The 246,394-nt window shown below is 42.8% G+C and overlaps 2 protein-coding genes and 1 pseudogene across 3 annotated transcripts; 2 read left to right on the plus strand and 1 right to left on the minus strand.

Annotated features, from left to right (window-relative positions):
• The first annotated feature begins 33,882 nt into the window (after positions 1-33,882).
• Lemd3 (LEM domain containing 3) lies at positions 33,883-83,346 on the plus strand. Its single transcript, XM_052166044.1, has 13 exons — positions 33,883-35,448; positions 58,648-58,685; positions 61,517-61,583; positions 63,948-64,015; positions 73,938-74,017; positions 74,107-74,252; positions 75,494-75,595; positions 75,694-75,796; positions 76,306-76,484; positions 79,720-79,801; positions 80,698-80,803; positions 80,904-80,982; positions 81,190-83,346. Exons 1-13 carry the CDS (start codon positions 33,924-33,926, stop codon positions 81,351-81,353), a joined length of 2,739 nt encoding a protein of 912 aa, XP_052022004.1. The 5' UTR covers positions 33,883-33,923; the 3' UTR covers positions 81,354-83,346.
• Positions 83,347-97,095: 13,749 nt separating this feature from the next.
• Positions 97,096-230,383, plus strand: Msrb3 (methionine sulfoxide reductase B3). Of its 2 annotated transcripts, XM_052166046.1 has the most exons (9): positions 97,096-97,217; positions 101,243-101,338; positions 105,135-105,193; positions 135,166-135,291; positions 155,572-155,680; positions 157,384-157,461; positions 182,799-182,827; positions 219,648-219,745; positions 227,372-230,383. In XM_052166046.1, exons 3-9 carry the CDS (start codon positions 105,148-105,150, stop codon positions 227,546-227,548), a joined length of 663 nt encoding a protein of 220 aa, XP_052022006.1. In that variant the 5' UTR covers positions 97,096-97,217; positions 101,243-101,338; positions 105,135-105,147; the 3' UTR covers positions 227,549-230,383. The 2 variants fall into 2 exon arrangements, with proteins under 2 accessions (XP_052022006.1, XP_052022005.1); XM_052166045.1 differs by lacking the exons at positions 97,096-97,217; positions 101,243-101,338; positions 105,135-105,193 and adding an exon at positions 107,806-108,071.
• Positions 230,384-242,771: 12,388 nt separating this feature from the next.
• Positions 242,772-243,058, minus strand: LOC127671337 (small ubiquitin-related modifier 2-A-like; annotated as a pseudogene).
• Between the last annotated feature and the right edge of the window lie 3,336 nt (positions 243,059-246,394).

Below are 246,394 nucleotides of genomic sequence, written 5' to 3' on the forward strand. Positions count from 1 at the left end.
CCAATCCCTCTCTTTAGAATGGGAGTACTCATTCAGTATCATTGTGTATTAGAAACATACGGTGGTAATTTCACTATGCTTAGCCTAGGAAGTAGCACTATTAGGAGGTATGGCCCTGTTGGAGTAGGTGTGGCCTTATTGGAGGAAGTGTGTCACTGTGGGGGTGGGTTTGAGACCCTCCTCTTAGCTACCTGGAAGACAGTTTTCTACCTGGCTGCCTTTAGATCAAGATGCAGAACTCTGAGCTCCTTCAGCACATGCAAGGCTGGATGCTGCCCTGCTTCCTGCCTTGATGATAATGGACTGAACCTCCAAACTTGTAAGCCAGTGTAGGGTTCCATAGCTGCCTGCAGCTATTACGAAGTGGGTTTCTGGAACAGAAGCTGAGGAATAAATAGGGAAGAGGGGCGAAAAGAAGTGCGGCTAAGACAATATTCACTGATCAAAGCCGGAAACTTTAATGGCGCCAGACCTTTTAACAGTTTGGGCAAACCCTTCCCCCCAGACTCCAGGCTGAGTTCCGGTGGAAGTTGTCTAGCTTCTCTTGGAGGTCCTCGTCTTGACTGCTCCGGCAGCTGGGTGGGTCACCTGCTTAATTCAGGAATTCCTAGACCTGGAGGAACAATGAACTTAACCTTTACTTCGAGCACTCCACCCTGGGTGGAGAAGGATCCTGGCTATCTGGGAGGAGTTAACCTTGACCATAGTCAAACTCTGACCAAGTGCAGGACTGCCCCAATATGGCTCTGTACATGTCCTCCCTTTTTTTATTAATTAGAACACGAGGAGGTAGAAAACACGTGGATAAATATCCTTCATAAGAAGGCGGGCCTTAACCAGGAGGGGAAGCATTGACCATAATTCCTCTTAAATATTGTATAACGTCTTTTTCAGAGGAGGGGTAATAGGCTTCCTTATTATTTTAAGGACAGCCTCTCGACGTTAACCCCTATGCAATTAGGTGTACTTCCTGGGGACTCAGAAGCAGAAATTCACCTCCCCATGCAGTGCTTTGCCTCGCACGTCTCACTGGTACCCATGTTTGTTCATAAACAAACACACATAGATCTGAGTTCTATGTGGCTCCCTCTTTGGAGATCCACTTGTGTAAGTTTTGAAGCCAGGGGGGTCTGCAAGTGTCTTTAACAGACATGTAATCTCTCCATCCAGGTGAGCCTGGGTGGAGACAGCCAGTCTGCTTAACAGACAAGGTCAAGAGTTAAAGGTGGAATAGGATTAACTTGTCCCAGAAGTTTGCAAATTAACAACTTTAAGGACCCAAAGCTTGGCCTCTGAGGTGGGAGAGGTAGCCTTGTGTATCAAGAAATAAGCTGTTACTTCTCAGGAAAAGTGGAGACTATATGTTAAATTAACACAGCTGGCTGAAGATTGTTAGCCATCTTCAAAATTGGAATCTTCAATAATGGAATTATTTCTAGACCAGTCAATGGTTGAGTCAGCTGAACACAGTAAGGAGAAGAGTCATTTTAACTCTTCTTTAGATTAATTTTTCCTAAGCTAGCTTAACAGTCTCCATGTTCTGTCCCACAAAGTCTAAAAGCTTGAAGCTAGGCAATTTATCTAACCTGGGACATTTGACAATTGAGGTAAGTCAAGAACATATACCCAATATAGCTCTTATGTTACCATGGTCTGGGCATTCAGCAAGCACACAGTTAGCATATCTTCTGCAGCATTCTGTGGAAAAAACATAGGGGACATGCCTTCCCCAATATTAAATCAGGATCATGGCATATGTCAATAAGTGAATTCCTTCATTTCACCTAGACATCAATATGCCTAATTACAAGATGTCATATACATTTAACAAGGAGTTTCTTGGCATCCAAATTTTAAAATTTTCTTAAAAACATGTAAGCATAATTTAAATGATATGCACAGGGACACCATTTCCCCTCTCTTCTCTCTTCCAAGAAGATATTGTTTTATTAATTTAAGTTGGAACACAAAGTATAACCCATAACATAGGCAATAATTATGTAATTATATAAAATAAACATAGCATTTTTAGTTGTTTTTTCTGTTGGAGCAGTTGTAACTAGACAGCCTAAAAATGAATCATTAGTCACATGCACATATTTTTTAATCTTCTAATTTAGAAATATGAATATCATTTATCTGTAATAACTAAGTCCTCTAAGATTAACACCGTTACGTGGTAGAGGTAGAAATTGAGGACATCAAGAACAAATCTTTACAATTTGATGTGCACAAAATATAAAATTATTTCAAATACCTAAAGGACAGTCATTTAGAGAACATATCCTTTGTTCTTAGAAATTTGAATCACATTTGCATAAACTGTAGAAATTAAGAATTAGCAATATTAAAAATGGACCAATTTTAAGCAATTATAAACCATGAGCTATATATATCTACTATTATTAAAAGCTTGACCTTAAACATCTTAAAAATAGCTGTTATAGCACCCAATTCAGGTATCTGTGTTGAAGCAGGGAGAAACTTAAAGGAATAAACATGTGATCTGATAGTACAAATTATCTTTTGGATAACAATTATTAATTTTGCCTAAAAATGCTTGCCATGTAATAGATCAACCATTAATAATAAATTTGATTGTTGCTTGAAGCAAGGAACAAATGTTTCCTACCTTGAAAACAGAGGTTTAAGACCTTCTGTGGCAAGCTTAAAATGAGGTAAATATAAGATAAAGCCAATTAATATATCCTAACAACCTTTGAAAGCCATTTACCTAAAAATTCTAAAAGTCCATAGGAGCAAGGGCCTGTAACAAACATTCTATGAACATTATACACTGAAAATTTTAAGATCTTAACTTCTAGTATTGAAACAGAGACAAAACACATTTTTTTTTATTTATCTGCCCTAGGATCCACCTTTAGTCCTTGGCAAGGACTAGATCTGAGCCTTTTATCTAAGACCAGACCCAAACCTGTGTTTTGAGGATTAAACAAAAGAAACCTGTAATTCCATGGTCAAAGGAACCTACTTGATATCAAATACATTTCCACAGAGATCTCCTTTTTAATCTTGGAGGGTTAAATTTTGCTCCTACCATTGTAGCCTATAAACTTGTGGAAAAGTGGCAATGGGCCTCTAAAACCCATAGCTGTATCACTCTCAAAATTATCTTAATTACAAAATGTTAAGAATTATGAGCCTGTAAACTGAAATCTGCAGCCAATGACACACTGATTTTTATTGTAACTCAATGTTTTCTTGTAATATTAGAGCACAATTGTAATTTTGGAAGCAAATCCCAATTTTAAAACAATCTATTTTCTTTAAAATCAATGGCAAACACATATTTACAACACAAGGTTTGTCTGCCAGTTCTTATGTTCAAGTGTATGACAGTGTAACTTATTAAAGAGACAATATTTTAAATCTTAATCTTCATTAAGTCTAATCTCCAGGCCAAGATTCACATGAAACACCATGCCAATTTAGGAGCGTCTTAAAGGCCTGTATTTCCTGGATTGCGTCATGCCACGTGTTGTTTAAAATGGCGACTACCCTAAACTACCAGCTTTAACCGTCATGCCACGTGTTGTTTAAAAATGGCGACTACCCTAAACTACCAGCTTTAACCTAACTTTTGTTAATAACATACCTTTTAAATAATAACCAATTAATTTATAACTCTTTAGTCAAGAAATGTAAAGCCTTATACCATTAAAACCAATTAGAAACAAGTATAAAGTGACTACATGAATTTCACAAGCCAAACCAAGGTCTTCCCAAATCTTGAGGCTTCTGGGCTTTTAAGAGCAGCTTTTTCCCCAGCCATGCTTGCCTCTTGAGTGAGTGAGCTGCGCTGTTGCGGCGTGGCTTTAAATCAATCCCCACACAAACTGTGGCTGGCTCAAGAGGTTGCCAGCAGATGAAATCCTTACCAATTTTTCTTTTTAACATGAAACAGTCATTCACACAAAGACACAGAGAGGACATAAACATACACATAGACAAACAGTCGGTGCACCGGGACAAACACGGAAAGATACACAGAAAGTTAAGCGCACTTGTTAAGCAATTACATCCATTTTTCTCTACAAACAGCTCTTAGAGGCTGTGGACATATGCCTATTTTTAAAACCCCCTTCTTTTCGCCGAAATCAGCTCTTACGAGCTTTGGGCAAATGCCTACCAAATTCCTTCCCCATATTTCCCTATCTTTTCAACCCAAGCGGCCACTGTGCCGGGCCTACACAGTTTGCTTGAAAAACCGTATCCCTTCTGCACTCACAACGATAGACACCACTTTCACTAGCGCTAGTTTTGACCTCTATGTTGCTTACCGTGCGGATACCATTTCTTATCACCTTTTCTGCGAAGCTTCGCTCGATAGGGCTACCTCAGGAAATTCTCCCGTACCAGGTTGTCCCACGTTCTGGCGCCAATTATGTAGGGTTCCATAGCTGCCTGCAGCTATTACGAAGTGGGTTTCTGGAACAGAAGCTGAGGAATAAATAGGGAAGAGGGGCGAAAAGAAGTGCGGCTAAGACAATATTCACTGATCAAAGCCGGAAACTTTAATGGCGCCAGACCTTTTAACAGTTTGGGCAAACCCTTCTGGCGTCCGAACAGGGCCGGGTGGTGGTGGTGACGGTGGCGGCAGCGCACGCCTTTAATCCCAGCACTCTGGGAGGCAGAGGCAGATAGATTTCTGAGTTCGAGGCCAGCCTGGTCTACAGAGTGAGTTCCAGGACAGCCAGGGCTATACAGATAAACCCTGTCAAAAAACAAAAACAAAAACAAATCCAAACCCCCTCACCAAAAAAAAAAAAAAAGTTAGGTCGGATTATTCTGCATTACGAGAAGTCCAGGACCTGTGGAAGCCACTGGCCAAAGGTTATTGTTTGAATATGAAATGACCACCACAGACTGGTGTTTTGAATTCTTGGTTCCCATCGTGTGACACTTGAAAGCTGTGGAACCTTTAAGAGATGAGGACTGAATGGCAGAGGTGGGTCACCGGGAGCAGACCGCTGAAGACGGTAACTCTCAAGGTTCCTGCCTGGGCCTTCTGCCCTGTGGTCCATGGCTTACAGACAGCAGCTGCCTCCCAGTCCCGCTACCATGGACGGAGCTGCTGTACTGTGACTTCTCACACAGGATGCACTGAAACTTCTCAAAGACCATAAGCCTGATCAGATGTTTATTCTAAAGCGGTGGTTCCCAACCTTCCTAACACCGTACCCATTTAACACAGTTCATCATGCTGAGGTGACCCCCAACCATAAAATTATTTTCGTCGCTACTTCATAAGTGTAATTTTGCTGCTGTGATGAATCATAATGTAAACATCTGATATGCAAGATAGTTGATATGCAACTCCTGTGACAGGATCGTTTGATCCCAATGGGTCATGACCCACAGGTTGAAAACCACTTTAAAAGTATTTAGTCATAGTGATGCTAAAATAATGAATACACTTTCTTGTAATCATTTTATAATTTTACCTCCCAACTCCATTTATTCTAGAGGTTGGTTTTTTCCTACTATGGCTACCGGTACCCTGATTTTTAACGTCTGGATTAATGCCACCGTTGTGTGTGTGTGTGTGTGTGTGTGTGTGTGTGTGTGCTTCATGTCACCCTCACATAACTGTGATTGACACAGCTTTGTGACAACTCTGAGATTGGGAAATGTATCTCCTCTACTTTTCAGGATCGCTTTCACTACTTTGGAATCTGTACATTTTCATGTGAACGTAGGTTAAGCTCAGGGTTTTGACAGGGATACGCTAAGTCTCTAGACCCATGTAACAAGCTTTTGTCCTTTCCTCGTTTCTCTATTTTATTATGGTATGACTAGGATATATGATTTCATAATTCTGTTGTTTAAATGTTGTTAAAATCATTTTTGTTTCCTGATCCAAAATCCATGTCCAAAGGCATTTAAAAGTGAAATCTTTTGTGCATATATGAAAACTTATGTGCATATATGAAAACATACTATATATTATCTGGTTATCTTTTAAGTGACATCACTTAAATCTTTGTAATTTTTGTTTCCTTGATATGTAAATGTATACAAGTGGAATTGTTTATAGTTTCTATTACTATGCACTTTCTCTATTTCTTCTTTTTTTTTTTTTTTTTGGTTTTTGGTTTTTGGTTTTTGGTTTTTCAGATTTGGTTTTTTCAGAGACAGGGTTTCTCTGTATAGTCCTGGCTGTCCTGGAACTCACTCTGTAGACCAGGCTGGCCTCGAACTCAGAAACCCACCTGCCTCTGCCTCCCAGAGTGCTGGGATTACAGGCATGTGCCTCCACCACCCGGCAAAATCTCTATTTCTAATAAGGTGTAAGTATGTGTGTTAGAACTGTGTGCTTAGATTAGCAACATATACCAAGTTTATCCTTACAATCACTTATGTTTTATCAATCTAGTGATTTGGAGACATATTATATCCATTTAAAAGTTCCTCATAATACTTTGGAACTTTTTTGTTTTCCCTTTTTTATTATATTTTTATTATTTCAAACCAATTTTAAATTTAAATATATTTTGATCATAGTCTTTCTCTCCTACAAGTCCTTCCAGATCCTTCCCTCCCCCTACCCACCCACATTTAAGCTCTTTCTGAAAATAAAAACAAAGTGAAACCCAATACAACTAATTCCACACACACACCCCCAAGCCACAAAAACAAAGCAGCACCCCAAAACAAAGGAAAACAAACAAAACCTACTGAATGGTAACCAAATAAAAGCACACACAAACACCTGTGGAGTCCACTGCATGTTGGTCAATTACTCCTGAACAGGAAGCCTGTCCTGAAGGGGTGATATGCCCTGTGTCGGTCCGTTACAAAACACAGATTATGAATTTCTGTCTAAACAATTCATGATTGCAGTGGCTCGATGTCCTTGGAGGATAATAAAGTTTGGTTCTCACGTCTCCTCTACACTGGAGAGATGGCCAACCTTGAAATCATCTAGGATCCTATTCCTGGAAAATTAACTTTTATAGTTTCTATCAATAATGAATTAGTCATAATTATACCTCGAATTTTCCTTTATTGTGATAATTAACACGTGGATAATTTTTGGCAGGGTTCCCAGAGCACACTGATTGCTATAGTATTCACAAGGATGACGGTGAGGGCTATCAATACCCAGGGACTTTCTGTCTGCCACCTTTATTTTGCTGAATTTATCAATACTCTCCCGAACTCTGCTGAATGCATCGTTTATGATTCCTAGTCCTGGCGGCCCGGCCCCTTGCTTAGTTTCAGAGTCTATTACAGATCATCTAAAGGCTCCACCCAAATACTAAGCGAGGCCCGTCTAAATGAAGCTGACTCCTAACTTCCTAATTTCTGCTGATAAAACAGGTTTCCTCGCTTCCGACCCGAGGGCCTGGCAGATGGCATTGCTTTTCTTGTCTTCTTGCCTGCGTACCTCAGTCCGTGGTGGGCCAGGGACTGAAGGGTGTGGGTGCTTGCATAATGCGTCCCTCCTTCCCTCTCCGGCCACCGCACCTTCAATACACTGCTGAATCCTGTTGAAAGTATCACCTTAGCCAGGTGGTGTGGTGGCGGCGGCGGCGGCGCACGCCTGTAATCCCAGCACTCTGGGAGGCGGAGGCAGGTGGATTTCTGAGTTCGAGGCTAGCCCGGTCTACAGAGTGAGCTCCAGGACAGCCAGAGCTACACAGAGAAACCCTGTCTCGAAAAAACCAAATCCAAAAAAAAAAAAAGTATCACCTTGTTCTATGGGGGTTTTTTTTTCTCAAAGATTTATTAGTTTTTGTTATTATTATGTACAGGTATGTGTGTCTCTGTGAAAGTTTGTGTGTGGTGGGTGCCCTCTGTGATCAGGAGATTGCCTGACGCTGGAATTTCAGGCGGGTGTGAGCTGCCACTTGGCTGCTGGGAACTGAATTCAGGTCATCTGTGGGATGGTAGGTAAGCTAAGCTCCCAGTCCAGCCATTTTAGTTTCTTTCTTTGCTTGTTTACCTCGTGTTGCGTTAGACGTGTGGCTTTTCCTTTTATCTGGGAAATCCTTCCTTCAACTATCCTTGAATCTTAATCTTCCTTAAACACAAGCAAGGCCAAAGGCACGTAGATTATACTCTGCATAACAAACTTCTTACTTTGAACACAGGTCAGCTCCTGTAGCTTTCCTCTTGAAGTTTTCTGGAACCTACATCAACAACCATGACGCTTCGTGAGTACTATGCCTCAGGGAAACGCACGTGCTTTCTAGACTCTTGGGCTTTAATAGACCTCTGAACACGGGCTGAAGAGATGGCTCAGTGGTTAAGAGCACTGACTGCTCTTCTAGATGGTCCTGAGTTCAATTCCCAGCAACCACATGGTGGCTCACAACCATCTGTAATGGGATCTGACGCCCTCTTCTGGTGTGTCTGAAGACAGCAACAGGGTACTCACTTTTATAAAATAAATAAATACATTTAAAAATACATATATTTCTTTGACCATAAAACTTTCTGGAAAAATCCTGAATAAGCTTCCAGAATCTCCTTTAAAAGCCCCCTATCTTCACACCCTCAAGACTGCTAATCCATAGCCCCCATGTTTGAATAAATGTTCCTAAGTTGGTGGAACAGTTTCGGAAGGATTAGGAGGTCTGGCTTTGTTGGAGGAAGAGTGTCACTGAGAGTAGGCTCTGAGGTTTCATAATCTGTCACTATACTAGTTGACTATTGGTCTCCAACTGTCAGATAAAACGTTAGCTCTCGGCTGGGCGGTGGTGGCACACGCCTGTAATCTCAGCACTCTGAGAGGCAGAGGCAGGTGGATTTCTGAGTTCGAGGCTAGCCTGGTCTACAGAGTGAGTTTCAGGACAGCCAGGGATACACAGAGAAACCCTGTCTCCAAAAAAACCAAAAAAAAAAAAAAAAAAAAAAAAAATTAAAAAAAGAACGTGAAAACATTAGCTTTTGCCTACTGTGCCAGCCCCATGCCTGCTGCCTTGCTCCCAGCCATGATGGTCATGGACTCGCCCTCTGAAACTGTAAGCAAGCCCCTAAATTAAGTGTTTTATTTTTGTAAGTTGCCATAGTCATGGTATTTCTTCATAGCAATAGAAAAGTAACTAAGTCAAGAAATGTAGGCAGAGAGAGATTGCTTTGACTTTAGGGCAGACCAAGCTACAAGGCCTTGTCTCAACAAACAAATCAGCAAACACAGCACAGTGATAAGTCTTTGATGGACATGCCATAAATGCCACGCCCCTTCCCAATGTTTATATAACATTGCATATGTCTCTTTAAAAAAAAGATTTATTCATTTATTTTATGTACATGAGTATATGAGTACACTGTAGTTGTCTTCAGACACACCAGAAGAGGGGCTCAGATCCCATTGCAGATGGTTGTTGGGTATTGAATGTGGTTGCTGGGGATTGAACTCAGGACCTCTGGAAGAGCAGCCAGTGCTCTTAACTATCGCTGAGCCATCTCTCCAGCCCTGCATATGTCTCTTATCATGATTTTTTTTTTTTTGCTTTAGAGTACAGATTTTTATAATTTGTTGATCTTTTACAAGAGTATAAAACACTTAACTTTTCCCTATTTGTTTAATTTTAGTATAACACATTTCATAACATGGTTCTCAATAGATATTTGTAGAGTTCAATGAAGACCACATGATTAAAGTCAAAGTGATTTATCTTGCAAGCAGAGGAGCTGTGGAAACCACGGTCTGTGTACCTAAGAGTGAGGTTACACTGGTACACCCTAAGTAAATTAAATATGGGTGTATAACTCCAAACCACATAAATACTAGCAGAAATCATAACGGAAAACTTTCTAAAGGGCTTGCTGTATAACCCTGGCTGGCTTGGAACTTACTGTATAGACCAGGCTGGCCTTGAACTCACATTGATTCACCTGCCTCTGCCTCTGAAGAGCTGTGACTAAAGGTGATCATTCTTTTTTGCACATTACATTTTTTACAGTTATTTTGATACGAAGACTGTATTTAACAAAATATGAGCAGACAAATGGGACTATCTCAAACAAAACCAACGGAAGGGATAAATAGAGGGAGAAGATAGTCCATGAAACACAAGACACTATTTCACAGATATTTGTCTTATAAGGTGATTATATGCAAAATATATATGGAACTTAGGGACTCAGCAACTCAAGAACAAATGGTCAGACTAAGAACAGTTGAAGGACTCAATAGGCATTTCTCACTTTGTTGTGCACAAAGAAGTAGCCACTTGACGTGAGTTGTCTAAGGATTAGTGAATGGTCTTAAATGCTAACATTTGAAAGGGGCAAAGGATGAAAGATTGACACAAGACTAGGAGGTGATAAGGGATGTGAGAAGAAAATCTATTTTTTCATTGGTTATTTTATTGATTTACATTTCAAACATTATCCCCCTTCCTGGTAAACCCTCTGCAATCTCCCTATCCCATCCTCCCTCCCCCACCCCTCATCAACGTTTCTTGCCTTGACTAGCTTTCCTCTAGCAACTAGGAAAGTATTATTGAGGTCTTTATCATTTCCATGGTTTGTATCAGTGTAGGGAAAAAGAGTGATAAAATTATATGCTCCCCAGGGAGTATCAACTGGGGATTAGGGAAGGAATCTGGCCAATGCCTGTAATACCAACATTCTGGAGGTTGAGGTAGCAGGGTGCTAAACTCCTGGTCTGCCTGAGTTACATAGCATGACACCAGCTTCAAAGCAAAATTAAATAAATTAATAAATTGGGACCTAATTTAATGATTGGAAATGTGTATACTAAATAGCTTGTTTTCGTGGCCTAAGTTGATATTAGCAATATATAAACTGCATAAAATAAATGGTAACGGGGCAGGGGAGATGGTTCAATGGTTAAGAGCACTGACTGCTCTTCTGCAGGTCCTGAGTTCAAATCCCACCAACCACATGGTGGCTCACACCATCTGTAATGAGATCTGATGCCCTCTTCTGGAGTGTCTGAAGACAGCTGCAGTGTACTCACATATAATAAATAAATAAATCTTAAAATAAAAAATCAATGGTAACAGTTGAAATGTTTCCATATATCTATTTTTGACAAACCAGTCATGTATATACTATGTATCCATTGGTCCAATCATTTCCTATTATCCCCAAACTCACTCTTTGCGGGTCCCTCCTCGGCCCCTCACCAAAGGCATTCTGCTTGTTGTACCTATGGGCTAATGTTTCTTTAATTTGCTTCTTGTTTCACATAGAATCAGAAAGAATTTACCCTTTATGCGGGGCTTATGTGACTTAAGATTTTTGAAATATGTCTAGATTAATACGCATGTATAAGTAGGTAAATACTTATGATTGATGAGTAGTTCAAACGAAGTTACATTTAGTGGTTCCACTAAAATCTATTTATACAATATCCTGTTCCTAGACATGGCCACTCCACTGTGCCTGCCATGAATTAGGCTGCTGTGAATGTCCACAGTTCAGTCTTTGTGCAGAGGTCTGTTTTCATTTCTCTTGGGCAAACTCCCCAGAGCAGAACTGCGAGCCTATATGTGTAACTTCCAAAATAGCACCCAAGGTGTGCACCCCAGCTTACAGTCCCTCCAGCAGCACAGGAAAGTATTTACCGTTCCATATTCTTACCTATACTTGACGTGGTGGTGAATAAGCTTGGCCCAGGGAGTAGCACTACTAGGAGGTGTGGCCTTGCTGGAGGAAGTGCGTCACTGTGGGGGTGGGCTTTGAGACCCTCTTCTTAGCTGCCTGAAAACAGTCTGCTCCTGGCTTCCTTTTGATGAAGATGTTGAACACTTGCTTCCTCCAGCACCAGCTCCTCCTGCACCATGCCTGCCTGGGTGCTGCCATACTCCCCCCTTGGTGATAATGGACTGAACCTCTCAACCTGTAAGCCAGCCCCAATTAAACATTGTCCTTTATAAGAGTGGCCTTGGTTGTGGGTGTCTGTTCTCAGCAGTAAGAGCCTAACTAACACACTTGGTATGGCCAATTTTTATACCCAGTCTAATTGGTATACAGTGATATTTCATTATGCAGTAATAAGTATCGTTATCATAATTACTAATGTCAGACTGTTATACAATTACTGACTATTTGTATATCAGCTTATGAGGAGTGTTCAAATACTTAGCTTGTTCTTACTGGGCCGTCCACTTATTGAACTATGGACATTTGAGATACCAGGTTATTATAAGACTTACGTACTATGAATAGTTCCTCCAAGCCTGTGGTTTTACTTTTTCATTTTACTAAAAGTGATGTTAAAGTAATAGCGGTTTTTAGCTATAGTAGCCTCTAATTTCTCAATTTGTTTATTTACTTATGGTTTTTTGAGACAGGGTTTCTCTGTGTAGCCGGGGCTGTCCTGGAACTCACTCTGTAGACCAGGCTGCTTCTACCTCACAGGGGATTAAAGACATGGACCACCACCACCTGGCTTAATTTTCCAATTGAAAAAATATGACCTGAGGTTTTAAAACTCTAGCTTTATTCTAACTTTAAGGAAACACAAGCCACAAGACTCAGCTTTGGTTTTAGCCTGTCTGCTGCTTAGATACTTGACAACAGAGGAGGTGGATTTAGCATCCAGGCAAATCTTATCACAGTCCAATTGTGAGATAGTTACTTCTATTTATCTTTTTTTAAGATTAATTCATTAATTTTATGTATATGAATCCACTGTAGCTGTACTGATGGTTGTGAGTCATCATGTGGTTGCTGGGGATTTGAATTCAGGACCTTTGCTTGCTTCAGTATGCCCCGCTCACTCTGGTCAGCTCTGCCCGCTCCGGCCTAAAGATTTATTTATTATTGAATCTAAGTACACTGTAGCTGTCTTCAGATGCACCAGAAGAGGGCGTCAGATCTCTTTACGGATGGTCATGAGTCACCATGGGGTTTCTGGGATTTGAACTCAGGACCTCCAGAAGAGCAGTCAGTGCTCTTAACTGCTGAGCCATCTATCCAGCCCCCTACTTATATTTATCTTAACAGCTATTATTATTCTTATATAGATTTAATTCATATCAAAAGCATTGCTGAAGAGGAAACTCTGCTAAGAGAGTAAAAGCACCTGTGTGCCATCCATGACAAACTAGAACTTGATTTCAAAGTCCTTTGATGTTCAGAACCAGTTCAGAGGTCTTAGAAATACTCACATTCTTCAAAGTCATAGAGATGTTTCCCTATGATGTTCTGTAAGAACACAGCATTTCTTCTGGTTTGTGTTTGGATGTGTTGTACGTTGGAGCTCATGTGTGTGTATGTGTGTGTGTATGTGTGTGTGTGTGTGTGTTTGTGGTGTGTGTGTGTTTGTGATATGTGTATTTGTGTATGGTGTGTGTGTGTGCATGTGTATTTGTGGTGTGTGTGTTTATGTGTGTGGTGTGTGTATTTGTGTGGGGTTGTTTGTGTATGTGTGTGTGTTTGTGCATGTGTATTTGTGGTGTGTGTGTTTGTGTGTGGTGTGTGTGTGTATTTGTGGGGGGTTGTGTATTTGTGGTGTGTGTTTGTGTGTGGTGTGTGTGTGTGTGGTGTGTGTGTATTTGTGGGGGGTTGTGTGTTTGTGTGTGTGTGTTTGTGGTATGTGTGTTTGTGGTGTGGTGTGGTGTGTGTGTGTGTGTGGTGTGTGTGATGTGAAGAAATTCATTCATTAGCTCTGCCTGTCCCTTCATGATTTGTTGTTGTATTCCCTAGCTGCCTGCAGCTACTACAAACTGGGTTGCTGGAACAGAAGCTGAGGGATAGATGGGGAAGGGGTGAAAAGAAAGAAGGCCAGGACGATATTTTGCCGATCAAGGCCCCAACTTTAATGGCGGTCAGACCTTTTAACAGTTTGGGCAAGCCCTCCCCACAGACTCTAGGCTGAGTTCCAGGGCGGCTAGCTTCTCCTGGCAGTCCTTGGCTCCACTGCTCAGGCAGCTGGGTGGGTCACCTGCTTAATTCAGGAATTCATAAACCTGGTGGTACAATGAACTTAATCTTCACTCTGAGCTTCTCCACCCTAGGATAAAAATTCCTGCTGTAACCTACTTCCCTATTGTCCTAACGTCAGATTCCAGCCCCAAACCAGGCATTGTCCTTGGCCAAAGTCAAGTTCCTACCATGTGGCATGACTCCTCAATATGGCTCTGTACAATTTGTCAAAAAGACTATCCTTTCCCTAGTCAGTCCCCTCGGCAGTTTTCTGAAGGATCTGTGTGCCTCGAAGGCCACACCTCCTTTTTTTCAAAGTTTTATTTATTTATTGTTAGGACCTTGGGCAGCTTCAGAAAGACCACACCAGGCCAAACAGTTCCATGTGAGGCTCACTGAGAGAGGAAAGGACAAGGTGGGGGCGAAAAGAGAAGAGGGGGCAGTCAGGCAGTGGTGGCACACACCTGTAATCCCAGCACTTGGGAGGCAGAGGCAGGCAGATCTCTGAGTTGGAGGCCAGCCTGGTCTACAGAGTGAGTTCCAGGACAGCCAGGGCTACACAGAGAAACAAACCAGAGAGAGAGAGAAAGAGAGCAGAGTGGGAAGAGAGAGAAAGGGAGGGGCATTCCTCTTATATATGGATGGTGACATGGTCACTGGTAAAGGTAGGAGGTGAGCCAAATGATTCTGGGAATATGGTGTCTGTTGTCTTTGCAACAGGTGTGCAGGTCACACTGTCGCCTATGTGATGTTACAGGTTTCAGAGATCCTGATATCAACATTTATTATTTATTTATTTGTTTATTTATTTATTTACACTGTAGCTGTCTTCAGACACTCCAGAAGAGGGTATCAGATCTTGTTATGAATGGTTGTGAGGATTTGACGAATGTTGCTGAGATCTGAACTCAGGACCTCTGGAAAGCAGTCAGTGCTCTTAGCCTCCGAGCCAATCTCTTCTGCCCAGGCCACAACTCCTAATAGTGCCACTCCTTGTGAGATTATGAGAGCTATTTTCTTTCACACCACATAACTTTCCACCTATGAGATGAGTGGGTGATTATTTACTTTTATATTGCTTTGATTAACTATCATGAACAAGGCAACTTATAGAAGGAGGTGTTTATTTTGGCTTATGGTTCCTGAGGGTTAGAGTCCAAAATGGTGGAGCAAAGGTATCAGCTCAGAGCTGCTTGATTTGCAAGCAGGAAGCCAAGAGAGCTAACTAGAAACGACTGACTTCTTGCTTGTTTTGTTTTTAGCCTTGGCTGGCCTGGGACTCACTGGATCTGTGGTTCTCAATCTTCCTTATGCTGTCACCCTTTAATATAGTTCCTCACATGGTGACCCTCAATCATAAAATTATCATTGCTACTTCTTAACTGTAATTTTGCTAGTGTTATGAATTATAATGTAAATATCTGTTTTCCACGGTCTAAGGTGACCCCTGTGAAATAGGAACCCCCAAAGAGGTCTCGACCCAGAGGTTGAGAACTGTTGTGGTCGTTCATTAAATTCTGCTTAATCTCCCTGGTGGTAACAGTGTGTGTTCCTTGCCACCCACCCAAATGCCTGTATTCTTTAATAAAACACACACACACACATACACACAAGCACAGCCTTCTATTTTAATATGCCTTAAACAGAGCAAAGTCTGGGCCATTCTCAAACTTCCTTGTTGCTAATGCCTCCTTTTTTAAAAAGATTTATTTATTTATTATATGTGAGTACACTGTAGCTGTCTCCAGACACACCAGAAGAGCGCATCAGATCTCCTTACGAGATGGTTGTGAGCCACCATGTGGTTGCTGGGATTTGAACTCAGGGCCTTTGGAAGAGCAGTCAGTGCTCTTAACCACTGAGCCCTAATGCCTCCCTTCTGATACTCCTGAGTCATTACTTCCTAAAATGTAAATTCCACCTTTGCTGTCCTAGACCCAAACAGGGGAAAGGGGTAGCTTTGTGCCACTCTTCCCTGCTCTTACATGGCTGTATGTTTTCTCTTCTCCAGCTCTCACGCCTGATCTTTCTGCTTCCCTGGCAGCGGCGATTCTAAATCCTTCTTCTCTGGGTTCCCTTGTCCAGGAAATCTAAAGTCCCACCTCTGTCTCCCTGCCCAGCTATTGGCTGCCAGCAACTTTATTTACCAAGTAGAGCCAACTGGGAGCAGGGACCCATGGTGTCTTACGTACAGATGTGTGGGTTCCTGTGTACTTTAGGAACCCAATTAACACAATACAAGCAATAAACCAAATCCACAACATTTCCCCTTTTTGTCCATTAGAAAGGCCTTTTTTGCCAGGCAGTGGTGGCACACACCTTTAATCCCAGCACTCTGGGAGGCAGAGGCAGGCAGATTTCTGAGTTTATTTAAGGCCAGCCTGGTCTACAGAGTGAGTTCCAGGACAGCCAGGGCTACACAGAGAAACCCTGTCTCGAAAAAAACCAAATCCAAAAAAAAAAAAAAAAGAAAGAAAGAAAGAAAGAAAGAAAGAAAGAAAGAAAGAAAGAAAGAAAGAAAGAAAGGCCTTTTTTCCTCAGATATGCATTGAACACAGTAATAACAGTTATGTAAACTGTATGGTATACACTAATAACATCCAGTCCATCAATTTTGTCAATTAGGTACATTACTCTAATATGTATCTTAACTTAAAGAGTTTGCAATTCTATACCTGAATTTTGTTTTGATTTTAACTTGCATCTGAAAACCATCCTTTCAAATCTACATGATCTTCCTTAATGCTAAACAACTTAAGTTTGATTATGAGACTATAATTACTTTTCAACCCTGTAAGAGATCCAAGAATGAATTAAATACTATCTGAATTTATAGGAAGCGCAAACATAGCTTCCAAACCATAAACAAATTGCAGAGACAGCTGACTACCTGGACAGTCTCCTATTCCTCAAAACGCTGGAGCATCTGTCTTCAGCCAGAACCACTGACAGACCTTAAGTGAAGCAGGAAATATGAAGGAATATCTTACTCTGTCTTGGCAGAGCTAAGCTGTTGACTGTCCTGCATTGTGTAAACTTTCCTGGACAGTTTTTTTTTTTTTTTAGTCTGCAGATGAATTAGGGCAATTCTTGCCCAGTGGCTACCTTGCCACAACTGGAGCAACTCCATATGAAGGTTATGATGTTTAATATCTTCTTTGAACCATGAAAGGGGCACTGTCAGGAGCAGACATGTCTCTATTCAAATATCTATTAATAATGAAATGACTTTAAATGTCATATTCTGTGAATTTCTGATGCTTTTGAAGACTATCTATATAAAGTGTACCTGAACTGTTAAATTCTGACTACTCTTAGCTCTTTTGTTGTTTTCTTTTTAAGATTTATTTATTTATTGTATGTGAGTACACTGTAGCTGTCTTCAGAACCACCAGAAGAGGGCGTCAGATCTCTTTACAGATGGTTGTGAGCCACCATGTGGTTGCTTGGAATTGAACTCAGGACCTTCGGAAGAGCAGTTAGCGCTCTTAACCGCTGAGCCATCTCTCCAGCTCCCTTTCTTAGCTCTTTCTATCTGATATTATCGAAAACACTTTATTATAATTAAATCACAGTCTAAGATGACCGTAGTTTACTATGTGGCCCTTAACTGGTGTTAACTTATTCATCCTAAACAGTTCATAGGAGCAACTGTAGAAGGCCTGTGTCTAAGCCTTGCATTCTTTTTTTTTTTTTTTTTTTTTTTTTTTTTTTTTTTTTTGGTTTTTCAAGACAGGGTTTCTCTGTGTAGCCCTGGCTGTCCTGGAACTCACTCTGTAGACCAGGCTGGCCTTGAACTCAGAAATCCATCTGCCTCTGCCTCCCAAGTGCTGGGATTAAAGGCGTGCTTTCCCACCTCCGATGAAACTCTTAATTTAGTTAGGTCTTTGTTCTCTCAGGAAGACTTCACGGTTTTATTTTTTTTAAGCTGTTATTTAGTGCGTGCCTGTATGCATGCGAGCGTGGGTGCATGCGTGGGTGCGAGTGTAGGACCCTGTGTGTCTACATGTAGACACATGTCTATATGTAGGTCTCAGAGGGCAACTTGCAGGCCTTGGCTATCTTTCTACCGCATTGCTTCTGCGTATTGAATTCAGGTCTGGATTCAGTTGGTGGCAGTGCTTCTACTTGTTCACCGTCTCACTAGCCTTACCTTGAGATTTTAAATGTGCATATATTATGCAAATTCTATAAAATCTGTCCTTAGTATTTCATGGTTTCTAATTATATTATAAATGGTGTTTTAAATTTTTAAATTAAGATTGATTGACATTAAATGTAATTTCTCAAAGCACTTATTGCTTATATGGAGAAAGCTAATTTTGAATTGACCCTGTATCTTTGGCCTTCCTGTGTTTACTTAGCACTTGCTATATTTTTTGGCGTTGTGGGTTCTCAATGACTTGAACAAAATCATATTGTTCCTTTTAAGATTAAACATTTTGGCATACCAAGCAATGCGACTCACTATACCATTTTTATACACCTGCATCATTATAGTCTGCTTTAACGTGCCCATTATTTATTACCTACACCCTCCTGTATACTTTCTTTGCTTTAATATACTAACTAGGATTTCCACTACTCATAAGCATGATGCACAGAATATGACATGTGGCGTTTATTTCCATTTCTTTCTAGTGTGGCTTTCCAGAGTCAAGCAGGTAGAAAGCTAAATCCCAAATTCTCCAGACTTTTTTTGCAACCACGGTTCTGCCAATTGGATCGGTTACTGCCAATTAGGTGTGCCAACCAATTAGGTGTGCCTACGCAGGTTTAGGATGCTGCTGCCCTCTTCCTCCTCCTTGCTGTCTACCAAGGACAGGTGTAGTGTGGGCACATGGCAGTCTCCCTAACACGGAGTCCCTAGGTTTGTGGAGGGCAGGTATAGTGTAGCCATGTGGCGGTCTCTCTAACACAGAGTCCCTAGTTTCCTGGTTGCTAAGAAGACTCTGCAGTGGCAGCAGAGGCAGGCTCACACTCCCTGTATTACAGCTACAGCAGTTTGCTGACTTCAGTCTGCTTTTAACTTAAATGGTTCTAAGAGTAGATTCTTGGCTGTAAAATAGTAAATAAATAAATTGATTAGAAAAAAAGAGAGTAAATTCTACATTCCCTACCTACCTAACTGCAGCGGGGGACAGTTCTGCAGAATGCGTGTTGTATGACTCATTCCAGGATCTCAGCTTCCCACTTATCAACTTATCACTCATGGCATTTTCCTGTGACTTTCGCAATGACCTAACTTTTAAATTTATTTATTTATTTATTTATTTATTTATTTATTTATTTATTTATTTATTTTTAAGTCAGGGTCTCACTGTGTCCCTGACTGGCCTGGAACTCTATGTAGACCAGGGTGGTCTCGAACTCAGAGAGCTCCATCTGCCTCTGCCTCCCAAGTGCTGGGATAAAAGGTGTGTGCCGCCACGCTTGGCTAATTCTTGATATTAAATCTCTTTAAAATAGTTCAGATTCTATTTCCATTATTAAACCCTGGCTAATACAAGTGATCAGGACAGATAATTAACAAGAGTCTGGGTAGTGAGGTATGAGCAGAGATAAAGACAAATGGTCACATTGGTTAAAAATAATTGAACTGAAATACACTTCCATCAGAAAGTGTATTTATGTCTAATACAAAACACTTCTCCAGGGCTGGAGAGATGACTCAGTGGTTAAGAGCACTGGCTGTTCTTTTGAAGGTCCTGAGTTCAAATCCCAGCAACACATGGTGGCTCACAACCATCTGTAATGGGATCTGATGCCCTCTTCTGGGGTGTCTGAAGACAGCTACAGTGGACTTAGATATAATAATAAAGAAATATTTGAGCAGGAGTGAGCAGGGCTGGAGCGAGCCGAGGTCCTGAATTCAATTCCCAGCAACCACATGATGGCTCACAACCATCTGTGCAGCTACAATGTGCTCATATACATACAATAAATAAATAAATCTTTTTTAAAAAACAAACCACTTCTCCTTACTTTAAGCACTTTGTCTCTTGCTACTCATTTTAAAGTATGTCTGGCATCTCACAGAACACTGCAGTTTTCCCTTAGAAAATGACATCACTCTATCATACGGGGCTTTCCCTGGAGAGGACCTGTGGGAGTTTCTCCCATTGGGAAATCTCTTAAGATGAGACACATGGCCTGGGCTTCCCCAGCTGTTCACTGTGTTAGCCGTGCTTGTGCTAAGCTGAGACCCAGCGGTTCCGAGGAGAGGCGAACTATATAAGCTCACAGTGTTATGGTACAGTGCATTAAGGCAGGGGAGACATGATGGTGTTCAGGGGTCTGTGGCTAAGACTTCTCCCATCTCGGGATCAGGACTCAGAAGGGCAATGCCGTTGTTCAGTTTCTTCCTTTTGTCTATTCTTTTTTTAATTTAATTTAAATTTTTTTTTATTTAATCAGGACTCCATCCCATGGAAGGGCGTGGCCCTTGTTTTGGACATGTCTTTCTCCCACAGCTAATCGTCTCTGAGAACAAGAAAACAGATATACCCTAAGCCCTGTCTCATGAAAGTCCTACACATTCTCAGACTGATCCGGCTAACGATGACTGCGTTCAGACTGAGACCGGATGGCGAAGTTCTGAGATAAATAGTCACCAAGGTAACACAAGCTGGTCTTTTTAAGCAGAACTACAGCAATTGTCCCATAATCGGAACCTGTAGGACCTCTGTATTGAGAATCCCAATTATCCCTTCAACTTATAGCACGGTTTCTCAAGATTAAGTTCCAGGATTAAAAAGACCAAGATGCATTTTACTGGTTTTAATGGGCACTTTAGCTGAACAGAAGTCCACCAGCATGAAAGAGGCCAAGGGACTCCTCAGGCTCGAGCTTTGTCAGTCTGCTTTCCCTTTCTAGTTGGTGACACATCTTGTTCTTATACCGTTGTCATAATGTAGTGGCAGTTTTATGTCTTGCAATGTATATTGCTAAATTGATAGGCATTTTGAAATTCTATGTTTCTGACAGTTAGACATAGTTTCTTCTGTGTTACAGAGTCAAGTGTTGTGACAGAGAGGGGAAAGGAGGAGAGGGGATGGGACGAGAGGAGACAGGAGAGGAGGGGAGGGGAGGGGAAAGGGGAGGGAAAAGGAGAGGAGAGGAGAGAAGAGGGGAGGGGAGGGGAGGGGAGAGGAAAGAAGAGGAAGGTAGTGGTGGGGAGAGGAGAGGGGAGGGGAGGGAAAAGGAGGGGAGCGGAGGGGAGGAGCAAGGGGAGGGGGTGGGGGAGGGGAGGGGAGGGAAAAGGAGGGGAGTGGAGGAGCAAGGGGAGGGGATGACAGAAGGGTGGGGGAGGGGAGGGAGGGAAAAAGAGGGGAGGGGAGGGGAGGAGTAAGGGGAGGGGATGGGAGAGGGGTGGGGGAGGGGAGGGAAGGGAAAAGGAGAGGAGGGGAGGGGAAGGGAAGGGAGGGAACAGGAGAGGAAAGGAGAGGCAAGGAGGGAAGAGGAGGAAAGAGGAGGGGAGGGAAGAGGAGGGGAGGGAAGAGGAGGGGAGGGGAGGGGAGGCATATATTCCGGTGCTGCCCACCTGATCTACAGGATAGAGACTTTCAGTATGTAGACAAAGCTGGTCTTGAACTCATGGAGATCCACCTGCCTCTGATCCCAGAGTGCTGAGATTAAAGGTGTCCGCCCGGAATATGTTACATCTCTTTAACCCCATGAACACATTCCAAGTTCTAATTCCTTCCCAGATGCAGGGGATTCTCTTTTCCTCCGCTGCTGTCACTGGGGTGTAAGCCGTTCTGGCCTCCGCATGGATTCTCGAGGCAACCTTCTCTGTCTGGTTCGGCTGCATACCTCCATCCTGTCTACTCCCCTGGCTTATTCTCAGGCCAAGGGCGGCCCTGACTGATGTCTTGGAAATGCATTTTGATGTGTGGCTGCTCCTCTCTCTCTCTCTCTCTCTCTCTCTCTCTCTCACACACACACACACACACACACACACACACACACACACCTTCGCCATGGCTCCCAACCCACCCAGATCCCGTCCTGCATCTTCACAGTCCCTGGAAGACTGTTCTCACAGTGTTATGTAGAAGACACCCGACCAATTTTTTGTTGAGTGACTTAGAACCTTATTTTTTTTCTCACATTAATACTCTTGTCCTACAGAAGCTCTTCTGGGGATCTAGCCCGCAGATGTCTACTCTGGCCAGCTCCTGCATGGCTTTTACTTTCAGTGTTCTTTCGGCGGCACCCAAGCAATGCGACAGCGTCTCCCCAGACCTTCCATGCACCCCAGCTTTGGGCTCCGTTTGCTTTTTGGCAACACGTGGCAGTATTGTACTGTGATGTTTCCATGAGAAACTCCGCACATCTTTACTCAGAAGCTGATATTAATTTGGACTGCTCCTTTCGCTTTCAGACGGTTGGTGTTTTCAAACTATGTAAGGATAGACCCAAAATGATCTTGTTTCATAGAATCTGATTATTTTTGTTCAGAGAAATTTGCATCAATGTCTCTAATTGCCCAGTTTTGTTACTATGGCAACACTTCCGGCTGTTCCTACTCGGTTTTTAGTCACGGTTCCCACCAAAAAACTGCTCTAACCTTTTCAATTGATGTGTATCATAAAAGCCTTTATTGTGTTTTTTTTTTTTAAGCTGAGGTTATTTCCACTTACCATTTTAACATATTTTCCTAATATGACTAATTATAGGAAGAACAGATAAATAGGTTTAGAAGAGCTGAGCGGTGTCTCACCGGCTCCCTCTGTGAGCTCATTAAACAGTGGGCTCAGCATCTCGGTCTCATCTTCTGTGCCCGATGACGGAGACTCGAAATTGTTATGATCCAGCAGCATGGTTTTAAACTTCAGCGGGATGATGGAAGTTCTAAGACAGACCAGCGGTCTAAAGCAAGAGAGGCAGAGTCTCAAAACTGAATGGCAACTAGACTAGCTTTTCTTTTCTTTCTTTTTTTTTTTGGGGGGGGGGGTTGGATTTGTTTTTTTTTCCAATTTTTTAACCTGTCCAGGACAGCCAGGGCTATACAGAGAAACCCTGTCTCAAAACACCAAAAAACCCCAAACAAAACAAACAAGGCCAATTCTAGGTTAAGGACTGAGCAAGGCGATTAACACAAATGGTCAAGGAACCAGCAAACTAGCAAGGCAACAATCGAAGTCCCGAGATCACGCTTTCTAAGGGCTCGATACAAGGCTACTTCCCTATCCTAGCCCAGAGTCAAATTCTAGCCAGAAGACTGCTTCTTTGTTCTAGCCCAAAATCAGATTCCCGTCCGAGCTTACTTGCACAGCCTGGTCCATTACCAGATTCCTTCCTGAAGCTTATTTCCTTGTGCTGGTCCAATGTCAAATTCGTGCCAAGTTTCTAGAAGTGGCTCCCGAAAGCTCTCCACATTAGGGTTTTAGTGCTGTGAACAGACATCATGACCAAGGCAACTCTTACAAAGGACAGCATTTAATTGTAGCTGGTTTCCAGGTTCAGATATCAGTCCATTATCATCTAGGTGGGAGCATGGCAGCATCCAGGCAGGCACAGTGCTGGATCTTCATCCAAAGCTACATCTTCATCCAAAGGCTGCTAGCAGAATACTGGCTTTCAGGCAGCTAGGATGAGTCCACACCCACAGTGATACACCTATTCCAACAAGGCCACACCTACACTAACAGGGCCACACCTTGTAATAGCGCCACTGCCAGGGCCAAGCATATATAAACCATCACAGTATATCATGTTGAAGACAGGACAACTTCATGGAATTTTCCTACTTCTTCCTGGGTTCTGGGGTCAAATTCAGTGGCAGGCTTGCATAGAGGGCTGGTTCATGTTTTGTCAACTTGACACTTGGGGAACTTCCTTGTGGGAAGACGGAGCTGCAGTTGAGATTGGCCTCCATCAGATTGGCATGTAGGCAGGCCTGTGGGGCATTTTAATTAGTGATTGATGTGGGGGGCTGAGCAAGCCTCTGTAAGGCTTGTGAGTAGCAGTCTTCCAAGGCCTTCCTTTAATGCCTGACTCCAGGTTCCGGCCCTGGCTGCCTTTCACGATGGACTGTGATACTGATGTGGAAGCCAAATAAACCCTTTCTTCCCCAGCATGTTTATGGTCTTGGTGTTTTATCAAACAACAGAAGTCTAAGACACACTCAGAAAACACCTTTATCTGCTGAGCTATTTTTCTGCTGTCTTACATACAGCTCATTACTTCTTAATTTACAGACATGTGCTTGACGTATTTAATGTTTGGGGAGTCATGGCCCTTAGACTTTGGTGGAGAGAGCCCGGCGGCGGCATCCGTGGGATGAGAAGATGGCTGGAGAGAGCTTTCCCAACTCTTGAGTTAGCAGCTTCCCATGCCTGTCTTGAGGTTTCTGCCTCAGGACCAGCCAGCTGTCAGTCACCCTCACGCACAGGCTCTTTCCTGACGTGTCCATCTCTAAGAATTGAACTACAGCAAGGATTATTTCTTTTCTCCTTTCCTTCCTTTTTTCTTTCTTCCTTTCTTTTCTCCTTTTACATTTTTCTATACAGGGTATTTCTGTGTAGCCCTGGCTAGTCCATAACTTGCTCTGTGGACCAAGCTGGCCTTGAACTCACCTGTCTCTGCCTCCCGAATTAAAGGCAAGTGCCTTTACCACCCACTGCTGGTTTTCCCTTTTCTAATCACACAATCTACACAACTTTAAAATGGTATTTGGCGACACTGAAACTCAGGTCCCATCCTTTCCTACTTCCCTCCCCCAAGCCCACCTCAGGTTCTAGGTTCAGTAAACAGCTGCTTCCAGAGTCTATTGTTAACCACAAACTTAGATATCCAAAGGCGTCTCTAGACTCCTCAGGAGACTGGCTGTAGTGGGTCGCTACACCTGAGCAGTTAGTGCCTGGTTTTCATTGGATATGCAGCCTATAGCTGCGCAGTTGCTACTGATTCCTTTAAAGATACCCTTTCCTCATATCCATGGCCCGTCTGTAGGCAGCTTCTACTTTGCACTGTCTCAAATAGGGGGGGAAAAAGAAGGTAGAGGGATTAGGGACAGTGTAGCCCTGGGTAGGAGGCAACAGGTAGGCACTGCAGTGAGTTCCAGTGTGCTCCCGCACACCAGGGTCAGGGGCCTCTGGATAGCAAGTATGTCCTGTAAGCATCAAGGACGTTGAATGCTGGGCGAAGGTGGTGCACGCTTTTAATCCCAGCACTTGGGAGGCAGAGGCAGAAGCAGGCGAATTTCTGAGTTTGAAGCCAGCCTGGTCTACAGAGTGAGTTCCAGGACAACCAGGGCTACACAGAGAAACCTTGTCTCGAAAAAACCAAAAACCAAAAAATAAATAAAATGTAGGATGAGATAAAACGTATCTATAATCCCGATGGCCCTCTCTCCTTCCCAGTCCCACACTCTCTTGATTCTGAACCCTTTCACCATCTTTTCAACACCTGCTGAGGTTGTTTGTCAACTTGTTTCTTTGTTTCTCTTTTGCCTTCCCGAAACCTAAACCCTACAGGCCCCAAAACAAATGAGTCAGCACCAGTCTGTCTGACTTCCGTTCCTAGCACATCACCTCCACCTATTTCTGCCATTCCCACTCTCCTTAACATCTGCCTTATTTGTTTATAACCCTCTCTCTTCCGGTGTCTATTCAAAGGTCACTTTGTCACAAAGGTTAGATTTTGGGGATGAAAAAGTGTTTTATCCCATCAGCAAAAACTAACAGTAGCTTTCTAACTATACTTAAGCTTCTAGGAGAGACAGAAGCTTCACTGTGGCGGGAGGGACGCTCACGGTTGACGAGCAGGGTAGCTGCTCTTCCGGAGGACCCGAGTGTGCTTCTCAGCTCCCATTTCTAGTGCCTCACAACCCCGTCACTCCAGCTCCAGGCAGCCCAATGTCCTCTTAATGGCTCCCATAGGCACCCACACATCCACATATGGACCGCAGACACATACATATACACATAAATGAAACCAAAATAAATATTTGCAAAAGGTAAACATCAAAGGAGACAGTGGGGAGATAGGTCTCTTGGTAAAGTGCTTGTTGCACAAGCATTATAACCAGAGTTCAAATCCCAGCATCCCCTTACGAGCTAGATGTAATGATGCGGGGATGGCACAAACACAAGATCTTTAGGGCTCACTGGAGAGCTAACCTAGCCAGTCAGTGAGTCAGTGCTAGCTCCTAGTGAGAAAGCCTGTCTCAGAAGTAGCAGATGGCTATCTCAGCTACGTTTTAATTGCTGTGCTAAAACACCATGGCCAGTGGTTATCGGAAAAAGGGTTTATGTTGGGCATATGCTTCCAGAGGGTTAAATATTCACCACCATCACAGTGGGGGAGTGTGGAAGCCAGCAGGCATGGCGACTGGAGGAGAAAGCTGAGGGTTTACATCTCAACTGGAAACAAGAAGCAGAGAGGGCAAACTCCATATGGCACCATGTCTTTAAACTCAAAACCTGCTCCAGTGACATACTTCTTCTAGCAAGGTCATACTTTCTAAGTCTCCTAAATGGTAGCACCAACTGGAGACCAGTATCCAAATGCCCAGGAATATGTCAGACATCTTATTCAAACACCCATAATGCTCCTGAGAAACAATATCTGGAGTTGATCTCTGATCTACACACACACACACACACACAGGGGCTGGGGGAGACAGACAGACACACAGACACAGAGAAACAGAGAGACAGAAAGACAGACACCCACAGGGAGATATCAAAGGGGATGTTCACCAAAGTTTAAAAAAGAAGTGCGGCAGCTGGGCGGTGGTGGCGCACACCTGCAATCCCAGCACTCTGGGAGACAGAGGCAGGCGGATTTCTGAGTTCGAGGCCAGCCTGGTCTACAGAGTGAGTTTCAGGACGGCCAGAGCTACACAGAGAAACCCTGTCTCCAAAAAACCAAAATCAAAAAAAAAAAAAAAAAAAGTGTGGCTGTGTTTGTGCCACTGCCTGTACCATGTGAGACAGGAAAGCGTGTTGTCATTAAAACACGTTTGCTGCTTAGCTGCTTAATGAAACTAAACACCTAGAGCCTCTTGCAGAAAATTTCTTAAACTTCATATTCAATTCACTGGGACCGATTCATCCGTCTCTACTCTCAGTGCTAAGGAGACCCAAAACTCTTCTTGCAGGGCACCTGAAAATCTTCCTAAGGCCATTTTGTAATGTTTGCGTGATCAACACATCTGTATTATCTTCTGTATAGACAATAAGCTAGTGGCAGGAAGGGTGGAACTTTCCGAAAGCCACACAGAGGTCGGGGGTCACAGACAAGGAGGGGGCGTGGAGGTCCACAGTCCTAAGTGGTTAAGAAGGTGCCTTCAAATGCTTTGGATCTTGAAGGCGCCTTGCTGGTTAACCCACTGCACACATTATGTAGATGAATTAACCAAAAGCAAACGACTCAAGAACTCATTCTGCACCATCTCACTGAGGCTGTGGTGGGCTGGAGTCCCTCAGCTTAGGGGCTGATACTCCAGAAGTGGTTTTGGATTTTCATCCTTTTTTGCTTCACAAAGGACAAAGGACAGATTTCCCAAGGTTCAGTTTTCCCCGTTTCTCACACTGTCTGTCATGTTAATATTTTCCTCAGAGTGGGTGTAAGGACAAAATGACATAAGAAGGGATTTTTGTAGGCTGTGAAACGATGATGTAAAATATTACTGCAATGAGTTGTGGCACCAGAAATAGAATTCACATCTAACACTGAGACCCTCATCCGCCTGTGCTTTAAAGTGAAATGTTCTCTGGAACTTTTTGCACATGACTGAAGAGGTTCACTCGCATAGTTACAGTAGGATATAAATATCAATCGTGGCATATGTGTGTGTTTACTTGAATCCCGTGGCTGCTCCTCACCTGTTCGAGTTATATATAGAGAAGTAAGGCAGATGCCCTCACGACAAAACTTCCTTGGCAAATTCTCACACTAGCCCAGGATAAGAATTTTTGTCTAACATTTCCTAATGCCATGTTGGGTTTACAGCATGTTTATTCTGGCTTCTTCCTTAGAAGTGTCAGCATTTAAATAGAAGTTGAGCAATTGAAAAAGAGAAATAAATACCGGGAGCTTTTGTAGATTGAAAACTAGCAAACACACCCTTGAGGCACTGCTGAGAGGAGTTGCAAGGAAAGAACATTGATCTAATAGTGTGTCGCCTTTTTGATCTTGCGGAAAGTAAGTGGGCTACACTTTTCTGTCTCTGGCCTTTCTTTCCAGTGGCTGCATGCAGCAAGACTGAGAGACAAGGTGACTGCAAAAGCCTTTGTCTTCCCCTTCACCCTCTTACAGGTTCCTTCCTCTTCAGGGTGGGTGAGAAAGGTGGGGACACCTTGCCTGTAGGCTTTCACTTCACCTCCCCCAAGGGGGGGTGTGGGCTGTAGAGATGGCTCAGAGGTTAAGAGTACTGACTGCTCTTCCAAAGGTCCTGAGTTCAAATCCCGACAACCACATGGTGGCTCACAACCATCCGTAATGAGATCTGACGCCCTCTTCTGGTGTGTCTGAAGACAGCTACAGTGTACTTACATATAATAAATAAATAAATCTTAAAAAAAAAAAAAGATATTGGGGGGACCCTTGAAATGGTGAGAGAACTTTACTAACCAGGCCCCACCTCTGAGCTTCCGGGACAGCCTCGTAAATCTTGTTCCTTTAAAACATTTGTCATCAGAATAAGCTCTCTTCCTAAGACCTCTCTATGGGTCTATAGCGCCCCCCCCCTTCCGCCCTGTGTCCGTTCCCCAGCCTGACTAATACAACCTCACCATCACCACCTTTGTGCCACAAGACTAGCAGATGCCCTTCTGGCACTATCTGCCTCCTGGCCTAACCACCTTTACTCTTTCTGAGTCTACTTCTGCCTCAGTATTGCTGGGGACCACTTATGCACCCCACCCCTATTTTCTCCCCTAGTCAAACCTAACTCAGTTGTCAGGTCTGCTCCCAGTGCCGCCCCAGCCCCCACCTGACTGGAGTTTGTTGGATACCACCAGCTTTGGTCTGGCTAATGTGCCATCAGCTCATCCCTCTTCCTTCCACCCCAGGCAGGGATCAGAACTCAAAGAGTGGGATTGAGAGGTTTTGCTGTTGTTGTTGCTGGTGGTGGTGATGTTGGTGGTGGTGTTGGTGGTGGTGGTGTTGGTGTTGGTGGTATGTGTGTGTATCTGTATACTCACAAAAGACTAAAGAGATTTCAGATCAGCTTGGGCCCTTTCAGGAAAAACTTGATTCTTTGGCTGTTGTGGCTTCTGAATTGAAGGACTCCAGATCCCAACTGTCGCTAATGGAGAGACCTGTGCCCTTCTCCAGGAACAACATCACTTCTACAGCAACAAATCCAAACCAGTTCAAAATAGGACCTGAAGTCTTGGGCACCTAGCTGAAAACATTCAACACCAGATTTCCTTTGCAGGACAGGCTCGTAGCTCCTCCCATCATGGCTCCTCCCCAATCATCCTTTTCCTTCTTACTATCCCCATTCTTAGTTTACCCTATCCATTACACGGTTTACGTAAACTCCTCTTGGACTGAGTCACGGCCCTCACTTGGTCCAGCAGACAGGATGAAGTAAAAGCAATGTTTTTCTCAGAATCATTCTTGCCCCCAAACTGCCAAATGATGTATCTTCTTCCAGCCGGCCCCGTGAGTGTCTGTAATAAAATCCCCACCAAAACCAGGGTCATAAAACAAGCCCCAAGGCTTCAAGAACCATGCTTCCCGTGGAATTCTGGGAAGCAGCCAAAACCCAGCACATGCCCTGGAGCCTAGAAGCAAGGTTACTTTATAATCACTTGCTCTCCGGGTAATTATTCCAGCCCTGTGGAAAGTGGGCACTCATTTCCACGAGAAGGTATGAATATATTCATGGAAGCTCCACTCTTATGACCTCTACACCTCCCAGTACTGCACCAGTGCTGAACAACCTACACTAACAGATTGTGGAATTAAACATCAACAGAAACTGTGGCGGGAACAGATATTTTCAAAGCATAACAGTTAGTTATGAAGAATCCAAGGTTCAGTTTGCTACATAAAAGCTCTAGGTTTTGGGACAACAGCAGGCCAATGTCTTCCTTCCTTCCTTCCTTCTGCAACAATTCCAATATATAGCTATCAAAGGCCCTGTTATTCCATTCTGAAGCACACACTCAAAGATTTGAAAATGGATCCTTAAAAAAAAAAATCAACATTTATGACATTAGGAACAGTAAGCAAACAAAATAAGGAACAACCAAAATGCTTGTCAGTGGATGAGTATATAAATAAAATGTGGCTAGTCTATAGAACCATATTTATATATAAATTAGATATCCCTAAGGATAACATTATAAATCAAAGACTTGTTACAACATGGATAAATCTTGAAAACATTATGCCGAGTGAAGGGAGCCAGGTCAGAGGTCACATGACTTCTGATTCTGCTTACAAGGAATATACAGAGGAGCTTTATTCAATAAGACAAGAAACTAATAATGGCTGCTTGTAGGTAAAGCAAGGACGTGTAGCGTGATAAAACTATTTTGGTACTAGATAGAGATAATAGTTACACAATAGTGCGAGTGTCTTAAATACCACTGGTGTACTTTAAAATGCGTTTATCTCTGAGAGTTTCATTTCAGTAAGAAGAATAAACCAAAATCAAAGCTAAATCTATTGATCTGGAGAAACAGAACTAGCTTTAGTACTAGGACTAAAAAGAATACTCTTCTACAAGATAAAAGCATGAATGGCATCTTTGATTAGAATACCGGATTCTAAAAATCCTAGACAAGGCTTTTCAATGAAAGCTGGACGCCAAGTTCGAGTAGGACAGCTGATCATAAATGCCTTCCTCAGTCAGATCTCAGAATCCATGGAGCCCACTAAGATTGAGATTGTCTACCCTGTTAAGTGTCTGGGTACAATTAAGATACAGCTCCAGCAGTTAAAACTCAGCGGGTCTGGAAGCTGGGGTAAGATAATAAGACAAATAAGGCACAAATGAGCATCGACGGGGCTGAGGCTGCGGAGGTTCTCCTGAGGAAGCGAGGTTCCCATCTGCTTAAACACCAAGACCAAGGGGAATTGCAACCTACAGTTCCCTAGGGTAAGTCACGCCCTCAGCATCCTCAAAGGAAGGGTTTTGCCATTTGTTTTATAGACCAAATGAGATCATGTCTTCAAAACTTCTTGTGAAAAAAACATCTGCATATTTGTACCTACAATTGCCATAGTTTATTGATGTGGGACTGTAAATATGTACATACTGCACTTGGATGTTGAATTATTCATCATTATCATAAAATTCTTAGATATTAGATGTTTGCCAAGTAGGGGAGAGAATATGGTTAACACTTTAGAAGAATAAATTGAGATTCTGAGAGCCTAAGATTTGCTCTTGGGTATATAATTTTGAGACTCAAGACCTTTGGTTCCTAGTTCATTCAAAACCCAAGAACCGTAGTTACTAAAGCCTTTGCTTTGGTCTTTATTAATTCCTAACATGATTAGTACCTTGTGGCCAAGTCTGAATAATTCTACTTCAGTCTGTGCAGCAGTATTTTGATGGTTGTGACATGGAATTCCCAGGAACCATACAACTAAAATACACACACACACACACACACACACACACACAGTCACACGGACAGACATTTAATCCCTAGGACAGTCATCTGTGAAGAATTCTGTGTATATAGAAAGGAAGACTCAGAAACATTCATTTACCAAAGTCCCAGATGGAAATATAAGTTGGTATCTAACAGTTCATGGCAGTTGAGGTAGGGCCAGTAGATACTGTGTTATTACTTTACACAGTGCTGAAACAAAATGTCTGACCAAAGGAAGTTAAGGAAGGGTTTTTTTTTTTTTTTTTGGCTTATAGTTTGAGGCCAAAATTCATGGCCTTCAAGGAATGAAGCAGGAACCTGAGGTGACTGATCCTGTGCAAGCATGGCCGGGGGCAGACCGACTCAACGTTTTATTCTTAGTCCACTTTCCTTTTGGTATCCAGTCTAGTCTGCCAGGCCACCGGATGGTCCCACCCTGCGTTACACTAACGTGTGTCTTCTCACATCCTTTAGACAAACCTTTGATAACCCAGACGGGCTTGTCTATATGTTTGTCTCCTAGTGACGGTTATATCCAGTCAGGTTGACATTGTTAACCTCCACAGACCCTTGGGATTCCTACCTAATGAACCAGCAGGGTGGAGGACAAATGTTGAATGGAGCTGAAAAGTAGCAGAAAGGACAGGGCTGATATTCAGTTTTGTTAACACCAAAGCTCCCAGATGAGCTCCATTGTTATACTGAGACATCGGTCCAGTAAGTTTACGGTCATTTGAGTCTCCACTCCAAAACTTAGGGTAATAAATTTGGGTCATTCCTAACCACTATGATATAGTGTGTCCGATACTCTTGGTGTCTTGCTTTAAACAGTGGTAGACTCAGGAACATTTGTGACATTTAAGTCTCAAGAAAAAGGGAAGCCATATTTCATATGAAAGCTTTGTTTTGAAGACAAGGCAAGATTTGCTAGAAATTAAGAATTGAGGTCACTGAGTATTTTTTCTGCTATGGGATGCTAGGTGGTGAACAGTTAATACCTATGCTTCTGACTAACCTATCCTGCATAGATGTTTTAAGCTATATGGTAAAGCAACTCAGACAAAAACTATCGTAATGTTTCATACATGGAACATTATGGTGCTAGGATTGCACCATAGCTTCAAGGGCTTAAGTACTCAATGATACCAGCTATGACAGGATTTAAGGGGAAGAAGCACTCTTTATCAAAACTGGCAAGTTTCTGCTCTCTAGGATTCATCAGTGTTTTGTGAACCAGAGGGTAGGATTTCCAGTAATTATTATTTTCTTTGGGGGTGGGGTGGTGGAAGATTAGTGACCTCACCAGGCATTTTCCCCATGCCCCTAAATTTAATCTTATTCTATTGGTTGGCAGTTCAAGACCTCGCTCAACAAATGTTTACTGTGCTTCTAGTGTTGAAAATAATAGATACCAGGTGGTGGTGGCACATGCCTTTAACTTGGGAGGCAGAGGCAGGAGGATTTCTGAGTTCAAGGCCAGCCTGGTCTACAGAGTGAGTTCCAGGACAGCCAGGGTTACACAGAGAAACACTGTCTCGAGAAAAAAAAAAAAAAAAAAAAACACCACCAACAAAACAAAACAAAACAAAAAAACACCCCCCCCCACCAAAAAAAAAACCCAAAGAAAATAATAGACGCAAAGTTCCTCTGTAAGGGAGTTTACAGCAAAGGGGCAATAAAATATTTCAAAATAAATAAAACATTTATTAAGTATTGTTTGGATAGGGGTTAGGCAAGTATTTGCATGGTGAGCTGGTCTTTCTTCAGTAAAAAGGAATCATTAAGATGGCTCTTACATTTCTCCAAATGATGACATTTGCCATATGACACATGACGACATATGAGGTCACCATACTTAGGGGGAAAAAAGACAAAAAGTTAATTCCATACACCCAAGAGTAGCTATGACTTTTAAAAACTACTGGGAACGTTCTATTCCATTTCTCCCAAAAGTAGAGCAGTCTGTGGAAAGACATCGAGGGGAAGTCACTTAGTTAAAAAAATTAATAAATAAAATCAAGTCAAACGGAAAGGCAAAATGAAAAATGAACCTAGAGTCAGACAGCAAACTTGCCGATCCAGGGTCGCTCTCGGGGTCTTTAGACCGATCCGAACCAGGGAAAGTGTCGCCATGAACTTGGAGGGCAGAGCTCCTTTCCCCGGCCGCAGCGCGGTGGCAGGACCCCGGGGGGAGGTCAAGGTGTGGCTGCGAGCCAGGCGGCGAGCGGACAGTGCGGCGTGCGGCTCGGAGGCGCGCGGCGGTGACAGGCAGGACGGCCGCGGTGGCCCGGGCTAGCGCGGTCACGCCGCCCCGCGCCGCTCAGGTGGCGCCTTCCCGCTCAGGTGAGCTCCTCCCGCGCCTCCCATTGGCCGAGGCGCCCGTGGCGCTGGAAGGGCGACGCAGCCCCGGGTCTAGTTCAGGGTCTAGGGCGGCGCGTCACTTCCGGTAGCGCGGAGCTCGTAAAACACCCTGGAGAGAAAATGGCGGCGGCGACGGCGACGGCGGCGGCGGCTTCGGCGCCTCAGCAGCTCTCGGACGAGGAGCTTTTCTCTCAGCTCCGCCGTTACGGCTTGTCTCCGGGTCCTGTGACAGAGAGCACCCGGCCGGTCTACCTCAAGAAGCTGAAGAAGCTTCGCGAGGAAGAGCAGCAGCAGCAGCACCGGGCGGGGGGCCGCGGCAACAAGACGCGGAACAGTAATAACAATAACACGGCGGCCGCGGCGGGCGCAGTCGCAGCACCGGCGGGGATGGGGGGCCGGCCGGGCTCCGGGGACCTCGCGTACTTACGGACGCCGGCGGGCCTCGGCCGCCTGTCGGCCTCGGCTCCGGAGAGCCCCGTGGGAGGCTCCGGGGGCGCGGCGGCCGTCCCCGCGGCGGGCAGCAAAGTGCTGCTGGGCTTCAGCTCCGACGAGTCGGACGTGGAGGCCAGTCCCCGGGAGCAGGCGGGCGGCGGCGGCGCGCGGAGGGACCGGGCTGCGCTGCAGTACCGCGGGCTCAAAGCGCCGCCGGCGCCCCCGGCCGCCGGCGAGGTGACGAGCGGCCACCCTGCCGAGCGGAGGAAGCCCCACTCGTGGTGGGGGGCGCGGAGGCCGGCGGGCCCCGAGCCGCTGCCCACGTCGGGGGGCGACGGAGCCGCGGAGGACGTGGACGAGGAGGCGGCGGACGGCGAGGACAGGGACCCCGAGGCCGAGGAACCGCTGTGGGCCGGCCGAGCCGTGAACGGCAGCCGGCTGCTCCCCTACAGCTGCCGGGAGCACTACTCGGACTCGGAGGAGGAGGAGGACGGCGACGTGGCCTCGGGCGGCAGACAGGTATTAAAGGACGACTCCCTTTCCCGGCATCGACCCAGACGGAGCCATAGTAAGCCGTTCTCCGCGCTGACTGCTAAATCTGGCGGCAGCCGGCTGGATACTTCGGTGCAGGGAGGGGGAGGACTCGCGATGAATGACAGGGCGGCGGCCGCCGGGAGTCTAGACAGGAGCCGAAACCTCGAGGAGGCGGCGGCGGCGGCCGAGCCGGGAGGAGGAGGAGGAGGATGCGATCAAGTGGACTCCATTCCTCGATACCGTGCTGGCGCGAAGAAGCTGGCCCCGCTCCTGTCGCCGCCGCCGAGTCCCGACGTGGACTCCACCTTGGAGTCGCCCACGGGGCCCCTCCTCAAAACCAATAATCACGTCGGCGGCGTGGATTCCCCCGCTCTGTATGCCAACAGCCTCCCTCCCGGGGCGGCCGCGGCGGCCCCGGGTTCACTCAGGATCAACCATGCCAACCATACTGGCTCCAATCACACCTACCTGAAAAACGCCTACGGCAAGCCAAAGCTCTGCGAGCCCGAAGAGGAACTTCTCCAGCAGTTCAAACGCGAGGAGGTGTCTCCGACGGGGAGTTTCAGTGCCCACTACTTGTCCATGTTCCTCCTAACCGCTGCCTGCTTATTTTTCCTAATATTGGGACTGACTTACCTAGGAATGAGAGGGTCGGGAGGACCCGAGGACGGAGGACTCTGTAAGTATCCAGTAAACCCCGAGGGCCTGATTATCCAACTAGCAACCTGGCTAGTGGTGACCTTGACCTGCAAGTAATTTACCGAGCAATGCCTGCCTCCTGCCCTCCTTTTGAGAAGGAGCACTATTAGAATATCAGAATGATGATTTAGGGGCTGGTTTTCAAGTTTTTCTGCATGGTTCAAATTTAAAACAACTTAGGAAGAAGAGGACGACACTGCAAGCCTGTTAGTAAAAGGCGCTTGAATGTCTTAATTTCTTTTCGTTTTAAATAACAGCAGATGTCTTTTGCTTGTGAGTTTTGAAGTGTTGCCGTTTTAAGGCAGCGCCATGCATGCAGTGTTCTCTTTAAATGTGTTAGGATTCTAGAAGATAGCATACTGTTACTTGAAATTCTGGCACACACAATATAGGTAGTTTTTTGTTTAGTTTTGTTTTGTTTTTGTTTTTTAAAGAGAATGAGTGTTAAGGCAGCAGGCACAATTCCTAATTTACCACTCAGCCCACTTCCACCCCTGAAGAAAAAAGTCATGGTAGTTTAGCAGAGGAACTTGGAGTCAGATGTAAAGGACAGGCAGGCACATGCAGTCCTTAAGCCAGCATCTTTCTCCAGGCTGAGTACTGAGTAATCAGGACCACAGTGATAGGTCAAACCATCAAAAACAGAACCATCGTGTGCCCTGTGAGGACGCAAGGATGGAGTGGTTGGCGTGAGCTGTTTTAGATTGTTTGTGGGGAGCTACCTTTTGAGCATTGTAGAGAGACATTTCTGGGCAAGGGTCACAAGAAGGGGAGAGGACTTGAGTGGAGCAAAGGACTTGCTGTTGGAACTTCTCTGTGTTGCTATTGACTAGGATGAGGTTTAATGGACTGTTAGGTTACTTAGTGTTTCTTCCCGTCTCCCCTGAAGATCTTTCTCCTAATATGAATTTACAGTATTATGATTTGTATTTACAAAGTTGTCTGACTATATATTTTATTCGACAATGATGGGATAGTAATAGGATACTCTTAGCAGACTGAGTAGCAGGGGCTTTGATTTCAGTATAACTAAGTCCAAGATAGTAAACAAATTACTACACTATTGTTTAATGATGGGTTACAATAGCAGCCATCACTTAAGTTGGCTCTCTGGGAGCAAGAGTGATGTATGTGTCATGCCTTAAATATTTCACACACACACACACACACACACACAATCACTCACATTCACACTCATACTCTCATTCTCTCTCAGTCAAACTCAGTCAGTGACAGACTCTGTTTTTGCCTCTGTTTTTCTGTCCACTGTGTCATCTGTCTGGCAGTTATCTTAAACCTACATAGAGTGCTTTACATAGAGTGTCTTAGTTGGCCTTCAGCAACTCTCAGGGAAAGGTGTTATCTTCATTTTTATGGACAGGATAATGAAATTCAATTAAGTCAAGAAATGTCCAATTGAAAGTCTGTTGAGTCAGGGGACTATGATTTACATTATTTATTATAGCTTCAGATTTTTTTCTAATGGCAAAGCCCATTTTTTAAATATTTTGTGTGTCTTTTGTAAGGTGTCATAGATAGAAAGGTACCTTTATTGAGTAGAATATTTGGTATGACTTCATATAGAATTAGTAATGACACACATTAAAGGTCACTTTCATCTCTGTTTCCATCACAGTACAGTAGATGATTAATGTTTTGTTGTGGACTTAAATTGCAAGTAGAGTTAGACAGGATGCTAGGTAGGATGATAGTTTACTTTAAAAACCAACTCCTCAGCTTCATTCATAAAGAGTACAGTGCTTGTATATCCTGAATGGAAACGAGGGCTAGGATGACCAAGGGCGTGCTGAGAGAATCCAGCTCTTAACTTCTGAGCCTCATTCTCACATGCTGAGAGGTATACATATCTGTCAACCTTGTACTTGTGAGGATGGAAGGAGATAATCTGTTAAGCATAGGATGATAGTTATTTAGAAGTTCAGATAAAATTAGCTGTATTTCTGGTAAATTATAGTATATAAGTAATGAAATAACTATTAATGTAAATATTTAAGTTTTAATTGTTTTAAAATCTAGCATTTAATTATCATCAGTTCCGTTAGATGCACTGTGCAGAAGTTTCAGTTAGACTATAATGAACCCATGATGCACTTGGCCTAGTGTAAGGCATAGTGGGAGGAAGGGCCTGCTCCTTCAGTCAGTCAGTTCCCTTCATGCCCAGGGTTGTGTGTGTGTGTGTGGGGGGGGGGTGGACACTTACACTCCCCGTATTCCCGATCTTTTGTTATAATGTCAAGCTGTAGCATTCATTGGTCAATAGTAGGCTTAAATTTTACTTCAAGTAATAATTTCACCAGAAGATTGTAGGTTATATGTGACAGTAAGCTTTTATTAGTTACTATTGAAATTATACAATATATAATGGTCTTATATATGTGAGCCTAGCCTTTAACGGCCGAGCCATCTCCAGCTCATATAATAGACATTGTTTTTTTTTTTTTTAAGTAAAAAGTTTTTAATTATTTTGGTCTGCAATTTTCTCATTAGTATCTTCTTTTTTAATTAAATTTCTTAGTTTGCTCTTATGTCTGCAGAATAGGTGATAAATTAGATGAGCTAAGCTTTTTCCAATTCCAAGGATGAACATTCTAACTTTAAACTACAACTCACAGATTAACCTGCAATAAAATTATCCCATAGGTGATTAAATCATGACAGCTCACTGAAAGAAAAGAGAGGAAACAGAATAGATTGCCTATTGCAGATTCATGGTTATTATTTAAAAATTATTCTTCAACAAGAGACATGATTCTTGTAGACAATTTGAAGAAAGATGAAGCAAAAAAAATGAGTGTAATTATATATTATCTTTCTAACTTTGTACACATTCTTGTTAATTTATAACAGGAATACTAGCTCCTTTCAGAACTTCCCTCATTTTTAACATAAATATAGGTGTGTTGTTTTCATTCAAATGATATGTATGAGTTTTACTTTTAAGTGCCTACCATGCTAAGAATTTTAAACAACATAGATAAGTGTTGAACAATATGTGGATGTGTGGTAGATGAAATCTTCAGAGCCTACATCTTAGAAAAAAAGATAGTTTAGCGAGCTGGAGGAGGGGCCGTAGCTGATACTCCATGCGTGCGGGCAGGCTTTTCTGAGGAGGCTGCACATGGACCAAGGTCAGAGTTACCAGAGGCTTAGCCAATGACCAGAAGATCACTGCGGCAGATAGACCTGGCTGGCGGGGTGAAGGGTCGGGAAGAATGGCCAGTGTTTCTGGGACCGCACTCTAGGGAAATGGCACATGGATGGCAAAGTCAGTTTGGGCTTGGAAGTCAGACTGGAGGAGTCTGAATTTTAGTGAAATCATTATGTATTAAGCAACTTGTATTTTCACTTATAATGTCGTAGGTATCCTGACTATGTACTGAGTCTAAGTGTAAAGGTATATTTTAAGAATTTCTCTCACCACAGGTCTTTTTGTCATCCTGTAAAAGTGTTAAATCTGTTATCTTAAAAACATTCACTTCCATATTCTACTTCACCGCTGCTCGCCTTGCAGTTCAGAGTCATTCTCCTCTGAGCGCTTGGTTTTTGTCTGCTTTTTCTCCTCTCCTAGTAGTTTTACTTCCTCAGTCTTCGGTCACCAATCAGCCAGCTTCGGTTTCTCCTGCAAACTTGCCTTGGTTCTGCTCCGAGCTCCCTTGCACCTGCACTCCTGCAACCGTGCAATGCGCCGCTGTCTCTAGCGTCCCTTTTTGCCTGTGCTTTAAAGGTTTAGTCCTGCGGCTTAATCTTCAGTGCAGTCCGTCCTTCCTGTTTCCCTGGAGTGGGTGTTTCATCCATTCCCGAGGTCTGGCTTCTCAGTTTGTAATCTCTCATAAATGTCCCTTCTGAATGTCCCAGCCCATCTGCCACCTTCTGTACTGCCATCCTGTTTTTCCCCTCTTCTTTGGTCTGATAGTGATGCTTCCATTTACAGCCAGAGCTCGAGAGAGACTTGAGTTTGCCTAGAGTCCTTCCTTCCCTTCACCTTGCTATGTTCTGCCCCGTTAGTAGTTTGATGTTCAGTAGCTCTTTAAAACTTTTTTTTATTTTTAATATTTATTTATTGTTATATGTAAGTGCATTGTATCTGTCTTCAGACACCCCAGAAGAGGGAGTCAGATCTCATTATAGATGGTTGTGAGCCACTGTGTGGTTGCTCAGATTTGAACTCAGGACCTTTGGAAGAGCAGTCGGTACTCTTAACCACTGAGCCATCGCTCCAGCTCCGTCAGTAGCTCTTCTGTGTTTTCTTTGAGTCATTCTTTTTTGTTGTTTTGTTTTTCAAGACAGAGTGTCTCTGTGTAGCCCTGACTGTCTTGGAACTTGCTCTGTAGACCAGGCTGGTCTCTAAGTCCGAGAGCAACCTGCCTCTGCCTCTAGAGTGAAGGGATCAAAGGTGAGGGCCGCTGCTGCTTGCCTCAGTCTTTTGTTTCTGTCTCTTCTGTTTTCAAGTTAGCTTTTACCCAAGCTCTTTCTAGTGGAAAGGTCTATAGTTCTGGGCAGTAGCCTTTCTAATCCATCTCTTGCTAGAGAAGTATTCTAAAGCATACACGAAATTAGTTTCTCTTACTTCAGACTACCCAGTGATTTTCTCTTACTAGTCAGATTTAAATTTGATTCCATTTTCCTGGGATCACGCTTGCTCTGTCCACCTTCATTTCCTACTAGACATTCAGTATGTACTGGAGTTTTAGTCTTTGAACATATTACCCATTCCTTGGTAACAGTTTCTCTTTCTCAATACTATTTATCTTAAAAGTTTGCCTTGTGAACTCAGACATTTCATCCTGTTTATCTGAGTTTGGACTGTCAGAAGAACTTCTTCCCTCAGTTAAGAACTTCATAGCGTTTATTACACTGTGTGATTGTATGAGCTTTCCATGGCAAACAGATTATACGCCCTAGTTTAATCTTTTTGTAGGTCAGGTACAGGTTTATTACTCAGTTTGGGTTTGAGTTTAGTTCTGTCTGTTCTGTGACTTTACTAAAAATGTAATTGTCTGGTGTTAAAAAAAAAGAAGTTGCTTGATACCTCCATGGGGGTGGCTTTGAACACTTTGTGAGATAATGTGTGCCAGATGTTTAGTGTTATTGAAGATAGAAATCACTTCAGTATTCTTGGCTCATTTGTGACCCATGACTTAGTTTAATGAATAAGTGATTACATTTAAAGTACCCAATACAGGTCCTCTGTATGTGTAGTTACACGTCTGTAGATTTAACTAGCTACCAGTCAAGAATGTTTGACAGAAATTTTCATCACAGCATAATTTGTTATTGTTTAAATAGTGTGGTACAATGGCTTTCTATAGCAATTGACAACTTTATCTTCAGTTATTTACATAGTATCTTGTATTAAGAGTAGAGAAAATGTAGAGTACAGAAGAGGATGAATGGAGGGTGTATGCAAACGCCTGCCGCGGCGCCTGGCAGACACCAGCAGGTTCAGGCTTCAGTCCAGGGGTCCCGTTCTTCATGGGACTCGAGAACCACTTTAAATAGACACTGGTAAGCTCCGGGTATGTCTTAGTTTTCACTCCAGTGGTTGCACATGCTTTCAGTCCCAGCATTTGGGAGGCAGAGGCCAGCCTGGTCTACAGTGTGAGTTCTAGGGCAGCCAGTGCTATACAGAGAACCTGTCTTGAAAAACCAAAGGAAAAAAAAAGAGTATATGAAAATAACTCATTCCCACAGACATTTAGACTACATTAAGATAAGCCGTAGGAAGTGGTTACAAATCAGCCTGAATTCCAATTTTGGTCTTAGTTTAGTAGGTTAAGCAATGGAAATCCTGGGGGATTTAGAGTGAGAACTGACACATGGTCAAGCTGTTTCCTAGAAGGGTGATGAGGTGGGGTGGGTAGTGGGGACAGTTAGAGAGGAGAGCTGTAATAAGCATGACTTTATGAAACTCAGGTCGATAATTGGGATGGAGTAGAGCTTATGATAACTGCTTTGAGGAAAGACTTGTTCTTGTTGATTGTTCTTTATTTTCTATGTTCAGAATCAAAAGATGATTTTTGTGGTCATCAGCCTGAATGACTTAGGAATATCGACACTGTGGAAAAGAATCAGAGATGAGGAAGAGGGCTCCTGTTTGGAAAAAAAATGTTCTATAGAGAAACTTTTATTTAGGAGTGTTTTTCAGTTCAAAGTGGAACTGTCCTTTGGCTCATGGTAGAAATGTGGTTGGCATAATAAAGACAAGAGACTGGTGCCTCGCGTGAGTGAGTACAGGGGCTCTTGGCTGAGGGAGGAGCTTGCTTTTTGTACTCCCTTCTTAAAGTGTTCCACTTTGTGGGCTCTGTTTAAATACTTTGTCTTTAGAGGATATTGACTAGCTGACTCTAGAAATTGAAACCTGATATTGACATGGGGTTAAAACTTAAAAAAAAAATACTTGTAGTTATTTGTGAAGAATGATCAGAAAACAATGATTTTAGACCTAAGAATAGTCCTGTAAATCCAAGATGTTTGTTATAACCAGTTTGATTTTAAAAACTGAAAAAAAATTTTTTCTATGGGAATGTGCTTTAAAAATTATCTGGGCCGGGCAGTGATATATACGCCTTTAATCCTAGTACTTGGGAGGCAGAGGCAGGTGGATTTCTGAGTTCGAGGCCAGACTGGTCTGTAGAATGAGTTCTAGGACAGCCAGGACAGAGAAACCCTGTCTCAAAAAAAAAAAAACAAAAAAACAAAAAACAAAAAGAAAGAAAAAGAAAGTTATCTGTAGAACTTAACATTCTGAAACACCACTGAGAGCTTGATTTCACCATGGAAGTAAGTGGATTGGGGGATACTGGTGTAGAGAACCTGGGCATGAGGATTGGCACTGCCACGTACCAGCTTGTAAGTTGTAAGCCTGAGGCTGCAGCTGTGGGATAAAGCGGGGACTAAGGAAATAATACATGTAGAACTGGGTCTGCGGCTGTAGTGACAGCAGCCCGAACACCCTCTGTGTGCTGTGTCCAGGCAGAGGACCAGCACACAGTAATCCTCACGTGGGTGTTTACTGCTGGCTGTAGGATGGACAGGTGGGAGAGCTCAGGAACTTGATTGGGATTTCGAGGCAGGTCCTGTGTGGGGAGGGTTGGGACTTGTCTGTAGCTGTTAGTCACCATGCTAGCTTGCCTTTCTGTGTGTAGTACTTAGTACTCAGTGTTTGTTTGTGCCCATTATCTATAGCACGGTGAAGAGCATGGGTGGGTTATGCAGCTTAGTATGTGAGATCCAAGAACTGCTAAGGATAATGTGTGAAAGGAAAGCACAAAATTATACTCAACTACTAGGGGCTGTGTGCAGCCATTCTCACTTGAAGAGTTTAGATTAGTTCGTAGATGTGTGGGAAGGGTGTCGCTGTCATACACACTGTAGTACATAATATATAAAGCCATACTAAGACACGTTCTAACTTTAGAAATAGCTGTACAGTCATAAAAGTGGTGGGGAAAGGGTCTTATGATGTAGATTCCCTGTATAAAACTAACTGTTTTCTAGGGTTTAACTTGGGGAAGAGGTTTAGATACATAGTATATGTGGTTTTCTTTTTGACTAAAATTTGTGTTGTCCATTCATATTTATGTTTGTTCTAGTGGAAAGGAAATGTTCTAAAGTGTTGGTATGTATACTTTAAAAATTAGGTGTTTTAGGGTTGTGAGAACCTAGGGTTTATTTCTATGCAACAGTGTTTGAATTTGTATATTGTAACTTTTGAAACATAACATTAGGAAATAGTTCTGCAAATTTGAGTGTCTTATGGTAAAATTCACCAGAGCATATAACCTCTATCCTGGAGGAGCTGGATAATCCTAGATCTGACTGTTAGTGTGGGTTGATCATTCCTTCTACCTACTTTTGGTGCCACAAGTTTTTCAAGTGAGGATTCTGTCTATAAATCATACAGATTTTAATGTAGGTATTATTTTTTAAAGTTTTAAAGGTAAGTGTTTTGGGGGAAGAAATATAGAGAATAAATGTGCCCCAAATGAAGATGTTATAAATCTGAACATTTGCTGCTAAGTTCAAGATGTTCTAGAAGTTGGGCGGTCCCGCTCCAGTGTGATGGAAGACAAGCTTCCTGCCTGCCTGTCGGGTGGCAGTGGCTAGTGATGCTGCTGTGTTTGGGTAAGGATGTACTCAGAACCCTTGAGCCTTGGTTTTTATAGCTGTTAAAGAAAAAGCATGGTCAAGTACTCCTCATGTCCAGCCAGTGAATTTTATGGGAAATTTTACATAAATGATTTGAAAGAAATTGAAGTGATATAAACTGTACTTCTACTGTAAGCTAGAATTCTTCAACTATAATAGTACAATTTAAGAAACACTTGTCCAGCTCAGTGGCATGTTTTACTAATGATGTTAATAAGTGGTAAAAATCTGTTAAATTTATAGTATGTATCAGCATCTTTAAGCCTGTCTCTTATGCCATCTGAGTAGAAAGGGGGAGCTCCCTTTGCTTCATACCATCTGATTAGCATCTTCCTTATTTCCTGGACTCAAGACGAATCTTTTATTTTTGTAGCTATATTATTATGTTGTGTCCTAAAACACAACCAGAAGCTAGAATTTAATGGTGCTGACATCAAGAAGGTAGATTGTTACATGATGGAAATGTAGTACTTAATTTGAGGCAGAAAATACATAATCGCTTGAAGGTGGATGTTATACTTAAGAGGTTTTTGTTTGTTTGTTTTTGTTTTTTGTTTTTAGAGGAACAGAAATAAGAGAATGAATATATAATTATTAGGCGCACATGACAGTGACTGGTAGCCAACAGTAGGTAGCTGTTTGCATTCTAGAAGGGCTGAGCATCCTACAGTTATCACTCAGTCCACAAAGCTTCAGTCTCTCAGCTCTCAGCAGTCTCTGTCTGGCTCTGAAGGCCTGGACCATCCCTGACTGGGGGTTTAGTGTGAGTTGGAACGCCTGAGATACTAAGTTCCCTCAGCAGCAGTTGCATTGGAACTTAGGCATTGGAACGCAGAAGGACTGATGCATTCACCAACAGTGTGCAAGGCAGGTAGACAGAGCAGCACTGCCTTTACAAATTCTGTATCTGCATTGCCCACTTGGGAGAGCATCTTCCTCCAGCTTCTTCCTTCCTGGAAAGACCCTGGTAGGTGTGCCTCAGTTGGATCTTAGAATAAGCTGCTCTTGATACTGGCTGAGGAGTAATACCCATTTGGCTTGGTAAATGCTCTTCGGAGAACTTAGAAAGTAGGATGAGTATTCTTCTACCATAGTGGGAAGATCAAGTATTTCGTTCCAGTGATTAGTCAGTTAAATGGGTGTATTCAAGGAACTGGAAGGTATAAAATGGATTTAATAAGCAGTATTTTAAAATCAGACTGCCACATTAGAAGGAATTTAAAGTGCAATAAGATCTCCAGTCTCTTGGATAATTTTTGTGAAGCATATAAAGACAGTTTTATTCCATTTTGAATTTGAAACATTAGTACTGTGATTTTTTTTTCCAGAATCAATACAGCAGAAATATAGTACATATATTTAGCCAAAATTTTCAAGTAGCCACATTAAAGGACGTGGGTAGACGGAATACTAATAATCTAGTATAGCTAGAATAACCAGTGTTATAATTTTGAATGACCAGTGTAGAAATTGCTAATGAAATATTTTCTGTGCTATTTTTGTGTGTGTACTAAGTATGCAAAACTCAGGATATCTTATACATTGTATAAATCAACAGACTAGTGATTTTTCCAAGGCTCACTAGACACATGTGGCTGGTCCTTACTTAGATCTGGACTGCTCTGCATTATTGGTTTAATTAGATCTAATGGCTCATTCTGGAATGATTACATTGTGCCATGCGTTGCATTCTATATAATTTAACAGTTAATATTTCTAGTAATATGATAAAAGTTTTGTTATCAATTTACAGATTCAAATAATGAGATAAACAGATATTCTATAGAACAGTGGATTTACAACTATTCTGATTTAAACCCCTTCTGTTTACTACATTACAATGTTTTGAACACAGCCACTCAGAGATCGGGCAGGCAGGTGGATGAGGCTCATCTCTGTCCTGTGCACTCTTTAGGGACTTGACTCGTGCTCCTTATTAGAAGGCACCACACGCCTCTTAGCAGCTGCTCTGATGGTCATGGGGAGGTCCCTTTATGCTTGCTTTCCCATTTCCAATTTCAACTGCACTCTATTACTCTTGAAACTGGACACTGGGATGAGTGGGGGAAGGCCAGCTCCTGTGGGAAGAGAAAGCAGGGATGAGTGAAGCTTGTATAGGCTGAAGGGTTTTAACTTTGTCAGTGTTTGAGATTTCTGGGAAGCTGTTACTTAACATATTTGAGTTATACACATTTTATATCAGTTTATTGAATATTATATAGTAGATTTACTAAGCAACATACCCAATTTAAGTTGAATAAGTCCTTGAATTAGATTTCTATTTCTAAAGGCTTGACTCACCACAGCAACCTTCTTTGTTCAAAGAGGAAAAGCAGGCATTTCTCCGTTTTGATTGATCAGCATTGTGGACTACGTGTGATGCACATCTTTAAGCTTGCAGTTGCCTTCCCCGAGGCTGGAAGCACAGCGTCAGGACACTTGTTTGTGTCCGGGAGGTCTGGGTCAGTCTCCAGGCAGGCCAGACGAAACGGGGCAGGGGTGGGCCGCCGGCTTCTTGCTGTAAAACCACAGCTCACGGCTTGTGTGGCTTTGCTTTTCTTTTCCATTCTTCCTCCTTTTCCTTCTCGTTTGTTTAATGTGCATGAGTGTTTGCCCACATGTGTACAAGTGTGCCGCATGCATGCCTGGTGCCCAGGAAGATCAGAGTCATCAGATCCCCTGGAGCTGCACATGTTCATGAGCTACCACATGGGTGCTGGGAACTGAACCTAGGTCCTCTGCAAGACTGACTAGTGCTCTCAACTGCTGAGCATCTCTGCACATCCCCACATTCTTTATTAAAGATGTTTAATCTTTTGTTATTTCTATAGAGATTTAAATAATAGGCACTGGCTTTCCTCACTTACTGCTTAGTCATGAATCCTAGAGGAAAATAAAAATATGTGAGTATGCTATTTAAATGCAGATGTTTTAAAAATAGAGTATAATAGGATATATAGTTTGACAAAAACAACATATTGAAGTAGGAAAATTCTAGTAAGTCTTATAGCTAGAGAAGATATTGTAAGAATATAAGTAGTTTGCTTTATATTCTTTTTGTTTGTTTGTTTTTTGGTTTTTCGAGATAGGGTTTCTCTGTAGCCCTGGCAGTCCTGAGACTCACTCTGTAGACCAGGCTGGCCTCGAACTCAGAAACCAGCCTGCCTAGTGATTCCAGATAGCGCCACCACCGCCCGGCAGTTTTTTATTCTTGCGCAGTTAACTCTACCAATGTGTTGCGAGGCTGCTTGCCCCTGCCCCCAATTTATGAATGGTAATTCTGGTTTTTAAGGAAGAAAGGATACACCTGGTGAATTAAAACTTTTAAAGTTAAGATCATTTCTGTGACATAAACCATCTTTGATTTTTTTTTTTTAAGATTTATTTATTTATGTGTTTTTTACGAACATGAGTGCTCTATTTGCCTGTATGGCTGCATGGCAGAAGAGAGCCTCAGACAGAAGAGGGCATTGGATCCCATCACAGATGGTTGTGAGCCACCTCGTGGGTGCTGGGAGTTGAACTCAGGACCTCTGGGAGAGCAGCCAGTGCTCTTACCTGCTGAGCCGTCTCTCCAGTCCTGACCATCTTTGATTTTAAAGGAATTTTAGAGTTGCTTGTTTTGTTATGCAGTGGTAGAATGTGGGAAGGCGCTGTTTAGCCACGCTTTTTCAAGTGTAGCTTTAAGCAGCAGAGTTTAGCTGGGCAGTGGTGGTGCACATCTTTAATCCCAGCACTCAGGAGGCAGGGGCAGGCGGACTTCTTGAATTCAAGGCCAGCCTGGTCTCCAGATTGAGTTCCAGGACAGCCAGGGCCACACAGGGAAACCAAAAAAAAAAAAAAACCAAACAAAAAAAAACCTGAGCGTTTTACAGGTTTTAGTGTGACTGTGGGTTTGTAGTTATGATCATTTTAATAATAGCTCAGTTTAAGGGACCCTAAGTCTCTGTATGTGTGCCTCTGCTTGAGTACTGGAATGTGTAGATTTTGCTTGCATTATTCAGTTCTTAGAACTTAATAGCTGAGGGCTTCATGCTGGGCATATCATAGACACAAGCTCCCTTCAGCCCGGTCAGAGGAGCTTCTCTTTGCAGTGAGTGTTTGTGAATGCAGTCTCGGCTGTTATAGACAGTTGCATGTTGAGCCTTAAACAGATTATTTTTACTATCCCCTGTAAAGCTTAGGGAATAGCACAGGAAATGGGATAGAAAGAAAGTGAGAGGAGAGAGAAAAGGGCTTCGAAGTGCTCTCTCTTCTGTGCATGGGGGAGGGGGTCGGAGCAGCCAGGAACCCTGAGCAGCCTGCTGCCCTCATTGGACCGATTGAAGAGTACTCTGGAAATAGCCACAGATGGCGGGCAAAGAGCTCAGGGGCTGCTCATAACTGCTGAAGGGCTGGCTTCTGACTGCTTCTGGAGAAGGGAGTCCTCATCTTCAGATGTGTACCCACAGGTGAGCCCGTTGGCCTCCCTTGGACAGTTCATGCCCATGCCCACGGAGACCACCTGGTTAAACTTAGTGGGTCACAAAACAAAACAAAGGCTGGAAAGGAGCCAGTGGGGAGGATCGGCGGGAGGGGAGGGGTCGGGAGGAGAGAGGGTGGTACCTAGAGTGCTTAGTGTATCCTGTGGATGAAGCTGTTGAGGACCAATTTGGTTAACAAAGGTAAATACAACAATCCTGGCAGCTCTAGACTGTCTTCTTTCCTGTTCTTTAGATAAGGAAAAGGAATCTTTAGAAGATTAAGAAACTAGCCTGTGGTGTGTGTATGGCAGAGCCTAGATCTGAGTACAGATAATTATCCCAGGGTATTTTCATCCTGTAACATAAAGGAGCTTTTGGTGATCTGTATCCAAACCACAGTGGATGGCATAACGGTACATAAACTAGTTTTATCGCAGGATTTTAAGGTTGCTTGCTTCGGTTTTAGAGAATAAAGTATGTTGATCTGCTCAGAGTATTGTCATATAGCTGTTAAGTTCAGTTCTGGTGTTATAACAGTTTCGTGAAGTTAAATTTTTGAAATCGGAGTATAAAGCAGAAATTGAACATGGTCAAAAATGCAGAAATGCAGCTGAAAACTCCTTAGATAGAGAGACTCCCTTAAGCTCTCTCAGAAAGGCTACTTTTTCCTTTGATTATAAAATTAGATTCTTTTTAATAACTAAGGCAGCAATAGAACAGTTACACTTAAATATTAAAATCACACTTGGAATTTGAAGTATGCTATGAAAGCTCTGTGGGAATAGAAAGAAGTTGAAGGAATAGCATAGTGTTAAAAAAAGAACTTCACAAAATAAATTTAAGTTTATTTGAGCAAAGAACAGTTGATGTGCTGGGTGGTATTCAGAACCAGAAGACCCGGAGCTCCACCCTCTCCAGAGAGGGCCCAGCAGGTCCAGCTGGGCAGTGCTGTCGTGATTTGTATTTCATTTCTTTCTTTTTACTTTTGTATGTGTTAAATCCCACTTGTCCCTTACATGGTGTATAAGAGGGCGGTTGATTAATATGTTTTTATTTATTCTTTGAGAATCTCATATGTGCAGAGGATGTGTCTTGATCACATTCACTGCAGTCCTATCTCCTATTCCAGTTTCGTGTCCATCTTCATTTGTTCTCTCCCAGTTTCCTTTTCCAGTTAGTACTGCTCACATGCCCATGGGTATAGGAACATCCACTGGAGCACGCCCCACCTATGGGGGCCACACCCTGGAAGACAACTGACTCCTCCCCTAGCAGCCTTCAACTGCCCCTCGTTCTTCAGCTGGGGTGGGGCTTTGGGGGCACACCATTCACATGGTCTGGGCCGCCCTCCACGTTGGCTGCTTTAACTGTGCGTGCTGATGCAGAGAGCACGGCTGCTGTGGGTTCCTGAGTCAGCGGCCCTGCCATGTCTAGGTCACCCTGCTAGTGGCAGTTCTCCTGACTTCAGGCTCTTAACAGTCTTTATGCTCCTTTCCCCATGATGCTCCTTGAGCAATGGGGCAGGTGGTGTGCTAAAAAAAGTCTCATTTAGAGCCAGGCAGTGGTGGCGCACGCCTGTAATCCCAGCACTTGGGAGGCAGAGGCAGGCGGATTTCTGAGTTCAAGGCCAGCCTGGTCTACAGAGTGAGTTCCAGGACAGCCAGGGCCACACAGAAAAACCCTGCCTCAAAAAAACCAAAAAAAAAACAAAAAAAAAAACAGACAGTTATTTGTAAGGCTGTCCCCTGGAGCATGAGTGACTAACTCAGCAGTGGCTACATCATCAAAGGCCGTGACCCTCCTTCCTACTAGTCCTCAGCTGCCTCAGCTTCCATGGTCAGGTCAGGGTGGGGCCGGGAGCCCCTCCCCCATTGCTAGCTGGAGGTTTATTGCCCAGTCTGTTCAGGCCCTTTGCAGGCAGCTGCAGGTGTTGAGTCCATGAGAGCTCTGGCCATATTTGTCTCTAAGACAGTTCTTCACGGCTTTTCTCTGCAGTCATCCAGCTCTTCAGACCTTTCCACCCCTTCCTGGGTGCTTGCTCTCTGACCCTTGCAGGGAGTGGCGTGGGTAGTGGGTATACCGTGCATGGCTAAGCTCAGCTCTTACTTGTTCTGAGCATCGTGGCCAGCTCTGGGTCTCTGAGTTAGCTGCCTCCACTGTAAGGAGATGTTGCCAAGTTTGCGGGCATGGAGGAGTTAGGTTCATTACCTCCCTGGCCATGGAGTTTGTCTAAATTCATAGTAATAGACAGGGACCTCTCCTGCAAGTGGACTTCAGTTCTAGTCAAATCAGTTGGTGGTTTCTGTAACAGCTGTGCTACTGTCGCACCAGGAACACCTTTGCCTTCCTATGCTTGGTGCAGGGCTAAGAGTGATCATTGTTTTAAGTTTTTTCTTTATCTGCTCAAGCAACTTAAGGTACTGTGAAGACTAGCCTGGGGGGGGGGGGTCCACTCAGTTGCTTCCCTCCCTCCCTGCCTCCCCCCCCCCCGATTTATTTATTATTTAAATGCACCAGAAGAGGGTATCAAATTTCATTACAGATGGTTGTGAACTCAGGGCCTTCAGAAGAGCAGTCAGTGCTCAGTTTTCTTTATAGCTGAATAGAATTCCGTTTTGTGTATGTGCCACTATTGCATTATCCGTCCATCAGTTGCTAGACAGTAGGCTGGTTCCGTTTTCTAGCTGTTGTGAATGAATGGGGCTTTGTTGTTGTCAAAACCTATTGCCAGGTTGGTGTTGTTACAGAATTGGGGTACTTCCCATCTGTGCCTGTTTACTCAGCTTTTTTAGAATTAGTAATGGGTACTAAATTTCATTAAATGGTTTTTCTTTGGCCTTTTTGGTGGATTAAGTTAGTGACTTTTGAATGATGATAAAGTTAGCCAAGTGTACATGGGCTAAATAACATCTGGTTATGTTTTTCTTTTTGCACTGTTAGATTTGAGTTGTTCTGTACACCTGAGATTCATGACAGCTGTCGATGTATGATTTTTTTAAATAGTATCTTTGCTTGGCTCTGATATTAAGGGTAATGCTGGTCTGAAAGGGTAAGTTATCCTTGCATCTTCTGGAGCATAATGTAGACTGTTAACTCTACAAGCTTTTAGTAAAATTTACCAATAAAATCACGTGGGTCTGGTGTTTTCTGGTTTTGGTAGTTATTAATTATTAAATTTCTTAATAGATTTAGTTAATAGTAAGAAAAATGAGTTTGGCTTTATTTTCACATTCCTCTTCTGATGTGCTTCATTTCTTTGATTTAGTTCCAAGTTTCTTATCTGAATCATTTTTCTTCTCTCTAAAGGACTTTTAATATTTCTTTCTTTGTTTTTTGGATTTGGCTTTTTCGAGACAGGATATCTCTGTATAGCCCTGGCTGTCCTGGAACTCACTCTGTAGACCAGGCTGGCCTTGAACTCAGAAATCCGCCTGTCTCTGCCTCTCAGAGTGCTGGGATTACAGGTGTGGGCCACCACTACCCGGGTGGTTCTTCTTTTTTTTTTTTTTTAAAGATTTATTTATTACATGTAAGTACACTGTAGCTGTTTTCAGACACCCCAGAAAAGAGCGTCAGATCTCATTACAGATGGTTGTGAGCCACCATGTGGTGGCTGGGATTTGAACTCATGACCTTCAGAAAAGCAGTCAATGCTCTTAACCACCGAGGCATCTCTCCAGGCCCTGACTTGCATTATTTCATGCAAATCATTTTTACTGGAAAGAAATTCTCCCAATTTCTATTTTCCTGAGAAAATAATGAACTCATTTTTGAACTTCATTGAACTCAAATATGAACATTCATTCATTCATTCATTCATTCATTCATTCATTGGGTCTGGCTGTTTAGCTTAAGGTCTCAGTAAGCTATGCACACTGACTCTGAGTTCATTCAGGCAGGCAGTGAACTTAATCAGACTGCCTCAGCTTCCTGAGAGGTTGGATCTGGGCCATTAGACCTCACTTACAAGTGACTTCTGATAGCTCCGGTTTGATGGATAACAGGTTGCTTTATGACAATTGTTTCTGTTATGACTATAAAAAGAGTTAGTTTTTTGATTGTTTAACAGTAAAATTTCTCATAGGTCAGACTTTTAAAAGGTAAAAAAGTTTTGATAGTATTTAATATCACCCATCAACTTTTTTTGTTTTGTTTTGTAAAATATATATATTTTTGGCTTTTTATTTTTATTTTTTTTGTAAAATATATTTTAAAGTAAAATATTTTTTGTATTTGTATTCCCCTCTAATATATGAAAAATTTCAAAGTTGAAAGAATTGTATTGTCAGTACTCACACTCATTACTTAGTCCTACTGCTTATATAGTTGATATGGTCCTACTGTTTATATAGTCTATAGACTTCTACTGTTTATATAGTTCATAGAGTCCACTGTTTATATAGCCTATATAGTCCTACTGTCTATATATATATATATATATATATATATATATATATATATATAGTCTATATGGCCCTACTGTTTATGTATAGCCTATATGGTCCTATTGTCTATGTGTAGTCTATATAGTCCCACTGTTTATGTATAGCTTGTATAGTCAGTCCTACTGTTTATATATAGCCTATATAGTCCTACTGTTTATGCATAGCTTATATAGTCCTGTTTATATATAGCCTATATGGTCCTACTGTTTATATAGTATATATAGTCCTGTTTATATAGTCTTTATGGCCCTATTGTCTATATAGTGTATATATTCCTTATGTTTATATAGTCTGTGTTTGCTTTGTTGCCTTTACTTGTCATTCTCTGCCCCCCATTTAGTTTTTGTAACAGAGATCCCAGACCTGAATACAGCCATAATGTAAAGTTAAAACTTGGTAAGGATGGGGCTGGAGAGATGGCTCAGTGATTAAGAACACTGGCTGCTCCTTCAGAGGTCCTGAGTTCAGTTCCTAGCAACAACATGGTGGCTTATCACTATCTGTAATTGGATCTGATGCCCTCCTCTGGTATATTGAAGATAGGGACAGCATACTCATATACATTAAATAATTTTACATTAATTAAATAATAACTTAAAAACTTGATAAAGATTGGCAATTTCAACTATAGTCTAATACCAGTTTTCTGTGTTATTTCTTTTAAAAAGAGAAAACTTCCTCCTGGCACAGTCTCCCTTTGTGGCTGGAGCATGCTCTGAACATGTTAGCCTGCCTCTGGCTCCTGAGGGCTGGGTGCATGCTGCCGTGAAGGGGTCAGTCATATGTAAACAACAGGAGCCAACCACAGTGAAGGAAAGTGATTGGCCTGAGTCGGAATTTTGACCTTTTAAATCCTTAAGTATATATTTTTTCTGTTTTCTATGTATTGTTAGTATTTGATACCTATACCTAAATCCCTCTTTATTTTTATAAAGTCATTATAAACTTATTTTTCAAAGAATATTTTATTTGGAAGTCACATGGGATTATTGTTTCTTAAAACAGATAAATGAAAAACTAGAAGTTCTATAAAATATGAGCTAGAGACTAGGTTCCCCTCACCCCTGCCTTCAACTAGTTTAGATTTGTCTCTTTACATTCCAGGTTGGTAAATGGCTAAAGGATCATTCATGTCTAGCATAAAGGTATAGAAGTTTTCCTCATCCCAAGCCTCACAGGAACAGTCTGGAAAAGAGTTTTCTAAGTATATATCAAGAGCTTCTGTTACGGAATGAGCATATATTTAATAAGGCCAGGAATAATTTTCAAGTTTTCAGGAAACAAATGGGCAATTGCTATTGCAAAAGAATGTCCTGCCTTGCTCACCGTCCATATTTAGCTCATTCTGAGTGGCATTCAGAAGCATTCGCCGCACAGGTGCAGTGCTCCTCAGCTGTTGGAGACATTCGCCTCCCTCCCCTCCTCTTACAGAGAAGCGAAGCAGGCCACTAATGTTAGAGTGGGAGTCATACATTTGAGAGTGTGTGTGTGTGTGTGTGTGTATGTATGTATGTGTGTGTATTTATTTATTATTGGTAATTTACATAGTTGCATTTTATTGCTTAGATGACGTGGATCTTAGGACCTAGTTTAAGGTCATAGTGTGGTGTGGGTTTTGTTGTGTGTGGGTGTTTCTTTTTTTTCAAAACGGGTTTCTCCGTGTAGCCTTGGCTGTCCTAGAACTCCCTGGCCTTGAACTCAGAAATCTGCCTGCCTCTGTTTCCCAGGGGCTGGGATTAAAGGTGTGCACCACCACTGCCAGGCATGTGTGTGTGTTTTTCAAGACAGGGTTTCTCCCTGTATCCCTGGCTAGCTTCAAACTCAGAGCCACCTTTGTCTGCCTCCTGAGTGCTAGGATTAAAGGTGCACCCCGCCATTCTAGCTCAGAGAGAGTTTCAGAACTAGCCTGCTCTTGAAAGCCCATGTCTGATGAGTCTTTGCTCTGTAGAATGAACTGAGAGGAGTGCTTATTTTTATTCTTTCTCCTGTCAGTAAGCATGACAAGTGGCATAGGCAGATACTTCTTTGGTAATGTCTTGCTTTGCAAGATAAAGCTAAAGTGATCCATCAAAATACTAAACTGAGAAATTAAAGCTTTTAGGAACCCCATGTCACATAGTGAGTTCCAAAGCAGTCTTGTGAATGTGGTGCTTTTGTTCAGAGAAAGACTGTGACTGATTCTTCACATGATAGTCCTGGGACACACTACTGATATATCCATCTCCTTGTGTGTGTAGTTAATAACTGATTTTGAGATGTTCTCCTCACCCAAGAACCTACAGTGCAGCAGTAGGTTCCAGCAGCAGTCTTCTAGCCATATATCTGTTGGTTTGACATGTCATATCATAAAGAGTTAAAGCTTAATAACTCAGCATCTGAAAGTGCAAGAGAAAAATGCTCTTTGTGTTTTAGAAGTAGAAAATACTTTGGTTTTCATGGTTTTTATAATGAGAAGTATATAGCCTTTGGAGTCAGACACAGATTTTAATTTTGTCGGGAATTCTGTTAACAAAATTTATGCACATTTATCTCAAGGAGGTAACCTAACCTTTTATGGGTCAATGTCTCTGAACAGAATACAGTAATATATTCTCTAAAACAGTGGTGGTGTATTAAGTGAGGCACTATAAAATATGTGTCAGCAAGTAGCTCCCAGTCCAGGAGGACTGCACAGTGGTCAGGTCACTGGACTTTTCTGGGGCCAGTGAGACGTGGGCCTTCAGCTTGTCTGTTCTTCATGTCTTTAGCACCAGACTGCTCCAGGTGTTGAGAGGAAGAGATTTTTGTGCTTTTGATAGGAAAAGAAACAAACACTACTTGTTACACCAGACTGTCTGGTTGTGAAAGTACTAAGGCTACACAGGGTCAGAGATGAGGAAAGTCGTAGTGAGTTACAGTACTTCCATGTCCTTCATGCTTGTAGCTGCAGACTTGACTCTCAAGTGGAAAGAAAGCAGAGAACATAGAGAATGAAAATTACCAGGAGAAGCAAATGTCTAGAATGTTCCTGGGGAAAATATCTTTCTGTGTACTGTAATTTACTTTAATTCTATATGCCTAGAATAGAAAAATATGAGTGCATACTGTAATGCTAATTGTATTGATCCCAGAGAAAGCTAGAGAAAAGCAATCAGTATACAATTGTCCATTTTTCTCATCTTGAAAGTAGATATTTACTCACTAAATGCTTGTTCCTTATTACATGTGCTGTTCTTTTAAAATGTGAACTGGGTAACTAATACTTTAGTTTCTGCCTCGGAGTAAAATACAGAAATGTTTAAGATCCCACTTGCCGGCTTCCTTAGTTGATCTACAGTCTAAGTTTCTTACTGCTTGCCATCTGTTCCACTGTAGAATATTCTGACTGAACCAACCATGTTACGACCTTCCAGCTTTCGTGTACTTAGGTGATCTTTCTGTGTCTAACTTTTACATTTTAGAGAGTCCTATGTTCTTCCAGGAGTCATCAAAATGCTATTGGCGGGGAGGGGTTTCTCTGATTATCTTACTTAAAATAGCTTCTTTCTGTCACAGTCAAGCCCTGTTGTCTCCATCTGAAATACTTAGCTGTCCTGGCATGTATGGATTTTTAACATTAACTTGTTCATTGTTTTTTTGAATGACTGTGGAACATAAGTGCCAGGAGGGAGGGATCATAGGCTGCTCCAGCTGTCCATGTGCCACACCTAGACAGACCTGGGGAGAAGGGCTCTCAGTTAAGAGAGTGCCTCTATAAGATTGTCCAGTAGGTGTGTCTGTTAGGTCAGTTTCTTGATTGCCCATAGAGAGGTGTCCTGGGTAGGTGATGCTGGGCTCTGTATAAGAAAGGCAGCTTGAGTAAGTAAGTCTGTGAGTAGCAGTCCTTGGGATTTCTGTCTCAGGTCCTGCCTCCACATTCCTGTGTCCAACTCCTGCCCCTAGCTTCCTAAAGGATGAACTGTAACCTGTGAGAAACATGTGTAGACATGCTTCTTCATACATTAGAGGGCTGCCTCACTGTTTCGGAACGGCTGTGCTTACATAGAGTTGCCTTCCAGCACTTTACCGGAAGACTCCATTTTATTCTTACCATGCTTAATTCAGTTTATTATGTGTCATTTGTTGGCATTTGCGGGGGAGAAATTAACGGATGGGCAGAAAAAACTCCCCTGGCTTTTTAGAAGTGTCAGCTCTCAGTTTTCTTAGTCTTGAAGCACAAATCTAGGATATAAAAGACATCAGTAGTTTTCAACATGACCGTTTTTCTGCCTTCCTAGTCCTTCTGACAGCCTCCGTTAGAATTAGCACTATAGCCGGGCAGTGGTGGCGCACGCCTGTAATCCCAGCACTCTGGGAAGCAGAGTTGATGGATTTCTGAGTTCGAGGCCAGCCTGGTCTACAGAGTGAGTTCCAGGACAGCCAGGGCTATACAGAGGAACCCTGTCTCAAAAAAAAAAAAAGAATTAGCACTATTACCTTTGCAACACAGAGCAAAATACGCATACGTGTGGCTTTGGTTTAGATGGCAGTAAGCCTTTTCCAGCACCAACTGTCCCTGTCTCCATCCATACAGATGTACCTTACACCAGTGCCTGTTGTCAGCCACTCTTAGAGGAGCAGTCTGTAGCCTCATTTACACACGCACTTGAGTACATACAGCTTTATTTTAGAATGTTCAGATTCCGCATTAAAAATTTTTTTGTTTGTTTTTTTGAGACAGGGTTTCTTTGTATAGCCCCAGCTGTCCTGGAACTCACTTTGTAGACCAGGCTAGCCTCGAACTCAGAAATCTACCTGCCTCTGCTTCCCAAGTGCTGGGATTAAAGGAGTGCACCACTACCGCCCGGTTAAAAATTAATGCTGTTAAAAAGGACTTTGCAACCTATATGCTCTGGGTTTTTTTTTTTTTTTTAAACTCAATTTTTACTCCTATTTTGAGAACTTCTTATTTTCTACTTCTCCAAAATATTTCTTTACCAGCATTAATACCTTTTTGTTATCTGAGAAAGGTTATCTAAATGGCCATTTGAAAAATCTGATAACAGGATGTGTTTTTTCCCCCATTGCTTTTTAATCGTACCTTGTCAAAATGGTCTTGTACGTGAACTTTCTTAGAATCAGGCAGTTCCTGGTTCCTATGGAACTTCCTGTTTTCTCAAATAAAAATAGAAAAGTGTCCTCAGAAAGGAAATCTGGTCAGTGTGAACTACTCATGAGATCGGTGGGACTTCCTTGTGCCCAGATTGTATGGTATACAGTCTGTATAAAATGAGAGTTTTCAAGTGTCTGTGAACTTTGAATGTGTGTGTGTGTGAGTTTATATATATATATATATATATATATATATATTATAAATAACAGGTGATATGGGAAAAGGTCTGAGTAATTGTGAGGTATGTTATATACTTAGTTATAATGTGGCATCACATTTTGGGGAGATTTTAGGTAGAGAAAGATTACATGGAAAATGCTATAACTTACCTTTATAACATTTGATTGTCAAATACTAAAATCTAATTGTCAGCTACTTTGATCTGTTTATTTTTTCCTTGCCATTTTTCTAGATGTTAGCAGAGAGTCAGGTTTTTGTTTTCTTTTTGGTGGATACTAGGAAGTTTGATTGCTAAAAGAATTATTTAGTTTTAAAGCAGCAAGTTAAGGTCGAACGTGACATATTTAGTAATAATAAAATGGGTCGGCAGTGTCTACTGAGAGCGTAGTGAGTGCTAGCTGCTGCTGGGCCAGGCCCGCCCGCCATAGGGTGTCTCCCTTGGTCCTCACAGGACTGCACAAGGCATGTACAGTTGTCAGTCCTCCTTCCTAGGAAATGAGCGGAGAGCGGCAAGGCGTTGGTTTATATTACCAAGGACTGGTGCAGACTTGATCATCGGTTTCGTGTATAACACTGGCTTTCAGTTGTGATGGAGAAGCCCTTGAATTTAAAGTGAGAATGTCTAGCACAGTTGGTCTTATGTCTTTCCCGGCCTTTTACCTCCAGTTTGTTTACATTGGTTTGCACGTGTGCCTTGGTGGAAGCGCATGTGCTGGCTTCTCAGGGTACTTGTTAGGATTGAAGTGCTGGAGTGATGCTAATAGTTCTTTTTTCTTTCTTTTCCTTGATAGTAAAAAACCCCTTTGATGAAACATTTGGAAAAATACAAGTAAGTAAAAGATCATAATGCTTATACTGTATGATGTCATGTTTTAAATGATGAAAATACTAAGATGACTGTAAACTGAGGAAAGCAACTTTAAGGCCCTTTTAGTTTGGTCATTGTGGGTATTCCTGGAATTATGTCTGACACAGCGTCTCCTGACGACAGCATGCTTGCCACTTTTCTGTAAAGACAGGCCATGCCTGGATCTGGCTCTCTCCCACCTAAGAGTGCGCCTGTGTCCTCTGAGGCCTTAGCAGGCTTTCATTTTGTCTTCATTTTGTTTCTTTTTAGATCTTTGTTCTGTTGGTGTGCTGAAGGGTCAGGGAAGCAAAGGCTTAAAAAAAGAGCCAAGGCGTTTTCAAAGGATGATAGAATAACAAGAACTCGAACCGAGAGTATTTACATCAAAATACTTTTTGCTTGCCATAGAATAAACACTGCAGATTTAGATATTTTAAGCTAAAATGACTGTTATAGTACATAATTCTCTGCTAAGTTTTCATTTTGGGAACTGACCATTATATAGATCTGTATCAAAATTATTTGTTTTACTTAAGAGCATATAATAAAGTGTAGTTGGACTGTAGAACATTATTTCAGATTGTTAGGACTGCGACTTTGGAATAATTCCCTTCAGTATATTCAGTAGTGAATATGTTTATTTGCAGTGAATTTGACAACTGAGTCTTAATGCAATAGTGTTATAGTTGAGACTTAGTACAGTCTCATGGAACCTTGGAAGTAGAAAACTATTTTCTTTAGTAATTTGTAGAATCACAGATTCAGTTTAAGACTCTTGGGTTTCCGCCCAGCTTTTACCTTTTGGTGTTTGATTATTGGAGTTTTTACCTCTTTATTTTTGAGGCACAGCCTTATTTATTTACGTATTTATGAGTGAGCTGGCCTTGTTGAATAGCTTCCCCCCTCCCCCCCTTCGACTTGCAGTTTCCCAGGCCATTCTCCTGTGCTGGGATTGCAGGCAGAAGCACTGTGCCTTATACTTCGGGTCTTTAACTCTGTGTGAAGGGAGGAATTGCCTTGACTCAGAATAACCGAAAATGAGGTCAATAAAAGGAGAAGTGGCAAAAGCTTGGAAGCAAGCAGCCACCTGAGGGATGGATACGTTGTCATCATGGGCATAAACGAGGACGTGAGGACATGAGGCGGGGTTTGCAGCCTTTGATGAAGGCTTCGTCCTCCATCACTGATCATAGTCGCGTTGACAAAACTGTTTCTCATAGTATGGAAGGAAGCTTGTTCTTGTTTCCTGGACATGAGAGTGGGGACAGAAGGGCAGATGCAGCTTCATGACTTTAGACATACACGTATGTGTCCCATTCTAACCATGCCTGACCTTGCTCCGCGAGCATAGTCATCCAGAAAGCCTGTGCTCTGAGGCCTCCCCGAGAATCAGGCTCTGTCTCAGTGGAGCACGTCTTAGCCCTTCTCTTCACGTGAAAGGTTCATCTTAGTTGTGGTTGTTCTTAAGTTTGGATATCAGTGTTTAGCCTATTTGATAGATTATATAGAGCACACTGTACTTACTCCATTGCATCTCTGCCTTCTGCTCAGAGCAGTATTCCAGACACACAGGGCTGGCTTACTTTTCTCTTAAATTTTCAGAATGAAGCCAAACTCTTTGTTCCTATCTAGGTTCCGTGGCAGTCGATTCTAAGCTGCCTTTCCTTCAGCTCGCTGCTGCTTATGGACGAAGTCTAACCAGTGTTTTCATGCTTCTGTGCCTCTGCTTGTGCAGTTCCCTCTGGCTGGAATGATGGCCGAGTCTCTTCTTCCTGTGCAGCCCACTCTAATGCTGTCACACAGACAGGCTTTTGTTGATCGCCCTCCCTCTCTGTCCGCACTGTACTTGCCAGTTACAGTGTGACCCTGCATGGTGCTTTGGTGGTGGTGCTCTGAGACTAGGAAATACCTTGTTTGTTGTGTCTTACTTTGCTCTGAGAAAATACTTCTTTATTCTAACTTCAATGCATGCTTCACTTTAATGGTAATTATATACAAGGGTCATCTTGAAAGTCTAGGACAGGATGTATGTCAAAATAACAACATGTTCCTTTAGTTATGTGATGGGATAGAGTCAGATTAAAACAAACCCTGCGGGTCTGGAGGATGGCTCAGTGGCTAAAGGTGCTTGCCAGCAAACATGACAACCTGAGTTTGAACTCGTGGTGGAAGGAGAGAAACCATTCTTACTGTTGTCTGACTACAAAGGGCATACCCAAGTGTGTGCAACCGCATGCCTGGACATACATTAACTCAATCACTCAAACATGAAACGGAAGCTAGATGGAGGAAACTCAAGAACAGGCTATGTGTGAACACGGTCTGTATGCATGATACAGTGTGGGATCAGAGGGGTTGCTTTGACGGCTAGAAGAGACATATCATGTGTGAGAACCATTTATGTTTATGTGTGCGTGTGTGCGCGTGTGTGTGTGTGTGTGTGTGTGTGTGTCTGTGTGTCTGTATGTCTGTATGTGGGTATGTGCATAGAAATGCTGGTGCCCACAGAGGCCAGAGGCATCAAATCCTGTGAAACTGGAGTTATGGAAGATTCTGGGCTTGAACTCTGGCCCTCTGGGAGAAAAACTCTCAAACACTGAGCCACCTCTCCAGCCCCCTGTGTCAGTTTAGTTCTCAAGAAGTAAAATACTTACAGTGATAATTTATGGTAACGTTCTTAAAATATAGTAGTTTTAGTTTCTATATGCTCTGCCTTTCATATTATATGGCTTTAACCATTTTAGCTTGATTTCCTCCTTTTTAAAAACTATAGACTTAAAAAATTGTATTTCATATTTTTTTTTTAATTTTAGGAAAGTGAAAGAAATCTTATGATGAGCACATTGTACAAACTTCATGATCGATTGGCCCAAATTGCAGGTATTATTTTAGCATTCATTGTCTCCCAGAACATTTCAAACATTAGCCAGTGTGTGTTGTGTGTTGTGTGTTGTGTCAGTAATGATAGTCTTGCCTAAGTATAGGCTTATATTTATTTATACAGTACTTTTCTTTAGAGATTTTTTAAAAAAATTCATACAGCTATAATTAAGGCCATTTTTCTACTGGCCATATATATTAGATGTTATTTTTATATATTGTGTAAATAGTAACAAATTCTGAAGGCTTAAATAGCAGCTGAATTGGATAAGTGTGATTAATTAAAATCTTGAATTAGATACACAGGTCTAGATAGTCTTTTGGTAATTGTCATACTTAAAGGAAATAAAGTATTCTGTTTTTAGTTAGATTCGTTTCATACTCTGCTCTTAAGACTGTTAGTGTACTCAGGTATCAACACATCTGTAATATGGATAATTTAGTGAAATTATTAAATGGATTCTTATTTACTGTTTGAGATTTGCAACTTACAGTAATAGTGTATGTGTTTATCTAATTCAATTTGCAAAGTGTTAACATTTTATATATAATCTGAAAGAAGTGACTTTGGATCCCTTCTTACAAGGGATTTAGAAAACAAAACTGGAGTTTCCAGGGCTTGCAGAGGCAGGCTGCTGTGTGCAGTTGGGGTCCTTGGCAGAAGTCTAGGGGACAGATGTAGTGTGGCCCCTCTGGTTAAACAGAAGTCTCTACCATCCTGATGTCCACTTCCTGTGTCTTATCTATCTATCTTTGAGTTTACAGTTTTGCTCAGTTTTTAGCCTTAGTCATTCTGTGTGCAGTTCTGTGTAGTCATTAACGCTTTCTTCGCACTTACTGAGTGCCTTCATTCACACATGACAGCTAGTGACATTTATTTGCCATACTCTACTACCTAGAAGTTAAATCGAAGGTATTTTATAGCTAAGAAATCTTAATGTTGCTAACTTAATCCTGTATGGCTCTCAATAGCAAATTTATGAGCATAGTCTGTGGTTTTCCAGATCAGCTCACAAGGGCACAAGGGTTGCTTTTAAAGATGGAGATTGTTCCCCCAGAGCGGGCATTGGCAAGTTTTTTCTTATGAAGTGCCCATAGTTGACTAGACTGCCTCTGTCATTGCTATTTTATTTTGCTATTATAACATGAAAGTCACTATAAATAGCATATTGATCAACTAGTTTGACTAGACTATCTGAATACCAACAGTAGGCCACACTCGGGCCTGGGCTGTGTTTTGCTGACTTCTGATCTGCACCCATGGAATCGGAGTCTCAGGGAAGCATTCTAAAGCTTGAAGACTTACTTATCCAGTAGAAATGCACCCCTTATCTAATTATGCCCATTACAGCCTGGCTTCATGAGTAAACAAATAAGTAAAAGCATACTTTCACTACAGAAAGGTTTGGCAGGATTTTACTTTAGTTACATTTTATGTTGCGGGTATTTTTAAACTACTTGAACGTAATAGGCAGCAAAAACTTAGAACTAAAGTTTAGTATGAGGAAAAATAACTAATAACCATATGTAACTTAGAAAAAAGCTCTGAATTCTCTGCAGTTATATTAAAAAAGAAAGTAATTCCTCTACCTTAATAGCACACCCCTTTATAACAACTAAATCTTAGTTTCACAGGGAGACATTTCTGCCTAGTTTCACTGTTAATCTGTGTCAAAAATTTTCAAGGACATGCATTCCTGCCCACGATGAGCGAGACCTTGCCCTGACAGTAGACATGCTCAGCACGGCAGTAAGATACAGTGCAGGAGTGAGTTCAGACTTACTGGGATCTGTGCATTATGAGCTTTAGAAATCTGTGTGTGAGTTGGTAAAGAGAATTTTCTGGATGTTCCTCTTTAAAAACAAGCCGTCAAGCCAGGCAGTGGTGGCGCATACCTGTAATCCCAGCACTCTGGGAGGCAGAGGCAGGCGGATTCAAGGCCAGCCTGGTCTACAGAGTGAGTTCCAGGACAGCCAGGACTATACAGAGAAACCCTGTCTCGGAAAAAAAAAAAAAAAAACAAATCCAAAAAAACAAAAAAAAAAAAGAAAAAAAAAAGGTAAAAAGGAACAAGTCATCAGAGTCACATCTTGCCTACATCGGCTTATAGTTTAGAATGTAAGAGGAAGATATTCTTTCTTATATAGACTAAAGTTCGTTTAAAAGTAGTGGTTTATGTAAGGGTAGTTGTTTGTTTATACAAAATATTGGAATTGTTTCTAGAAAATATAAGTAATGTTCATCAATATTTATTGATTATAATTATATATAATTCTATAATTTGTAAAATATTTTAAATTCTATTTCTTTTTTTTTCTGCTTAATATTGTACTTACTCCAAATTAATATGCTGATCTTCTCAGGGGATCATGAATGTGGCAGTTCTAGTCAGAGGATGCTTTCTGTCCAAGAAGCAGCTGCATATTTAAAGGTAAGCGGTGAGATCAGAATTTTAATAGCCGTGTTCTTAAAGTTCATGTATGCCCTTAGCCCTATCCAAAGTGTGAAGCGCCGGATTACCGTGTGTTCTGTGTAAGGCACTCTCTGTGTTCTCCAGCACGCACGGCTGTTACCTGCGTCTAGGCCTCTGTCTCTCCCCACGGGACTCTGCCCACTTGTACATTCGTGTACTTACTCATATATGTTTTTGGTAGGTTCCTGGTAAGAGATAACATGCGGGTTTTTTCTTTTTGAGATTATGGATGTAAAACTGGCTGAAGTGTATTTATGTCTTAGGCATAGAAGGCTAACTGTTTTTCTAGCTGTGCTTCTCTCCTGGATTGTTGTGGATGTGCTGCTCGACACCAAAGTGTACTGAGTGTGACACCCTAAAGCCTCTTGGAATACCTCTTCTAATCGGGTGTTCATTGAATTGTGTAGATGTCATGTATGGTTATTTATGTGTTGGATTTCTTTAAAATAATAAAGCTTATAAAATTAGGTTTTACTATTTAGTGTTATGTTAGCAGATACGATAAAGGAAAATGAAAATTGTTAGTACTTTTGTTTTAGAATGTTGTGTATAGGAAAATGCACATAAGTGTGTATAGGGCTTGAAGGACAGAGGGAGTAACAAGGCACCGCGCTGCACACCTGTCCCCACAGCTGCTTCCTAGGAGCGCTGCTGGAGCAGACAGCCTGGCTATCTGGTGAGACCTGTCTTAAAGGAGACTTAGAGAGAGTTAAGATGGGCGGGAAGCATTCAGGGAAGCGAGGGCGGTGCTTGCTTTAGTCAGCCCTGCTCAGATCCATTCTCTCAGGGTGCTAGGAACCCTTGCAGGGGAGGTTCTCTGAGCTGTTACACGGCATCCTGGAACTAGTTGGAAAAAAAATAGAAGGTTAAAGATGGAAAATGCCATTCTTACTTGTGAAAAGGGAAAATGGAATTAAAAAAAAAAAATACTGGAAAGTTTGATGACAGGTCCAGCGAAGTTCCATGTAAATAGCCCGGTAAAGCTGTGGGCCGGCCAGCGTTTAGACGGCCGTGGGTTCAGATGCCACCCATGGTGTCATTCCTCCCCTTCAGACAGCATGGCTTCCAAAAGGAACACGGTCTTTCCTGTTAATACTTTAAATGTACATACAGTACAATATGGTCATTGTGCGTGTGTGTGTGTGTGTGTGTGAACTCTAGGACATTTTTATGACTGAAACCCTATGCTCATTGCACAGGAGCCGCCTATTCCTCTCTAAATTCTCTCCGTCACTGCTGTCTTTCCCGAATCAGTTTTGCGGTATTTGGATATGTAACCAGGCTCATTGATACTTCTCTGACTTCGTTTAACGGATAAGATTTGATAGCATTTTTCTTTTTATTTATTACACCTTTTTCATAAGATTTGAAGTAAAAAGAAGCCTTAGCTTTGTCCCTTTTTAATGTTTGGGCTCTTATATGTTTTATTGTGTGTGTGCACACGTGCGCACGGGCCTGGGGGGAGGGGTGCGCAGAGGTTAGTGCCAGGTGTCCTCATCTTTCTACCTTAGGTGTGGGACAGGGTCTCTATACTGAACCTGGAGCTCACCTATCAACTAGATAGACTGGCTGGTCAGAGAACTTGAACTACATGTCTTCACTGCTTCCAACTCCCCACTCACCACTAGGGCAGGTTTCAGAAGTATCTGGCCATGTCCGTCCATCCATCTCTCCATCTCTCCATCCATCTCTCCATCTATCATCCATCCATCCACCCACCCATTCATCCATCCATCTATCCATCTAATCTATTTTTATGCTGGGAATCTGAATTCAGATCCGAAGACCCAATATAGTGTGTGTGTGTGTGTCTGTCTGTGTACGTGGCCATGCATTAAATGTTTCTGGGGTAGAAGAGGGTATCCTCTGGAGCATGAGGGTATTAGGAACTGCCTGATCCAGGTTCTGGGAACTTACTTATTTTGGGCCCTTTGGGAGAGCGGCAAATGTACTTGACCGCTGAACTACCATGTCTCTAGCCCCTTGAGATTGTTTTTATCTACTAAGCCTTGGGGAAGCACCCTCTCAGAGGTGAAAGGGAGGGGGGATAAGGTGAAGAAATCTGGGAGGGGGCAACAGGAAGGGGGACAACATTTGGAGTGTAAATAAATGAAATAATTAAAAAAAAAAAGAAAACAGAATCCCTAGAAATTGTAAGATAAGCATTAAAGTTAGGTCTTTTATAGTCATAGTTTATTAGATGGCCTTTTATTTATCTGTATCTTAATTTCTTTCAGCAAAGTTTTATGGGTTATGTATTTTTTTCATCTCCTTTAAGTTTATTCTTAAGTATTTCCTTTTGAAGGCTATCATAAACAATGTCTTTCATTTCCTGTTGAGATTCTTTGCTGTTACTATATATAGGAAACAATTGATTTTTTTTCCGTGTTGATATTTGAACCTGCAAGTTTGATGAATTTTTTTACTCTGAGGAGACTTTTTTGTTTGTTTTTTGGATTTGTTTTTTTTTTTGAGACAGGGTTTCTCTGTATAGCCCTGGCTGTCCTGGAACTCACTCTGTAGACCAGGCTGTCCTTGAACTCAGGAATCCACCTGCCTCTGCCTCCCAGAGTGCTGGGATTAAAGGTGTGTAAAGGATTTTTTTATCTATGCATGCATGCATCCATCCATCCATCCATCCATCCATCTATCCATCCATCCATCCAATGTATTGACTAGGTTGCTTCCATTTTTATTTGAAGCCTATAAAGAGAGACTTAATTGCTTTCTCTCTATATGAAAATTTTGTTTTTCTGCCATACTTCTTTTTGTATTTCTTTTGTAGTAAAGTGCTTTAATTACTTTTACATTTATTATCTTTCTTCATGTCATCAGTGTGTCTTTTAGATTGTTTAGAACTTTTTACATGAACATCTTTTACAGCTTTTAAAGCATAATTCTGTTCTTTAATTTGTATACTGTATTTGAAGTGATTTGCGCATATCACTTTTATAATGTTCTGTATTTGTTTTGTAGGAGCCTTTATAAGTGAGTTTTATATTTATTTACTTTTATGTTGCTACTTGCATCTTTCATGTAATATTATATACCTTTTGGCATTTTTTATAAGACAATTTAATGGTATTGAACTTAATAAATTTTGTATATATGAGAACTACTTCTTCCTATTTGAAGGTTAGTTTTTTGGGTAGGATATGATACCCTGGCTGGCAGGATGGCTTGCTTGGTGTTTTTCCTCTTCTCTCAGCACTCTGTGTTTTTCATCTTACTCTCTTAAGATTCCTGCCAAAGTCTGCTGACTATTCCGTAGGTTCTCCTATGTGATGAGTAGCTTTTCTCTCCATTAAAATTTTCTTTGCTTTTTGGTAGTTTGATTATAATTGTATGTGTGTGTGTGTGGGGGGGGCAGATGTGCAGGCTCACATATGGGGAAGGAGGTTAGAGGTCATGTTGAGTGTCATCTTCAGTGATCTCCTCCTTACTTTGAAAAGCAGGGTCTGTCTGAACCCTGAGCTCCCTGATTGACTAAGCCACATGGCCGGTGCTCTGGGGAACCCACCCCAGGGAACCATGTCTGCCTCCCGAGCTCTGGGAGAATAGGCGTGTGCCACCAAGCCTGGCTCAGGTCCACATCCTCGTACAAACAAGCCCTCAGCTGAGCCATCAGCCAACTTTGAAGGCAGGGTCTCCAGATGTGCTCTTGTTCCAATTGTTCAGATCTAACGTGCCTTCTTACTTGTTGGGTTTCTTAATCTGAATGCCTAATTCCTTATCCAAATTGGGGGACTTTCTGATTCTTATATTTACATTTTTCTTCCCTTTTCTCCATTTTATGCTTCCATAATATCTTCAGTGAAACACTTTGCCTTTTTTTGTTCCTTTTATTTTTTAATGTACCTCTAACTACTAACTGAATAATATCCAATGATGGGGTTTGCGGACTCTTTTTTGTATATTCATGAACTTTAGTTGTTCTGTTACACGTGCCTGTCGTCAAAAGTAGACTGAGGTGGGGATTTGTTGTTGTTGAGACAGAGTTTCTCTGTGTAGTCCTGGCTGGCCAGTCCTAGAACTAACTTTGTAAACCAGGTTGGCCTTGAACTCAAAGATTTACCTGCCTGTGTCTTCCCAGGTGAAAGTGGACTGAGTTTTTAGTTTTATGTATAATTTACATATACATTACAGAAAGATGCAGCCACAGTACCATGTGATCAAGATTAGACCTAGATTCAGAAGCTAGCACTGTGTATTTGTACTGTCTTAACCTTTCTGAATATTGAAATTTTGAAAGTGGAATTTTTTTTGTTTTGTTTTTGTTTTTGTTTTTTTTTTCTTCTTCTTCTTCTTTGAGACAGGGTTTCTCTGTGTAGCCCTGGCTGTCCTGGAACTCACTCTGTAGACCAGGCTGGCCTCGAACTCAGAAATCCGCCTGCCTCTGCCTCCCAGAGTGCTGGGATTACAGGCGTGCGCCACTACCCCCCGGCTCCTGAAAGTGGAATTTTAAAAAGCATGCATTTGTATATGTCTGAATAACCATACATGGTTGCATTTATGTGTGTGCACCATTGGTGTGCTTGGCACTCTTAGGCACCTCAGAGGAGGGCATTCTGAATCCCCTGGGATTGTAGTGGAAGGCTGTGAGCTGCCATGTGGGTGCTGTGAATAGATCTGGTCGTCTGCAGTTTTATGATTTTTTTGTTTTGTTTTGTTTTTTGTTGTTGTTTTGGTTTAGTTTTTTTGAGACAGGGTTTCTCTGTATAGCCCTGGCTGTCCTGGAGCTCACTCTGTAGACCAGGCTAGCCTCGAACTCAGAAATCCGCCTGCCTCTGCTTCCCAGAGTGCTGGGATTACAGGCGTGTGCCACCACTGCCCGGCTTGATGTTTTTCCTAGAATTATTTTATACTTCAGAAACAGTTGGATTTTGGTGGTGGTGGACTGGGTTTGGTCTAGATTTTGTTGTTGGCTTTTTATTCGTTTGTTTCTGTTTCTGCAGTGTTGGGGATTGAGCCTAGTAGATCAAACCTCAGGCAGGCCTGGCTAGGCAAGCATCCTCTCACTAAGATGTGTCCCCAGTTTGTAGCTCATGCTCCAGATTGAGGACTGAGGTTTCACTTTTGCTTTTAATTCTATAGCCTTTTTACTCCATATTATAAAGAGTCTAGATTCCATTTCTTAGAGTTATTTTCAAATATTAATATCCATTAGGTTCATATATATGCGCATCTGTTAGTCTTTTTGGAGCTTCATCTTCAGGTTGTGGAATGTATAATGATTGTCACATCATAGGTGCAGTTTAGACAGCTGTCAAAAATACTTCCTAAACCAAAGAATAAGAAAAATCAATAAAGAGGATTTTTTTTTGCCAAAAAATAAAGTCTCAAATTCTAGACAAGTCTCTTAAGTATTTCTTAAAATAGTTTTATTGTCAATAAAAATTACCATCATAATTTAATTCTCATGGAAAATAAAAGTTTTAAATTCACTGTATAATAGTAACCTCTGGTAGTATTCGGTCTAGCTTTCTTTAGTCTTCTAAAATGTATCTTTAAAATTAGTATGACTGTAAGTATCTCCTATTATAAATATTCATGTGCTTACTCTTAGAATGATGTACATTTGCCTCTCCCATTAAACAGCTTAAGTTTTTTTAAAAAAAAATGCTGTATAATATTTTATTATGTAACTATAATGCATTGACTTTTTTCTAGTCATTTCCTTAGGAAATAATCCTGAAAAGGAAATTACTTTTTCAAAGAGCATGAGCTTTATAAAATGCTTTTGATAATGTTCATATTACTTCCTAATCGAGAATGACAGTTTGAGCCTAGCCTAGCCCCAGTTGGCTTTTTTATTTTCTCTATGCAGCAGTATAAGAAAGAACACCCCCCACACACTTGGTATCAAACAGTGATTGTAAGGTATACCCAGCAAGCTTTCTGCTTATGGAGAAATCTTGTACATTTCATTTCTACATATTTATATTATGATTTCACCTGCAGAAAGTGAACACTTGGATATAGTAGCAAATGAAGCAGCCATGCCCACCACTCCCACAGGTGCTCACATCAGCCCTGGCCACGCCCACCACTCCCACTGGTGCTCACAGCATCCCTGACTCCTAGCCTAGTGCATGCTAATGAATCTATGCTTCTGTTTTGTTAACTTTTAACAGAAGCCGATACTATGCTTCTGTTTTGTTAACTTTTTTTACTTCCATTTTTTTTATTGAATATCTTCTTCATTTACATTGCCAATGGTAAAACCTTTCCCAATTTCCCCTCTCCCAAAAGCCTCCCTCCCCAACGATTCCCTACCCCTCCTCCCACCTCGCCCCCATCTGCTCTCCCCCTCCCCCAATCTGTTTCCCTTTGTTGTGGCCTCTATTGAGCCTTTACCTGACCAAAGACCACTCCTCCCACTGATGCCCAAAAAGGCCTTCCTCTGCCACATTTTTGGCTGGCTGTTTTGTTAACTTTGACTCATTACATTTTATTATCATTTCCTTGGTATTTCTCTTTCAAAAGGAATTTTAAACAGCTTATTTATATAAATATTTTTCTGTCTTGCCGAGTGCTTTTATTGAGCGTTCATAATTTGTAGTGAAAGCCGGCTTACTATTTGGGAAGTTGAGAGGTCCCTCTGGTGGAGCACTTAGGAAACGCATCCTTTGTGTTTGTAACGGAGGACTTCATGGAGTCCTGTGGGTGGTAGGGTGGGCGTGGACATAGGGTGGGCGGGAGGTTAGGGTGGTGAGTGCTGCCTCAGTGTCAGAGAAACTTTTGACACAATACATGATACTTAAGATTTGAGAAGAACATAATAGAGTAGATGTCTGCAAATGTGCCAAGTGCTGATCAGATAAGTGTTTTATAGTTTAACCTGGCGCCTTGATCACTGTCGATGAAGGTTTTTGTGGAAGATTAAGTATTCTCAAGAGGCCTGTGATGGGACGGATTACTTTAAATAGAAAATTATCTTCTCTGAAGACTAATGTTTCTGAAAATATGATGTCTGCTCCATTGCTACACATTTAACCGACTTCATTTCAATTTGGTTTTCTTTTGCTCTTGATTCCTTTGTTCTTTTTTAGTTCTCATTATGCAGAGCAAAACCTTCTAGTAGAAATTGGGTAAAATAATAAGAAGTATTCTAAAAAGTGAGGCAGTGAGGCTTGTGTTCTTCCACGGTCTTACCACGTACGCACTTTACGCCGTGTGCTGCTCTCAGGTTCACCTTCGTCGGACTCGGTGGAGGCCAGGAAACCTATACGTTATGAACCAGTGGAAGCTTAGAGCTTTAATAACTGGGTCACCCGGCTAGGGCCATAACCCGTCAGTTCCAGTGTGGATAAACAGTTGACACTCTAAAGTTATCAACACTGTGACGTGTCAGTTCCAATGGCTATGTGTTATAGATAATGTACACCTCACTAAGTCTATGCATATATAGTTTATAATGGAACTGAGATCTAGTCCCAGACCTGCTTGATACAAAAGTCAAGTTCCCATTGAATCAGTGGGTTACATCTGGCTTTACTCTTTTTGTAAAGGCAGGATCTTACTTGCAGTCCTGACTGTCCTGGAACTCACTGAACTCACTGTGTAGACCAGGCTGGCCTCCAGCTCACAGAACTGCCTGCCTCTGCCTCCTGAGCGATGGGGTTAAAGAGGTCTGCGGTCAGGCCTAGCCCGGTCCTCACTTGTGGTGTAGAGCATGTGGCATCCAGACGTAGACTGTAGTCTCTAGGTGGAGGGGCGCGGAGCCGACGCCAGACTCTCAGTCTGGGTTGTATTCTTGAATACTGTATGTATTCATGTGCATTTATACACGCTATCCTTTCCAGGTGCACTTGGTTTTTAAAATAACTGCTGAAAATTTATGTTTTAAAACTGTTGTCAGATGCTTCAAATGTAAGTTAACTTTCAGAGTACAAAAGCACTTGTAGTTTGGTTCAGTTGTGAGACCAGCTATCCAGGACTGCATGGCTAGACCATCTCAAAAATAGTCCGTCCTTTTTTTGTGTAAAAGACATGGCTTTTTCCATAACACAGAGAGATGGTAGTAAGGAGGGTGAAGGCTATCCGTTCTGTAAAGCAAACTCAAGCAGGTGACCTGTAAGCTACCTTTATTAAAAATTCTAGCAAAAGTTTTGTGTCGGTCATGTATGATCCCTAGCAGAGGTAGCTGTGCTTTGTACAATTTGGTATGTGTACTGGCTGGTTTTGTGTGTCAACTTGACACAGACTGAAGTTATCACTGAGAAAGGAGCTTCAGTTGGGGAAGTGCCTCCATGAGATCCAGCTGTAAGGCATTTTCTCAATTAGTGATCAAGGGGGAGGGCCCTTGTGGGTGGTACCATCCCTGGGCTGGTAGTCCTGGGTTCTGTAAGAAAACAAGCTGAGGAAGCCAGGGGAAGCAAGCCAGTAAGGAACATCCCTCCATGGCCTCTGCATCAGCTCCTGCTTCCTGACCTGCTTGAGTTCCAGTCCTGACTTCCTTTGGTGATGAACCCTTTCCTCCCCAACTTGCTTCTTGATCATGATGTTTGTGCAGGAATAGAAACCCTATGACAGTATGTTTGCAAATTGGATATATTAAAACAAATTTGCCAGTGAATTAAGAAATACAAGTATGACCCAATGGAAATAATTTCTAGTGACATTGAAGAATCTGTTGGTGTAATAATTCAGTGGGCATTTCTAAGATTTTTTTAAAAGAGATTTCTAAAATTTAAAACTCAGCCTTTATACTATAGAAAGTACATAAGGTGATACTTTGTAAAGGGCTTTGTTAGCATAGGAAACCTTGGCTTTTTGGTTTAGTGCTGTGCTTGTAGTTCCTAGCAACATAGCTGGCACACTGTGGATCATGGTTGAATATATATTGTATTAAGATAAACAAATTTTTTAAAAAGTTGTTTACAATATGTTTAAGAAATTGAACAGAGTTATGTTGGGTGAGCTGTGTTCCTTGGCCTGCCCAACATGCATTTGGTCCCCCATTTTGGTTCCTAGCACCAGAGTATTTGGAGACAGTGTCTCACTGAAGATGGGGTTCGGTGTTCTGAGTAAATTTGACTGGCCGTGTGCCCCAGCATTGGCCTCCACCCCTTCTCCCTCCACCCCCGACCCCCAGGTGCTGGCGTTACTGGGTATGCTAGTAAGCCCGGCCTTCGTATGGATGATGGGGATCTGAACTCTGCTCTGCTCGCACTCCCATCTCTCAGGCTCCACCCTCTGAGCCACCTCCCTAGGCCAGGTGGTGATGTTCAGAAGCAGTAGTTGCCACGTCGGTGAAGTTTTATATTCTGTTTCATAAAGTTCTTGGGTCTGCCTGGGACTGAGTGGGTCTTTTACCTGTGTGTGATTATCTGCAAAAGTAGGTTGAAAAATATTGCTTTACTAAGTTGCTAACATCTTTCTGTTACACTGTATCAAAATCACATTTGTTAATGTCATATCAATATATGGAAAGTCTTTAAGTACTGTGAAGTTATAGTCGTAAGAGACAAGTGTGAGTTCTTCTAATATGTACTTTTTCACTTTGAAACTTGAATTTATAGTTAGTTTCATTTGCTGAACATTTTAATCAAGTCTCAGTAATATGCCATTTGCTTATTTGAAAATAATGTTCTGTTTATAAAAGGTAAAATTAATTCATTATCACAGTGATATTTGAAAATAAACTTAACCAATAACTATAATCTGTAAATATAAAACCAGAAAGAAAGCATAGCAGAGTATTGATAGTGGTTATATTGGAATCATGAGAAGATGGTGACATTTCTTTTTTTTTTTTTTTTTAGTACCGAGTTATATGTTTTCATTGTTTTATGTGGTTGAAATAAACACAAAGCATGTTGTCTGTATGACAATTTACACAGGACGATTGAGAATGGCTCTCTGTTTCTCTCGTTAGAATTTAGGTCCCGAGTATGAAGATGTATTTAATACTTCATTGCTGTGGATTTTTAAAAATGGGAAAGATGTTGGAATAAGGTACAGGATTTGATTTACACTTTGATGATTTCATATTGTAAGAAGTGTTTTTTTAAATTTTAATCTCTACCTTAATTATCTTTAAATAGGTGTGTTGGTTATGGGCCTGAGGAAGACCTGGCAAACATAACCGACGTGCAGTTTTTACAGTCCACCAGACCCCACATGCCGTTCTGGTGCCGTTTCCGGCGTGCTTTCATTACTGTGACCCATAGGTTATTGTTGTTGTGTTTAGGTAAGTTGTTAGAGTTAGAAAGGGCTGCCCTGCTGGCATCTCAGGGAATCAAGGCCAGAGCCAGGAGACATCCTTTGCCCTACCTCTGTAGACCATGTTGGGGGTGACATCCAGGAGTCTTCAGCAAGGTTTTCGTTTACTTTCGTGTGACTGTGACCAAATACCTGACAGAGATGACTCTCAGCAAAAAAGGTGTACTTTAGCTCACAATGAGAGTTTCCAGTCCATCCTGAGAGGAGGGTTGGCAGAACAGATAGCATGACAGCCAGGAAGCAGAGGCAGAGGAGAGTGCCAGGGGCAGGTGTCCCTCCGGCTAGGTCCCCCTGGGGCGGTGCCCACAGTCCCCATGGGTGCTGTCAGCCATCGACCCAGGCTGTAAGAGGACACATCTCCATGTTTAAATGATAACAGCAGGGTTGGGAGTATTTATGGCAACTGTAGACCCAAGGGCTGACACAGTGGCAGCCTAAGGAGAGAGAGAGAGAAGATTGTCATGAAAGTGTCCTAGAAGGAGCACGTCGTACATACAGTGTGTGAGGAAACCTACTTGTAGAAAGCCGAGTAGAAAATTCAGAAGTGAACTTTTGCATTCCTTCCCCCTTCCCCTCCCCTTTTTCTCATTTTACTGGTTTTTTGAGATAGTGTTTCTTTGTGTATCCCTGGCTGTGGTGGAATTCACTTTGTTGACTAGCCTGGCCTTGAACTTAATCAGATATCCACCTGCCTCTGCCTCCTGAGTGCTGGGATTAAAGTGATGTACCACCATGTCTGGCTAAGTTTGAACTTATTTTTAAATAAAGTAAACCCTTAAATTTTTGGTTTAAAATGTTATGGGAAGTAACTTTTAAAACTTCGGTTCTTGGATATTTTTGTAATAGGAAGTAAGAAATTATTCTTTTCCGTTTTCTTTTTGTTAATGCTCTAAATAATTCATTTTATTTAGTATTTAGCATGTTCAATAAAACTCACTTTTTGAGTAGTCTAGTGCTGAAAGGGGAAAAGTCTGAAACAGCTACTTTTTATTTTTAGTAATTGGGGTTTAAATACTTTAGTAATTGGAATTTTAAAGACGGGTAAAATTTTAGGAAAGTACTTGAGATTTTCTAAGTGTAGCTTTATTATACTGTCAAATTCAAATATTTGCACTCCATTATTCCATGAGACTAGGGGAAAGGGTCACTGTTAGTAGCTATCATGTAACTATTACTGAGCAGTCTTAACACGATCCCTGAATGTTGCAGGTGTAGTGATGGTCTGTGTTGTTCTCCGTTATATGAAATACCGCTGGACTAAAGAGGAAGAGGAAACAAGGCAGATGTATGATATGGTGGTAAAGATTATAGGTATGGAGTTTTATAAAATCCTAAACTGTTTCTAGAGCAGAGCTGCCACATAATTATCAGCAGTTGGTTTACTTGTCAAGTTGTCGGTTTGTTTTCAGATGTTTTACGAAGTCATAATGAAGCTTGCCAGGAAACTAAAGACCTACAGCCTTACATGCCTATCCCACATGTTCGAGACTCCTTGATACAGCCCCACGACAGGTATGTAAGTCAGCACAACCAGTGTCAGAACGTGATACCTGGGGGAGACTTGGGTTTTATTGAGAATTGTGACTCCTTAACTAGACCTGCTTGACTGGACAGTTTTTAAAGTTCTTCCCCCCTCCTTCCTGCATTAGGTCTCACCTCCTCCTGATCCCAGACAGCTGGCTTTTCGCTCATTCTTGTTCCTGTGTGTTTATTCCTGCTTGTCAGTCTTCCTTAGGACAGTGAGAGTTGTGCTAAGAAACAGAAGAGGCTAGTTAGGATTTTAGTAATATTTAAGTACTTAGGCTGTTATTACTGAAGCTTTTTAGTGAATTCTAAAATCTGACTTTTTGAAAATGCAAAAAGATCCATATTTCCATACTCTGAGAGGTGCGGCTCTGGAGCCCGGTAGCACATCTTCATCTCCAGGAAAGAGCGGCCGCTAACAGTAACCATGACTCCAGTTACACACTTCCAAAAGATGCGAAGCCAAGACGAAACTTGTTGTTTGCTTTGTGTGATAGGAAAAAGATGAAGAAAGTCTGGGATAGAGCTGTTGACTTCCTTGCTGCTAATGAATCTAGAGTACGGACGGAGACCCGAAGGGTAGGCGGTGCAGACTTTCTAGTCTGGCGGTGGATCCAGCCTTCTGCATCTTGTGACAAGACATTAGTTATACCCTCTAAAGTATGGCAAGGTCAAGGTACGTAGTTTTAAGTTTTAAGCAAAACCGACGGCTTTCTTTCTTTCTTTCTTTCTTTTTTTTTTTTAATTTCTTTTGGTTTTTTTTTTTTTTTTTTTGAGACAGGGTTTCTCTGTGTAGCCCTGGCTGTCCTGGAACTCACTCTGTAGATCAGGCTGGCCTCGAACTCAGAAATCCACCTGCCTCTGCTTCCCAAGTGCTAGATTAAAGGCGTGTGCCACCACTGCCCGGCATGATATATATTTAATTGAAACAAATTAATTTGGAAATATGTGAATACAAAGGCTCCCTTTATAGCTCTACCTCATAGAAGAAATAAATGTTAGAACAGAACCGTTTTGTCTCCAGGAATAAAGACAGGGTTTCTTTGATCGTGCCTTTTCTGTTTAACAAAGCAGCTTGGTACTGTGGCTCTAACTGCATTCCTCTGTGCACACACGGGATTGCTGTTGTGCTACCAAGCCTTGTTAGCATATTCAGGATCCGTCAGGTGTGCCTGTGCAGCCGTGACATGACCGTAATAGCCTGTTTCCCAGCCTTGATTGCCTTCCTCCTGTTGCCTACCGAGACCCTGGCCTGACTCTCTCCCCTTCCAAGTGTCTTTTGTAGCTGCGCTTTTTCTTAATAGTATGTGTAGTTTCAGAACAGATGTAGTAAAATATATAAGGAGTTTTGAAGACTGGCTGCCTTGTGTGCCTGTACCTCTACTATACAGGATAAATATGCATATAAAACAGTGTATAAGGGAGGTATGGATAGTAAATCCTGTTTCCTACCGAATCATATACCAAGTCTTACTTATTAATATTTGCTAAGTATTTGTAGAAAAGGTAAGTAAAGTGTTTTAGAATTGCTATTTTAAAAATACTCATTCCATTTTTTTCCTTCTAATTTTACTTTTTAAAGCTTAACTTGACTTTGATCATGGATTTGAGGTGGGTGGAGAGGATCTAAGAAGTTGAGGGAGGGAAAATTATAATCAGAATACATCATACAAAAATATGTTTTCAGTTTTATAAAATGTACTGTTTGAAATGCTAAGAACAAATTTTCCTTGGAAAGTTACCTGCTGAAGGGCCCTGTGAACCTGGAAACAAAATTACTTATTTCATATGGCCACCCTGAGCCCGGTCAAGTGATCCCTGTGGCCTTTGACAGTAGCACCTTTCCCTGCTTTCTCTCGCACCTGGTCTTCTCCAGGCCAGGGTTGTGTCCGCTGCCCTCACTTCCTATGTCTACCCTGTCATCTTCCCTCAGGCTGCTAGGTGTTGCGGTTCTTCAGCACTGTCTTCTCCTCTTGACATACTTTCTCTCAGGCTGTGGCTCTGTCTCATCTACATAGGCAGCTCATGCTTGTGTCTTGTGTCTGTGCCACTGGGCACTACACGTAATGGGATGTGAGCTAACTGTCTTCCCGGTGTTAGGTCTCTGGGTGTTCCTGTCTAGGTGGCCGTACTCTCCCTCACTCTGCTCTGCAGAGTGTCTGTCTTCCTGCAGGTCAGCCTCAGACTTTATCCCTGATGCGTGCCCACCGGTGTCACCGTGGCCCTGCTGCCCTGGGTGTTCCCCATCATTGCCATTCCCGTGGACAACAAAAAACCTGACTAGTTCTAAATTCACTTTGCCTAAGTGACTTTCCACATAGTTGCTTTAATATTGTTTCAATATTAAAAAGAGACCTTGTCATATGTGAATACTCTACTTAAAAACACTTGTGTACAGGTCTTATATTACTCTTCTGACATTATTGCGATACTTTGATATGGCCAGCGCAGCCTTTAATAGTCTGACTCCTCCTCTTCTGGGCTCATCTCTCCTTTGCACCACACGGATTGACTTTAGGTGCTTGAGTCTGCCTTTTCTTTTCTTGTCACAGGGCTGTGTACAAAATTCACCTGCACCTGAGATGTCCTTTGCGTGTGCACACACAGACAGACACACACACACACAAAATTCACCTGCACCTGAGATGTCCTTTGCGTGCGCATACACAGACAGACAGACAGACAGACACACACACACACTGCTTAACTTTGCTCTTTGGCTCTCAGGCAGTTTCACTTCCTTGGAGAAAAACCCTACCTTACACTGATGAGGAGATGCCAATGTAGAGTCTTCTTGACCTATCACAACTCTGATCCCTGGAAGATAACTATTGGTTGTCTGTTTCTCCCCCTGAACTGTTGACTCTAGATATTAATGACTATCTTAATCCACCTTAACACAGGAATTGGCTCATTAAAAGCATACAAACAAAATTTTGGAAGGTGTTTTTTAAATTATATTTATGTACAGAAAACTTAGCAGTGTGCATTTAACTCAGTGTAGTCGCGAGTTCTTCAGTCTTTGCCTTTTCCAGCTTGGCAGTGCAAGCCACCACAGACTTAGGACCCAAGATGTTGCTTCCCCAGTGGCAGCGGATCTTCTCATATCTGACATTATAATTGTCCTAATAGCTTCCACCAGCTTAGCCAGAGCGCCCTTGTCTTCCGAGTTAACCTGTGTGAAGGCAACAGTGGTGCATGTCTTCCTGTGGACCAGGTGCCCCAGCCTGGCCTTTTTCTTGATGCTGCAGTACAGAGGGCAGGCAGGAAAACCACCAGCTCAATGGAGCCTACATCATGGGCAATCACCCCCAGCTGAGCCTTCTTGTTCTCCACCAAGGGGGAGACTGTGTTGACTCCTGCTGGGAGGATAGTCCGTCTCTTAGTTGGGACGTCCCCTTTGCCAGCGGCTATCTTCTCAGCACGGGCCAGTGACCTTTACTTCTCTTGCTATGTCTCTGGCCTGTATTGTGGGCGAGCTTGAGCTGGGTATCCATTTGCCTGCCCAGGGCCTGGGTGAGCTGGTTAATGGCAGGAGGGACTTTGAGCCGCTTATAGAGGACGGCTCTTTGCCGCTGCAGCCGGATGTAGCGGGGCCATTGCCGAAGCGTGTTAGCACTCTTGTGGGCTGGATGTCCTGCCCCGTGCCTAAGTTCTTGGGCCTTTTCTCAAACAAAGGATTGACCACTTTTTTGGCGGTTGATAACAATGGCAGGGGCTGGAGCCGCCTTCTTCCCTCTGGCCTTCTTTCCTTTGTGTGTCTTGCTTGGCTGGAGGAGAGAGAAAGAAGAGGGAGTTGTGAGTAACAAGTAAGTGGCCTGGGGATCACAAATAATTTTTTAATGAGCTAAATGATTATCTTTCAACAAAATGGAACAAAATGGCAAGTAATAGTTACTTTTTTTTTGTAGCATTTCATTTAGATAGAAGAAATTCACCACCAAATAGTTTGACTCCATGTTTAAAGATTCGAAATATGTTTGACCCCGTTATGTAAGTATTATGTTTTTATTCGGAGTATTTGGGTGTAAAATGCATGCTATATCTATTTACTGTGTGTCTAATTTGTAACTTTTTTCTTTTTAACTATAAATTTTTCCCTTTTGTTAAATTCTAAGCAAAGGTTTGACCTTTGACACACAGAAATAAAGACTTGTAAAATGTTTATAAATCTCTGTATTCAGTGTGACTCCTAACAGATAAATGCATAAAGGTAGGTTAATGACAGGTAGTGCATGCCCTCTATTAAGTGCATGATACTTCTGTAGGGAATCTACTGCATGCTTTAGTAATTAGGAAGTCAATTCCTGTCCAGCATTGTAGTGCATTAGACCAATTTAAAGTCAAGTTGCTTTCCCTTTAACCCTCCGGAGGATCTGAGGCTCGCCCCAGTGAGACCTGAGCATGCACACAGCAGAGGTGCTCCTGAAACTCTCGCCGCAGTGAGGTGACTGAGCACCATGCTTGCTCTGTGCCGTTTCTCTTTTTGTTTTGGAAAGAGAAGCTTGGAATGTAGTGTTAAGAAATAAGTTTAAATTGGAAGATGTTACTAACAGTAAAGAATTTTCCATTAAGAAATAAGTTTCTTATATCTCTCTAGTCATAAGTATTTTACTGTAACCAACTTTCCTGTTATAAGATAAAAATAGTATTATAGATCTGTAAAATGTAGTGTTAAGAAATAAGTTTAAATTGGAAGATGTTATTAACGGTAAAGAAAACAGTATTCAGCTGTTGCAGCAGTAATGTTAACACTAGTCTGCACAGAACCAGAAGAGCCTGCAAGTATAAAGCTACACAGAAGACTGGACTCCTTGGTCGTGCTGCAGTGTGGGGCCCAGCGAGTGCAGCATGGGAATAGCATGGGTGGTTTTGTTTCCTAATTCCAGGGAAATAGGAGATCACTGGCATCTGGCGATTCAAGAAGCCATTTTAGAGAAGTGCAGCGACAATGACGGCATTGTCCACATCGCGGTAGACAGGAATTCGCGGGAGGTAAGTGCGTGCGGTGGTAAGTGCGTGCGGTGGTAAGCGCGGGTTTCGGTCTGCGGCTATCGAACTAAGACCATTCTCTTGTTTTCTGTTTATGTTACAGGGTTGTGTGTATGTTAAATGTTTGTCTCCGGAATATGCTGGGAAGGCTTTTAAAGCATTGCATGGCTCTTGGTTTGATGGTAAGGAATTTGACTATTACAAAGATTTGTAAAGGATAATTAGTTGGTCTAGATTATGCCTGATTTTAAATAGTTTTAGCTTAACATTTTTGAATAATAATTTAGATAATTTTGTTTTCTGTTCACTTTTTTACCAAAGTAAATTTTCTACAAATACTAAATAAACATCATTTACAGATCTAAAATATTATTTTTATCTTATAACAGGAAAGTTGGTTACAGTAAAATACTTACGACTAGATAGATACCACCACCGCTTTCCCCAGGCTCTCGCTCGCAACACCCCCTTGAAGCCATCCAATAAACACATGAACTCTATGTCTCACCTGCGCCTGCGGACTGGCCGAGCTAATTCTCAAGGAAGTTCCTGAAAAGATGGCTTCACTCCTAGGACTGTTAATTTAAATAGGAAAATTCCCAGTTGGTTTCCTGTCTTCCTTTTAAAATGTTTTTTGTATGTAATATTTTTATTGCTGAAGACAGCTGTTTGAAAGTTCTGGAAATCTTAAGGTTCCGAAGGGATCTAGCCATGAGGCAGCAACGCTGAGTGGGGCAGTATTCAGTTTTTGGAGCTTGGTTAAGCCAATGCATTTGAAGTTGTGCATGAGAAACACTGACTTTATATTAAGCGGTTCAGAGATGGTGGTTATATTTTTGCACCAAGGAGTGTTTGGATAACCACATAAAAGCATGGCAAAGCAGCTTTTTTTGTATTTCCATAATTTGTGAATTAATGTGAATTTTTGTATACAGTAAGCTGCATAGTTCCTTACAGGCTACTGTGGTAAACTGTTCATTTCCCACTTTCACCTTAGGTTTCTATTTCCTGTAAAAGGTTCATTTGCTGCAACTGGCATATGGGGGATTCTATTTGGTTTTAATGGTTACATACATGTGTACATACATGTGTACATGTACTTAAATTGGCTTTTGTATATATGTGTAAATGCTGATGGTAGTGAAAGTCTTTTGTGAGAATGTCTGCATTAGCAGTAAAATAAGCTTTCTATTTTATTCATAATCTAATCTGTGTGTGTGTGTATATATATATATATGTATATGTGCATAGCTGTGTGCTATGTACACATGTACATACCCACACAGATGTATACACACGGCTGTACAGTCACAGATGATCAAGCAGCCAAATACCTGCAAGTATTAGATACATCTTTAAAATATCTTTTATAGATTTTATATAAAAATCCCCAAGTATGGTTTTGTGTGGAAGTTCTGGCACCAGCTGTAATGAGTTCAAATTTATGTGAGCAATAAAGAAGCAATTGGCAGATACTGGAAAATATTTTGTGAAAAGCAGTATTTATTATAAATAGTGGGACTGTGACAGAACTAAAGGGATTATGTCATTCCCAGTCTGTTTATAGCTTAAAGAAATGTTAGCTCCTGTTCTATATCCAGTGTAAAACAGGGTGCATTGTTGCAGCAAAATGTACTAGACAAATTTTCCTTGGAATGTTGGGCCATGCAAGTCTGCAGTGTAGATCGTGCGCGAATGACCATTGGTTTGTGCCTCAGCGTTTATTTCACTAAAGCTACTTTATTACTGTTTATGATTTCAGATCAAAATAGTTACTGGTTAAGGTTTACTTGTAACCTAAAAATTGGCTTTTTGAAAACTAACCTGCTGGATCGATCATCGCTGGTCCAGGTGAGGCTGTGAAACAGCCGGAGTGACATGAATCTTAGTTTTGATTTTAAGTTGAGTTTTCTTTTTGTTGTATATGTGTTGGGTTTGCAGCATGAACTTGCACAGATAATGCACGTTTTCTGGTTAAGTAAACACGATCACACTGTTCTGTAACGGGAACCCTTGTGCCTTACCTGTGGGCTTCTGTGGACGCCATGCTTATGAAGAATAATGACTTGTTACCAGAAGAGAATACATTTTAAATTCTCAGTCTATGTCTCAGATGCTAATGTGTTAAAATATAAATATATATATATATATATAATATATAAAGTAACCAATCTTTCTGTATTTTATGTGCATCATAGTGATTTATTTGAGCTTAGTGACACAATCTTGTAACCTGTTGCAAGAGTGAATGTAAAATATAGTTGTGGCGTTTAAACAGGTCACCTTTTGATGCAGATGCATCTTTTTCTTGCTTCTAAGATATATTTCATGTAAACATTGTACATTTATTGTTGTAATATATACTATTATGCAGCTTATTTTACCTGGAACTCTTAAGCCAACCAAGAGTCCTCCCTGTGCAACAGACGGGAGTGTGTATAATAATTAGGTATGTAAAAAGTTCTGCTTTGATGTAATTTGTTTCTTGTTCTGTTCAAAAAAGAAGGAAAACATTCTAATTAAAAATTTATTAGGTTTTTTAAAAACATGTGTCTTTGTTTTAAAGAAACATGTAAAGTGCTCTGTGTCCTTTTGCCAGTAAAGGTGGGTATCTTTAAATCTCCTATCTAAGCGTCCACTGCTGGACGTGTGTTTAAGGATGAGAATTGTCAAGGTTTGATGTCTTTACTGTTTTGAGATGGAGATGGCCTGAGCTAGCCTCAGACTTGTGGAACCCTCCTGCCTTATAGCCTTCCAAGTGCTGAGGTTACAGGGGTGAGCCACCACGCCCAGGTGACAAGTTCATTGTAACCATCCATTTTCAGCATCTTTAAACAATTTATTAGCATTTATTAATTATACATAATAATGGGCTTCATTATGGTATGTGTGTGTGTGTGTGTGTGTGTGTGTGTGTGTGTGTGTGTGTGAAGTGTATGTTCACCCAATTGTCCCCTTCCTAGTCTTTATAATCCCATCTTCTAACTCTTCTTCTCTTTATTGAAAATGCCTTCATTTAACTCTTTATGTGTTTGGACCAAATGGTGACAAGAATCTAAATCAACTGAGTCACTAAGCACTTCAGCTCAGTTTAATAATTTTGTCAAAGAAGGACTCCTCAACAGAGAAAATAGCTTTATACATCCTGACACAGCTGCTAGACCATTAGTTTAGATTTTTCTTCGATGTTTTAATCAAGTAGAAAGATTTGACTCATTAGTCATGTAGTAGATATAAACACTGGTAACATAGTTGGTACTGGCTGACTCTGTTAGTTATACAGACACACATGGGCTAATCCTGAAGAGGTCACACCTGGTGGGGGAGACTGTAGCAGGTTAGAAGATGCTGTGGAGAAAGCGTTGTAATAGTCATGTAAAGGGAAGTAGAAAGGATTCTGAGATGCAGAGAAGCTTGGATCAGATGCAGAACAGGTAAGGTATGGCTTAAGACATAGTGTCTAGTTAAGGTCTAGTGTCTGTTAGAGTTGCCCTTCTCTCCCTGTCTCTGTCTCTCTCTCTCACAGGAGTCAGCATGTAGAAGCCATGCCATGACGCCCTTAGTCTGCATACTCATTCTTGCATGTGTTCTGAATATGAAGCCCTCATCTTGGGCTCCTTGGGCTTCCCTTACGTTGTATTTGCAGTTTGTATAAGAGGTAGTTTCTAAGTGAGCAGAATTTAGATGCACCGTGTGTAACATGTCGTTGAAGAGATTTCCCTTGCGCTTTCGCTCCCTGCCTTCAGTGTCAGGAAAATCATGGATTGCCCACATGGCTTCTTCCCCCTTTTCTCCTATACCTAGATCTCTGAGTTGTGTCAGCAGAGGGTTGACAGCCATTCTGGGGTGGAAGCACATAAGCAGGTATTTAAGAGTCATTTAAGAGTGGAGGGTAGTTAGGAACTAACTGGGACTTGTGATTTAAAGAAACTGACTATCCCTGATGTTCATCTTCAGTCTTGAATCCCTGAGAAGGAAACCCTGCAGGCAGCATGATAGACACATTTTGTTGATTAAAAACCAATAGAGCCTGTATATTCAGATTTGCCTTTTCTTCTCTGTGAGTAGACATCAAGGAAGTGCACACTCTCCTGGAAAGTGGAAAGGAAAATTAGAGAACATTAACAAAGACAAACTAATGAATCCTCCCCCCCACCCCAGCCCCATACTGTCAACTGCCTCTCACACACATGCATGCTCAGGCATGCATACACACACACTCATACACATGCACACAGACAGCCATTGTTCATGGGTCACCGAGTTTGAAGTGATGTGGGACATAGGCATGGCAAGTGTTCCTTCCGGCTGTTGAACTGTCTGGTATGACACAGAATTTGGACATTGGCTTCTAGAGTTCAGAGGAGCAATTAATGATTTGTTAGAATAAAGGATTTGAAGGATGAGATGAAACGGAAAAGATTTAGTGATTAATTATATGATAACGAACAAACTGGTGTTTGGGGTTTTTGTTGCTGTTTTTATTGGTTATTTTATTTATTTACATTTCAGATGTTATCCCCTCTCCCAATTTCCCCTCTGCAACCCCCCTATTCTGTCCCCCACTGCTTCTGTGAGGGTGCTTCCCACCTACTCCTGCCTCACCGCACTGGCATTCCCCTATGGTGTTTGATTTTCTACTGTGGAAATTCTAAATCTCTAACATTTAGGGAGCATACTAGACAGGAAAGATGGTAAAGTGGGTTTATTTCCTGAATTACAGGTTTTACAATCTACCTAATGTCTCATTTTCACAGACTAAAATAATATCCAGTCGATATGGAGGCGGGGGAAGATCAGCAGGACATCATAAATGTAATAGCTCTCTTTCTTAACAGAGATAGACTCCCAGTGAGAATCTTTGTCCCCAGCCAGTAGCCAGTAATGACTTAGGATAGAAAACCAAAGTAGAAATGTTCTATATTTTGAAGTCATGGGTCTGTAGTTGAAATTGTGTTAAATAAATGAAGAGGAAATTGAATTTTCAGTTCTTAAAATATACTAGAGTCAAGCTTGCATTCTCAGAAGCTGGATGTGAACAGCGTTAACATCTGCAATGTGGATCTTGACCAAAATACACCTTTCTGGTGCAGTCCAGTGGCATATACTGTTTGTGCTTTGGTTTCAACAGGCCTTCCTCGCATGAAGAGCGGAGCAAAGCTAGCGTCCTGTGTGACTCCGGCGTGGCTGGTTCTGACTCTCCTCTGTCACTTAATCTCTCCAGGCGCGGTGGTTTTCCTTGTGTTCTCACAGTATTCCTCCCATGTTAAGATATTTGTACTTGGGGACCACCGCCTGTGGGTCTTTATCTGTACATGACTCCACATTCAGGTTCAGCTTACATTCCATCATACTTCTAGTCTAGTCCGACTGTCTTTAAAAAACAGATGTATTTATTGTATTTATATGAGTACACTGTAGGTGTCTGTAGAGGACATCAGATCGCATTACATATGATCATGAGCCACCATGTGGTTGCTGGGAATTGAACTTAGGACCTCTGGAAGAGCAGTCAGTGCTCTTAACCACTGAGCCATCTCTCCAGCCCCCCCCCCCCCGCCCGTCTTTTAATTGGATTAGATATGTGGTAATTAACCTTTTTGATTTTGTTTCATTAGAGTTTATAATGTGTATCACAGATTTATCACAATCTACTTTTAAGTCAAATTTTACTGCTTCATATTTTAAACCTGTAGAGGACTGTCCTTCCGTCTCCTCTCCATGTTTTCCTCTTACTGCTTCTCTTTACAGCTGCCTCTTTCTCTTAATGGTGTCCTTAAAATCTGTATTAGAATATCTTTAATAAATTCCAATTGACTAAAAATATAAAAACTAATGAATTAGTTAAGTTACAGGATACAAAATTAATGTTCAAAAATTTGTGGTAGTTTGGATACTAAAGCTATTTGAAAAAGAAATGAAGATGACAGTTTAATCCATGGTAACTAACAAAAATAAAATATTTAGGAATATATTATGAAGGAACTAAAATGTATGTAACCAGAGGGGGGGGAAGTACTGATGAAATTTCACTGAATAAGTGAAAATATGCCCCCATAATGAAAGCATGTATGACTAAAATATCCACACTACCCAGAGTTATTTAGAGTCAGTTCAGTTTTTTGTTTGTTCCTCTGCTTTTGTTTTGCTTTTGAAATAATATAGCTCAAGATAACCTTGAACTTCTAACCCCCGTCCCTCTCTCCTTTCCCAAGGCTGGGATCACAGGGTTGTGCCTCTGTGCCTGACTCAGTGCAGTTTCTTTGTCCGTATTCAAATGACAGTTTACTTGAATGGCTGAAACAGAACCAAACAGGCGGTATCAACTACCTGGTGTGTGTGAACCCTGTAAAACCGTGGGAGTCAGGGCAGCGCGTGCTGACGTACAGGTAGACTGTGGTGGGGAGAGGGGCTTTTCTCAGTGACTTACTGCCACCAGGAAAGCTAGATGGCTGCCTGTGGAAGAGCCGGTTTGTCAGTTACCTCGCGCTGTTACACAGGTAACTCAATGGATTAAACACCAAAGCCTGTGGCCTCAGACAGGCTGAAGGGAAAATGGAGTAAAGGCATCATGAACTTGGTCTAGGCAGCACCTTTTGTTAGGATGTCCAGGAAACAAACACAGCAGTACACCGAGACGATTCCACGAAGCTACCGAGGTGCTGTCTACGCCAAAATGGAATAGGAAGGGAGCGAACATCTACTAATGTGTTTCATTTGTGTGCACCCTAGGGTAAACAAAGATTCTGAAGCCCAGGAGTGTACTGTGTGCACTCAGGAATAGCCCCAGATTGACAGGCCTTTTGTCTCAGCCTCCCGAATGCTCGGACGTAAAGGTGTGTGACAGGCTCAGCTCAAACCTTACATTTTGTATAAGGAGTTAATATCCAAAACACATAAGGAATTCACATAAAAGCTGGCAAACACATCCAGATAAAGAACTGAGGTAAAAATAGGAATAGATACTTCTCAAATGACCAGCCAGTATGTTAAAAAGAGTAATCATCAGGGAATTGCAAACTAAAGTCAGTAAGTAACATCTGCTGCTGAGCCTGTGTCCCACCATCATCCTTAGGAGCATAACCCCAGTGAAAGGTCCTCTTGGTCGGCCCCACCCACCAAAGGTTCCAGTCCCTCCTGTGCTTGTGTCTCATCAGCAGGGATGTCCTCAATGTGTTTGTGTTCATCTTGTGTTTGCTAATGTAGTTTGTTGGTTTGAGGTTCAGTTTCTAGTCAGTTGCTTTTACCAGGAATCTCTTTTGGATGTTATCAGATGTCAGTTAAGCTGTTGGGATTTTTGTCTTTTAATCTATTGAAAATGAAGATTATGGATTGTCCTTTTTTTTTCCTCCTGTATTGCTGGATTTGGTATGACAGTATTTGTTGAGGACTTTAGCTTCTGCATTCATAACGGACTGTAGTTTTCCTGTGAGGTCTCTCCTTGTTTTGGAATTGGGATAAGACTAGTCCTAGAACGAATTAAATAAATGTTCTTTTTATCTTTTTGGAATAGCTGTAAAATTTGATAGGCTTTACCACCATAGGCATCAGGGTCAGAGAATTCATAGGTTTATTATTATTACTAAATCATTTTTTCTTATTTGTTGAATCCACTCACATGTTTCTTCTTAGCCAGATTCAGTAAGTTTCATCCTACAAGGAATTCCCACTCCATCCTCATCTGATTGAGTGTCCACATGGTCCCTTATACGACTACTTCTGTAATGGCCTCTAACACATCATTTTCATAATTTGAGTCTTTGATTTCTTTCCCTTGCCAATCTAGCTTGTTGACTCTCCCAAAAGCCTGGGTTTTTTTGTTTGTTTGTTTGTTTGTTTTATTTTATGTTTCTATTTTGTTATCATTAGTTTCCACCCTAGTGGATTGCTCTGTTTGCTGTAGGTTTGGTGGTGGCGGTGGTGGTGGTGGTGATGGTGGTGGTTATTGTGTTCTTGTGTTTTCAGGTATTATGTTTCAATTACTGATCTGAAGTTTTGCTGTTTTAACAAAAACCTTTAAGACTGCATTTCTTTCCAACATTGTTTCCTTGCTTTGGACACTAGCTCCCTTCTCAAAGCCTTTCAGCTTTTGTTTCTCTCCGTTGCTTGCTGAATATTGATGAACTCTGCAGATTTTGTAGTCAATTTTAACTGGCTTAAGCCAGGTGGTTTAAAGGACAAAGTTTGTATTCCTTGAGCCTTTTGAAATGTACGGAGGCTGGTTTGTGGCATAGCATGTGGCCTTTTATGGAGAGCAGTCCCTACACACACACACACACACACACACACACACACACACACACACACACGACAAGAATGTTAGTGCTTCTGGTAAAGCCTCCAGGTCCTCAGAGAGCTAGATGCCCTTGGGCACACCACTCTGCACCCACCATGCCACCGAAGGGCCCTTTTGCCTTTCTCCTGGCTTCCGGATATCCTCTTTTAGATCAGCAACTCATGTGAAAAGTTACTATTTTATATTTAATCTAGTTTTATAAGAGATTTATTCAGACTGATTTATGTTATTATGTCCCTGGAAATAAGTTGTTAAACTGTTCCTCGTGGTTCCTGTAGTCAAAATTCATTGTCTGCCTTTAAGGAAATAGTATTCTGTTCTCAGAATTATGCTCAAGTGTTCAGTGGGAGTGTTACAGCTTAGATGGTGGTTTGGTAGAGGTACACAGCCTGGGAATAGACCCAACAAGAAATGTAGAGTGATATGTGAGAAGGTTTTCTGAGGGTGCTCAAGGAAAACAAAAAGATTTCCCTTGGTAGAGTGAACGTGGCAATGACTAATTCTTCCTTTACAAGGGTTAACTATTGTAGTCAAGCTCCCACGGGCATGGTTTAGTGCCTAGGGATTTTAAAGGGAAACTAGACTATCAACTGGAAGGATGAAGGAGAAACAGTGTTTTTAAGATAAACTATGATTAGTAACAGTGGCCTGCCTCTACTAGATAAAAGAGCTAATTAAGTATGTTTAATTAGACATCCTGCAGATAGGGGAAGAGTAAATGCCTTCATCGCTGTCTTGCCGCAGTTCAGCTTAACTGACACTCGAACTCTCTAAGATTTTTATAATAGTATCATTAAAGCTGAACTCAGGTGCTTTGCTTAAATTACCAAGGTTAGAGATACACACACACAACAGACACAGAGAGACACACACAGGCACACACACAGACACACATAGACATACACACAGACATACACACACATACACACACACACACACACACACATAATCAAGTTAGATTATAATTGTTTTAACTTCCAGAAGTCTATCTTTTTTTCTCCTGACAAAAGCATTTGGAAGCATATGTTTGTAATTTCCAAATATGCAATTCCTTCTCCAGTATCAGAGTCATTTTCGAAGAATTACCCAGACCGTATCTGCTCTTGCATGAGGCTGTCTGTGGGCTCGCCTTGTGTGTTGTCCAGCACCACCCTTACCCTCATCAGCTCCTCTTTGCTGACTGGACTAACTTGCCAGTCTTTGGCCCTGCTTGTGATTGGAGCAGGTTTTATTGACTTCCTGAGGTCTTTATCATTATGAGAGGCGTGGAAGTCCATTTTCTAGAGTGTCTTCATTGCATTTACATTGTCGAATGACAATTTGCTAGATACCGGAAAATACATTTTACCAGTGGGCAGGAATAGACGGTAGACACCATGACGCAGAGAATATCTGGTGACTTTCTGAAAAACAGTTTTGTATATAATGTATTAATAACCAAGTAACTGAGGTAATATAGTTATAAACATTTGCATTTTAAGGACATTCTGATCTATAAGAATTCAGTATATGATAGTGTCTTATAAAACTATTGAGCAAAGTGCTTTTTATTATTTTTTGGGTTTTTTGGATTTGGTTTTTTCAAGACGAAAATAAAAACTTTAAAACAAAACAATAAAAAAGCACTTTGCTCAGCCGGGTGGTGGTGGCAGCGCATGTCCGTAATCCCAGCACTCTGAGAGGCAGAGGCAGGTGGATTTCTGAGTTCAAGGCCAGCCTGGTCTACAGAGTGAGTTCTAGGACAGCCAGGGCTATACAGAGAAACCCTGTCTCGAAAAAACCAAATCCAAAAAAATCCAAAATAAAAAATAAAATAAAGTTTTTATTTTCAAAAAGCAAAAACATGGCCTTAACATTAGAGCTGTGGGATTAATGTCAGGGCCTGTGTCTCCTGAAAGTGTCTTTAGAAATGGCTGAGACCCTTGAGTTTGTTGTAACATAGACGATGTTGATAACCTGATACCTCTAGGACGTGGGAGCTGTCAGCAGCAGCATGTAGGAGACAGAGCTCTACAGTGCTGCCTGCTGGGCTGCAATGAGTTCTAAGGCTTCTATTCAATGTTGCCTGCATTCTCCACTGCCGCAGAGAAGAATTTCAGAACATGTGCTAGCTAGTAGAAAGAATTGGAGTGTATTAAGAAATTTTTAGCATTTAAGCATAGGCATTAGTGGATATACCTAATAGAGTCCCACAGTGTATCTTACCAGTAGCTTATATATAATTTTTGAAATGTATGTATCTCCCTGTCAGTATGTGTGCAGGTTTCTGAGACGGCCAGAAGAGGGCACTGGATCCCTTGGAGCTGAGGTTGCAGGCCACCTGAACTGCCTGACAAGGGACTTGTGATGAATTTAATTTTATGTGTATGAGCTTTTTGCTTACATGCATGTGCACCGTGTGCATGCCTCATGCCCCCATTGTCCAGGAGACAACGTCAGATCCCCCTGGGACTATTGTTAGAAAGCTGCGGGGCCACCATGTGGGCGGTAGGGGTCGCTCTAGATCTCATAAGCAGCAATGTGTGCTCTCAACCAGTAAACCTTCTCTCCAGATCCTGAAGTGTTTTTTTGGTTTTGTTTTTGTTTTTGATTTTTAAAGTGGTTTGATATCAAGCGGTAAGAAGGGTTTTAGGTTTATGGAGTTAAGTCATGGGAACATTGCTATCAATCAGTGTTGATCATTTGCTCTAATCATTGTGTTTCAGAAGTAGAGAATTATGGAGGTTTCTACTCCGTTGTCATTTTCTCAGGAAAATATTCTATATTTTCTATATTCTATTTTCTCAGGAAAATAGTCTATATTCTGTGTTAGCCCTAAGGGGCTTACAAAAATGAATGCTTTGATTTTTTTTCTTTTTTTTTAAATTTTCTTTTTTTGTTTGTTTGTTTTGTTTTTTTGTTTTTGTTTTTGTTTTTTTTCAAGGCAGGGTTTCTCTGTGTAGCCCTGGCTGTCCTGGAACTCACTCTGTAGACCAGGATGGCCTCGAACTCAGAAATCTGCCTGCCTCTGCCTCCCAAGTGCTGGGATTAAAGTCGTGCGCCACCACTGCCCAGCTCTCAATATTTTTTCTAAAGCTTAAAGACATTTCCATCACTGTCTTATTTTGTTTTCTGTGGAGTCATTTGAGAAGACTCAAACTTGGGTCTTCTGGTAAAGCTGCAAGTGCCCTTCACCAACGATCCATCTCTCCAGCACTTGGAGAAGTTCAAGAGATTATCAGATGATAGGAAGATTATAGAAATGTTTCGAAGAGTATTTGAAAAGTGGAAAAAAATCATGTCATGTAGAACACTGTCAGATGGAAGTGTCTCTGTTATTTTGTCTGATACTCCAGAAAGAAGATCCGAATGATAGCCAGGGTGTAGACTCTCACAGAGCTAGAGCAGGCTTTGTCAGAGTAAGTGAGAGCTAGATCTTTCTCTAGCAGGGGAGAGAAAGGAGCTGGCCCCCATCCAGGCTATGTTCCAGTTCCCACAGCCAGTGTTCTCCAGAAGCCTTCAGGCAGAGGGAGTTTGCAGCAGCACGTGAAATCTGGCCATTCCTCAGGCAGAAGAAGGCATCAGGATCGGGCGGAAGTAGCCCTTCACATAGGCAACAGCAGTTTATTTTTGTGACTGACAACTCTGTTGACTTCAGTGTGTAATTCTCTACCATAGTTGTTAGAAAGCAAGAAGCTGTCAGGAATGAATGGCATATTCGCATACCACTGGGCAGGAAATACTTCAAAATTAGCTGTGGAAAGCGGTCTGTTGAGTTACATGTTTATTTACGGAACTTCACGTGCGTTCATATGTTCGTTGCTGTAATTGCCTGCCCTTGTGTTAGAGTTGGTCTCTTGCTAGTTTATCTTGAGTCACTGCCAGTCTTCAGTAATGAAGCTCAGACATTTGGAGTTTAATCATCTCAGCACATTGGGAGAAGGCTGTGCTTATTTTGGCATTAGTTAGTGTTAGCAGGTATATGAAGTCTTCCAACACTCCCCAGATCCCAGTTTGGACACACAATGGAGGGTGTGTCCTCCAGAGTTGAAAGAGTGTTTCCATTTCAGCTTTGACCCAAACCGCTCTGTGACTTGGGGCAAGTTGAACAGTGTTAGAGTTGTTTATCCTGTTGACAAGACAATAAAATCTTTTTGAAAATCACCCACTGCAGGGTAGCCTTGTTATTGTTTTTAAGCTGAGGCTACTTGGTGATAGGAATTAGTTCCCTTTTTTTTTTTCTTCGTGGTCCTTCATATTGTTCACAGCGGAGAGAATCTTGAAGCTCCTCAGTACTTCATTTTGAAATGAAATCTCGATTGCAGAGAAGAAGAAAGGGGTAAACTCCTGGCTAGGAAGCCACAGATAGAAAGGGAACAGTTGCAAGACAGGCTCACCGAACAGAAACACAGGTATTGTAAGCAAAGCATATTGGTCGGTGAATGAATCCAGAAATGTGCCGCACACGGGTCAGTCCAGGTGCCGAGGGTGGGTTTCCATTACGAATTCATCAAATTACACAGCACAAATTACACGTCACAGCCAAGTCACATTAATGCAGGAGCACAACAGTTAGTTTACTTTATGATATTAATTCATCAAGTTTGACAAAGTAATACATGGCTGGTCCCCAGATAGCTGGTGACGTTCACCATACATGCATTCTTTCCCACACGTGAAGCACACTAGAATTCTTGTTAATGGAGAGGGCCTACTGAAAGACACTTACCAAACCTTACTATAAAAGACCTTGTGGGCTTCTATTTTCACCCTAAGGGGCTTACTAAAATTTTGAATGCTCCCAATTTTTTTTCTAAATCTTTTCTTTTTTTCTTTTTCTTTCTTTCTTTCTTTCTTTCTTTCTTTCTTTCTTTCTTTCTTTCTTTCTTTCTTTCTTTCTTTCTTTCTTTCTTTCTTTCTTTCTTTCTTTCTTTCTTTTTTTTTTTAAGATGTTTTCATCACTGTTGTAGTTTGTTTCTGTAGCTGTGATAAAAAAAGCAGTGACCAAAAGCAACTTGGGGAGGAGAGGGTTTGTCATGTCTTTCACCTCAGGGTTGTAGTTCGTCAGGAAGGAAAGTCAGGGCAGGGTATCGGAGACAAGACCACAGAGGGTGCTGCTTACTGGCTTTTAATGAGCAGGTCCTTTCTTCTCAGTCTTTAATCAAAACATTGACCCCACGGGCTCTCCAGGAGTCAGTCTGGTGAAGGTATTTTCTCAGTCTCGGTCTCTCTTCGCAGAAACTGTAATGTATGTCAAGAAAAGAAAACTAGACGGTCACTGTCATTTTTTTCTTTTGAACTTAATTCTTTTTAAAGAATCCTTTAAGTTTTTAAAAATATTTTTATTTATGTCTGTGCCCTAGCCCCCACCCCTGTATGTGTTTGTGTGTGTGTGTGTGTGTGTGTGTGTGTGTGTGTGTGTATTCGAAGCTGCTCTGTGTGGATTCTGGAAACAGCTTGTGTGCTCTGGGAGAGTATTGTGTACACTTGACAGCTGACCCACCTCTGTCATCTGTAGCTTCTTTTATTTGCCTTTGGAACATTATTTTATTTGTTATTGTTTCTTCATTTTACTGTTTTCTCTAAAATACCTAAAACCTCTTAGAAAAGGTTAAAAAAAAATCAAAATTTGAATTTTTCTCCTCAGTATAACAACATAGCCATCAGATGCCACATACGGCAGTTTTCAAGGAACAGGGCAGCATCAGTCAGTATTTAGGAGGGATTCGACCTCACACAAAAGTGGACCAGTTGTGCATGCTGGTGGGAAACACGACATCTTGAACATGGCGTGAGACCAGTCAGTTCTGTATTATTGGACTGTCCCACGTTGTTCTGAACACTATGCTGGCATAATCTTTTCATCAAGCAGTTTTAAATTCATTTCACAGGATGCGTACCTGTTGACGCCGAGACTAAGTCATGTGGCGTGGGTTCCCAGGAGACAACCAAGAGCAGTGGTCATGGGAGACCCCAGCAGGGAGCAGGCAGGAAGGGCTGTGTCTGTAAGCAGGCTCAAGAGCTGGGGAACCCAAGACTCATGTTCAAAGAACCTGATAGGCTGCCCACTCTCCTACTCATTATCATGAGATCTGCATTGTTTCACACTTGAACTTGCCACATCCCAATATCATATTAACAAAAAAATTGCCCTGTAACCTGATCATGGAACACCCGTTTTCTTTTTCTGCTATTCTTTAGTTACATGATGGAATAGTCAAAACTTCTTTCCTTGGTTTTTCCTAAAGTTAGTTCGATATGTTTAAAATGCCCGTCCGTAAGATCGAACCTTCTCACTTGTAGATAGATATCCATGGAAGAAATATTGCATGTATAATTGACATGTTTACAGACATTTGTGTGTTTTTATGTTCAGGATGACATAGGGGGCGTGGTGGCGCATGCCTGTAATCCCTCGGGAGGCAGAGGCAGGTGGATTTCTGAGTTCAAGGCCAGCCTGGTCTACAAAGTGAGTTCCAGGACAGCCAGGACTATACAGAGAAATCCTGTCTCGAAAAACCAAAAAGACATAGGTTCTGGAATGCGCTTATTAAAGCTGTATATTTGTGTGTGTTTACCTGGGTGTGGGTCACAGGAGGGCATGGGATGTCCTGGGGCTAGAGCTACTGGTGTTTGTAAGCTGCCTGACTTGGGTACTAGCAAAAGCAGGCAGTGCTCTTCACTGCTAGGCCATCTCAAGTCCCAACTCTTCATATAGTAAATACACATTGTATTCTGAAATCAGAATCCTAAGTTCCTGACAGAATAATAAAAATGTATTCTGAAAATTTTGATATTCTAGTTAAGATTATTTGCAACCTTAAAGAAAATGACTTTCTTTTGAAGACTATGGTAATCCTGGCATTCAGCATACAGAGCTCAATTTACTGAAGGACTGTTTTGGAGGCAGGTTTGTAGTGTCTGTCACTAACAAATGAGATCAGAATTTCTGCTTTGACTTGACTATTTGGATTTCAAGTGCATTGTCTGTCTTGGAAAAAGTCCTGTAAGACAGGGTTTCTCTGTATAGACCTGGCTGTCCTGGAACACACTCTGTAGACTAGGCTGGCCTTGAACCCAGAAATCTGCCTGCCTTTGCCTCCCAAGTGCTGGGATTAAAGGTGTGCACCACCACCGCCCGGCATTAGTCCTTTTTTAAATCCATTACCTTCATACAGTCAGGAAGGCACAATAAAATTAGTTCTGGAAATACATTCTGTCCCAGTGATGACTGCTGACCCACCTCTGTCATCTGTAGATTCTCTTATTTTATTTGCTGTCGGGACACTATTCTTTGCTATTGTTTCTTCATTTTACTGTTTTCTTTCTCAATCCTTCCCAGCTCTGTTGAGAGCATTATATAGAGCAAAGCTCACTCCTGCTCACATTCCCAACTGGAAATCAGACATTGAAAATCGATCCTGAGAGCTGGATGTAAGGATGAATGCCTAGACATTGAAAGTCAATCCCGATAGCTGGATCTAATGATAAACACTTGGAAGGGCAGCAACTACTGCTGTAAATCTAAGCCAAAGTTTTAGGAGAAGTCTGTGTGGAGTGCTTGTTTTCTGCCGTCAGGGGCAGTTGCTGGGATCTGAGTCACTTTGTCTGAGGAAGATCCCAAAATATTAAAGTGCCCAGATAGTTCTGCCTTTCAGACAGTATCAGGATCTGATTGAGAGACATCAACTTGGAGTTAACCAAATCCTCACCAAACAATTTTTTCCATGAATGCCAACATAGGGGGGAGGGGCAGGGTGGAAATGGATGCTCTACTTTCCACCGGACACAAAATGGTACTCTGTTGAGGCAAAGGAATTGTGAAGGCAATGTGAAGGCAAACTTGATATATATATTTCCACATACATTTTTCTTTTCATAAATATGAAGCAACATGAAATTAGCTAAGCATATCTCACTCATGTGAAAGATCCTTCCTTCCTTTTTGGTGTTTTCTCTTAAGTTGGAGCATTACAGAAGCCTCTCTAGGGGTTCTTTCTCCTGAACATTTTGGGACGTTCTAGAGCTTTGGTTCTGGTACATGTTTCTATCACTGTGAACCAATTTGTTCTTGAAACTCGTCACCAGGAGCAGAACGTATTTCCAGAATTATTTTTATTGTGCCTTTCTGACTGTATGAAGGTAAGTGGCTAATGGTTGTTCTCTGCTGTTTTCTCTGTGAGTCTTGAGCCTACATAATCCCGCCAACCCCACTTAAAAGGCCAGCAGCATCTTTAACGCATGAGGAGTCGTGAAAGGAGGAAGGCTTTAGGTTGGTTTCCAAGTTTCTCTGTTGTTAATGAGTCAGCAACCAAGTCCTGACAAGTCTTGCACCTTATTTCAGAGTGGAACTATAAAGCAGAGGAGACAGGAATTAGGGTTCCACAGCTGTAGTTTGGGTTTCCTAAACCCCTTAAGATTTTCATGACCCCTAGCTTTTAAGTAGAGTAAGCCTTCTGAAGGTCGCTGCTCTTGACGGGCTTACCTGCAGGTTCGCGTTGCCACATCAAATGGAGTTCCTTGGATTTCAGTGGCTCCTCCCCTGAAAAGCCCCTCACAGTCTGGACCTTCCTTTTTCTGTGTAGACACTATAAACTATGCAATCAGAAGCTGGGGCTGTGCAGGCTTTCTGGAGTGGGGGAGGGAGAACTTCCTTCCATTGCCTCATACTTCTGTTGTGTACTTCCTATGTTTAAGTGGAGGGAGAGGGAGAAGACTGTAGGTCTCCAGGTCCTCGTCTCCTTCCTAGCAAGTGTCTCCGGTGGAAATTAGGTCAGTTGATCCCTTGCTAATTAACACACACACACACACACACACATACACACACACACACAGCAGTCCTCATAGACTATAGTACAGTATCAAAATGGTTTTTGGTGGAACACAACTGGAGAGTTGAGGCAAGGCTGCTCATACGACTCCAGAGCAATCTGACATAAGAAGACTCTTGTCTCAAAAAAAAAAAAATGGTATACAGCCATAATAGTACTGAATCACAATCTTGACTGGAAAATAGATGGGTCCTTAGAGAAAATGAATGCACCCAACAGAAACATAGACATGGCTGTGGGAGTGCAGTTGCTGAGGATCTCCATGGCTGCAGATTTAGTGAATGAGAACAAAGGACACCTAAAGCTGCTTTCAGATAAATCGTGGATGTTTACGTATGCGCCAGACTTAATACTGCAGACATATGATTCCCTGTATCTAAGGTCCAAATATATTTGCATATTCTTTTGTGTGTGTGTGTGGGGAGGGGGTGGTATTTTTCGAGACGGGGTTTCTCTGTGTAGCCCTGGCTGTCCTGGAACTCACTGTGGAGACCAGGCTGGCCTGGAACTCAGAAATCCGCCTGCCTCTGCCTCCCAGAGTGCTGGGATTACAGGCGTGGGCCACCACCATCCGGCGTATTTGCATATTCTACATTGGATCTGCTAACTTTGTTTCTCTGTATCTTCTATTGTTCTTTCAGTCTCACTGATACATTTTAGGTTCCGGTTTCTCCAACAGCTGCCAGGGCAGCCTTCCCAAGGCTCCTTAGCATCACCCCAGCGCCTGCCTGCAGCGCATTCTCTGTCTCTGCCTCTGTCTCTCCTTTACAAAGTGACTATCAGTGTGTGTATGTGTGTGTGTGTGTGTGTGTGTGTGTGTGTGTGTGTGTGTGTGTGATATGTAGAGGTCAGTAGTCAATGTCAGTTGTCAACCACCATCAGTGGCCACCTTACTTTTGAGATAGGGCTTCCGGATCTTAGAACTTGGTTCTCCTGGACTCGCTGGCCAGTGAACTTGAGGTTTAGCGTCTGTCTCCCACCCTGCCTGCAGCATGAGGGTGACAGTGCCTGCCTCTGCACCTGGCTCGCATGTGGGTGCCAGGGATCTGATCTCACATCTTCCCGTTTCACCACATGCATTTAACCGGCTGAACCACATCTGTAGCCAACAAACTGACTTCTGATCATTAGGCCTTACGTCTTATATTCCCCATATCTGCACGAATAGCTAACTGAATCTCTCTGGCTTTTAAAAAATAATTTTTAAAAGATTTTTAAAGAATTATCTTATGTATGTGAGTACCCTGTAGCTAGCTGTCTTCAGACACACTAGAAGAGGACACCAGATCCCATTACAGAGGGTTGAGATCCACCATGTGCAGAATGGGTATAGAATGTGTTCCTGGAAGTTGAACTCAGGACCTTTGTAGACAGTGTTCTTAAGTGCTGAACTATCTCTCCAGCCCCTGAATCAGACTCTTACAGAAGAGTCCTCAAGATAGTAAAGAATGTTGGCTTATTCAAAGAAAAGGCAGATTCAGAAAAACCGCAAGCAGCCTCAGCAGAAGGCTGCTACTTACAAGTTTATTGCTCAACTTTTATGACGGCCAGCTTTAAGAGATAACAAACATTTGTGTAATTGACTTTTCTGGGGGAGACATGAATAAATATCTATTCATCCCAAATAAAGCACTGACAGACCAAAGAAATTTTTCTTCCTGAGTTGAGTTTGGTGAACAAAGGAGTTTGTTGAAGTTCTTTTTTTTTTTTTTGGTCTTTCGAGTCAGGGTTTCTCTGTGTAGTCCTGGCTGTCCTGGAACTCACTCTGTAGACCAGGCTGGCCTCGAACTCAGAAATCCGCCTGCCTCTGTCTTCCAGAGTGCTGGGATTACAGGCGTGAGCCACCACGCCCAGCGTTTGTTGAGGTTCTTAACAGGAAGGTGGAGGACTCAAGGCAGCCACATCAGGTGGCCTTGCTACAGAAGAGCAGAGCCCAGAGTGATGGGTACAGACTCAGATATTAAATCAGTGGTGCTTCTGTCCACCGTGCAGGCAGGCAGCTCTGCTAGAGAGTCTCCGCTTCCCCAGCCATAGCTAAATGTTCATATGTGGCTGCAGAAACAGTTTGGTGATTCAGAACACTTACTGTTCTTACAGAGGACCAGAGTTCAAGTCCCAGTTCCCATGTCAGGAGCTCACAGTCATCTGAAGCTCGGGCTTTAGGGGTCTGATGCTTGTTTCTGATTGTTTCTGATCACTGCAGGCCACACCCACATACACATGCACACACACACCACACACACATACATACTACACACACCACGTACATACACACACCACACACACACCACATACACACACACCACTCATGTGCACATACACATACCACACACACCACACACACATGCCACATACATACACACCACACACACACACTACACACACACACCACTCATGTGTGCATGCACATGTGCGTGCACACACACATACACCTTTTAAAAAGTAACTTGAGTACTAGACATGGTAGCGCACCTCAATAATCCCAACAGTTGGGAGCCAGAGGCAGGAGGATCAGGAGTTTGAAGCCATCCTCAGCTGCAGAGCAAATTCAAGTCCAGCTTGAGCTGTATAAGACTGTTTCCAAAGACAAATGATCCAAAACCTTAATGAACCTCCAAAGTCTTCAGGTATCTGTTAGCTTCTGAGTCATACAAGGTTCCTTCCAAGATGGAATATTTCAATTTGTAGGAAATAGAGAGCAGGGTAACATTCCATCCCTTCCTGTGGCTCTTACATTCTCCCTGAGTATTGGTAGCTAATATATACATCACACACACACACACACACACACACACACACACACACCATTTAATCACAGAGCTGTTATCCTACAAGATACTTATAGGCAATGCGACAAGTTATATTGCAACAGTAGCCACTGCCTACTAAAACCAAAAGGGCTTTCCTCCGTGACCTAGGCTGACAGCTACAGTAAACTATGGGCATAAACACAAATATCCATCAATGCAAAAGGCAATTTGAGAAGCATATCATATGTGTTTAACCAAGCAATAGCAATTACATTCCCCACTGGAGCCTTTTAGGCCCCCAACTTTAAATAGTTGCCCTGGCTTACAGTACCAAACAGGAGCTGCCCATCCTAGAGTGTGCCTTCTACCAAGGAGGAAGCAATTGGCTGTGCTTTTAACAGCCACGCCACTATTGTGTATTGCTGCAGGCACGTCTTATATGTCGGTAATTGTGGTTTGAATGCTGTGCCTCCCCTAAGTCTGGCATTTGAATACTTAATCCCCAACTGGGAAGTCCATCACTGGCTTTGAGAGTTCCAAAGACTCGTGCCATTCCAAGTTAGGTCTCTTGTTTTCCTCCTTACAGTTGGTTATCTGAGTCCCCAGCTGCTGTTCCCGCCACCTACATAACAGAAGCCCACTGCCTCTGCTCAGCCATCAGAGACTCCAACCTTCTGCAACTGTAAGTCCAAAAGAACCTTTCTATTCTATAAATTGCTTTGGCCGTGACCATTTTATCACAGCCACAGAAAAGTAACAAATGCAGCAGTGTGCTATGGAGCAGGACCATCAGTGACAATCCTTTCCCATCAGCCTGCCACCCCAAAGCCTGCCACCCCAAAGCAGCCTGTGACAGATCTTGCCACATGTTTCCTACCTTGATTCCTTACTTCCTTTTTTTAAAAGGATTTATTTATTTATTATATGTAAGTACACTGTAGCTGTCTTCAGACACTCCAGAAGCGGGTGTCAAATCTCATTACAGATGGTTGTGAGCCACCATGTGGTTGCTGGGAATTGAACTCAGGACTTTCAGAAGAGCAGCTGGTGCTCTTAACCGCTGAGCCATCTCTCCAGCCCGATTCCTTCCTTCTTCCCAAATGCTCTTAGCAACCTCCCCTTCCTTATTTTTCTTACTTAACATACTAAACGTTCTGCCAGTTTATTGTGTTTGTGGTGTATTATACATCAGCGAGCAGTCAGCAATATAAGCGGATGACTGGAAAAGGACATTTCTTTTGGAGTTTCTTTTTTTTAAATGCACCATATTTTTTATGGCAAGCAGTTTTCACAAAACTAGCTTGAATGTTCAAATATGACGGCAGGCTTCTGATGACTTTGAAGAAGGTAAAACATTTCAAAGGAATCTTGAATATATTGTAGAAAGTACAATTAAAAAACATGTGTTGGAAAATTGTTAAACAGGGCCAGTCTTCCTGAAGGGTGATTTTTAAATACAAATGTTGGGCTGTGAGCTGTGAAAAAAATCTGAGTCACTTAAGACAGGAAATAACATCCGATAAGGCTAAAAGGTAAAGTGTGTTTTGAATTGATTGCAGGCTGGTAGGAAATGATAAAGGTTAATAATAATAAGGCTGTATTGACATTTTGTGGTAGTTTGGATGAAAATGGCCCCCACAGGCTCATAGGGAATGGCATTGTTTGAAAGGATTAGGACAGTGGCCTTGTTGGAGTGGGTGTGGCCTTGTTGGAGTGGGTGTGGCCTTGTTGAAGTAGGTGTGACCTGGCTGAAGTGGGTGTGGCCCGGTTGAAGCAGTGGGTGTGGTCCTGTCGAAATGGGCGTGGTCTTGTCGGAGTGGGCGTGGCCTGGCTGGAGTGGGTGTGGCCTGGTTGGAGAAGTTTGCCCCGGGGAGGTGAACTTTGAGGTGTCAGAAGCTCCAGCCAGGCCCCGTGGCTCTCTATCTCTTCTCAGTTCCTTCTCCAGCACCATGCCTGCTTCCATGCTTCCAACCATGATAATAGGCTAAACCTCAGAACCTAGAAGCCAACCCCAACTAAATGTTTTCATATGTAAGACTTGCCATGGTTTGTGGTATCACAGCAATGGGACACCGACTAGGACACATTCATTGGGATCTTAACCTATCAAGGGACTAATTGCTAAGTATCATGTATGGTACAAACCTTTATGTTCCATCTTAGAGATAACCTTTTAAGCCTTGGAGGTTTTTGGTCCAGCGTCCCAGGTGGTAGAAGCCATTCTTGAATCTCGATCCGATGATGCCAAAGTTAGAGCCACGGATGCTGAGAGCAGCTGCATCTCACATGGGCTCAGAAGGAAGTTGCTTTGACGAACAACAGATGCCAGAGGTGGGCTGCAGTTAAGGAGAAGCTGAGAAAAGAGAGATTATACAATAGTTAAGATGTGCCTTGTGGGGCTGGAGAGATGGCTCAGCGGTTAAGAGCGCCGACTGCTCCTCCAAAGATCCCGAGTTCAAATTCCAGCAACCACATGATGGCTCACAACCAACTATAATAAGATCTGATGCCCTCTTCTGGGGTGTCTGAAGACAGCTAGAGTGAGCTAGCGGGGCTGGAGAGAAAAGAAAAGGTGTCTGAGGACAGCTACAGTATATTTGCATATAATAAATAAATATTAGTGTAAGAAGCGTGTGGGCACAGTCCAAATGGAAGAAGGGTAAGGAGAAGTCTCTCATCAGGACCTGCCTGTGACAGGTTGGTCCTGGTCCCTCAGTGCTTATTGGTAGGTAGCTGCCTGCCCCTTGTAGAGTCTTGCCAAAACCAAGCGTCTTTGCTGATTTAGGGAGAATTACTTATGTCTTCATAAGACTGAAACTCTTGCTAAATCTCCATCACTCACAGTAGCACACCCAAAGCCAATGCTGGAAGAGGCAGACAGTGTGTTGGTTACTTCAGATCTCCCCAGAATTAATCAACAAAGTGGGAGGGCTTCGACTGTCTAAACGTTGCATAGCCACGCAAGATACAGACAAACCATTTAATCTAGAAAAGAAGGAAATTGATGGTGCTAATCCAGCCTCCTCCATCCGGTTGGCAGTGCCTGGGTTTGGGCACAGGCTGTCCCTGTTTAGAGCATTTAGTGGTTAGGGTCCAGAAGCCACAGCCCCACTGTTCTTTTGGAGGATTTACAAAACTGTAACTCTCTCTCAGAGCCTTCAGTATTGACTCTGTGTCTGTTATGTCCAGCACAGTTCTCAACCTGTTCCCACTTGAGGGCACTGAGGGAGGAGGAGACACACTTCCATCTGTATTCCCTGCCTTCACCAGGAGTGAGAGCCAGAACACTGTCTTTTCCTGAGACAGGAGCCAGCATCTGGGAAGCTTGGAAAAATTCCTCCTGCAATGTTGCACTCTCTTAAAAATATTGTTATTCTTCTCCAGCCAATCACTAACTGGTCATATGTGAAAGGCCATATGTTAAAGGTCATAAGTGAAAGGTCATATGTGAAAGGTCATATGTGAAAGGTCATTGAATTGAAACCTTGACTTGGGTTTCTTGATCTGGCTGAAACAGTGGCAAGTCCTAGTGTGTCTCTCCTTCACTTGTAGAATAGTTGCCTTTCATCCAGTTCCATGGGGTGTGGGGTGGGTGGGACACACCCACCCCTACCCCACCCCACCCCCACGTCTCAAGCCTTTGGTTGGTTGTTTTTATTTTTCATCATTTTTGTTTTGTTTCTTAGATGTTTGTTTGTTTTGGAAAAGGGTTCTTGCTGTCTAGCCCGGGCTGGCCTTGAACTTACAGCTTCAGTCTCCAGAGTGCTAGGATTACAAGCTGCTCCACTATGCCCGGCCACTTCCTACTTATTTCTCCAGCCCATCCGACTTTGCTCTGTAGTGCGCGACCATTTCCGGTTGCCCACTGCTGAACCAGTATTAGACACTGCCTGGTTCCGGTGACATCTTGTAGGCTACTCCGTGCTCCGAGACATAGACTCTTGCCAGAGCGGTGGGAGAACGAGGTTCTTCCCTGTCAGGTATTGGATTATGAGACGTCTGGCAAGGGCTGGGAAGGTAGTTAAATGAGGAGCTGCAGCCGTACAAATTAAATCTTGAAAAACACGAGGCGTCAGAGCTGTAGCCAGCCATGCCTGGCTCTGCTGCCCGAGACTTGCTTGTGTTTGTTTATATTTTCCAAACTCTGACCTCAGACACATTAATTTAGTAGAGGAGTTACAGCACTCGGATAAGCTAATAAGCCCCTGCATGCCTGGTCTGATTGTGTTGCCAGTGTGCCACTGTCCCATGGGAGAACTGACCCAGGGTGCAGGGGAGGGGAGTATTCCACCAGGCCCCCCCCCCTTTTTTTTCTTAAAATCAAGCAATGCTTAAAATAACAAGTAAGATTGTTGTTACTAAGCCCATGATGAAAAAGCATTGAGGAATATCGTGGGGATATAGAACCTAACTCTCAGCGGTTAAGTTCCTGACCTCATGGGGTAGTGGTCTGAGGATAATGCCTTTCCTTTTTGCAGAGCCATCCATGGTATGGTCCACACCTGCAAGGCCCAGAAAGGTTCATCTGGCAAGCAAGGTAAGCCTCTGGTCAAATTTCTCTGTGAGTCTTTACCTCCTCCTGTACCTGAGGTAACCTGAGCACCAGACAGATACTTAAAACCACAAGGACCCATGGGACATTCTCTTTGAAGGTGATTCCTTGTGAGGTTGTGTGTGTGTGTGTGAGTGTGTGTGTGTAGAAAACAAACCATGTTAACATGGTGAAAATGTGTACACACACTGTGGCTTGGGGCTTGATTTCCAACACCATCTCTCTCCTCCTGGTGTAGGCCCTGTGCCCATGTCTTCATAACGGCAAGACAGGCAGACATACTAAGTGTTGTGATCACAAAAAAGAGAAATAGGTATAAGAACATGTTCTATGGCGGTGTGTTGAGGTGTGGGGGGAGAGGGGTGCCTCGGCGGGCCCATGCTGAGACATCCCTTCCCCCTGAGGGACCACACACACACACACACACACACACACACACACACACACGATGGTATAGTATAGAACAGTATTTATTTAAGGCATGGGGAGGAGAGTTAAGAGAGTAGTAGAGGCACGGAAAGGCAGAGAGAGGGAGAGTAGAGAAGTAGAGGCCGGCCATGACCAGGGGGAGAGAGGGGAGAGGGGAAAGGGAAAAGGCAGGGACAAGCAGCCCCTCTTATAGTGGGCCAGGCCTACCTGGCTGTTGCCAGGTAACTGTGGGGAGGAGCATACCCGGCTGTTGCCAGGTAACTGTGGGGGTGGAGTCCAGACAGAATACCAACACTAAGTTTACAGGTATTTGTTGGGAATCAAATGAGACAGCAGGTGTGAAATATCTAGCTTACTTTATACCATTAAGCCCATTCTTCCTTCTTCTAGCCTCGACATACTTAATCTAGACATTCAAAGTGACTGTTGACAGGTGAAACGCGCAAACCCGGAGTCTCTAGCTCCCCACTTACATGAAAGCAAGTCCCTTTGCGGTGGCATTGCCTTTGTCACCGCTCTGCCTCTTACCGCCAGCCACTGCACAGAAATATTTTAAGCTTAGCCACAATTGCTACAATCCTTCGAAACATGCTCTGTTCCCCTTCATGAAGAGAGTTTTTATCTAAAGTCCATAAATGGCTGCACTCGTTTTGTTTTGTTTTGCTTTGTTTTTAAACATTTAAATTATGGGGAAAGAACTGTGTTGCAGGGGGTGGGAGGGGTGGGGGGGGGAGAGAAGCCATTACAAACATGTCGTCAACAGCAAGGGGTGGGGGGAGGGGCTGAGAATGAGAATGGGGTTACTCAAGTTTGCCGTTCCTGTCCGCTGTGCGGTCCAGTACCTAGCTGGATAGTGATATTAAAGGGCCTCCAAAGCTCCTTACTCTGGTAAACTCATTCCATCTGAAGGCCATTGGCCCTTAGCTCCACCATCACTGCTAATTCATGAAATGAAATCCGCCCATCTGTTGGGTGTAATTGATGGGCTGTTTTAGAAGCGGCCGATTGCAAACGCACTGGGTTTTGGCTTGTGGGCCTTCCAACTTTGCCAGAATTGTGTTTGTTTGGGAATGAGGTTTACTAACTTTCAAATAATGTGTTTTCAAGTACAGCGTGATGGACAAATTATCCCCCTCTAGCTCACGTTAGAATAATCCACCCTCTAAATCTGTTTGACATTTCCCCCTTCTGTGTGTGGCATCAATTAATCATTTTTGCAGCGTCTTAATACGCTGAGAAGTAATTGTATAACATCCCACATCTCCAGATCCTGTCAAACATTTGTTTGGGGTGTGTGTGTGTGGTTATCTATTATAGTAATTAAGGCATAATTGCATTCATTGCTTTGAGAGACGGAGGGTCATTTGGATCTGATTAATTGTAGAGTTTAGTGCCAAAGAAAAGTCATGTACCCACACGCCTGACCTGTAATAAAACATCTGGGGCTGATACTTTGGTCATCAGAGGTAGTACCCTTAGAATACATTTTAAAGTTCCTCTTTGGACAGTGTGCAATAAATACAAAAGTGTGTGTGTGTGTGTGTGTGTGTGTGTGAGAGAGAGAGAGAGAGAGAGAGTGAGTCAGGGTTTGGGGGTTTTGTATGAGTGAATACTTAGTAAAGGTGAGGAGGAATGTTGGAGCGAAAACTTTGCCAGTCTGCCTGCTTTGACTCCATATATGGTGTTCAAGTAAAAGTTCACGGGCTGCCCTTTTGCTGAATATCACTACAGCAAGCACACACACACACACACACACACACAAGGGTGGGGGGTGTGTGACGAGGACATTCTCACCTAGACACACACGATGGGTGTGGTGGGGACCCCTTCAGGTGCGACCCCTGGCATGCTGGCGGTGGTCCCCCCCCCCTCCGCCCTCTGTATTATGGATATTGCAGTAGGCACAGGAGCCACCAGGTCACACCTTGACTGGCACTTCTCAGGCTCTTTGGTACAGGCCAGGACCTTTAATCCCGCCACCACCCCGACATGTCATCCCTCAGGTCCACTGCTCTCTAGTGTCCTGGCCCTACAGTAGAGCTCTCGGGTGGATGCTGCCAGGGGGCACTGCTCCCGGGTACCCACGCGCGGAAGCGCTGTCCCGGCAGGGCTGTCCCGGGGCGGTAGAGGCGGCGCCGGAGGAGGCGGGAGTTGGCGGCCACGGCGTCCCGGGCAGCGGGCCCCGTCCGCGGCCAGCGCGCTCCGCCGTCCTCCCTCGCTTGTCTGCTATGCTCATATTTGGACTCGGCCGCCCGTGCCCAGGAATTTCCCGTCATGCCTCCCGCCGCCCCGTCAGTCGCCCGGAGCCGGGAGGGAGGAGGGATCGGACAGCGGCGGCTCGTCTTCCCCCGGAGTGCGCGGCGGACCCTCCCGCGCCCAATCGCGCTCTGCCTGGGTCTCTGCCTAGCTGCGGCCGCGGCCACCACGTCGCGCGGTGAGTCCCCGCCTCGCCCCATCCGGTCCTCCGAGTCAGCCTGGGACCCGGAGTGTTCCCCCCAACCCCCACTCCCGTCCCGGGAGCGCCCGCGCCGCCCCTCAGCATCGAGAGTCATCCCCCTGCCGTAGCGGACCCCGGGGACGCGCCTCGCCAACGAGGGACGGCGCAGAACGAGGTCAGGCTGGAGAGCTCACGCCCCGCCGGCCGCCGTGCTGACACCTTACCCGTCCCCAGGTCCCCAACGTGAACCTGAGCCGCCGTCCCCGCACCGGTCCCCAGGGAGGCTCGGTGGGGTGGCCGGGGGGCGCGGGCTGCAGCTCCGAGGGCGCGTCTCTCCCGGGCCTCTCCGCAGCTGCGGCCGGGGGATAACGGGCCGGGGCGTGGGAACCGGGAAGGCGTCGCCAGGCCCGGGGACAGGGGCGCACCCGGGACTGGGCTGGAGGCTGATAGGCCCAAACAGGTACCAGCAGAAGCCCAGGGAGCAGGTACTGGTTGTGTTTTCAAGTGCAAAGAAGCATCAGAGGCCCCCCTCCTTTTTTTTTTTTTTCTTAAACTTTTCCACTGAGCTATTTCTAGTCAGACTATCTGAATAAAAAGTACTGTTCCTGCCTTTGTAGGTTATGCGATAAGTGTGGTAATTCTGAAGTGGTAACAATAAGGATTTAAAAGAATTTTCTTTGAATCATATGGAAAGTATTAGGGAGGGTTTTTTTTTCTCTTTCTTCCTTTTTCCATTGAATGTCAAAAAACCAATTATTTGAAGTACAAAGAGGAGTTTTTAAGGAAAATATTAAGTTGCAGGGGCTCTTGAATTGGAACAGAGTAAACTAACCAAGGGTTGGTTTATTTTGTCTGGCAAGGCAAAACGTTATAGTCATCAGAAACTGGGATTACACGGGAGGTGTTAGGGGGTCGCTGTGTTGTCTATTGCTAGGACGGACTGACCTGTCAAAATGAGGTTTGGCTAGTGAGGACAGACATACTCCTGAGTTGGCAGTTGACTTCATCCTGTGCAGCATACAAAGCAAAGTAGGTTTTAAAGGTACTTTATTGTATAAAATGTTACCAAGGAAAGATTCTCAGGGTTATAGAGTTTATGGAGTGGTTTCTCAGAACCAATGTCACATAGTTAAATGGATACAATGTGCAGCTTGTAAGTACTCACATTAGGGCGGTTTTATGTTTGTTCCTGAATATTGTTCTTCGGAAGGGACCCACCTTTAAATAGCCTCATAATCCTGGAGCTGCTTTGGAGCAGTCCTTCTTGGGAATCAACAGATCCTGACTAAACATTTTATCAATGGATTTCTAAAACCTGCTGGGCTGGATGATAAGGGACAGATTGTGCTGAAAGGGAGTATATGAATGATTATTTGTGTGTGTGTGTGTGTGTGTGTGTGTGTGTGTGTGTGTGTGTGTGTGATAAGTGAACTTACTTGATGTCTGTGGTCAAACAGCCTTTGGAAACCAAAATCAACTGTGCTGTGGCCTTCTGCCAGAAAGTTCAAACACCAAGTTTATATTTGGACTATTTAAACATAGTTCTAAAAATTTGTTCCTACCTGACAGTTGAATTTCTGACGCTTTTAATAGTTCCCTGTGTGGCTGTCTGTTTTTTTTTTAATTTTTTTAAAAAAATTTTTTTTTTATTAAACCCAGTAGCTCTTTGCCATTTAGATTTTTGTCACAGTGCCTGAACTGCCTGTCTGCCAAGGTTGCAGCACACAGCGCGTCATTTAGGTTTTGAATCAAAGCACTATTTCAACTTTTAAAGTTACTTGTCCCAATAGTTCAGCTGAGATGTTGAAACTCTCAGGCCAGAAGTCCTTGTTTCTTTCACTGTGGTGATAAGAGTGTCTAACACCGAGCACGGTGACACAGCTTTTCATCCCAGCACACAGAGACAGACGCTCATCAGAGTTTTGTGAGTTTGAGGTGTTCGGAGAGCGAGTTTTGCGCCAGCTGAGGTTTGCTTGTCAGACTGTCAGAAGAAAAAAAAAAGTCTAAAAAGTATCCCAAATTAGGATTCATCAGTTTTTCTGATGTATTTTTCATTTAATAAGCAAACGTAGATTTTTAAACCATCAAGTTAGTAAATGCTTTCGAGTTCCATCATAATCTAGTCAGAGCTCTTTTATATTTTAATCATATATATATATATATACATATATAGTATACATATGTATATATACATATATACAGGTGTATGTGTGTATATAGCATATATAATGTGTGCATATAATGTTATATATAATATATGTATATAATATACATATTATATACTTGTGTATTTATATATGTGTATACATACATACACATACATACATACATACATACACATTGTGGCTGGGGATTTGGTTGATGAATTTGGTTCCAAAGTTTAGCTGCTTATATTCTGTAAATGCCTTCCAACTGCAGGATTCTCTAGTACAGTTTTTGTTTGCATAACCCTGCAGAACCGCCCACCTCATTCCTTCAGATTTCTGAGTGTCAGTCTCTGACTTGCTCCACGTGTTAAACTGGTCTCCAGGTAGTTGGGTCCGATGGGCGTGGCTTCAGTTCTGGGTCCGATGGGCGTGGCTTCAGCAGGGCGCTCTGGGGCGCCCTCTGCCTCAGGATCGGCTCCCAGAAGGTACATCGCTGAATGGAGCTCCTTTAAAATTCAGTCCTGTATTTTCAGGGAGTGCTGCTCTGTCACTGGCAAATGTCCACCTGCCCTCCGAGGTAAACTGAAGCCTCTGACACGGTCTGATATTTGGGTCTGGGGAGATACCATCAGAGTTCAGTCAGGACTTCCTGCCCTTAGAGCCTGTGGTTAATTACCTGGGGAATCGTCAACAAAACTCCCTTCGTGTGGCACATTGCATTATAACCCTGCCCCTGGGAAGACTCAGTTCCATCTACTAGCCTGATGGATGTTGGATCAAGCGCAGCCATTGAATTGGCGCTTTATTAGCATTTCTTATGGCTGACTGGGATCTCACACCTTTACCTTGAATGCCCTTTATCTCCTCTTTCTTAGGCGTAATTCATTCTATGGCCCTTGATCCCCAACAGTCTGACATTTTCTTTTGAAGCCTTTTAGAGAATGTAGGAGGGAAAAAAAAAAAAAAAACAAAAAAAACCCAAAAAAACCAGAGCAGCTATGAGTCAGCTGACTTTGTGGAAGGTTTAGACTACGACTTGTTTCAAGAAACGGAAATAAGCCTGAAGTGGAAATAAACCAAAACTAGGAGTTCTGAGCCTTTAGTCAAAAGGAAGAGTCAAGGGGACGCGCTGGAAGACCATGGAAGCCACACGCAGACGGACCTCAGAGGGCCCAGGGTTAGGCTCGCTGATGAAGACCAGGCCTGGCCGGACCATTCTATGTCTCTAGCCTTTGCCTTCTTATGTTTCCCTTGTCTCTGGCTGCTTTTGTTCTTATTTTGGGGGCCTTCATTGTTTGCAGTTACACTTTGCAGCTCGGCATCTCTCACTGTTGTCTCTCTGTCGCTTGAGCACAAGTAACAAAGCTGATTGGATGTACCTCAGAGGATAACGCACAGTGCGGGTCACGTGGTTGGTCTAGCTTTCGGGCAAAGACTCCTTTACTCCTAGTATCATGTAGTAGAGCCCTGTAGAGAGCTGGAAGCAGCCTTTTCGCGTGTTAGATTGGGGGTGGGGGTTGTATTTAGTCTTTACGATGCATAATTTCTTCTTGATCACGCAGTATGTAGGAGTGGTGACATCGCTGGTGGGCACTAGACCTCCTGCGGCTCCTTCTGCAGGAATGCTGAGGAGGAGACCCACAGGGAGCCCACGGAGTGCGTGTCACACCCAGGAATTATGTGAAAATCCTGAGTGATAACCATCAGTCCATTCTGTAGGCCGTCGCCTGTGTATTTTCAGGAATCCACTAACGAAAGCGTTGAGTCCAAGCAGCTCTCTATGTAAATTCGTAGAGTGGGTACATGACAGAGCCATTCAAATGGACGGAGTCTAGGGAGCGTGAGGTCGTGAGCTCATGATCCCAGCCTTATCTTTTCATAGTGGTTGTTATGGCCTCTCGTGAGACCCTGTGAAGCCTTCCATATCTAACAGTATGTGTAACTTCCTTCAGCTTCTCCAGAAATGTGTGCCACCCAACACCATACGTGTTCACTATGCGCAGGCCAGTGGTTCACTGATAATTCCGAGAAGGCTCCTAGCCCTCTAACAGGGCCACAGCCGTGTTAGACTCTGACTTTCCACATTCTAAATCCCCACGCCCACTGCCGCCTTCCTCCTTGACACCGGAGCACAGGTGCACTGATCTATCTTTCTTTCTTTCTTTCTTTCTTTCTTTCTTTCTTTCTTTCTTTCTTTCTTTCTTTCTTTCTTTCTTTCTTTCTTTCTTTCTTTCTTTCTTTCTTTCTTTCTTTCTTTCTTTCTTTCTTTCTTTCTTTCTTTCTTTCTTTCTTTCTTTCATTTGGTTTTTTCGAGACAGGGTTTCTCTGTATAGCCCTGGCTGTCCTGGAACTCACTCTGTAGACCAGGCTGGCCTCAAACTCAGAAATCCGTCTGCCTCTGCCTCCCAAGTGCTGGGATCACAGGCGTGTGCCACCACCGCCCAGTTGCGCTGATCTTTCTTAATCTTTGTTTCATAGATTTTAATAAGCTTCTCCATGAACACTTTAATTTCCTCCGTGAAGACTGAATATATAAAAGGCAGGAAGTTTTCAACTGAAGTGGCTCAGGACGGGAGGAATGGCCAGCTCATGTGGGAAGGGAATGGCCTTGCTCGAGCCGGTGCATGATACTATGTCAGACAGCAAATGCAGAAGGCACAGGACAGATATAAACAGGACTGTGAAATTGGAGGTTCCTGATCCCTGGAATGCTGCAATCAGAGTTGAACTGCAGGTGGTATTTCTAACAGCTCACAGGAAGAGTTGTGGAGTTGGCAAAGAAAGTAGTGGGTGACTAGGAAGCAATGTGAGAAGTTTTCAGAAGATGAAAAGCGGTCATGGGGTGGGGGATCCGTGTGTGTGTGTGTGTGTGTGTGTGTGTGTGTGTGTGAATGGGCTGAGATCATTAAGCAGACTCTAAGAAAGGGATGGGTAAAAGGTGTTGGCAAAATGTTAAGCCTGGGCAACTGCTAGAATGTGAGCTCAGAACAGCTTTGTATTTGAAACAAAGTTAGTATTAGCTGCAGATCTTTTCTCCTTTTGACAGCCATAGGACATTCCTGGGGAAGCACGTGGTAAGTTCGTGCGTGGCAGTGGAAGTGCATAGCGGAACCATGTGTGGCGGGGTGTGGAGGGAGAGGGAGAGGGGGACTGGAAACACAACCTGCACGAGTGAGGAGGGCTGGAGAGAAAGGTAAGCCCAGAACAGGGTTGGCTCTCCTCAGAGGAGGGACGCTGGAAGAAAAGCATCCTAAAGAAGACAGACCTTGAAAGGCTCCAAAAGCGACCCACTCAGCACCTGGGTTTCTGTCTGTGAGCCCTGTGCTGTGCTGGAACTCACTCTGTAGACCAGGCTGGCCTCGAACTCAGAAATCCGCCTGCCTCTGCCTCCCAAGTGCTAGGATTAAAGGCGTGCGGCTGGGGCATGGCTTTTCTAATCGCACAGGAGATACTAGGAAATACCCCACGGCAGCTACTGCCTCTAGAACATCCTCAACCCGCACGGTGGGGCTGCGCCTTCCCACCCTTCTAAATACAACAAAACTTTAAGTTGTGCAGTTAGCTCTGGACACATTCTGTCTCGTACTCCTCCAGGCGTGGCTGTCTGGTGTCAGCTCGGAGTAGCCAATGCATTGATAGTTGAAGAAAAGTCGAGAGAAGGCCTTTCCGGTGAGGGTTTACTTCAGTGGCTTGTAGAGATTGTTGACACCTGTAGCTGGCTAAAGGCAAACTTGAGAGAACAGAGGCCTAGAAACTGTGTTCTCCCGGCCCAGCTTTCAGATAGCAGTATATACCCCGATTTGGGGTTTCTAAGGAGAGTGCCCGGTCCTTGCAGGTAGATAGAGAGACAGGTTCATGTACAGAATGGAGTGTGAAGACTTATTTCTCAAAATAAAACGGAATGCTAGCACTTCCATAGCTACACTTTTTAGCGGCTGTTGACTGAGAAGATGGGAAACAGGAGAAAGCCACCATGAAGGTCTGAAAGTCAACTTTGAATAGAAAAGCCTTATCCTTGCAACGTGTGAGTGTGGAAATCGTGACCCACAAAGCTTGCAGACTGCTCTTGCTTTCCGGCTTGGTTGGCATTCTCAGGGATGTTCTGGATTCAGAGTCCCCTGGGTAACTCTCCTCTTTAGCTCTTTTTCTTTTTCTTCTTTTTGAAAATCTAAGCCATAACTGAAAGAAGTTTCTACAAAAAGGAACTTCCTCAAAATCTTGTCACAGCAGTTGCCACCAGTTTTTATCTGTTTACTTCTAATTTTTAAAGGTTTTGTTTTATTTTTTTCCTGGCCAGGTGATATACTAGCTGAGATTGTGTTATTAAATAGTTTCAAGGATGAGGAGACGGAAACGGTATACTTCAGAAACTGTATTTTCGGGCGTCATTTCTAGGTCTATGTAATGTGATTTTTTAAGGTGAAATTTGCATAATCCATTTATGGTATTCATTATTTTGGTCATAACTGTCTGCCGTTGCTACACATGTATAAAGGAACCTTACGGTTTCTTTATTTAAGAACCAAGAACAGTGCTTCAGTACCTATATCCAGTTTAAGTCATTAACAAGAATGAACTGTGTGCTACGTGCGAATGTTTTAGACAGTCCTAGTGTAAGCCCATCTTAATTTGCATATTTATTCTTCCGCTTTTGTTGTGTTCGGTGGCTACAGACTCTGGGCTTGGTTGGAGTTGGAGAGAATTCCAACGTGGGCAATAATAAGTAGAGACTTTTTTAATTTTAATTTTTTATTATATTCAATACAATATATATTTTATACCAATCATAAAAATGATGGACATGTTATTAAACGAACATAAATAGTGAAGCCTTTTTGTTTGTTTGTTTTGATTTTAGTAGAGCTTAAAATCTTGCCTCTTACTGTCATACAAACCCAAAATAAGAACAATTTTTAGACATCGGAGTTCATTGTGATAAGGCTGTACTTCAATGTCCCTCACCAAAGGATTTTACCTTCAAAGTAGCTAAGCTAAGAGTTGACAGTTCTGCTGCGCCAAGGAATGAAATGTAGGCACAATTATTTGGATACAGACTTCCTGCTATGGTCAAAGCTGTTTGACTACAGCGATGGTCATCATTCTCAGCCCACAGGGAACAGGTTGCATTCATTTAAGGAATGGTGTCAGGCAAACATCTAGAAGCCCGTTTCTTTTTTTCAGTTTAGCAGTGTGTAAATAACGGAAGTGTGGCCACGCCTCCCCACACCTAGTCCAGATTGGATAAGGTACTGGGGCGAGTGACCATGAGGGCTCTTGGAGTTCTAGTGTCACAATAATCAAAAGTAGAGTTGGAAATCGAAAGCTCACTGTTATCTCTGCTTCTGATTTTTTTTTCAAAAATGATACTAGGTTTTAAACTTTTTTATTTCAATTATATTTTCTGTGTATGGGCATTTTGCCCAGGCCTATGTTTGCGCCATGTCTATACAGTGACCATGGAAGCCAGAAGAGGGCAGTGGATCCCTGGAACTGGAGGTACAAATGATTTTGAGTTGCCACGTGGATACTGGGAATTGAACTTGGGTCCTCTAGAAGGGCAGCCAGTGCTCTTAACTCCTGAACCATCCCTCCAGTCCCCGTTTGTGATTTCTTTTTTTCTTTCTTTCTTTCTTTCTTTCTTTCTTTCTTTCTTTCTTTCTTTCTTTCTTTCTTTCTTTCTTTCTTTCTTTCTTTCCTTCCTTCCTTCCTTCCTTCCTTCCTTCCTTCCTTCCTTCCTTCCTTCCTTCTTTCTTTCTTTCTTTCTTTCTTTCTTTCTTTCTTTCTTTCTTTCTTTCTTTTTTTTTTTTGGTTTTTTGGATTTGGTTTTTTTTTCCTGAGACAGGGTTTCTCTGTGTAGCCCTGGCTGTCCTGGAACTCACTCTGTAGACCAGGCTGGCCTCAAACTCAGAGATCCGCCTCCCTCTGCCTCTGCCTCCCAGAATGCTGGGATTACATTACCCACCACAGCCTGGCTCCGTTTGTGATTTCTTGATACAAATGTGTCAGGCTGCATTAGTGGGCCAGGAAGAAAATGGTCTGAATGCAGAGGAGCAATTTGAAACCCTTGCATGCTCATTTGCATAATTAAACGGCACAGGCTCATTTTCATAATTAAACCATTGCAGCTCGTTTGCATAATTAAATGTCACGGGCTAATTTGCATAATTAAACCATTGCATGCTCATTTGCATACTTACCCAGTAGTGCTGCAAGAGAGTCCTGCAGAGGCCTGAGAGGAACAGCAGCTAGTGAGGAGACTGTTCTCGTAGCTTGTTTGTGTTCAAACCATTTATCTTTCTTATGCCTCTGTTTCTCTATCTGCAGAATTAATGGGTCTAACTGCCAACCCCTGACGCTGCTCTTAAGCATCTGTAGTCTGTGGGTTGTCTGAAAATCTCCCAGGAGCTTCCATAACTTTTAATGGAAATAGCAGAGATAATAAATTGTACAGAGTTACACTTTTCTTGCTGTGTTTTAGGTTCCACTGTTTTGTTGAACTATCTAAAAACATTATCTAAGATCTCATTTTTGAACTTTGTATCCTAGTGTGCCCAGTAACTGGATCTATAGCTAAAGTTACATAACCCTTTTAAAGATTTAGTGCTTCTTGGAAAGATTGATTACAGTATATTAGCAGTATCACATGCCCCTTCTGAAGTCACAGCATTAAGCACTAGAAGTGATGATGTCTTTTTCTTTTTTAAGGTGTCACAGCCAGGGGGGCTGCCTGTTCATGTGCGGGAGTGAGCGTGTCTCCGGGTGGGCAGTCTTCTTTCAAAGGTGTGGAGAACCAGCAGGATTTGCCTCCGACCATGCTAAAAGTAGACTGAACTCTCAAAGCCAGTTAAAGGGAAAACACTCTGCTCATACGATATGTGAGCTCTCACCCCAGTTTATTAGTAAGCTTCTTGATTCAAAATTACTTCACGTACACAGAAAGGTGAACCACCTATATAAAACAGACAGACAGACCTTATTTTAAAAGTCCGGGTGTCCCATCCAGCTTCTGGATGGAGCATTAAAACCAGCTGTGTGAAGTTGCTTGTCATGTTTTCCTCTGCCTTAATCACAGTGCTTTTGGATGTGTGTGTGTGTGTGTGTGTGTGTGTGTGTCTCACTAGTGACGGTGTAAACTCATCAGTCTTTATCCCTTACTGCAGAGGAAGTTTTCTATTACACTGCTCAGTTCTGCACCCTCTGGTACTTTATTTACAGATGCCTGCCATCTGCTGGGTGCACTGTGTGTCTTGCTTTTTCCCTCAAAACACTGTGTTTCTACATTGGCGTGTATCACACACTTTAAAAGACCATCATTTCTTAATTTTTTTACATTTATTTATGTGTGCACTGCCAGTGTGTGCCTCTGTACACACACACACACACACACACACACACACACAGACATATCGTGGTATATTCGTGAAGGCCAGAAGGCAACTTGAGAGAGTCAGTTCTCCCTTTCTGTGCATCTGAGGGATCAAACTCTGCTTGTGAGACTTGGTGGCAAGCACCTCTACCCAATATACCACCTTGCTCGATCTAAATACCATTTTTAAAAAGTTTGTTTGTTTGTTTATTTATTTATTTATTTATTTATTTATGTAAGTTCATGTTGCTGTCTTCAGACACACCAGAAGAGGGCATCAGATCTCATTACGGGTGGTTGTGAGCCACCATGTGGTTGCTGGGATTTGAACTCAGGTCCTCTGGAAGAACAGTCAGTGCTCTTAATCTCTGGGCCATCTCCCCAGCCTGTCTTTTTTTTTCGTTTTGTTTCTTAAAGGCAATTTTTATGGTCTTATATGAATCAGTTAGCACCTTAGGATTTTCCAGATAACTTGTGTCTGCCAAATGATACTCAGTTCATCTGTCGGGGCACGTGAAACTGTTAATAAGAACTTTCTTCTAGCATGACATGACCAAAGAGGGGGAAAATAAAGATCTGGATGGGGCTGGCAACAACTGGTTTTCCACTAACCCCAAATTACAGAAGTGTGAGTGTTAGCATAAGGAGCAAAAGCCCTAAAAACACATTTTAAAAAGTACACTTTTAAGATTAAAATTAGAAATAAGAAACTAAGACTTCTTTTTTATACGATTTTTAAAAATAACCTCCAGTTTTCCCAAGCCCCGCGAAACCTTCCCAATACCTCTCATTTAAACATGCTAGATTTCTCCCACAAAACAGAAAGCCCATTTATCCTGGCGTCCCCTGAGGTTTAACTTAGGTTTTGGTTGGTGGGGAGGGGTTATTATTATTTTTTCATTTTTACTGTTTGAAATATTTTATATAAACAACAGCTTCCCCTTGGCTCTCCTTCCGGCTTCTCCTCCCAGTTTTATGAGCTCTTTGTTTTCAAACCCGCTAAGTTCACAAGGTGCTGCCTGTGTGCGCACACGGGTGTAGGTCCGTCTGCCGGAGCTTGGTTAGGAGCTGCTGGATCTCTTGAGGAAAATGAACTTAGTCTTAGTTTTCTTTTTTCTTTTTTCCTCCCCCCCCCCCCCGAAGCTTTCTCTGTGTAGCCCTGGCTGTCCTGGAACTCACTCTGTAGACCAGGCTAGCCTCGAACTCAGAAATCCGCCTGCCTCTGCCTCCCAAGGGCTGGGATTTAAGGCTTGTGCCACCACTGCCCGCTAGCCATCAGTTTTCGATGGCTCCTCGGCAGGGGGACTTTGTGACTGGGATTTTTGTCTGGCTTGGTCTTGCGCAGATCTCGGGCATGCAGTAATAACGGCTGTAAAATGATGTGTGCAACTCTATCTTTCCTCATCCGGGTCGCATGGCTTTGACGCAATTCTTCCTGACTTCTGACCCCTGCAGTCTTTCGGCTTCCTCTTCCATGACTATCCCCGAACCTTGGGAGGAGGGTCTGCTATGTAGATGTTTCTCTTTGGGTGAGTTGTGGCTCTCCGTGTTAATTGTCACCTATCAACAAAAAGAAGCCATAGGTGAGGGTTCGAGGTGAAGTAATCTACCGATAGAGAGATGAGCGCTTGGGAGGCGGTTTAATTCTGTGTTCGTTTAGCATAATAATAATAGTAGTTGGTTCTTCCCTTGAACCCAGCATCTACCCAGTCCCAGGCACTTGGTGTTACTAAAGATGCTAGATGTGAGTTCCCTTTTGTAGAGTGGGCCTTAAATCCAGCCAGAAAGTGGTTGGTCGCTATCATAAATAACACGTGTGCCCTTTTGCATTGGTTGGCAGGTCTTTCTAGGAACTCGCTATTGTGGCTTCAGAGCTGAGGGCTTTACCTGCTTAGTGCCTTCACATGCATAGCGTCTTCCAGCATCTGTGGGGATGAAGCTCCCTTCCCAGTGGGTACCAGCTTGATTTTTCTGTGTTCTGTAACTCAAAAACATGACTCAAATACATGAAGTCTTCTTTTGATTTTTTTTAATATTTATTTTCTATATTCTTTGTTTACAATCTAAAAGCTTTCCCCTTTCCCAGTCCCCCCCCCCATATGTCCCATAAGTCCTCTTCTCTCCATCCATTCTCCTATCTTTCCCCCTCCCTTTTCTCTGTCCTGGTACTCCCCTACAATGCTGGATCAAGCCTTTCCAGGATCAGGGCCCGCTTCTTCCTTCTTCATGGGAATCATTTGATATGCTAATTGTATCTTCTGTATTCAGAGCTTCAGGGCACTGAATATCCACGTATCAATGATTGCATTCCATGTGTATTCTTTTGTGATTGTGTTACCTTGCTTAGGATGAGATTTTCCAGTTCTGTCCATTTGCCTAAAAAATTCATGAATTCATTGTTTTTAATTGCTGAATAGTACTCCATTGTATATATATACCACATTTTCTGTATCCATTCCTCCATTGAGGGACATCTGGGTTCTTTCCAGCTTCTGGCTATTATAAATAAGGCTGCTATGAACATAGTGGAGCATGTGTCCTTATTGCATGCTGGGGAATCCTCTGGGTATATGCCCAGGAGAGGTATAGCAGGGTCCTCCAGAAGTGTCATGCCCAGTTTTCTTAGGAACTGCCAGACTGATTTCCATAGTGGTTGTACCATCTTACAATCCCACCAGCAGTGAAGGAGTGTTCCTCTTTCTCTACATCCTTGCTAACACCTGCTGTCTCCAGAGTTTTTGTTCTTAGCCCTTCTGACTGGTGTGAGGTGAAATCTCAGGGTTGTTTTGATTTGCATTTCCGTAATGGCTAATGATGTTGAGCATTTCTTAAGGTGCTTCTCGGCCATCCGAATTTTTTCAGGTGAAAATTCTTTGTTTAGGTCTGTACCCCATTTTTTTAATAAGGTTATTTGGTTCCCTGGGGTCTAACTTTTGTTTCAAAGATTTATTTTATGTATATGACTACACTGTAGCTGCCTTCAGACACACCAGAAGAGGGCACTGGATCCCATTACTGATAGTTGTGAGCCACCATGTGGTTGCTGGGAATTGAACTCAGGACCTCTGGAAGCGCAGTCAGTGCTCTTAACTGCTGAGCCATCTCTCCAGCCTACATGAAGTCTTTAGTAATAGGGTCTTACCTCTCAGAATACCAGCAGCAGTAGAAATGACCTGGGACCTTTTGGGGGAGGGTCTATGGGATCCCACTAACCAACAAACTTCTGATGTGTGTGTGTGTGTGTGTGTGTGTGTGTAGGTTTTCATATGGCTTTTCAAAGGCCTTTAGACTTAGATGTCCTTTCCAGGATTCCCTCCTCTGTCAGTCCCTCTCACCCCTGAACTGCCCCCTCACCCCTGACCCCACTCCACCCTACCCTTCCTGTTCCATTGTTCTCCATTTATTCTCCAAACTACTTTACAAATTCCTTATCTTCTTTCCAGCTCTCTTTTCGGCTCTCTAAAATATGAGTGGACTGTCCTTACTGGCGGGGCACTAATTAGTGTGTGTGTCTCCTGTTGGGATACAGTGTGAACTGGACAGGCAGGCCTGTTTACAGACTTTTCTTCGTGGTTTGGAACTGCCACGTCCTGTTGTAGAGAGAAAGCAGGACCGTTTTGTGGTAGGAGAGAGAGCAGGTAGAGTCAGGGATTAAAAGGAGGGCAAGGTCTTCCTATGGGATTTCATGTTTTTTAATCACCTGTCTATCACTTATTGTGGGCATGCGCACGCATGCATGTGTGTGTGTGTGCATACACACCTGTCAACAGTAGGTATGCCGAGGTCAGAGGATGACTTCCGGTAGTTGGTTCTCTCCTTCCTTCCACCATTGTGTGTCTGGAGACGGAACTCAAGTTGTCAGCCTTGAAACTAGTGCTTGTACCTTCAGAGGATCTCCCCAGCCACTTACTGCTGTTTAGAGGACAGCGAGAGTTGAGATATGCTGAGCGGGAAAGTCCTGAGGGGATGGGAGGGAGGCAGTGAGGAGACCCGAGCCTCGTTTTCAGTGTCCCTGGTTCATAGACTGACATGGGTTAGAATGGGGGTGCGGGGGAGGCAGTGCCGGAAGTGAAGCCTTGCTGGCACTATTTCCTTGGAGTGAGCTGCTCTGGTGGAAGCCACTAATGGTTAAGCCCAGTGGATATTGTCGGACCCTTCTTGTCCCAGCTTAGGTGGTTTGATGTAGCCATTCCATCCTAGAGCGAGCCTTTGCCTTGGTTTCTGACTTTTTCAATTTATTAAAACTGAACTTCAGTTCTTTCACTTGCAGAATGGAGATGCTATTGTCTTCGTTGTTTATGGACTGTTTTGTTTTTGTTTTTGTTTTTGTTTTTTTTCGAGACAGGGTTTCTCTGTGTAGCCCTGACTGTCTTGGAACTCACTCTGTAGACCAGCCTGGCCTTGAACTCAGAAATCCACCTGCCTCTGCCTCCCAGAGTGCTGGGATTACAGGTGTGTGCCACCACTGCCTGGCTATGGACTGTTTTCATCACAAAGTGGAATATATATGTATGTGTGTATATATATATACACACACACATAATAAATATATATGTATGTATATATATACACACATACATGTATATATACACATTTATATATACATACATGTATATATACACATTTTTATATATACACATACATACATACATGTGTATATACACATTTATATATATACACATACATACATACATACATGTATATATACACATTTATATATACACATACATACATGTATATATACACATTTTTATATATACACACATACATACATACGTGTGTATATACACATACATACATATATGTATATATACACATTTTTATATATACACATACATACATGTGTATATACACATTTATATATACACATATACATACATACATGTATATATACACATTTATATATACACACACATACATACACATGTATGTATACACCTTTTCTCACTCGGATGCGTCTCCTTCAATCGTCTTACACCGTGGCCTCAGTTCCAGGTGTATTTAGGTCACTTTCCCTCTTATCTCCCCATCAGCCTAGTTCCCCCGCCCTCACTTCTTTTTGTGTCATCACTGACTGGATAAACTGGCCTAGGGCACCCTGACCAGACCTGCCAAGATCAGAACTTCTTTTTCTATTTCAACTTTGACCTCCTCATCCCCCAGAGCAGTAGATGCTGCCACCATTTCCGCTCTCCGTGAGCAGCCACAGCTGTGCTCTCTGATTTCAAGTCTCTCACCCTGACAGACAGACGGCGGACCTTAGCCTCGGCTGTGGCACTGGAGAGTAGTGCCTCCCTTCGGTCCTCTGTGAGTCCTACCCATCCTCACCGTTCTCTTGTTAGAATTTAAACCTGCCTGTCTGATAGTAATGCTCTCTCTTGAGTGTCTGTTTTGTTGTTGTTGTTTTTTGTTTGTTTGTTTGTTTTTTACAAATCCTTGCACTGGCTTCCATGATTTGCTCTTGTCAACTTTATTTTCACAAATATCAGCCTCAGCCACATGCTCTTCCTCTGTAACCAGTGAGTGACATTTAATCTTAGCTCCAGACCACTGTTCAACTGATCATGGTTTTCTTTGTTTGGAATACTTTCTTCTTCTCCTTCTCCTTCTCCCTCTCCTTCTCCTTCTCCTTCTCCTTCTCCTTCTCCTTCTCCCTCTCCCTCTCCTTCTCTCTCTCCCTCTCCTTCCCCTCCCCTTCCCACTCCCTCCTCCTCCTCCTTCTTCTTCTTCCTCCTCCTCCTCTTCCTCCTCTTCCTCTTCTCCCCCTTCCTCTTCCTCTTCCTCCTCCTCCTCTCCCTTCTTTCCCCTCTCCTCTTCTTCCTCTTCTGCCTTCTCTCTTCCTCTTCTTCCTCCTCCTCTTCCTTCTCCTTCTCCTCTTCCTCTTTCTCCTTCTCCTCTTCTTCCCATTCTTCTTTTTTTTTTTCGGGGTGAGAATGCAACCCAGGGGGTCTTTACGAGCATCACTGAGTATGCTTCCTTCACCTGCACCCCCGGGCACCGGATATTGTTTATTAATTTTACCGTTTATATGTATGGGTCTGTGTCTCCCCCTTCTGTCTCTGTGACTGTTACCAAGCTTAGCTCCCACTTTGCTAACATGTGAGCTGCCAGTTTTTACGGTGTCCTCTTTTACTTGCCGGCCTGTCCAGTTTGAGAATGAGAGCACTCCTGAGTGTGGTGTGCATTGCTGTTCAAGCTTACAAAAGAGGAGAACAGAAAACTTTCTGTGGATTCCCTTTCAAAGATGCAGACTGTGAAGAGACAGGAGGGGACGGACCGGCATCCCACTGAAGCCAGCTCTAGAAAATCAAGACACTCCAACAGCAAGGGGATTGGCTTGCTGTTGGAGTGTCTTGATTTTGATTGGAGCGTGATCCAGGCTGGGATCCCCCAGCATCTCCCAGATTTGCCTGTCCCCTTTGAGAGTCAGCATACGGGTTCTTCCTTAGGCCTTTGTAAGGTGACAGCCTGTGTCTGGACTGCCAGAACTACCCACTGGATTTAGGCAGAGCATGTCCAGTTGGTACTTTCCCTACCTGGCGGCCTAGCTGCTGGGAATGTGCTGGGCTCTCACTAGCGTGCACTAACGCACTAACATGATGGTGCGCACGGGTACAGTGCTCTCTGGGATGCCAGTGGGGTTTGACCTTTTCTTCTGTACTTCCTCTCCGCACTTTATCCAGCAGAAGCTTTTAGAAGAACCTCATTTGTGTTACGTTTTAAGGGCGGATGCAGGCTTTCCTGTTTTTATATTCTATTCTCTGCTCTCATGGGGGTGAGGAGCCTGACTGTGAGTGAGCTCTTTTGAAAAGTATTGCTTCCCTTTTATTGGTGCCTGTGTGTTCCGGATGAAAGGAAGCACCTTTTCTCCCCCATCTCTTTTCAAACCCTTCTGCGCCATTTCTTTATTTTGCAATGCTATGTGAGTCACCCTTTTCCCTAGGCTCATAAAAAAAAAAAAAAAAAAAAAAAACATCATTTTTATTTTATGCCATGGACATAACTGATGAACCTTACTTCTGTTGGCTCAGGTTTTTGTGATTTTTCTTCTCCCTGCAGTCATTTCTTGTAGTGTGTTCATCTTTTATAGGGGTCATTTTGGTTCCTGTGGTTGTATAAATACCACAAATCTCACCCAATCTAACCAGCACACTAAAAGTGCCTTAGTGTTCACTCTTCTGTATGGGAGGAATTTAGGAATATTTTTTCTGTCTTGCTTCTGTTAATTAAGATGGAGGCTATAGTTGAAAGCGGTTGCCTTTGTGTTATTGTTTTCATAATTTTAAGGATTATTTTCATCTAACGAGTGATATTTATTGTATTTACTGATTACCACGGGTCTCAGTCAGTGTCCTATTGCTGGGAAAAGACACCATGACCAAGGCAACTCTTACGAAGGACAACATTTCACTGGGGCCGGCTCACACATTTAGAGGATCAGTCCATTATTAGCATGATGTCATGTGGGCAGATGTGGTGCTGGAGAGGTATCTGAGAGTTCTACCTCTGGATTCACAGGCTGTACAGAGAGAGAGACACTTTGAAACCCCAAAGCCACCTCCGATGATACCCTTCCTCCAATAAGGCCATACCTTCTCTAACAAGGTCACACACCACTCCCTGGGGACCAAGCATTCAAAGCTATGGGGGGGGGTCATTCTTATTGAGACCACCACACCATCATATATTTTAAATTCTATCAACCTTTAGTTCATTAATGACATTTTGACTTATAGATAGCCCGGAGTCTATCCTTGAGCGGATACTTTTTTAAACAAGAAAAGATATGCTTATATTTATTTCCTGAGGTAAGTCAACAAAAACTATCATATCCCTTAAAAAGCATTTGATTAAAAAGATTCCCAAAAGGCATAATAAGGAGTTTGGAGCATTCTCATTGGATAAGCTGGTTGCAAAGGTTGTGGGATGTATAAAAGGTCACTAGCATTTTGTGTGTAAGAGGGGCCTAGGACAATGGAATTCACTGGCATTTTGATGAGAGATTACTGTATCAGTCACAAGGTTGCAGGTTCTGGGAATCCAAGATCTCAAGTGTTATGAATAACTCTCAGGGTCACATGCAAAATGAGTTTTAAGCCCTTGAATATTTTCTCTTTGCATGACACTGACCTTGCAGCTGTAATTTATAACTTCTGCTGGAGTTGATACGAGCTGCCGAACCCTTTGATTTTTTTTTTTCATGTACAAAGCTGGGTCACTCTGACTTGTCTGAAACAATTGGTCGCAAAATTTGAAATTTTACTTTTTGTCAAAGTTATATATATATATATTTTTTTTTCTCATAAGATCACTAAAGTATAATTCCTGAGGTGGAAAAAATTATTCTTGTAAAGTTATGTGTTAAATGGTCCCATCTTTCCATATTCCAAACTAAGTTAATTAAATTCTGTAACTGTGCAACTCTCCCTCCTCCCCACTTCCATCCCTCCCCCCTCCCCCTTCCTCTCCCTCCTCCGCCCTGCCCTTATCTCCATACTTTCCCCTCCTCTTCCTCCTTTTGTTTTTCTTCTGGATAGGGAACATAAAATTCACTTTGCTATACCATATATAGTGTTATAAAACATTTCATTTAATGCAAACTTTAATGAAATAACTCTTATTATAACCCATATTTTACAGGTAAGGAAGCTAAAGATCTATAGAGATCTCCAGGAAATGGGAGGTTTTAGGGACGAACTGAACAGTGGGTTATAATCAGAACATAACATTTATTTATTTATTTATTTTTTATGTATTTATTTATTCAGCTGGTATTGGTTGACTGCCAGGCTCTGAGGGAGGCAATAGAAATGGTCAAAGGTTTGGGAGTCAGTGGAGGGTGGTAGGGGCCGGAGGGTGGTAGGGGCCGGAGGATGTTGAAGACTGAAGTTCTACAAGCAGCAAAAGAGATGGTTCTGAGAGGTCTTAAAGGTGGGATAGAGCGGTCGAACCTTTCTCTGGAGATGGTGAGGAGTCTTGGAGCATGTTCAGTCGTGTTTGTGCAGGAGCAAAGTCAGTACACAGGGAGGTGCACAGACGGCAGGGCAGATGTGGAGGGGATCAGATTAGAAGTGAATGGCTCGTAGCAGCAGTTTGCTGCCATCCTAGGCGAGAGGAGAAGGATACATTTAGGGAGCAGAGTAGAAACAGAGTTGCAGCCAGTTAGTGTCATCTGGGTAGCAGTGGTTAAAGTAGAACCAGGAAATCACCTTTGCGATTGTGGTAATAAGTAGTTGGGGATATTTTGGAACAAAATCAGAAATATTTAAATAAGAATAAATTAGGAAAGAAAGAAGAAAGGGAGAGAGGGAGGGAGGGAAGAAGGAGCTGAGTGAAGGAGCTGAGTTTTGTTTTGAGACAGGATCTTACCCAGTACACCATGTTGGCCAAGTACTCATGTAGCCTGCGCTGGCCTTGCACTCAACATAATCCTCCTGTCTCAGTAATTCTCAGAAATTTGAGGCTAGCCTGGGCTACACAGTGAGACCTTGCCTCAAAAATGTTACCAATCATGGATAGACATAGATTCTGTAACTTACAGTCTCAGGCCTAAATTACAGAACCAATTCAGGCAGCCTTAGGAAGTATTTTTCTTTAGATGAAACAATCATTTGGAACACAGCATGCTTTTATATGTTAATTTTATTTTTATAAAAAAAATCTGTAACTGATTGTCAGTGCGCAAGCACTAAGCAATTACTAACTTCCAATTTTACCTCTCTGTGTCGCACCCCCCTGAAGCAGCTTCAAATCATTATATTTTTCGGTATAGTTGTAGCAGCATATATTGGCTTTTCAAACTTGGATAATATCCAGATTTGAAAGCTAAGGGTTCCTCTCCCATTGCTTCCGTAACAGCATTTACAGCGGGGCTGTGATCTGTCCATTGTTCACTTTACAGCACCTGTGTATTTACTGCTTAGCCTGTGATAGCCCAGAGACTCTCGCTGTGGTAGAGAGAGATACAGCTTAGCCTGTGATAGCCCAGAGACTCTCGCTGTGGTAGAAAGAGATATAGCTTAGCCCGTGATAGTCCAGAGACTCTCGCTGTGGTAGAGAGAGATACAGCTTAGCCTGTGATAGCCCAGAGACTCTCGCTGTGGTAGAGAGAGATACAGCTTAGCCTGTGATAGCCCAGAGACTCTCACTGTAGTATAGAGAGATATAGCTTAGCCTGTGATAGCCCCGAGACTGACTCTGTGGTAGAGAGAGATATAGCTTAGCCTGTGATAGCCCAGAGACTCTTGCTGTGGTGGAGATACAGCTTAGCCTGTGATAGCCCAGAGACTCTCGCTGTGGTACAGAGAGATACAGCAGAGGGACTCAGACACCGCAGAAACTTATTTTTCCTCCATGTGCTTCCATCTTTGCCTCACGGCTTCCTAGCACGTGGCTTTCTTTCTTCATCAAACAGTGTCTGTTCTGGGGCTTACCTGGGCTTACCTGTTCATGTCCCAGGAGGGAGGAAGAAATTGAAAGCAAGCGACTTTGCCTTTAAAGTTTCTCTGACAGATCGCACCGTCTACAGACTTACATTTCCTTTCCCACGGGGCAGTTGTGTGTTCCGATCCAGTTGCTCAGTGTGTCGAGCCCACAGTCCGGGGGGGCTCTGTTATACAGGGAAGATGAATTTTAGGGAGTCATTTTATGGTGGAGTTGGGACCATGTCTGTGCCTCACAGATGAAGAGTCTGATGCCTTCAGGTTCTCCTGGTTTCTCTTCTGGCTTTCTTTCCTAAATCCTTTTCATTCTGATGTGTGAAGCTGCTGGTGTTTGCAGTCTGTTCAGAAACAGCCGAGTGTCTGTCCATGGGCTATTTTTTAAATAACACACACACACACATACACACACATATATTATATTGTTATGACATGTGCATATGTGTGTGTGCATGTAGTGGGTATGGAGTATGTGAATGTGTGTGTGTACATGAATGTATATGTGGTGTGTGGGTGCGTATATGTCTGTTTATGTGTGCACATGTCTGTATGAGTGTGTTGTGTGGTATGTGTGTGTTTGCATGAGTGTGTCTGTGTGTGGTGTTGTGTGTGTTGTTGTTGTTGTTGCTGCTTACTCTTAGGTTGAATAAATGAAGTTGTTTCTGTGATTGCTGGAGTCACTAAAGTTTTTTGGGGAGCATCATGGCAAATATATTGTTTGGGGTTTTTTTTTGTATTTATTGTTGTCTACACTGAGAGCGTGATGTCTGTGTGCACGTGTGTGCAGGCTCCCACGTGTTGAATCAATAAGAAGCGGCAGCGGATGTGGTTAGTGCCCAGGGAGCAGCAGTCACTTTGGGATTCATTCATTCATTCATTCATTCACTCATTCATTCATCCATTCAGTCAGCGGTCACCCACAGTTACTCAACTTTGCCACGGAGTGAGCCAGCACTTTGCTTTCTGAAGGACTGCGACAGTTAACTGTGGTCCCAGGTTAAGCAGCAATCATCAGGTCTTCAGTGTCCTTTCCTAAGAGGAGAGTTGTGTCCTCCGACCGTGAGAGGAGCTTTGGGACAGTTGGTAATGTGACTAAGGGGAGGGGCTTTCTGTGACGTTCCCATGACCTCGACGTCGGACTTCTCCTATTTCTGGAATGCGTTTGCTGAAATGGGTACAGTAATCTCTAACACCCAAATTCCTGTCCTTGAGGGTTAAACACATATTTATTATTATTTTAAATTATGTGTGTGGGTAGATACGCATGACTGCAGGTGTTCACGGAGGCCGGGGGTATGTGATCGCCACGGAGGAGCTGTTGTTACTAGAAGTTGTGACATGACCCCTGGGAACTAATTTGGGTCCCCTAGAAAAGAAATGCTCCCTCTTAATTGCGGGGCTCTCTCCAGGCCAAAGGAATTTTTAATATAGTAGAGGAGATTAAAATAAATTTTCTTCTGACTCCATCGCTTGCTGCCCTGGCGCGTGAAACAAGTTCTTACCCGAACTGTAGTTCTCGCTGGAACAAAGGCTGCGCATGCAGAAGGCTTCGTTCATGTTTGTACTACGAACTATCTGTGGGCCAGATGGAAGGTCTATTCCTTGTTCCCTTACTGCGGGGTCACGGTTAACAGAGCTGCTCTGGACTAACTGTAGAGCCGGGATTGTTACAGAGGAAAAGCAAGCGTTGTACGGTTTCTCACCAACAGCTAAGAGGCTCGGGAAAGTGCCACTTTTACCATCCCTGCGGCTTTTGAACTGCTAGGAACGTGTCATGTGGCCTCGCCACCACCAGGGGGCAGCAAGAGGAACCGCATTCCTAGCGTGGGAAGTGGAGAGCCAGAAATAACCAGAGACTAGCAAGCAGTAGGAGTAGCTACCCTCGGAATCACACTTTCAGACTCACCGAGTTCAGGCACTTGGATCCGGTTGCTATTCATAGTAATATGAAATGCACACGTGCAAATATTTAAATAACACATAGTAGATTAGCTTTTGAGGTTATAAAACGATAGGGAGGTTCCTGAGACTAAAAGCGCGTGGTGCATACACAAGCTGATACCGCTGTTATCAGTGCCTTTAGAAAACGAGGCATTGCGGGTCTCGGGCTTTGGAGACCGCCAGCTCTAGAGCTTTATAGCTCTCTATCAAATTGCAAGCATCTGGTAAGTGGAGATTAAGTCTGAGAGATAGGTCCTTAATGGAGAGAGTAAGCAAGCAGGAACCCAGAGCGAGCCGAAGGACCAGGCTGGGAGCATAATTACTTTGGGAATAAAAGGAAATAGTGTAAGAGATAAAGACAGCGGTTTCTGCAAAGGGAGAAAGTGGTCATCTGTCATGGGAGATGCCGCCAGGTGGCGCTGCGCCTCCTTTCCGTGGGATCTGTAGTATTAATTTAGGGGCGCCATGTGCTCCTCTGATGACTGATATCACCGAGCTCTGTGTTTACAGAGGAGGCCTGCAAACCTCAGAGTAAAACCCCTCACCGGGACGTAATGTAGTCAGTGAGGGTCTTAGTGTGTGATCCCAAGGACTTGAAAAGAAAAACCAGAACAGCAAAAGGAAACAATTGAAAAACCAGATCTAAACTGGGCCCGGCGAGGCTGAGGGGCACGGGGTCGAGGCCTGCCTGGGCTGTGGACTGTGTTAAAGGCCAGCAAGGCCCCGTTTCACATTACAAACGACAGAAATGCCTGGGATGAAGTGTGGTGAGAGGGATTGCCTGCAAGGGGCTGGGCCCTAGGTTAGGTCCAGTCATCGTCCCTCTGAAAGAATTTTTTTTTTTTTACATAAAAATTAAACTGCTTTATGTGGGTTTTTCTGTCTTGTCAATGCTTTTTATATTCTAAGAAAAATAGCAGGCTATCTGAGTTCAGATCTCTAAAACTCACGTGAAGAGAAAGGGAAAAAATGTAGCTGAAATGCACATATAAACTAGAAGCTGTAAACTGGGACATCACTGGCCCCATTAGAACAATGCATGGACACGTTTTTGTACTGTGGTATATTTTAAAGCAGCTGTTCTCAACTTTCCTAATTTTAATTTGAAAATGGTTTGGAATACTGGGCTTCTGTGCATCACATTAGAGCCTCTGATTAGCAAAGGTGGCCCCACTACTACCCATCGGGCGGCTGTTTTCACAGATGCAGCAGCTAAAGGAGCCTATGTTTTAAGATTGCTTTCCTGGTTCTCCCTGTCAGCACACCTTTTCTTTCTGGAGAGAAAGAAGATTGCAGTGAGATCCGAGTGTTATGTTTTTCAAAATTGTCCTTGACAACATTCTAATGTGCCGTTGGCTTTTGTCGTTTGGGGGAGAGTGGTTCCCCAGCTCCTGAAAAACCTCATGCACGCAGTTCTTCACATGTGCTGGGGAGGGAATCCAACCTTCAGGGCTGACACTTCAAGTCCACGGGCACAGTCAGCTCTGTCTGGAACTAATTATCAGCTTGGCGAATTCTCTGGATTCCCTGGTAATGCTCTCTCTTGCTGGTATATTGTTCAACTTCAGGGCAGAGAGAAAAAGGGGGAGGCATGGAGAAGCCAAACCAAAACCACCAGCGAACTGAGTTCAGTCATGATCGGACATTAGGATTCCGAGGCAGTAGGGATATTGATAGGAAAGTAGAAACTTTTGAAAATGATAGGGCGTTTGAATTGTCTTTGAATTTTAAGTGAGAGTGCTTTTCAGTAACCCACGTGTTATAGCCCTTGCTCGCAATCATACATTGTAACAGATTTTAATTCCTTTAATTAAGCATGGTTAGCAAGGCAGCTGGCAGAGGCAGCATTGGAAACGAGATGCCCAGAACAACCAGTTTCACAGGTTAATCATTTACACTGAGTCTTCTACTCTGGAAGTGACTGAGTGCTTGGCTGTCCTGTGTTGGGTAGTGGGACAGGAAAAGATCCCCGCCCTACCCTGCAGTGTTCATTTAGAAGAGGTAAGGATGAAAACGCACCAGTATTCTGGAACCTGCCACAGGAGAGGCGGGGGCTCACTGGGTGTTCTGTAGGGTCAGCGCTGAGAAAGCAGCAGACAGTGGGAGGAGGTTTCAGAGAGCGTGACACACAAGGGAGACCTGGGAGTAGTGGGGACAGTCAGCTTGTTCTGGGGAAACCATGAGCAGTGGATCCAGCAGAACCATGGGGCAGGATAGCATGTGGTGAGAAACTCAAGAAGGCGGCCTGGAGTTGGATGGATGGGGAGGGTGGATCTGGGAGGACAGACCTGGGAGGATGGACCTGGGAGGACCTGGGAGGACCTGGGGGAATGGATCTGGGAGGATGGATCTGGGAGGATCTAGGAGGATGGATATGGGAGGACAGACCTGGGAGGATCTAGGAGGATGGATCTGGGAGGACCTAGTAGGACCTGGGAGGATGGATCTGGCAGGACCTGGGAGGACCTGGGAGGATGGATCTGGGAGGACCTGGGAGGATGGATCTGGGAAGACCTGGGAGGATGGATCTGGGAGGATCTAGGAGGATGGATCTGGACCTCGGAGGAAGGAACTGGGAGGACCTAGGAGGATGGGTCTTGGAGGACAGATCTGGGAGGATCTGGGAGGGAGGACCTAGGAGCAGTTGGGCAGAGGTGAAACCAGGATCAGAATGTACTGTGGGAAAATTTATTTTTTGTAAACGTTTTCCGGCTCATGTAATATTAGGCACAGCAAATATTTGACCGCTAACTTTCTCTGAACATACACCACACACTAGGAGAGGTCCTTTTAGCTAATTGCATTATTGAACGGTTATTTTAGAGTTGGGGAAGCAAAAGTAAGTAACTTGTCCAAGGCCATACAAGTAGTTACAGATACTGACACAATTCCAGCCAGGCAGGCCGGCGACAAAGCTCGGACACATCCACAGGGATGGGCATCTTTCTGGAAGCAGGTTGTGTGTTTTACGTATGTTGTCAGCGTCTGCTGTTTATTGCAAGTGTAAAAAACAGACATGTTCTCTCTCTCTCCCCTCAAAACCTCAGCCCCAAGAATACTGTTGCCGTACTCCTGGCCCCAGCTGCACACATTAGAGACACATTTACTGGATGCTTCTGTTGGATGGAGCTAAGCGGTGTGTGCAGACACAGGCAGCAATCTTTAGAACTGCCTTTCGGTTTATGGCTCAGACACACACTCTCGGGGTACTGGACACTCTGCAAGCATTCTGTAAACTTGCCTGCCTTCTCTAACATACCTGTGAGCATTCGCATAATTGAGGTTGTATCAGTGCCCAACCTATAACATGGAGATTTGTGAGTGGCTCACACCGCGACAGGTTGTGGTCGTTCATTCTTCAGCATCGGAAAAGACAAGGTGTGGCGTGGGTGCTCACAGGGCACTTCCAGGGTCCCCTTTAAGCGCCAAGATCCAAACAAAGCAGTTTAAATCCCCAAATTGGGCAAAACCAATTTGCCACTAGATGGAGCTCTGGCTATTTGGGTAGAAAAAAAAAAGGCATAGAGGAGGGACTATTAAATCAGTCACTTTGAGCCCCTGGTATTCTTGCAGTCCTTGGCTTTTAATTGTAGAAAGCATCTTTGTTCTTTGCCTGACCTGCGGAGTGATGTCACTGCCTTTCTTCCTGTGTGCTGACTTTGACACAAGCCAGATGGCCACTGTGATCCGTAGGCGCCCAGGCGGCCTGGTACAGCGGTTGATGAAACAGAATAGGAAGACGTTTTATGGTCAGCTGCGGGAGCTCAGAGAGGCCGCAGCTTTGCTAAGTAATTACATTTACCGCACATACTTTATCCCTCTCGGGGAAGGGGCTCATGGAGGAAAAAAAAAAAAACCCTACATTTTTATTTACGGCGTTGTGAGGTATAGACCTTTGATCTTTTATTAGCCAGTAGTCTGCTACAAAGGCATGCAGTCTTTGCCTGCTCCGCAGTCACTCGTGAAAATGACATCTTTATTTATGTCTAACGGTTCTCTCAGGCTGCACATTGTGATTCTTAAACTCCCACCCCCACCACCATACCTCCAGTCAGTAACACAAAAAATGTTTTAGTTCTGTAGTGAGTTTAGTTTGGGGAAGTCAGAGTTCAGGCATGTTAATACAAGCAGAGTTCGGTCAGATATACTCCAGAGCGATTTGGGCAAATATATTACTGTTTATTACATGTTTGCTCTTCAAGGGAGTTAGGAGAGTCCGGGAAAAGACTTTTATTTCGGGGTGGGGAATGGAGGGAGATGACGGCCAGGAAATGAGCAGGACTTTAGTTTCATTCCATCTTTGGACACTGGGCAGTTGCAGTTACTTAACGTGGTGATTTTAAATAAAACAGGAGAGATTGATCATCACCGAGTATTCTCCACTTTCATTTGAAGTTAGTCCACACCAATCCTAGCCCTGCGTGAGATGTTTACGCACCAATCCCAGCCCTGCGTGAGATGTTTACGCACCAATCCCAGCCCTGCGTGAGATGTTTATGCACCAATCACAGCCCTGCGTGAGATGTTTATGCACCAATCACAGCCCTGCGCGAGATGTTTATGCACCAATCACCGCCCTGTATGGCATGCTTCCGAAAAATCCAGCAAGCTGGACTTTTGTCTTAAGTTTAACATCCTATAGGTTGGAGATTCTTCTACATGATTCATTTCCAAAGACTTCAGTCATATATATATATATATATATATATATATATATATATAATACCCCTTTCAATGCTAGGTCATGAGTTCTACTCACAGAATTTTATTTAGAAGGTATAAATCATAAAATTGAACGAAGGGCGCGTTCTCTATGCTTTATTCAAATTTAACAGTTTGTGAAGTCTCATAGTTGTCCTTAGTTTTTTTGGCTTTTTTCCCCCCTTGTCTTAAAGGGCAAGTCTCTACGTAAGGACACATTTTGGCTCTGCTGTTAAATGACCATTTCCACACTGCGCTCGCTGTGTCCTTGGATTGTTGAGCCTTGATTTCAGTCACATACGTATTAGAGATAAAACCAGCCTCCTCAGCGTAGAGCAAGAGTTCATGATGTCAGTGAGAGTCAGCTATCCACCCGAAACCGAGGCAGCATGGTTTATTAACAGTGCGTGTGCTTAGCCCTAGCTATACCCAAACCACCCGTTGTTCCATGAATGTGCCTAACATTTTAATTCGTTGTTTTCTTTTTCCCCTCTCAGCTTTTGCCGCTTCCTCTGCCTCTGGGATTGTCACTGAAGATACCACCACGATGTCTGCCTTCAACCTCCTGCACTTGGTGACAAAGAGCCAGCCCGTGGCCCAGAGAGCCTGTGGGCTCCCCTCAGGTTTCTGATTGTTGTACTGTTGTGGGGCACGGGGCTGAGTGGGTAATTCTGCCATAGGAAATGGTACACCAGTATGTTTTACTAAACTCCGAGTCTCTTTTATTTGGACTCCAATTTAAAGTTGGAGGTTGCTTACAAACTCTCACTCTCCTCTGAGTAACATCCATTTCCATGGTCTTTTCAATACCGGAGACACCGCCCAGGTCCCTTACCCAGTACACACTTGTCGCTAGTGATGCCCGTGGTGTCTTCTTCTTCTCCAGTGCACGGGAGGTAGAGCATTCGGCTTGCTGTGGGAATGCCCACCTTCTCGCTGTACATGTGGCTGGTTCTTTAGGGAAAAAAGTGAAATTGAGCAACTTTAAGTTAACTTTGTCACTTATACTGTGGCTAAGAAGTAAAGAGTTTCTATTAACAAGAACCAAATAAACAGAACGGATATATCATGTTCCAAATTGGTTCTAAAATTAGAACCATGGGCTGGAGAAATGGCTCAGGGGTTAAGACCACCAAATGCTCTTCCAGAGGTCCTGCGTTCAGTTCCCAGTAACCACACGGCTCACGGTCGTCTGTGATGGGATCCGATGCCCTCTTCTGGTGTGTGTGTCTAAAGACACTTAACAGTGTACTCACATACATAAAATAAATAATTCTTAACAAATAAAAATAAGATAAATTAGAACCACTATACTTTTAAAAAAAGTGATTTTAAAGCACTTAAACCAAAGAAGCATAAAAGTTTAAACTTTCACTGCGTGTCTATAACAAGTTAGCATTTCAATTTTATTGTGAAATTCGCAGTGACCAAATGTTTTATTTCAGTGAATATGATTGTTAATATTATTTATAGTCCCATTACTATACATATCTTTATCAACATATTGGATAGGGAATTTATATTATTAAACACTAAGAATGGAATACACTCCGTGAACAGTGGGGATATGATGATGATAAACAAGGTCAGTTGATTGGCTTTTCAACAAGTAGAAGAGAGAGCTAAAACCTTAGGAGGCGCTCAGACTGTATGGCGGTGTGGCTAGACCGGATATGCCTGTGTCTGGGGCGGAGTAGGGAACCAGAGCTGAGAGATTCTGGCTGCCTTCTGAAGGGCACTTATGTTCTGGAAGGGAGGCAGGTCTCTGGAGCTCAGGGGGTCTCCACAAGGGAGATGGCTGATCACTAAGCATGAGCAGCGGTTAACTGCACGGCCCAGAGTGTCGGATTTCTGAGTTCGAGGTCAGCCTGGTCTACCGAGTGAGTTCCAAGACAGCCAGGGCTACACAGAGAAACCCTGTCTCGAAAAAACAAAACAAAACAAAATGAGTGGTGTGTGGCAGGAAATAGGTGGTCTGTGTGGGTAGCGAGTGGAAGAGCAGAGGAAGGAAGTTTAGGCACAGCAGGAAGTCCTGGGAATGACGCGCCCATGGGTGCCGAAGTTGTCACTGGTATTCCATACAGCTGGCGGAGCGTGGAGGAGGGCGGGCGCTGGGTTCTCCAACGTTAGGGCACGAGATGGTGCCTTGATTTCAAGTGTCAGGGAAGGCTCTTGTGAAAAGTAGATTTTACGTTGTTGATCTGTGACAACTCACAGGTAAATACTGCCTTACGCACAGAGCCCCGCCCCCCTGCACTTGTCTCCCTGCCCCTTGCGCCCTGCGCTGACCCCACGTCATAGAGTAGATGGGTTTGAGGCTGCGCGTTGTCATGGAGAGGTGGGAGTCTTGAAGATGGTGACAAGAGCAGATGGGAAAAGGTAAGGGTAGACTACAGGGAGAAGATGGCTGGAACTTTCGCAAAGGGTAGACTCTAGGGACAGGCGGGCTGTGGCCCTGGTAAGGCTCGCCCATGGCACTGTGAGGGAAAGCTCGTTCACTGCAGTCTTTCCACCTTGTATAGACGCGCGCAACGACTGCACCATAAACGTACAGCTAAGGTTCGAGTCTGTATTTCCCCCCAACCTGTTGTGAACTATGGGAAGAAGCCCCACACATAGTTTCGTAGGGAGGGCTTGCTATCTCCACAGTGGAGGCACGGAGTTTACAGAAGTAACTTACTAGGCAGTGTATCCCTTAAAATGTAACGGGAAGTGTTCTGTGAGGAACCTGTTGAGTTGAAATGCAAATGGCTTTAACTTTTGGTGAGATAAATTCAGCAAAACCGGTAAGGAGCAAACCATGCCAGTCCCGTGCCTGGCAAGCGATCCGGATCCAGACTGATGGAAATTGCAATCTGGGTTTGACTCTTACTGTCTGGGGGTCGTAGTGCCGGTATTTTCAAAAGAAAGACAATAATAGGTCCTGCCCAAAATGGTTGCTGCGAGAATTAAGTAGATTAGCATATCAAAAAGCTTAGGACACTGCCGCCCCAGAGTAAGCACCTTAGATGTTTTCACTAGGCTTATTACAAAAGTCCATATATTTATATCCTTTTTGTTCTGTTTTGTTTTGTTTTGTTTTTGAGACTGGGTTTCTCTGTGTAGCCCTGGCTGTCCTGGAACTCACTTTGTTGACCAGGCTGGCCTTGAACTCAGAAATCCGCCTGCCTCTGCCTCCCAGAGTGCTGGGATTACAGGAGTGCGCCATCACCGCCGGCTAATATATTTATATCCTTTTGGAGTTATATTTTTCCACAAAAATAGGCTTTTAAAAAACATTTAAATGTGTATAAATACATTCTCATTTAACTACTTTTACTTTAACAGGAACCATAAATGCATGATGCTTGAGATTATAACCTATCTCCATCTATTGTCTCTTGAACACTGATGTTTTTTATGTGTCTGTGTGTGTGTGTCTCTGTGTGTGTGTATCTATGTGTGTGTGTATGTGTCTGTGTCTGCGTGTGTCTGTGGGTGTATATATCTGTGTCTATCTGTCTGTGTCTGTGTGTGTTTGTGTGTGTCTGTGTGTCTGTGTCTGACTCAGTGTCTGTGTCTGACTCTGTGTCTGTGTGTGTCTGTATGTATATCTGTGTGTGTATGTCTATGTCTGTGTCTGTCTGTGTGTGTCTGTGGGTGTGGGTATGTCTGTGTGTCTGTGTGTGTGTCTATGTCTGTGGGTGTGTCTGTGTATATGTGTGTGTGTCTGTGTGTGTGTGTCTGTCTGTATGTCTGTCTGTGTCTGTGTGTGACTATGTTTGTGTCTTGTGTGTATCTGTATGTCTGTCTGTGTGTGTCTGTATGTCTTTGTGTCTGTGTCTATGTCTGTGTGTGGGTGTGTCTGTGGGTGTGTATGTGTCTGTGTGTGTCTGTGTGTATCTATATGTCTGTCTGTATGTGTCTGTATGTCTTTGTGTCTGTGTCTATGTCTGTCTGTGTATGTGTCTGTGTGTGTGTGTGTATGTATGTGTGTGTGTTTTACCTCTGTGCAGTGCTGGCAGTCGGGTGTGTTGCTCTTTCTGTCTACCACATTGCCCCTGGGGATTAGACTCTCTCTACCCCGTAGCCAGGCTTGACTGCACGTGCCTTTCCCTGCGGAGCCATCTTGCGAGTCCCCGAGCCTGTGTTTGATGTGTTTATTCCCTGTGGATGTTGTCTAGTACCAGACATCAAGTTCTGTAACTGTGTGTCCTCCACTCTCACTGCCCCATATTGACAGGAACCCGGAGAGCCTTTATCCTTCTTCCCTAGGACTTGCAGATGCGTTTTAGCTGGCAAACAAGTTGGTTAGAGTTTCCCTAACTTTCGAGGGTCATTCGGGTTTGAAGCGGAGCTCGCTCGCTATCTATTCCTCTAGTGGGATTTTACTCTCTGAGAGGCAGACATGCTGAAGAAGTTGTTAGATTTAGTGACAGTGATACAAACTGAGCTTTCAGATTTAAAAATGTCACAGCGATAACCTTAGCCTTTATGACTTGGTACAAAGGGGGAAAGAGGACGAATTGGGAGGCATAGGAAATTAAGATGAAAATTTTATTTCTTGCTTTAAATCCCTGTTCCTTGGCCTAAACCCATTATGACAGAAATGTCTGTAAATCAAAAAAGATTTTGGTTCCTTATCCCCATTAAATTTGAGTACTGAATAATAATTCAACATTGAATAACAAATTAATTTTGAATAATTATTCAACATTGAGTTGTGCATTGATTTTGAATAGTAATTCAATGTGAAATAACTCTAGAGCTAAAAGGAACTAATGATTGAAACCGGCCTCTAAGATTAATTGTAACCGGGCTGGCCTGCATGGAGGCTGTAGCTCAGAAAGTGATTTATCACTTTTCAAGTCTGGCTTGCCTTCTTATTTTTTTAATAACGCATAATTTTAACTTAGAGCTTATTAGGTGCATCTAAGTTACGGTTAGCTCATGTTTGTCATTAAAGGTAATTTTTCTCACTCAGAATTTCTTGGTAATTTCCTATGACAGCTTCCTGTAAGTGTTATAAAGCACTCTGGGACGGAAGCAGAAACGTTGACCACAGTCCTTTCGCTGGCTTGTGCGTGACCTTGGACACATCTGTGAACCTGTCCAGATTTCATTCTCTTTTTCTTTAAAACAAAGAAGAAAAGTTAGATAATCTGTTCTATTATGGAATTCTGTTTATTCTTCTTAGCTACAGTTTTAATTTTTGGCTTGAGGTGAATTACATCCCAAATGTCAGGATTATTACTCTAGACTTACAGAAAAGTCTGCTAGGTAGTGCTTGGAGACTTGAACCCCTGGTCACTAAAGCAAGATGAAAGGATTATCGGAAGAGGGTCAAAATTTGATGCACAGTTTTAATACTAGGGAAAATTAGGTGTTGTGGTAGCTTAGATCAGATATCATGGTAGTTTTTAGCTAACTCAAGGTGCCTGTCTAGACAGGCCTGAGTCTAGTGATAAGTCACAGTTCACACCGTGCACACAATAAGCAGTTGAGACTTTGATGTCACTTTTTGACATATTTAACAAGCCAGCCCACGACTATTAGGTTGTTTGTGAGGAAGATATAACATTCTAGTGGATACATTGCAACTCCCAAGGGCGCATGCTGAAAATGGGGTTTGAAATACATAGGCCGTCCTCTGTGAGAGGGGAACTCTGTGAACCAGGGGGTTCATGGGGCTTGTGACCCCAGAACATGGCACAGTGTCTGCTGGTTAGTATTTCTTAAATGAATAATAAACATCTGGAAAGTTTATGTGTCTATGAGGTCATACTATAACAAAGAGTGGGGACTCATTCGAGATTACTTTATATGGGAAGATTAGGAGTGAAGTTTATAGCTTATGTGCCTTTCAAATTTATTTTCAAAAGGCAATTTATTCTCATTTTATTATATTTTTACAGTATAGTGGATGTCTTAGGTATAGACTATAGTATTTTCAGTTAAATAGCAAAAATAAAAACACAGATACACTCCATATAAATACACACATATACACAATACATATATATACACATATACACACATATATACATACATACACACATATACATATACACACATATATACATATACACATACACACATATATACAGATAATATACATATATATACATATACACATATAAATATACATACACACATATATACATATACACATACACACATATATACAGATAATATACACATATATACATATACACATATAAATACACATACACACATATATACACACATATACACATATGTATGTACCCACATATATATACACACATATATGTATACATATACACATATTATATACACATGTACATACACACACATATATATGTACCATCTAGAATTTCTTTGCCTTTTTCTCTAAAATAATATGTTTAAAAAAAAAAGGCTGGAGAGATGGCTCAGAGGTTAAGAGCACTGATTGCTCTTCTAGAGGTCCTGAGTTCAATTCCCAGCAACCACATGGTGGCTCACAACCATCTGTAATGAGATCCGATGCCCTCTTCTGGTGTGTCTGAAGGCAGTTAAAACAGTGTACTCATATACATAAAATAAATAAGTAAATCTTTAAAAAAATATGTTTGTTGGTTTATTAACTGTTTGAAGTGCATACATAGAAAGAATTAAGAATTCTGGCTCCTGGGAGGCAGAGGCAGGCGAATTTCTGAGTTCGAGGCCAGCCTGGTCTACAGAGTGAGTTCCAGGACAGCCAGGGCTATACAGAGAAACCCTGTCTCGAAAAATCCAAATCCAAAAAACAAACAAACAAACAAAAAAAAAAAAACAAAAAAAGGAAAAAAAAAAGAAAGGAAGAAAGAAAGAATTCTGGCTCATCTGTTCACGCCTGTGGAGCAAATTAGTATGTTTGTACTTTATTGACTTTAAACAAAGCTTATTACAGATGCACACAACAGCATCTCTGTAAAGTAAAAAGCACTGTTTTCAATTAAACTGACAGTAGTTCATTAGTAGGAACTGGTGTTACAGCTGCTTTAAAACAGCCCGCCTACCCACTGGAGTCAGCACACTTTCTACGTTAGTGCTGCTGAACAGGCCTGTTGAAACCCGACCGCCTCCACGGGCCTTCGGTAGACTGTGGTCTTCTAGGAAACAAAGCCGCCAACCAACCATACCCACAGTTTTGTGGATGCGATGTGTTTTTAGTTTCCCATTTTCTATTGTTCTTGGTCTAAAGCTCTTCAGCTCTATGAGTGGAGTTCAGAGCCTGTTCTAAGGCAGACAGGGAACCACTGTGAAATGGGTCAGAATTCAGCAGTTCTCTGTTGTGTGCATGTGATATGTATGTGTGCACACGCAAGCATGCAGTTCACAGTTCTACAGGATTGATGTGGGGTGTGTGTGTGTGTGTGTGTGCACACGTGAGCATGCAGTTCTACAGGCTTGATGCGGGGCCTCGTACATGCTGTGTACACTAACAGGCCAGGAGCGGTTTGTTTGTTTAAAGAGGAATAACTTTAAAAAACAGACAATTTTCAATGTAGTTTACAACAGATTTAGAAAGCAGCTGACTGGTTGTTACACCCGCCTTCCAGTAGGTGGCGCTGGCTTTACATTTCTTGCACAGCTTGTACTGCATTAAACACATAGGTGCATTGTAAAAATCTGAAAGTATGTAAGGAATATCCAGTTAAGAACACATGGATTTACAGACTACACTTTCCCTGTCTATACTGTGTCATGACAGTGTGTGTAGAATGAAACCTTTTCTGTTTTCAATAGGACTCCAACCCTCTTTGCTTGACGTTTCTTGGAAATGTCTTTCATAATAGACTTTCTACAAACTAAAACAAGTTTCTGTAAATTAACTTATCTTGTACCAAATGGCTGATTTTTCAGTAATTTATAGCTTTATATGCAGCTAGATTTTCTGCAGCGGACCACCCAAGAATTAAAAGAAAATTGTACATTTTGTTTTGTCATGTTTTGGATTTTTATAGAATCTTGAGATGTTATTAGTTAAACGTGTTGACTGTTAAGCATGGATCAGTTTTTGCATGAATGAAATATTTTAGGAGACTGGGAAAATTATATTTTAAATGTTTATTAATGAGTTGATTAATGAGTTGAGTATTTTTGAAACAGGATTTGGTAGATTTATAATATGGTAAAGTTTCAATTAATACTGAAAACTTGATACGTAGTATATGTTTTAAAAATTATTGGTAGAGAGTGAATATTTCGTCAAGGCTGATTTGTCACAAAATAACGTATATGTATAAATTAAGGTGCTGGGTATATGCCTTACCAAACTTTGTTAAGTGGCAAATAAATTAGTAATTACAAAATCCATAGAACAAAATCAGTAGTTACAAACTCTCTAACACAGTAGAACTGTCAAGACAGGTATGAAGAATATCTTAAACACATCTCAGAATCTTTTTTGAAAATTAAGTCTATCAATGACCGAAAAGGATGTAAAATATCACTGTCTCCAGCAGTTCTACAGGATCAGAAGGTCAGGACAAGATGAATGTGGAGACACTTCAGAGAGAGGGTGTTTCTGTATTTACACATGCGCACAGAGATGTCATGGAAAAGACCAGAGGGGATGTACTAAGGGGCTCTCACCCTCAGCCTATGTGCGTGAAGAAGCCTGCCAGAGGGGACTGCGGCACACACCGGGTCACACCTGTGAGCTTCCATCACCGGTCTTTCCCAGTTTATATTTTGAACAGAAACATTTTATTTAGTGATCAAAATTTTCATGATTCCTTTTGCTGGATAGGTTTTAATTTAAAGTTATTTAAATGAGGTTATTGAGATACAGTGACAAAATGATAAATAAACATATGTAGATATTTTGTGCCTTCAATTGAAAGCAACTATTTATTTGGAAAGTTCGACATTTGTTAGAAGTTCCTTAATTTCCCCCTTTATCCATATTGAATACACCCACACGTGTATCACTTATTTTAAAATGTTACAAAGTTTTTACTGGGTACTTACTGGATTAATAAATTATATATTTGCATGCTTACACACATTAACTTTTATGATAAATACTTCCTTCAACACTCCTTTCAGCCATGTGAATGCAGAAAATGGGGTATTATTTTAAATCAATAGATTTTATTATTTTAAATCAATAGATTTCTGAATTTTAGGAAAACCAGGAAAATCTACCATTGTAAATGTCTTTTTTTTTTTTTTTGATTTTTTGGTTTTTTTGGTTTTTTTCGAGACAGGGTTTCTCTGTGTAGCCCTGGCTGTCCTGGAACTCACTCTGTAGACCAGGCTGGCCTCGAACTCAGAAATCCACCTGCCTCTGCCTCCCAGAGTGCTGGGATTACAGGTGTGCGCCACCACCGCCTGGCGTAAATGTCTTTACAGTTGTAATTTTATAAGATTTTATTTTATTGCCAGAATACATATTATCTCAGGATGACTCATTCCACTTGATTAATATTTTAATACCACTCATGTGATTTTATATAACTTACTCTCAAGTTTCACAGCCCCTTACTATAGCTTTGGCATTGATGAAGAAATAAATTATAAGTTATTCCTTTCTGGTTTGTTTGATTTATTACCACTTTGCATTTGGTACTCGGAAGCTTCCTCTTCTACCTTCTATTCCATGTTTTCAACTGCAAAATAAGAGTTCTATAACATTTGTCCTTGTTGTTATTATTATTACAATTAGACAGAATTTCAAGTGTTAAATTGGCTGAAAATTTCCCAAACCTGTTGTATAGAACCTCAATTTTTTTGCTTAGTCAAGAGAGTGGAGAAAAGGAATCAGGCAGCAACCAGTTAAATCCTGGAGAAGGCGATGGGGTGGCCAGGCAAAGTATTTCTTGTTACAGGAAATGCTTGGATCCTGTAAAGTACCAGAAAGGCTGATATTTTTGACTCTTTGATTGACTGCTCCATTCGATCTAGAACCATGTCTGTCACATAACAGGCACCCGATGCATGTTTGTGGACCCGATGAATGTTGGTGACCAAGCAACGTCATCTTACGCGTCAAAACAGTGCCACAGAAAGATGGCCGCTGGGGTGCAAGTTTTATTAACTCTGGGGTGAGGCTTTCGTGAGTCCGCATAGACACTCCCTCGTCGTGTAGCTCTGGAGGCAGGAGTGGGGTGAGAAGTGTCTTGCTACTTTGTGCACCGCATGGCGGGATGTCTCCCGGGGACGAGATTTCACACAGGACAGGGACGGGGGTGGAAGGACGAGGTAGCTGTGCATAGTGGGGTGTGGAGCTGACAGGAGATGACCATGCGCTTGGGGAGCACGAGTTAGCAGTGGGTGGTGAAGAAAGGTATCACAGAGCATGCGCAGAGGAGAGAGCGTAGTGAATGAGTCAACACAGGGTGCAACCTCCGGGGCCTGGCTCACGTCAAACAGGCGTGTGAGCACGTCAAGTCACTTCTTCGTGCATTAACTGCTTCTTGAGGGTTTTAGTCTAGAAGCATGCCAATTTTCAATTCATAATATGAGGAATATTAGTTCTGTTATTTACCCTGTAAATTATTAGATGATACTACATATTACTGCCTTCATTCATAAGTTTGAATACTCATTTTTCCATTCTACTATATTCATAATGAGGATTCAGCTAAAAAAAAAAACCATACTGTGACGGGACCTGGGGAGGTGCCTCAGCTGTTAAGAACACTGACTGCTCTTGCAGAGGACCAGGGTCAGAGTCCCAGCACCCACACGGCAGATCCCAACTTTCTGTTAACTCCTGTTCCAGGGGATCCCGCGCCCTCTTCTGGCCTCTGCTGGTACTACATGCATGCTTCAGGCAAAGCACTCTTCCCATGAAATAAAAATAAACTAAGACACTCCAAGACTCCCAAGGACTGAACCATAAACAAGGGGTACACGTGGTTCCAGCCAAAAATGTGGCAAAGGAATGCCTTGTTGGGCATCAGTGGGAGGAGTGGTCTTTGGTCAGGTAAATGCTCAATAGAGGCCACAACAAAGGGAAACTGACGGGGGTGGGGGGAGGTGGGAGTGTGTCGGGTAGAGGGGCATATACATGGAGGCAGGGGTGGGAGGAGGGGTAGGGAATCTTTGGGGAGGGGGGCTTTTGGGAGGGGGGAAATTAGGAAAGGTTTTTACCATTGGCAATGTAAATGAAGAAGATACTCAATAAAAAAAAGATAAACATTGTGATAAGGATGTATGATAGTTTGGCAGTGTTCTTTTCTCTTTCTAGTAGAGCATATATAATGTACCACATTTTAGAATGTACAGTAATAGAAGAGACTTTCTGAGATGGACCGTACCAAGAAAACAGGTAGATTCTCCTAACCTGATTTGACTTTGGAAATGTCCCTCTTTCACGTTCCCAGAGGGACAACAGGTTAGCATTTCTTTCAGGAGTCAGTGTTTTATAAAATACTTTCTGACCCATTCTGGATCAAGCGTCCTCATAACCTTACATCTGATGAACCTTTAAGCTAGCCATTCGCTAGTCCTGGCGAAAAGACTTGAATCTGGACCTCAAGATCGAGTGCTTTCTCTCTCTCTCTCTCTCTCTCTCTCTCTCTCTCTCTCTCTCTCTCTTTCTTTCTCTTTCAAAAATTTATTTATTTTATGTGTATGAGTACACTGTAGCTATACTGATGGTTGTGAGTCATCATGTGGTGGCTGGGAATTTGAATTCAGGACCTTTGCTTGCTCCAGTCGACCCTGCCCCCTCCGGTCTAAAGATTTTTATTTATTATTATATGTAAGTACACTGTAGCTGTCTTCAGATGCCCCAGAAGAGGGTGTCAGACCTCATTACGGATGGTTGTGAGACACCATGCGGTTGCTGGGATTTGAACTCAGGACCTTTGGAAGAGCAGCCAGTGCTCTTAACTGCTGAGCCATCTCTCCAGCCCCCCATGAGTTCATTTTGAACACTTGAAAAAACTAAGGTTTAGGCAACACATTTTCTAGTGGAATATATTCAAGTTATATTTAAATAAAATTTTGCATGATAATCTAAGAGAGGGCTTATTTCAGTGGGAGACTGACTACCTCTTAGCTCTTAACTAGACTGTGATCCCCAAAGGGGAAACTGAGGAACAAAAGATGGATAGAGAGGATATAGCCTGTGCGTGCATATGTGTGTGTGTGTGTGTGAGAGAGAGAGAGAGAGAGAGAGAGAGAGAGAGAATGAGAGAGAGAGAGAGAGAGAGAGAGAGAGAGACTCAAGTTTGCATACAAATCATTTTGATTGCGTGTAAAATGTAGAACTGAACTGAGCCTGTCTGGTTTTAATTTTTTTCTCTATGCGCTATGAAGTTCAAGTGAAGACCCATGCTTAAAAAAAAAAAAAATTAAAACCAGGGAACTGCAGGTTTGTCAGAGTCTCACAAGCAATCAGATAGAATTGACATGAAGTGACTTTCTCTTCCACTGCTGTCCCTAGATGATGGCAGTGCTTCAGAAATTCTTTTTTAGTCATGTGCTTTGCAAGCAAGAAAATGCTTTCAGGATCAAGAGATGCCTTAAATATTTCCCTAAACCCTAAACTTCATGGTCCACATTAACACGAACATCATTGCTCCCAGGGTTTGAGTTAAATTTTGAAGGGTTGATAAAGTAGTTTCTAGTTCTCTTGGGAGTTTAACAGATGCTGGTGAAATGACGACCGTCTATGGGATGCACAATTAAAAAGTTTATAGCGTATAAGTAAACATAGACGTGTAGAAGATGGCTTCTATCTCATGGCCTTTCAATGTTTCTTTAATGACTCTTACATCAGAATGAACGAATCTCTCCGTTGTCTCCAGTCAAGAAAGTCACGTGGCTTCATGAACGAGGCTTTATTACTATGGCGAGAATTTCCAGTCATCCTAATTAGCCTGAGATGCCACAGAGTTGATGGTGGCCTCTCCTAGTCCAGGTCCTCCTGTCTGCTCACAATAGGGGAAACCAAACACTCACACATGTCCCTCCTTGCCTTTAAAAGCCCTCCGTTTCTCAGATCCCAAAGTTTTTCTCTGTTGACTCTGAACCTACACCTTTTTTCCTCTTTGGAGAATTGGCAGATTCATAAAATTAGCCGTTACGGCTACAGACGCTCCTTCTGCGTAGTTGTCAGCAGGCTGGATGCTTCCAACCTTGGCTTATAGACATTTAATCCCACCCATCTGCCAGTCAGCTTCTGAGGTGGCATTTTCTTCCCTATTTGGACATTTCCTGGCACCCTTGAGTTAGACATTTGATTTCTGTGCTTCCTACACTGCCGGGACAGCTAGACATTGTCAATCCAGATGGGAAAAGTTTAGGGTACAGATGCCCTGTGTGTTAACTCCCTCCGGGCTTAGGTTGTGCTGACCTCTTACGGTGCCTGCTTCTGTGTGTGCTCCTTAGGAGGCAGGAACCTTCCTTGGTTTGTCCTGAGCTCTCCAGAGCTCAGCTTAAGTCTTAACTCACTACAGATACTTAAGTAAGTGATTGTAGAGAGAAGGAATCAATATTAAACTCAGAAGTTTGTATCTTGAAGAATGTTACAATGTTTCTAGGAGACGTGGCCTCGTAGTTGGACCACACTGAATTCGCTCACCCAGATGCTACCGTGCAGCCCGAAGGAGCTCTCAGTGAGCGCTGGCAGAGGTGACGTCACCTGGGTGCCTAAAGTAAGGAGAATGGGCCTCAAATGTCTTGTGAGCTGGCCTGTGCACTCTGCCAGTATAGAGACTGGAGGCCAATTTCATCGTTTGGTGCTGTGCCTGTAAAATACACGGCATTATTTAATTCAAAAAATGTTGTAATTCTTTATATTATGCGTTTTTAGGGCTTGGAGCTCAGATGAATTTAAACTAAGTTTGATGTAAAAATTAAGGCTTTTTAAAAAAAGTTTAGTTGGGGTATTCTGTGCTTTCTTTCTTCCTTTTAAAGATTTATTTATATTTTATATATATGAGTACACTGTAGCTGTACTGATGATGGTTGTGAGCCACCATGTGGCTGCTGGGATTTGAACTCAGGACCTTTGGAAGAGCAGTCAGAGCTCTTAACCGCCCAGCCATCTCTCCTGCCCAATTCTATGCTTTCTTTACCTATGGATGTCCCCTGCCATTACCTGAAGAGTTACCTAGTGCCTGTGCTTCACAGGGTAAATGCTTTGTTTAAAATGGCCCAAGGGTTTTGTTCTCCATGTTCACGCAACATTCCTCTCCAACAAAACCCTCTACTGACGCCTCTCACGTGGAGCCTGAGGTTGGGAATGAGGGTCTGGGTTTAGATAGGCTGACAGTAAGCCAGCAAGCAAGCTAGACACACCGTGTGTCTATAATCCAGCCAGGTGAATACATTCTCGGAGACATGTTGGGTGGACACAGTCTGAAAGGTGGCCCCCCGAGAGTCCTCCTAGAAACAGAAGCTACAGTAATGTTTAGTAATGTAGAAAAGATCGGATTATCGCATGCGCAGAACAGTCAAGTTTGCTGGCCTCAAGGCTTGCCCTTCGCCCGTGTCCAGTGTTTATCCTGCTCCTGCCTGGGCTTCCTGGCTGTGTTCAAGTTACCTGTCTCTGTCGCTCATGCACGAGCTGTACAGCGTCTTCACATCCTGCCTTGGCCATCTCCTCTATGCTTTTGGAAAGTTCTTGAGACATCGCTATCAGCTTCCTCTCCTCCAGGACTCTGCCCAAATATCACGACTCCACTGAGACCGCCGTGCTCCACAGCCTAGGGGCCCTGGCGCTACTCCTCGCTTGCCTTTTTCACACTTAGTACCTTCTAAAAGACCGTCTACCAGACCACCTTCTACCAGATTACCTCCACCATAACGGGAGCTCCAAGGCAGAAAGTCTTATTTTGTTTCCTGCTCTGCCCTGATCGCATAGAGCTACGCCAGGGTATAGCCGGTCCTCCAAAGCAAGGCGGAAGCCATGAGTGGGCACAGTGCAGTTGAGGCGGTGCTTCACGCATGCTCAGTAACTGATGACAGTTTGATGACTTAGGAAAGTAAGGCGTCCTGATTCAGCGTCCTCAGGGTGAGCAGTGCAGCCCTGGTTTGTGGAAGCCAGGGCTGGAAGCTGTATCCTGAATTGAATTGTGTGTAGTCCCAGAGATGTTTTCCTAGTATGTATTTACTCTGTGGAAAGAGTACTGAGGATGCTTCTATAAGCAGCGACTTAGTCAGGGTTCCTATTCCTGCACAAGACATCATGACCAAGAAGCAAGTTGGGGAGGAAAGAGTTTATTAGGCTTACACTTCCCACATTGCTGTTCATCACCAAAGGAAGCAGGTCAGGAAGCAGGAACTGATGCAGAAGCCATGGAGGGATGTTTCTTACTGGCTTGCTTCCCCTGGCTTGCTTAGCCTGCTCTCTTTATAGAACCTAAGACTACCATCCCAGGGATGGCACCACCCGCAAGGGGCTCCCCCTCCTTGCTCATCAACTAAAATGCCCCGCAGCTGGATCTCTTGGAGGCACTTCCCCAAATGAAGCTACTTCCTCTGTTGATAACTCCAGCCTGTGTCAAGTTGACACACAGAACCAGCCAGGACAGCAGGGCACATCTCCCCCTCTGTAGCATCCTATTTAGTTCTCATGGCCAGAGTTGTAAAAATGAAGAAAATGAACAGTGGTGGTGTTTGTGGTACACATTTACAGTTTATTCTAAAAATCGGCTAGATTTAGTTCTATAATCTCCAACTTACAAATTCTAACACCCCGAAGCCTGAAATAAAATAGTTTTCCAACATGATAGACCAGTGCGAACTGGAACATGGAAGTTCACAGTGAAAATTAACCTCTGCTTTAATTTTATGCCGCCTGTCAATACAGCAACTGGATATTCCTACATTAACTTCACCCTCTTAAATCAGAACCAGAGGCCTGGCAGTGGTGGTGCATGCCTTTAATCCCAGCACTTGGGAGGCAGAGGCAGGTGGATTTCTGAGTTCGAAGCCAGCCTGGTCTACAGAATGAGTTCCAGGACATCCACGGCCACACAGAGAAGCCCTGTCTCAAAAAACAAAAATAAATAAATAAAAAAAATCAGAACAAGATACACATCTCACATTTATTATTTTGGGGAAAATAATATTTTCATCTTTCCCTAGTTTTAGAACAGAAATTCAGATTCTGAGATCTTCAGGTCTGGCTTTTATTTGGATTTTTTTTTTCCACACTGAAATATAAAATGTTTGACAGTGCTCTCAGCATTTAGGTGACAGATCTGATGTACTCTGTCCAGGAAGCAGAAAGCCCCCTTGGCATTCTGGAGATTGGTGAGAGGCTTGCACGGGCTTACCACTGGTGCAGAAGGACATCGGGGACAGCAGGTGTGGGCTACAGGTGGACTTTGTTGGGGGCTGGAGAGATGGCTCAGCAATAGTTAAGAGCACTGACTGCTCTTCCAGAGGTCCCGAGTTCAATTCCCAGCAACCACATGGTGGCTCATAACTATCTGTAATGGGATCTGATGCCCTCTTCTGGTGTGTCTGAAAACAGCAGCAGTGTGCTCACATACATAATAAATTTTTTAAAAAATATTTACTTTATGTATGTGAGCACACTGTAGCTGGGCAGATGGATGTGAGCTATCCTATGGTTGCTAGGAACTGAACTCAGTTAGCTCCGGCCCAAAGATTTATTTATTTATTATTATATGTAAGTAGCTGTCTTCAGACCCTCCAGAAGAGGGAGTCAGATCTCATTACAGATGGTTGTGAGCCACCTTGTGGTTGCTGGGATTTGAACTCAGAACCTTTGGAAGAGCAATTAGTGCTCTTACCCGCTGAGCCATCTCACCAGGCCTAAATAAATCTTTAAGGAAAAAGAATTTTGCATAAGGGCGCACGTTGTCACTCTTGTGTCCTGCTGACCAGGGGCTTCTTCCACGGGTTGCCTTCCCTCTTCAGTGTAGGCCTTTCTGTTTTTTAGTAAAAATTTACTGCATAATTTGACCTAGTTACCTAATTTTCTTAGTCACCGAAATAGTTATACAGTTCAGCAACTGCATGTTTGAGTTGCTATGTCTCCTTAGTAAGTTATATTATAACCAATACTATGAGACTAGTTTCTGTCTGTAAAGTGGACTTAAGCATCTGAAAGCACGCATGGTGCAGAGCAGAACTTAATCTTAGCACCGTCTTCTCCCTTCCTACCCATTTTCTTCATTTTTTAAAAGGTAACTTGCTAGAAAAATGCTTTTCTGAGGGTCTGATTGAAAATAATTACCAGTAGAATCCTGGTGCACACCGAACCATCTAAGCTGCTACCTTTTAAGCTGGATTTTAACCTCAGAATCCTCTGTGATGCTGTACCCAGGAGACTGCTAAATCCCAGTTGTTGTCATCCATACAGTGTCTAGTCTGATGAAACACCTTTGGTCACAGTCTGAAGCAGGAAGAACCAGAATGCAGACTCCATTTTAGAAGTGTGTGTGGTATGTGTGTGTGTGTGTGTGTGTGTGTGTATGTGTGAGTGTGAGTGTGTTGGGGGTGAGAAACCTTGCTGTGTGGGGTTACAGGTGTGTCCCTCTTGCACCTGGGTAGCTACTGAAGTTTCAACTCTTTCCCGCAACAGCAACGTGGAAGATACCTTGGTATAAAGAAAAAATACCCTGGGCATATTTCTGTATTTAAATAGGTCTGGATTGGGTTTAGGATAGATCTGATCCACGTAATAATTACACTACAGGGAATGGGATATGATTAGATATCCAGGGGATGATATCATTGTACTGTGTTGCATGTGTGTGCACTGACTTGTGCCTTCAAAGTGTGCTATTAAACATTTCAAGAAAGGGCTACCTCTCTCCCTGACATACTTCTAGGCCAATTTAGAAGCCATTGAACAGATGTCGTATAACACTAATGTTAAATTGCCCTGTGTAATGAGAAAATTACGGTACCTAAGTGGAGATAGTAAAGGGAAACCAGACACCCAATGAACGATGCTCAGATTTCAAAATGAAATGATGTCTTCAGAATCAACACTGGCACCGTGAGCCTTTGGCACGGTCAGTCTGGTAGGGAGTAGAGGGCAGAGACCGAAGTAAAGGCTCTCTCTGTACACGCCAGTGTTGGTTATGCTAACGGAATTAGTGTATCAACACAGCTTTCGATTGTCCAGGAAGTCTATTATTGCCTGGTGTGGTGAGACTTTTATTAAAAACTTCTCATTGAGTTGTTCAATACAGAAATCATAGTAATTACTTCTAATATGCATGTCCTTCCTTTTGCTTTTAGATATACTTTTAATGCCTAATTATTTGGTGAACACAGTCTGACCAAAGAATAAAAAGTGTATGAAGTTTGACCACTTTACATAATCAGCAGCCTTTCCCAGAGAATAAACCTCACTTACAGTTAGGAAGCAACATTGATATTTAAGGTTGAAAAGCTAGGATGTAGGAAAATTTCGCTAATTTGGAAGATGACCTTTAAGTGGACCAAAACCAAATAATTTGTAGGCTGTGACAGAGGGCGCATTCCTCCAAAATTTGTGTGAATGCTGCTTTCGTGGTTCTTGAAAGACAAACAAAGAAAGCTGGGGTGAAAGCTCCCCCCTTCCACACGCGATGGGCAGTCACAAAGGAGTACGGCGTGTCCCTTTCAAAGTTCACCATTAAAACGGGGTCTCGGCAGCACAGCTAATGAGATGGGCTCATAGCGGAAAACAATCTGTTTTTTAAGAATGTTTAGATCAAAAGTAATTTCTAATCTATGGGATAGGGACCCTCCATTCTCCAGTAAGGCTTTTATGTTTGTATTTTTTACTTCAATCAGATGTTTTCAATTTTACCCCCCGCCCCCACCCCCACCAATACATGACAGGGCTCGTCAATACTGACCAACAATCTTATTCTTTTCCTTCAGAAAAGAGATTTTTTTTTTATTTTTGAGAGAGAGAAAGAGTGAAAGAGAGAGAAACATCTTTGCCTAAGTGATTTGCAAGCATCTGTGCTTGAAGCTGCTTTTTAAAACATTTTATTATTATTATTTTTTTTTTATGAACACTCCTTAGTAAAATGACTCAAGGTAAAAAAGCAGAAACGCATCCAATGTTAGGGAATTGCAATCCAATACCATGTAATTTAAACCTGCGGTTGCTTCTCTTGTACCAAATGACATACAGATGGGTGACTGGGCTCTCCCAGCGTCGGGAGCACAATTGGCCTTTTTGTATGAATGAACGTATATTAACCCAAAATATTTTCGACAGATTTGCTTAATTCTGATTGTTGGGAACTTAATTATCAAGCCCTTTGGAACCAATAATTTTAACCATGATAATTTGTCAGATTAAGTTTCCGATTAATGAACTTGGTGACAAAATCAGCAGGCACCCTTCTAGCAAATAAATAAAAGTGAAATAAATTTTAAGAAGCCTGTGAGGGGGGTAAACAGGAACTCACCCAACTCAGGGTACTTATTGTTTTGAGAAAGAAGCCTTCTTCATTCAAGCCGAACAGGCAATTATTGGGAGACATTTCTGTTTATGCCCCAGGACCGCAGTAAGCCGGGTTTCTCCCACCAGGATGAGCCTGGTGTTAGCAGCTGTTCAGCTAGGTGGGAGGCCCTCAGCTGACGCTGGTGTGCCGGTTCTTCCTGGGTCTCTTCCTAGACCAACAAAGGTTGGTAGAGGTCAGCATGACTCCTGTTATCTTCTGTTGGCTTTGGTTTGCTCTTTCCCTGGCTCCATTTTCTGGTGGAGAATCAGCCTTCTGCCTAGGTGGCCCCAGTTCTGGAAGCTGATAGCCCGTCTTCAGTCCCACAATCAGGCTAGCCGCCTAGCTAAGTCTTGCCGAGTTTAATTTCGGTAATCTCATATTCTGCATTAGGTGCCTCAGAAGTAAACAGCGGCAAGGGTTTCCACAGCCAAGTCAGGAGAAGTTGAATTTCCTATTCAGGATACCAAGGCTAAATTCAAGACACGGTAGGGAATCTCTGTGTGGAGGGCCGTCTGTGGCCAGCTTTCCTACTGTGGTGGATGGCCAAGGATGGGCCCATTCCTGCAGCGAGCAATGGCCTTCCTGGCTCAGTCGTGGTTCTTCTCAGTCATCCGCTCAGGTAAAATAATAATAAACAGGTGTTGTCTGAACATTTCACCGCAGTCTTCGTATATTGAAATAAAACTACCCTCGCTGTCAGTAACATTAGCAGCATTTCACCATTCAGATACCCCTGATCAGAGAAATCCTCCCAGCCGAACAGGGCCAGGACAGCACAAGCCCTGAAGTAAAATCACATTCAGCTTCCATCTGTCTGCGTCTTTTTCTTCCTGCCTCTGTCTCTCTGTCTCTGTGTCTGTCTCTGACTCACTCTCTCTCTCTCTGGAATTCTTGAATCTCATCGTGTATAAGTAAACACCCTCTCCTGACGTCTCCTGGCAGCTTCTTGCTGGCCTGGTAAGACCCAGGCTTTAGAAAAGCATTGCATTCTAAAGACCACATAGAACCTACTAAAGTGTCTTCTGTTAGACTCATAGAAAACAGCAGTTCCTGCTGTAGGAAAAAAAAAAAAAGATATGTTTAGGTCCTTCAGAAAATTAAATTGGATGGTAGGTGGTCATCTTGGTGTGGGGATGGCCTCAGGGCAGTCTCCCAAGTCACAAAATTACTGAGTGAGTCCTTGTATGTTCCTTATCACTTCACTCTTGCACATACATGCATGTTACTGAATTCACCTTTTCAAAAGAGGTTTCAAGGTATCAGATGGTGTGAAGGATATGCCACAATCCTGAACACAAACGCCTTTGGCTGCAACACATTGTCACTGCTCCAGAGGAATCAGTTGACTCTTTTAAGTGCATTCTGTTTGAACTTGGAGACTGGCTGCAGCTCAGGTAAGGTTTTGTAGTCCGTTGGGGACTCTCTGGTCATTGACAAGTGACTGTAGAGGCTGTGCCGTGGCGGCTGGCCAAAGCAAGTATTTAGCATTCAGGCTAAAATGACTCTTTCTCCCATATCCTCTCTTTCCAGGGTCATGTAGGGATAAAAAGAACTATAAGGTGGTCTTTTCCCAGCAGGAACTGAGGAAGCGGCTGACACCCCTACAGTACCATGTCACTCAGGAGAAAGGAACAGAAAGGTAATGTGTGCTGTAATAAAAGCAGGCAGGTGGGTGGGCAGGCAGGCAGGCGGGTGGGCGCGCAGGCGCGCAGGCGGGCACTACTTCCTTTCCCTCCTTGGAGTCTTCTTCCCTTTGATTATTTTAAAGAAACTGTAGGTGCTGGGTAAGGCCTGCCAAGGGCTGTGTTTGAAAGGCTGGAGATGGCACTGTTTAGGTTGAGGCTGAGTTCTGTTTCTGCGTCTCTCCATTCAGCAAACATGCTATCTACATAAAGTCGTGGGATTTTTGCTAAGGGACTGTTTTCAGTTTACAACGAAATGTGTGGAAGCAATAGCGATTTGGGTACCTTTTTATTTTTTTGGACGACATCACAGCAAGGAAAACTGTGAGGGAGGTGGCGCCACGCCAAGGAGGCTGGCATTTTGAAGGTGGCCATTGTAAAGCATAGACGTTTTGGCTGCAAAAAGAAGGTAGCATAATTTAGTTCCTTTCCACCCCACTCCGATTTCTTTTTGAAGCACATGTGGAGAAAGTATTTATTGGCTCATTTGTGGTTGGAATGTCAAAAATTTTCAATAACTGCCCTTGCATGGCTTTGGTCCTAGAAAGGGATGGGGGGAGGAGTTCGTTCACTTCCAAGACTGTTTTTAGTGAATAAAATAAAATCTCTCTCAGCTGATTCCAGCTAAAGAGTAACTTGCCAAGGCCCAATGATTTTGTTGTCTAATTTATACCACGGAGCTTGGCGTGCACTGTAAACGTTACCTCTGATCCAGATTTATTAATGATGTAACTTTGTGTTTCCATTCATGAGCTAAAAGAGCTCTTTTCCCACACAGGGGATCCTTGTTAATAGACACCAACCTCTCCCTGTCACAGCCCCCACTGCTGACCAAGTTTACTACATGTCGAAGCTCCAACGAGGGGTGCCTTCCTTGTGCTGGCGGTGGCTCTAGATCCCGGCATACAGGACTTCTGCCCGCCAGTGCTGTGTGCATGCCTGACAAAATGATTTAATGCGCACAAACAACCAGAGATTAGGTCATTCTTAAAAATTCTGTTTATAAAAAATTGGACCTCGTAAAGAGGACGAAACGATATAATAAAAACAAGCTGCAGAGCACATAGACTTTTTGTTGGGCTACACAGCTGATTTGTATTAACCGAGTGACCTCCTCGCCTTTAAGATTGTTAACTTAGAAAAATATTCCCTTAAAGCTGCAATATTCCTTTTCAAACCAAAAAATAAGACTCCTTCCACTTGAAGACTTGGAAGCTGCTACATTTTCTGGTCCCCTCTTGCATAGTGTGGGGCGGCAGAGATCTTAGGTAATAAGATCTTCATGTGACTCGGACAATGGCCTTTTTTTTTTTTTTAATTTGAAAAATATTCTAAGAATTACTTAGTGGATGGCATGATAATTTTTACTTAACCTATACTGGTTTAGAGTAGTTATACGCACATTTTATTATATATATATAATATTAAATATGTCAATATATTAAATATATAAATATGTATTAAATTATATATATATATATATATATATATATATATATATATATATGAAGTATATTACCATTGTTCAAGTTTATTCTCATTTTAGGGCCAAAGACCCTGAGAAGCTTTACCAGAGAAATGTATTTTAAACCAACCTGTTCTATAAAGAAGCAATACTAGCTTTGTTAACATTTTTGACGCTCTGTTTATCGTTTATCAGTGCCTTCGAAGGAGAATACACACATCACAAAGACCCTGGAATTTATAAATGTGTTGTCTGTGGAACTCCACTGTTCAAGTAAGTGTCCTGAAAGCGGGCTGCTTGGCCGCGTCACGTGACCGCGCAGTCTTGGCTACTCAGCTTCCTGTGAACTTTTCCTTTGCTGGATTTCATTCCATCTTTTTGTATTTTAGGTCCGCTCCCTAAAAACAACAACGATTGCAGACTTGCTTGGCTAATTTCTAGGGTGACAGTCTGGCTAATTTTGTACTGTCTAGATATTTAAAACACTCAGCATAACTGGGCAGTGGTGGCGCACGCCTTTAGTCCTCAGCGCTTGGGAAGGCAGAGGCAGGAGGATTTCTGAGTTCGAGGTCAGCCTGGTTTACAGAGTGAGTTCCTGGACAGCCAGGGCTACACAGAGAAACCCTGTCTCGAAAGACCAAAAAAAAAAAAAAAAAGCTTAGCATTTTTCCCCTGCTTTAGTAACCATTGTCCTCAGCACAGGTTATGAACAGAGATATGCATACGTATTTACTGCTTTGTCTACCTTCAATGATGCCCCCAAATCTACATGTGGGCCATTTTTGCAAGTCATTCATGCACATACTTCAAATTAAAATACACCCGTGGAGAAGTCTATACTTGTACAACGAAGTGGATATACCCAAAGGAAGCATGCGGTTAGTAACATCGTACGTCTGAGGTTAACATTATTTTGACATTGGCCTGAAATCCTCTTTTTAAAAAGACCTCAACAGTTGACAGCAATGCAGCCACCACATAGGCTTGTTGACCAAGATACATAATTCCTGGTCTGGATAGGATAATCTTATCAAGCAAAGCTTATTTTGGTCTTTACCAAAGATGCTTTGTTTGGGTGCATAAAGTCTCAGGATCCCTGTAGGTCCCACAGAATCCTGCCTTGGGGGAGCGAAAGCGGAAGGAAACCTATGTAGGAGTGAGCATCCTTTATCTGAGACAGGATTAGGAAGGTTCAGAGAATAAATAGCAAAAGAAGAATGTAAAACACACTTTAGTTTGCCTCATGTTTCTCCTTTAAGATACTAGCATTTACAGATATTTCTGAAATAACAGGAAAATGGTAGTTTCCTTAAAAACTTTGAAGAGTTTCAACTTTTCCCCAATGACATGAACCTTTTCTCACGTTCTGTTGGTTGACAATCTGTTCTGAATTCTTACCCCCTTTTCTTTTTTGCCATGTTAAAAAACCGACCCTTCAAATTGTCACCCGTTCCCTGTCAGAAAACACACATCCTCATATTTCAACACCCTTAGCTTATGTCATAATAGTTGACATAACACTTAAGACAGCTGCTGAGCCGTGCTAAACTGCTTAATACCCCAACCGGTCAAAGCTGCCCACACCCCCTGGCGTTTTGTTTGAGATGCCCCGCCTCTTTCCCAATCACGTGATTTCACCGAAGGACTTGAAGGAAAACCTACTGTTTTAAATAAGAAACAGAGCCAACTGTGAATGGAGAATTTAACCCTTGTGAGCTTTTGAATCACAAACCCTGAGAACAAGACTCTTACCCTAACTCGTGGTGACCTTCGCGATGACCTGTGCCTTCCCGGCTACAGGCGCGCTCTCTCGTGACCCCGAGTCATTCCCCCTAGTGTCCCTGTCAGCTTCCATTTTCTAACCTGAGGAATAGGATTTAATTTTTCACTCATCCTTTTGCTGGTCTTTGTCATTTACTTTCTTGAATTTTGATTTACTTTTGGGAAAAACACCCCTACCCACAGAGATGCAGGAGCCACAGGGCACGTGTGCTTTTGAGAGACTCGGGTTTTCCGTCCTCTCTTTGTGCACGGTTTGCTGAAACTGTGCACCTCAGGGGTCAGTGGTCCGCCGCTCCTTCCATCCAATCTCTCCTGTGGTGGTTTTCCTCTCTCTCCTCTTGGGTGGTACGCCTTTCATCTTTCTCAAATATTGCTGGATTTATTGTCCCTAGTTACAGTTTTCATGGTCAAGCAAAATGACAGTTCCAGGGTGTATTAATTTTGAAGAGAAGCTCCCCAAAAGGAGAAAAACCAAACACAAGAACTAGAGGTAGAAAACATTGCTATAGCGTGGCGGGCTCCTGCCACGGGTCAACCGACCTCCCTTCTGTCTGTGTACACGCCTCTCTGTCTGTGTGTCCACTCTTCATCCAGGGATTTAAATGAGTAGCCGTGAGAACACATGTCAGTGATTTTATTCAAATAATAGAAAATGAAAGTTTGGAGCTTTCATAGTTGGTTTCCCCAAAGGGGGAAAAGAAAACAAGTCTAATTTGATTGATAGATATATTGGTGGAGATTGGGTTTGCAAATAAGTGCATGTGATCAATTTTTCCACTTCTGAATGATGGATATATGTAGGTCTGAGGTTTGGACAGAGGCGTTTTAAGCAGGTTTACGGAATATGGAACAAGTGGAAGTTCTTTTTTTGCAGTTATTTCTCATATATTTTTTTTTTAAGATGAGGGGGAATTTTTGTTTTTTTTTTTTTTTTTTGTTTTTTGTTTTTTTTTGAGACAGGGTTTCTCTGTGTAGCCCTGGCTGTCCTGGAACTAGCTCTGTAGACCAGGCTGGCCTCCAGCTCAGAAATCCGCCTGCCTCTGCCTCACAAGTGCTGGGATCAAAGCTGTGCGCCACCATCGCCTGGCCGAGGGGGGAAAATTTATCAATCAGCAGGTTTAGAATCCACATAGTTGTTTGAACAAGAAGGTTTGAAGAATTTTGAATTACAAGAGAGGGTTAGGATAAAGAGGGGTTCCCTAGTAAGAAGTGAAAGGAAGTTAGAAAGGGTACAGACACAGCAGGAATGGTCATGTGTGCACACAGCAGGAGTGGTCATGTGTGCACACAGCAGGAGTGGTCATGTGTGCACACAGCAGGAGTGTTCATGTGTTCAGACACAACAGTTGTGGTCATGTTTACAGACACAGCAGCAATGGTCATGTGTGCACACAGCAGGAATGGTGGTCATGACCTCTAGGATAGAGACAGATCTTCCTCTTCCTCCTCCTCCCCCCCCCCCCTTCTCCTCCTCCTTCTCCTCAGTTCCATTCCTATTCTTTCTTTGGGGCAGAGACGCTGAAGGTGTGTTTACAGCCTCTACGTGGCACAGAGCTCATGACTGTGCCGCAGTGCTGTAAGTACTGGACGTTCGCCCTTTGGAATTTACTGGAAAGCTACTCTTTTCAGTGTTGGGGAAAGCTTTTGGCAGAAAGGGGGCAGTTGACTGCAAAATCACCCAAGAGGAGTGTCGGGGGAAGCTGCTGGCTCCTGAGTACTGCTGCTCTCAGCACTGGAACAGAGTCAGCATCGTGGGAGCCGGGCGCCCCAGAAGGTACTCTTTCTGCAACAGCAGAGCTCTGGGAACTCGAGTTTGCTGGAGAGACGTGTGTAGGAGAAGCTGTTTCCTCTGCTGGAATCAGGTAGTGGAGAAGCTCTGATTACTGAAGGAGCTTGGAATAGGAGAAGCTATATCCAAGGCAGGAACCTGGCACTGGAGCAGCTGCCCGTGTTGCAAGAGCTAGAAAGCGAGTTGTTGTATGATCAGAGTTTCAGAAGCTGGAGAAACTTCTGGGGCAGAAGAAACTCATAGTGCTCCAGTAAAGGAGCCATCTTGTGCCTTCTACTGGCTAACGTGATATGGTGATATGGTGCTAGCTGACCAGGAAAGGTGTGCAGAGAACTTACTGGAGCAAACAAATGTGGATTTAGAAACGAGAGGTGCCGAATGGACCGCTGACACGAAGTCTGCATCTTCTTCATTATTCTTTCTACGGATTTCCGATCAAAAGTTTAAAAACAACTAAGGGCTCTGGTGATCTAGTCACCTCACCACTAGGGTTCGTGGGAGGCAGTTCACCTTTTGCCCTGAATATAGTATCGTGTGAGTGAATGCGTGTTTGTGGTTTTTGTTAGAAGGAAGGGGGTGAGAGAAGAGAAGCAGACCAGACTAACTAGGAATGCTCTGAGAAAAGCAGTAGGGAGACATAGTGAGGTATGGGACCTGGATGTGTCTAAATGCCCCCCACCTTCATTTCTGTTACCTGGTGCATACATGTACATGTGTGTGTTTGTGTGTGTGTGTGTGTGTTTGTGTGTGTTACTGTATATGAACACATGCCATTTCTTTTCTTTCTTCCTTCCTTTCTTTTTTTCTTTTTTCTTTTTTGTTTTTTTGAGACAGGATTTCTCTGTGTATGTAGCCTTGGCTGTCCTGGAACTCACTCTATAGACCAGGCTGGCCTTGAACTCAGAAATCCCCCTGCCTCTGCCTCCCAAGTTCTGGGATTAAAGGCGTGCGCCACCACTGCCCGGCTGCCATTTCTTGCATGTATGTGTGTGTGTGTGTGGTGGTGATCTTCCATCTTCTTTGAGAGAGGTGTCTAGCCCTTCCTTGCCATGCATGCCAGACTAGGTGGCCCACACGTTTCTGAACTCTCCTGTGTCTGCCTCCTTTTTCTCGGGAGCACAGACATTACATACTTGCACTGTGGCATCTGGCTCTCACACAGGTCCTGGGAACCTGACCCTCAAGTCCTCACACTTGGGTAGCACTGTACCCACTGAGGTTCCCCCCCCCCCACCGCCCATAACCTTCTTTTACTTGACACACAGATATTACAGTTCCTCACAAAAATGTCTACTTAATCACTCCCATTTCATTTCTAAACCTGTAAACTCTTTCTTTCAACAGCACACTTACAGATTCCCAGTACAAGAACCCTATTCATAGCCTTCTTACAAACCAAACATGTGCTCGACCCCACAGGTCATGTTTCTTTCACATCCACAGAGTTTATCCAGCTAGTTTATCTCTCCTATGGTACTCTGACTTTCAGTTGGTAAATTTACTGACGGAAGCAAGAATGTTCTCACCTCTCATTATTTGAATGTCTAAAATTTTGTAAATGTATTCCACATCAGATGAACCAGAGAGAGGAGAACTGGTCAAACAGTTCCTTTCAGAAAATATTTCTGACCATTTCTATTGTGCTGTGGCTTATCACATTGATTGCCACGTGCTATGGAACGGTTGTCACAATGGGAGGAAATGCCAGACAGTTATAAGCATTACAGTGCTCCTGGATGATATGCTCTCGTATGTGGTTAGAGGATATGACTGTGTCAAGTTGCAAGGGCTCATGGGACTGAGGCCATGGTTTACTAGGTAGGAGAAAGAAGGAGGAGGGGGAAGGGAAGAGGAAAAGAGGGGAAGGGAGGAGAGATGGGGAGGAGAAAGGAGCAAGCTCAGCTTTGTCAGATAAGTGATAAGATCAAAGGTGTACAGGAGACTGGTCCAGCAGGAATGGAGAGGTGGGTTGTGTTGAGAGAGCAATAGAAGATGCAGCTGGAACACTGTAGGACATTAGTGAAGAAAAGGCTATTAACCTGCTTTCATCCCATAAGGCCCAGCATCCTTTCTCCATCAAATCCTTTGTTCCTTCCAGAGTAAACATGGCACTTGCATCTGTGTTTCTTAGCATGTTCCTTCTGTCGCTGTAGTTTCTACTTTTCTGGATTATTTATGATTGTGTATGCAGGCGCGTGTGCATGTGTGCATGTGTGTATATGTGAGTGTATGTATGTGAATATGTGTGCATGTGTATGCGTGCATATGTGTGTATGTATATATGTGTGCGTATATGTATATATGATGTGTATGTGTGCATGTGTGTATCTGTGTTTGTGTATATGTGTGCATGTATATGTTTATGTGTGTATGTATATATATGTGCATGTATGTATATGTGTGCATGTGTATGTGTATATGTGTGCATGTGTATATATGTGTGCATGTGTATGTATATATGTGTACATGTGTATATATGTGTGCATGTGTGCACATGTGTAAGTATGAGTGTGTATATGTGTGCATGTGTGTATATGTGTGTGTGTGTGTGTGTGTGAGTGTGTGTGTGCATGTGTGCCTTCTACTAAGTGAATTTCACAGTGGAAAGAACATCCCCTAGTGATATTTTTCTCTTAGCTCAAGGCATGTAGTAATTAATCTTAGCAAAACATAAAATGGATTTCTGGGAGTAAAACAAGGGATATAGGCTTCTAATAGAGTCATTGGGAAGTCATGTCCAGGTTAGATGATAAACTGCACCGTTATCTCTGTGAAGTCATATGTCTGTGACTCTGAAGACACAGGCCAAATATCCACTACTTTATTCGTAGTAACCCTCTGTGGAATAGCTCATTTTGTAGAATAGGCTCATTAGTAAGATCACCATTACTATTAAAGATAGCTAATGCTTACATAACAGTTATCATATGCCTGGCTTGGCCTGAAATGCTTCATATAAAAATCATGTAGTCTCTACAGCTACACATTTCATATAAGAGATCTGAGTGAGGAAAATCTCTGAGAATCACAATTAGCGTGTGAGTGTATGCTAAACAGTAGTGCTCAGTTTAAAAGGAGTTCTATGGTACGATGCCTTCTGGTTTGTTCTGGCCAATCGGGCATGGCTGTCTCAGTCACCCTCACTAGAACTAACGGAACACATGCGCGTGTCTCAGTTCTGTGTGGTCTGCTTGTTTCGGTACGTGCGGAACTTGAGTAGAAAACTGGAGATGTCTCTGTTCTGTTGTGGTCTACTGCTAGAATGGCTCAGCTCAAGAGACACTTGGAGCCATCCCAGTAAGACGTAACAGCGTAGGAGCCAGGAAGCCACCAGCCCCTAGGAGCAGAGCGGGGTTTACAGGTAGGACCGCAGCAATTGAAGCTTGTGATCTCCACCTACCGATTTCTGGTTGCATTTTATCTCAAGTAGCTATATTACATGATAATCACTTCTTCCAAAATTTCTTGCTGTACTTTTGAGAAGACTGATGTCAACGGACAGGGGCAATTCTAAACGTCTTCTCTGTACCCCTGTCTTCATTGAGTCACCAACCAAGGACTGGCCAAAAGCAGCTCAAAGGACATGCAGAATGCTAGTATGTGAGCTCAGATTCGTTCTCTGCAAACTGGGAAAAGCAAAGCCAAGACAGGATTAAAAACTAAATGCACAAACATACCTAGTGTATGCTGGTCATTAAGATAATGCTTATAGGTGGCTTGACCAAATTTAGGGACATACACTATCACAACCGTCTACAAAGGACCGTGAAATGTGACCATGCAGAGCTCGTCCAGGTGGGCCTGTCTGTTAACAGTAGATGCTGGTGTGACTGAGTTACTGCTTCAAGCCTATGCCGCTCCATACTAGTTTAACTCGGCTGCAGAGCTGTGCGCATGCGCTAGAGTTCATGCGAGCACCCCTCCCCTATGCTGCAGAGCTGTTTGCACACTCTGTATTTTACCCGACCCCCTCTCCCAGGCTATTTTATTCTAGGTCACCAGAAAATTGGAGCTGTTTTTCAGCTCTTTGAGAACATAAGCTCTTTCATTAAGAGAATTCCAGTCCAATGCCACACACAGCTTACCCACCTCCGCCGCTCCCCGCGAGTTCTTCCACTCAGCACTACAGGAAACTTTCAACATGACCCTTTGCCCTCGGACACAACCGTGTGTCTGTGTGGCAGGGGTGAGTGGGAAGGCGGAGTTGTCCGTTGTTTCTATGAGATCTTGCTTCCGTTTCCTGCAACCACAATAGAATTCTGGGGGCAAAGTGGTGAACTTATCTTCAAGATTACTTCTTCATGGGATTCTGCTGGAGCTGGTTCTAATTTCAGAAAGGCGCTAATTGTTCTTGAAGTGCGTTCAGCTTTGAAGTTTCAGTAATTACCTCGCCCATTGCCCTACCTGTGAAGCTCTGTGGGGTGTGAGACTACTCTGAGATGAAGCAGTTTCTGAGTGGCGGCTTCACGTAAACTTTTGTTTAACTGAACCCGCCATAGGTTTTTTTTTTTTTTCCTTCCTGAATCCCTCCGCCCCTTCGGTCTCCTCCCACACTGTGCCCTGCAGGAGAGGTGTTTGTAGTAGGAGTTATTTATATCTTCACTTCACTGGAAAGCTTAGGATCAGACCACAGATGGGCTATTGGGAAGGATAGGGAGGAAAAGGCGCCACTGATATGATACCTCAAGACCATTTCGGGCAGCGAGAGCACAGCATTCAGGAGGTGAAGAAAAACTGTTTTACAGAACTATAGCAAGCCGCAAGTGAAGGTGTGGTGACATAAACGTTAGAATAGCTTTCTTTTTAGAAGTTATGTACATATACATACAAAAAAGGCTTGAAACAACAGTACACACAAAACGCCCAGATACTGCACTGTGGTGTGCAGGCGCGTGCACGCACATGTACACAGAAAGATGCGGAGAAAGCTATTTTGCCTCGTATTAGCAAAATTAATATCAATGTGGAAAATATCAGTTTCCACATGTAGGTAGGAGGGGCTTTTATTCACCTCAGCAACCTATAATGGTTAGGACAAACTGGGGCGCAATGCGAATGTAGGTTTATCTCGGACCAGACAGCAAGTACTTACGACTCTTTTGAAATCAGCCAGTTCATGAAAACAATGTCCAGGTTCAATCAAGTACTTGTGAGGCAACCCACAAAGCCACTGTTCTTGAAATTAGCCATTCTATTTTATTATTATTACTATTATTATTTTTATAAAATGATCAGAAAGCAGGTAGCAAGAATTGCAGGAAGTTTTATCCAGGTCCGTGCCTGGAGTGACTTCTACATGGATGGCCTGTGAAATGACTCCGTCCCGGAAGGTCCTGACCTGCACCCACTGGACATAGGGTTGTGCACAGATCAGCTACAAAGCCCCCAACAAGCTGAGGAACTGACCCTCATCTTTACCTGTGATATGGTTGGACACTAGCAGTTTAGTATTTTTTTTTCCTCCAACAGTATTATGTGTCCAATGCAGGAATTATAGAGACATGCTCTTAAAGATAAAGTGGGGTTTGTAAACCATAACTTCAACTTTACGTGACAAACTGTATGCAGCAGGCAAGCCTAGAGTTCTCAGAATGAAATCACACAGTTTGTTTTTTATCCCACTATCAATACTAAAACCGCACGTTTTCTTAAAGGAAGCCTCGAGTGGAGTCCCGAGTACTAAGTGTGTGTTGCTGATGTGAACGCAGGCATGCCAAGAACTTGATGGCCTTGGACCCATGGGAAAGCGGCAGAGCCTTCCCTAGGATAGCTTAGGGAAATCGCTAATTCTTCCTGCTCCAAGTGTGGAGCTGATAGCCTGTGCAGAAACTGTCCACCATAGAATCCGCCTAGATGGTTCTAAAGACCGTTGCCATAGAGACTGCTCCTCCCCAGACTAGCTAACCTGGTTTCCTTGATCCCGCTGTACACCGCAACCCTTGTCTCCTTGTTTATCTGGGTGTGATGACTCCACTTCCTTATCTATGTGTGTGTGATAACACTGCATCTTGCTCTGCCTTATGCAGGAGCCCTGCCTCTCTGTTCATTCAGCTCCATAAAGACAATGAGCTTCCGGGGCGCCAGCCAGTTTTCTCCATCTAAGAGCCCAGACCTCCCTCTAGCTTTTTGTGTAGCTGTGTTATCTCTCTCTCTCTCTCCCCTTCCCCTCCTCCCCTCCCCCTTCCCTATCTCTTCCTCCTTCCCCTTTCCCTACCTCTCCCCCTGTTTCTCTCCCCCCTTCCCCTCCCTCTTCCCTTCTCCCTCCCTCTCCCCTCCCCCTCTCCTTTCCCTCCCCTTCCCCTCCCCCTCTCCTTTCCTCTCCCTTCCCCTACCCTCCCCCTCTACCCTTCCCTCCCCCTTCTCTTCTACCTTTCCCTCCCCTCCCCTCCCCTTCCCTTCCCTCTCCCCTTTCCCTTTCCCTTCCCCTTCCCCTCCCCCTGTTTCTCTCCCTCTTCCCCCTCTCTCTCCTTTCCCCTCCCTCTCTCTCCCTCTCTCCTCTTGCTGCCACAGTCAGGTCAGCAGGGCTATGCAATGACTTGGTGTTTTATGGTATAATATTTGACCCAATGACTCAGTTCATCCAAAATACTTTGTCTCTTATGAGAGATTAAAAAAAAAAATTAGTGTGGGTTCTAAATTTCCTGAGTAGCATTCTTAAATAAATAAGTATGCAAGGCTTCGGTCATTTCTAAGTCTCTCTTCCTAACAAGGCCATCAATTTGAGAGTAGGCTATGACCAAGGAGCATTGCCATTCCTGCGCCTGCAGGTGAAGGGCAGAGGTTCTTTGCATATTTAATTAGGTAACTGTTCACAGGATAGACAGGTAGGTTCTTGGTTGCAAATTCTTGGTTGCAAACATTCTCAGTTATTCTCTCTTACCATGTTTCCTAAAGTGATTCTCTGAAAGGTAGGTCGCACAGAACTTACCTTTAGTAGGTGCTTACTGTATACACAGCTCTGTCGACACCAGCAAAGGTAAACCCCTACCACAGAGGGGAAGGTGGCTGTGCCGGCGCTTAGCACATCCTTACAGGACAGCATTGAACAGAGCAGCAAGTCACAGACAAGGGCCAGACATAGAGAGCTGCATTAAAAGAAATGTAAGAACCAGCTTTTATTAAAAAGACAAAAAAAAAAAAAAAAAAGCAAATGCACATTGAGGTCAATATGCTAAACAACAACAAAGAACCAAATCACAAGAGGACCACAACAAACCACACGGAATAAAATACTGCACAAAACATCAGGACCACGAAACAAGTTGGGGAGGAAAGTGTTTATTCAGCTTACACTTCTACATTACTGTTCATCACCAAAGGAGTTAGGACTGGAACTCAAGTAGGTCAGCAAGCAGGAGCTGACGCAGAGGCCATGGAGGGATGTTTCTTACTGGCTTGCTTCCCCTGGCTTGCTCAGCTTGCTTTCTTATAGAACTGGAGACTACCAGCCCAGTGATGGTTTCGCCCACAGTGGGTCCTCCCCTCTTGATCACTAATTGAGAAAGTGCCTTATGGCTGGATCTCAACAGAAGCTCCTTTCTCTGTGATAACTCCAGCCTGTGTCAAGTCGACACACAAAACCAGCCAGGACACAGGGTTTTGTTAGCTGGTCCTTGACTCCTGAAGGGATGGCTGTCGGTTGTTTTGACTTATATTTCTCTAATTTCTAGGGATCATGGACCTATTTAAAGACCTTTCTTAAGCCGTTTCCCCCCCCCCCCCTTCTTTTCAGAAGTCTCTGTTCAGGTCCAACGTCCAATTTTCAAATGGGTCCTTTATTTTTTATTTCTATCCCTTGCATGTTTAATTTTTTTTATATATTCTGGATAGTAATCAAGTGTCATGTGTATAGCCGGGAAAGAGCCTCTCCCATCCTGAGGGGTTCCCATTCACCCAATTGATTCTGTAGCTGTGCAGAAGCTTTGTGGTGTTCTTGAGCAGCTAGAGTCCTATTCAGAATGTCCTGCCCTGCACCTATACCCTGTAGACATTTCCTAGTAGATGTTTGGGATATTAAATGTGTAGTATTACATCACCCACAATAGTGATAGTTTGATTTCTTTCACTATTTGAATCCCTTTAATTTCTTTCTCTTGCTTTATTGTTCCAGCTAGTATTTAAGAGCATAGTATTTAAAAGCATCAGGGACAGTGTTCATCCCTTTCTTGTTCTTGACTTTAGTGGGACTAATACAAACCTGTCTCCATTTAGCATGATATTGGCTATTTATAATATATATAAATAAAATCATGTTCCATCTAGCCTTAAGGTCTCTGGGACTTTTATCATCAATACATGTTGGAGTTTGTGAAAGGCAATTTTTTTTCATCTATTGAGATGATCACGGTCATTTATGTAAGCTGAACTACATACTGGCTGGTTCTATGTCAACTTAAAACAAGCTAGACTTGTCTGGGAGGCGAGAACCTCAATTGAGAAGATGCCTTCATAGAATCTAGCTTTAAGGCATTTTCTTAATTAGTGATTGATGGGGGAGGGCCCAGCCCATTGTGGGTGGAGCCATCCCTGGGCTGGTGGTCCTGGGTTCTATACGAAAGTGGGCAGAGGAAGCCGGGGAAGCAAGCCAGTGAGCAGCACCCTCCATGGCCTCTGCATCAGCGCCTACAGTGCCTACCTCCAGGTTTCTTCCCTGTGTGAGTTCCTGTCCTGACTTCCTACCATGATGGACTACACTGTGGAAGTGTAAGCGAGATAAACCCTTTCCTTCCTAACTTGCTTTTTGGTTATGGTATTTGATCTCAGCGTTAGAAATCCTGAGGCCATCTCTGTATTTCAGGGATGAAAAGCTTGGTCTTTCTTTTTGATGTGTGTGTTCTGTTTGCAAATGTTCTATTGAGCACTATGGAGTTTATGTTGACCAAGGATATTGAGCTGTAGCTAGTTTTCTTTATTTTCTTTCTTTCCTTCCTTCCTTCCTTCCTTCCTTCCTTCCTTCCTTCCTCCCTTCCTTCCTTCCTTCCTTCCTTTCTTCTCCTCCTCCTCTTTCTTCCTTTTTTCCTGTATCTTCACCTAGTTTTTGTATTAGAGACATATCGGCTTTGTGGAAATAGTTTGAGTGCTCTTTCTGTTTCTGTTTGAATAGTTGAAGACGGATTGACTGTGGCTGTTTTATGAAAGTCTGGTAGAAGTCTGCTGTGAATCCATCTAGTCCTTGATGCCTTTTTTTTTTTTCAGTATGGCAGGGTTTTTATTACTGTTTCAACCTCCTCATCTATTGTGGGCTTTTTTTTTTTTTTTTTTTTTTTTTTTTTTTTTTTTTTTTTTTTTAGTTTTTTGGCTTCTTGGTTCAATGTCGGTGTTTTTTTCTGGATTTAGAAATTCAGACATTCCTGTTAGGGTTTCCAGTTTAGTGGAGTGTAAATTTGTTTGTTCTTTAGTATTCTCTTATAGTATGCTGCATTTATTTAGAATCTGTTGGAATATTTCCATGCTCATTTCTAAGTCTGTTCCTTCGGGTCTTCCTGTTCTTCCTTTTGGTTTACCGGGCTGTCAACCTAGTTAGTCTTCTCAAAGCGGCAGCTATTAGATTCATTGATTCTTTGTATAGTCTTGTGTTTCTATTTAATTGATTTCTGCCTTGATTTTTAAAAAGATTTATTTATTTATTATATTAAGTACATTGTAGCTGTCTTCAGACACTCCAGAAGAGGGAGTCAGATCTCATTATATGGATGGTTGTGAGCCACCATGTGGTTACTGAGATTTGAACTCAGGACCTTCGGAAGAATAGTCAGTTCTCTTAAGCACCGAGCCATCTCTTCAGCCCCTTCTGCCTTGATTTTTGTTATTTCTTGCCATTGACTGGGTCTGTATTTAGTTTGTTCCTATTTTTTCCAAATTTTTGAACTGCATCATTAAGTCATTTTCTTGTGCTAGTTTTTTTTTTTCTTGATCCTGTCTGGATTGTTTGAATATTTATTGTAGGCTTTAATGCCAGATAAGAGGAAAAGTTATACAACTGTCACATACAAAGAGAGCAATGTAAACTGTCACAAAATAGAAACTTTTCAAGATGTGTCAGATATCACCCACTTAGTACCTTTTGTTTAAAAAATAGCAACAATTCCTTTCTAGAACAGCCAGCTTATCTTGTAACTCATGGTCTTTACAACCACCCTGTCAGTCACAGCTTACCTCTGCGTAGCCGAGACAGGCGCAGAGAGGACCATGTGATTAGAACTTTTCTCCCTATGGGTTTGCTTCCAGTGTGTACCTCACACTTCATTGTGTTATGTTTTCATTTCAATTTACTTCCAGGAAGTTTCTTTTTTCTTTCTTGACTTCTTTTTTAACTCATTTATCATTCAATAATGAGTTGTTTCATCTCAAGATTTGTTTGTCGTTAATTTTAAGTTTTATTGCATTGTGGTTGGATAGGATACAAGGAGTTAATTAATTTTTTCAAGTTTGTGTAAAGATTTGTCTTATGTCCAGGGGTATGGTCACTTTTTTTTTTTTTTTTTTTTTTTTTTGGTAAGAAAAGCTCTTGTGTGCTGCTAAGTAGAATGCATACTCTTTGGTGTTTAGGTAGAATATTCTGTAGATGTCTGCTAAGTTCATTTGATTTGTGACATCACTTGTTTCTATTGCTGTTTTTTTAACCTGTCTATTGATGTTGATCTGTATCTTTGTATCCAATGGGCCATCAGTTTTTAAATTTAGTGCCTTGAGTTTGATATATATATATATATATGTGTGTGTGTGTGTGTATGGTGTGTGTGTGAGTGTGTGTGTGTGTGTGAATATTTGCTTGCTGGATATAATATGCATGTATATGTGTATATATGCACACATATACACATATATATGTACATATATATACATACACATATACACATATACATACATACATATATATTCACATATAGAGAGAATAGCAATTACTACTTGGTTAACTGTTCCCTTCATTCAAATGAAGTGTCTCCCTAGTCTCTTCTGATTAGTTTTAGTTTGAAGTCTGTTTTGTCAGATATTAGGACAGTGACCCTTGTCTTCTTCCTGGCCCCATGTTCCATTTGATTGGAGTACTTTTGTTCATCCTTTTACTCAAAGTCAGTGCCCATCATTAAAGCTCAGATCTGCTTCTTGTAGAGAACAGGTGGATGGATTTTCTTGATCCATTCAGTCAGCCTGAGTGGGAAGTTGAAGCCACGGATATTTAAAGTCTTTATTGAAATAAAGTCATTGCATTGTTGATTTTTGGTGTTGTCTGTGTTCCCAGTGGTATTTTGTGCTTTAATAATGATGGCTTCATATTTTTTTCCACAGTCTCTGTTTTATGCTCAACCCTCTAGCCAGCCCTGAGATACTGCTTCCTGTATTTTCTTTAGGTTTGTTTGCTGGATATAATTTTTTTAGGTTGTTTATAATGTGGAAAGTTTTTCTTTCTCCCTCAATTATTGTGGGTAGTTTTGTTGGGTATATTATTCCAAGCTGGCTGTCATAGCCTTTTAGGGCTTGGAATACATTGCTCCAGGCCCTTCTGGAGCAATTTCAACATTTCTATTTAGAATCCAGCTGTTATTTTGATGACAACTATCTGTCTGTCTGTCTGTCTGTCTGTATGTCTCTATATCTAACTTATGTTTTTTTTTTTTCTCTTGCAGCTTTCAATATACTTTCTTTGTGATGTATACTTGTTGTTTCAACTATTAAATGCCATGGGAATTTTCTCTTCTGGTCTTTTCTATCTAGTGTTCTCTGTGTTTCTTGTGTCGATTCTACATGAATGTGTCTTTCCTTAGTTTGGGGACGTCTTCTTCTTTGATCTTGTTATATATCTGGTGTATGCCATTGACTTTGTGTTCTTCTTTTTCATATATGTCCATTGCTTGAAAGTTTGTTTTTCCCATGGTGTTCCCCACTTCCTATGTGTTCCTTCTCTTTATGTATGTGTGTGTGTGTGGGGGGGGGTTGTGTGTGCGTGCACATAGGCCTAAGGTCAACTTTGGGTATCATTCTTCATGATTTTATGAAGGTCTGAGCCATCTCCCTAGGCCCCCCCCCCCTTTTTTTAAGATTTATTTATTTATTTATTTATTTATTTATTTATTTAATGTAAGTATACTGTAGCTGTTTTCAGACACACCAGAAGAGAGCATCAGATTTTCATTACAGATGGTTGTGAGCCACCATGTGGTTGCTGGGCTTTGAACTCAGGACCTTCAGAAGAGCAGTCAGTGCTCTTAACCGCTGAGCCATCTCTCCAGTCCTTGTTTTTTATTTGTTTGTTTTTGTTTTTAAAATCATCTCCTGGCTGAATTTCTTACTCCTAATCATATCATGAATTGTTTTATCAGCTTTGCTGAATTGTCTCGTGATGTTTTGAATGTCTTGCTGGGTTTCCTTGTGATCATTATTTTGAATTCTTCTTGGGCATTGAATACATGTTTGCCCTTTGGAGTTTGTCTCCAGAGAGCTGCGTTCTTTTAAAGGCACAGTACTTCTTTACTAATGTCTCTCCTGTCAGTGGCCAGGGGGAGGTCAAGCTACGCAAACTTTAGTCTTCTCTTCTCTTGGCCTCTCTTTTAGTCACTATTTCAAAATGTTCTCCTTCCTTGGGACTGTATTCCATCTCCTGGTGGCACTCCTGGGTCCTGTTCTCAGATACCCAGGGAGAAACTGGTGAAGGAGGAAACACCATCGCGAGAAGATTTGTAGTCATTACTAAAAAGACTGATTTTATGAACTGTTGATCATCCTCCAATAGACTACAGTTTAACCTAAAACAACAGTTGAGAGGTTAGCATGTGATAAACTGTATGCTAATAACTTAAAAAATACCTTATTCTTTAACAACAAAACCCAAAATGCCACCCAGGCTGTGCAGTTCAGGAAACATTGGGAGTAGGACCAAGCTTGGGCCTGACAGCCCTCAGGCCCTCTGTCTCTCATTAGCTCCTTTAATACAATGTTGCCCTACATTTTGATTGATTGGTGTTTTTGGTTAGCAAGTCAACGTCTGGCAGCTCTGGCGAAATTGGTATTTTTTCTGATGATGGCCAAGTAGCTGGATTTGGATGTTAAAGTAAAGAAAGCTGTGACTAAGGTGTAGAGAAGCGAGGAGAGAGACCCACAGCTTCCTCCACTTTACTGAAGTAGCCCACTGACACACTGTAACCTCTCACAGCTGGCGCTTTCCTGTTTGTGGGGAAAGGATACAGCTCACCTTACAAGGACTTTTGAGATTGAGGAAACAACGTTTTAGGAATAGGAAAAGATCAGCATGATCACGAAATGTTCACATTAAAGTACTATGAAGGATTAATCTAATATTAGCTGTCTCAGTGTGCCTCAGTGAGAGGCTCATGCTTGGAAGAAAGTCAAGCTTTGGCTGAGTCATGCGCTGTTTCAGAACTCGGGGGAGTTTTCTCTGTTCATTGAGTGGCTGATTTCACAGTCCGGTTGATGATGAAGAGTAGCCATTTGCTGTAGAGGACAAAATGAGAGGGAGGTGGGTTTGCTTGTCCAAAACCAAGAGAATCTAGATAAACCCAGGAAGCAATAAACTGTGCTCTTTCAGAAACTGGCCAACCTGTATCCAAGGTATTCTATGGTTGGCACAAGGCATGCAGTTGAAAGTTAGTGGGTACAGTGGCCAATTCAGAAAGAACCTAACTGATCACCAGGACGCTTCAAACCATGGCACGTTGAAGAGGTGATAGAGGTAGTGAGACAAACAGAGAGCTTGAGGAGGGTGGTCGTGGCCCCTCTGCTGAGCTTCATAGAGCAACTTGTAAATCTTGTGGCCCATGAGAGCTGCAGATTCTGTACCTCACCCTGGCGGGTGAAGCTTAGATCATAGCCCAACCTCTGTGCCACCCGACTTTGGGAGCCCCTTCTTCTGAAGTGTTTTTTCTAATACGGACAAGTCAAGCAAGTGGCCCCTATTCTTCTGCATCTCCACTGTGTTTCCCAGCTTTCTCCAGTACCAGTTCCTCTAGCACTGGCCTTTGTTCTGAATCCACGCATCCTTGTCTACACTGGCATCTTGTGGTTCACAAGACCAAAAATGCTAGTGTCAAAATGTGGTTTTCGAATAATAGACTGATTCATTCCCCCCAAATTTTTTGAAAACAATAGTCACTATATTCTAATCGGAGCACTTTATCAGACTTTCAAAACTGCATTCATTATCTTCCCTCCCATTCAAGGTAATAAACACCAAATTAATCCTTAGTAAGAGATTTTGCACCAATTTCACAGGCAGATGATAGCCAGTCTCATCTCTCATGAGTGCTTTAGTAGCATGTGTTAAAATTGCTGTTGATATCATTCAAACCAGATCTCCTCGGAACTCATTCACACTGATGGGTGGCCACACTCAGAACATAGAGAGGAACTTTTTAAAATAAAGAGCCAGTTCTGGGATCTACAGTCATCTCGATAAGTGACACAGTGGAGATACAGAAGAATGGAGGCCACTTGCTTGACTTGTCCATATTAGAAAAAACACTTCAGAAGAAGGGGCTTCCAAAGTCGGGTGGCACAGAGGTTGAGCTATGATCTAAGCTTCAAGCCATAAACACTCAGTGGAGATATTGTGAAGGATTAGCTCAGAAAACGCAGCGATCGTGATTGGGTCCAGAGGGTTAAGGTTGGAATGGTTGAGACCCATCTCCTGCAGCGGCAGGGATAGCAGGCTCAGGGGAAAGCTGTACAGAAGGATACACAGAAGGCGCTAAAACGGAGGGAAAGAGAACAGAAGACCACAGAATAGGCTTTAGGAACGAAGATTGTTTTTTATTCTGGGAGTAGAATCTTCCTAGGCAAGTAGCTGCCCACCCCCAAGTTGGGTTTTGGGTTCTTTTATTTTTCTATATTATCTAGTTTCCCTGCTGTATAGAAATGTTGCTGTAAAGTAGCACTGGGTACCTGGCAGCTCTTACTGTGCTGCAGCTGTGTCCACTGCTGCAAACACTGGAGACTGAGTAAGACTGCACCGTCAAGCTGGGTAGCTGTCTGCTTTGTCCCCCCTCCCCCATTTCATGATCACAGAGCAACTGGGAGGAGGTTTCTTCCCTATGCTGCTCACATCTTAAGTTAACCTGCATGCGTCGTACTAGAAACAAAATATACTTCTCAAAGTTCTTGGGTGGATTTGGTTTGCAGTGGCATTCAGTTGCAAGGTTCCTGCGGTAAGGAGAATTGGCATTGTACTGCTAGGGCTTTGGAGGTTTTTACTTCCATGCATGTAGTTAAGTGTACGGTGTTCATGGCAGTCACATGACTCGTACTCCGCATAACCATGAACTAACTCTCCCACCTCTGGTGGACCTTCTTTGAGAATGTTCTTGTGTAAGACCACCCAGAATGTGGCATTTGTGTAGACTGCAAAGGCTTGTTCAAGTTGAGACACCAAGCACCCCTGACTGACCAATTACACCTGTCCCAGTCAGTACCAGCTACCCGTTTGTTCTTCAAGGAGGTGCAAGCTATTGATCTTAAACTGTAAAGGGCTTTTATGGGTTGAATTATGGCGACTTTATAGAAGACCTCCTCTTTCAAATAGAGTGCTTTGTACATAGTAAGCACTCCATAAATGCTCTTGACTATGACTTAATGTGTGTTTTGACCTTCCAGTGAACTTCTCTGCCTGGTTTCCAGATTGGCGGGGAGGCTTCGGGAATTGTATCTCTCTTACGCATTTAGCTTAGGGCTCTGATGGAGTAGAATTTTATTGACTTTATGAGCCTTGTCTTTTTATTGATAGGTCATTCTAGGTGGTTTGCTGACCAGTCCAAATCTTTGCAGTCTGATGTGGTATTGTTTGACTTAAGTTCTTCAAGACTTTAGCTATACAATAAAACAGTAGTTTTAATACATTCACTAAGATACCATATATATAAAACTTTATATATATATATAACTTGATTTGCATATGTATATGTTTATACATATACACTTATCCATATATATACATACACACACATATATATATTATACATGCACACATATATTTCACACTGTGTGAAATTTCATATAGTTCGAGGGTATCTTCTCTATTTTTCCATTGGGCAAAACATTACTTGGGTATAACATTGCATTAGTAATGTAAACAAATTGGAATACTTGGAAAGATAAGGAGCTTTGCAATTGTTAATAGGCGAGGTCTTCTTCACGTTAGAGGAATGCCAGTTGGATTACAAGAGTTCAGGCTTGCTTGGAGAACTTGAAAGCATGCATTTCCTCAAACTCTGTCTGCTTTTCAGGAGCTTGCTATGAACTGAAGAACCTTATGTCTTCTGGGGCCATTGACGCAGGCCTTTGGAACCAGGGGTGCAGTGCTAGCCTGGGTCTCAGGACGATGGGGGTGAAACATCCCATCTCTTCCTTTCATTCCCAGAACAACCATTAATAAAGTGTTTGATAGGCTCTTTTGTCCAGAGGCCAGTCTTAGGAAGACATTTCATTTGAAAAGACAGAGAACCAGGGCGCTCAGCTTCTATAGAGGCAACCAGGAGTGTCCCCTAGGTTCAGTCACGCAGCCACTCAGAGATTGCTGCAGCAGTGGGTCAGGGGTGCTGTTATATCTTGAGTTGGCAAGAGGTCTTGGTACCATCTCCACCACGGCACTGGCTTTGTAGGCATTTAGAATCTAGCATTGCCAGGATCCTGGGACCTTGTGATAATTTTACTGAAAGTCTATGAGTGCGCACAGTGTGAAGCAAGGTTGAATTCTCTCTGAGGGACACCTGAGCAGGCTTGGTGACACCGCTGTGAGGGTGAAGCTCAAGTTGCACTGGAGATCCCAGGATGTTGGAGATGCCAAGGATGTGCAGCATTTGCCAAGGAAAGCTGCAGGCTCACCAGACAGGCCATGTGTGTTGCAATGGGCAGAGCTGAAGGGACAAGGCTGCCCTAACACACGGTGCTCAGATGGTGCCACCCAAAGCCCTAGGTGTTGAGCCTGGCGCTACAGAGTTTAGTTTTTGTCCTACGGGGCTTCACTCTTATTATGGTCCCGTGGTCCTCACCATACTCAACTCTTCCCTTTAGGAGTGGGAATGCGCTGCTGGATACTAGAAATATGTAACTTTAAATAGTATTAAAAGCTACAGCTCTTTGTCTGTAGTTTCAGAAAAGTCAATGGACTTCGGGGCCCTAAACAGTGTTAGGGCTGTTAACACAGAAAAGTTGGACTGGATACACTTTGCATTATGAGACGGCCTTCAGGGATTGGGGCAGAAAGTTCTAGTTTAAATATAAAATGTCCTTCGTGGTCTCCTATGTTTGAGCTCTTGGTCTCCAGCTCATAGTGCGGTTTGACGACCTTGTGTAACTCTGAGAGGCAGGGCCCACGTGACTACCTTATGCTGCTGGAGATAGGCTAATACCAATGATCAGCTCAAATTATCTTCCTGATCTGCTAAGATGTCAAAAGTCACATCGAAAGCTCCCACTGATATGGACAACATGGCCTGAGCCTCCATTATGGGACAAGCGTCTCCCAAAGAGTGAGCTGAAGTAACCTCTCCCTCCCTTGGGATGCCTCTGTCAAGTACTCCTTAGAAATGAGAAAAACAGACAACATAAGAGTCGTTCTTTCTGTCTGCTTAAAAGCTCCATTTTTCTCCCAGTTACTTTTATTGTTGTTCTTTTGCTTGGTTGTTTTCCCTGTATCATTTCACAGTGCACACCTGTAAGGTCTTAACCAGACCAGTAGTTCATAGATACATAATATAATGCTGTTCTTATTTAGCTAAAACATTGCCAATTGAGCTTGTTGTCATAGGTTAATTCTATGCTACATTATTACTTGGAAACTTTTACTTGGCTTGTAATAAATACCAGAACCTGACCCAGGCTCTTTTAGGGTCTTCTTAATCTATACAAAAGCTCTTAAAAGTAAGTTTCTTACCCCCATTCTACGGGTAGCAAAGCAGCCCTGGAGAGGAAATGCCTGTGTCTCATCCCTGGGGTTGCAAGACACTGAGGCAGCTCTGGGCATCTTCGTACGGGGACTTAGAAGGCAGGAAAGCAGAGTCTGAGGCGGGACTTTCCTCTGGCAACCTCTCCGAGAACAATCACCAACACGTTTTACCTCCTAGAACTCAGCTGGGCAGAGGGCTTAGCCTTGAACCAGTTTCTGATGCGTGCACAGAAGTCATCGCTCAAGTGGGCGTGTCTCAGCACCTTCCAGAAACTGCAGTTCTGCTACTGAGGGAGCAGGAATCTAGTTATCAGGTAGGCAACGGATAGTGACTCCTGCCATCGTTGGGTTCTAGGTCTCAGTATAAAACAGTGTGAAATTGTCACAGGGAAGCTTGCTAGTATGCACAGTTAATATGTAATTAAAGCGTATTTAATAAAACCACCAGGAGACAATATAAGGAAACCTTATATAAACAAATATGTTAGAGAATTACAACTCTGATGAGCGTCACATCCAGGAAGGTGTCACCGTGTTACGGAGTAGAGATTTAGCCTAGTCTGGTCTTTTTTTTTTTTTTTTTCCTTCACAAAACTTTGAAGCCAGTAAGTGCAGAACATTTCTGAGGTTAGGTGCCAGGGAGATTGGGAGCATCCCAAGTAGAGGAAGCATACTGTGCTTACGTCCCCAGAGAAGACATGTGAATGTTCACTCCTCTTATTCATTGTTTTGTCTAAGAAAGGCCTTTGCCTCCAGCCAGTAGTGGCCCATGCTTTTAATCCCAGCACTTAGGAGGCAGTGGCAGGCAGATTTCTGAGTCTGAGGACAGCCTGGTCTACAGAGTGAGTTCCAGGACAGCCAGGGCTATATAGAGAAACCCTGTCTCGAAAAAGAAAAACCAACTAAACAACAACAACAACAACAAAAACAAATAAACAAAAAACCACCAAAAAACCCAAACAAACAAAAAATCAAAAACAAAACCAACCAACCAACCAAACTAACAAACAAAAAAATGAAAAAAGAAAGGCCTTTGCCTGGGAGTAGGAAGAAATTCTGAGACTGGTATGCGTGGCCCTCAAATATAATTTCTGCCCTGGAATATTATAATTTCTGAAAATTTTATTCTCCTTCCCCACCTCTTCCCTTCCCCACTCCCGTTATTCTACACTGTCAGGGTTTCGAATAGCTCAGGGTGGCCTAGAACTTGCTATATGGCTGAGGAAGGCTTTCTCCTTCCTGACCCTCCTGGGTCAACCTCCCACGTTCTCAGCCACCACAACTGGCACACATACGGTTAGAAACCAATCCAGACCTGACTGCACACCAGGCAGACATGTGACCAACCAGGCTATATCCTCAACCTTAAGTCTTTTTACTTTGACGAACGTAGAATGTTCTGTGTAAATAGAAAATGGTAGTTCTTTTTTACTCTTTCCAGGAGCATACAACTCTAACCAGTGACTAAATCTGCCCTCTCTGGAAAACCTTCAATTTCTCTACAAAAAGAATGTATATGTTACAGACTTAAAATTGTCTTTAAAGATGTAAATGACAGTTGGATTTTCTAGTGTCAGCCCACATTCTGGTTAAAAATGTACAAGATCTTTGTTTTCACCTCGAAACATGAATAAATCTTAGCATGAGCCTGGCTGAGATTTGGCTATGGATGTAGTGTGTTCACCAAAAGCTCATGAGCCGGAAACATTGGTCCCTGGTGTGATGGTGTTCAGGTGCTGGGTCTTTAAGAGGTGGGGCCTGGAGCAAGATAATTAGGTCACGTGGTCACAACGAGCCACAAGAGAGGTGCTAAACAGCGCAGAAATATTATCTCACCTATGCAGCTCTGTGCCCATTTAAAACTTTGAAAAAATAAAAAGGGATTAAGGTATGTTGGAAAGCAGTTATAGCCAGCACCAAACGACTCCCCTTGGTGATTACCAAAGGAGCTGATTGAATAATTCTGCCCTCCAATGCATGAGTCTGTTGTATGGCGGGTGAGGGGGTGGCATAGAATGGGTGTGTTTGCAGATACCCTGAGCTTACCCATTTCGTGGCCGCCTTTGTGCTTTCTCGTATTCCAGCATCTGGTAGAGCTACCTCGAGAGCTAAGCCTGCCAGGGGTAGGCTCGGAATGGATCGAATGCCCTCGAACTTCTACTGCACATGTCTGTGTTACTACCTCTGCCTCTCTGTATTTTACTCACCCTTAAAGAGTATTTACGGACAGAGGCCATCCTAACAGATGCTGCGATGCACTGTGACACAACAGACCTGGTGTCTTTGCTTATGTGAATGAGTCCAATCTCGCAGAAGTTTCAATGAACTTATGTCCTAGGACCAAGTTTCCCTAACTGCACATCTGATCCCATCACTTTTCAGATCATATTTTTATTATTAACAATGTATTTTTTTAAAAAATGTTTAATACCATGTCTGAGGATTCTGACAATGTTAATCAATGCTTGGGGCAGCAATTCGTTTGTGAACATATTTTAAGATTTACTTTGTGGGTATGTTACACATAGACCGGGTGCCTCAGGACAATGTAAGATTCTCTGACAGAGGTTTTTTTTTTTGACATCATTTCTCATATCTCAAAACATATATTTTATTAAGACCATTGTCACTGCGGTTTCCCTTGGCAGGCGTCTACGCAAGCACACCCGGCGCGTCTAGATGCTGTGGTTACAAAGGTTACTGAGGCATGGCTGAGGTCTAGGGAGGAAGTAGGGAAGGAAGTCTGTGTAACACATCAGAGGCGCTGAGTTGTCACCAGGATGGTGCAGTCCTGAGGACAGGCTTTCCAGAACCGTCGATCTCATAGAGTGAAATGAATTTGCCTCAGGAGTGGGAGGGGGCATAGAAGAGAAGGACAGACATGAGGACTGGGGCTGGGGAGGATGGTGGGTCTGCTTATTAGAGGTAGTTGCTGCAAATGTGATTGGCTGGACTGGAGGCAGAGCTAAAGGGCCGAGTGCTTGCCTAGCATGTGTGAGCCCCTAGGTTCAACCCTAAGCACCACACAGAGAAAACCCCCAGCAAAGCAAAATCTGTGGTTATATACATACCTACATACATATATACATATATGTATGTATATATAACAATATATGCTTATATATGCAGTATGCAAATGAAAAATGTTTATTTTGTTCAAAAGTAAGGTGAGCTTTGAGAACACAGATTTTCGTAACTTAAGAAGCCTCTTATTTTCTCCCTTGTACTTCTCTCAACGTTCTCTCAATGCTAATTTAGGTGAGGAGAGCCACCACGTCCTGTCCTGTGTGCTTCAGTCCCCTGGCATAATTTCAAAGGAATCTCCTTTTCCCAGTTAGTTAACTGCATTTCCATAGAGGGGAAAATCTTCTCTGTCAGCAGAACAGCCTTAACAGGACTCCCGCTGCTCCGTCCTTGTATCTTGCCGGGGCAGCTGTGACCATATATACCATCGCCTGTGAATGTGCGATATAAATCCGAGTGAGCGTGCCCGCTAATTGGGCCGGGCGCTTGATATAGACAATGCTGTCTTATAGTGGCCCGTGTGGCTAGGCCCAGTCACAGGGTTAATTCTGCTTGAGAGCATCTTAGCAGCATCTTGAGAGTAATTACCCAGCAGCAGTTTCCCACAGCCGGCCCAAGGGCTTCAAAGGCTTCTGAGCCTACAGCCAGTATTAACCTGTATCTGAAACATAATGCTCCCACGAGGACTCTGTTCTCTCTTCCTCCTTATTAAGTGTATGGGGTTACTAAGTTCATGTGCTGTGTGCTAAGAACCTGCTGGAAAATTACTTGGTGTTAAGTAATTGAAAATCTTTGATAATAAGTACGGACTGGATTTGTTTACTGCTACCTAATACAACTGAAATAAGTTTATCTATAAAGAAAGATTTGGAAATTTGGGAAAATAAAATCCCTTCTACGAAAGGCAAACTTTGAAAATTATTTTTTTATTTTCTTACTAGGTGACCTGAATTACTATATGCATTCAATTGAAATGGTTGAGATAAATATGTATGTTTACATTTAGGGAAATGGTTTTCTTTTTTGACCATTATATAGAAATCTATAATTACTGCACCTCCCACCCCAGATCTTTTATAATTTTTATATTAATTTTTCTTCTTTTTTCTTTTTGCTTTGCAGATCAGAAACCAAATTTGACTCTGGTTCAGGTATGTTTACACCAAGAATGTTATTCTGAGTGTGTGTGTGTGTGTATGTGTGTGTGTGTGTGTGTGTATATATATATATATATATATATATATATATATATATATATATTACATTGTTCTTTGAAAAGTAATTTGGTATGTCAAGAACGATTTTGATTTAAAACAGACCGAGCAATCTCTTTTCAAAGCCCAAGCCCCACCTCAGAGCAGGAGGTTGCTTCAGACCATAATTAGAGATGTCCATTTTAGGATCTTTAATACAAGTATTAGTTGCCTTCCAACTGCAGAGTTCCCTTTTAAAAGCAAGGATGTCTGTTACACGCTCTCATGGTTCAAAACAGAATATTACCTTGTAAACAGACAAAGCATCTTACAAGTTTGAATGCTTGAAGAGTATTTGCAAGTGATTTGGGGGCTGGGGAGAGATGTATTTTAATGGAGCAAAGTATGCAGGGTTTCCTACTGCAGAGCTGGAAATCTGTCTATGACATAGATGTTTTAATGTTTTGTTGGGGGAAATCATAGAAAATTAAGATCACCTCAAGCTATTGCTTTGTATCTATCGGGATGGAGTTTACAGACAGCGGGGCCCCCTCAGCCTCATCGGATAGATGCTCTCTGTCCTTCAGCATGGATAGAGCTCATCAGGCTGTCTGTCACCTCCTGCTGAGCTCTGTGCAGGGCAGAGTTCCCATTGCTGTTTACCATTTAAATGCTAAATTTGTCTCACATTAGGTAAGGGATTATGCCCTGTGATGGATTTTAATACATTAGTTTTCAATCCCAATAGATAATAATTTTCAGGGGAAAATTACATAACTTGTTGGATTCAAAAGTCACACTTTTAGTCATGAGTTTCACTGTATCTCAGCCTAACAGGCCTTAGCTTGTGGGGTGTCTGTAGATTCCTTTCGAGGTGGTATCACAGGGCTCAACTGCTTTTCCTTCTCATGAGCCTGATCATCCTTGTGCTCTGCAGTTCTATGGGTTTCTCTAGTTTAGAAAGACTCTTCTCTCGGCCGATGAAGTCTGTAGATTTGGCCTAATAAATTCACCTACTTTAAATGCTAGGATTCCAGGACTCTAAGTCAGAATGTTCTGGGACTTCTAACTCAGCCAAGTCACTGTTGCAATCAAGTAAACAAAAGTCAGACACAAAGTGTAAACAGTATGAAGATGAAGTGACACTGAAGCTACCGTGTGACCTTTGACCCCAAGAAACTGCACCAGAATGAAAAATGTCTTTAATAGTTGAAATCTCTTAGTAATAAATAAATTGATGGAGATTAAAATCACACAGACTACATGCCTTAAAAAAACTGCCAGTCACCAAATAATAAAGTAATAACTGCTGCTTATTGATTATATAATTCCGTTCTTTAAAAATCAGACAAGAAGTTGGTTTTAAGGTCCAAGAACTTGAATGTGGCTTTTAAAAAATAAGGAAGTCTGGTAGGTCTGAAAGTGAAAACTGTGAATAATGTACACAATTGAAATATTAGGCTGTTATTGTCAAAGTCAAATAATTTATGTTAAGATTTCTAATCCAAATTAAAGTGTGCTGCTAAATCCGTGTACAGAAGGCTAGTGTTTATCACAGAAATAGTTATAACATCTGTACAGGCTCTTGTTTCACTCCTTTGGCCTAAGATTTTTGCCCATAACTCTTTTCTTCAATTTCAGTTATTTGAATGTCTGTTAGACAACATCCGCATATCTTTGAAAACTACAGCTAGAGATGTCTAAGGTCTTCTGGGAAATGGAAATTAAAAGTTTAATCTGTGCTTTGATTTTCACATTGAACTAAGGAGTGAATCTAGATGTTTTAAAATTAAGAAATAAGTAACTTTCCCCCCTACTGAGCGCTAAGCTCTAAGTCTAGCATTGATGAGGAACCAGGCGAAGGGAACACAGTGCTTGTTCTTCCACGTTTTCTGTCATGCAGGTTTTAGTTATGGATGAGACGACACTGGGACAGTTAAATGTAGATTCTGATAGGTTCAGCTTCTTTATCGTTCACCAAATGCACCTCTGATGCTGTACACAGATGGGCAAAGCAAGATCTTTGGCTGAAGAATGACATTGTATTAAATATGGTCATCAATGACTAGCAAGGCCCAGGATTTCAAAGTTTATCTATGTGTATGCTTACATACTTTGTATATATACTCATATATATGTCTCTCTCTGTGTGTGTCTGTGTATATATATATGCATAGGGTTTATTAAGAGAAGTAACCAGTTAATGAACATTTGTAGTTAATTAGTTTCAGGTTGAGGTGGAAGGCAGGCTTTTACTACTATCACATAATTTAAAAAAAAAAATCATTTGTTGAGTACACACTAAAATATCATGAATGTTGTTTTTTTGGGGAGAGGGGTTGGATTTGTTTTTTTTTTTTTTTCGAGACAGGATTTCTCTGTATAGCCCTGGCTGTCCTGGAACTCACTCTGTAGACCAGGCTGGCCTCGAACTCAGAAATCTGCCTGCCTCTGCCTCCCAGAGTGCTGGGATTACAGGCGTGCGCCACCACCGCCCGGCTATTTGTTTCTTATATATATATGAAAAGAAGCCAACGGACAATCTTCTGCTATATTTTAAATGTGTGTGCATGTGTGTACGTGCGTGCATATGCACGTGTATGGTGTGTACATGTGTGTGTATGTGCGCGCATATGCACGTGTATGGTGTGTACATGTGTGTGTATGTGTATGCGCATATGCACATGTGTGGTGTGTACATGTGTGTGCATGCACATATGCACGTGTGTGGTGTATACGTGTGTGTGTGTGTGTGTGTGTGTGTGTATGGAGGTTAGGGGATAGCCTTTCCTGGACTAAAGGCATGTACCACCCTTTCTGACTTTATTTCTCCAGCATAGAGCTTGTCAGTTAGGCCAGATTGATGTCCAGCAATGTCAACAGACCGACCCTTTTTGCATCTGGACTGCTGTGGTGTGATTAGAAGCGTGTGGCACACCATGCCTGGTAGATTTTTAATTTATTTTTTTATCACATGTGTTCTGGGGATCAAAAATCAAGTCTTCGTGTCCTCAAGGCAAGCACAACACTGACTGAGCAGTCTTCTCAGCTCCTTAAATCTCCTTAAATTAAGATTTAAAAAAAATGAGTGTATTTAATTTATGTGTATGTATGTGTGTCTGAGTTTATGTACAGGGAATGCATGCCGCAGTACCCACAGAGGTCAGAAGAGGGCGTTGCATCTCACAGAACTTGAGTTCCAGTTGGGGGAGAGCTGTTATGTAGGTGCAGGGGAACCAAACCTGGGTCCTTCACGGGAGCAGTATGTGCTCTTAACCACTGAGCCATTTCTCCAGGCCCTGAAATTCCAGTTTTTGTGAAGAAAAGTTCAATCAGTAGGGAGAGTAGTTATCAGTGAACGCCACCACATCACTATCATCTAAATTTTACTATTATTCACAATTTGTCAAAGTCTTGCCTTCTTCTCATATATAAAGTTTTATGTGGTATTTAAAACCTGACAACTATGGATTGCTCGGTAGTACCGAATGGGGATCTTTACCTGGTGTAGAAGTTGAGGCCACTCATAGATTATGGATTGGAGGATGGACTGGGGTGCTTCTGTGTTCACACCTGGGAAGTCATCTACTTAGGAAATCCTGCAGCTGGCGCAGGGGCATTGCATCCATGCTGACCTAAGAGTCACAGAACATGAAGCGTCCCTCGCACGTGAAGCCTCTGGGTGAGTCCTGAGCTCCCCTTTCTCTGTGATTTCTGTCGTACTGAGTTCTACAGCGAATTCTACATTTACGAATGTGTTCCGTCGATTCGTGACTCAACGACCTGAAGTTTGGCTTTGACAGGGGAGAATAGTGAGCTGTCCTTCTTTCTAAAGAGGCTCAAAAGTTTCTGTGCTAACCTGAATTCCTAGCAGACGTCTCTCGCCCAAGAGCTTGTGGAATCGGTGACTTTGTCAAGAGAGTAAAACAGACTTCCTTTTATGTTCAGCGCTGGTGAGAAGCTGGGCTCCTCGGCCCCCCCCTCCCCCCCCCCCCCCCCCCCCCCCCCCCCCCGGGCAGGAAGCTGGAGGAAGCAGAGCTCTGGGTTTAATGCAGTGATCAAACATGAAAGCCGTCTATCAAATCTCAGGAGAGACGTGCTTTTGAAGGCGGAGGACTGTGGAGTATATCGCACGATAGACTGTGTAAACAGAGCCCAGGAGGTCAGGGCGTGGATGCAAACCAGTTAAATAAGGAACTCTGGCTTTGCTTTCTGTCATCTGGATGGGGGTCACGTGCTAACACGCACCAAGCGGAGATTGTGAACTCTGCTGGAGTAAAACTAGTCACCTTTGGAAAATTCATTACCTCTTTCAGCCCACAAACCAAAACAACTTTTCTTAACAAAGGCTCCTAGAAAGCTAGGAATAAAATGGAAAACGCGTGCTCTTTTGTCTGTTCTGTATATGCCCCCTTAGCAGAAGTGTCAACGAGTCGAATGGGGAAAAGCTTAGGTTGAGGAGCAGTTGAAAAGACTCAGGTCTTCAGTGAAATCGAAGAACACGTGTCGTTCACATCCTGGTGGAAAAGCCGAAAAAACACGTGTGGGTTTTATTCCCTTCTAAATTCTAGGTGTGATGCAAAGACGTAGTTTGAACTTACTAGTCAACAATGCAGTCAGATATTGTGGTTTTCCCAAGATTCTGAGGCTTACAAGTTAAGAACTATCTGTGAAAGACTTGCCTGTAGCTGTATGCATTCGCTTGAGACATCTCGGGCAGTGTTTGGGCAAAGGAAAAAAAAGGAAAGAAAGAAAGAAAGAAAGAAAGAAAGAAAGAAAGAAAGAAAGAACTCTCCTAAGGAAACAGAACACAGCATCTCGAAAGGTATAGGATTTCATGAAAGCAAATGATAGAGGATTAAGAAACCTAATGAGCTTGGGTGAGTATAGAAAGAAAGAAAGAAGGAAAGAAGGAAGAAAAGAAGGAAGAAAAGAAGGAAGAAAAGAAAGAAGGAAGAAAAAGAAAGAAAGAAAGAAAGAAAGAAAGAAAGAAAGAAAGAAAGGAAGGAAGAAAGAAGGAAAGAAAAAGAAAGACCAATCTAAAAGGTGTAGTTCCATGGCCCATAAACATTCAAAACGAAGTTTTCTACAGAAAATGGATAAGCTTAGGTTTCGTGCTCTGCACTGCTTGGGATAACTCTCCTAAGGAAACAGAACACAGCATCTCGAAAGGTATAGGATTTCATGAAAGCAAATGATAGAGGATTAAGAAACCTAATGAGCTTGGGTGAGTATAGAGAACAGAGGCGGGGAGCACTCGCTCTCTTAAATAAAGCCTGGGCGGAGAAGGTTAGGAGGCTCTAAACAACACAATATAAAAAAGGCAGGACAGAATATAATTACCCCGAAGAGCGGAGAAAAATCCAAGGAATAAAAAGCATCCAGTTGTCGCCCTTAGGATCTTTAGTTAAAAGGGATCTCTGTGCCGTGCTAAGGAAATCAAAGAACAGACTCTGTTGCTGCCGAAAGGCACTGAAGTGCAGAGTGGAACATTATGAGAAGCAGTCAGTTGAACGACGGAGAATCTGGGTATGCCGGAACTAGAGTTTTCAACTTTATCACAAACAAGCCAGTTTGCCTTCCTCGAGAAATGCTAATAAGGAAAATAGTTTTCCATCCTTGCCTGACTAGGCTGACAACACATTTTAGCCTTACAATTTTGTGATTTAAATCACAAAAATTTTGTGTTTCTTATTTTAATGACCACGAGGAGAGAAGGGAATAGAGTATAAATCCCTCTGCAAGCGAGCGTACGGCAATCCGTACCTGGACACCGTTCAATAGAAATAAGAAAAACACTGCCTATTGAACAGTTCATTCATTCAACATGCATTTACCGAGCATGCTGTATGCCAGATGTTGAGGTGGTAGGTGGGAGCACAGTAGGCACAATTGCTTCTTACAGAAGTTGGCTCATTATACGAATTCCCATTGATTTCTCTGTGTGTTTAGCAGGGAAGGGCTAATGGAGACCAACCTTAGATCCAGACGGCGAGTTTAAGAAGACCTTGCTGTTTAAGCATGAGCCAATATATTTTAAGTTTAGACAAATACTGTTCTCCTTACATTGCTCAATCCATAAGTGATCCCTACTCAGATTTTATGAGGCTAGTACTTTGGTGCCAGCGCTCCTGGAAGGAGTGGCACAGTACAACTGTTGGCTGCTGAGAGAGACCAAGGAGAACATGACGGGGGTGCGTGCTGGTAAATGCTGCCCTGTGCACCCGTTCATTTGCTTGCCCTGCTCAAGGCTGGTATGAGAAGTCAGGTCTCCACTGTAACGACCATACTGGTTGTATAGAATCAAGCACAGCACATGGTCGGTTGTCTTCTATAAACCGACTGGAGGCAGGAGAGCACAGGCTGGCCCTCACATAAACTTTTCTTGTTTCTAGCACCATTTAACTGCTTTGTTTGTTTGGTTTTTGGTTTTTTGTTTGTTTGTTTTTGCTTTCATGTTTGCTACTAGATCACAAATTGAATTGTGAATTTTTTTTAAATCCTCTTAAGCTATGAATTTCCTCCCTTGGTGGTATAGATGAGTCCTGGAAGGTTTTATATAGTCTTTTTTAAAAACAAACAAACAAACTGCAGTTTTGTTCTTTTCTTGGGCACGTTAATGTTTAGGAAAATGTTCTCGCTGCTGGCACGGATGCAATTGCTCTTCCTTCTCTGTGGTGAGAAGTGTCAGACAAGACATACAGCACAGAGTCCACACAAGAGTGGAGATGGCTCAGAGTCTACAACTGCACACACTGCATTAGGGCAGGCTGTGCCCAAGCCAGTTATCTTATAAAAAACATGTCCTGAGTTAGAATGATGATACTTTTGAAATGGATTCAGTTCTTTTTTTTTTTTTTTTATTTCTCATGTCTTGGAAACTGAACTTCAACTGTGCTGTACCTGATAGAATCGTGAAAGTATTCACATAGCGCTTTACCATTAAAAACCATTTTCATACATCTTACCGAGTTTGAGCCTCACAAACATTTTATAAGTTCTGCAAGGCCATACTCATCGATGAAGGGAGTGGGGCTTTGGAAAGTCAGGCAGCTACCTTAAGGCCACATAGACATTTTTGTAGGTACTGGTACTGAATATGGCTGTGTAGTATAAGTCTGGGTCCATGTAGGCCCAGCTATGGCTACCAGTGACGTGGTTATCTTACTAACATACTAGTTTCCAACACTCTGGCCCAGAATTCCCCTACCAAAGCACTAGACTAGTATGCAGATATTCTTACTCCAGTTTCTGCTTGCGCATGTAAGACACGAAGGAGGACACAGAGCATTTCTTGCTCTCATTGACCTTGTAATCACATTGAAAAAATGATGTCTACAGGCTCCAGGCAACGTGGTTGATTCTCACAATGGAGTCCAAGGAGATTCTTTAGAATCCCTCTTGCAGAGACATGGTAGGTCTTCAAGAGCTGGAGCTGATATAAATAAGGAGGGAAACATTTTAAATAGTTCTCTGGGGTCAAATTCAGAGATAACCGTGGCAAGCATCTCTGAGGATGAGTCAGTAAACTGACCCCACCCAAACTAGAGGATTTTGTTAAAAGGTTCAGGTGCTGTTGAGATCTCATTACAGACTCTGGGGTATAGAACAGAGTTTGGGGTAACCCTGTAGATAGCAGTAGCACTCGGTAATGTTGACTTTATATGTCAACATTATAGGTCAACACAGAACGTTCTTGGAACATTTATATCCTTGACACATCTTGCTCACTCCTGGGCAGAAATAAGCAATATCAACCAGCAGTCCTTAGAAATGCTGGTGGGACAAGTCTTTCGGTTTCGGGAATAAGAGTCTAACAGCTTATTCTAATATAAAACGGTTTTGCACATTAAAGAATAAATGTAAAGCCAGGCAGTGGTCGTGCGTGCCTTTAATCCCAGCACTTGGGAGGCAGAGGCAGGCAGATTTCTGAGTTCAAGGCCAGCCTGGTCTATAGAGTGAGTTCCAGGATAGCCAGGGCTACACAGAGAAACTCTGTTTCGGAAAAAAAACAAAAACAAAAACAAAAACAAAAAACCCAAATGTAAATAAATGAAGCTATGTATTGCTTTTTGTCTATAATATTAAAAACGCTCTTCTACATGGTTTAAAAATACTCTGTTTTGTTTTGGACAAGATTTCACCCCAGCCCAGGCAGGCCTAGAGCTGGCCAGCTCCTTGCCTCAGCCTGGAGAGTGTGGGCCTGGAGCTGTCCTGACAGCCGTCTGTCTCCCTGTACTGGTCTTCTGCCGGCCCTGCATGTGCCCTTCAAGTGTCCTGCCACTGACTTCTATATTCAGCTAGACTTTGAAAACTCATTTTATGTGTAAATAGCTTCCTTTTTTCTTTTCTTTGTGGGCTGAGAGATGGCTCTGGGATTAAGCACACTTACTGCTTTTGCAGAGAACCCAATTCAATTCCCAGCACTCAAGGCTCACGAGGGCCTGCAGCTCCAGCTCCGGGGAGTCTGATCCCCTCTTCTGGCTTCTGGGGGTGCCCACACTCATACACAATGCCCTAACACACATAATTCAACGATGAATTAAATTAATTTAATGATAAATAAGTCTTTTATAGAAAATATTTTATTTTTTTATTCATTTTCCAATTTCTAATGGTAGGAACTAAATATGAAGGAATTTTGAGCAATATTTTGGCTTGATGATCATTCATCTTGTAATTTTTCATCCTTTTCTAAATATAAAAGATTCACATACTGTTTCTTAAGAACATAGATGGGTCCAAAAAGAATGGAGGAGTGGCCCCTGGTTCTGGAAAAACTCTGTGCAACAGTATAGGGGAATATCAGAACAGGGAAGTGGGAAGGGATAGATGGAGGAACAGGGGGAGGGAAGCATAGTGTTGAGCTTAGTGACAGTAGAGGTGCTTGGTGTTGAGTTTAGTGACAGTAGAGGTGCTTGGTGTTGAGTTTAGTGACAGTAGAGGTGCTTAGTGTTGAGTTTAGTGACAGTAGAGGTGTTAGTGGCTAGTTTAGTGACAGTAGAGGTGCTTAGTGTTGAGTTTAGTGACAGTAGAGGTGCATAGTGTTGAGTTTAGTGACAGTAGAGGTGCTTAGTGGTAGAGTTTAGTGACAGTAGAGGTGTTTTGTGGCAGAATTTAGTTAACAGTAGAGGTGCTTAGTGGCTAGTTTAATGGCAATAGAGGTGCTTGGAGGTAGAGTTTAGTAGTAGAGGTGCTTAGTGGCAAGTTTAGTGACAGTAGAGGTGCTTAGTGATATAGTTTATTAACAGTAGTGATACTTTGTGGCTGAGTTTAGTAGTTCAGAGCAGCTACCCAAAGGTTCAAGTTTTATGCTATAGCAGTAAGAATATACCTGAGGCTCTGCAGGCAGTTTAAAAAATGTAATTTAGAGCTTTCCTTGAGCATTTCAGATTTAAGTTTATTTATGTTATAATATTTCATTAGTATTTTTTCTAGGGTTATACACTAATAGAAAACCTGTATGTGAAAGTTATATCAATATTTCATTCAAATGTAACCAATCAGAATTATTTTTATAGGAATCTATATTTTTTTTGAGGGTTTCAGGGTTTTTCTATGCAGGCTCCACTCTCCTGGAACTCACTCTGTAGACCAGGCTGGCCTTGAATTCACAGAGATCCACCTGCTTCAGCCGGCACGCACCAGCATCAGCACCGCCCATTTTACAGGGATCTGTATAAATGCTTTATATTTCGTGACTCACTTTAGTAGAATTTAGTAGAATCATGCATAAAATTGATTGGTAGCAACTTTTCCATTTTACTCTTCTTAGTGCTAGATTTATGATTTTCCTCTTTAGGCATGATTATTTCTAATTATTGTGTTTTTCTAATTTATATGATGTGTGATGTACCATGATTTGAGTCATGGGTCTATGGAACAAAGCACTGAAGGATTCTGTATTTATCTTTTATCTGAATTTGCCACTGAGTCTGTGGGATGGCTTTATATAGAATGATCCAAACCAGAAAAGCTACGGTTTAGAAAATGCCTTAATCTGCTTCAGATAGCTTAGTGGAGTGATCTAGTAAAGCCGGCATGATTAATGACTGAAGAAGATTAAAATATTTTCACATTCTGTTTTTAATGACCACTATCTTATTTCCGCCCTGAAATTTACAGCTAGTAAAATTATTACAAGGAAAATATATCAATCATAATCCACTTGAAGTTGTTTAACCGTATCAAATTGTGCCTGGTTTTTAGTCAAAAAAACATAAATTAAGAATGAGTTTCAACTCAAATGTAGCTTTTGTGAGATCTTAAATATATTCATTAAAGTGTTAAGATTTACTAGGCTTAGTATAAAGGACCTAAGATTATTGTTTTTTAATTAGTATGTAATTTTAAACTTTATCTTTATAGCTAGGCATATCCTCATCACTTGGAAACAGACCATCTCAGAAAGTGTCACTTGCAGCTACATAGGTGGCACAAGTGTAACTCTGAACATTGGACGTTTGCCCAGTGACTCTGGCAGCTCTGCCCATTTCATCCCCAGATAACGATGTGTATTCATTCCCTGTCATATTTACCTAGAAGGAAGCCTTTCCTAATCCCTCATTTTTCTCCTTCTCTGAGGTTATGTGTAAATACTACATAAAATGGTCAAATGGAAGGAAGTCTGCTTTGTCTAAAGATAACCATTCGTCTTACACAAGCAAGTCAGCCGTCAGCAGGGCTTTGAGAGGATGCTAGAGGAGGAGGCTGTTTGCTGCAAGGAAGAGAACAGGATAAGACCAAAGACAAACTATGTTGCAAATCAAGCCAAACTATGTTGCAAACTGGTATTAAATCCCTTAAAAGCGGGATGTGTTTTTTTCTGCCACATCTGTTCTGTCCCACCTTACATTGTTTTGCTCTTGGTGTCTCTTACTGCCACCCCCCATCCCCCCACCCCACCCCCACCCCACCTCTGAGCATTTCTGCGAAAGTCTGCTAATTGCTGACAGGTATTGGCCCGCTTCACTCTAGCATTGTCTTCTGACAGGCAATGTATAGTGATTACTCAGTCTAGCTGAGGGAAGTTAGTTTTTCTTGCTTCCCTAGGAAGGTGGGAAAAACAAAAAAATAAAACAAAAACAGAAAACCTTAACTCAGCTTCATTGGCTTCTGACAAATTCCTTTTTCCATTGAAAACAAAGTCTTAAGTACAGTATTGTGAATTTTATCTTACTCATGTGAATAGCCTTAAATATATAAATAGATAATAATAGGTCAATAAACATTTATAAATAGATAGATAATAGGTCAATAAACATTTCCAAAGTTTAACCAAATTGGGAATCATAGAAATATAAATGGTACCAACTATTAAATGCCCAAAAATTAGGGCTTCAGGAGTGTAGTTAGACCAAGTTCAAATATTAGTAATGGGAACAGAATTTTGATGCATTTTTTTCCTGAAAAGGAACTTGATGATTGTTTAATACAGAAATCCTAATTTCAGAAACTTTATAGAGAAAATACTCAAAAGCAAATGTAGAGGAATGTTCATAAAATACTTATGATCACAGTAAGAAAGAAAAGAAAAGAAAAGAAAAAGGGAGGGGAAGGAGAAGGGGAAGGGAGGAAAGAGAGTCTAAATATCCCAAATCTCCGTAATTAGGGCGGGTCACTATATATTTTCTCTATGAAGAATTTTACAAAAGGAATAAAGACAGATTTTAGCGGTAGTTACTTCAGTGAAGTAAGATTACGAGTGGCTTTATTTTCTTTTTTAGAGCTTCTTGTAATATTCTAGGGTAATGTGCAAAAGTATCCAGTGCATTTATAAACAGGGAAAAGGAAGTCATTACACCTAACCTTTCTGAGTCCCTGTGTCCACCTGAGTTCCTGACAGAAGATAAATGTTCCAGTCATTCCATGGGGGTACTGTCTCGAAAAACTGGAGCTCATAATAAAAAGGAAAGAAATGTGATTTACAAGGGCTTCCCATCCAGTGAGCAAAGACAGGAACATATCGCCTCATGTGAATATTGTGGGAGCAGAAAGAGGGCGTCACCAGGGCTGACGCGTGGGGCCTTAACGAAGAAACGAACCAGCTGGCAACTTGTGGGCTTCACGCATCAAAAGTTGGTGGGCTCCCATCAGAGTTGCCCTGCTCTTCTCATGCTAGCTTTACTGAGTATTAAAACTAACAGCGGAAACTTGGTGTAGTTGAAAGGAAGAGCTGGCTCTTTCCCCAGAAAGAGAGCACCTGATGGATGACAGTGTATATTCTTCAGAAACCACGGTGGGTTAAATGAAGCCACCAAGGACATGCTTCTGGCTGAAGGCCTTTAATTTATGACTTTTTTAATGTAGCCTAGAACTTACCGCATCTGTCTCCCAACTCTGCCCTTTGTAAGTGGTGCATCTTACCCCTGGAACTGGCCAGGATGTGATATATAGACACTCTCAAAGATGTGAGTGGGTTGGGTTTTTTTTGTTTGTTTGGTTTTGGGTTTTTTTTGTTTTTTTGTCCCCCCCCCCCCCCAAAGTTTGCTTGTAAGTCAACCGCTTTGAGCCTGAAATATATTTTGTTATGTAAAAGTGACGCTCAGGAAGGCCAGTTTCCCTGGGGGCGGAACCTATAATGTATGGTGTATAACAGTCTCAGTAGACAAGTTTATCGAGACCGTCAGGTTGGGATGTCAAGCATCGATTTCCTATTTGTGGGAGGGAGAGGGTCCTTCCCTGAGCTCCCAAGTGTGTTGGGAGTCTGGAGCGGTATTTGAAATGATTGGTATTGGATTCACACCATCTGTGCAGCAGCTGGGGATTGAAAGTGAATGTTGTGGAGTTGTGGAGACCGAGGTAGCCAAGGTTCTGGGAGAGTTATCAACAGTACTATGTAAGTTGTGCCTGAAAGATCATGAAAGGTTGGATTAGAAAGATAATTTGAGCTAAGTGCTAAAAGAAAATGGGAGTGTATCCCAGGGACCTACACGTGGAGGGGGGGAGGGGATAATTGAAGACCTGAGGAGAGGAGCATCTCTAGTGGCTTCCGGTGGTGGTACGCCTACTGCCTGCACCTGGGGTCATTCACACCAACATCACCCGGGCCTTACTCTGCCTGCTAGAGCCTGCTTCTTTTGAACAGCTTTTTCTCAGCCCTATCCAGGTGTCAGAACAACCTCATGAACTTTAAAAAAAAAAAAAACAAACCCAAAAACATAAGTACTTGGTCCCATTGATGATCAGTTGTCTCAAAGTGTCTGGTGCTGGAGTTTAGGTATACACCACTCTAAAAGGCCCCCAAGCGACTCTGATGTGTACATAGAGGCTGAACACCCCCGCCCCAGGAAGTAATCAGATGTAAGGGGACACAGTGTTGTCTGTTCCATTCACTGTTTTCTCTGCATCCAGCACAAGGACTGGCTCTTCCTAGAAGTTCAGGGAAGATTTGCTTGAACTCAAGAATGAATCAAAGAAGGGAGAAGGGATGGAATTAATTAGTCTCTAATTCCATGGATTATAGTTCAGCAACAGGTCACATTTGTGGGAAATCTCTTGTGAACTTGTCTCCCTTCAGACAACTGGTCTTCTGTGTGATTCCTAAGACCCCACCCGACCCCCACTTTGACACTCCATGTCTCCTGGGGCCTGTTTCTCAGTCCTTGTTGTCAAGGTCCTGTCAAGAACTGAGACCCCAAGGCAGACTCATTTTTTAAAGCCCAGAATGTAGCTCCTGAATCTTGGGCAGAAAGCTCAGGGTTTTAAGTTTGATTGGCGTTTTAGCCTCTTTGATACCATATTTCTCAGATTCCCCTCGATGTGTAGTTTTCTTCTACTTCAGATTTCCTCCAGTTGACCTGGTGCTCTTGAAGTAGTAGCTGGTAAGTGGCTAGGAAGATCTGGTGAGCCCTTATTTTCTTCCCAGTGCTAGGGATCTAGCCTGTGACCCCATACATGTTAGGGAGGAGCCTCTTGCTGACCGCCATTTCCTGCCAATATGGTTCCTGATGGAATTCACATCAGTTTTGGCTCCCTTATTACTGTTTGCCACTTTTGTTGTTTAGAAATATGTGCATTAACGGCCCCTAGAGTAAGTGAGGATTGCCAGTGTGTGTGTGTGTGTGTGTGTGACTGCGTGTTTCTTGTAATTTTTGTTTTCTACAGTTCACGGCTTTGTTATATGAAAAAGCACATCAGAGGTTATGTGTTTTTGAATTATTACCCTTTATTAAAATATCCCCCTTATGGAGGTTGATGCTTTAAGAATTGATTTTATTTGTTTATTTATTATTTATGTATTTATTTAGGTCAACAGGCTTTCTGTCCCTCCTGATTCCCTGTGTGGTATCTACCTGCTATAGCTTTGCTACTTTTATAGATTGATCTCCTTTACCATTTGAATTCAAGTGAATTCTTATAAAATAATAATGCTTGGTTTTTCTTCATTATTTTTTTCACCCAGCATGAGATTCTATGTATACAAACATGAAGTTTCTATTAATTTAAACATTCTAAGGTTTTTGGGTTTTTTTTTTTTTTTTTTGAGCCCTTGAAGATATTGGCCACCTCTCCTTATGGTTGTTTGCTCCCGTTGGTTTTCGTGTAGGCATGTCTTTGCCTGTTTATAAGGGATGTGGACGTACCACACGGTACAGAAATTATAGAATAGGAAAGTCACAAAACTGTAAAAGCCATCTTACAATTCTATCAGCCTTCTCTTTCTCTTCTTGGATGGTGTGTGTCATATTCAGACTTGCTGCTTTGATTCACTGAGAGAAGAAATGTGAACGTTTTGCTTACCACCGGAACGGGGCTTGGAGATGACAGGTGTGCAGTATCATCTTTCTTTCTAGATGTAGACATTTATTTCTAGAAACTTCCCGCTTAGCACTGCTTTTGTCAGATCCCATAAGCGTTGGTGCTTTCATTATCATTTGTCTTAGATTAAAAAAAAAAACAAGTTTTTTAAATGTTTGGTTCTTGAGGGGCGTGTTGCTTAATGTTTACATATCCAAGGGGTTTGGGGCTTTTGTCTATTTCCGGGTTTAGGGCTTTTGTCTATTTCCGACATCCGGTTATGAGGTTACACTTGGTGAGGATGTTTGGGGTGAGCTGTATCTGGGATTGTTGGTGGGAAGAGGCAAAATGTCTACATTTCTTTTCCTTTCCTTTCTTCTAGGAGAGCTCTAGGGTTCTCTACACAGTAAATATTTACTTCTATAGAACCAGGGGATCCTGTGGTAAATAGGCAGGACAGTTCACACTCTAATCACTGTCATGAAACCAGTGAAGAAACATGCTGTCGTCTGATAAAAACTACAGAGGAAGTGGGAAGGAAGGATCGCACAGCGTGCATGGTGGGAGGAGACTGGAGTCTGGACAGGAATTTTGGGGAAGTCCACACGAGGGAGTGACTAAGTTCTGAAGTGTGAGAACAGAATTATACGCAGAACTTGCGCATTCTAAGCAGGAAGGAAGACACGCTCTTGAACCATGGGAGAAACAGCAAGAGTCGAGAAACTGCAAGAGTCACCACCACCGTGGTTAACAAATAACCTGGGTGTGGTTTGGGCTGCGCTTGGAGAGGCAGGCGGCTGCTGGGTGATGGGACGGAGGACCGGACCCCACATGTTTCTTGAGTTGAATGTGCTAACCATGACGTTTAATTATTCACGTATTGTCCTTACCATTCAATATTTACCCCAAGATCTTCCTGTAGGGCCTGTTGTCACTGAGGCAGGAGTGCAATGTAGCCATCTCTTCAGTTTCAGCAGTGGAAGGTCGCAGGCATCTGAAGGTGGTACAAGAAGCAACTAGCTGGGCGGTGGTGGCGCACGCCTTTAATCCCAGCACTTGGGAGGCAGAGGCAGGTGGATTTCTTGAGTTCGAGGCCAGCCTGGTCTACAGACTGAGTTCCAGGATAGCCAGGGCTATACAGAGAAACCCTGTCTCGAAAAAAAACCAAAAAAAAAAAAAAAAAAAAAAAAAAAAAAAGCAACGTATTTTCAGAGTTTAATCGACTGAGGCTAGCCTTTCACACAGCCGTGTGTACAAGGTACGCCTAGAGAAGCAGGAACAAACCGGGTGCCCATAGAGGGCCCTCCGGGCTTTTGTGTCTACAAAAAACAACCACCAAAAGGGAAGAAGGAACACTTGATCAACTCACCCCCTAGACTAACTTGGAGTTTGCACAGCATGTAGAGACCACACATGAGAAAAGCTATACTGTGCTTTTCAGAAATAGCAATAAATCCATTTTCCTTCCTTCTGCCTTTCTTTTAATACGGACATTAAAGGATGTAACTGCTGGTTTGTGGAAACTAAAGGCTTTGGGATAACAGAGAAGGGGGCTAGGCAGATTTCCAGCTGCTGCCGTTCACAACACTTTGACAGTTAAAATATATCACACATTTTCTTGTCCTCTCAGTGTAAACATTTACGGTGCTAAGTGGACTACAGAATCAAACCAGAGAGAAGGAGGCAGACTGGTGTTTCAGAGGTGAAGCTAAGCATAGACTAAATTAAATAAAAGTAATTTGCCATCCATTCATAGCTACATATTATACATTATACTGTGTTTGTCCCTGGGAAAGATTAAACAGAGGGCTTTCGTTGCTTGCTCTATTTTTACAACCTGTTAGTAGAAGAAAATTTAATATAGAACAGACAAAATTTTGATTAGAATTAACTGGGAATAGTGTAAGGTCACGGTGACCTTCTTGGTGATGCGTGTTTATGCCTTATCTAAAAGTCAACTACACTGCTATCTCTCAGCTTCCCCCACCCCAATTTCCCTAGGAAAATCCCAACATCCTTCCTGCTTAATCAGCATAGGGTCCAAGTCTTTACCTTTAGCACTTATATTCCCCCACCCCCAAATTATATCTAACTTGGAGAATAAGAATCTTCAAAATGATTTAGAATTGAGTCCTGGACTTGACTGCCTTGGGATGGTTTGCCACCACCTGTGCACACTTTTAAGAAATATGATTTTTTTTTAATTAAGGACCTAGAAGTCAAATGTGGCATTCTGAGGAATGCCACGCCATGTGGGAAAGTGTGCTTCTGAAGTTCATTTTATCCTGAAAGGAAAAATTATGAATGAACACACGAGTCTTTTCAATTTCCTGTTTTGCCTAAAGCTCTCCTGCATAACGCATCCCTTCATCAAACTTCTCTCCCGGTGACAGTACCTCACTAGATCACTTTGGTGAGTATTCAGGAGATTTTCGTCTTATGAGTCATAAAATTCTTTTATTCCCTGAAGAAATTCCTGTGTCTGACAGGAATTCAATGTCTTTGTAGTTTCAAGTAGACTCCTTGAAGTAGTTACTTCTTAATGACTCTATTCTTGGGGCCGGGTGGGTAAAACCTGGGGAGCTGGTCACAGATCAACTCCTGTTCTTCAACAAGACTGAAAAATTAATCCCTAGCCTTGGTCATTTTCTTCAGACATCCCCTTAAGCAGTTAAGCTCACAGCAGAGCGCCTTCACCTGTGCTGAGGCTGGTCCCGAGGTGGGATGTCTATTCTGGCCTGGGCTATCTGTCTGATTTGATGAGAGATTCAATTCTCCATTCAATTCTCGATCCAATCCTCAAGCTTGCTTGCCTGTTGTCAGGTTTCCCAGACTCGCTTGGTGCAGAAGAAAAGGAGACAGTTGCAAAGATACTGGACTGTTTAGCAACTGATAAATATCACTGGGTATCCATATATGTACTAGGTTGGTGTTTTAGTTGACGTTTACACTGTTGTTAGAGTAGTAGAAATTAATGTAGTAATTGCCTACCAGTTAATACAGAAAATATAGCCCTTGGAAGGCAGTGCCCACTGGCATTCCATACTCTGTATCCATATGTTGTTTATAGTAAGCTGAAATGAAATGTTAGACAGTTGAGCAAGAAAAGAGAGATGAATGGATAACAAGAGGTTTATACACACAGGGTTTAAAGAGGTTAGACATAGCACATCCCTGGCACAGACCGTCTCTAACTATGCTAAGACCCAACTGGCCTGGCGGTTAGGAAACTAACTTAAAACAGGAGAGTGAACTCAGCTACTGAGAAGGTAGGTCAATGTATGTACATGGGAACCACAAAGGCTAGATGTGTACACAGAGAAAGAAGGAGATCAATGTTTTTTAATATCAGCACGTGTCAACATAGACATGTGGGAAGCTCCAGTTCCAGTCTCTTGTTCTGTGAGCATGCCCTCAATGATGCTTTGGATATGTGTTTGATCGCCACTGAGTGTTCACAGTGTGGGAAATGTCTCTCTCCAAGCGAACACTCAATGGATACATATGTGGCAAACTGGCTAGTGAATGTGAGAATGACTTACCGAGTTATTTTAGCCCTATGAGAAAAAATAAGCAGGAAATTCATGTCAGAGAGACCACAAGATCACATTCTTTGCTAGATAGAATTTATACTTTGACTTTTGACTTTTGACTTTTTTTTTTGCCTGGGCTATGGATATTCACTGTGCTATTTTCTTGATGGGGAACAGCAGCAAAGAACTGCAGCTTTGGTCCAGCCATGTGATCATGTGCTCAAGCAAAGCCCCTTATAGAAATCTACTCAAAGAGGTGAAGTCATGGATCTGAACATGGCTCGTGTATACTCCCATGTTCATAGCAAGTTATCCACAATATCCAAAGATAACAACTCAAATGTTCACTGATGGATGGATGGATGGATGATGGATGGATGGATGGATGGATGGATAAATGGATGGATGGGTGGGTGGATGGATGGATGGATAGGTGGATGGATGGGTGGGTGGATGGATGTGTGGGTGGATGGACGGATGGGTGGATGGATGGATAGGTGGATGGATGGGTGGATGGGTGGATAGACGGATGGGTGGGTGGACGGATGGGTAGATGGATGAATATACTAAACTGATACGCAAAATAAAGATAGAAAATAGAAAAGTCGTTTGCAGGGACTCAGGCTATGGGGAATGGGAGTTATTTAGTCAGAATTGGTTTTCACTCTTAAGAAATGGAGACATCCTGGATATAGATGGGGAAAGCTGTGGACTGGTGATCGGTTTACTTAATCCCACTGGATGCATACATGTTGTGTTACACGTTATCATATGTGTTATTGCACACGCTATCACCACACCATGTCGATTTCATTGTAGTTTAGATATTTTACGTCCTATTTAAAATGTCTTAAAACTATCACAACTAAGCCGGGCAGTGGTGGCACATGCCTTTAATTCCAGCACTTTGGAGGCAGAGACAGGTAGATTTCTGTGATTTCGAAGCCAGCCTGGTCTACGGAACAAGTACCGGGACATCCAGGGCTACACAGAGAAACCCTGTCTGGAAAAACCAATAACAAAGAAATCAAAGCAAAACAAAACCCAGCTGATCACAACTACAGTTAGAGAGGGAGAAGTTAAGAGTCTGGGATGTGACAGCAGCATGGAAAGATGCTAGTTTTTTCCTTACGCTTCCAAATCTCAATTTAGTAATTCTAGGAAAACACACACACACACACACACACACACACACGCCAAGGTGAGGTAGCACGTAGTTGGTGGATGGTGTGTGGAGGAAGAGCCTATGTAGGCCCTGTCTACTGACATTATGAGCCTATGCCCTGTCTACACCAGTAGTTGTAGAAGAGCTGCTGTTCTTCCCTAGGACACAGCAGCTGGTTGTAAGGTGGCGTGGGACCTTCAGTTCCCTCACAGTGTTTCTAAAGCCGGCAGGGGAGGGGCAAGCCCAGTCTACAGGAGCATTTTGGAGATCCTTTTACCACTGCAAAAATACATACGGATCTAAACGAGTCGGGAGACCCAAGTTCCTTTCCACTCAAGAGGACGTTGGAGTTTGAATTCTTCCCCGTTGCAATCACATGGAATCCACAGAGGTCTTACCACTGGCCAAAGATGTAAACTGGATGCACTTAGAGCACCTGCCAGACCCCGTGAAGAGTGTGTGGAGGTGAATGCCCTGTGGCACACACTGGCACCTGGCTTTGCTTGTTTTTTTTTCCCCCTGATCACCAAGCTGACAATGTGAAGTTTAATTGATCATGTCCCCACCTTCCCATCGACCAGGGCATCAAGGTTAGTTTCTGTAACCATATAGTATAGACCAGTGGTCCCCAACCTTCCCAATGCTGTGACCCTTCAAAAAGTTTCTCTGTGGTGGTGACCCCCCCCCCATCCATAAAGTTATTTTCATTGCTACTTCATGGCTGTAATTTTGCTACTGCCATAAATAATAATGTAAATATGTGTGCTTTGCCTAGGTCTTAGGTGATCCCTATGAAAAGATCATTTGACCCCTCCAAAGAGGTCACGGCCCACAGGCTGACAACCCCTGGTTTACACAGAGCATAGGCTCGTAATAATGTCAGCAGTCAGAGCACAGGCTGGTAGTATCAGTAGCTGGTCTAAAACCATCTCTACTCACTGTTGTGGGGAAATGAATGAACAAACATGGGGCCTACAAAGTATTGTTCAGTGTAAGCAGAGGAAAATACCAGTGTTCCAGGAGAAATATGTATGTTAAAAAATTATAAAACCGTAAACGACAACGTTGTGGCGTGCTCCCAGACTAAAATGTAGCAAAGGGGCTGTGGATCAGACCTTGAGTTCGATTCCCAGCAGAGCAGAGGAGAGCAAATGGGCTGTGCCCCATCACTGCTGAGAGAATAGAGAATTGTTATAAACAGGGGAGGCCTACCATGTGCAGAGCCATGGTACCAGGACGTTATCATAGGATGGGCGTTCACCATGGTTTCATTCATTTTTTCCTTATTGGTATTCATTGATCTATGAATTATGATATAAATGTATTAGTTATATAAAATAATTATGTAAATTATTAACTATATAGAATGACAGGTTGCAGTGTAACATTTTTTATTTGTGTGTGTGTGTTTGTATGTATGCACATGCACGCATGTTCGAGGTGTGCATGCATGCATGTGAGCACCACAGAGGCTCAAAGAGTGGGTTGCATCCTTGGCAGCTGAAGTGTCAGGCAGATGTGTGGGTGCTGAGAAACAAACTCAGGCGATCTGACCGAGCAGCAAGCACACCTAACCACATAGCATCTCCTCAGCCCCTGTATAAGATGTTATACAATGTATATTATGTTGTATTATATACCCGTGCATAATACAATGTAACTGTATTCATATGCTCACCACTCTCCCTTGGCCTCCTCCCCTCTCACTTTCCCTCCTCCCTCCTCCCCTCTTACTCTCCCTCCTCCCTTTCCTCATCCCAAGTAGTTCTGTGTCTATTGCAGTTTGTTACACGAAGAGGGAAGAATTAGATCTGAAGTCACCGCTGTGGCTTGGGAGACAGTTGCACAGGGGAATGTTAAGGCATTGACAGAGCGTTCATGCTTATTCGTGTGTAGATATTTAAGCTTTTATGTGGCCGTTAGAGCAGGCAACTATGCAATACAACTCTTATTAGGTTGTTAACATAGATTTCCTATGGGAGTGGTAAATATCCAAGAAAGAAAAAAAAAACACACAACAGGAAAACAGTTGTGCATAAGATGTGTCTACTGTAGTCACGTTTATGCATTTAGATATGGTTAATAAATGCATGCATGACTTTTTTTTAAGTAGCAGGGGCATATGAACCAGTCATTTAAAAAGTAACAACATTGCATCGTCTCAGAGACCAGGAGCCAAGGGCCTTCCAGGAGCGGAATGAAAAGCCGAGATTAGTTGGACGGTATAAAGTTATGTGAAAGGAACATGGTAAATAAAAATGAATCAAAACAAAAGCCTAAAGCTCTAAGAGCTATTCTCTCTGCTCCTGGTTCACCCTTGTCAAAGATTATTTTTTAAAATGTATATGTATAATGTAAAAGTTTGGTAAAACTTTTCCTAAGGAAGTTTTCCAGTGTGGGAAATATAATTAAAATTCATTTTTTATATAGTGTTTAACACCATGATTTTTGTCAACCTTATAGTATATGGTCGAGTCTGTAATTTAAAAAAATTTTTTTTAAATCTCCAGTGTCTGTGATGTTATTGAATGCCGACTGAAGCTTTCAGAAAATTCTGATAACTAGGAGAAAATCAGAGACTTTTTGTTTTGTTTTGTTTTGTTTTCAAGACAGGGTTTCTCTGTATAGCCCCAGCTGTCCTAGAACTCACTCTGTAGACAAGGCTGGCCTGGAACTCAGAAATCCACCTGCCTCTGCCTTCCAAGTGCTGGGATTAAAGGCGTGCGCCACCACTGCCTGGCGAGAGTTTTTCTTAAAAAAAGATTTATTTACTTTATTTATATAACTACTTTATATATATATATATATATATATATATATATATATATATATATATATATATATTATTGCTGTTTTCAGACACCAGAAGAGGGTATCAGATCCCATTGCAGATGTTCATGAGCCACCATATGTGGTTGCTGGGAATTGAACTCAGGCTCTCTGGAAGTGTAGCTAATGCTCTTAACTACTGAGTCACCTCTCCAGACCCATCAGAAACCTTTTATGTTCTAATAAAATGCTACCAAGCTAGTAGTCCATGTATTGTCCTTTAGTGACATAGGAATATAAATGCATGAGAAGTGAATTTTCTTTAAAAAAATCTGTGATATTAAGATGTTCGCCATTAATAATATGTTCTGTCAGTATGTAATGCAATTCTGATATCTTAAAAATATTCCATGTATATGTGTGACTCTGCATTTCTGTTCTGCTCATTGTCGTTGTGTCTGTGAAGCTTTTGAATTGTTGTAGCTTAAGAGTGGGTCTAAGGGCTGATAAATGGCTCCGTGGACTAAAGACTTGCTATCAAGCCTCACACACACACACCCCCCACATATCACATACAAGCACACATATCACATACAAGCACATACACACACACAAAGGGATTGGGGAGGAAGAAACCTATGTCCCATTAAGACATAGCTTCATAAAGAAACTGAAGAATTTAATATTTCTCTGAAGAGAAATAATTTACTAATATGCAAATCTTCACTGATCTGGTGTGTGTGTGTGTGTGTGTGTGTTTGCTTATGTGTGATGTGTGTGGTGTGTGTGTATGTGTGTGTGTGGTGTGTATGTGTGTATGCCTGTATGTGTGTGTGTGGTTGTGTGTGTGCTGTGGTGTGTGTATATGTGCTTGTGTGTGTGTGCTTGTATGTGTGTGGTGTGTGGTGTGTGTATGTGTGCATGTGTGTGTGGTATATGTGTGTGCTTGTGTGTGTGTGTGCTTGTGTGTGATGTGTGTGTGGTATGTGTGTGTTGTGTATGTGTGTATGCCTATATGTGTGTGGTTGTGTGTGTGTGTGTTGTGTATGTGTGTATGCCTATATGTGTGTGTGGTTGTGTGTGTGTTGTGTTGTGTGTATATGTGCTTGTGTGTGTGCATGTGTGTAGCCGCCCGTGGCCACATGTGAACTGGAAACCTGGAAGAGAATTCTGGGGATAAACGGGAAGGGGACGAAAGAGAAATGAGTCAAGACCACAGTTGCCGATAGAGACTGACTTTACTATTATTTAGCCAATATATATAGTCTTTAGAAAACCACCCTGCCCTCCAAATGGCCGTGAATTCCTTGGATCTTCTTCTGAGCGGGTTGCCTGCTTCCAGTCATGCAGGTTTTCTGCTGGTCTCCAGGTGAGACTGCCCTGAGGCAGCCTTGTTTGTTAAGGTGAAAAGGGCTGTATTGTTCTCAAAGGAACAAGGGCCGGAGAACACCAGGGGAAGGGTGGGCGCTGCCAGCCATGAATGTCACAGCTTGAATAGGATGGGCTGAGAAGTCCAGCTAAATGCTGTGGGGGAAGGGACACATGTGTATGTGTGCGTGTGTGTGTCTGTGTGTGTATGGGTGCTTGTGTGTTTGTGGTATGTGTATGTGTGCATGTATGTGTGTTGTGTATGTGTGTATGTTGTGGTGTGTGTGCATGTGTGTGTGGTGTGTGTGTCTGTCTGTGGTTTGTGTGCGTGTGTGTGTGTTGTGGTGTGTGTGTGCATGCGTGTGTGGTGTCTGTCTGTCTGTGTGGTGTGTGTGTGTGTATGGTGTGTGTGTGTGTGCTTGTGTGAACATGCAGGTGGTGGGATGAGGTTGGTGTTGGGTCTCTTCCTTGGTCACCTTCCACCTTCTCTCTCTGAGCCCGGGTTTCTGACTGAACACAGAGCTCAGTAGTTGAGTAGATTAGTGGCCCACGCTCATGGAGCCGCTGTCCTCCGTGCCCTGGGCACTGGGACTGCAGGCACACACTGCCACACACCGGGCATTTTACACGAGTGGAGAAATCCAACCTCAGGCTCTCTTGTTGTGTGGCAGGACCTTTAACCAATGAACCCCCTTCCTAGCCTGCTTCCTGCCTTTTTGATGTAAACTATAACTTTTTTTTATATATTAGGAAATGCTTAGTGCTTTGACAGATTGCTTCAATTTTGCCACGTGTCGACTACAAAGGCAAAATACACTTTGTCATGCAAAAAAAAAAAACTCTTGAGAAAATTAATTTATTATAAAATTTTATTTTAATAGCTTTTCTGGGCAATCTGTTCTGTTTCAATTTTTTTTTTCAAGATGGGTCATCAGACATGTTAGTAGGCACACTTGAAGAGTCAGTGTTGACCATAAAGGATCAGATAGTATTTATGGAAGCAAGATTCTATTTTTTTTTAAGTTGTAGTATTTAAGCTTCTGTAATAGAATAAAGATCAAAAGCCAGCTACATGTTTGGAGAGACTCATTAGGGCAAAAAAAAATCAGGAACAATTTGAGATGAGTCAAAGAATTTTGATACTCAAGCTGCCTTTTAGAGAAAAAAACGTACAGTTTTAACATTTCTGCCAGGTCCATTCATTGAGACAAGGAATTACCATGAAAGTGTTGATGGGTACCACACCGAAGAATATAAGTTCCAGTTTGGCACTGTCTGGTGATGCTCTGGAGTGTGCGGTGTGAGCCAGGACCACACCTGGTGGGAGCATTGTCTCCCTTCAGTGTAAAATGCATACTGTGAGGAATGGAATCTGCGTCTCTTTGAATTTCCCTGTTTTATCTCCTGTGGTATTTCTCAGGTCAGTTGAGCACAGTAAATAATCTTCACTCAGCAAACAGCTCACATCGCTACCTTCCTGTCTGCTGTAGCCAATAAATTCTAAACAAACTGCAAAGTCCTTGTGGAACTTCCTAATGGGCGCCTCACTGGACCGAAGAGCTTTTGGAAGCAAAATAAAATAATTGTCTAAGGTTGAATGTTTTGGGGATCAAGGTTACTGGGTCAGCACTAAATTTAAACCCAGCTTGAGAGACATTCTTTAATGGCTCTTAGAAATTATGGCTAAAGTCCGGTCATGGCATTTGATGTTCCTCAGGTCCATGGATGCCAAGAGTCTTCACACTGATGTGAGATGTGTCTTTTAAAACACTGAGTGTGGTTTAAAGAAACAAGAGGCAGTGGTCGGCTAGGGAAACTAGGCTCTGTCTCCAGCCCTTTTGTTGAAATGTTTTGTTTTAGCTCAGTAATTTTATTGAACTTGGAAAAACAATATTATTAATAGCTGCCTCCATTAGGGGAAATAAGGAAGCTGGCCCCTGTCAGTTCTTGCTTAGGAGTTAGAGACAGCTCGAGACTGTGGATGAAATCCACACCAATTAAAGATCATGTGTGTTTGGAACCATTTAAAAATGAGGTACAGGGCTCAAAGGAATTAGTGTGAAACCTGGTGCAGTACAGTTCCATTATTAGTCTCTACAGAGAATAGATACCAGATGTTTACACGGCCCAGAGGACACCTCAGTGTTCTCCACAGCCTGTGGTTCTGGTGTCCTTTAAATAGACTCAAATGTTTGCAGTGATTACAGAGGGGATAAGGCTACATTATTTTACATCTAATTTTATCAATGAACGCATTTGGGAAAAAAATACATCCTTTTTCATAGAAAAAAGTAGTTCATGTTTAATTGTCATTTCTTAAAGTTGCCTAAGAAAATAGAATTTATTTGCCTGTTTTCTCCTGTTTCTTCAGTTGGTTCAGTAATAGATGAATTCAAATGTTCCTCTTCCTTTTCTTCCCCTCCCCTCCCTTCTGTATCTTCCTCTCTTTCCCCCTCTTCTTTTTCTTCCCTTCTTCTCTTTCTTGCTTAAAAGAATAATATCTACTTCCTCCAGCTGGGAGTTTGGGAAACCCAGCCCTGGCTGAGACACCAGCTCGGTTCCAATGAGGACCTTCCTCGGTGGACTCAGTCGGCAGCACCATAGGCCAGCGCTGGGGAGGTGGGAATGGGCAGGTCCCTTGGGCCTGCTGGCCACCAATCCTGAGGCCAGTCCCTGTCTCACAAAATAAGGTGGATGGCACCTGAAGAACAACACCCCAAATTGGCTTCTGGCCTACGCCAGCACCCACAAATGTACACACATGCACACATTTTTCATTATGGTAAAATATAATAGAATTTACCACAGTAACATTGTTTGGTGTGTAGCTCAGGGCATGAAATAAATTAATGGCACTGTGAAACTACCACCCAGTTCCCTAACCTTTCACCTTATAAAGTGGAAACTCCAAACCATCAAATAATAGTTCCTTCCCATTTCCCTTGGATCCTGGGAAACACCATTATACTTTCTTTCTCTGTAATTTTTACTGCCATAAGTAGGGATTTATTGCTTTTCACTAGGTTTAATTTTGCTGTTAGCAGAAAATATTTTCTTTATTGTTTGATTCATTCAAGAAATATCTCTGTAGGTTAGGTATTAAAAAATATATTAGTAAACAAAGCAGCCATGGTCTTTTGGTGCTTAGAGCACCGTTAATTTTAAATTATTCATATAAATAAGTAATTACTAATCATGAGACTTAGTTTGAAGTAAAAGTCCTGGGTTCTCTGAACATGTTTAGTGTGGACACATCCTGCAGTTACCTCTCTGGAGTTACTTCTTGAGCCATATTTATTTCTGCCTACTCTACATCAAAAGCAAATCACATTTCAGTGGTCGTTGATAACATTTGGTCCATGATTTGTTTGGTAGACCACAGTATACTAGGAATGACCCAAAACACAAAATAAAATACAAAATTAAAGTTCTCTTTAAGCCTTTTGGAATATCACTTCTGCTTAGAATCTTTAGGAGCATTTGAATAGTGCTTTTTTATTAGCACTTCTAATATTTTCATATTTCACATTTATTTTTATTTAGAACTTTTAGGAAAAGTAACACTGTTCCTGGGATGAGTGGGTGGAGCCAGAATCCAGACAACACAGAGATCATGTGCCGTCTGGTCACCTGCCTCTTCCTTCCGGCTGCCCTCTGCGGAAGGAAGAGGGTTTGTTTCCTTTCCTTTCACACCACTCAGCCCTCCAGGTCCTCTGACTTCCTATAGACGCTGTGGCTGCCCTGGGCCCTTTAACCTTAGCCATTTCCTTTTTGAACCCTGAGCTAGTGTCTTTCTAATTCTTGAAGCACTCTTTATTTTCTTCCGCTGACTCATTCTTATGCCAAATTTAAGCACCTGTCTGGCCCTCCTTTGTGTCCTTACCTGTAGCTTGCTTTTATGTTCCTATGACTTTCAAATCTCTGGCTTAGTCTTTACTTCCAAGTCCACAGATCACTCTGCCTTCTAGGTAATTCCTTAAGAAACTGATTTATGCTTTGCACAGAAAAAGTGTTTCAGCTGTGACCCAGCCCAGACTACAGGCTGGTTTTGCTCCTTCACCACAGTCCCCCAAATCAATGAATTCATTTAGAACTATGGTTCTCAACCTGTGGGTCAGGACCCCTTGGATGGACTTCTAGTGCCAAAAATATTTACATTGTGATTCATATCAGTAGCAAACTTTACAGTGTTGACATACCAACAGAAATAATTTTATGGCTGAGGTCACCATATTGTGAGGAACTATATTAAAAGGTCACAGCACTGGTCAGGCTGAGAACCACTGATTTTCGATCATCATGGATTCTGTTTCAGTGTAGAACCTTCCAACACTCCTAAATTCCCATTCCCTCTCATGTTTTTTTTTTGTTTTTTTGTTTTTTGTTGTTGTTGTTGTTTTGTTTGTTTGGCTTTGCAATCTGTTTCTGGAACCATCTTTTAAAAAGACAAACATGATCTTTTTAGTAGTCTATAAAGTCCATAAGCAGACCCTGCATTTTCATATCCTCCAACCCCAAGAATACAAAGTTTAAAAGGCAGTCAGACTGTGGTTCAAAAGATGGCTCAGCAGTTAAGGGCACTTGCCACCCTTGTAGAGGACCTGGGTTCGGTTCTCAGCACCTATACTGACAGCCCACAGCTGTCAGATCCACACGGGTCTGGGTCTGACGTCCTCTTCTGGCACATATTCCTACAAAAATAAAATCAAATATTTTTAAAGCTACCTTTTAAATTTTTTCAGGTGCCACTTAACAAAACTAGATACACTCTGTAGTAATGTTTGCCCAAAGCCATAGCACCATTTTTCCAGTGGTTACTGTTGATCCTTTGTTTTTTGCTTCTTGAGAGAGGTCTTGTTTGCAGAGATGAAATCCTGTGGTCCTCATGTGGGAGTGGGGGCTTCTTGTTCTTATATTTGCAATGTCAAGACAGAGTACAAGTTCTCAAACAATGTTAGAAACATAAACTTGTAAATATAAACTTTGTGTGAGAAATGTCTTTTCACAGAATCACTCTGATTCTCACGGATTCTAAATTCTGACTCGAAACTGCTGATCCGAACTGAGCTGGCAACACAGATGCCTTCAGAGTGCTTAAGTCCTTAGCCCACAGTCTGTTCTTAGACACAGAGCTGAGAATCTAACCCAGAGCCCTGTCACACACACCAGGAAAACACTCTTCCATCAAGTCACAAGCTCAGGACTGTATAAACAGCATTTGTTTATCAATACGCTAAAAACATCCTTCCTGTTAGTAGCAAAAACTTAAAACCTTAAATCTGCCATTTCTTAACAGAAAATATTGCATTGTGGCTGAAATCTGCAATTTTATTTTCTTGCACAAGCTATATAGAATAAGATGAATGGTATTTCTTCCTCTCTGCAAAAGACTCCTAAAATTAGTGTCAAAAAAGAAGTAAGGAAGAAGGGTAGTGGGCCATTGCAGAGCCCTGGAGTTGGGCATATAGGGAAGTCTAATTGTTCTAAGAATGGAAATGTATATAATTGATATTCCTGCTTTTAAAACACTACATGCCAGACTGTGTGCAACAGTTGACGTCCAGAAGAATAACAAAGAAGCTCCGAGCTCAGGACTGGCAAGAGCAAATTGATGGGACGGGGGAGGGTGGAAGCCTCAAGGCATGGTAGGCCGGGTTTATGTCTTCTTCACTTTCATATCTGAAAGGACAGATCATCAATTGTCTACATGAAAACGGTCCTGGAATACTGTTCTCCAGATACTGCTAAGCTGGCTGTCAGTGAATTGGGGCTGCTATTGAGGTTCCGGTCCTGTGGTATCAACCATTTCCCTTTTAGATATTTAAGAAACCTCAGAATAAACCCTTGTCTGTCAGCAGCCTTTCCATTCAGAGATAAGAGCCACTGAAGGAAGAAACCCACATTATGCCTAATACCTATGTCGGGCAGGTAGGACAGATTTACCCAGCCTCCATTCGTACGTAGACACGGTGATCAAGGCTCTCCAGACATGTGAGATGAGAACCAAGAGCTGGAATTAATAAGACCAGAATGACAGTTGCCCCGGAAAAACATATCTTAGAAAATTGCACAAAATTTAAGGCAAACCAACCCTCTCATTCATATTCTCGGAAGCACTTGAAAGGTTTTGTACTTATGAACGTAGATGATACTGTTAGGAACACCAAAGACCAAGAATATCAAGAAGAATGAGCCACCGAAAGACAGCCATGATGTGACATCACTTCTGTAGACATTCAGTGATTAATTAAAGTGGTGCGTGTTGTCTGTGGATCCAGACCTTCATGGAGGATGGAATGTGGGAGGGGCCTGTAGAACAACTGTCTTCACACCATCCACAGGCATGAAGCGGTAGAGAGCTGCTGTCAGACCTGGCTGGAATCATTACAATACTTTGTTAACAAAGAGGAGGAACTATCTGAAGCAGAAAAATGTAAATGGAGCTATCTGTTACATCCAAGTAGATAAAATGTTGCATCAGAGACATCTACTATCCTCTATATTTTCATCCTTGAAATGTTTTAATTAAAATTTTAAAAATAAAAACATTGAATGATTAAAAAAAAAAACCTAAACCTTTTATATCATCCCCAGGGGACACAAAACATACTTCTTAACAATGATGAAATGGATATATGTGTGTGTGTGTGTGTGTGTGTGTATGTATGTATGCATATATATCCCTCCCATACATATATATATATATATCATGGGAGGAGAAAACTTAATTCTAACACTCTGGTACATAGAGTAAACAAGTATACTACCCATTCATTTTCAACCTTTAAAGTCTGTGTGAAGAAAGCACAGAAGGTTTAACTATGGTCAGTCATCAGAATAAGTGGAGGAGCAACTGCAGACAGTGGGAAATCCAACAGTGTCATCCTGAAGTACAAGCCATCCCTACATTCCTTCCTTTCCTTCCTTTCCTCCCTCCCTTCCTTCCTCCCTTCTTCCCTTCCTCCCTCCCTCCCTTCCTCCCTCCCTTCCTCCCTCCCTTCCTTCCTCCCTTCCTCCCTCCCTCCCTCCCTTCCTTCCTTCCTCCCTCCCTCCCTCCCTCCCTTCCTCTCTCCCTCCCTTTCTCCCTTCCTTCCTCCCTCCCTCCATTTCTCCCTTCCTCCCTCCCTTTCTCCCTTCTTTCCTCCCTTTCTCCCTTCCTTCCTTCCTCCCTCCTTCCCTTTCTCCCTCCCTCCCTCCCTTCCTCCCTCCCTCCCTTTCTCCCTCCCTCCTTCCCTCCCTCCCTCCCTCCCTCCCTCCCTCCCTCCCTCCTTCCTTTCCTCCCTCCCTCCCTCCCTCCCTTCCTCCCTCCCTTCCTCTCCCTTCCTCCCTCCCTTCCTCCCTCCCTTCCTCCCTTCCTTCCTCCCTCCCTTTCTCCCTTCCTTCCTTCCTTTCTCCCTTCCTCCCTTTCTCCCTTCCTCCCTCCCTTCCTCCCTCCCTCCCTCCCTCCCTCCCTTCCTCCTTCCCTCCCTCCTTCCCTTCCTCCCTCCCTCCCTCCCTCCCTCCCTCCTTCCCTTCCTCCCTCCCTCCCTCCCTCCCTTCCTCCCTCCCTCCTTCCCTTCCTCCCTCCCTCCCTCCCTCCCTTCCTTCCTTCATTACAGTTGTGTCAGCAGGTACTGTACCGTGCTGGGTGGTTGGAAATTAGTGGTGCACAGAACAAACTGCTGACGTTATTGAAGTCTGGTTCCAGAGGCCGGCATGTCTATGTGAAGTTTTTAAAAGAAAAATAACATAAGCATAAAACCTTGGAAATGGGAGGGTTAGTGAAGATGGAATCTGGAGTCTCCATCTTTGGTCAAAGGAATCGATTTAAAACCTCTAAAATAGCGTGGTCTAGTAGTCGGAGCCTTCTGTACCATGGAGATCATGGTAAGAATGTGCCATGTGTGTGCTGTCCATAGAACTGTCTTCTCTAGTGGCTAAAGTCTTCTGCATTGTGGGAACTGTGGGAGGATGTTGTGTATGTCTATGCTGTTCACAGAAGAGCAGGCACCTTTAATGTCTGAGTGTCGAGGACTCGGCAGGTGGCTATCTCCAAAGGACTAGTAGTTCCAAACTACTGTATCGAACAGCTCAGGTTTAAAGTGAGACAATCAGGAGATAACGGGAATAAACACTTTCAAAAAGGAATTAAACAGGAAAACTATAAATCATGGTTGCTTGTAGGTAGGTAGGGGATTGAAAGGAAACTTTTCCTACTAAGCCATCTGCATCGTGTGATTTTTTTTCTGCTACAAGGATCTATTTGGTTGATTACTAAAACTTATGGAAGACTAGATTGTAACCAAATGGGGTCTTTGAAGGAGAGTTGAGAGTCATCCTTTTTTTAAAAATGAGATAAAAGTTACACTGGAAATGTCAAGGATTAAGGATCTAAGCCTCAAGCAATTGTCGGCAGGAGGCCTTCCTGAGAGGGTTATTTGTCTTGGTATGGTTGGTTGAAGCAGGCAAACATTGGCCAGGGAGGTGAAAGGGTTCAGGCTACAGAAAACCCCAAACTTAACAAAACTTGAAATATTTGGAGTTAGAGAACTGAGAGACCTAGTGTACCCTAAACAGACAGATCTTCATCCAAAGCCGTGTTCAGATCTATGTTTAAAGTTAAGTCTACATTCAGTTAAGATTTTTTGGAATTACCTTTCAATCCAGTAGACTGAAAGTTTCTAAGATTGAAAGATCTAAGTTTCTGTTGTCTACTGACTGATCACGGAGCCCACCTTACAGGGGTTTCCAACTCTGACTCAGGAGTAGGGGAAGAACGGCGGGAGGGAGGCGGACACTATCATCCTTGTTGATAACGGAGAATGAGGCTCACATTTTGTGAACACCATACAGATGCACTCAGCTTTTGGCTTATTTATAACCTATTGCTAATTTTTTAAAAAAAATTTTTTTGAAAGGAGAGAGAGAGAGAGAGAGAGAGAGAGAGAGAGAGAGAGAGAGAGAGAGAACCAGGGAGCTGAAGAGGATTTTCACAGGAAACTAAAGTGAATATTCTAAACTTTGTCCACACTATTTGAGGAGCAGCAGGCCACTGTTTGGCTGAAGGTGGAGTTACCTTGGAAGAGCTGTACCCAACTGCACTGTGCAGAAGGGCGGGCTCATTAGTTTTATTGTAGTTTAAGGACAGCCTATTGCGGTGTATATATAGCAAGCACCAAGGGACAACTTAGTGGTAATAATTTGGATCGTTGCTTTGGGCCAGAGATACCAGTGAGCGTATCCTGAACCTGTTCCCCGCTGTACAAGAAGTGCTAAGATGCAACTGCAGATAATCTGGCCCCATTCAAACGGAATCAAGGCAGGACCACTGCGCTCCCTCCGAGTTGTCTGTTTTCCTTGTGTCCGCTGGGTTTATTTGCTCTCTGTAGATGAGAATTCCTCCAAGGGAGACTATATTTATTAAAAATAAGACAAATCTTGATACGAGTAGGCTGAGATCTAAAAAAAGAAAAAAAAGTGTGCAGTTTGCTCTCTTTGAAATGAAATGATAATAGGCCCGGATCCAACCTCATCAAATAGAAACAAAAGGGCGTCTGGGGGGGGGGGCAGAGGGAGCCCACTGTTTATACAGGTTTTCACATGACTTTCCTTTTAAAAAAGTGCATGGAACGCATCCAAACAAATGATGTTTAGTTGGATGAGGAGACCAGAAGGAAAAGCCCAGAGAAAGGAGGATAGATGATCTTTCTTTAATGTCAAAACTGACATAAACACACTCCCCACCCCACCCCCCCAGCTCAAGATAATTTTCTCAACAAGACGCAGATTGCTTCAGCCTTCCCTATGGCCCTTTGAAGCGCCCGGCCGCTTCCCTCCCTCGTTATTAGCGGTGGGGGCTGGGGTTCCTTTGAGGATTTTTACAGTACTGAAGAGTTCCTCCTTTAAATACTTACACATGAGGAGGGAATTCCGCTTTCAAAGGGCTGTCATCGCTGCGGGCTCCCTGTCATAGGACGATTTATTCCCGGGGCAACGGTCCCTCTTAGCCTGATGTGAAGGCCTCACCTTTCCGGTGGATTCACTTTCCGTTACAACTCTCTTCCCTGAGACATATCAACAACACACAACCGGTAGCCCCCTTTGTTAACGTCACCAATGACTGTGGTGGCCACTGTCCTCTTTACAAATGCCACCCACCCGTCACGGGGAATTGTTTCTCTTGTCACTCTCCGCTGATTAAGGTTTGAATGACATACTGAACATTTGATTGTTACTTATTTATTTATTTTTACAGCTGCCTTTCTTCTACAAATAGACTAGTCAGCCACTGTTTCTTTGAGAACCTCCCCGCCATTCTATGCCCCCCCCCACCCCCAGATGCTCTGTTTTTAAATACGGTCTTCCAGAAATTTCTTTGAACATTTAGTTCAGGTTGAGAAAATGCCTATCTTTATGGCCAACCAGATTGTTAGATACTCAGATTTAACTGAGTTTCTTTATCACATGAGGATGAACTGAGTTGCTTTGTCTTTGTGGTGTTTTAGATAAATGAATAAAAATGTATGTAGTCTCTTAAAGAGATGTGCTCTCATTGTGACTTTTGGATTTTTCCCCTTTGAATAGTTTGGTCACTAGAAAACAACTAGTGTTTATCATTCATTCATTCTTCATTCAATGTGCTTCCAGAGGCAAAGTCAGCTCATTCACATAGGACATTAAAGTACTTTGGTAAAAACACAATCTCCTTCCCAGTAGTCTACTCAGAAGAAAGAGCCCTCAGCAGTTGAGAGAGGCATTTTAGGTAGGGTGTGAGGAGGCTCCTGGAGGGAGGCAGATGATCAGGTTCTTCTGCCTACATCTTCCCTGCCCTCTGCTCGATCCCCAAAAGTCCCGCAGAATGCTTGGCCTAAATGTTCCGCATGTCTCTGCTACCCCTTGTACATAAGGAAACAAAGAAACCCCATCCATGCAGGGGGCTTGGCCTAATTCATGGTGACGAGCTAGTGTGAGAAAGGAGTGTGTGTGTGTGTGTATGTATATGTATGTGGTGTGTGTAGGTGTGTATGTGGTATGTGTGTGTGTGTGTATGTGTGTGGTGTGTGGAATGTGTATGGTATGTGTGTATGTGGTTATGTGTGGTATGTGTGTGTATGGTGTGTATGTGTGTGGTGTGTGTGTGTGGTATGTGTATGGTATGTGTGTATGTGGTTATGTGTGGTATGTGTGTGTATGGTGTGTATGTGTGTGGTGTGTGTGTGTGTGGTGTGTGTGTGTGTGGTGTGGTGTGTATGGTGTATATGTGTGGTATGTATATGTGTGTGTGGTGTGTATGTGTGTGTGTATAAAATGTGTGTGGGTGTGTGTATATGGTGTATGTGTGTTTGTGTATGTGTATGTATGTGTGTGGTATGTGTATGTGTGCATATGTGATATGTGGGGTGTATCTGTGTGTGTGTCTGTGTGCTGGGCTTCGATTATTCACCCCCTTGCTTACTACCTCCTGGGGCTTACGGTGGTGGGCAGCCATACTTTCTGAGCAGTGCCATTGTGAGGCTGCCTTTGGGCACTTATCACCCGGGAGAGGGCACAGAGAGAAGCCAGCGAATCAGAGCCAGAGAGACAGAGAAGATGAGGCCGTGTAGTGAGAGCACAGCAGAGAGGGGAGCAGTAGGCCGTGTAGTGAGAGCACAGCAGAGAGGGGGGCAGTAGGCCGTGTAGTGAGAGCACAGCAGAGGGGGGCAGTAGGCTGTGTAGTGAGAGCACAGCAGAGAGGGGAGCAGTAGGCCGTGTAGTGAGAGCACAGCAGAGAGGGGAGCAGTAGGCCATGTAGTGAGAGCACAGCAGAGGGGGGCAGTAGCCATGACTCCATTCCTAGCGTGAAGTTTGGAAATAGGAATATGCGGAGTCTCATCTTTCACCTTTGTCCTACTGAGTCAAGTCCCAAGGATTCCACAGATACCCCACCCTGGCATTGATGGCCTTGAGCTACTCCCAAATGTGTTATGCCACGGATGGGCTAAAAGGACAATATACAGCATTTTCTTCCTTTTCCAAGGTAAATGACATTTATCAATGTCCTTAAGTCTGACCCTGAAACTTAGCCTCACTAGCAACTGGCACTTCTGTGGTTTAACAGAGAACACCCGAATGTGTGAAGCAGTCACTGTAAACCAAAACAGCGCAGCCTATCAACAAAGTCCTTTTAGAGTTTAATTACAGTGAGTAATGGGGGACTTTGAGCAGCAGGTCTCAGAAGAATGAAGTTCTGAGGTGGTAAGGAAGATGACGTTCTGAGGTTGCATGGGGGTTGGTAGCAGTCCTGAGTCCGCGTGGAGGAACTGGAAGTGCTTTCTGCTCACACTGTTAACTGTAGCAATGACTGGAAAGCCCTAACTCATATAGAGTCGGGGACATGAGAGTTTGGGCAACTTTCTTAGAAAAATTTGGCAGAAGCTAGTTTGTTTGAAACTGGAAATCGTTACTGTTGGCGTTTGCAGACTCTTTTCTTTCAGTGTGTGCGTTACAACGAAGCATCTCTGTCTTTCTGTGGGAACAAATGGCCTCTGAGAGAGAAAACAGTAGTTACACCAGTGGGCCAGCAGTTCTTAGCTGTCATAGTCCGGGTGCCCAGAACTCAGGACCTCCACACATCTTTGGAAGAAATGTTACAAAAACAAAAATAGACAAACCAAACTGTGCGCTCCACTCACCCAGAGTTTCTGGGAATGTATGTGTGTGTGTGTGTGTGTGTGTGTGTGTGTGTGTTTTAAAGACTGGAATTCATGAAAATGTGAGGGAGAGATGCTCTTTGAGAAATAATGCTGAGATTTTCCCAGGAAGTGAGCAAGACTTTTACCTATAACATACGTGCTGTGTGCCAGACATACTTTAGACTAGGAAAGAAATTAGAGTTAGTGGGCAGGCTTGCTACCCCTTTTATTTTAACCATATGGAACTTAGAATCTAAAAGACATGATTTCCTAAAGAAGTATGGGATAGTTAAAATGTTAACATCCAAACCGAATGGTTATTTCGGAAACTGCCACAACGGAGGGTCAGTAGTGCTTCTAAGTCAAGCCTGGTGACTCTGAAGACAAGAGCAAGTGGCCACAGAGCATTCTAAACTTCAACACTCTCGGAAACTAATGACTCAGGACTGTCGCAGGAAACGCCTTGCTTCATTAGCTGCACTGTTGTTGAGATTTGCATCCTAACACAAGTTTTTGTCTCTTCTCTTTTGGTCCCTGTGCCTGTCACACCCCAGGCTGGCCTTCCTTCCATGATGTGATCAGTTCTGAGGCCATCGAGTTCACAGATGATTTCTCCTACGGGATGCACAGGGTGGAAACAAGCTGTTCTCAGGTGAGTTGATGACTCCTGTATCCCCCAGCCGCCGGCTCGCTCTCTGCATAGTAACTAAGGCCAGGAGGCTGTTCGCAAGAGGAACAGACAGGAACAGCAGGTTCTTTTTAATGGCTGAATGCTACCCTCATCTTCAGACTTTTAGCAACACTAATACAATATCAGTCATTGGCTTCAACAATACTAAAGGATCATTGATAGGGAGAATTTTTTTCATTTGATTTACTCTCATAAAGGTCCATGATTGGTCAAAGAATAACACCACAGACTCAAATAGTATATAAACACAGTGAGTGTTTTATTCTGCAGAAGTCCAGCATGCTGGGGTCTCCCCATACCAAGATAGAGAAACAACCAAGTGAGCTCAAAGGCCTGATTTAAAACACCTCAGGGGAACGCTGGGGTAGATGAGCTTTATCTTACTCTAACTTTATTTTACTTGTACTCTATCCAGAACCATTATCAGTGAGTGAAGGCTGGAGCCTGGGATTTTTTTAAATTCATAATTGACTCAGTCTCCTTACCTGCCAATTTGAATTCTGTCATGGAATCAGTCTTGCCTTCTCACTATAATGGTGAAGGAAGCATTGGGGGTGGGGGGCAGTGATTGAAGATTTCATTACATAGCCTTGTGTAGCCTGATATACTGATGTCTCCCTCAAAGTTCTATTATCCAGTCCTTATTTGTAATGTCTTTAATGACTGTAACCCACCCACACAGTCTGTGAAGATGATCTTGGAAATGACTTTCCCTGGGTACAGATTGGAGGGAAGCAGTCTGAAGTGTAAGTTAGGCTAGTCAAAGAGGAGTGCAAGCTAAGGCGGGTCGTTCTGTGTTTCTGCTGGGGTATATATTTGTGCTTATTTAACCAGGGATGCTCTAGTAGTCCTGCCCCGTTCTTCTGTAACCCAGCTGATGCTGCTGCCTGTATGAATGAAAGTCTTGTGGGAGGGTATTTGGGGGGAGACTTGAGAGTAGTTAATGTGTCCCGAGACTCTAACTCATTGCTGGCTCAGGAAGAGACGCAGCTGAAACTCCTGTACAGAGAAGGAGTCACGGCATACGCTACGGCAAAGAGTTCAGTTCTCTCTTAGGGCTTTACTGCTGTGAACAGGCACCAGGACCAATGCAAGTCTTATAAGGACAGCATTTAATTGGGGCTGGTTTATAGGTTCAGAGGTTCAGTCCATTATCATCAAGGCAGGAGCATGGCAGCATCCAGGCAGGCATGGTGCAGGAGGAGCTGAGAGTTCTACATCTTCATGTGAAGGCTGCTAGGGAAGACTGGCTTCCAGGCAGTTGGGATGAGGGTCTTAAAGCCCACACCCACAGTGACACATCCACTCCAACAAGGCCACACCCACCCCAACAAGGCCACACCCTCTAATAGTGCCACTGCCTGGGCCGAGCATATACAAACCATATACAAACCGTCGCAAGTTCCTATCTGCCCCAAACAAGTGAAGGACAGACTCAGAGTTCTGTGTTACTGACATTTACTCTGGTACCCAAGACTGTGTTGTTGGAAGATGTTTTTGCACAGATCGAGTAAAGGGAGGCACCGTTGGGCCACTGCAGGAGCAGAGTGGCCACCATGGGGACTTCCCTCAGGACTCAGGTGCTGCCTTTTGTCCTGTTGTTTGTCCAGTCTTCAGCAGGTCCAAGACTCTTAGAGAAGATGGTGCCGCTTTTATGGACAAGAGGCGCTTGTTTGACCTGACCATCCAATGAGTTTGTGTGTTGTTTTCTTTTCATTACCAAATTTGTTCTTTGACAGTTTCACACATGCAGATGATGTGCTCTGAGAATTTCTGTTCTCAACTAAAACATCGGGTTAGCAAGCATAGCATCTTCCCTGTACAAAGACCTCCTTTTCCCTTGAAAAGCATAATTCTTTATTAATTTAACCATGTTTTCAGTGGGCTCTCCTCTGAAAAATTAGTCTGATCATGATGGTGGAACTCTTACCACTGGGTTTGATCTCCAGAGACTAATTTCATTGTCCTGGGAAACATCTGTACAGCAGCATTTTCTGGTGCTTTCCTGGTTAGTGGCCATGAGAAGCTTATTTTCATTTTACAGATGGGGAAACTGAGCCCCAGAGAAGGCAGTTGAGTTTGAGTAAAGTTGTATAATGCCAACAGCAGAGCTCAGACTAGCATCTAGGTAATCTGATCCCAGAACTCGCTTTTGGACAGGGGTATGTGTCGCGGGGAGGGGCACTATAAAGAGACGAATTGGAAAAGATGCTTAAAAACTCCAGGATTCCCCCAGCCTCTGCTTTAATGTGATTCAGTTTTAATGAAATTGAATGATAATGTTATAACTGTCCCAGAATCAACTGAGATGATCTACTCAATAATCTAAGAAGTTTGACGGAAGATATACTATAGGCAGGGTGGGACTCTGTGTTCTATAGTATAGATACATGGTGACCAGTAAGCCTCACTTAAGGCTAATCTCTCTCTCCTCTCTCTCTCTCTCTCTCTCTCTCTGTGTGTGTGTGTGTGCACGCACGCGCGCGCATGTGCTTCTGCATATGTCCCCCCTTTCTCAAATGCACACACACCACAACTTGTGTGTGGAGGTCAGAAAACAACATGCAGAAGTAATTTCTCTCCTTCCACTGTGTGAATTCCAGGGAATTCTGTTAAGCACCTATTTTCCTTTTGCACATAACCTGTCCTTAATCCTAAATTCTCTAAACAAATTCTAAAGGCACTGGAAAGCTGAAAGGAGAGGCCTTCCCCGAGTTCCCAATTTCTGATCAGTTTGTGTCTAGTTCCTGTAACTCAGGGTTGGAATAAACTTCCCACCCTCCTCCAGGCAGAGATGACATCAGCAAGAGTTCAGGGAATTTATTTATTTATTTTTTTGCAAAGGTGTCCTGAGGAGATCAAAGAGATTATGCCAAAACAGAATAATTCTCACGGAAGGCATCCAGTGCTTGGCCCTGTGGAGAAGGCTTGTTGTGTCTGTTGTTCTGAAGAGGGGCAGGGACATGTTTCTCCCAAGTTTTGTTTCTATCTCCTCCAGTGGCCTTACCAGACTGACTCTGCATTCAACAGGCTTGTCTCTCAGTTGAGGGAACTTCTGAACTTCTCTTCTGGCATCAGAGTCCTTCTCTGTCCCGTCTTCCCAGCCCACCAGCTAGTAAACAGCACTCTGTCAGGAGCTTAAAAGTCAGCCAAAGGGGTAAAAGGGTAGAGTGCTTAGTAGTCCAGCAAAGTCAGTCTCTCCTGGAAATGCTGGGGACTCTTTTTTCAGATCAGAATTGCATATCTAGAGTGACCAAGAGACTAAGAAATCACCTAGCTTTCTTTAATAATCTTGAAGGTACCCATCGAATTCAAGTTCACTCAGGTTGTGCTGTCTTTGTCACTGCTAGGGCCATTACCATACCCTTTACATTTGTTTTAAACTAGTATTAATTTATCTCATTAACGAAATTCACAGAAAGGCGAATATCCACAAACACAAAGAATGCTTCCCAGGCTAAGCAATTTCTTGTGAACCTCTAAGGCTTTAGTCATCTTCCGTAGATGACAACTCCTATAATCGCTGACAATTGAAGAAGCCCACACGTCACTTGGTCTTTCTGTAAAATCATAACCCAAACCTGGTGAGTTCACAACCATTTCCTTGACAAAAGATTAATATCGCAAGCACAACGAAGCAGGCCACCGGCGTCCTCAGGAAGCATGAGAGGAAACAGTACGAATGGCAAAGTAAATCGCTTTTCTTCTGCCAACTCTTTTCCCTTTCTTTCTCGAGGCCAAGTGTAAAGGCCCAGCTTTGAAAGGCCTTCATTTTGCAGATCAAACACTTAAGAGAGAAGCTGACAGTATAAAAAAAAAAAAAAAAAAAAAAAAAAAGACCAAGCATCCTATGAGAAAGCCCTGAAGGACAGTGGGAAATACCTCAGTGCAGAGCTTTGCATCTGTGGAGAGTGCACCGTTCGTGTTTCCCAAGTGGTGCTGTGCTGGGGCGTGGCTGGGAATTGCAATCAGAGTTAAATTTGATTCTTGGTCCCTTCCCTAGGATGCCTGTGTCAGCTTCCCTCCCTGAGCCTTGTAGAGTGAGAATCACTGTTTCCTTGTGAACCGTTTTCACCCACACCTTTGGAATGACAACTAGAATACTCAGGTGCAGTGTTTCTCTGTAAAATAAAGAACCGCCTAAGCGCCTGAAGGAACAGGGAGAGTCTATCCCTGGGTGAAATCACTAACAGCAGGCTTCAGCGATTTCTTCATCAGCCAACCAGTTTGTTTCAGTTACTACCAGGTGTGCTGAGTGATCCCAGCGCACTGCCAATTGGCTGGGGCCAGGGAGGCAGAGCCCGGGCGGCTAAGGAAACAATGTATCACTGACAGCGTCCATCCATCATCTGAGCCCCTGGCCCCGCAGAAGCGGGAGAGAATGGGTTCCACCTGCGCTCCCTTTGGATTTGTATATCCCCAAGCCCAGACCAGGATACCTGAGAGGAAGCTGACTTGTGCTGTGTGGTTAGTCTTCCCCGTGAGTGGCAGGCACCGACGTGGATGTGGCGGCAGCACCACACAGCCCATCAAAAGTGAACACCCTGTGACCTGGTGTGCTGTGAGCCTTTAAAGTCTGTTGTGATGGGCACCCTGAGGTCACCTCTAGCGCTTTCAGAGCAGTGTCCTATTGAGAAGTCAGATCTTTTGGGTTCAGACTCTATCTTAAAGAATCTGATTTAAGGTTGAACTCAAGCTAACTAACAGGCAGGTACCTAGCACCAGGTTCCAAGCTACCCCCCCACCCCCAACAAGACCTGGGTCTAGCACCAGTTTCCAGGTTACCCCCAACAAAACATGCGTCTTGCACAAATTTCCAGATTATTTCCCAAAAAATCTGCACATGCCCCTCCCCCCCTCCAGGTCACAAACCTGCCCTGAGCACTTCACTTCCTAACAACCACCAATCAGGAAAAATGTAGAAGTTAAGTTTATGGTTTGGCTCCTAGCACCAGCCAATATGTTAAAGGCCATAATGCCCCCCTCCCCCATCAGATGTGTACCAGGCTAGATGCCTCTCCCCCCCCCACACACACACACACACTTATCTCTATAAATGCTTGCCCGAAGCTAAGCTTAGGGCTACTGCCCCAGAGGCAGTGGTTTGGCCCAAGCCCGAACTTGAATAAAGAGACCCTAATGTGATCGACCGACTAGGAATCAGCTCCTTGGCCATCTTTTGGGGTTCACGAACGTCTCCTGGGCCAACACTATCCTAACCCATGTTGGCTTGCACGTGACTCTTGTTGTCCCCCTGTGTCTTCTTTTCTCCGTTCCTGTTGCGTGTACATTTTGAACTGAAATGTTCCTTCCTGTTTAATCAGAGGACCAGTCCCTAATTAGCAAATAAAAGGACATATTGAAAGTCAACTTAGGCCACCAGACTGAATCACTTTCACATAGCCACTGCAAAATGTTGGGGAGTTAAGAAGACCACCTAACTGCTAGCAAGCCTTAAATCTGCCGTACCCTACTGTTTCACTAGGGAGGCTCGTGCACTCAAGAGACAATTAACGGATGGAAGCAATCTCGTTTGTTTTGCTCAGAAAGCTCTGTTCTCTCAGTAACTACTGACGTGCATGCTCACGCGCTCCACCTGGGCTTTCCTCTGCCAGCGTCCCTCGGATGCCGAGTGATCAAAGTGCCGGAGCTGCACGTGAGATTAGTAACTGTGCTCCAGTCACGGAATGCTAGGTCCTGTCAGCCTGCACCTTACATGCACGCGTTGGCAGCAGTAATAGCTGTTTCCCTGTGTCACGGGGTGAGTGCGTATGGAGTCTTACGGTACATCTTAGCTGCAGATACCTGTTGGCCTCTATTGGTCATAGAAAGGAAAAGCAATCTGAGATTACCGAAACCTGCACAGACTGTGGTAAAATAATGCAAGTTTTGGTTGCTTTTTTTTTTTTTTTTTTTTTAAAGGCCTGCTTCATATTTTTTCCAGGCAATAGATCAAACCACTTTGGGTTCATTTTTTAGTTCTTTAATAAACTGACATGGTATGTTGGCAGCAAGACAAGGATGGACCTTTAACCCGGAAGTGTGGGGGGAGCTGAAGCCGCTACCAGTACTGTTTGTTAGAACCCAGAGAGCCTTTAGCACCGAGTTTAGCACCTGCAGAGGGAAAACGGAGACTCTGGTGTTTCCACTCTGAGGAGCATCTTACATCCTTTCTCTCTCTCTTCATCCCACTCCCTTCTTGGTCCCTTCTCAGTTTATACGTGCTCTGTCATCGGAGTAATGAGCAAATCGCCTATAAGCCATTTCTGTCCTGCTTTTATCTTAATCCTCACCCCTTCCTCTGCCACTCAACAACCACTGCCTTCACATGTGTCTCCGAAGCCACCACGGAGGCCCCTTTACACCTGATACTTCCCCTCCCCCACCCCATCCCTGTCTTCTCCCTTTCCCTCTCCTGGCTGATTTCTACTGACCACACCTTAGGAGTCACTGATTTTTTTATTATCAGTATCTCCCACTGACAGGTAAGCACTCAGAGGCCAGGGATTGGTACCTGAATCCCCAGAGGCGGGGACTGTGCCAGGCATGTAACAGGTAACTGTCAGTTAGGTGGAAATGGGCGAAAATCATTTATTTAGTCCAGCCATTGGGTTCTCTGCTACACAATGAGTTCTGCGTTTCCAAAGCCTTTTGGGGGTGTTGCACAGTTGTCTCCATCTACCTACCTTGTCCCCGCTAAGATGCTAAGAAGTGGGAGGTGTGTGGCACCATTTGGAGCTATACGCAGCTTCAAACAGTTACTGCAAGCATGTATCCAGTAGCTGGCCATTGTGAAAATGCTGTGTCCACATCACATCTCCATTAGATGGACCGTAGTCAACCGGCCTACCTGCCTCAGTATTCCGAATAGTCATGAACTTCGGTTTATGTGAACTGCTTCCTCGTCCTCTGCCATACTTCGTTTGTAAAAAGAAAAGCCAGTGTGACAGCCCACCTATTGGAAGCTAGAAAACAAGCCGTGGTGTGGGCTGGAGGCTTCACATGTGCTGTATTTGCAGCTTTAGTGACCGTGACATAAATCTCCGGAGTCCCGCCGCTGCTTCGCTGGGTTCCGAGAGCATCCAGGGCCGATGTTAAGTTTTACCGCCCATGAAAACAACCATCACCTCTGTCATGGCCAGTTAAAGAGTATCTTTTACAGTGGGACTTCTGCATATCTGAAACCCACCCATCCAGAGCCAGAAAGTCATGCCAGGGCGGGAAGAGATTTCATTCTGCCCTGTTTCTTACAAGGGGGGAGGTCAAGGGTCAACTCAATTCATAAAATTACTGCAGTCAATTTCCAGCTGACTGAGAAGGAGTTCACAGATCAAAACATACAGTGGCCCCTAAACGATTTCTGATACACACAATTCCAGTGGGTTTTTTTTTAATTCTTGGTGTGTGGTACGAAAAGTCTGTGTGGAACTGTCTTTTCAGCTACTGTCAGGCAGATAGGAAATGGTCCGGGATGCTCTCCATAATTCCTACCCAGGCCAGTCACCCACTCCTAGTACTTCCTGTGCATCCCCCCTCAGAGCCCACTGTGTGCACGTGCGCGCCTTAAGCACCCTTTTTCTCTTATAGTGTGGCGCTCATCTCGGGCACATTTTTGACGATGGACCCCGTCCGACTGGCAAAAGATACTGCATCAACTCAGCGTCCCTGTCCTTCACTCCTGCGGACAGCAGTGTGGCAGAAGGAGGCCGCAGCCCAGCAGCAGCAGCAGCAGCAGCAGGAGCAGCAGACAGAGCCGAGCTGTAGGATCGAAGTGGCGGTGGAAACAAAGTGTTCTTAATGCACAGCTGATTGAAAAACCAAAAAAAAAAAAAAAAAAAAGGGTTTATCTTAACAGAGCTATTTTTACAGAAGCTATAAGGGCAGTTTATGCTATTGAAAATGTTTTCTCTTTTTTTAATCTAGACGGCAGTTCTGCCCATCCACGTATCTTGCTGTTGACTGGGTCCAGAACTGTGTGTAGGTCTTGCAAAAGGAGCTTCTTCGTAAGCTTCTAATTAGCCTTAGCATCGTTTTCTTCCAACACATACCTTCCTTTAAGTCTTGTCCTTGTGGGTACCTCTCCTCCTCTTGATTAAGAGATGGAGGCCGTTTAGTGAAATCAGAGAGCTGGTGATCAGGGGCAGAGAGAAGAGTTGGGAAGGGCAGAGCATCTAGACATGTGGGCTTTACTATAAAGGGGGAGCGCTGCCTTAGACTGCTAGGCTGCATGGAAAGTCTGAGCTAAGGTTGTTTTTTCTCACTAGAAGGGTGTGAAGGTCTGAAGTCGTTCCTTATGTTACATTGTTGCCAGATGTGAGAGGGCTGGCCGAAGGTTGCTGCAGAGACGCAAAACATTCCCGCTGGGCAGGTCTTTATTTTATATTATTTTCCTTTGAAAACAGCAGAATGGAAGACAAGTGGAAGATGCCGGGCCCCGTTTTTGGCCCCAAAGTTCACAAAGAAAAAGGCTCTGCGTAAGCCTTTCTCTGCATGCCTCCTCATTCTGACCTCAATCTGCATGAACATTTTAGAAGATTTCCCCAGCGCAAAATAAAATATTAGGGACAACACACTTCATCAGTAGGAAAGAGAGAGATCTGAGAAGACCAAGTATGAGGTCTTGAGCACTAAATAATCCCACACTGTGCATAAAGGCTAACAGGATCTCACAGGTCACTACCTAAACCAGACTTTCTTCTAGCATCAAGAGGTTGGTGCAAGGATGTTGGGGATTAAGACAGAATAATCAGGCCCAAGGTCCACACTTCACTGTGTGTACAAAGGACAAGCCATTAAGCCCCGTTGTGCCTATATTTTCGTGTACACAATAGGACTCATATCTTTATAAAATATGTCCACACTCTCAGGGCTACATTACTATATTGCTGTACAATTAATAAGATCAGTATTGTAAAATCACACCGATCCGGATGTAATTGCACAGAGCAGGCAAGTTTGCAATGGGAAGACTTTGCAGAGGTGGACTTTGTTGATGGTATGGAACTGGTCAGCCAGAAGCCAGACTTTTATCTTGTAGCAATATGGCAGGTTTTGCTTGCAGAAGCTCTGTGTGGTGGCTCGAGGTTTTCACAGGGCTGAACAAAGGGACAGTTAAAGGTGCTGTCCCACCAGGAAGCATTGTGATTTTGAACGCTAATCCCGAAATGTGGCTTTAAAAGACACTTGGGTTTCTAAATCTTCGATGAAGACTGGCATCGCTCCTCGTAAGCAACGATGATGAGAACAGGCAGACATGTGGCAGATGCAGACTCAGCAGGAAGCAATAAAAACTGGGGAGAGCAAGCTGAGGCCGCCATATTCCGGCACCTTCTGGCCTTCTCAGGTACCTCCTGAAGGTCCCGACATCCTGCCAAGTCTTCAGCATCACCCCAATCTAGAGACGGCCATGCTTTTAACTTTGCACACACAGGAAAGTCACCTAAGCATTGGGGTTCCCCGACCCCCAGGGGTTTACCCCAAGCTCAGGACTACTCTGCACACCAAGGCTTCATTCTCCTCTAGAAACACGGGGAGAGTTTAGGGAGAGGCTTCCAGACTGCCGTGAAGTCTTTGCATCACCGGAAAGGATCCCATGTAGGGGGGTTAAGGACAGATGTGGGTCTCACACGACATTGTCACAGCTTGACATCTGTCCTTCAGAGATACACACAGCCCTTTCTTCTGCCCACTCCCATCTGTGTAGTGGCCTTTCCAGGGTCCCTTGGCTATAAGCCAGACGATTGGAGTAGACAAAGACAATAAATAAGGAGATTCTCCCTCTGCAGAGAGTCTAGGTTGATATTCTTCCTTCATTTTTATAATATAGCACTAAACACACGTTCACTCACACACACACACACCATAACAATAACAATAACGAAAATCTTGTTTCTTTTTAACTTTTACTGTTTTGTTTTTTTAACAAAAGCCAGCTTCTACCAGCACCAACTTTACACATATATATCCAGTGAAATAAAAAAGGAAAAAGAAAGAAAAATGAGTGTACACAGTTTAATTCCAGATTGCTTTTTTTGGGGCTTATGTGGTATCAAATTTCAGTATATTTCTGTCTTATGTTAAAGAACTAAATGTCAGTGAGCAGTAATGCCAGCTGTCAAGGACTAGATTTACCCTCCCAGGATATGGAGCGCAGTAAGCTGAGGAGATGAGGGGATCTGTGGGAGGTGCATGGTCTTCCTTGTCTGCACCCCAGTTCTGACTGCATCGTTGGGCCCTGCAGAGATGGGCTGGTGGGCAGGAAATATGTCCCTAAGAGTGCCCAGAACGGATAGGAAGGAAGCAGCAACAACGAGCGTATTTCTGAGTATTTAAACTTTTCACTTCTTTTATATATTTGAAATCTTAATGCAAATGACGTAGCAATTGGAACAAAGTCTCTCCCTGTTGTTTAAAATGTCTTGCTTTCGATACGGAAGGAAAAAAAAAAAACAAACGATGAAAATTAGTAACATGTTTTGAAGATTGTGTATGATTCTTGACCTAGAAAGCTTTTTAATAACTTTTCTTCTGGTAGTTTAAAACTTTTGAAAAGTGACAAGAAACCTTCATTGAAGAAGCCTTTTTTCGATATTTGTTGTATACAGAAATTAGATAATAAAGTTTCTTTATAAAAATGTCTCTCTTCTCTGGTTCCTAAAGACTGCTGTGCTCTCTAGTGTGGCTGCCCACCAGACCCAGCGTAGACAGACCTCCCCTACGGAGCTGGCCTGCCCTTAGTGTCCAAGGAGGCTTCTCCTTTGCTCTAGGCTTTGGAACAGGGAGATTCCATGTAAGGAAAGGCCTCTAGGACTCCTCAAGGCCAGAGGACAGGAGGGCATGATCGCTTTTCCAGCCTTCACCTTACCACAGCAGAATCCTCAACAGTTCCTATGTGTGTTGTGCTAAAAGTATGCCTTGGGAATTCCCACTGTGGTAACTGCAGGGGTGAGGCTGCAGGCCTCGTGACGTGGTTGGTGCCTAGGCTCTGCTTAAAAAGTCCAGTGTGAAACTTACACAAATGTCGAGGGTTGATCTCTAGAGAACGAGGTACAGAGGTCCCCATTGCTCATGGATTACTTTTTTAAATAACATCATACTTTTTATTGGTGATTTTATTTATTTATATTTCAGATATTATCACCCTTCCCGATTTCCCCTTATTTTTTTACCTTTAAAACTCATCTCTATAAATGGGGTACAGTTCTGCAATCCGAGAATTTGGAAGACTGAGCCAGGAGAATCACTGCAAGTTTAAGGCTAGCCTGGACTACCTAGTAAGTTCCAGTGTAGCCTAGACTACAGTTGAGACCCTGTCTCTGAAGTCCAAAAGAAAACAAACCTCATCTACAGTTGGATCTTAGTGTGATACTATTTGTTGTTGAGCTGTTTGGGTTTTATTTGTTTTTTTTTTTTTTTTTTTTTGACCTATTTATTTGAGGGAGAAGCAGGGCTGTGGGGACTTGTTTTCCTGTTAGTTTTCTAAGTCACATTTCCTGGGATCCCAAGCAGTTTCATGCAGGGCCTTTCTATGAAACACACACAGGCTGGGCAGTGGTGGCGCACGCCTATAATCCCAGCACTCGGGGAGGCAGAGGCAGGCGGATTTCTGAGGCCAGCCTGGTCTACAGAGTGAGTTCCAGGACAGCCAGGGCTACACAGAGAAACCCTGTCTCGAAAAAAAAAACAAATTTAAAAAACCAAAAAAAAAAAAAAAAAAAAAAAAAAAGAAAGAAAGAAAGAAAGAAAGAAACACACACAGAGATACACATATAAAGTCTTAGTTACTATTCTGTTGCTGTGAAGAAACACTATGACCAATGTATCTTTTAAAAGAAATCATTTCATTGGGGCCTTGCTTACCTTTTCAGAGGTAACTTAGTCCATGATCAGCATGGCAGAAGCATAAGGCAAGCAGGCATTTCACTAGGGTGGTAGCTAAATATTTACATCCTAATCTACAGGTGAGTCGTTCGTAGGCGGGTGGAGGGGCAAGTGTGGACTAAGCCTGACAAAGGCTCAGAGCCCACCTGCAAGTCACACCTCCTCACACAAGGACACACCTCAAACAAGGACACGCCCCCTCAAACAAGGATACACCTCCTCACACAAGGACACACCTCAAACAAGGACACGCCTCCTCAAACAAGGACACACCTCAAACAAGGACACGCCTTCTCAAACAAGGACACACCTCAAACAAGGGCACACCTCCTCACACAGGGACACGCCTCCTCACACAAGGACACGCCTCCTCACACAAGGATATGCCTCCTCAAACAAGGGCACACCTTCTAATCCTACCTAACTGGTCCACCAACTAGAGACATTCAAAAATATGAGTTTGTTGTGGGCTATTCTCATTCAAACTTCCACATATATCAAACATGCACATATATCTCATCATATATAGAAACTCTTAACATTTCTCATGCTTTAGTAATAAAATGATTTTTGCACAATACAAAGTTTGGATTGACAAGCTAGTCACGGGACAGTTTCACAGGCACACAGTACTGATTATTTGTTGGTTCTTGAATTCATCAAAGCTGATTGATAGTCCATTTTAATGAGGGCCTTGAAGAGGTGCCCTGTGCTACTTCTGATAAGGACCCGATCCTTTCTCATTCAGACGCTGGTCTTGTCCTAGGCTAACCTTGAGAGACCGCAGTTTGGTAGTGACTACCAGCTCTGCACCAGGCAGCTCCGAGGCCTCCCCACCTGAAAATACCAGAAAGGTTATCATGGGACCATGGAAAATTCTGGAACAATTGTGGGTCAAAGCCACAAACACCTGAGAGCTGGGAGTTGCCTTTTCCCCTTCCCCAAACATACAGAGATCCTCCTGCCTCTGCCTCCCAAGTTCTGGGAGCTGTCTGAATTAGGGTTCCCATTGCTCTGGTAGAACAACATGCCAAAAAGCAACTTGGGAGTGGAGGGTTTATTTCCCTTAGACTTCCGAATCACACGGAAGGAAGTCAGGGCAGGAACCCCGAGGCAGACTCCACGGGGGGAGCATTTTTACTGACTTGCTCAGCCTACTTTCTGTATAGTCTCAGGACCACCTGTCCAGACTCGAGACCGTCAATAATGGCCTTCCACCACCACTCACTAATTAAGAAAACACATCACACACTTGCCCACAGGCCAATCCAATGGAGGCATTTTCTTTATTCCTCTTCCCAAATGACTCCAGCTAGTATGGAGTTGACATAAAACGCCACAGCACAGAAGCCAAGTCACACCTCACCCCGTATGTAGTTTTCCAAACATTTTAGTTCGTGCTAGATGATAATAATGTCACAGGGTGGAGGTCATGGGGCCTCTGTTGTCTGCAAGCTTTTGAGTCCTCCCCGCAGGATGCACCGTGATACTCCCAGCAAACAGACGTGCTCTTTCCATCACCCAGGATCGGTAAGAACCTTTACATGGTCTCAGGACTAAGGAAGGGCAAGGCAAGTGGGGACTAAGCACTGGCTGGTTCCTCAGGGGTCACATCAGGGTGAGGGCATACACATGGAGGTAAGTCGGACACGAATGAAGAAAGGCTCTGCGTCTTCTTAGCTCAAAAGAATTGTAAGTGTTGAGCTGTGGCTGCTTGAGGTTTTGTTTCTCAGGACTTCAGTATTAACGTAGGAATGTGTAGTACCTTAACTGAATCACACATTAAATAAGCTTTTTAAGTCAACCATTTGCCTCACTGCCTCTGGTCAGTGTCGGAAATGTGAGGTCTTCTTAAAGATGTTCCACTAAAGCTCAGAACAAGACATGGTATATACCTAATCATACATGTTATGTCCTTAATCATACATGGCCAATCACAACTGGAGCTCAAGCTCATGAGACCACAAAGACTCTGTCCCCTAGACATGTTCCAATGTAATTTACTAGTTATTCTCGGTATAATTATGCAGGGACCCACATGAAGACCAAGCTGCACATCTGCTACATATATACGGAGAGACTTAGGTCCAGCCCCTGTATGTTCTTTGGTTGGTGGTTTAGTCTCTGGGAGCCCCAAGGGTCCAGGTTAGTTGGCCCTGTTGGTCTTCTTGTGGAGTTCCTATCCCCTCCAGGTTCCTCAGTCCTTCCTCCAACTCTTCCACAAGACTTCCTGGAGCTCTGTTTGATGTTTGGTTGGGGTCTCTCCATCTGTTTCAATCAGCGGCTGGGTGGAGCCTCTCAGAGGACAGTTGACACTAGGCTCCTGTCTTCAAATCCAGGCTGACAGATGCAACCATAGCCTGAGGCTCCAAGGGAGTTGAATGAGTAGCCAAGCAATGTGTTCATATAGATCCTGTGAGGACAGCTCGCACATTCCCCCCATATCAGCCATGTCTCCGTGGAGGTTTATGTGTGGATGGAGGAAACAATTACCATTGTGTCTGCAAGGGTATCGGATTCATGGGGACACACTGTGAGACCTTGATACCTCTTTGTTGTTCAAAGTCTTGTCGCTATGATGCAGCATGTGAAGACACTGCTGACAGCTGTATTTGTCACTGCTGGCCTGGATGCACAGGTGCCCTGTGTGACATAGACATAAATGAATGCAGAAGCAACCCCTCCCACTGGGTTTCTCGAATGCTTCTTCTAATTCTAGCTGCTATGAAAAAAAAAAGCCACATCTAAGCTTAAATGGAAAGGAGGAAGAATATAGGTGACACTGGAAATGCATATGACAAAAACATCCAGTTTCTGAGAATGCTGGCTCTGCAATCTTTCCTGATGACAGACAGGGGAGAATATCCTTCCCAAGGTTGCTAAGCCAAGCATACTCTGCCAGGAGAGAGAGCATGTGAGTGTGGGCCATCCAAGGGTCTACCCCAGGAACGACTGACTAAAGAGAATTGTTTCTGTTTGATTACAATTCATAGCAGATTGATAATTGCAAAGGCATTCCTATTTGGGGTTCTGCCCCCCTTCTTAACACTCTAGCCTGTGATACTGGTCAGGCATCTGGTGTTTGTTAGATGGCTGGGGGAGCATCTCCTAGCATTCATTCTAATGATTGCAGGGAAGTTGGTGGGGCACAAACTGGCCTCGTCCGGTTTACATCTTCATTACTGAGCTCCTCACATACCTGTGTACATCTGGAATGAATCTCCAGGTAAACCTCTTGGGCTCTTTCTCTAAAGAGTAACTGTAATTATTAGGGCTATACCCAAATTCAGCTTAGGCTAGGTATGTGGCTGAACTTCAGCCAAAATTCTGTGCCTTACTAAAAGAGATTTTCTTTTTTTTTCTTTTAACATCCAATTACATAGGAGGGGTCTTTTCCCTACACATAGGCAGTGGGGTTCCTGCTTCTCTTTGCCCAAGGCTTTTATTTATGCCCCAAGGAAAAAGACAAAAGACTCTAGGGAAGAAATAGAGATATTCCGGAGTTACCACCACTTTTCCTGGAACCAATCTCAGAGTTTTAATACGGATCACAGGACATACTAACATTTTATAAAAGCTAGGTCCTTCCCCCTCTAGGTTCTACCCTAAACTTTACATTAGCAGCAAGAGCAAAACAAGACAAAAAAATCTGTGAAGGAATCAACAGCTGCCCATTTTCTGATTATTCCTTTATATGGGCCAGAGTCTACCCACTCAACACAACACGCGTGTCTGGGAACCAGTCCATGATGGGTGCACTGCAGCAGACTAAGACTTCACACACGCAGCTGTGCAGCTCACTGCACACCAGCCCGGCATGTCGTATGAAGCTGGGAAGAACTGTGAATACACGGGAGAGCTCAGTTGGAAGAAGGATGAAAGGAGCGGAGTGGTGAATGAAGGATTCCACTTAGAGATGGAGCAGATGTGGAGTCTTCAAAAACGATGCAGAAAACCAAGGTGGTCCAGGAAAGTTGTTAGAAATTTGTGTGGTCCTTCTCTTTTTCCAATGGACCCGTTCTTCTGACAAGTTTTCCAAGATCCTGTGTAAGACACATTCCCATAGGCATTCTTGTGTCTCTTTACAGCATCCATTTTCAGAGGGGAATACACAATACACGCGGTTATTTGTTTACTTTTCTATTTATTTATTTTGTTGTTTTTCTCTTCCACTTTTCTTCTTTCAGACAGACTGGCCTCAGGCTTACTATATGCCCTAAGGGTGACACTGAACTCCAGTTCCTCCTGCTTCGTGGTCCCTGGGCTGTGTTTATGAGCCTGCCGTACCACACTCAGTTTGTGTTGTGCCGGGGATTGAACCCCAGGTGGCAAACACAACTTTCTGAGTTTCATTTCCAGCTCCTATAATCTATTTATTTACTTTATAAGTTAAGAGAGACCCAAGAGAAGAAATAGGAAAAAGAAGAGAAAGACTTTAGGGAGTCTTGAATAGTGCCTTTGCTTTTTTGTGTGTCCATGTAACCAAGGTGGAGTCACGCTCTGTAGGTGGTTCCTATAGGTTCTTATCACAACCCTATGCCATGTGCCCTTGGGTCTGTCTGACCTGCACTAACCACTATTGTGCTGGCTCCTGTTGCAGGCTCCTCCCTTCCTCCAGACACCAAAGGAGGTGAGGCAAACACACTGTAGCAAAGATAAGGCGGTGAGGCAAACACATTGTAGCAGAGATGAGGCAGTGAGGCAAACACATTGTAGCAAAGATGAGGAGGTGAGACAAACACAATGTAGCAAAGATGAGGTGAGACAGACACACTGTAGCAGAGATCCTGGTGCATAGAGATTAAGTCCATTAAGTGGTTTTTCATTATCCTCATAGTTTCTGTATTCCTTCTCATTCCATTTTACTTTTGCTTCCATAATTGAATAATTTCAAATGTTCTACCTCTTTGCTCTTCATTGAGTCTATTGTCGAGACTATTGAAGAGACATTCCTGTTGCTTCATATTTCATTTCAATAAATTGATCTAGAATTCTTATTATCTCTAGAATGTCCATGCGTTTTTTTAACAGATTTCATTTATTTGTTCTTTTTTTATTAGATATTTTATTTGTTTATATTTCAAATGTTATCCCCTTTCCTGGTTTCCCCTCTGCAAACCTCTATTCCATCCCCCATTACCCTGCTTCTATGAGGGTGCTTTCCTACCCGCCCACCCACTCCTGCCTCAATGCGCTAGTATTCCTTTACACTGGGGCATCAAGCCTTCGCAGGACCAAGGGCCTCCCCTCCCATTGATGCCAGATAAGGCCCCTTTAGCTTCTTCAGTCCTTCCTCTAACTCCTCTATTTGGGGTCCCTGTGCTCTCAGTCTGATGGTTGGCTATGAGCATCTGCATCTGTATTGGTCAGGACTGGCAGAGCCTCTCAGGAGACAGCTCTGTCAGGCTCCTGTTAGCAAGCAACTTTTTGGCATCAGCAATAGTGTCTGGGTTTGGTGTCTGCATGTGGGATGGATCTCCAGGTGGGGCAGTCTCTGGATGGCCTTTCCTTCAGTCTCTGCTCTACTCTTTGTCCATATATTTCCTTTAGGCAGGAGCAATTCTGGGTTAAAATTTTGGAAATGGGTGGGTGGCCCCATCCTTCAATGGTAGGGGGATGCTTAACCTCTAGATATGGTCTCAACAGGTTCTCCCTCCCTTTTGTGGGGTATTTCAGCTAATGTCATCCCGAAGGGTCCTGGGAGGCTCTTGCTTTCCTGGCATCTGGGACTTCCTAGTTGCTATCCTACTTCCCCATCCCCCATTGCTACACACCTCTGTTCAATTTCCTGACCCTCTGTGCGTCTTCTCTATCTCTTCCCATACCTGATTCTGCCTCTTTTTCCCCTCCCCCTCCTCTGTTCATTCCAAGTCCCTCCCACTCTCGACTTCCCTTGATGATATTGTTCCCCCTTCTAAGTAGGACTGCAGAATCCACTCTTTAATCTTCCTTCCTCTTGAGATTCATTTGGTCCATGAGTTGTATCATGGGTATTCCACACTCTTTGCCTAATATCCACTTATCAGTGAGTACATACCATGTGTGTTCTTTTGTGACTGACTTATCTCACTCAGGATGATATTTTCTAGATCCACCCATTTGCCTGCGAATTTTGTGAAGTCATTGTTTTTAATAGCTGAGCAGTACTCCATTGTGTAAATGTACTACATTTTCTGTATCCATTCCTCTGTTGAAGGACATCTGGGTTGTTTCCAGCTTCTGGCTGTTATAAATATGGCTGCTATGAATATAGTGGAGCATATGTCCTTAATACATGTTGGAGCATCTTCTGGATATATGCTCAGGAGTGGTATAGCTGGGTCCTCAAATAGCACTATATCCAGTTTTCTGAGTAACCACCAGACTGATTTCCAGAGTGGTTGTACCAGCTTGAAATCCCACCAACAATGCAGGAGTGTTCCTCTTTCTCTACATCCTCGCCAGCATCTGCTGTCACCTGAGTTTTTTATTTTAGCCATTCAGACTGGTGTGAGGTGGAATTTCAGGATTGTTTTGATTTCCATTTTCCTGATGACTAAGATGTTGAACATTTCTTTAGGTGATTCTTGGTCATTCAAGTTTCCTCTTGAGAATTCTGTTTAGCTCTGTTCCCCCCCTTTAAAAAAAAGGGTTATTTGGTTCTCTGGAGTCTAACTTCTTGAGTTCTCAGTATGTATTGGATAGCTAGTCTGTTAGTCTGTCTTTTATTGGGGAATTGAGTCCATTGATGTTAAGAGACATTAAGGAATAGTGATTGTTGCCTCCTGTTATTTTTGTTGTTAGAGGTAGAATTATGTTTGTGTGGCTATCTTCTTTTGGGTTTGTTGAAAGACTACTTTCTTGCTTTTTCTGGGGTATAGTTTCCCTCCTTGTATTGGAGTTTTCCATTTATTATCCATTGTAGGGTTCGGTTTGTGGAGAAATATTGTGTAAATTTGGTTTTGACATGGAACATGTTGGTTTCCCCCTCTATGGTAATTTTGAGTTTTGCTGGGTGTAGTAGCCTGGGCTGGCATTTGTGTTCTCTTAGGATCTATATGAGATTGGCCCAGGATCTTCTTGCTATTATTGTCTCTGCTGAGAAGTCTGGAGTAATTCTGATAGGTTTGCCTCTATATGTTACTTGACATTTTTCCCTTACTGCTTTTAATATTTTTTCTTTGTTTTGTGCATTTGGTGTTTTGGCTATTATGTGACAGGAGGAATTTCTTTTCTGGTCCAATATATTTGGAGTTTTGTAGGCTTCTTGTATGTTTATGGGCATCTTTCTTTAGGTTAGGGAAGTTTTCTTCTATATTTATTGAAGATATTTACTGGCCCTTTAAGTTGGGAATCTTCACTCTCTTCTATACCTATTATCCTTAGGTTTGGTCTTCTCTTTGTGTCCTGGATTTCCTGAATCTTTTGGGTTAGGAGCTTTTAGCATTTTTCATTTTCTATGGTATCTTCTGCACCTGCAGTTTCTCTCTCTCATATCTCTTGTATTCTATTGGTGATGCTTACATCTATGATTTCTTATCTCCTTTTTTTTATGTTTTCTATCTCCAGGGTTGTCTCCCTTTGAGATTTCTTTATTGTTTCTACTTCCACTTTTAGATCCTGGACTGTTTTGTTCACTTCTTTCACCTGTTTAGTTGTGTTTTCCTATAATTCTTTACTGCATTTTTGTATTTCCTCTTCAAAGGCTTTTCTACCTGTGTTCTGTATTTCTTTAAGAGAGTTATTTATGTTCTTCTTAAAGTCCTCTATCATCATCATCATGAGATGTGATTTTAAATCAGAGTCTTGCTTTTCCAGTGTGTTGGGATATCCAGGATTTGCTGTGGAGTGAGAACTGGGTTCTGATGATGCCAAGTAGCCTTGGTTTCTGTTGCTTATGTTCTTGTGCTTACCTCTTGTCATCTGGTTATCTCTGGTGCTAGCTGATCTTGCTCTCTCTGACTGTGGCTTGTCCCTCCAGTAAGCCTGTGTGTCAGTACTCCTGGGAGACCAGATCTTTCCAGGTGGAATTTGGGCACAGAGAGCTGTGGCACAGGGTCAGCTCTAGGGTGCAGACGGAAACCAGAAGGATCCTGTTCCCGGCTGTTCCTTGGTTCCTGTGCCCTGATGACTCTGGGTGGGTCCCTCTTGGGTCAGAAATTTGGGCAGAAGTAGTGGTCTCACCTGTGCTCTCAGGTATGTCAGCACTCCTGAGAGACCAGCTCTCTCCCAGAGGAAAGAAGGCAGGCATCAGATCCCACTACAGATGGTTGTGAGCCACCATGTGGTTGCTGGGAACTGAACTCAGGACCTCTGGAAAAACAGTCAGTGCTAGTCAGTGCTCTTAACTGCTGAGCCATCTCTCCAGTCCCTATTTCATGTTTTTGAATCTGTGTATTCTAGCAGCTTTCTGAACCTCTTTAAGACACTATCCTGAATTGTGTGTCATTTCAAACATTCCTCTTTCCTTTGCAGCCACTGTAAGAACTTTGTTAGTTCTTTTGGAATTGCCACAATGATCTAAGCCTTTATACTCCTCCATCCTTACCCTGATGCCAGTAGAAAAATGAAATTTTGGCTTTTGTGGGTATCTTTTGAGTGGAAGAGTGCCACTATTAATCTAGACCAATTCTGGATGGTCCAGCCCTGGGCAGGTGGGTGGGTGGTTTGCTTCTTATGATTTGGATTTAGAGGGGCAACTGGCCAGCATCAGCTATCTAGAAAGATGGCTTCTTTCCTTTCTTCCTTTGTTTCTTTCCTTTTCTTTCATTTGATCCCATATTGTCTAGCCTTGCCTCTCCCGCATGTTCCTTATATATGAGATGGAATAGCCTTTCTGTGAAGATTAGGGAGATGTTTTGAAAGCCAGATGATGTCCTCCAGTCCTTTCGTCCTCTGTAGAAACTGGAGTTTCTGGAAAACTCTCTCACACTTGCTGACTTCTTGAAGAGACAGAGCAACAAGTCAAAGTGAGACTCTTTCTGTCTCTGTCTCTCTCTGTATGTGATCATTGTTCTGCTCTATATGGTTGACTCATGTTGAACCATAGTTTTGGCTAAGCTTTATTTATTTGTTCATTTGTTATTTTATTTATTTGTTTGCTTATTTATGTATAAGCTTTATTTATTTGTTCATTTGTTATTTTATTTATTTGTTTGCTTATTTATTTATAAGATTTATTTATTTGTTCATTTGTTATTTTATGTTTGTCTGTGTGCAGCTGTTCATTGGATTTTGTGAGAGCTAGCTATGTTGAGGAGCCCACTCCTCTTTTTTGTGTTTTTTTTTTTTCTTTGATTGTTTACTTTGAAAAAGAGTTTACCTATGAAGGCTAGGGCAGCCTACTGATTTTATTTTATTTTATTTTATTTTATTTTATTTTATTTTATTATTTTTTGGTTTGGTTTTGCCTTATTTTGGGTTGTTTGTTTGTTTTATTGAGTTGAGCACCTTGTATACTTTAGGTACTAATACCTCATGGAAACTGTAGTTTGCAAATACTACTCTGTAAATTGCTTTTAGATTGTTTTAGGTGTTTTCTTGATTGTAGAAATGATTCTGTTGGAAGCAAGTCTCATCTTGCCTCAGCTTTTTATATCACGCCAGAATGTCACCAGATTAATTTCCTTTTTCTGCATGTGAATAGTCATTTAATCCCATTATCATTTGCTGAAAAGGTTTTATTTGCTAGTAGCTTTATCAAAAATTAATTCACTGAGGATATGTGAGTGGACTGTAGATCCATTCCACTGGGTTAAATGTCTGTTTCTAATACCAGTGCAATGTTGTTTTGATATGCAGGACACTTAGTCTACTGTGTAGGATACATCAATATTTAATGTTTACTGTTTTCAACTTTGTTCTGTTAGGTCAGGAAGCGTTCGTGGATCCCAAAAGGCCACCAAGGAGCTGTTTCTGATGTCATCGCATTAGGGTCTCCTTATAACAAACAAGTTCGGGCTTGGGCTCTCCTCCAACCCAACCCGGACACAGCAGGACAGGAAGGCAGAGCAGCCTTGAACCCTCATCAGGACAAGATTTCATAGGAAATGGGAGCAAGTGAGGGGTGTCCAGCCTGGCAGGCATCTAGCAGAGAAAACTATTATAAGCCAACGGGCTAGGCTCTTAGGCAAAACCATGAACAACCACAAACAGTCTGAAAGTCCATCTGAAACCGTCAGACTAATCTTTGATTGACTGTTGCTAGGAAGTAGCTAGGGAGTTATTCTGGGGTATGGGACAAGGATGAGCCATGGAGTCCTTCCTGGTGCTTGGGTGTAGCTTGGGTTTACCTGCAGGTCAAATTCTCAGGCTCATTTTCTTTTAAGATGGAGTCTGGTCCCAAGGTTTGGCCTCTTGGTTCTTTTTGCTCAAGACTGTTTTGTTAATTTTGTGGATCCATATGAATTTTAGAATTTTCCTTTTCACTATTTCTTTGAAAATACCATTGTAGTTTTGATGGAGCTTTGGAAAAATCTTAGCATAATTTTGACAGAAGTAATATTGAAGGTATAGATTTCTTTCTTTTTTTTTTAACAAGAAGTTTATTTAAACAACAAGATGATTGACTTGAAGGGAAAAGCATCTAGGATCATTTTGTTCAAGAGTAGTTTATCCCTACTTAAAGACAGATTGTCCTGCATGTAACAACTATGTACAAAAAAGTTATAAAATTGTCCTTGGTTTTACAATGATAAATGAAAAACATTAAAAATTCCAATCGAACAAGGTATGCAAGGATTTTGTGTTGTCAGGTTCTTTTGTTAAAACAATGAGAGCAAAATAACTTACTGGAATATAGAGATAAGAGTTGATGGACCATGCCACTAATGGAGAAGAGGGTATTTTCATAGACCCAGTACTTTCCCCAGACCATCTCCATCTGATGTCCACCAGAACAGAACATTGGCCATTTAGTTTTAAAAAGGAAAAGAAAAAAGAGCAAAGTGCTTGTGCACAAACACCAGTTGCTTTATGTACAATAAAGACATGGGGACAGGGAAGTGAGAGAAGAGAGAAAGCTATACTGTAGCAGTCAGGATGTGGCAGGACCAAATTGTTGCTTTCTAATTGAGAATGTATTCTTGGTCTCTAACAAAATTCTGGAATAAAGTACCGTGCTCCCTTATTAGTAGTCATCTCCAGTCTGCTCCTGGAACGCATCAAACGTATCTTCATCCTCCATTTGCAACTGTGCAGGTGTGTCTGTTTCATTGATTGGTTGCCCATCAGACCGGAATCTGATCTGCCTCATTGACAAACCCTGCCATTCACAATAGGCTTTCATAGATTACTAAGTGGTGTTTGCCTCTTAATCTTAAACTACACCACAGAACCATCCTGGCCTGCTACCTTCAAATTAATATGATTGTTGGTCTCAGTCTTGACTCCTTCCTTGGGTTTCTTGTCATCCATGGTGAGTGCCGGAGTCCACGCAGCTGCTGCTTCACAAAAGAGGCACCAGGTCGGCACTGAAGGAACAGGTGGCAGTGGTGGATGAGGCCAAGGTATAGATTTCTTTGAGTATCATGACCATAGCTATATATTTTAATACACCTTTTACACTGAACCTTACTATGTAAATAAATGTATGGGTAATATGTGTGTACATGTGTCTGTTATATATGTATGGATTATTTGTGTAATTGTTATTTACTTAAACCATTTTATTTTATACCTTTCATTTTTTCCTAGTCTTTTGATGCTTTTTTCCTGCTTTTTAAAAAAAGATTTATTTATTATATGAAGTACACTGTAGCTGTCTTCAGACATACCAGAAGAGAGCGTCAGGTCTCATCAAGAATGGTTGTGAGTTACCATGTGGTTGCTAGGATCTGAACTCAGGACCTCTGGTAGAACAGCCAGTGCTCATCCCACTGAGCCATCTCACCAGCCCTTTGTTCCTGCTTTTAAAACTGATTTTGTTTTTCTTCTTTTCCTTTTTAATTTGGAAGTCGTAACTATTCTCCTGGAATTTACTGTGAATGACTAATACCTAGTACTTCAGACTGAATGACTTGATCTATGTGCTTTGACCAGCTTCCTCTCAACTGCATCTAATCATGAGAATTGAGTTCTACTGATTTCTTTATTTTAAAGCATGAATATTATTAATTATACTGATTGCACAAGGAGATGGTGATGGCATATCTACATGTCCCTGATTTTAGTGCTCATTGATTCTGTTTGTTTTTCCATGGGTTTTTTTTTTTCTTACACCCGAAGGTTATTATTATTATTTTCTCAAAGTTTGTGGGTCAATGACTGTTGTGGATGGGCCTGGTGCTGTTCTTGTGAATCAATCCCCTAATGAATAAAGGAGCCAATCACTGGGCGAGTAGGCGGGACTTCCGTGTTGGACGGAGGAAGAGAAGAAGCAGGAGAGAGTTAGGTCCTTTTGGAACAGGGACAGCGTAAGGGTAAGGTGCAGTTGCTAGAGTTTCCTGGTATCATGGCAGATCTGCAAGGATTCAACACTGGAGAAATCAGATTTTTTTTTTTTTTTTTTTTTTTTTTTTGGATTTGGTTTTTTCGAGACAGGGTTTCTCTGTATAGCTCTGGCTGTCCTGGAACTCACTCTGTAGACCAGGCTGGCCTCGAACTCAGAAATCCATCCACCTGCCTCTGCCTCCCAGAGTGCTGGGATTACAGGCGTGCGCCACCACCGCCTGTCGAGAAATCAGATTTTAATCAGGCTTACAAGATTAGGTTTTAGTTGCTGTGCCCAGAGATTGAGTTACCATTGTTTCTGAACTAAGTTTGTGTTCCATTTTCCTTCACACAGTGGGGAAAGGAAACTTCATCTGGGTTCAAGAGAGAAAGGCATAGTGGCAAAGCTTGGGTTTGCCTGAGGTGCACCACAAAGACTGTAGGGGATTTGAAGCACGGGGTTGTCATGGTAGTGGCTCACCAGTGGGAACCTAGAGAGCTGGGTGGAGAGATTGTGGAGTTCTGAGTCAGAGTCTCCATGAGATAAAAACAGGTCGGCCATTGCTCCCCAGTACATGGCTGCCCAGGCTGCCAGGGCAGAGGCACAAGCGTGGGACTGTACCTGTTGGACTTTTCTATTATTTCCCCGCAACAAATGACTTCTTAAAGACAGTGGTGGTTTGAATGAAATGGCCCTATGTATCCACAGGAAGTGGCACTATTACAGGGTGGGGTCTTGTTGGAGTGGGTGTGGCCTTGTTGGAGTGGGTGTGGCCTTGGAGGAAGTGTGCCACTAGGGGTTGGTTTTGACATTTTAGATTCTCAAGCCAGGCCCAGTGTTTCTCTCTTCCTGCTGCGGTCCGTCTGGATAGAGAACTCTCAGCAACCTCTCCCATACCATGTGCTGTCTACATGTTGCCATGCTTCCCGCCATGCATATAATGAGCTCAGCCAGGCTCAATGAAATGTTATTCTTTATATGAGTTGCTGTGGTCATGGTATCTCTTCACGGCAATCAAACCCTAAGACAAAAATAAATCCTCTATTTCCTTTGTTGTTGTTTATATGAAAATACATCCATTTAGTGTCCTTCTTAAACAGAATTCTTCTCTCAGTCCTAATACTACTCTCTCCTTTCTGGTTATCTTATTCTGTTCCTTTGTGTGGAGTTCCCTTCTCTCTGTGTGTTTCTTGTCCTTAGAACCATTCAATCCCACTACGTTTTTTTGTTTTGTTTTGTTTTGTTGTTTTTTGTTTTTTTGGATTTGTTTTTTTTTTTTTTTTTTTTTTTTTTTTTTTTTTTTTTTTGAGACAGGGTTTCTCTGTATAGCCCTAGCTGTCCTGGAACTCACTCTGTAGACCAGAGTGCTGGGATTACAGGCGTGCGCCATCAGCACCCGGCCCCACTACATTTTTGAAAAGAATTGCAATAAATACAAGCTGGTACTGAAATTCTCCATTTTACATAGTTAAGGATATTGTACCCAGGAGTGATCCAGCCCAGTGTTAAGACAGGTCATCCCATTAATTACTGTCACCAAGATAACCCTCACAGGCATACCCAGAATCCATCTCCCCTTTGATTCCAGATCTTGTCATGTTTGCAGTTCACCCTGACCACCGCAGGGGCCAAATCTGAGTTGTCATTTCAGCTGGGTACCTTGAGTGGCCCCTATCCATTGTGTTCTGTAATTTTGGCTTATGTGTACATTATTCTAGACTCTGGTCTCTGGGAATTTGAGGATGAATTCTTCCTGAAAAGATTTGCATGTATGGACAAAGCCATGTGTGTATTTTTATAAGCTCTGAATCAATCAGAAGCCTCACACCCATCTCTCCTGTGCTGCCTTGGGATTTTCTAAGATCAGTCTCCCAACACGGATTCCATTATTCCTGTATGTATGTGCACACACCCAGAGCAAGAAAGGGCACCACACTTGCTGATGTTTGCTTGCTGTTGTGGCTCTGTGGGTGACCTTCATTGATGCCGTGTTTCCCTATTGCCACCAAGCGCAAGGGAAGCAGCTGGAGATTCTTCTTTCCCTAACTCCCACCCCCACCCCCCATTAAAAACATCTTTTGTTACAGCTCTGGATGTCTCTCCTTGCATTTTGGTGGGAGGACAGTTTAGTGCATTAACTTACTGCCTTACTGCTGGGAACAGATTTCCTTTTACTAAGGCTTTTAGCCAATCTCCCATTTGCTTTCCAAGATCCGTCTTTTCCTCTTTTCACCCCCAAGTAAGAAAAATCCTGCCTGACAAACTGGCAGCTTCTGGTGTTCTTGTATCTTTTCTTGCAGACTGCCGCTTTTGTAGTTGTG

The sequence above is a fragment of the Apodemus sylvaticus genome, chromosome 20 (assembly GCF_947179515.1).
Source record: "Apodemus sylvaticus chromosome 20, mApoSyl1.1, whole genome shotgun sequence".
Lineage (NCBI taxonomy): Eukaryota > Metazoa > Chordata > Mammalia > Rodentia > Muridae > Apodemus > Apodemus sylvaticus.

Coding starts and splice junctions, on each gene's coding strand:
- Msrb3 (XM_052166045.1), top strand. CDS start 107,912: ATGCCTCCCGCCGCCCCGTCAGTCGCCCGGAGCCGGGAGGGAGGAGGG. Junction 155,681..157,383: donor CAGGAGAAAGGAACAGAAAG/GTAATGTGTGCT, acceptor ATCGTTTATCAG/TGCCTTCGAAGGAGAATACA. Junction 219,746..227,371: donor TGGAAACAAGCTGTTCTCAG/GTGAGTTGATGA, acceptor TTTCTCTTATAG/TGTGGCGCTCATCTCGGGCA.
- Lemd3 (XM_052166044.1), top strand. CDS start 33,924: ATGGCGGCGGCGACGGCGACGGCGGCGGCGGCTTCGGCGCCTCAGCAG. Junction 64,016..73,937: donor AAGCAGCTGCATATTTAAAG/GTAAGCGGTGAG, acceptor TTCTCTCGTTAG/AATTTAGGTCCCGAGTATGA. Junction 74,253..75,493: donor GTTATTGTTGTTGTGTTTAG/GTAAGTTGTTAG, acceptor TGAATGTTGCAG/GTGTAGTGATGGTCTGTGTT.